Genomic DNA, 288,358 nt, shown 5'->3' with positions numbered 1-288,358 from the left:
TAATTTTTCCTATGGTTTGATGATATTTAGTTTTCATTTGAGAGGAAATCTTTTGACATTTATTTTATTGTTTTTATGCTTTCTTTTTCCTCTGTGCTTATTAATCAAATGGTTCTGTGTCTCTTTGGAAAGATTTCTCTTGCGTTGACTAGTCCTTTGGCTTTGCTACTGGAAAAAAAAAAGGGGGACTAAGCTTCTTAGATATATGTTGTCCTTAAAAATGGCAGCATTTTCCAATTAGAGCGTAAGTTGAGGTGGATTTTTCTTAATGTATAGCAATTTTGAGGCATCTGATTGATGGTACAAAACATCTCAAGGTACAAAAGAAAACTTGATAACAGTATAGAATATTAGTCTCTCTCTGTCTCTGTCTCTCTCTCTCTCTCCCTCTCCCTCTCTCACTCCCTCCCTCTCTTTCTGCAAAATGGCCATTAGTAAGCCCATAGTAAAAGTTAGCTATTGTAAATAAAATCTGGAGTTCGTTTTTGCCCTCCCTCTTTGTCCTCTAAATTAATACAGAAAAGCTGTGGTTCTTGGCTTCTGGAGCCTCAGATTCTTAGTCTAAGCTTCACCTACCACTTGCTCCCGAATAACTGAATGAATCGGTTGTTCCTACCACCCAGTCTACCATTTCTGTGGTTTTCATTCAAGGAAAATGAGTCATCCACAGTGCAAAAGTAGGAAGAACATAAATCAGGTGAATTTTTCTCCCTCTCTTCAGAATTCTTTGACAACAGGGAAGTATCCAAGCTGGAATACGAACCCAGGTGGGGGCTGACTCTCGAGATTGACAGCCCCTGCCCTGAGCCAACACCAGCCTCCTCTGACCCCCTCTACATAGAGTTTTAGGGTTAGCCCTCTTGGCTTTCCTAAACACAAAAGGGTACTTTCTTAACATGCTGCAAAGCCAACTCACAAGTGGTTAAATAAACCAAATTATTTGTAGTGCAGGTGAAAGCAACACAACTTGAAGGCCATGAGTGAAGTAACCAGATCCCTAGGAGAGAGAAAAACCTGCCCACACCCACAGTGGCCTGTGTGGGTTCCAAGCGGTGGCCACATTTTTTAACACATGATCTAAATGGCTGCTAATACATACAATACTCCCAAGGCATAGAAGCCTAAATATAGAAGTCCTCTTATGTAAAAAGAACATTCTTTCTTAGAGAATTCAAGCCAGAGCAATAGTTCTCTGCTGGGTCCCTGGCATCAGCATCACCTGGGAACATGTTAGAAATGCAAATTCTGAGCCCCACTGCAGACCTACTGAATCAGAAACTCTAGGAGTGGGGTCACAGGATGCGTTGTGTCATTCACACACACACACACACACACACACACACACACACACACACACACACCCCACCGGTGAATCTGATGCAAACTGAAGTTTGAGAACTTCTAACTGAGCCAGAGGGAAGCTGACTCCACACAGGTATGACAAAGATAGGATATGTGTGGCTCAGGCTTTGTTAATTCCCCCTAGGTCTTGTCTAAGGAGATTTCCATCCTGTTCCAACAGTTTACCAGAGGTTTTTTAAATCCATGTAAACACAGATTTACAATTCTGTAGGCAGGTGCTCAATTTTATGAAAGATGCTTTTTCTTCTGGCAAGTGATAAAAATGAGTCCTTTAACTGGGTTTCAGAAAATGGTATTTTAACTTCGTTTCAAAGATTATAAAAATAAGCAATATTTTATAATTGTCCGTGCTAGATTTATAGAGCAACCTATTCTGTGTGCAAGCTATCTAAAAGGGCTGGTTATGGACAGTTTTAGATAATACAGGTTAGTTCATTGGGCTTATTATATATATATTATATATATATAATTTAATTCTCAAAGAAAAAGAACCACTGTGGAGTCACAGAAATTCCATGTATAAAATTTTACTGGTTGATTTTTATCTCCAATCTTTAAATTCAGGCTGGGAACTTAGCAGGGATGGATGGACTGTTTTATGCTCTTTATGGATTATATTTAGCACTCGTTTTCTCACTCATGGACCAGTGGAGGATTTGTCCAGGGACTAACTGCATGTCAGGGAAAGAGACAACTTCACCATGTTCATATTATCTACTGTCAGATTTAGGTAAATATTTTGTATCTGCATAGCTGTTCTTCATCATAGCACATAATTAAATCAGATCTTGTTTCAATGTTTATGATTAAATCATTTAAGCTAATGTTTCCTACCTTCATTTGTGCTTATCAGTAATTGGCAATAACCTGTAATTCACAGATGCATTTAAATGATTTTGGCAAGGACTAGGATCGATCAGTATTTGCATGATTCAGTGGATTATTTTAAACTAATGCATAAACTGGATGATATCTAGGTTACCAATTTGGAAACTTTACAATACCATCAATTAGGGACCTGTTTTTCATTTTACTGTAAGATCCCCCCCCTTGATACCACTGGGGCCTAGATACCTACACAGATCTTAATTATAAGGCAGCTCTGCACTCCATGGGTGTTAGGGCTTGGTCGCAAAGCTCTAAGACTCCTAAGAAAAATAGGTGGACAAAGGATTCATGGGCCATCATTAGAAATAAACCCAAGAAGTACAGAAGCTAACACCAGGTTCTTCCCAGCCTTTAAAACGTCCAGACATGTTTCTCCTTATTGATGTGATTCCTTCACCTTCAGTCTTAATCTATCATTTCCTCTATGTACAAACTACACACACACCCACTTTATGATCAAATCAATGTGGAAAAGATTTTTCCCCCTTTTTCATGATCAGAAACAGAAGGAAAAAGCCGGGTAATGATCTGATCATAGCTAGATATCTAAAATGAAACACAGCATAATTAGAATTGATGAAATCAGAATTACTGTGAAAGAGCTGGATGATTCTGAAAAATCATTTCATGTAACAACTAATGAGCTACTAAGCCCTTGGGTCAGGGATGTAAATAATAGCATTTTTGAACACTTAGTTAATGCACCAGATGTTAGCCTCTGCACCTGAGACTTTTCCTGGGTCTTTTATCATCGCCTTAGTTGTAAGACAGTGGTGGCATATGCCTCTTTAGTACTACAAGAAAGTCAGGTCCAGTGGTGCCAGAGAAGGTGGTGAGCAAGGGTACGAGGACATCCGTCTCACACTGGGGATTTTAAGAAACAATGGCACATAAATATTTTTAAAGCATGTCTGGGGTGCCTGGGTGGCTCAGTCAGTTGAGCATCTCTTGATTTCGGCTCGGGGCATGATCTCAGGGTCGTGAGATCAAGCTGCGTGTTGAGCTCCATGCTGGGCATGGGACCTACTTAGGATTTTCTCCTTCTCCCTCTGCCTCTCCCCGCCCCCCTTCCGTGTGTGCACAGGAGCACGCATGTAAGTGCATGCTCTCTCTCGCTCTCTCTCTCAAAAAAAAAAAAAAAGTAAGCAAGCAAAACATAATATTTAAATGCAGAAAATACAGGGAAAAGAAAATAGAATAACCATCATGTCTGATTGATTTTTTTTTTCAGTCATTCAGGAAGGCTAACGTCATAAGAAAAACACAAACAGCATTCAGATTTTAAGGAAAAGTGTAGGAAATTATTAGAGATTATTAATGACTATGTTTTAAAAAGGAGTATGTTTTAAATTTGTAAAATAGTCTAATAAAGTTGAGAGTAATAAAGTGTTTGTACTGATGAACAAATATCTGATACCAAGTTTTTAGGGACACAATTATAATTTAAAACAGAAAACAAATAGGAAACATGGGCAAAGAATAATGAATATACAGAATAACTTACTGGTGAATCAAGGGATCTTAAGAAATCAAGAGACATTTGGAGGAAAGCATAGTATTTCTAATTACATAAATAAATTCTGACAGTCCAGTTAAAAGAGAATCTGAAAGGAGACCAGGTTTGCTCTTGAAAAGGTAAAATATTTTCCTGTTTCCATAAAATGTAATTATATTCCCCATTTCCATAAAACATACTTTCTATTATGAAAAAGAACATCATTTGGGACACCTGGGTGGCTCAGCCATTGAGCGTCTGCCTTAGTCTCAGTGTGTGATCCAGGGTCCAGGATCGAGTCCCACATCGGGAAGTAGGGAGCCTGCTTCTCCTTCTGCCTGGGTCTCTCTCTCTGTCTCTCATGAATAAATAAATAAAATCTTTTTTAAAAAAACATCATTTTTTAGCTTCACCACCAAACAGCTGTATAAAAATTGTATATGCCTTTTTAGCATTGCATGAGCTTATTTATAAAATGGCTTACCTTCTTGAAACCCATATGCACAAGTCTGCCTACAGTGGGCCTCAGGGTGACCTAAAAAAACCTTGGTAGACTGAACAATGTGCAAAAAAAATACTGCTTATCTATATTTTTTCTTTCTTTTAGCTTGTATTTAAATTCCAGCTAGTCAACCTACAGTATAATATTAGTTTCAGGTGTATACTTGTAATGATTCAACACTTAACATTTAACACCCAGTGCTCATCACAAGTGAACTCCTTAATCCCCATCACCTATTTCACCCATTCCCCCCATGTCCTTCCCCTCTGGTAACCATCAGTTTGTCTCTACAGTTAAGAGTCTATTTCTTGGTTTGCCTCTCTATTTTTTCCCTATGATCATTTGTTTTTTGTTTCTTAATCCCCACATATGAGTGAATCATATGACATTTGTCTTTTTCTGACTTATTTTGCTTAGCATAATACACTCTAGCTCCATCCACGTCATTACAAATGGCAAGACTTCATTCTTATTGATGGCTGAGTAATATTTCATTGTATGTATATGCACCACATCTTCTTTATCCGCTCATCAGTCAGTGGACATGTGGGCTCTTTCTATAGTTTGGCTATTGTTGAGAACGCTGTTATAAACATCAGGGTGCATGTATCCCTTCGAATCTGTATTTTTCGTGTCCTTTGGGTAAATACCTAGTACTACGGTTGCTGGATCATAGGGTGGTTCTATTTTAAATTTTTTGAGGACCCTCCACACTGTTTTCCAGGGTAGCTGGACCAGCCGGCATTCCCACCAACAGTGTGAGAGGGGTCCCCTTTCTCCACATCCTCCCTGATAGCCTTTTTTTTAATGTACCCCATCTCTTTCTGTGATCTAGGCAGGACTAGCCTGTGACTACGGAATAAATATTTTGCATATTGTTTTTATTAAATATAAAACCATTTAGAAGAATATTTGTAACATATTTAGTAGGTATAAATACTAAAATTGATTCACGCACCCATAAACCCGTAGACCTGCTTAAGAAATAGAATATGACCAATCTCCTCTGACAACTTCCCCACACACTCCAGCCCCCAGAAAGCCACCACTCTAAACAAACACTTATAATTCCTTCCAGTTTTACTACATATGTGTGTATATCTCAACTATAGTATTTAGTTTTGCACACTTCAGGAACGTTATAAATGAATCATATTGTACGTGTCCTTCTCTGTGGTTTGCTTTTTATACTTTATATTCATAAGGCTCATCCAAGTTGATGCATGAAGCTATAGTTCACTTATTTTCACTGCTGCAAATCATTCCATTGTATGAATATGCTACAGTCTCTAGTAATTATCCATGGAAATTTGAGATTTTCCATGTCAATGGACATTTGTTTCCAGCCTTTCATAACGATTATAATCCTTATGTGTATTTTCTGCCTCATATATGGAAGAATTTTTCTAGACTAGACTATATAACTAGGTGGGCATATATTTAACTAAAAATATTTTCCTAAGTAGTTATACAAATTTTATACACAGGTGAACAGTGTAAGAGTTTCCCCGACTATACATCCTCATAAAACTTGTATTTCAAGCTTTTTAATTCTCATTCTGGTAGACAGAAAAATGACACATCATAGGTGTGAATTTGTGAATTCTCACATAGGTGTGAATTTGTAATTTCTTGATTAAAAATGATGTCCATCATCTTTTCTTATGTTTATTGGCCTTTTGTGTTATCTCTTACATACAAATGCCTATTCATCTATTTTCCCTATTTTCTGTCGAATTATTTATTCTTTTCATATTGATTTTGGAAGTGTTTCTATGTTCTTGGTGATGGTTTTTCATCGATTGCTGTATTACAAATATCTTAATCCAGTTTATGACTTGTAGTTTCACTTTCTTTATGATGTACTTTGATAAATAGAAAGCCTTAATTTCAGTGTAATTGACTGAATAAACCCTTTCTTTCATAGTTTCTGCTCTCTATGCCATCTTTGAAGAATTATTCCCTAACTCATATTCTTAAAGATCTCTTACATCTTTTTCTAAAAGTTGTATGGTTTTACTTTTCATTTCTAAGTATTTAACCACCTAGAATCGATTTCTCTGTGTAGTAGAAGAAAGAAACCCAGTTTCAGTTTTTCTATGTGGTTAACCACCTGTCAGTGTCATTTGCTGAATGTCCCCTCGTTTTCCACCAATCTGCAATGATAGCCCTATAATAAATAAAAATTCTATAATCAATGGTCTGTTCATAGATTATTTACGCTTTTGTTCTGTTCTATTTGTCTGTGCCTGCATCAACACTATACTTATCTACCTTTTAATAAGTCTTGACTTTTGATAGAGAAGCTGCCCATCCCCTCATCCCCGGTCACACATTTTAATTCTTCAGGAATGTCTGGATGTTCTTGGATCTTTCCCCTTCAATATAAATTTTTAGAACTTGCTTGTCCTATTAGGATTTTTATTGGAATTGTTTAGAATCTATAAAAAATGTGGGAAAACTGTATAATATTTATAATCTTTATAATATTGAATCTTTCTATCCATGAACATGATATAATCCATTTATTTAGGCTTTCCATAAACTGCTCAAAGGTTATAGTTTTTTCCATAACATACCTGCAAACATTTTGCTAGATTGATTCTAGGCACTTGGTTCTTTTATTTTTATATAATGTTCTTATATAACGTTCTTATATAATTCTTATATGATGTTTTGATTTGCTTTTTTTTTTTTTGAGGAAGAGTGTGTGCATGCATGTGTGAGCATGGGGGAGGGGCAGAGTGGGAGAGAGAATTCTAAGCAGCCTTGGTCTCAGCACAGAGCCCCACTCAGGCTTTATCTTATGACCCTAAGATCAGGACCTGAGCTGAAATCAAGAGTCAGATGCTCAACTGACTGAGCCACCCAGGTGCCCATATATATAGTATTTTTAATGTAATATTAAGATAAAGTGTTACCAGTGAAAAGAAAGAGAACTGATTTTTGTATGTTGATCAATCGTATCATGCAAAATTACTAAACTCTTTCATTAATTCAAGTAATTTATCTGTAGCTATCTCTAGATTTTCTAGATAGGTAAACACATTTTCTGCAAATTATACTGTGTCTTTCTTTTAAGTTCTTTTACTTTTTTTCCTATCTCACTGCACATGTTCAACTTCCAGTGTGACTCTAAATAGAAGTGGTCAAAGCAAGCACTCTTGTTCTAGTTCTGATCTTACAGGGAATGCTTTTAACATTTCACCACTAAACATAATGTTTAATGAGTTTATATAGATAAGCTTTATCAGATAAAGGATGTTCCCTTCTATTATCAGTTTACTAGAGAGTTTATTTGGAATTCATGTTGAATTTTATGTACTAATCTATATCCATGGAAAGTATCATATGATCTTTTTTCTTTAACATGCTGATTTATATGCTTAATCATATTAATGGGTTTTTTGTTATTATCACTCATGATTTCCTTAGATAAGCCCTACTTATTCATGATGATCCTTTTATGCATTGCTCAATTCATTTTCTGATAGTTCCTTTAGGATATTTGTATCTTTGTTCTTGAGTGAGAGCAACCTGAAATTTTTTCTTGTAGTGTTGTTGAATGATTTTGATATTAATGTTATTCTAACCTTAAAGTGAGAAGGAATCATACTTTCTGTTGTTGTCATTGTTGTTGCTGTCTGGTAAAGCTTATATAAGTTGAGAATAGTCCTCGAATGTTTAGTAGAATGCACCTTGAAATCCACCCAAGTCTGATGTGCTTTCTTCATGTGAAAATTTTAAATCACTAATTACATTTCTACAAGAACTAGGGTATTCTTCAGGTTTTCTATTTATTTTTGGGTCAATTCTAATAAATTATTTTTCTAATAGTTGGCCTATTCCATCTTAGTTTCCAAAGTATTTATAATATTATCTTATTATATACTTAATTTCTGAAGGATTTGTTTTTATGTCCCCATCTCATTTATTTGCTGCTGTTTATTTCTGCATTCTTTATCTTTATGAATCATGCCAGAGATTTGTCCATTTTCTTATTCTTTTACAGAACCAGCTTATATATTTGTTCTCTTGCTTATTCATTACTGGTTTTATATTTAGTATTTCTCTCCCTCTGTTTTTTTTTTTACCCTTTTGTTATTTTTATTGCTCCTTAAGTTGGATCACTAATTCTCTGCTTTTCTTCATTTCTATAAATAATATATGAATTTAAGGCTGTAGTTTTGATATGTAGTATGTTCATGATTTTAAGTTCTAAATATATTTTAATTTCTACTATGATTTCCTCTTTGACTCATAGATTATTTAGAAGGTGCTCTTGTTTTTGTATTTTTAAATGTTTGGGGAATTTCTGGTTGCTACTTATTCTTGATTTCTAGGGAGGCCTTGCCCCAGCTACAGCCCTGCCTGAGAACCACAGACAAGGGGCTAAGTCTGTATGCTCCTAAAGCCCTTGTCATGCACTCATGCTGGGTTCTGGGCAGAGAGAAGCATGGTGTCCTCCTTACCCTCTGCCACATTTTGCCACCTCAGCAGTACAGAAGCTCTGCTTGGACCCACAGTCTCAGAAGGAGGGAAGGATGGTCCCAAATTCACGTGTCTGCAGAGGCCAGGCAGGGAACATGAATGTGTGAAGCATGGAGAGCCCTGGCGCTTCTGAGGAGCAGCCACTATGAGCCCTGGTCAGCTATTGATCAGAGGTGATGCTTGCTTCCTCCTTTTAAATCTTCGACCTTTCAAGAGAAAGCAAAAATCCATATTTTTAAAAATCAGCCAGAATTTTTTTAAATGTCTTGTTTAATTTTTTAAAAAGTGTGCATGTGAAACAAAACAAGTCTGCAGGCCATGTGTGGATCAAAGCTACCTTATTTTTGTCGCTGTTGTAAACAGATATAGGGCAAGAAGAAGGTAGAGTGGCTGTGGGCAGGGAGGCTGCTGCAGTTCCTACAGCAGCGGGTGTGGGTCCCAGTGCAGCCAGTCAAAACTGCAAGCATGCTCCGCGTGCTGTTACAGACACCACTGCCGCAATGTTCGAAATGCCTTAGAAATGGGCTTGCTGAGAAAAACCTGCCTCAACTGCTGCTCTTATGCCTCACCTTTGTATCTGAAATGTTAAGGGTGGTCTTCATTCCCAGGAAACTTGTTTTGGTGGCTCAAATAGATTTCTCTGGGTTTGTCATCTCCGGCCAGAGGTAAGAGGAATCTACTCTGGGTTGGGGACACATTTAGTAGTATGCAGGTTCCTAGTGACCGCTCCGGAAGGATCCTATCTGACCTTCCCCGACCGGGGCTGCTTGTTGGGGCCAGAGGTGAGTGGGCCTGCCAGCGGGAGGCTCTGTGGGACTCTAGGGGAGCAGCCCTCCACCTCTTACTCCTATTCCGCCCTTGACCCTGAAGGGCCCCACACGGTGTCTTGATTTAATGCACCCTTGGATCCGGAGAAACAAAGCAGCGAGGCTGTCTCCATTAGCAACAAGAGACTCTCTTGCACACACTATTTCCCAGGGGGAAAAAATGGGTAAAAATAGCCGTATACACCCATCAGTGGGTCTGTCTCAGTCTGAGGCCTCTGGTCACTGACATTCACTGAAGAACTGGTGCGCTTTTCCTGGAGTCTCAGGATCGAGTCCCTCATCGGGCTCCCTGCATGGAGCCTGCCTCTCCCTCTGCCTGTGTCTCTGCCTCTCTCTGTGTGTCTCTCATGAATAAATAAATAAAATCTTAAAAAAAAAAAAAAAAAAAAAAAGAACTGGTGCGCTTTGCTTGCTTCCAGTCAGCTCATGCGAGATATTCTCGTTGTCTCCAGCCCACTCAGTTGCTTCCTTACCTTCCTTACCCTGAAGACCCCTAGGGGGAAGTTTCTATCTGTCTGTTGGACTTCCTAGTCCATCCCCTATCTTGTTCCCTTTCCTCTTGCCACAGCCCGTTTCTTCTTTGTAATGAAAGGGGGCAGTAAAAAGAACAGGAGCCTGGCAGGTCTGATGTTCCTATACTAGCTCAGCACCTCACTGGCTCTCTAACCCCGATCTTGGACTAGTTACCCTGTCAAGAGCTTAGAGCTGCTCTAGAGCCTCAAATGCCAGCCTCCTGTGGGTGGGCAAGCGGGAGGAAGTGTTCTTCTCCTGGCCAGCAGGACCAGCTGGAGCAGCTCTAGCACTTCACAGCATGGTAGCATATCTCCATATCATGCAAGTTATTTTTTTTAGATTTTATTTATTTATTTATTTATTTATTTATTTATTTATTTATTCATTCATTCATTCATTCATGAGAAAGGCAGAGACACAGGCAGAGGGAGAAGCAGCTCCTCGCAGGGAGCCCGATGTGGGACTCGATCCCAGGACCCTGGGATCACGCCCTGGGCCAAAGGCCGACTCTCACCCACTGAGCCACCCAGGCGTCCCATCGTGCAAGTTACTTAACAGAGTCTATTTTACTCTTCTGTTAAATGGGAATAATCTTTTTCTAGGAAGGACAAGGCATCTACTTCAATATTCCTGCGTTTCTTCCTATTCTTTCTCCCCCTCCTTCCTACCGAGGTCTGTGTTTCTATTAAAATTAGCAGGACTCCAAGCCCAGAGATACCGAAGGCATTTTTAAGGAAGTATGTATGTCAAGAGGTTATGGAAGCTTCGAAGAGCACATCACCTTGCATTGGCCCCCCCCCACCCACCCCCAGTAGTTAGATGAGCTCCTTCTCAAAACACAGATCTGATCTATTGCCCGTTGCATAAGACCCTTCTGTGCCCCCCCACCTTGCTTTCAGGGCAAAGATGGGTGCCCCAAGCAGGCTGTCGATGCCCTGGGTGCCCTAGGCCCTGCCCCCCTCAGGCCGGGCTTCCCGGGCCTCCCTCTCCCCCCCCGGCTGACTCCCCTCCTCAGTCCACTCAGGCTCCTCATCCTCCGAGAAGGCTCCTCTGGGCCTCGCACCAGGCCACCCCCGCCTGTCAGCGGCTGCTTGTGGCCCTCTGTAGCCTGTGGCCGCGGTGCTGACTTCACGTCCCCGAGTGTGGCCACATCAGGAGAGCTGACCGAGCACTGGAGCTGGGCCCCCTGAGCCCCCCCACCCCCAGGGCAAGCTTGGCCTTAGCGCCCGCCGGCCCGGGGCCTGCTCGCTGCTCCTGGCTGCTGAGAGAATGTGTGAACGCCAGCCTTTGGGGGGCAGAACCCGGGGGGCCAGCTGTGTGCTGGGGGGCAGGCCTCAGCCACCTGAGGATGACCTGGGTGGTCGTTCGGTCGGTGTCCTCCCCGTGCCTGGCCCTAAGCCCACCGTCCTCCCCGGAGCGCATCCCGTCACTCTGGCAGGGCCGGTGACACAGTGGGCTTGTCGTGCCTACCATTCTTTAAATGCCTTTAACCTTAGACTAGGTGACATTTCACAACTTGTTTTCCTCATACGTACACTCCCAGTCACCAAACGTGAATGACACGGTAGGAATAGGAGTGGAAGAGAAAAAAAAGGGAAAAGTAGGGCAAGAGGGACATAATGAAGAACTTCAAAAGCATGAGGGATGCAAAACATGACAGGATGAAGGGTTACAAGACAGGGGCGCCGGAGCCTGTTCCAGAAAGTACACAGGAGAGCAGGGCCATCGGTCGAGGGAGGGGAAAGCCAGAGCTCAAGAGAATATTCCAACGTGGCAGAGCTGAGCCCGTCAGTTCAATGTGGACAGACGAGCCAAGGAGGCTGATGAAAGCGAGCGTGAGGGGCAGGAGATAGCAAGCGCTCAGGAGTGGAAAGAGCAGCCCAACTGCAGAAGTAAGACAGTTCCCTGGGCCTGGGTAGATGGTGTCTGCGGCCCTGCATGGCAGAAGATCAGCCAGTCCGTCCTTCATTGCCTCTGGGTGCTGACACTGAGTAAACACCCAAGGCTCCTCTCTATGTAACCGTTAGCCTCTCCCATGTCCCCTCAGCCTGCCTCACTGAGGCGCCCAGTCGTCTGTCAGCTGCCACCATGACCCACCCTTCAGATGTCTGCAAGTGTGAGGTTTTCTGCTCCCCACCTTTTATGAAAGGCAAGAAAAACCTCTCAAAAAGATCAAATCCATTACCTTTTTCTTCCCAGGGCCTGACCTGTGAGCACTGTGCTAAATGAGTTACATGCGTCCCTTCCAGGAATGAGGGAGAGCGTTGTCTTGATTAGAGAAGGAAGCCACAGGGAGCAGAGCTGGCTCCGTCGTCAGCGTGGCCTCCCTTGTCAATCATGCAGGGTTCATTATCCCACGGGGGGTGGGGGGGCTCCATCTCTCTGCCCGGTTTCTTCTTCTATTGGATGCCCAACTTTGAACCATTTCAAAAGCAGCTTCCCATGAGGACTAGTTAAAGGTCTGGTGAGGAATCAAAGGGTTAGTGTTAGGATAGCGTCTTGGTCGGAAAAGACAGAGGAGAAATTGAATAGATTAGAAGTGAGGAGAATCTTTGCATTTTAACTACTCATGGCTTCGGTTTGGGTTTGGGTTTTGCCCTTGGAAGAGGATGAGAAAGTTTACAAGCCACCGCTGTGATCTGCCAAGCACATTTTAGTGGCCTCTTCAATGAGGGGAGGACTTGTGAGGACAGCTTCCTCTTCGTATTTTTTTTTTCCTCTTCGTATTAAGCCATCATTGCTCTGTCTTTATCTGAGAATAAGTCCAAATTTCTCCCCTCTTCATTGTTATAAAAATGTCTTCCAAAAAAAAGGGGGGGGGGGAGAGAGAGAGAGAAATGTCTTCCCTGCGTTTATGCAGATTAGCCCTGTGCTTGAGATCCTCTGTCATTGCATCACTCCCCCAGACCTAAGGCTCTTGGTGCGGGCGGCCCGGAGTCACTCAGGTGCCCCGTCCCCCACTCAGTTCTCTGTTTTAGTCAGAACAGTGGCCATGAAGTACATCTTGATCCTGACGCGCCAGGATTGGGTTTGCACAGCAGAGTGACTCAGAACATGTTGCGAGCTGCGTACTCTATTCTTGGAATGTGATTCCCAGGCCACTCATGGTTCTTCCTTGGGTGCTCCTAGAGTGTTGCCTCCTTGGCAATCCAGCATCCTCAGACCCTGGTCCCGTCTCCCCCTGCCACTGCTTCCTAGCATCTGCGCGACTGAACAAAGTAATGACCTCTGCTCTGACCTGAGGAACACGGCTGCCTCCTTCGCCAGGATGAAGAGGTCATTACTGTATCTGACTCCCGGGTACTTCAACTTGACGACATACTTGTTTTTCAATATGTACTTCGTCTCCCCACTGGGATCCATCACCTCTCCTTGATCCTGCATAAAACAGCACAACCTCCAAGGCAGGCTTGTCTCATTTTTTGGTCAACTTTGGGGTGTAGGGGCTGACTTCCCTCCTAAATGCCTAACCCGAACTTCCAGCTGCCTGTTAAATGTCCAAGGCACTCATTTTCCATTTCAAACCAGCCACCAGTTCCTGACATTATGCCATCTTAGTGTCTCACGCCTTAGTGTAATTATCTGCCAAGAGGATGATATACCACTAGTCTTTAGGACACTGTCAGCAATATTAGTCTTCTTGCGGGAAGAGAGGGAGACTCCTCAACCTATTAGCATCACTTTGCTTTGTATGAGACCTTGAGAGAATGATTGAGCCCAGAAAGGGAAGTTAAGGTCAAATGTACGTAAGCAAGGAGAAGGATTAATGAATATTGAATATTGGGTCGTTTTCAAATATTGCCTTCCTAGCTCCAGAGGGAAAACTGGGAGGAATATCAAAGGGAATTGGGGAGGAAGCTGCTGAGGTGACACTTGCAATTAGCTACTTAACTTGGGAGTGTGCTCAGTCCTGAGCAGAGCCAGCCCGAAGGAAGCCGGCTGCTTCCGTCTGGTCTTTCTGGAAATGGACCTGAAGGAAACTTAAGTCAGATCCCAAATTAGGCATTTCCTCCTTTCATTCCATTGCAACTGCCACACCACCACCCTTCCTCTTTGTTATCCAGAACTATTCCAGTAGCCAGATGGGATCCCAAGGGTGTCTCATTTCTCCCATTCATGCTCCATATACCACCACCAGAATTCTATTCCTGAATCACACGTGTAGTCAAATCACTTGTCTCCTCAAAAGCTTTCAACAACCCACCTTTGCTTGCAGGGTAAGATCTAAATGTGTTACGGTTTGGCTTTGATTCTGGTTTTGGATTATTGTTATTTTTTTACCATGTATGCCTCACACCATATACAAAAAACCAATTCCTGATGGATTGTGGATTTAAATGTAAAAGGTCCAACTTTAAAAGCTATTTAAAAATATGACTTTAAGATAGCAAAGGCTGTCTTAAAGCACAAAATGATCACACTAACACCCTTCCTCTTAAAGCACAGTTATGTCTCCAACAAGATATTATTCAGTTTCACGTGTTTTTGAACTTTAAAGACACACAGAATTGCACTTTTTGTATTTTCTTGCTTTTTTTAGCTCAACATTGTGACAAAAGCCACCAAGTTGATATGTATTATTATAGCTTATTCATTTTCGCTACTGCGTAGTTCTTTATTATATAAACATGAATTTTTTCATTTTCCTATTGATGGGCATTAAGGTGGCTTCCAATTTCTTACTATTAGAAACATCACTGTTATGGACTTTCTCGTAAAGTTCTTCTGGTATACATGTGCAAGATTTTTTCTTGGCCACAATTCCCAAATCTATTCCTGGGAGGATTCATTGGGTCCTTGGAACAACTTCAAATTGGTTAAATAATACCAAAAAATTTTCCAAAGTGTTTGTAACAATACATATACTGTCTCATACTGGATATCCATCTCTGGTGCTTTATATCCTTGTCAATGTCTGATATGAAATTAAGGTTAAATTTATGTTGGTATAGTGGACATAGAATGCTATATTATTGTGGTTTTGATTTTCTTCCTATTAGCGAACATCTTTTTATATGTTCAAGTTACTCATTTTCCTCTTTTCTGATATTTAAGTTGCTGTCTCTTGTCCACATTTCTATTGTTACTGTTGTCTTTTCCTTACTAACTTTTATACATGATAGATATTGTGTTTTGGTTGGTTATATGTACTGCACATACCTGTTCCCAGTTAGTGGAAGTTCCTTTTTCTTTATAATCTCTTCCGATGAAATCACATTCTTAATTTTAATATAATTGAGTATACCAATATTTTGTATTATTTGCATTTTTGTGCTTGAAGAATCCTTTCCTATCTTAAAGTCATATTTTTTAATAACTTTTAAAGTTGGGCCTTTCACATGTAAATCCACAACCCATCAGGAATTGGTTTTTGTATATAGTATGAGATAGAGATTCATCTTAAAAAATGTTTAACCATGGCATTTAGTGTGTAGTAAAATTAATACATTATATTGTAAAGGCTTTGATATGTGAGTGTGTCATAATCATCTCCAAATCCTCCACTGTCTTAACACAAAACATCCCACCTAGTGGGTGTCCGGGCGGGTTAGGATATCATGGCTACTAGACACCAAATGCCCCTGGCCTTACACTGTGCTTCCGGCAACACTAGCAAGGAGCATGGTGGCCTCTTTCTTCATCTTGCCAGACACCTCCTTTCCCTCATCTCATCCTCTACGGATGTTCTCACAAGCTGCCTCCTAGATATCAGGGAATATGAGAAAGGACCAGCCAGTTTGTTTTCTTTTGTCCTGTAATAGCCTGATAGTACACCCCCTGGGAGTGTTGTAGGAAGAGAGGGACAGGCCTTAGCAGTGTGAGAACTGATCCCAGGCTGCATTCAGATGATCCAGCATGGCTTACACATCAACAATCACAGAGAAGTATCTGCTGTGTGTTTTGGGCACCAGTTTCCTTAACCACAGCCTGCCAGCAAATTAAAAATCCCAGTGGATTCACTTTGCTTTTCAACCACCAGAGAGAGTTAAAATGGCACTAAATACAAGTATAAAGTTCTTTTCTGAATCATGCAAGCATGAAAGGGAAATATTTCAATTCATAGCCTAGATATATTCATGTGTGCTTTCAATTCTGAGCACATATATATTCAGTGTTTACTAGAATAAACATTTCTAGAATATACAGAGAAATACTGTGAAGCTCTGTGGGCAGCAGAGTAGTATAATGGAAAGAGCCTGGATTTGGGCAGATTTCAGCTTACTTCTTAGCTGGGTGACCTCGGCTTCCCCATCACAAAGTGGAGATCAAGACATACCTACCTTGCAGAGACATCCCCTACTCTTTAGAAGCATATCCTTTATGATTATCTATATCTATCAATAACTCAGAAACAAGGCTGACTGCAATAAGAGCTATAATTATCATAACCATATATTTTTTAAAGATTTATTTTATGTATTTATTTGAGAGAGACAGCATGAGCTGGAGGCGGGTGGGGGGGAACAGAAGGATAGGATCTTAAGCAGACTCTGCCCTGAGCATGGAGCCCAATATGGGGCTCAGTCTCATGACTCTGAAATCATAGACCTGAGCCAAAAAGGAAAATCAGACACTCAAAGACTGGGCCACCCAGGCACCCCTATCAACCATATTTTTAAAACAAAAATTGAAATGTGATCTGACCAAAAAAATAAGCCCAAGAGAGTACTAAGATCTCATATTAGAAATATTAGAAATCCCCATAGTTATAATAGAAGCACTGACCATTTGCCATAGGGAAAATCAATTCTGTCTTGGAGAGAGTCCTTTGAGCAAATGAGAGTTGAGTGAGGTTCTGATGAGCTTTCAACAGATAGATATGAGGAAAGACAGGAAGAAATCCAGATAGCACAGGGAGTATCATAGAACAGGACAGAGACATGTAAGACATGGCCTTTTCCCTACGTGCGTTTTTATCATATAGAAAAGATAATTGCCAGGACTACAAAGAATCTCCTGGGATAGGAAAGAAGCCAGGAAATGAGATGGGGGTAAAATTAGTATGATACATCCATACTACCCCATGCCCACAGCCTGTTTCAGTGAAAGCAGCTCTACTCTTATGTATCATTTATTAACCTTTCTTAAGTAAAGTTTAATTTGTAAAAGACTTTCCACTATTTAGTGAATATTCTTAGGTAGTGTGCTTTGTCCCTGCATTGTTCTCTGTAGCTAATCCATGGCCCTTTTGGTTACCCTATGATGATTTTTTATTTGGTTCCTTGTCCTACAATATTGTCTGAGTCCTACCTAGGACAGAGATCAACAGCACTGTGGGATGTTACTCAGGTCTGGGAATCTGTTTTAAGGAGAAATGGCCAACGAGGAGGTAAAGCAAGCACGACCAAGCCCTGAAGGCAGAGTTGCAGAGTTGCACAATTCAGATCCTGGTTCAGACTCTTTTGTAGGGAAAAGCAAGCATGTCAATCAACCAGGAGTTGAGATAGTGACCTTAAACAGTAGATGTGGGATACCCGAAAAAGACCACTGACGGGAAGCATGCAGAGTGCATTGTGGACCCCAGACCAAGTACTGAGTAGGCAGGCTCCATGGGGATAGATATATTGCAGGCCCAAGCTCCTTGAGTTTCCAAAGGTAGATTAAAGGTGCCTCTCAAGGAAGAAAAACTCTGATGTGTTATATGGGAAACAACCTAGAATGTTGTCATTCACGGTAAGAAGAGTGTTGGAATCAGTGAATTGCAGAGTTTTTACATTGTTGGTTGTTTGTATTCCCACTCACTTTGTGCTGGCCTTTTTAAATTGGCCACGTTGTTATCATTGGCACATCAATGTGTCTTGGCATGAAACGAATACATGTAGATTTTCCATTTAGCTCCCAGGGATCCAATAAAACTTGCATTGAGAAAAGGAAAACTAGAGAATAGAAATACACTGGAAATGACCAAGAGAACACGGCAACAGTTAAAACAACAGAGCCAGAGAGGCATGTCACAGCTATCTCTGCTAACAAAGATACCGCTTCTTGATGCAGCAAGGCAACTTATTAAATAAAAGCTTAGGGAGGCTCATACTGACAGTTTTATACAGATCATAATAGATGGCATCAGTGTTCTTCTAGTAGAGAGGCAAAAGCCCTATGTTTTTAGTGATGGATTGTTGCATTCAAAACTTTGTTGCGAATACCTAAATTTAAAAAGGGACCAAATGGTTTTTAAAAGCTCCCTGGGTAATTCTGATGCATACATCTGGGTAAAACCCCCTTTTGAATAGGCTGCAATAGGCAATCAGGTATTAAATGGACCACTATGTAAAATATATGAGGCCAAGAAAAAAATGTTAATCCTTTATAACCCAGTCATTTTCTAAATATGTCACTAAGAAAATGACAAAATGGTTAAAATAATTCCACTTTTATTTATATGATTAATTTAATTCTTTGGGAAAAATACTTTTCATTTTCTAAAGACCTCTTAAACAGCTAATGGTTTAACTTCTAATAAAACCTTCGTCTGTAAATTACAATTAAAATATTTGAGTTAGTAATTGGCACTTCATGCCTTTCGTGATACTTCCCAAGTGAAGTGGAGACATAAAGTGTGGGTATTGGTCGTACGCCCAAAATTCAGATAATTATTCACTGCATGGAACCTAAGAAATTATTTGTATTTGAAAATGAGAGACAAAGTGAGACTGTAAAAACCTCCAAGCCTACAAGATTTCAAGAATTATGTATAGGGCTATAGTAATCAAAATGATAGGAATGTTGGCACTGGGATGGCCACATTGACCAAAGGACACTCTGGGAAGCCAAGAAATAGACTGACAGGTGTGAAGACCCAACATGTGATTGAGGCAACATCACAAGTCAGAGGTGGAGCACAGACTCTCCATACTGGTGCTAAGGACAACTGGTCACCATACAGATGAAAAGAAATGTCTCTTCGTATCACACACAAAAATCAGCTCCAGGTGAATTAAAGACTGAGCATGAAAAGCAAACTATTAAAACTCTTAAGAAAATATAGAAAAATATTATTTATTTTATCTGGGTTGAGAGGGATTTTTTTTTTAACAAATCACAAAAAAGCCTAAGCCACCACAAAGGACTGCTGCTGATAAATGTAATTCCATTAAAACTGTAAGCGTCCCTATTGCAGAACACCATGAACTGAGTGAAAAGACAAGCTTCACATTAAAAGAATGTATTTGCTGGGGATCCCTGGGTGGCTCAGTGGCTTAGTGCTGCCTTCCACCCAGGGTGAGATCCTGGAGATCCAGGATCGAGTCCCGCATCCGGCTCCCTGCATGAGGCCTGCTTCTCCCTCTGCCTGTGTCTCTGCCTCTCTCTCTCTCTGTCTCTCATGAATAAATAAAATCTTTAAAAAAAAAAAAAGAATGTATTTGCAGTACATAGAACAAAGGCATGCTACCTGAGACATATAAATAATAAAGAGTTCTTATGAATTAATGACAAAGAAACAATGGGAGAAAATGGGCAAAGTATATGATGAAGAAATTTATGAAAGGAGAAAGCCAGATGGCTAATAAATATCTGCAAAGATGCTCAACATCAGAAAAAAAGCAAATCCAAGCAATAAGATGGCATTTTATATCCATCAGATTGGCAAAAGTTAAGTCTGACAATTCCAAACATTGGCAAGGATGTGGAGAACGAGGAACTCTTTTCACTGATGGTGCCACTTTAGAGAGCAATTTGCCAATATGATATAAATTTGAGGATGCATATTACCCTGCACATCAACATTCCACTGCTATGTATGCCCTGTTCTTGCTCATATTCACCAGGAGACATTTTCAACAATATTTATTGCAGAGTGGAGTATTATATAGTGATTAAAATGAATGAACTATATCCACTACAAGAATAAATATAACAACATATTTTATTGATGAAAATAATTTATTGAGTGAAAAGCCATTACAGAATCACAACTATAATTCTATTTATGTAAAGTGTAGATACATATTATTTATGGATATATACATATGAAGTAAAAGTCTTAAAAAAAAGCATCAACTACAGAATAGTGGTTACCTTTGGGGAACAGGAATAAATTCAGAAAGCATTCAGGGGATCCAGCTCTATCCATAAGACTTTATTTTATATGTAAGATATTTTGATACAAGTATCACACAATGAAAATCTGGTTGATAAGTGCAAGAATGAGTGCTTTATAACTCTTAACTCTTAAATAATTTTAGCATTTTTTTAAAGTTTATTTCTTTAAGTAATCTCTATACCCAACACGGGGCTCGAACTCACCCTGAGATGAAGAGCCAGATGCTCTACTAACTGAGCCAGCCAAATGGCCCTTCAGTGTTCTAGATATTACATGATTTAAATAAGAACAAATGAAATTTTTCATTATATATTTATTAATCTGAAAATGGTTCTCAAAAAGTCAAGTATGAACTGCACCCTACCTATAGTACCTACAGATCTATTAGTCCATAGGTCATCCAGGATAAGTAGTCGTCTTTCCTAAATGTATAGCTCTAGACCAAGGGTCAACCAACTTTTCCTATAAGGGATCAGATAGTAAATATCTGCGGCTTTGTGAACTCTACAGTCTCTGTCACAACTACGCAGCTGTCCTGTACCAGCACAGAAGCAGCCACTGGAAATATGACAATGAATGAATATGAATATTCCAATAAAATGTTACTTAAAAAACAAACAGGTGGGCTGGATCTGGCCTATGGGCCAACCCCTTCTCTAAACTCAGCCCCAAATTCCAAATGTTACTTTTCAGTCCAAAAAATAAACCCTTTAAATTAGTAAATTATATATTCAAGTTTAAGGTGAATTTGAAAATCTTCTATTGAATAAAATGTCACATAACTATTAATTATGGACTGCTTACTGTGTGTCAGGCACTGTGCTAAGTTTATATGCATCATCTTGTATGATCTCGACAATCTTATGAGAGACACCATAATTATCCCCATTTTCAGATGAGGAAACTGGGATTTACAAAGGTTATATGACTTGTCTAAAATCTCTGAGTTAAAAAAATAAATTAAATTAAATTAAATCTGAGTTAACAAGTGATGTTCATCATAAGATGAAAACCCAGGGCTCCTGATCCCACCAAAACCCGTGCTGTTGATCATATTGCTACCCTGCAGTGTCCTTCATGTCATGACAATATAAGTTATCTAATGCAAATAATCCCAACTTAAAAAACCAAATTGTTGTGTCGAAATAGAAAATGGCATATTAGGTTCTAATAATAAACACATTTATGCACATTTTAGTCAATATCACACTTTTTTAGAAAAACTTGGCCATTAAGGACTTAAAGGAGAAATAAAAAGGGGTCACTTCTCAATTATCCAGAGTGAGAATGATGAGCAAAACTAATAGATAATCCCCATGTTTCATTCAGCTCCCTGTTTTTATTCTGCTGTTCCTCTCCATGCAGTATGACGGTTTAAGATCTCAGCCTGATTCATGGAATCAGTGATAGTGAGGCCGGCCACTACCTTGGGTGGCCTGCTAGCAGCTGCGGTTTCACAAAACTAGTCCTACTGATTTGTCCTTCCCTGCACTCTCCCAATGCAGAGTAGAGAAGTCAAAGTTTCTCTTTGGGAGAAAACAGTGTTTATGAAGCATTAACCATCCCTTCTCCCCATCTCATCCCCCAGGAGGGAAAAAGGCATTAGAACTTTGTCCTTCCCCTCCCACAATATTGGGAATATTTGACCCATTCTTGCCTTCTACCCCAAGGGAGGCTAATAATTATCTCTTATCTAGAAGAGGCTGAGCTAATGAATCAGTGGAGACCTCAATGAGCTGAGGAAGAAAGGGAGAGAAGAAAGAAAGCAAGAAGAGGGAGTTCTAAGGCAGCCTGCACTCCCACCATTCCCCGTAGGTTGAGCGGACACTATAGAAGGTGATTCGGGGCTTAAACCACCTTTCTGGTGGGATAGTTTCTGGCCAAAGGAACCCTCGCTGAAAGAGGCCGTAGGTTACATTACCCATAATGGTGAAAGGGGTGCCAAATAGAAGGGGAATAGGCCAACCTCATCCGTTTCTCCCAACATAGAGAGAAACTCCACATTGGGTCTTCCAAAGAAGTGACTCAGAGCATCCTTAGGAGAGAGGCATTTGGATATCCCCTGAATTTAAATTCCCTGAGGTCAGAAATCTTATCTTCCTTCATTCCCACAGTATCCCCCAGCACCTAAAATAGTCCCTGGCTCAAAGTGAACATGTGATTGAGAACTACCAGGTTAGCAACAAAAAGGCACTAGAGAAGCTCTGAAGGCAGGGTAGTGAAGGTGACCAACATTCACTTGAGGGACTGAGAGGAGAAAGAGGGAGGTATGGCAGGGTTTGGGAGAGCAAGAACAAGACTATTTCCCCCATGTAAAGTGGCTCAAGCCTTCGACCTAGCCTGCGTGGGAAGGGGAGCTTTTAATTGAAAATAAGATTACAGTGTTAAGTGCACTATGCTTTTTTAATAGTTGAAAGTGTTGAAAGATAATGGAATTGGAATACTACCCGGTGGAGGGAGGTCAACAGAGCACAGCTGGTAGCAGTTATTGGGAAAATAAATCAATCACGCATTTATACCCCAGTGACTAGAAGCACTTCAATTAAACAAGTGACAGTCCTCGTGTGATATCCTTGAAAAACAAAGGTGATTAGAAACCAAAGATTCTCCATCAGGACAAGCCTGTGGAATTGTTTTTCTAGAAATGATGAGGAATTTGAAAGTTTCCATTCACACATTTATACTGTCTTTTTGGTGACAAGTGGCCCATATTTGTAAAATGGCTAGACAGCATCAAGCCAGAAACAACCAAGACTGTACAGAGAATTGTCTGTCTGGCGGGGGAGGGGGGATGTGTCAGCCTTTAAAAGTTGTGACAAAATGGTGACATCGGCAGGATTGAGAGGCCACACTAGAGATATCCAAAGATTTCTTGGAAATATAAGAAGCTGAATGGAAAAGATGATGAGGGCCATTGTCCAAGGCAAGAACCAAGGACAGAAGACCAGAAAATACACTGACTGAAGGAAGTGGAAGGATCAGGGAAGCATCATTAAGGGGATCCAAGTGATTCTTGGATGTCCACCCACACCAAGTGTTAAACGTACCTGCTAACTCAAATTAAAGGGTGCAGTCAGTGGTGTGGAACAGCACAAAGTAACTAACCATGCAAAGATTAACCTGATATCTTGGTAGCCATGGCACCCACTGTGCATTATTCATAATAATTGGCTGCCAGTGTTAAAAAAAAGTGTGTGTGTATTAGAATTTATATGTATGAATTTATATATATTAGAATATATATATTAGAATATATATATATCTGAGAATTTCACTTCCCAAAGTTAATTTGAATTTTTCTTTGTTATCTCTAGTTTGTAGAGTATGTTTGCTCATTTGTTTATTTGAGAATTAAATAAGCTAATGCTCCTAACGTGCCTGGAAAATATCTGGCATAAAACTATGTTCAGTAAGTGCTAATTACTGTGAAGGGTCAACTTTTTCATCTGGGTGGTTGACGACTGCATAATAGGCTCCTGGATAACTGAAAGTTTAGCAAAGGCACAGAAATCTAAATGCATATGTGTAGCGGCCTAAGTGCAAATGTTCACAAAGAGAACTGAAGATAATTTGAGTCTAGTTAGGATACATGGTAGAGTAATGTCACTTTAGCTCTATCTTTCAAAATAATCGGTTAGGAACCCACTAAATTGCAGCAAGGAGTACTCTGGTCTCTGAACGTGGAAGGTGTCTCATATACCAGAGTCCCAACTAAAGTCGTCTCAGGACCTCACATCCAACTGCAAGTCTTTTCTACACCCAACATTCCGTGTATTTCTCTGGACACAGGAGTCATTTCTCAAGTCATGTAGTAAAGGAGTAGAGGGAACAAAATGACTGTGAATCAAGATTTAAGTGGGCAAGTTTCCTTTTGAAAGTGGCTGATTTGCCATGGGATGTACGTGAAACTCTGAGAATTGCCACAGTTACATTAATCAGATGGTTATTAACCTAAACTGCAAAGTGGGGAGAGTTCAAAAAGTGCATTTCGAAGCTACGATAAACCGGAGGCTTTTTATTCTAGTGATTTAAGAAAGCTTTACATTTTTATTTCCAATTAACCTATCAATAGTGATGTCACTTAAATACTCCTAAGGAATATTATCTCCTCATTATTGCCAGAAAACATGCTGCCCAATTTCATAGCTCAGCTGTTCTCATGCATGGATGGACAATCTGAATTAACTTGAACAGAAACAAGGTTTTTAGACACTCGGCTACATTCCTAGTTGTAAAATTTAAGTAATTAAAATGTGACTTTAAATAGTAAAAGAAAATAAAGTGGATAATGTTTATTTTGTGCATCAAAATGATAGTGATACAAGGCTATTCTAACTTTCTATGTATTCAGTGTTATAATACCAATAGAAAAATTATTGTAATCCACACATCCCCTGCCAGAACAATTGAAGATTGTGGCAATGAATAAGGACCCTCTGGAGAGCTGTCTTAAAATTAAGCTATTAAGAAAGACTTTTTTTTTTCATTATGACCAAACAAAGATAGCTGACCCTAGAGATGAGAGTTTTTCTGCCCTGTAGACATACTCCTGGTGCCTGTTAAAATTGGAGATACTCATTATTCTGTTGATTTGAAACTTTGACACTACAGAAATAACACGTATTCAATGAGAAAGTCATTGAAGTGATCCAGGGAAGTTCAGACCCGCGAAGTCCTAACTAGATGTATTCACAACTGTAGGGACTCTCATTACAACTTTAACCAGACCTTCCTCCCCATTCTACTCATGCTTGAATGAACCTGGACCTCAGAGCTATTTGTGACACATGATTATGTGTGCATTCTTGAACAATATCCCAAAGGTTAATAATAAATCACAACATCCTACATCTTCATGTAAAAGGAGCTTTTAATTATGAACTAAGTAAAAACCTACTCTTGTGTCTTTCTCCCCTGCTCAACAATGCTAACACAATGTCAGAAAGAGTGAGGAGTTCTGGGTTTGGGCATTAGAGATCTGTGTCTTGTCTCCTCCTCATATAAGCGATGTGTCCTCTTGAAAATCCCTTTTCCTCCCTGAAGTACAAAGTCTTTATCTTACAGTAAGATAATAGAAACCAGAGATAAAAGATTAATAATAGAGGCTGCTTGCCCTCAATGTCCTCAGTATGTTTTAGTGGATGTATCATCAAGAACAGCTTCCTTTATTTACTTTACCTCCAAATCAATCAACCAACCATTCTCTCTCTCTCTCTCTCTCTCTCTCTCTCTCTCTCTCACACACACACACACACACACACACACACACAGCATTGTGCTAGCTGCTACAAAGGATATTCTAGAAGTGTAAAATAAGATCTTTACCCTCAAGCTATACACTAAAAAAGATTACTTTAAATCCCATATGAATGCATTTCCCAGCACTTCTCAGAGGACTTAGGAAACACAAAAATTAATGTCTGCTTTCATCCAGTGATGCCAACAAAGGTATGGTTACACCAAAAAGAAAAGAGATGCTCCTTTTGGCTGGGTCTTCTCCAGCCGGGAAGCATTACCATTTCTTTTTTAAAAATTTTTTTTTAATTTTTATTTATTTATGATAGTCACAGAGAGAGAGAGAGAGAGAGAGGCAGAGACACAGGCAGAGGGAGAAGCAGGCTCCATGCACCGGGAGCACGATGTGGGATTCGATCCCAGGTCTCCGGGATCGCGCCCTGGGCCAAAGGCAGGCGCTAAACCGCTGCGCCACCCAGGGATCCCAGCATTACCATTTCTAAGCTTATTTCTCAGTGCAAGTTAGAAGATGGTATTGTTTTTACTTTCATACACTTCCTCACCTTCATATTGTAACAGGGACTTCTGTGAAGTCCTTCTCATGGAATTCAAGGTTAGTCTTGGCCAAAATGAAGTAGATAGCACTTATTCATTCATTTAAGAAGTGTTTATGGGGGCGCCTGGGTGGCTGCCTTCAGCTCAGGTCATGATCTCAGGGTCCTGGGATCAAGCCCCATCGGGCTTCCTGCTGCATGGGGAGCCTGCTTCTCCCTCTGCACCTGCCCCCCCTGCCCATTGCTCATGCTCTCTCTCTCTCTGTCTCTCTCTCTCTCTCTCTCTGATTCTCTCTCTCTCAAATAAATAAATAAAAATATTTTTTAAAAAGGAAATGTTTATGAAACTTTTATCCTGTGTAGGCACCTTAGTCAACAATAGAAAAACAATAATGAGCAAAGCACAGACACCCTCAAAGCATTCTGACCTCAAAACCCTCTCTCTCTCAACTCCCACATACCCTCAATTCCCTCCAAAGACTCTATCTCTTCCAATAATCATTTTTTATCTTACACAGTAACAATTTTTGTCCCCACTACCAGTAAGTTTTTATTATCTATCATTTTTAAGGCAATGTATTGGCTATTACTAGAAGGTACAAAGATACAATCCCTCTTTCCAGGAGCTTATAATTTGGTAAATACAGAAGTGAGAAATGGTAGTGGGCTCAATAAATACACAGATCACCAGAATGAAAGGCAGGGTTGCAGTAAGCGGTAAAGAGAGGTGTAGCTAAAGCACAGAAGACACTGAGAGAAAGGAGGGCAGCTTTCCCCTGGAGTGACTGGAGAAGGCCTCTGGGAGGATTTGAGAGGAATCTTGCAGAATGGGCATGATTACAAGAGGAGATTGAAGGGGTCAGGGGAACAGTAAGAATCACTAGCAGGGGTGAGTGTAAGAGCAAAAATGCAGGCATGAGAGAACCCAAAGAAGAATGGAGGAATGGGAAGCCAGATTAAACACAAGAGAATAGGCTGGAAGGATGAAGGGACAAGGTCCTGAATGATCATGACACTGTGTCAAGGAGCTTGGATTCTGTTTAAGAAGAAAGGGGGTGATATGGGAAAGTGTTTGAAGGGGAGAGACCAAACAGAGGTGAGCTTTAAAAGATGTTTGTGGCAACCATATAGACCAAAAGAAGAGGGAGACGAGAGAAATGAGGGATGGGAAATGCAGGGAAGAGAAACAGCAAATGAGCAGCTGCTGCCGGCAACAGAGCAGAAGTCGAGCTGAAGGGGCTGGAGGCCGACTAGATGCAAAGTCCACTCTGAAACCTTGAGCAGTTTTGAAAAGAATATTCAACCCAGTAACCTTTGTCTTTCTATGATGCTATCTGAAGAGACTATTTGCATAAAAGCAAAATATTTAAACAGGGGCCCCCGGGTGGCTCAGCCAGCTAAGCATCCACCTCTTGATTTCGGCTCAGGTCATGATCTCGGGATCCTGGGATCAAGCCCTGCATCAGGCTCCCCATCCCTCTACCTCTCCCTCAAATAAAATTTAAAAAGGAAAGGAAAGGAGGGGAGGGGAGAGGAGAGGAGAGAGAGGAAAAGAGATATTTCAACAAATAAAGGTTTCCAAAACTAGCTTCTCCAATATGGACAAGTTTACCACCACCCGACTTTTATGTCTTATTCTTGAATTATTTTGTAAAGCCTTTGTCTTAGTCTCTTTGGGCTGCCATAACGGAATATCACAGACTGAGCAGCTTATAAACAGCAGAAATTTAGTCCTCATCATTGTGGACGCTGCAAGTCCAAGATCAAGTCACCAGCAGATTTGGTGTCTGGTGAGAGCCTGCTTCCTAGCCCTGTGTCCTCACATGACAGGAGGGGCGAGGGATCTCTCCAGGGTCTCTATCCTCATTACCTAATCACCTCCCAAAGTCCCCGCCTCCTAATACCATCACCTTGGGGGTTAGGATCTCAACATATGAATTTTGAGGGGATATAAACATTCCCACCACAGCAGCCTTCATACATCATATTCATTCACTGTTTTAAAATCTGTTCTTTTGTTGTGCCTCTTCCCCGATCCATTGTCTTTCCTTCTTTCCCTGTTCTGTATCCTGGGGAATGGATCCTTGCCTGCATCACACAAATTCTCTTGTCTTCTAGATTCCTGTTGGACTTTGCTGATGAGAAAAATAGCAGAAGATCAGAGGGCAGGAAGAGAGAAAGTGTAATCATGTTCTAACAAATAACAAATTAAGTGGCTTAAACCAATGATTTATTATCTTAAAGTTCTGGAAGGTCAGAATTCTAAAGTGGTTTCAGTGGGTTGAAATCAAATGGTCTTACCAGCAAGGCCGGTTCCTTCTGTGGGTTCTAAGAGAGGATCCATTACCTTGCCTTTCCCAGCTACTGGAGCCATCTACATTCCTTGGCGTCCGGCCCCTTACTCTGTCTTCGGTACCAGCACCTCTGCTTCTATCCTTCTGTCTTCTGTCTCTCAGATTTTGACCCTTGTGATTACACTAGGGCCACCCGGACAATGCAGGATAGATGACCTTCCCATCTCAAGGTCCTTCATTTCCCATCTCAAGGTCATATCTGCAAAACCCCTTTGCCTGTAAAGTAACATATTCATAGACTCCAGAGACTAGATCTTGTGAAAGAGGGGACATTATTCTGTCTGCCACACAGAAGTGTCTGTTGCTCCTGGCCCCCATGCTCTGGGCCTCACGGCACCCGTCCCTCTACAATGATGGCTCCCATCAAGCAGCCCCCTTTCATGGTTCCAGTTCTCACTAGGCCCCTGAAACTTCCAGGCTTTTCCAGAGAGAGAGGTGCTAAGAGTCTCTACCTTCAGAGCCTCAACAGCCCTCGTCGGTTCCAGAACCCTGCCCACACCGCTGAAATAGTCTCATCACTAAATTATCTGCAGCCCCCCAGCTGACTGATAGACCCATCTGGATATGCTTTTCCACTGACACCTCTGAAGGGTCAGCTGTGGAACTGGCTCAGACACACAGAAAGTGAACGTAAATGCAATATGCAAGCAGGTTTTCTTCAGGAAGACCAGGAATAGTTACCTGAACCTCACACTCATCAAACAAAGCCTAATGCGTATGCCTGGTTAGAAGTATGCAGAACAATAATCCCTCATTTTCCCTCAGTTACGTGCAGGGAAGGGAAGGGATGGCCCACACAGAGTCCACAATAGAAAATTTCCTCTTTGATTTCCTTTCGGTTGTTTTTCAATCAAATGGGGAAACTGACTTCATGACCTAACAAAAGTGATTTCTGGGCAAATGGGTGAGCCGCTAGCTGAACTGCCAATGATAGCTTTCTATTTCTGCTCAGGTGGGTAATTTCCAGATGTTTCCCCAGTCTCTTCTTGCCTAAGCTGTCCAATGGGCACGTGAAAGTGAAAAGGTTATTTTTTCCTTCATAGAAAATATTTAGCTTCAACCAGCTTGTCTTTAAAATCTTTTTTTGCATTCACATCTGTCCCCACAATGGAAGTTATCCATCTGTCCTAGCTGAGGGTTTGGATTAGCTGTCCAGCATTCAATGAGATTCTTTTTCTAAGAACTATCTATCTAAAATCATAGAATAAAAACAGAAAAATAGCATCAACATCCCATAGGAATTCCTAAAGTGCAAAACTAACAGATATTTTTTGAGTTTCCAACTTCTCAGTGATATTTTAAGAAAAACATTTGCCTCGTTTCCCCCATTAAATATCCCCAGTTGCCCAGCTCCTTCTCTCCTAGTTTCATTATTAAAAGCTTACTGCTATTTCATTTTTTTCTCTCCTCCACCATTACAAGGACAATAACAATAAAAACTATGAGAATTAATGATACAGGATTATATTTTATACTTTAGAGTTTACAAGGCATTTACCTATACTTTGTTATTTGATCATGGTCACACCTGGTTGACATATATCATGAAACCAAACTTAAATTTTTTATAGATCTTGTTTAAATTTGGTTTATACAATAAGGAGCAAAGAGTCAAAAAATAACAGCTCCTGAAAATGTTTTTCTTTCAATCATACATCCATCTATTGAACAAATGTGTATGGGTATAATGCACCTGGCTGAGCCTCTGTCCTTAGAGAGGTTACAATGTAGTGATAGTCAAAGCTCAACACTTTTAAAGAAACACCAAGAAAAGGCACCCAACCAAGACTGGTGGGATCCTGGATGTGGCCATACCCGAGGCGGATCTGAAGGCATGAGGAGGATTCAGCTATTTGCAGAGAGGAGGGCCGATTCTAGACAAAGGGCACAGAAAGAGACAGGTGGAAAGAGATCATCAGGGAACATGCACAGAGCAGGGGAACGGAGTACTTGAAGAATGGAACCCAACACCCGTGAAAAGCCCTAGAAAAGGAAGGAGATTTAGAAGGAAGTAATCTAATAAAATTCTCTGTGTGCGATTAGTATTGGTAATATTTGACAGGGAAAAAAGAAAAGTTTGCTGGGAAAGATATCAAATTGTAATTTAGATTTGACTTCCGCAACTTGGCAGTGCATCATCCTTAAATTTTATATATATTCCCATATTTTAAGTAGAGGATTTTAAAAACAAGAATGAGAGGTGGGAGGGCTTCTGAATGGAGAGTTCCCCCTCAATCTCCAACCAAAGGCAGCCCTCTGGTTTGAATGGCCAGCCAAGAGAGCACCCCTCCCACCGGGCACTATGGCCAAGTCAAAGTCTGAGCATTGTCTGATCTGCGACTAAGTCTTTTCTGAAGGGGAAATATGAACTAGGTACATCACCCGCCTCAAGAGAGAACCCCTCAGAATTCTGCAGCAGCCCCTGGCATTTCCACCTGTTGCCCTCACCTTCGTGGCCCTCCTCAGCAGGTACGTGCTCAGGCATAGCCTTGATTAAGGACCCTTCTGAAAATCCAGAAAGGCCATTGCACACTTGCATTTGGATGAAGTTTCTTCAGAGCTGTTGGAATGCTTTCCTTGTAAGTAGTCATTTTCTAGAACAGAGTATAAGGAGGATTTCAGACAGTTTTTGACAGATGCATTAACTGAGGCAAGTGAAAGTCACAGAGTTTGTGCTTCGGTTTCCAACTGGGCTGGAAGCCTTCCCTCTGGAAACCCCTGCTCCCGTGCCTGGCTGAGGCGGTCCTGCCCAACAGTTTCTAACAAGAGCCAGGCCCTCTAACAGGCGCTCAGCTATCATCCATTTCAAGCCCCAGCCTAGTGGAAGAACCGGGAAGGTTAGCCAAAACACTCAGGGTAACCCCGTAGAAAACATCTTAACCGTAGTAATGGCTATTAAATAATAGCCAGCAAAAGTTATTTGCGAAGACAGCCACTGCATATTAAAGGACACCGTCAAGTTGAAAATCAGCCTGTCCCCTTTGCTCCAGGGACCTAGATGTCCTATTGTCAGAGTACCTGGTGATGATGCCCATGGTGGGCAGCAGCGAAGAGCCTGATTCAGATTTTTTTTTTCCTGGCACTTTATGATTTCATTCACACTCAGCCTCCATTCTGTTTTCTTTCAATCCTTTAGCATTTGTTTCCCATTGCTTTATCTGTCTCCACCAATTTTTATAGGTCACCATTACTGAGACTTCCTTGGCCTCCTCTAAGTGCTATTGAAATTGCTATGATGTAGCTGGAAGGGCATAAGGCAGCGCGTCAAGAAAGCTTTAAGATCTGCTGAGATGCACTAAAGCTGAACTCACTGTGTCGTGAGAATACAGACAGCTACTCTAACCGAAAAGCAAACCTAAGCCATGCACTCAACTGTGATCCAGCCAGGGCCTACTTGTCAGGAACCGTGTGGATGACAAAAGGATGGTGGGTACGTTCCCTGCCCATGAGGGGTGTTGAGTTGGCGAGAGAAGCCAGCCTGTGTGTGAGAAATTTGATGGAGCTAACCTGTGACCTCAGATCATTAGCCACAATAACGGCCCACAGCTAAGTCTTCCATGAAATAAGGAAGAGCGATATCCATTGTTGGTTGGTATAAAATTCTAAAAGAGCTCCAATCCTCACTCCTAATTATAACCCAGGGTTTTAGTCATGTATAATCATGCAAAATAGGTTCTTGTGGTGCAGGAGTAGTGTGAGGGCAGTTAAGTGATTACAATCCGTTAAGCATGTTTGTGAGATGTCGGAGCAAGACTTGAGCAGGAACGACCGTGATTCGGGGCTAAAATAAATCCAGGATTAATGAGTTCTTATAAAGATTTCATTGAACCAAACCAAATAGTTTCTCTACGACTTGGCTACAAAGGTGCGCACAGTATAGAGTTGTTTTTTTTTTTCTTACAACTTGAACTATTAACCACTTAAGAAATACTGAAACGTTTACCTTTTCCTGCCTTGGTTTTTTAATAAGAAGAGGAAAAAGTTTGGCCTGCAGAGCCCCTGGCAAGTTCAAGGATTTGGTAATAGGTTTGTTAAAGAAAAAACTCCACCACGATGTATGAGCGGAAATGTGGGAGTAGAAATGCAGATCTTATTAGGCTGTGCCGAGAGAGGGCAGTCTTGTCTTTTTCCTTTTTTCTTTTCTTTTCTCTCTCTCTCTTTTTTTTTTTCAGTTGAAGTATAGTTGACACCCAACATTACATTAGCTTCAGGAGTACAATACAGTGTTCAACAAGTCGATGCGTTATGCTGTGCTCACCACAGCCGTAGCTACCTCTGTCACCGTACACACTATTACAGTACCATTGACTCTCTTCCCTATGCTGCACCTTTCATCCCTGGGACTTACACTCATTCCGTAATGGGAAGCCTGTACCTCCCACCCCCTTCACCCATTTTGCCCATCACCCCCCCTGCCATTCCCTCAGCCAACCATCAGTTTGTGAGAGGACGGTCTTATTTCATCCTTTGCCCCTAAGACATTGTTACAGCATTTTTAGTTGCCCCAAGGGAAACACAGATATAAGTACTTTTCCCATAGGAAAAAAAATTAATACCTAGAAGTTTATCTTAAGTCTTTTGGTTAGTTTCCTAAACTTGACATCTCCTTGACACACACAAATTAATGCATACACACTGGTGAACTTCAGGTCTCCCTCTTTCTCTCCCCACCTCCCTTTTTCTCTCTCCTCATACCCTTCCTCCTCCCATCTCTCTCTCTCTCTCAATTCTAACAGGAACTTGATATTTTAAAACTTCTCTAAGAACAAGTGAAGCAGTTGTTGGGTTTTTTTTTTTCTTCCCCTTAGGTAGGCTTCACACCCAGCATGAAGCCCAATGCAGGGCTTGAACTCACGACCCTGAGATCAAGACTTGAGCTGATATCAAGAGTTGGACACTTAACCGACTGAGCCGTGCAGGTGCCCGGATAAGTAGAGATTTCTAAAGTTCCATTTTAGTAACATGGCTTAGTTGAAGATAGCCCTATAACAGAAAGCATAGAAAGAAAAGACTGCATCAGAATAACAACTGGTCTTTTTTCTCCATCCCTGAAAGGACCACAAATTTACCATTGGTTTTATCAAATTTATTCCCCTAATTGATTCACATGTGAGGGAGGAGAGTGGTGCTCTTCAATGGCCACATCCTGACAGCTGCAATGAAGTCAGATGAGGTAGGAAGGTAACCAGAGAACTTCTTCTGCCCCTGACAAACTCTTCTCATTATACATCCAGATAGAAAGGATGGAAGCAAAAGGAATCACATCCCTAAATGTTTAGGGATTCCCAGTTAAGATGATTGTGCATACTACTAATAGTGGGGTGAAAATAAAAATTAAACCTTTTGTACAATTTCTGTCTTTCACAAAGAGGAACAGGGGTCTTGAGTTGTGCCTGCACTGAGTTTGTTACTAGTGACGGTAGGTCTGAATGAGCTGGCCCACTTTTGTCATCTGCCCAGAACACTTTGTAAGATTCAGAGTCTCTGACAGTGACAACAGTTCCATCTTATTACCCGACAAGCATCCTCCCACACATGCCAGATTTTTTTCTGAATTTGGTAAGATCTCAAACTATTCCCAATCTTCCATTGCTTACAATGAGGTAAGAAATTGACAGACCACATCCTCCAGTATCCTGTCATGGGGAGAGGACTTGGGAGAGACTGGAAGTCTTAGATGAAGGCTTAGGATCATCGCTCCAAACAGCATCAAAGGTGGTCTCTTCTCCTTCTGAGGAGACCCTGCAATGAAAGCTAAAAGTATGGACATCTGCCATGAAAAGAGGTCAGGCCATGCTCTTTGGTGCTCAATAAAAATAATAGCTCTCACTCTTCCCAGAGCCCTGTCCCTGAAACTCTTGTATAGGAGATATCAGAGCAGCCCCCATGTGGCCCTGGAACCCCTCTGCTTCTCAGCCACCCCTGCAGTCTTCCACCCTACCATTTCTCTCTCCCATACTAATGTTTCTTCCCTTGGTTCTAATGAGCTCTTAGTAGGGCAAAGGGAACATAAGAAATGCACAAGAGAATAAAAACATCAAATTTTCTAAGTCTTGCTATATTCAAGTATGTGGCCAGAATGCAGATGACATGTGACTATTTCTGTGACACCATGAGATTCCTTTGCCTTCCACATGACTCTTGCTGCAGCATCTGTCTCAAGACAGAGGTGTCCTCAGGCAATGGTGGCTGTCAAGGGTTGATTTGGGGGTCAAGACTGCTTATAACCGCTTCTCCCATGATTCTCAAGATAAACGCCATGTATAAATGCTTTCATTCATTCACAAATATGTACCATGCATACCATACAAGATATATCGTTAATAAGAACCCCTAGTCCCATGGGGCACCTGGGTGGCTCAGTTGATTAAGTGGTTCTTGGTTTCAGCTCAAGCCAGGATCACAGGGTCATGGGATCAAGCCTCCTGTTAGGCTCCATGCTCCACAGACAGTCTGCTTAGGATTTTCTCTCTCTCCTCATCTCTCTGCCCCTCCCTGCTCAATCAATCAATCAATCAATAAAATGAAATTTAAAAAATAAAAATAAAATAAATAAAATAAAATGAAATAAAAAGGACCCATTCCCTGCCCTCATTTGCCCCACCATTCCCTTCTTCACAACCTCCCAGTTTCTCACTTGGACAGACAGCATAACCTCACAACTTCAGTTCCCTTCTTCAGGCTCCCATTTTCTCTCCAACCCACTCTCCATACTAATGCCTCAGGGAAATTTCTAGCCACCACTTTGCTTCCCTGGTCAGGTTACCAGCTGATTAAAATTTTCAGTGCCTTACTGTTGCCTTTAAAATAAAGCCTGGGGGTCTCTGGGTGGCTCATTCAGTTGAGCATCCGACTCGTGATTTCAGCTTGGGTCTTGATCTCAGGGTTGTGAGACCAAGCCCCATGTCAGGCTCCAAGCTCAGCATGGATTCTGTTTGATATTCTCTCCCTCTCCCTCCACTCTTCCCCAATCATACTCCTCTCCCTCTCTTTTTCTCTCTCTCTCTCTCAAATAAATAAAATATTTTTTTAAAAAAAAATAAAGCCTGGATTCCTGAGTAGCAGAATAAACTGACAGTCCCCCAAATATACCATGGTCTAAAGTCTTGGGGTCTTTGCACATGCTGCTTTTTCTACCTAGAATGCTTTTCTTCCTTCTTCACCCAAGGAATTCTTACTGATACTTCAAAACTCAGTTAAGATGTTGCCATCTCCACAAAGCTCTCCCTGACCACCAGCATGCCCATTCTGAGTTAGATGACCCTCCTTTCTATTCTGTTAGCACTTTGTTAATATCTCTGTCATACCAAATATATATTGAATAATAATCATTTACCCACTTTCTCTCCAGTTAAACTGAGAATATTTTGTAGATAGAAGCTATACCACTTATCTCTATCTTATCTCTCTAGTAGACTGTCTAGCACATGACAGGTGCCCAGAAATCATTTGATGAATGAAGAAGCTCCAAATCTAGGAGAGAATACAGAAAAGCATAAGTATAGCAAGGTGTGATAAATACCAGAGTGGGGTGCAGTGACAAATGAATACAGAGATTGGAAGCATCCTCTTGAGAAGACAGGTCTAGGAAGGAATTCCAGAGAGGAAGATGCTTGGATTGGCTCTGAGGAAAATCAGGAGATCACCAGGCATACAGGGAAAGGGAAGGCAAAGAGAACAGTAGCATATGGAAAACCCTGGATGCTTCACTAGGCATGAAGCATTTGGGGAGATTCCTCGTAGAAGAATGACTCTAGTGACAAAGAGAAGAAGATATTGATGGGAGGGTGACAGGAGAATATTAGAAAGCCAGATAAAGGCCTCAATTGCAATAGTTAGCAATGAGATAGAAATGAGGACCCAGAGACTGATGTAGAGACATTCAAGAAATGAACCCAGCATGACCCTCACTACTCTGGCTTGAGTGAGTAGTGATATCATTTACTAGATTTAGAAATTAAGAGGAAAAACTGCTTTGGAATCAAAATGGTAAGCCGAGTCTGCTAGTGTTGAGCTGGAGTTGTCCATTGGACATCCAGGTGAAGATGTGCAGTACTCACGTGGATGTGTCAGTATGAAGCTCAGAGAAGCTGAGCTAAGAATGAAGACTCTATTACAACCTCACTGGAACTTTTGTTTTACTTCTACAACTTAATACCACACCATGAGGTTTCAGTCATGGGTAGGAACTGGTCCCGTCTCTGCCACTGGCTTGGATACAGTGGCCTCCAATAAGCTGTTCGACTTCAGGCTGTGCCTATTTTGTGGGAAAGGAGGTAATTAAGGGGTCCTGAAGAAAAATGTTGCAACATTGCCCCCTAAAGCAAATTAATTAATCCTGATGTTCATGATTCTTCTGTGAAATGTGGAAGTCGTACCACTGAGGCAAACTTCTTCCACTGCCCAAAAACTATACTTTCAGAGACAATTGTACACAAAGGGGAAGGGGAAGTCTTTACCTTCATTACACTGAAGTCCTTATCCATAGAAAATCCTCTTTAAATAAAGAAAAAGGGTCGCCTGGATGTCTCAGTCAGTTGAGCATCCAGTTTTTAGCTTTGGCTCAGGTCATGATCTCATGGGTCAGGGATCAAGCCCTGAGTCAGGCTCCATGCTCAGTGCAGAGCCCACTTGGCACTCTTCCACTCCTCTCCCTCTGCCCCTCCCTTGCTTGCTTGCTCTCTCTCTCTCTCTCAAATAAATCATAAATGATAGATGATGGATAGATAGATGATAGATAGATAGAGAGATAGATAGATAGATAGATAGATGATAGATAGATAGATAGATAGATAGATAGATAGATAGATGATAGATAGACAGATGATAGAGTTGTTACTCCCCTGCTACAACAAACATGTGTTTGTTCTTTCTCCCTTTAGGGGTGGGGAGTGGTCTTATTGTAGTGCCATCTTGCCATTGCGATGGCCACTTTTTGTTCCTGTTCTTGCCCAGCACCCATCTTGATAATGCTCTGCTACAGAGTTTATTTGCAATTCTGTCTGCATTATAGAGTTTAGGCTGAGATCTGCTTTAAGGGACCCAAGTAAAATAGCATTTTTGCAAAGCAGCTCATTGTGCTTTTCCTGGCTAATTTCTCTTAAGTGACTATCCCTGAAATGAAACATATTTTAATTCAAAGTTTCCTGACAGTAATAGTACTGTGGGAGTTACATGATGTGTTTGTGGTTGAACCCCTTTTATTCCAGGTATCTATTCACAAAGGCTAAATGGGAATTGCTTATGGAGTCCAGGCATTTCTAACAATCCGAGAGGGATTGGTATTTAACCAAACAGTTATGGCAATCAGGTGTGAGCATGGCAAAGATTTAGCAAGGGCCTTAGTCATGTGTGGAGAATGGAAGATCTCATTTTTAATTCAAAGGACTGTGATAGAAAACTCATCATCAAACTTGAATATCAAGCAGCCATATTTACAAAGAAGGCAATATTACAATAGCACCCAGGGAAATTTAAATGATGCATGATAAAAATTCTCAGAGAAGCCCAAAACCAATCATCCCATCCAACATGCCAAATTAAATGCTGCACTAAGCCCAATGCTGGCACTGTGCTCAATGAAAGGGCCTTAAAATATTTACTTCTTGCTTCAAAGCAGAGATACCAGGTTTATTTGGAATTGTGGTATCAAACATATTTCCTAATTTTAAAAAGAAAAATGCTTCAAGTTTAATGCCTCTGCCACACTGACAAAAAAGAAGTAACATTTCACCCCAACTTTATGATCTGACGTTTTACTTTCTATAAAGGTAAATCAAGTTTGGTGGTCAGATTCAGGATGCAGATGGGAATTAGCTGCTTCTAAGAAGCAGGAGGCTGTAACCAAATTGTTCAGATGCACTCTGAAAACTGGTAATCTAAAGGATGCTTTTCTAATCTATTGGAAACGCAGTGTGAGTAGAACCATCTTTGGCTGAGTTAATGTTTCCTTAATTAACAGGTAGGAGATCAAATCATTGAGATCAATGGGGAGAGCACAAGGGACATGACCCACGCCAGAGCAATAGAACTCATCAAGTCGGGAGGAAGAAGGGTCCGTCTCCTGCTGAAGCGCGGGACGGGGCAAGTCCCGGAGTATGGTACGTTTCATGTTTTCATTCACCTTTTTTTTGTTGTTGTTTCTTCTGTGTACTGTAAATGCCTCTGCTTATTTGTAAAACTATATCAGTTCTCCAATTCTACCTATATATATTTAGCTATCAATAGATATATATATATATACGCATATGTACATTGAAGCACAAGATTTCTGTATGTGAGCTCTTTCTTTGGCTCCCTTGGTTAAGTGATGTTTAAAATAGCAAATAGAGGACTTTTCAGGGCATCTCTGAGTGTGCAGGGAGATCCAGCCACCACTTATACATTAGAACTTTTGCAATTTGACTAATAGTCCTCTGTTCATTTGAGTCCACAGTAATTTGTCAATTTTTGCCTAAAATCGCTCATGTATCACACTGCCCTGGAGGGTGTGTGACTAGGGCCAGATGACAAGCAACAGTCTTCAGGTTGGAAGATGAAAATGTAAACTTCAGTTCACGCAGTGGTTGCATTTTCTTGGCACTTCGGGATAGTCCAGAAATTCACTCTGACGTTGGGCTTCTCTGTGCTTTTTAGGAAGACATAGACGTGCATTAGATTTGCCTTCAGAGGTCTTTAACGGTGTTATTTCTCAGGAACCCATTTAAGGCACCACTGACAGCTTTAATAAGAAACTGCTGGATGGTCATTACCTGAGAAGCCTCAGCTCCTGAGCTGGGCTGTAATTAATCTCAAGGAGCGTCACCAAGACAGGTATCAGCGAAGAGCCAGGCTGGTGATATGTGTCCACATGAAGGCAATGGGACCTAACTGTGGTCCTGAATAATTAGCTCAAATTGCTGATAGAGATAAATGGACTCTTACTTTCATCCCTCCATCCTCTACCCCCCAATTCCCCCCCACACACACACACACAAATTCTAAATAGCACTTTCTCTCTCAAATTCTACTTATCTTAATTAAGAGTAACTTGCCTAAATTGACATTTAGGCAACTTCCTTAAGTTGGTAGGTCAGGATAGTCCTGAGTTCATTTGCAATATCTGAATTCAAATGCCCTTAAAAACTTTGTTTTTAGAATCTTGAAACCCCAAAAGGATTGGCAAGTAATCAATTAAGGAAAGCATTGAAAAGCTTCTGTAGGGCTGGCTCTAAACCCCAGGAAAGATTTCATCCCAGGTTCCCATCCTTAATGCCTGGATCTAATAAAATATTTTTGAATATTAATATTAGCAATAAGCACAGGCCTGATTCTGTTCAATGGCACCAGCGCTACTCCCTTTGTAAAGAACTAACTTTTTGTACCCCAGAGAAATAAGTGATTTGGTAAGATCAAGCTGTCCTATGAGAGTTTGTCACTTCTAAAAAATACCTTAGTTTAATGGTATGCTTCATTCTATGACAAGACCTGTTATGTGAGCTAAGGAATTTCCATAGAGTTAATATTATTCTTATGTCCTAACAAAGTAATCTTTAAAAAGTTAATCTGAACAACATGGCTACCCAGAGCTGTCTTTTCTGTTATAGAATCCCTATTTAGTCTGAATTTTCAGCAGCTTGTCTATAGTGAGCACTTAGAACAGTACTACTGACCAAGCCCCAGCATCACTCAAACTGTCATGCCTACATATGATGCAGCCTCAAAGCATCTTTAAGAAAAAATAAAAACATGTTTTTGAACAAGACAAAAATTCAAGATCATGTCAACATGATCCCATTACTTCTTAACATCACTCCAAAACACCTGGTTAGGGTTGAATTCTAAAATTAACAGAGTTTTGGACACAATTTTGAGGGACCAAGGGTCAATATGGTTGACTCCGGCAGTATTACAGAATTCCTTCTACATCTCTTCTTCTAAAATGTGACATGAAATCATACTTGCCAATGGTTAGAGTTTGTCAGCTACTGTTGGTGTTAGATTGACATAGATTCTGACTATAAATTAACTTTAGAGATTATGTCACAAAATATCCAATTTAATAGAGCAGAGAAATCTCCTTTAGAGAAGTAAGAGAATAATCAAAAACTTGAGTAAACATCAACATCTAAGCTGAAAGATGCCTGGTTTTGCATGAGCAACCAAGAAGGTTAGGGATCAGACTTAACCCTTGAGGTCTTCAAAGGTTGAGGTCTTCTCAAAAACCTAGCGTCTTTGAGGATAACTCCATCAAGTAATATTTCTAGAATCTCATAGTAACTAATGTGGTCCTCAAGACTACCCATATTCAGAGATCTGCTAGAAAGACTCCTGGGGCTCCCAGCTAAGATCTATTAGAGTGATGTAGTAAGGATACACAGCGCAATCGTAAGGGGAAAAAACAGACAAAGACTGAAGGAACAGATGTGGCCTTCCTTATTCTCTCTCTCTGTCTCATGAGGGGCCACCCAGAGAGCACTCTTCCCCCAGCAACAAAAAAGCAATAATAAATGTGTGATACTGTTGCCCATGGAAGTTCATTAGAAATTAGCACCCAAGGTTTATACTGGGTGCTGCTCATGTAGGCACTCTTTATCTAGCACATACCAAAATTCTAGACTCCTATAAGAAAAGCAGGTGCTCAGCATAAACTGTTGTGGGCACAGTTGTACATGACATACCCTTACCACTCAGGGAAGGGTCTATATTAGTGTAGGAGACAATTTGCCTGTCCACAGTGCCAGAGACCAGCCAACGGCCAAACTCGCAAGCAGGTCTTTCTAAGTTAGCAGTCTCAAGGCTGCCGTGCAAACTCTTTCCTGTGCCAGGAGCAAGCTAAAGAAGCAGCCACAGTCATGGGTTTTACAAATCACTCCAGCATAAAAGGAGTATCCACCGCTAAGAAACATCATAATTCCTCCAGCATCAGTTTAATAGACAATACCTTGAAGCAGAATTTTTGTCCAAGATAAGAGTGTATTTTAATGAAGTTGGCAAGGAAGGGGGGGGGGTGAGATAACAAAACCAAATAACAGAAGCAAGAACAGCGAAAGAAAATGCTTGAGGCAACCAGTAGATATAACCAAGAATATAATCCACTTTGTCCAAATGTACCCTCCTCACAGGAACACTGAATTTTCCGTCAACTCTGAGTTTAATCCTGTGTTCTTTTCCTTTGTTTGCCTTTTCCATCCTTAAAAGATGATTGAGGGGGGTTATCAGAATCTATAGGAGACATAACCTGCTAGGGAGCTGTGTAGACCCAACCCAGCCTGGGAGAGTGAGCTTTGAAGAGTAGGAGATTGCCAGCCACCAGCCTGTGGCAGGGTTGTAAGTGATACCCACCAGCCCTCCCTCTGCCACCTGCAGAATTCAGAATTCACAAGAGCTCTGAAGCAAGACCCTTATCTGGACATTTGGCCACGTCGACGAAAAGCTGATCTCAGTCAAGAGAAATACAAAACTCTTGCTCTGAGTTCCTAAGGTGATCTGTGACAGAGAGATAAGCACAGGTACAATTGAGAGGAAAAAAATACCCAGGGTAATCCGTCAGATTGTTGACTAAACAAAATCAGTGTGAATCCAAGTGAGCTGAGGAAAGGAATAAATATGCTGCAAATATGCCATCCATAATTACCGCAAGACTAATCGGCAGACGACACCCCAGCCAAGTCAGAGGCGTCAATCAGCAAATGCAGCCACATAAGTAGGGGCGGCACACAGGCTGCTGAGCAGCTGCAGGGGGAGTCGGCAAGTGATAAGCGCTTTGAAGAAGTTGCTTTTATAGCTAAGTCCTTGAAGGAGATGGATACTTCAACTCTACTCCAGTCCTCAGGATAAGAATTTGTTGATTATAAACTCCGCGGGAAGCAAGCATTCCCCCTCCCCTGACTTGCATCTCAACAACTGGCAGGAATAAGGAAATTTCACTCCACCATACTGAGAAAAGCATCCAAAGATGATGCATCAAAAGTAGCGCCCTCCTTAACACTGGCTGTTGACGTTTGAATTAGATCTTAAGAAGTTAAGAAAGAAGAAAGCATGTGCGCGGTTCTAGAGCTGCCCAGGAATATATTACACAAATTAGCTCCCTGCCCTCAAATGCTGGTGTCCTTCATTAGCATTCAAGGAATGCACAGGAACCACAGAGCCAGGGCCAGGGTGAACAGAGGTGCCACTGGATGAAACCAAAATCAAACGGTTCAGACCAACTTGGGCCTTTCCCCCCGGTAATATTTGCTGTTCAAATATGATCAAAATAAAGCAAAACAGAAATATGTCTTCTAGTCTTAGTGGCCCAGCCTGCTTCTTCCCTCCTAAGGCAACAGAACAGGTCTTTAGTGTCGAAGGGAGTCCAGTTGCAAATGGAGACTCAGTGGTCTCAGGAGGCTGTGCAGGGTTACAAGGATGAAGTGGAGTTCTCTAGGATATGCGGCCCTGCAACAACGAACACCAGATGCCCACAAAAAAGGAAAGAAAGAGTTAATCTGTGAGTCTGATTTCTGCCTACCTTTCCATTTTCAAAGTTAGCTGTGTCTTTTTTTTTTAAGATTTTATTTATTCATTCATGAGAGAGACAAAGAGAGGCAGGCTTCTCACAGGGAGCCCAATGTGGGACTTGATCCCCAAACTGGGATCAACCACTGAGCCACCCAGGCGTCCCTAGCTGTGTCTTTAATGGGTTTTGACTTGACTATGGGTCTTTGGTAAATAGAATTATTTTCATTTTATAAGTATAATAAAACTGCATTAAGTAAGTAGAGAAAAGATATGAGTCAGGCCGTGTAGCTAAGGAAACGAATGGGCCAAATAGTTGTTTAGTTAAAGACTGTCTTTAATCAGGAATACCCATGACGTAAAGGATCGTATCAGAGCACCAGATTGAGCAGCACTGGTCTCTACTTATAGGGCAATAGGCAATAGGCGACGTTTATTTTTTTATTCTTCTTCAGAAATATACATTGACCATTTGCAACGCCGCGTATGGAGCTGAAGAGTATGATGTTAATTGAGATAAGTCAGTCCAAGAAAGACAAATACCATATGATTTCACTCATATGTGGAATTTAAGACACAAACAGGCAAAAGTGACAGAAACCAAGAAATAGAGTCTTGACTACAGAGGAAAAGAGTGATGGTCACCTAGAGGGGAGGTGGTGGGGGGTAAGGGGGCGGGGGAAATAGGTGATGGGGATTATGGAGCGCACTTGTGATGAGCATTGGGTGATTAAAATAAAAGCTTAAATAAGAATATACATTGACAAGTAAACATTTCAAGCATACTCTTATAATCTTGTTCATAGTTAGCTCAGGGAGGGCTTTCTTCCCTCTGATCATAAAAGTTAAACTACAGACAGTATACCCCTATTCAACATTCCACATGAGACAAATCTTGTCATTGCTATCATTAATTAATGTCATTACGATTCCCTTACCCCAGTCAGGGTTTTCTGAGCACCTACCGTATGTGCAAGGCGCCTTACAGGCACTGAATGCAAGATCTAGCTCGCCCTGGCCCCGAGGGAGGACACAGGTGACCACTGACGCTGTCAGACTTCCAGGATCTGCTCTCATGAAAAACCTGAAGCTGGTTTTATTACTGATTTGTGGAATTTAATAAGTGCTTCTGGAGTATTAAGGATCCTTGAAAAGCATTTGGCTTCTTTGGTTTGTTCAGCATTTCCTTTGTAGTATTTACACCAATGCTTTGTACACTGTCTGGAGAAAGGACTCGCTGAGTATAGGTAAATTTCGGCTCAGCCCCTGTCTGAGTTCTTCGAAGCTGGTAAACCAAAACTTCATCTGGCAAATTTGCTAATCATCACTGTTCCCCTCCTGTGGCTGTCAGCCCCAGGGAGCCTGGAGCACTGGCACGTCACACCCTGGGGCGTTCATGGGTGCTGCTATGCCCCCATGATAAAAGATAAGGAGAGAGTCTCCAGTGCCTTCGTTTCTTCCTCAGACCGTGTTTTTGGGGAGCTTTAACTGGTTCCATAGCCTTTGCACTAATTCACCTGCATTTTTAATAGGGCAAAAGGCAGCTTGCTTCAATAATAAATTCTGAAATTTAATTTCAGCCTCTGACATTCATGGTTGAGTGTCTCTTCCTTTTCCATGAGAGGTTCCACAAATCACTCCTGTACACCTCCACTGAGTCAGACCCAGGGAAGAGGGCAGGCTGTCAGGCACCCGGCTGCATCATACAGAGGACCTGGTTCTTCCTGCCTAAAAAGGCTCAAGACTGCTCTCTGCAGCATGTAGGTGAGCCCCGGAAATGCTCTGGGAAGCTCCCAATAAGTCCCATTTCGTGGAGTCAGAGGTAGAAGCTTCCTTAAAGAACACACAACTCTGTTGTTCCTTTCCCCGTTGCTCAAGACCTCATTTATTATTTTGAGTGTTTTTAGGATAAGGATGAAATTTTGTATCTGCACATTGTTTTATTGGGAACCATGGACTATAACGAATATTTTTTTTTTCTTTTTGGACTTCCTTACTTGATTTCCAACATGCAGTTTTCTCTTTAGGGATATATTAAATGACTCCCTTCCCCACATCCTCATTCGTCGTACATTTAAGACTCTGATAAAACATAGTAGACCACATAATAACCGAGGAATCTTCCAAGAACAAGCAAGGTAACCTTTGAGGTGTGACCTCCTTCGATTCCCAAATACTTAAGTTGTTGGCCACGTGCATCTTGGAAAACCTAAATATCCCAGTGCCTCCAGCAACCCATCCTGGAGAGTCCCAGTTTAAGCTTTGATAGAACATTCCCTTCCTTCCCCCAGTGTGAACCTGGGCTCTCCCACGGGGTGGGGGTGGCGGGGAGTTTCCACAGATGTTTAGGGAGAAAGCAGCTTTCTCAGAGGAAACCCCGCAGAACACTGTAGCAGTGGAATGGACTTCAAAGAAGTCACATATTGAAGAAAATGCCTTTTGCGGGGGGGGGGGGGGGGGGGGGGGATGGGGGGGGAGATCAAGGATCAGAGTTAGAGCCAGAAAAGCCGGCAGCATGGCTTAAAAGTTGCGTGTGTAAGCGCACACCCACACACGATTGGGTGCATTTGGCCCAGGACTCTATTTTTAGGGTGCCATCTCAAGAAATGCCATGCCCCCAGATTGTGGGGTGCCCCTCCCCTCGCTCTGCTGCACAGGCCGGCCCACCAGAGTTTGCACTCCTCATTGGCCCCCACCCCTGGCCTGCCCCACCTCCTGCACCCCCGTCTCTGCCCCTGCACCCCCTCCTCTGCTCTCCATCCTGAGACTCGCAAGCCTCACCACTTAAAGAAGAGAGACTAGCTCTTCCTCCCATTGTCCTCCCACTTTCCATCTCTGGCCTTTTCTGACCATCTGAGCTCAGCCCCCACCCTCCTCACTGAGACAGTCTGACCCTGTGGTTCAAGTGTTGATTCAGGGTAAGCTTCAGACCTGTCAGCTGCACCCGTTGGGAAGCTGGGCCAAAAGCCAAAGCTACTTCCCCGTCGCTGTCTGATTTTTTCTTGTCTCCCCTAGAGCTGACACAGAAAAGGTTCTGATCCCTGTAAAGGAGGTCAGCAAAACTCAAAGCGGAATCCAGTTCCTTAAGACAAATTCTTGGGTAGGTCCAGCCAACCGCCATCACCAGCAACCGTAGAGTCTCCTAGTAAATCACAAGCTTTCTTCTTTTAAAAGATCCCTTTGTGGAACATCCTAGTGGAAGCGATAGTTCCTGGAGGCAGATTTTTTTTGTTATAAGAGAAATGTGCCTACAGCCTCGCTCAATGATAGGACTGCTGCACGTCCTGTTCTGATAAAGGCCTCCTAATATTTCCTTTTAACCGAATTCCCTCAATCGGGAAAGATGAAATTATGTAACACCTTACTCCACACTCGAATTCTGTGCTCTAGTTATAGCAAAATCTCTAAACTTTGAGAATCACACACATCTCTCACTGTGCTATTTGGGTTCATTATTTTGTTTGGTTGGTTGGTTTGGGGTTTTTTAATAGAATGACAAACGCACACTTTGTCCTGACTAGAGAGCTGTTAACTCCACTGTGGCTCAGACATCTGCTTACAGAATGACTTGCTTTCACGCTTCTGTACAAAGGTCTGGTTTGCTCAGCACGTGCTAGCACGCAGGGGCTCTGGCCTCAGCGGGCCCCGGGTGTTAGGGCTGAACATGTACGCACGTACACATGTTGGTGCACCGAATATGCCAGTGTGCAACTCCCTGTTTTTCCTCTTTCACTGCAGTTTCTACGCCAGCCTCCCCAGCAATTTATTTCCACCACCTTCTGGGCCCTTTTATTTGAACTCTTGTCCGTGAGGTTTCCTTGCACATGTATCTTTCAAGCCCAGTAAAGGTCACGTTTAAAACCAGATGCGAGCCTTTTCTGTGTGACACTAAAACAGCATGATTCTTTTCGCACAAAATTACTTGCATCTTAGCAGGGCTAAGTGGTAAACTCAATTAATAAGTCCTGAAATGTAATTTCCATTTCTAGCCGTCATATAGTTAAGCTTCAGTTTTCCGACCAGGGAGAGGTCCTGCTTTCCATTTAACCTCCAGGTGTCGGTGCTCAGGGTCCCATTCCCTTCCCCTGAGACACACACTGTGCCATGAAACACACTGCAGGGGGACACAGTCGGAAATCCGGGCGGGGTGCTGTTCCCTTCTGGGTGCTGAAGCCGGGCACCACACCGCGTGGGGGGCGCATCGGGCATTTAGGTGGGGAACCTCAGCAGTCTACACCCGCAAGGAGCGCATCAGGCTCCAAGTTGGCTGAGCCGCACGGATTCGGTTGTTCAGATCACATCAGTTGTTCCAGGTGTGCGGAGCCCAGGGAAGGGAATGGGGTCGGCAGTGGGTGGTGCTGCATCCCCTGGGGCCTGGCTCTCGGAGATGATTGATTCGGGCCTCGCCGCCTTCCTAGGACCCATCATGTGCAGAGAAAGAACTTAGTCCAAGAGCTGAGACAGACACAAGACAGGAAGGCAGCACCACATTTCTTCTTCCTGCTTTATTTTTTTTTCCAGAAAACAGTTACACTCAGCAAGTCAACAGTGCACTTTGACTATCAATAAGCAAATTGTCAGAGGTGAGGGGACCCAGAAGAATGTACGAGATTTTAAGCGAAAACAGAGACGTAGGACATGGACACACTGTGTCTTTTTTGTAATTTTTCAAAATAAGGAAATGATTACTGTGACTGATTCTCAAATGACCACCGGTATCACTAAAACATCCCCCATGGTTAGGGGGAAAATTCTACGAAAACTCTGATACGACCGTTTCAAAAAAGTTTTTTAACATCGGTGCCTCCCTTAAAAGCACCTCAGGATGCCCTCAATATTTTGAGAAAATTAAAAATGGACTTTTGGAATACACATGGAGCTCAGTCTTTCACTAATTTCACTTGCTGCATGCTTGACAGGGGTAGCTCTACTTAAAGTCTTTATTCTTACTGCCTAGATAATTTGTATTCAGCTGCTCTAAACATACTAAGCAATCTTGACTCTAACCGTAATAATATATCTTTGTCACTGGTGCTGTTAATTCTAATGATTGGTCCTAGGCTGTTCCTCCCCTTCCTTTAGGAATGGTACCTTCCAGTCTCTCCATGTGCATGAAAAGTGACAAGCATGGGTCCCCATATTTCTACTTATTGGGCCACCCTAAAGACACGGTTTGTAAAATCTGCATGAATATTATCTTTCTCTAATGAGCTTTGGTTTTGCATTGTTTGTAACTGATGTATAATGCTTTCTCTTTGATAGTAGCTTGTCTAATTACTGCTAGGGCTCTGGAAAATATCTAGCTGAGACCTTACAAGTGATAAGGATAGGATTTGTGGGTTCATGAAAACTTGGGATGCATCCACTTCTGGGAGTCCAGCCCAAAACAGCCCCAGCAAGAAGGAGCTATAGGGAGGGTCCAGCAGAGGCAGCACCAGCCAGCCACGTTCTGCTCCACACGCTTCCAAGAATCTTCCCTGGGCTCCGGTACAAGTAGTTAAATTGATTTTCTCTCAGCCCGAGTTCAGATAGCTCCAACCCAAGGCACCCCTTGGGCACTTGACAGAAAGACAGCCACGGTCGCCCAACATTCTAGCCTTAGGATCCCTAAAGTCCTCCTGGCATCATGGTATTTCCCCTGCCTGCCCTGTGTCAGCTTTCCACTAAGTACTGGAGCTTCTCACCTTCCTTCCTCCATGCTCAGTGATGCACCAAGTTTAAGGAGGGGGAAAAAACACCAATTGTGACTTTTTAAAAAAAGAGGCATAACTTCAATCTGAACAATATTTCCTGCTATTTGAAAAAGAATATTCTCAAGCATTGGCTGTATTTTAGCCTAGCACTTGGAAAAAAGTCTTACAGGGGAAAAAAATAATAATCCTATAAATAAATAGCCTTGCAAATATGGTTCAAGCAACTTTTCACCCCTCAAACACATCCCTAGAGTGGCCCCCGTTCCCACTATCAAATCCACTGCAGGATCCACAATTTAATAGGTAGAACTGGGATTTTAAAATGTCAGTTTGACTTTTCAGCAGAAACTGATAGCCATGCTCAGTCCCCATGGGTAGGCATAGAAGCATGAGTCACATTGATACGTTTCTCAATTCGGGTTTGATGTGACTCCATTCATACTGTCACAGCCATGGCTAAGCATCTCTCTACCCATCTCTCTGAATTTTTCCTGAAACATATTTTTCCAACTATTATAAGCCTGCTGATCGCCATCAGGATTGGTTTAAATTCAACATGAAAGATAATATTACTCACTAAGCTAATTGTTTGATTGGCCTACTGTTAACTCCTTACTAAATACTTTTATACTGATATAAGTATCACACACACACACACACACACACACACACACACACACAAATTGCAATTGTTCCTTGAGGATGTCTAAAAAAACAAGTTTTAAACATATCATCTCTCTGAAGTGTCTGTACGCAAGGATGTTATTGATCAGGGGAAGCCTGAATCAGAGCAAAAAGGAGAAAACTCCAATTTACTGGAAAAGGCATAAAGCCATGGAATAATTATCAGGGAAATCCAGTCCATTGACCATGGCTTACAGAGGTATAGATTTGTGTTCCTGACAAAAGAAAGGTATATGCTTGCCATTGAATTTACTTTAACTCGTCTATAATCCATGGAACTGAGTCAACCAGTTCACCAGAGTCAAAAGAGGGCCCTTTGTGGTTTCCATCCAGTCCCACCAACATCTATCAGACACCTTCTGCAATGCTGGAGAATAAAGGTTAATAGGAGAGTCTCTGCCCATGTGCATTCATAAGCAAGTAGGAATGACAGGGAGAAAACCAGGCAATGGGGCAAATATGCCAACTATTGGCAGAGGAGCAATAAGAACCCAAGGGAGATAATATCCTAAATCTGCTCAGCAGAGTTGTAGAAGATTCTACACTAGACAAGAGGTGACATGCTAGCTGGGCCTTAAGGGACAAGTATGATTTCACCAGTGTGGGCAGGAGGTAAGGCCATTCTGGGCAGAGGAAACAGTTGGAGCACAGCCAGGGCGTGTGTTCAGAATGGCCATCACATACACTGAGACAGGGAAGGTGCCAAAGGAAAGAACATGAATGTGAACTCAGTAAGAAAGGGCCTTGTATGCCAAGCAAAAGAATTTGGATTTTATAGAACCAAGATGTCACTTAAAAATTGTTTGAGTGAATGGTGAAAATATCCACATTTGGAAATTTTCTTCAATTCTGTTTATGTGGATTTTAGAAGAAACTGGGGGCAGTTAAAATGCTATTATAAACGCTGAGGCAAATTATGAGAGGACCAGACTTGGGGGAGCGATGGTGGAAATAGCACATTGGGAATAGATTCTGGAGATATTCTAACCATTCCATTGACAGAAGTCACCAAACTGGTGAATAATGGGTATGAAGGGATCCTGGAGGAGGTTTGTGGCCCAGTGCTTATTGGAAGATGACACCTACAGGTGAAGGAGGAAGTTTAGAAAAACAAAGATAATGAGGTTAGTTTTGGACTTGTTGAATTCCAAATGCCCAAAGGACTCTTACCACCAGGGCAGTGGGATAAGGCACTCAGGGCAGGAGCCAGAGCATTTGGGGAGTCCCTGAGAGGACAGTGAGGGACAGGCTCTCACGGAGACCCTCTATGGACAGAGAGGAGAGTCCTTGAGACATGATCACATCCATGTGGCAAGTAAGAGAAGTCGGTGAAGGAGTTAAGAAAGGACAATCTGAGAAGCAGGAAAATAACCAAAGAGAAGAATGATGGGAGCTGGAGAGAGGGTTTTGGGGAGGCTACAGGGAGAATGACCCATTTTATTGATGAAAAAGTGGTTGCCCTGCCCCAGGATGGACTGGGGGCAGGGTGAGGAAAGGGGTGGGAAGAGGTGAGATAGCACATAACTACAGCTCCTACTTAGATTCAGTCCCGGGGTTCAGCCTGGTTTTTCTGGCTTGTTTTTTCAGAGGGCAGGATACAAGGATGAAAGACACCAGTTCTCCCCTAAGAAACTCTGTGTGTAGAGAATGTTTAAGAAAACGTGGTGTTTTTGGTTCACACACACACAAAAAAATGCTCTTTAATATCACTCATTAACGTCATTCTCAAATGCATTGTGTTATATCCCTGGATTGATGCACAAAGTATTTTGAAAACAAGCATGCTCTGCTTAATTTCCCTTGCTGGGGACACATTTACCCTTTGAAATCTGGATTCCATCATCAAGATTCCACTCAAAGTATCCCCTCTGTCACCATGGTAACAAAGTCCAATGACTGATTCAATCCTTCATCCTCTATAATAGTTAACACTAGTGATCAGTATGTTGCCTGGATCTTTCTCTTACTGCTCTGATTGCCCCTCCAGAGTGTCCTTTGGCTCTCTTTCCATCCAGTAACACTGCTCCCCAACTTTTCACTCAGGATCTCACTCACCCCCATGATTCCACCTGTCACTACTGTGCAGATGACTCACTTCCCTTTTGCCATGTCTGGCCTCATTCCACAACTCCACCCTGAAACTTACCACTGCCTGCTAGACATTTCTAGCCAGATGCTTTGCATTTGTATATTCAAAATTATATTTATGAACTTTCCTCCTGAAAATACTCCTCCTCTTGAATCACTTATTAAGGGACTATCAATCCTCCTCATCACCCAGCTCAAACCCAACCCCCTGCCCTAGATGATTGATGATAGATAGATAGATAGATAGATAGATAGATAGATAGATAGATAGATGATAGATAGATAGATAGATAGATAGATAGATGATAGATAGATAGATGATAGATAGATAGATAGATAGATAGATAGATAGATCGATCGATCTCTGGTTCCCAAGTGGGAGTGATTTTATGTCCCTCATTTCTCACAATGGCTCTCTCTTCCATTCCTATTGTCATTCTACTCCAGTTCAGGTCCACTCCCCAAGATTAAATAACCTTCTATCTGTTTTCTGTACTGCTATGGCCAATCTTCCCAGGTCATTGCTGCCAGAGCAATTGATGTCCCTAAGGACTGTCCCACTCACTTTTTATACACACACACACACACACACACACACACACACACACACACAACCTTAAAGTAGTCCTCAGAGCCATCCCTGTTTGGCCCCATCCAAATCAGTCTTATCTCTTCTCTCCCACAATATCCTATTTCATATCTGTGCTCCAGCTACACTGCAACACTGCCATTGCCCTATATTCCCACCTTTGTGGTTGGGCACATGCTGATCCCTTGGCTCGAGAAACCCTTTCCCCAAATCATGTCCTCCTTTAAGAACCAGGTCAAAGGCTGCCCCCTCCATGAATCCTTCCCCAAGCCCACCAATCAGAAGTAACCTCCCACTCCTCTGAAATCCCATAGCCTTTATATCTTTCTGTCTCCTCTTACTCTGTTTTATGACAGAGTTATCAATATCCACATCCTTCCTCCTCTTTATAGAATTCAAATACTGGTCATCAACCAGGTTATTAATATGATGCTTTACAGAGTGAATGAGTAGGTGAATGAATGACTAAAGGTTTGCAGGATCAGAGTTATTACTCTGACAGCAAATTTCAATGTAAGCTTTTGTAGATAGCTGCAGAAGGCATAGGATGATATCCCAGGTTTCCACTGATTGTCTCAACCTAAACCAGAAGTAGGGTCTGGTGGTGGTGGTGGTGGTGGTGGTGGTGGTTTTTATAAATTCCTGCCAGTCTGCTTGTTTTCTTATACTGTATCTCTTTCTGTTAGGAGCAGAGTGGAGGAAAACTGGGCTTATTGAATGTGCCAGGCAATCATTTCTGGTTAATCTAGGTTTTATTATTTCTATAAGGTGTTTTCTCTCAAACTGTAGTTCTGACCTATGTTGCCATTACGAATTATAGTTTAACATGCTGGAGTTGCTTCTTTGCTATGGAAGTGCCATGTATAATATAGTCTTCTAGAGACTTCAGGGGACTATGAAACAAAAGCTAATGTTAGATCTATCTGCGTGGGATTATGTGCCTACCTTCCTGCTGTGAAAAAGAGACCACTCTGAAAAACTCTCCAAGCTCTTTGTCTAGCCTCCTGGGTCTATATCAAGTTCAAGCGAAATGACCTATTTTATGATATGTGCCAGACATTCTTTGATGCTGTGGGGGCTACAGAAAATAAATGTGGCATTGTCTCTTCCTCCCCTCCAAGAGCTCTCCACCTCATTAAAGAGCTGCAAATACTGACTTGGAACAAGTACAAGACAGTACAAACCCAAATGATAAGGGAATTTGAGACAAGAAAGGAAGATAATGACCAGAATAGTCAGACAGGGCTCCTTGAAGGAAGCCAGTCTTAAGATAACCCTTGAGAAACCAGAGGGTTTGGGATGAGCAGAGAGAAAGGCAAAGGGTGCTACAACCTAAAATAGAAATAGGAGACTATGGGAGCTGATTTTGATACTAAGAAGCAAATGACTCAACTACAGGCAGGATCCCTTCTGAAAAGCAGAGGGAATAGAAGGGCAAGAAGTCTGAATGCCTGGAAGAGGCCAATACCTAAAAACCAATGGCAATGAGGAGGCACAGAAGATTCTTGAGTGGCACACTGACGTGGTCAAAGAAGTATTTCAGGGATTACAGAGAACATTTTTGGAAAGAGTTTGTTTCATTTTGTTTTCAAAGAGTTTTCCATCTTAGCTACTCATTAGAAATACCTGGGAAACTTATATTTAAAAATTACCTGTAGAGGCTTCTCCCCAAACCAATTAAACCATTGGGAGGGAGTAGTGATTTCCATGGGTGGGAGAGTAGGCTCAGGTATGCTGTGATTCTTTTTTAATATGCCTCAGGTCAATGCAATGACTAGCAGAGTTGTGCATCACTGATGAATCAGTTAAGGAGGTAAATCAAATGAAGAGGCCATCCCAGTAACCTAGAAACGCAGGGATGGGTTAATGAGGTGCTGAAAACAATCGAAATGAAATACAGGAGAGTTGACAATATCAAGAATCTTGAAAGAAGAGTCATTAAGACTTGGTAACTGATGGTGTAAAGGGAATAAAAATTAGGGAGGACCGAAAAATCATCCCCAAGACAAGATACTAAGCACTGGAGAAGATGGCAGAGCCACTGTCAGGAAAAAGAAATAGGAGAGTTCAGAAATGAAGCCATTAACAAGACAGGTGACCTTTCAAGAATTACTTAACTTCTCAGGGCCTCAGTTTTCTTCTCTGTACAATTATAGGATTCAGTTACATGGTGCCTTTAAGTACCAGCATTGAAAGTAATGTGAGTGAACTTATCTAGTGGGAGAAAGGCAAATTGGACATCCACATGCAGAAGAATGAAACTAGACCACTCTTTTGCACCATACACAAAGATAAACTCAAAATGGATGAAAGATCTAAATGTGAGACAAGATTCCGGCATATGGGATTTTAAGAGATGCAGACAGTGATTCATAACATGTAGAGTAGTGCATCTCCAGCAGGTAAAACCCAAAGGGCAGTTGGGGTCATCAGGGAAGAGCACAGAAAACTGGGGGTGAGAGGAAGGCCAGGAAAGGAGAATCGGAATCCAGAATTTCTCTCATTGCCTGCTCCAAGCTCTTTGTCACCTCCCTGCTACCCTGTGACAGGTGAGCTGTGACACAGTGGCCACTGTCCCTTATAATCCCAACTTTAATGTATAGACATGGTCATCTTTTATATGACTACTTGGAGTTGCTTTCATACATTGGATTTTTCTGGAGAAAGATTGTCTCTTGTTAACATAGCGCCTTCAAAAAATGAATTGGGTCATTTTGTCATTCATTATGAATATTCACTAACACAGAGAAAGCAAGCAGCAGGAATTCTTAATGTCTCTTTCTATATTCAAGATCTCTCTTTTTTTCATATAAAGTGCCAGAAGGAAGAAAAATTATCTTTTCCAAGTGAAATACATCTGTTCAGTTGGCCTTTCCCATTATTTCCATCAAGAGCTTATTATCGCTGGGCATACAGCAATCAATACAGTAGCTTGTTTTGAAAGGGAAATATTAGGCGATGCCCACCCGCAAAACATCTCACTGCTTACTCAGCTTGTGAGGGATTGTTAGCTGCCTTTCAGTTTGTCAAATACAGTAAAACTGAGTCCCAGTCTTTCTACACCCAAGGCTATAGGGCACCGACAAGCTTTAGCTAAAAAGCCCTGGGTACTATGGTTGGGCAACAAAGATGTACAAATGGCCCACAAGCATATGATAAGATGCTCAGCATCACTCACCATCAGGGCAATGCAACTCAAAACCGCAATGAGATCTCATCTCACACCTGTCTGATGGCCATGATTAAAAAAAGAAGAAGAAGAAAAGGAAAGAACAAGTGTTGGCAAGAAAGTGTAAAAATGAGAACCCTCATTCTGTTGGTGGGAATGTAAAATGGTACCACTACTATGGACAATGGTATGGAGATTCCTTGACAAAATAAAAAATAGAGCTACCAGCAATCTCACTCCCGGGTGTGTATCCAAAAGAATTGAAGATGGGATCTCAAAGAGGTATTTGCACATCCTTATTCTTTGCAGCACTCTTCACAATAGCCAAGAGGTGGAAGCAACCCAAATGTCCATCATGGGTAAAGAAAAGTGGCATATACACATGATGGAATATTATTTGATCTTTAAAAAGGAAGACTTTCTGTTGCATGCTACAACATGAATTAACCCTCAGGACATTGTGCTAAGTGGAATAAGCCAATCACAAAAAGACAAATATCTCATGATTCCACTTCTGTGAGGTAGCTAAGTAGTCAAGTCTTAGAAACAGAAATAGAAATGGTTGTTTCTGGGAGTTGGGAGCGAGGGGGAAAGGGAGTTTGTTCAGCGGCCATAGGGTTTCGGTTTTGTAAGATGAAAAAGTTGCAGAGATCTGTTGCACAACATGTGTATAGTTAACACTACTGTACTGTATACTTAAAATGGTTAAGATAGTAAATTTTATGTTTTTTTTTTTACACCCTTCCCGCCAAAAAAGAAGAAAATGCCACAAGGGGCTTTTAGGAGAACCTGCAGCTCTAAAGCTTTGGAGTTCAAAGCACAGAGGACGTCCCAGCTTCTGAGCTTTATTTTGTAATTTGCACTGATGTTGGGCAGCCCTTAGGGCAACTAGATGAAGGGTGATGAGCTTCTTAAAGGAGCAATCAGTAGGAGAGAGGCCTTGTCACCACAAGCTTGGCATTAGCACCCTTGTCTCTTACCACGGTAAAGTTGCTTGCTTGCTTGTCTAAAGTTGCTTCTTAGGTTCTTGCCTTTGTTTGGTTGATTTTGAAGTGAGGAATTGGCTTTGGAGTCCCGCCAGGGAGTGTGGAAGTAGGACTGCATATGTAGAAAAGGAAGTTCCTGAGTCTGGTGTTGTTTCAATGGTTCACTTATTTATATTCCTTTGTTTACCACCTTTCACAAAGGCTTCTTTGAGACAGGTCAGGTTCAGTGGGGAGAAGGTATGTCCATTGTCCTGCCAGCTGAGCTAAGTAGGAGCTGGGGAAACAGACAAACGCTGGTAGAAGACAATCCTGTTTCCCTCCCCCAAGAAGTTCACTGAGAAGAGAAAAGTGTTCCCTTTGTCGTCATGGGGAGCCTCAGGTGGCAAGAGGTGGTGCTCCCCACACAGTGACAGGTGATGTAAATGGAAACACACCACCAGGTTATTTAGCATCACAAAATGTGACATGAAGATCATAATACTCTTTGTGCTTTCCTGTGAAAAAAAAATGTGTTGAACTTCTCTGTCTTATCTCCTAGTTCTTTAGCTACTGGGTCACTCCTCAAGCCCAGAGCCCCATACTAGCTCCCTGAGAGAACTAACTGGTGGCTGAGGACAGAAGCCATGTCTACTAGCTCGGGTGTCCAATGCTTGGCATCTGATGGTTCCTTGCACTGCATTGTATGAATGGATGAGTGAATGAATGAATGAATGAATGAATGAATAGAAAGGAAATAGCAGTGTCCACCTGCCCTCCAAAAGACTATGGTGTATTAGGCAAGAGAGAGAAACAAGTACTCCTATGACTAAAGAAACATAAAAATAACCACAGCGCATAAAACACAGTAGATACCCTCAGATGAAGAGGAGCGCAGTAGACTAGGCTGAGAGGGGGCACGCTGGGGGGAGTCTTCTTAAGGAAAGAATCCCTGACTTCCAGTCTTCAGCCTTCCAGGATGAAATTAAGTTGTTTTAACTAACCACAGCACCTTTTGCCTAGATTTAGACTACACCGCTCCATTTAACTCTATGTATGTGCTGGGTAACATGACTGCATTCTAAGAATGAGCCACCACGTTGACCCGGTAGACCTGGTTTCCTCCATTCCAAAGAGGGTGCAACATAAATACAGTTCATAAAAGAGAGTGGTACTGGATCCAGGCGATTCTGAGGTCGATCTCGTGGGAGTAGGAGCGTGCTTGAAAATCACAAAGCTAGAACTAAGCCTTTAATACCTCACAGCAAGCTCAAAGTTCAGTTTAGACTACTGAACAGAAGGCAACAAAATCCAGTCAATTATTTCCACCTCTATTTCCCCGCAAAGAGTAAACAATTTTCAGCTGAAATTTTTTTCTGACTTAGCCTTTTCATCATTCTTCTCCATCTGATCTTTCCACAATCTGCTCACCCCAGAATGTGGATGCTGCCACTTTGAAACAAGGAAGGAACACGCAGTGTGGAGAGGGAGCTTAGAGAGTGAGGGAGAACAGCCTCAGACTTCAGGTCCTGCTAGAGACCTGAGAGGAGAAAATACAGGAGGGGTTGACTCTATTTTCCCAAATTCCTGGTTAGTGGATTCCACCTGAGAGAAAGCATTTAGGGGCCTTAGCCTCACTCTTGGATCTCCAAATAGATACATAGTCCCCTGGCAGGTTCATGACCTGTCAGTCCCATGGGTCCCCACCCCCTTTGAAGGCAAGGACAAGGAAAGGGGAGAGAAGGGCAGAGAAGGGAACCCCCCCCCCCCCCGCCCGCCATCACCTGCTCAGAGGATGCCGCAAGCCTGGGACATATTCTGTAGTAAGAGTCTCCTCATCAACTGCTCAAGTGAGCGGTCTGAAAGGCTAAAGTTCTGGAATGAGTTCCTAGAACAGGAATTAAGAAAGGCTGTACCTTACAACTCCGTTTTGACAATGTTCCTGCTGTCAATCTGTGGCTACGTCAGTTCTCAAGTGATGCCCTACTGGGAACTCTTTCTTGAGATAACTTTTACTGAGTTTCACGAATTAATACATATGATAGTGTATCTCAAATACAGAAATAGTCAAGAAGGAAGAGAACTCTTTTTGAAAATGTAACCATTGTATTTTGAAGCCTGGTTTTTTTTCTTTTCATTTGACAATATTTTGAGACTACTAGGGAAATTGAATATCCTTCTTACATCATTTTCCATGACTCCCTTGTACGTTGTTATCTAGATTTATCATTTAACGAATCCCCTATTTAGACTTCTCTTCTTCATGTACTTCTCCCACTGTTGTGATAAACACTACAAAAAATACCCTCGTAGCTATACTGGCCCCTCTATCTTTGATTATTTCCTTAGGGAAACCTCTGAAAAGCAAAACCAGTGGGTCAGAGAGTATCTGCATCCTCATGGGAACATGGACAACGTCAGGGGAGTCAGCTTTGGGACCTACCCTTGAGTGAGGAAGTAAATTTGTTATTTTTTAATTATCTTTTACTTTATTATTTATTTTTTGTTATCTTTTCCCATAGCCAAGCATTGTGAGCCCTAGCAGAGGTCCTGTGATCTGATAAAAAGTGTCCGGGGTTGAGAGTCAGCACTGCGGTGGGTGGAAGGCCAGGCTGCCCCTCACTCCCAGCAAAATGCCTCAGGCCCTGGCCTCAGCTCTCTGGGGCTCCCCCACCTCATTTGTGACATAGGGAAATGGCTGACCATCCCTCCGGCTGCAAACACAATTGCATACTATTTATTAGGATAGACAGCATGTCTCACTTTTATTGTCGCTTCCATTTTGTTTAGTTTGTTTTTAAACAGCACTAACAATATTTCTCAAAGAAGCAGAGGGCTATGTGCAATCTCATGACGGTTTCTTGACAGCTTAAAAAATCATAGGCCTTCTCAGATAACTCAGAAGTTCCCTGCATCTGTGCACTCTATTTCTCTAGGGAAGAACAATTAGTCAAGACGAGGCCCAAGCCCATGACACCCCTGATATTACTTACCATGGCTTTCTTCCAAAGTGTTCTGGGCAATAAGACCTTTTCAGACACTTCAACAATGGATGTCAGTCAGGCTTCATTTGCCCACAGCAGAATTGACCTACGGCACGCTAAACACTGACCTACCACAGGCTCACGGCACACTGGTGTTCCAGTGGGGGTCAGTCATTGCCAGGAGGCCACTGGCTTGTGGCTTCAGAGGTATCAGCCGACAAAGGAGGATTTTGAAGCTCCTTTCTGTTAACTTGAGTAAACCATGTTTCCATTTGAGCAACATGCTGAGTTGGTAGTATGTGAGGAAACCAGTAGAGCCCATGTTAACTAGTTGTCACCCGTCCTAGGAAGGTAACGAAGCCTTACCTTCACATATGTGCTACTTCATGGAGAAAATTCTTATGAGGTGATGTTTTCAGCTGGCAGGCCTCTGAGAATCTGGTAAAGACAGATCATAACATGGGAGAATCATCTTCACCTTGTAGCTCAGAAATCTAAGACACAAAAGGAATTTCTGACTAACCTACAAGCCTGTTGTAGAAACAAACAAACGTTTCCATTCCCTTGCCTTCTCTGCACTCATCTCAAAGTACTCCCAGCTGAAGAGCAGCAGCCTATGGAAAATCCTCCTGTGTCATTCAGTTGATGCCCAAAGCAGACAGCCTTGGCACTCCAGCAAGAGTTGTCTTGTCCTATGTGACCATCCTGAGTGAGCTGAGAATACTCCTTTATGTTCAACCTTCGCTTTGAATAGCCATCCTCAAGGTTTTAGCAAGAATGACTGGATGCCTCTTATGTGGAAAAAAGAGACTAAATGAATCAGAATACTGGTCAATAACATTGATCTAAAACCATCAGACAATTTAAATATGAGATCCAGAAGGTTTAGACCAGTTTCTAGCCAAGGGTAAAAATTACTCAAGGACAAAACTGAGTATGAAAGTGTGTTATACAAACACACTGTAGCACTTAACTACATACGTAATAGCCAGCAAAGAGAAAGTTGAGGAAACTTTTTAAGATGGGAAAAATGGAAAAATCTAGACAAGTTATACCTGGCAATATAAGGAACTTTCTCTATTGTGAAAGATTTATTGACCTCTTATGTACCTATCATACAGCCTTCATTATCAGTCTCAATGTAAAAATGGCATTTGAAAAGAGGAATAGTAGCATATTTCATAGGCCAGAAGACCATAAGATCTTAGAGTGAGCATCTCATTGCCAAGAGCACAAATGTTTGGGAAATTACAGATATAAATTCGGAAGTACATCGCTGGTCAATGAGACCTGAAATGCATTGAGTTCTCATTTTCTTCTTCTGAACGAAATAAGAAAACAGTGAGACATCCCTGCAATGTTTTAAAAGAAGCATTGCGTTGGTGGTTTTGCTCCACCAGGTATATTGTTAGAGGATGTCATCTGACAGAGTCTGGCAAAGTGTATCCTTGGAATGGATGGGCTTTGTTTCTCAAGTTCAAATAGATCCCCCCACCACCACCACCCACATCCACAATGGGGATGGAGAGGAGGTGTTAAAGGCTGGGAGGTGCTTTACTGCAAGCCTCTAAAACATCATGGAACTGTAATTCTGTCTCCAACCATTTGTTATGGGCCAAAGCAGATTACAGGAGCAAGTACAGAGCCCCCAGCCGTGATTTATGGTGGAAGAACAGCTCAGAGAATATTTCCGTCAAGCGGGAATGGCTGAGCAACCAAACTGACGTTGGCCGAGGTACAAGCACTGGGTGAAATTTCTAGAAGGAAAAAACTTCAGCCAGGGGCCTTAGCCCTACATGCCCCGAGCCAAAAATGAACTTAAGCGCCTCTCATTCTTCATCTTCACACTTGTTTGCGGTTTGCAATGACCATTTCCAGGGAGAAGCACTTCACTGATCAGACTGGTGATGTGGTTAATTATGAGGCTGCATCTCCTCTTTCATTTCATGGTGTCTCCTTCTTATCCTGTCTTGTCCTTTTGAAAAGGCAATACATCATGAGTTTGATGGGGAGAGGATAGAATAAATTCAAGTTTAATTTTGGAGTCATTTTGTAAAATGTCCCAGCCTTCTTTATCATCACTGGAAATTCTTCAGAATGCCTTAAAACTAAGAACAGAAATCAACAGAACTATTTATGTTTGAGACCCATCCTGGGGTGAATGGAGGCCCTGGGACAAGCCACTCCTCCGATCCCAAAATAGCATGGAATGAAAATCCAGTTTATATAAATATGAAGGTAGAGAGGAGAAATGTTATGGAAAGAAAATAAGAAAGAAAAAAAAAAAACACAGAGGTAAATCCAAGTTTTTAATAGTTTTTTTTTTCTGAAAAAATGAGAATTACTACTCAGATAATACTCTTTTCCAAAGTGTCTCTAATTAAAATGCTATTTTAGTAATTCAGAAAAAAAATATTTTTAATGAAACTGTAGACCAAGGGGAAAGAAAATGAGAGAGTGACTATAGTTAACACGTTTCAGCTTTATAACCTTCTACAGATATATGCATATATCAAAATACAAATTATATATAAAAGGACTTTTAGGCAACTTCTAGAGATCACTATTTTCTCTACCCAGGCTTCTTCCTGAAGTGCAGTCTTTCAAAGTATAAATAGCAAAGCCGTCCCCCAATTTAATATGCTCTGCGTATAGGATTCACACCAGTAAGGACATCAGAATATCTACTTGGTTACCCATTCCAGTTAGTATCAACTGGGCAAGGGTTTTTTGTTGTTAGGGGGGTGAGGTTTGTTTTGTTTGTTTGTTTGTTTGTTTGAGTTGATTCATTTTTTTGAGTCAACAAATTTTTGATGCAAGCCATTACCTTAGCACTTCAAGGAACAGAAAGATGAATAAACAGTTATCCAGTAGGCAAGGCCCATACCAATATCCCCATAAGTAAATATCAGCCAACATGTGCTCAGAAAAGATGCACAAAGTGCATCTCTTACAAGCTTATCAAAGAAGACTTCAAAAATGTGCTGACATTTGAACAGAGCCTTGAACAACGGGCAGGCTTTGGGAAGGCATAGAAGCTGTGGGGCAATCCTGTCATAGCAAAATTAATGAAAATGAGGACCTGAGGGTTAGGGCAGGGAAGGCATTTTCACTGGAGTGAAACATGGGATGTACCATGTGCGAGGGAGGTCAAGCCTGCATTTTAGGCCCATGCAGTGCCACAGGGGCAGCACAATGGAGACAACAGGGCTGGGGGAGGGCACAAGAAAGGCTGGAGGTGGAGGCAGTGATGACAGCATGGCAACCACTGACCGCCATGTTGTAGAGGAGCTGAAACAGGGGCCCCGGCCAGGGCAGGAGTGCAGAGGCCTGGACATGGGGGACTGCCAACTTCCTTATGAAGGGACCTCGGGGGAGGCTGGCTCCCCAATACCCAATGGCAGAGGGTTGGAGAAGTTGGAGAGTGAAGATAACAGTAGGTTTAGGGAAAGTGACGAGTTCACCATTAGAGAATCCAACAAGGCTTGGCAGCCTTCTAAAAGGCAACATGCTGCCGCACAGCATCAGGCTGGCGCAATTAGAGGCTCACCAGGAGCTAATCCCATTCATTTTCTTCTCCTCAGGCAGTTCCACACTAAAGATTCCCTAGACAGCTGAGCTAGACAGATAGACATCCAAGAAAGAAGATTCCACTGCCCCCTCCCCTATTTTAATGGCCTTCACAGGAGAATTTGTTGTTTCTTGATCATCTAAGTCATCCTACTCCAATCTTTCTTCCTTTCCTACTAGGTGATATGCACAGACACAGAACACCCACTCTCATTCTGCAGTTCCTCGTAAGAAATGGCCATTCTCCGACTAGTCAGTATAGCCAATTTAATATCCCATCAACAGGGGTTTAGCCTGCCCATTATATAAAGACTGGGTAAGCAGTTACCTGGTTATTTAGCTAGTGATGCAAAATGTCCTTCAGCTACTTTATATTGCCAGTTAATACATTTAATTTAATATTTAATGTATAAACCAATGTGCAATATATGACTTTTAAATTACTCAGCATATATGTTTTCCTTTGGGAAGAACATTTTATTAGCATATTTATGATACCATCTCAAGACTTAATATGGCTTAATTCTATTAATAAAAACTAATTTAAAAATCATTATCTTTTTTAATTACAGCTTTTGATTTAGTTCTTTCCTGCTCAGCGAATAAGGGTAACTGTAGCTCTCGGTGCAGTTGATCCAGAGCTAATTTTGTTCTAGCTAGAGCTATCATGAGTTATTCAGTAGTGGAAGTTGATTAAAAGCAACATTCCCATGACTTGGCCATGGCTCAGCCTTTGAGGACTCTGGACAGATATTTAGCCTCAAATGAAGCTATTAGCTAATTCTACATCATGGTCACAATCTTGAGCCCACAGGAGTCATGTTAGAGGCAATTCAAACGGAGCGGTTGACAGCCCCACCTAGGATGACCCAAACCATCTGAGCACTGTCTTCACTGGGCCTGATGCTGGAGCCGCTGGTATCTCTGGCCCTGTTAGGACCCAGAGAATATGGGATGCCTTCCTTTGGTATTAGGTTCTTAGCTCCTCAATTTTTCAACTGTGTGCTCACCATTCAGGTTCTGCCTATGTCAGGTTCTCAACCTTGGCTGAGTTCACAGGAAGGACACCAAGCTGTTGAACAGCCACTAGAGAAAGTATCATAAGGCTTGAGTACGAGAACTTAGTCTAGGATAGCAGCTGTCAGGGAGAGCTGAGGAGGGAGTTGAGAAGACACATCTCCCATCTAGATGTTAAGTTCATGGGACAAGGCTGCAAAGCACCCAGAATATACCTAGAGGGGTCTGCTGCTTGCCTGAAAGCAAAGTAAAAAGGAAAAGACAAAAATGTTCATTCACCAACAAATGAGTACTCCCTTGTGGCTAATGAGAGTGTTGCCATAGTCACCAAACATTTTCAATTACAGGAAAAGCCAGCTTGTTTCAGAGTTGAGCCAAAATGTATCCATCACAAAAGAAAAAAAAAAAAACACAGCAGCAGCAACAACAACAACAACAAAAAAAAACCACTATACTCTGATCTAGCCCTGGGAAGTTTTTGAGCCAAAAAATAATATACAGTAGCCAAGGGTGAACTAGCTCTGTAGCTGCCAAGAGAGCAATTGAGTTTTCCCCTCACACTGGTTCATATATTAAAGTTAGCAGAAAATGGAAAACAGATGCAGAAATAAGCGTATGATGCTACTGGAGCTCTTTTCCTTTTATAGAAACTTCAAACCAGTCTGTGCCTTAAGGGAGATTGGTCAGAGACATGGTAAAACAGGAAGGTCAAATGATGTTGAAAAGTTAAATCATTTCTAATTCATCTACTGTTATTAATTTGAAAGCTAAAGCTCGCTTCCACTTTCATCCATGCTCTTTACCAAGAGAAGTGCGCAGTTGTAGATGACAAGGGCTCTGATGAAAGGAAATCTCCCTCTCCGATGAAGGCAAAGAGGCTTTATCCCACATACATACGTAAGCATAAAGTTGTTGATTGGAATTGAAAAGGCGCCTGAAAATGTCATCATTAGTCAGGTAATCTTTCTCAAAAGTAAATGTGAAGGAATTTTTCTACATCTTCATATCAGTCAGTATATAACTCTATTAAAGTGCTTAACAAATTGTATTACATTTATTTAGGTGTCTTTCATTGGAATATGAGCTCCACAAGATCAGAAAGAGCACTTTTTAAATTCATTTTCATATTCCCAAAGGCCAGCACATTGCCCTGCCTTCGGGTCACAAACTGGCCACTCAACGTTCGATGGGATGAATGGCTAAGTAAAGAAAGGAACTAAAGAAACGTAGAAGACCTCCCACCCACCCCACCCTGCCACCAAAGATCATTATACAGTTGTTGCTGTCCTATCTTCTTCTATCTTCATCACTTAGATGCATTCTCGAACTTCTGAGGAAAGGTTCCCAAACAATACCACTTGCACCCTGAGTTTCCAATCACATTTGACCTTTATTCCCACTTTTAGTAAATGAAGACACCAAGGTCCTTTGAATCAAGTTGACTTTGCCATTGATTCTCTGACTCTGTTTCTCAGTAGGAACCTCTATTAGCCAAACAGCTAACCCCCTCAAATGGTATGTTAGTTCCGCAAGGGCACTGCCATTGTCTTGTTGACCGTTGTATCCTGACCTAAGTGCCTACCATCTAATAGTCTATCCAAAGATATGCGTCAGATGAGAAATGGCCTTAGTCTACTGCCGAACCAACCAGTCTTCTATACTGTTGTAAAAAAAAATAAGACAGGAATGGAAAAAACTATACTGAAAGTCTCCTTCAAGACTGAATGGCTCACTCGTATTCAGCAAAAAGTGAAGCTGGAGTCTGAGGATGTGCTAATGTCATCGTGGGTGGGTTGTACGCGGCCATCCTGTCCCTGGTTTGGCAATGATAGCAGCTGACCTGTTTTCCTCATGGCTACGTTGGGAGAGGAAGAAAACATCTCTAGCCCCCCCGCCCCCCACCCCACAGACCTACTTAAAGCAACAATATTTCCACTTAGAAAGAATTGATAACAATCTTACAAAGAGAGAGAATGCCTGGCAACTCTGGATCCTGAAAAGGATCTGTAAATTTGTGGATAAAGAAAGCGCATGATGTTCATGAATATCTCTCATAAAATCATGAAATAGAGATCTCCTCCTCAAGATGGAAGTACAAGTTATGACCAAAAAATTACCCTTTTTCCCGCATTTACATTTAATCAAGCTACCCTGGGAAGATGAAAGAACAAAGACAATTGAGTTCAACTTAGATAAGATTTATATCCAAGTGGTTGACCTGAGCCATTCGTTGTCTTTTTTTTTTTTTTTTTTTTTTTTTTTGCATTTGCTTTAGGTTAGAGTCTGGCAAAGATAGATCAAACTTAGTAAAAATTAATGTTACACCAAAAGTACATCAGTTCTCAGTTTTTAAGTTTTTGAAACTGAAGCTTATACCTCTTAAGGTTTATAGTTATTTCCTCTCAGCAAATTGTGGGTTCCTGTGTCCTAGGGAAAGGCATTACCAAAAATCAAATACAGGACAGATTCACCTTCACTCATTCCCCAACAAACAGCAATGTGAAAAGTTGACAGTGAAGCCATTGGCTGCACATCCATTAAAATGGTTTTGACTCACTTGACTTGTTCAAGTTTAAAATGCTAAAAAAGAGAGAGAGAGAGAGAGAGAGAGAGAGAGAGAGAGAGGAAGGTGCTGATGGACGATCCTCCAAGACTGTCTGAACCCAGAACCCTAATCCAGTTTTGTCAGTCATTTTAAGTAGATATAAACAGAGATTTTGGGTAATCCTTTCCACTCCCAGGGCTCAGGAGTGCAGTAGTATTTCTAAGTTCCCAGTGCAACTTTCTCTTGATCTTTACACTGGTATGAAACTCCAGCATCCAGACTCTCCACACGGGTAGTCCCCATCTCATACTTCACCAGCCACACACAGGATAAAAAAGAGTCCATCCGGCTCATCCGGGGATATCCAAAGCCTTTTCTATCAATTTTAGTCACTAAAAGGCAGCCAAAAACCAAACCAAACAAAAACCTCTTACTGTTTTAAAGAGTTCTTCTCAGGTAATAGAGATCAGAAAAGTAACATCCCACTCTATATTTGTGTAGTGTCTTACCAGAATTCGTTCATATAAGGCAACTTTGTGGAAAAAAGCAAGGAAAGTAGTTTGTATTGAAGTTATGAAAAATGAGGTTCAGAGAAGTTAAGTTGTTTGCCCAAGGTCACACAGCTAGTTAGCGATTGACATTGTACATGCACCTGTCTTCTAACTCCAGAAGATTATGTTCTTCTACTATATTGTACCCTGATTCGAAGGCTTTCCTCGACTTGTTTAAGGGAAATGCTGGTACATTCCTGCATATGGTATATACTTGATGTATTGTTGGATTCCCAGATCTTGGAGCGAGGCAGCTGTGTCAATCAGCTGCATTTGGATTCTCCAGATCTGGATCTGGATGAAGCTGACTCATTGAGAGTAATTCCAGATTTAGTTGAATCTGAGGCCTCTAGAAAGCCTCATCGAGGGGATGGGGTCTTCTTTGATCAACCAGTGATAACAACAGCATTTACTTCGTTTTCCACTCATTTCATGCTGACTGTGTGCCAGACACTCTAGTGGGTGGCTGAAGTTCTTGAATGCTCTCAAACCTCCTAATGACCCTGTGAAGTAGCCACTACAATTACTCTCATTTTATTAATAAGAAAACCAAACTTTAGAGAGTGTTGGGTGGCCTTGATCAGAGAGGATAAACAGACTGGAACCAAGGCAATTTGACTCTATAGCCCAGACTTTTAAAACCCACACACAATAGCCCAGAGGAGTTCATGGCCTCTTGATCAGCCTAAAACTCTCCAGAGACTCAAAATTCAACCCAGCTCTAAGCCATTATAGGGAATGGCTCATCCCTATTGGTTCAGGGCCTATAATCTTTGCCAAAATGGGAAAGAACTGCCATTTTAGCACTATAAAACTATCCTGTCATTCCTCTTTTCTTTTCTTATAGATTTTAAAAGATTTTATTTGAGAGAGTGACGAGAGAGAGAGAAAGCACTAGTCGGGAGAGGGAGAAGTAGACTCCCTGAGCAGGGAGCCAGATGCTGGGCTCGATCCCATAACTCCAGGATCATGACCTGAGCCAAAGGTGGCCACCCAACCGACTGAGCCACCCAGGTGTCCCTCATGTCATTCCTCTTCAGATAATTCATCAAACCACATCAATGTAGCCAAACAACATATTCCTCAGCCACTGGGAACCTGAACAAAAGCCCCAGGACCCTGACTCTTTGGGGTCAAGAGCAAAACTCTTCAAAGACCTTAACAGAGGAAGAAAGGATAAAGAAAGGAAATAAAACTACAGATCTGGAATCAGAAGGAGCCATTTAGGATCCGTATGTCCTTTACTCACAGATGTCTTGGGGATCCACCTTGATGGAATCGTCCTCCAGCCTTTGAAAATGGCTCGCAGTACAGGGAGCGGCCCTGCGTGCTCAGGCCTCCGTGACCAGCCCAAGGTGTGCCACTCCCTCCCTCCGGGCCAGACCTCTTCGCTTCACCCAGATGCCAGCCTCATCCCCAGGAGAGGGTTCTGTGAGGGGCTTAGGGCAGGAAGGCTTGTTTCAAGAGGCCCCGTTAAATGAACTGCTCAGAGGGACAACCCGTTGGAGTCTCGAGATTCTGACCTCAGCCCGTCGGCTGGGATTCAAGGCGCTGAGCTTCGAACCTGATAGAAGCTGTAATGAGCAGCTCTGAGGCATGCTGGCTGCAGGTGGCGAAGCTGCCAGCATCCAGGAGTTCCTGTTACGTTTCTCGCTCAGCCAAATCTGTAGCTCTGTTTTGAAAGTGCCCTTCCTGTGTTTTGCATTTTGTTCTCTAAGTGCTCCTAGCCTGGGAAGCCTCAAGAGGCCTCACGTTCAGTGTCTGAGCCAAAAGATCTTTCCAGCATCGTGCTGCAACCTCAGGCTAGTGACCCTCTGTGAACAGCGTTGGATCTTTCTTTCGCAGGGGTTGTGAAGCCCACAGGCTTCAATGAGAAGCGGATGTGCTAACCCAGAGGACAGCTGAGTCACGTTGCCATCTGGGCCCACCGCCCACCAGGAGCATTCAGCAAAGCAGCTGATGGAGCCGGTGTCTGGGACAAGGAGCTGTGTCCCCAGCTGCTCACCCCCGACACACACACCTGGGGCACAGGGGCAGCAGCTGGCACATCTTGAGGCTCCTCTGGAATTTTCTAGCACTCTTAGGTGCGTGACCTACTGAAAGACCTCTCAAAGGATTACCGCCTCCCCAAGCAGCCTCTTGGCAGCTAAGTCGTGCAAATCACGACTTCCGTGCAAATCACCGATCACTCCTGAGTTCACCCGAAATGAGCAGAAACCTCGGGAACAGCAGGCCAATGTGAAGAGCCCTCAGCCCCCTCGGGTGGGGCACGACGTAGACGCGGTGCCCCTCCCAGGTCCCTCCCCGCTGCGCCTGCTCCTGGGCTGTGCCCTTCGGCCACCTGCCCCGGGGTCACCGCCTGTGGCCAGGCTGCCAGGGTCCCAGGTGGGTCCCAGGTGAGCCCCCGGCCGCTCCGCAGGGGAGTCTCTGCGGCCCCCAGGCCTGAGACCCAGGGCCCCGCGTGTCCTTGGAGCGCGGCCGAGGACGGTCCCTGCAGCCCCAGCCTGGGCGCGGTGGCCTGAGCCTGTGCCCCGGGCCAGGTGAGGACAGGTGCGCCGCCGGGGGGCGGGGAGCGGGAGGCTGCAGAAGGCCGCCCCCGCGTGCAAGGCGGCCCACACGTGCAAGGCGGCCCACACGTGCAAGGCGGCCCACACGTGCAAGGCGGCCCACACGAGGTCGCTCGCCCTCCAGCAGCATCGTTTATGCAAGCGGCGCCCTTGCCCGGCTCCGGAGGGGCGGCCCGGAAGCGGCCCACCTGCGCAGAGCCCGGCGGAGGGAGCCCCCCACCTGCCGGACGGTGCAAGGTCGCCCAGGCCCAGCTCCCAAAGCTGCACCCTCGGGGGCAGGGCCGGGGGCGGCTGTGCCGTGGGCCCCCCTCAAGGAAGGAAGGCCGCAGAAGCAGAGGGGTCTTAGTCGTCCACCTGCTGGGGGTCCAGACTTCAAGGCTGAGCTGGAGCGAAGGGAGTATGTGGCCCGGGAAGAAACCCCCCATATCTTTCCAGCAATTTCTCCAGTTCATTTGTTTCAAGCGCCTTTGAATTCCTCTAGCATAATCACCCTACCCTTTGTCAACACAAAGCGATTGTTTAAACGACTCCATCAGATCATGCCATGGGCGACTATTTCCATTTATTATGATTTATTGCCTGTTTAGCACCAGTGTGCAAGGCACATTCAACAGACGAGGAAGCTTCGAAAATGATTTTTCTTTCTGCTCTGGAGGCCCACGGAATAAAAACAACCTGCCCAGAGTAAAGGAAAGATTATCCTCACTGATGAGGATCAGTGACTAAGGACATTTTGGAAAGGAGGTTTAATTTTCCAGATGAAAAAGAACAAGACTTTCTCATTGCCATTGATCCTCCCATTGACCTAGAGCACAGAGTGAATTGATTACCGAGAAGGCGAGAATTCCCGGTTTTTCAGCAGGCCCGGAAGAGATCGGTCATGGATAAAGCAAAGTCACCTAATCCCATTGAAGGCAGGAATCTGGTGTTATTAGCCTGAGCCCCTACATGGGCCCCTTGCTGGCACCTTCAGGCACTGAATAAATGCTGATTTAATTGCCTCATTCAAGTGTGAGAGATCGGACCACTTATTTTTTCCATCGCTACTCATGTGTCCAGTTTAGGGAACTGGGATTTTTTTTTTGTAACTCTGCTTTTCGGGCAAGAGCCTGTTTTCATTTTAATTCTTCCCTGGGGTTGTTACCAAGAAAAAATAAAAAAGTGAGGAATCAGGTACTGAGCTTCAGTTTTTAAACCACTGACAGTCTCAGTAATGTGTCCCCTTGCATAAAGAAGCTCCGAGTTGATCTTTATAATAGCAGCTAGCTAATTTACCAACTTAAAAAAAAAAATCTTGTAATAAGTGAGTAATAAGTGAATACTAATCATCAATTAGAATCATTTGTAAAAATTAAAAAGCACCATTAACACCTCATTCAAATACTCACTTTCCAGTCAGACAAGGGATGGTTACTGTCCTGTCCTGAATGAAATTCTGAATGGTTCCACGGTGTTAACTCTGACAGTAGCACGGCATGAGTTATAGTTGGTTAAAACACCCACTAACTCCACCGACCAACAGTCATTCTTTGAAGTTTAAAAATAAAAGTCAGCCTGTGAAGCATAGAATTTATTCCTCGTGGAGCTATCATTTACTTCTGTGCTTAAATCAAAACTATTGTTTCTTTCCCCAACTTTAGTAAACTACCTCCTATAGTTCAAAACTGATCCCACAGGCTAAATTGAGAATCTCTTAGAGCACAGTTTCTCAAAGTGGAGAGCTCAGTAGGTTGCGGATTCTGACTCAGTGGGTCTGGAATTGAGGCCTGAGGGTTCTGTATTTCTAGCAAGTTCCTAGGTGATGCCAGTGCTGCTGGTCCATGGGTGACACTGAGTAGCAAGGTTTTAGCAATTCAGACAATTTTTCCCCTATAGATTTTATCTAATGTGTATCCTTGAATTATTTTTATTTAGCAGTACAGTAATATGATAAAATTTAAGTAGATAACAGTTTTATAATAACAAGTGAGGTCACATATAAATAGAGACATAGATGCATATGCTGATACTATTGGGGAGAAAAATAATTTCTTTATCCCTCTAGATTCTTCTGACTGGTCTAATAATCAAATTGACATGAGACAGATTAACATAAAAAGAATTTGATTATGTACATACAGGGGCCCCATAAGGATATGAGACCCACTGGCAGTCAAGCAAGTGAGGTAAATATGCTACCAAGAAGTCTCACAGTCCAGAAGTTGAGTTGGTGGATTGTTCCATCTCACCGAACCAGTCTCAGTCCTAACAATAGGTCAGTTTAGTAAAACTCATTTCTGAAGGGGGTGATATAAAATGGGCTCTCAAAGTTAGGCCTACATTACACAAGCAATCAAGTATTTAATAAGAGGCCTCTGTGGAAACCACAGAAAAAAACAATGGTTAGTATTTGAACCAAATTATAAAGCTGTTTCTGAGTTCTGAAGTTAGCCAGTCAAGATTTCTAGAGGTCTAGTTCAAAACATTTTCAGGGCACTTGCGTGGCTCAGTTGATTGAGCAGCCGACTCTTTGTTTAGGCTCAGGTCATGATCTCAAGGTCGTGATTTTCATGAATCTCCATGAAAATAAAACATTTTACCAGGAACACTTTTATAAAAGCATCTGAGAAAAAGAATAACTGTCTATAAATGATAACAGACTTAAAAATGGCTTAAAGGTCTGATTAGAGCTTATAATAATGAAATCGGTGAGGAAATTTGGTTATTTCTGTGACATACAACCTTTTAAGATAATAACTAGAATTATGAGTGATGACATTGTACCAGGACATATCAGAATCTTAAGAATTTTATATAATTTCTAGAAGACTTATATGAATAATATCGGCCCATACAATATAATCTAAGAAGGTTTATCTTTGTTTATTCGAAAGGTTTATCTTTGCTTATTTGACAGTGGTTCTTGTGTAATTTAACATAGCAAATAAGCCTAATTAGGTTGACAGCCCTCTTTTAAAAGGAGAGAGAGCAAATCTTTTGAGATATTCCAGCAACCCAATATCTCATATCTCAAAGTTATTTTTAAGGCAAAAAGACTTCATTTAGAATTTGAATTGAGAGAAGTTTGTCAACAATATCAAAATGTTTGAATATTTGATTAAATAGGAATTATAAGGGCCAAGGGCAGGCTATCCCAAGATTGACCAATTGGCATGAACACTATTTCAAGTTAAAAGCAATCCCAAGCCATCAGACTCAGGAAAAGCTCTTTATTACCCCCCTCAACTGCATCCTTGTACCAGCAAGAGAGCTATTAATAGAAATTCTTCTTTACTTAAGAAATTTGTCTTCATAATCGGGCAAATTTTGTTTTCTAAACACCTCCACTTACCTTCCTGCTAATGGTCTTCCTCACCTTTGTATCCTCTAATGGTCTTCCTCACCTTTGTATCCTCTGGCCCCTACCCCTCTCCATAGTTCATATAAACACGATGTTGCCTATCTTTGGAATTTCCATGTCTGTGTGGGTTCCCTATATGTACACTGTTAAATTTAATTTTCTCCTGTTAATCTGTCTCATGTCAGTGCGATTCTTAGTTGAGCTAGAAGGACCTTGAAGAACAGAGGAAATTCTCTTCCCCAATAGATCACAGATAATTAGAAAACAATACTTAATTGTCTACTTAAGGAAAGTGACAGTAAAAGATTTAAAAGGCAAATAGAGATGGTTGCATAATGGTTAGCAAACTGAGCTCTTTTAACGTTGAGAAGATTCCATTTTCTTCAGTAATCGAAAGATCGGATTAAGACAACAGGAAGCATTAGGACATTATGTTGATAAAACACAGAATTTGTTGTTTTCTAGGCAGATTATTTTAGGGAATGAAAAACCCTTCACAATCTATTATCGAGAGCATACCAATAGTCCAAAAGACAGTTTGTCCTTTTAACAGAGAGAAGACCAAATTTTTTTTTGCAGCAGTCAACTTTTGATATTAAAGCCCATTCTCTTAATTAAATTCATTCCAGTCTTAGCCAGCCCTGACAATGCAAAAAAATTACTTTCCAAAGATTCCTTCTCCACAAACCTCTTACAACCTGTTTCTTACCTCAACACACACTTTACTTTCCTTGCATAGAGATTGTACCTGGAGCCCAAGTGCGCAAGGGCACCTAGCTCCAGGGGGTCCCAAACAGACCAGGTTCAGCCACTCACTGCTGACAAAATCCAAAGGCAGACAAACGAGTGATGGTGAAACAAGAAAGGAGTTTATTTTAGTGAGGACATCAAGAAGACAGCAGACTGGCATCTCAAAGATTGTCTCCAAAGTGCCGAAAATACTTCAAGGTTTATATTAGGAAAATGTCAGACAAAGGTTTTGGTGGGTACATGCAGGTGGGCAGTAAAGGTCAAACCCATTACTATCTCAGGATCAATCACACGGGTCTTGCAGGCGTCAGGGCAGTTGTCATTGCTTGAGAGGTAGTTTCAGTTCCCATCACAGGATGCTTTGCCTGTGGGATCTTTTGCCTGAGTTAAAAGATAAACTGGAAAGAAGAACTTAATCAGTTAGAATGTACAAACTGTGGTCAAAATGGAGGTAAAGTCCTCTTCCAAGATGTTGACCTTGTTATTTCTAGTAAAACTTTAATTACATATATTAATTAAAATTCTTAATCCATAGAAAGCTTAGATTTCTTAACTCTTAGAAAGTTTAATTACTAGGGGCACCTGGCTGGCTCAGTCAGTAGAACATGTGACTCTTGATCTCGGGGTCGTGAGTTTGACCCCAAGATGGATGTAGAGACCACTTGAAAAAGAAAGGAACTTTAATTTCTAGTGAATACTAATATTACCCAAAACTGGGTTTAGCTATTGCTGAATCTTGAGCCAAAAGACACACCAAGGCAAAGAATAGGAAAAGGAAGGGTTTTACTTGCAACAAGCAAAGAGAACTGCAGGGTCTTTCCCAAAGCAGTGTCTTCCTGAACAACAAAATTGAGGAAATTTTAAACCAAGGATGCATACGTAATCATGAAGGGGCTTGCATAGTGGGGAATACACATGGAATTGGACAATCGTCATCTTAAGGTGACTGAGTCCAAGTCAAAGTCACCAAGCCAACAAGAGTCAACATCATCAGTTTTCTGGTTCCAGTTGGCCCAGTACCTGGTTCCAAGGGATCCTGTAAAGTCACCTCAAGAATGTGCCTCAGGTCAGTCTACTTTGAGCACTTAGAGTTTTGCCACTGATTTATTGTCCTTGATGTGATTAGGTTATCTCCTGGCCTAATAGTGGCTGTTTGTTCTTATATCTTGTCAGAAGATGGGGGTGGGGGAGCGCAAAATGATTTTTCTATTTTTCTTACATCAGGAAAGTTATGTCTGTTTTTCTTTTTCTGGAGACCCCTAACACTGCTCATACTAAGAAGTAAGCAATTGTGAACTGCCTGTGAAACCAGCATTGTTTAGGTTGGTGAATTTATGAATACGCTTCATAATTTCTAGGACTATATGTTTTGTTGTTGTTGCTACTTGGTAAGTCTCTTTTGTTCCCTCAGCCCCTCTACTTACTTCTAGTTTCCTGGATATTTCTGAATAGTATGATCCTTGGAACATGCCTTGTGTGAATGCTCAGGAGAAAACTTCTTACCCATGGTACACCACAGGGATTGGATGGATTCCTGCCATCCTACTGGACACTATTACCTTGGCTATAATGGCATTGGGCTCAGAAATCAGACTATCCTTGTTTTTCCTGTTCTTTGTCAGGCACAGGGCCACCACACATGTCATTAGGACAGCCTCCGATCTTAAGACTCCTGTGTAGGGTTTTCTCCTAAATAACCCAGTATGATCCCTCAATAAGCATAAAACCCAAGATACGTGCGACTGCATGCTTCCTAAGAGGAGCAGTCGGAGCTGTTACCCAGTCGGGGCACTCAGGAGGTACAGCTCCCTTGGGACTGAATCATGGATAAAGCTCACAAGAAAGTTGTCGGGTTTAGATAGGAGTTCCATACTTTTGTTCGTGTCTCTCATCTGTCCTTACCCCTGGGCTGTTTGGCGTTCTTGGTCCTGCTCTCAGATTGGAAGTACTTCTAGCTTAGATCTATAATGCTTAATACTATATAAAATAGCTGCCCCTTCTTCACAAAGGCCAGAACCTCTACCCCATCCATCAATACTAGATCTAGAGGCTTACAAAGGGTATTATTATTGGTCACCTAATATACTGACTCCTCCAAAATGGAAAGAAGCAGCCCCAATCTCTATAGCATTTCAGCCCACTCGCCTGCCCTCACGGTAGTCTAAGATGCAATGGGGAAGTGAAGGGAAGTCAACATCCCTTCTCAGGTAGTGTGAAGGTGTCAGTGCGGTTGACAAGAGGGATGCCTCCTGTCACTCTCAACCCCAGGAACTTTCAGCAATATTCCTAGTGAGACACAATTTGGAAGCCGAGGATGATTTTGGTAATGGACACCTAGTCAGTTAATGTATTCTCCTTGTTTTGTAGGAATTAACTATGGGATCAGCTTCCTGATCCCAAAGCCTTCCCTCTTGGGCTGCCTAACGCATTAGAGTCGATTTGGATTTAAACAAAAAGCACCAAACCCTCCTTCCCCTCCCCCAATCATTATTCTGCCCCGTATTTAACACCTATCAATAAAAGATAAAAACCCAACACCCAGGGTGTGCAGTTCTCTCTCTCGCGAACTCATCCTCTTTTAGATCACAAGAGTGTACTTTTCACTTTAATAAATTTTCCTGCTTCTGTTACTCATCTGCTCTGCTGCATGCCTGTCCTTGACTTCTTTCTTGTGACAAAACCAAGAATCTTTGGCAACTCATCTAGGTCTGGCCACGTCAAGGCATCAGGGCCTGGGGACTCCCCAGTTCACCCAGAAACATCTTTTGGTGACCACGAAGGGACTTAGTGGATTGAGTGACCCTCTTCATTGATGAGCCTCCAACTCCTGCCTGCCTTGTGCTAGAGAGTTGCTTAGTCCCTGCTCTCCTTTGTTCTACTCTCTCTTTCCCATCTACCTGAGAAAAGGCCTAAGGTGCTAGAAACCACAGGGCAAGAATGTGGTAAGAAACAAAGTGCTCATGAACCAGCTCCTCCCAACCCGTAGTCAGGCTCCCATGGATTGGTCCAGGGTATAAACACTTCAGGGCTCCTTATGGCCATAAGTAGGGACCTCTAGGTGCTAGAAACACGAGAGTGTGAAGTGTGGTGAGAATGAGCACATGAGCCAGCTCTTCCGAACCCACAGGCAGGCTCCCTTACATCATTCCCAGGGTCTGAACAATTCAGGGCACATAGTAGACATAGCTGGGGTCCTGTGCCTGAGACTTGACATGGAAAAGGGGTCTTTGCAGACGTGATTATGTTCAGATGAGGTCATTAGGGCGGATCCTAATCCGACGTAGCCAGCAACCTGAGTAAGCAGAGCATAACACACATGGAAACCATCCAGAAAATGAAGGCTCCATACTGCAATGTAAGAAAACTAACCCAGAGACCCCACAACACACAGGCCTATGCCCCTTTTCAATAATACAATCTTCCAATGTGGCAAAAGACATGTTTATTATTAACACACTAGAAACATCTTCAGTTTCCCAGCAATAAGAAGATAAAAATAGACTTGTCTAGCAATTAATGTTTCAGTATTTTATTTTATTTGCAAAGGATCTAGACAGTCAATGAATTCTCATCATTTAATTCAACTTAGCAAAATTCTAAGGGTGGAAGTTAACACAGAGATCTGGGAAACTAAGTAAACATTTCATAAAACAATCATTGTGAAAAAGTTCACCTTAAAACTCTTATCTTACATCTACTTAATTCATCTGTTCTTAACAATCATACTTAGATTACTCATGAAAATTTCATGAGATATTTAAGCACTTAGCTGTCATCTTAAGATTTTCTTTCATTTGTTTTCTGTTTGGTTTTTTTGCTGACAAATTTTGTAACAAAAATAACATGAATTTATTTGACATTCAGTAGATGAATTTATTTGACATTTAGTAGAATACAAGTACTCTACTTAATGTGGCTAACTCTAAGACATGTCTGTATTAATTCAACCAGCAAACTTAAACTAGCTTTTATTTACTGAAAATACCCTAGATAACATAAACTTGCAAAACATTTGGGTTAGTTTCTATCATACTCCTGAGATTTAGAAATGCTTAATTTATAAGCACTTAATATTAAGCCAATCATTAAAGAGAGCCCTTTTACAAATTAATTTTGGTGATGCCATCCAGAGGGTAGAAAAATACTGTATCTATATTGTACATACATAAACATACGTAAACACACAAACAGATCTTAGAGCTTTTATTTTCTTTTAAAGATTTTATTTATTTATTTGAGAGAGAGTGAGCGAGAAAGAGAGCACAAGCAGGGGCAGAGGGAGAAGCAGACTCCCCGCTGAGCAGAGAGCCCAACATGGGAGAGGCTTGATCCCAGGACACTGGGATTATGGCCTGAGCCCAAGGTAGATACTCACCTGACTGAGCCACCCAGGTACCGTTCTTATAACTTTTAATTTTAAAAATTTAGCTATGAGTCAGATATAACAATAGAAAACTCATAGTTTATAAGTTCAGTTTACCCGTTCAGATGGCTAAAGCTTTTTACCATTAATACTAGTGAAGATGCCTGATTTGTCTTTGTCCTTGACAAGTAATCTTATGGAAACTGGAGGAGTTGTATTTTTTTACAAGACCCCTTTTCCTTTTCTTTTTTCCTTTTAGTCTTAGGTGAATATGGGCATTATTTTAGATACCTCCTGGGGTGTTTACATTTCAAAGATACAGTGAGATTTACCTCTTCAAGGGACAAAAAAAGAATGGAAGTTCCTCCAAGAAGGACTTTGGTTTCCCGAGGCCAATAATTCACAAGCCTTTTGAGATAAATAGGGGAAGTTTTTAAGTCAGTAAAAAGGAATAGATGGACCTGGGATTGCCTCTAGAGCTATTTTTTTTTTTTTTTTAGTTTTGCAAAGATTTATAAAATAATAACAGCTGCTCTCATCTTTTTTTTTTCCAAAGAACTGAATTGCAGCCTAAATTATATAAAGGGGCTGATCCCCTCATCCAGATACATCATCTCCATTTGCTTCTCTCCCTTTGGGCATATGGTTTTCCTTTAGCTTTGGGTAGGAGACCTTAAAAAATCCTGTCAGGCTTTGAATATCATCTTCCAACTTCTAATCAACTTTTAACCACAGAACTGTTACCCCACCCCACCCCCCAAAAATTATTTTAAATATCTTGCCAGTTTTTAGCCGAGACAAACAGTCAATATTTGGGTAATAACGGAACACCTTCATGCATCAGGAGATGCCTTCAAAGAGGGTACAAAGGATAGTACCTTCTCAAGAGCCAGAGTCACTCCCAAAGAACCAAGAGCCTGCGGGCAGACAGAAAGCCAAGCCGAGCTCTTAGGACACAGAACAATAGGATGGTGCATTTTTTCATTTTTTGTACCTACAGTTTCTGGAACAGCAGTTTTTAGACATAAAATAAGCTGGTGTGCTGGAAGGTAGCATACTTAATTCTTTGGATTTTAATATGAAAGAATTTACATTGAATGTGGAGTGTTAATATTTGTTCTAAGTCTAATTTCTGTTCTTTCATCTTGTCAAAAGGAGTCCCTAAGGCTAGCCATTATAATTCCTTGTATCCACTTTTTAATTTGGTCTTTTCCACAGATGCCAATAAGGCAAGAGTTTAGGATGAGAGCTCTCCAAAATTTTTCAAATATAGAAGTTTTCAATTCTAAAGATCCATCCTCTGGCCACTGACAAATGGGATCTATTAATCTCAATAATGACTCAAACTAATAAGCTATCTTTATGGCTTGACCAAGGATGCAAGAAGCATCCCAAAAGAGAACGCAAAATACGCAGCCCTCACCAGTTCTAACAAATTCACTCCCAGGGATTGTCTAGGGAAGCAAAACCCTTCATTACACAGGTGGTAAGGATGGTGTAGTGAAAACAGTGTCTCTGGTTTCCCACAAGAACGTGAGATCCCTCCAGTCACACACCTCCCCATCTGTGACACCAGGCAAGGTGCTACCAGAATGAGACTTTCCCAGCACTAAGAAACTAAGGCTGAGACTGCAGAGGCTTCTTAGGGACTGGGACCTTTATGGCAAACTCCCTGGGAGCTGCCATGGCTGGCCAAAGAGAGTGCTGCTTATGACTTTGTGCCACAGAACCCCAGTCTATTTCCCTGGCCAACAAAATGCACCCCAGGAAGGGTACCTTCCAGATGGGGAGGATGAAGAGAAAATTCTCACTAGTCACAAGTCCAAGCTCTCAGGACAGAGAAGGAGACGAAAGGTAAAGCCTCATCCAGTTTTTACATAGGGGACTCACAGCAAGGTTGATGTCCACCGAGGCTGGTCTGGTCACCAGGAGCTCGCCAGCCCATGAGGGCAGCCTGAACAGAAGACTTACAGTGGCTGTGCCTGCGCTCTGCTCTACGGTCCTTCCTCCTTAGGGCAAACTACATAAGAGATAGAGACAAAAACAATGACCATCTTTGGAAGGAAAAGGATCAATAGAAACCAAGAGTGCTCATTACCAACTTTTTATTTTCTTTTAAGATTTTCATTTATTTATTCATGAGAGACAGAGAGAGAGAGAGAGAGAGAGAGAGAGAGGCAGAGGGAGAAGCAGGCTCCACGCAGAGAGCCCGACATGGGACTCGATCCCGGGTCTACAGGATCAGGCCCCAGGCTTAAGGCGGTGCTAAACTGCTGACCCACCCAGGTGGCCCAACTTTTTCTTTTCTTAACCAGAGTGGCCCTATCCAAGCAGTTAGTTCCACAAATATTTTATCCTGCTAAACTAAATTTAGAAAAAAAAAAAAAAAAAAGGCTCCTCATCATGCTCACTTCCAGCAGACCTTACAGGCAGAGATCTGGGACCCCCTCGTGGTAAGAATTCTTAGCTTCTGCAGGTGCTTGTCAGAGGCATCAGGACCTCTCAGCTCTAGCAGCCTCGGAGTGAGCAATATCCAGACGTGGAAGTAAGTCCTGCCGACTACGCCAACTGTCGGGCAGGGGAAGATTTTCCTCTACCCTTCTAGATTCTTCTGGCAGTCTAATCAAATTGACATAAGACAGAGTAACAGAAAGACAAGTTTAAACACATATGTAGAGGGACCCTATAAGAATATGAGACCCACAGGCAGTAGGCGGATGAGGCTTCTATTGTATCTGAGCTAAGGAGAAGAGGGTAGGGATTTGGGAGTCAAAGGAGAGGAAGACATTTCCTAGAAAGATGGGAAGAGCAGATGTTCGCCATGCCTTGCAGACAAGTCTTTCTGATATAAAACAAAGTTATCTTTGGTGATCACTCTTTCTTGTTGCAGGCCCCCATCTACATGTTTCTGGGCACTTTAGGGGGAGGTAAAAAAAAAAAAAAACCATCTTGAGTCTTTGTTTCTTAAAATTAATCAGCCTAAAATAATCCTCATGCCAAAGAGACACATTTTGGGGTGGCAAATTTTGCTCCCCTACAGTTCATATGCATTTTTTACAAACATACCAGGTTTCTCCGTATTTCTATAAGTAAATTGCTAACGCTGGCTGCTTTTCCACTTCCAGGAAAGGGGAATGAGTGATCTCTGACTGATATTTATTTTTCATTCAATTGCTATTTATTGAACACTTAGTAGTATGTGCCCAGCACCATTAGAGACCAAAGTTACGACAGTGAACAAGACAGATCCCAGGCCCTGTCTAATAGAATTACATTCTAGGAAGAGAGACACACAAATAAATTGTAGTAAATGCTGTGAAAAGAAACCAAGGAGCTGAACTAGGAAATAACCACTTTGGACAAGGTGGAGAGAGGCCTCTGAGGACCCTCACCCTGGAGCTGACAGGTCTACTCCTGTGACACCACAAGGGGCCCAGCGTTGAGGCTACAAATGCACACACAGCCCAGGAACCGGTTCCTCCTCCTCCAGCCGATGTGTATTGTTCAGAGGGGGCCTGCTGCACAAAGTTGGCCTTCGTGTCTGAGTCTGCACTGCTGCCAACAGTTCACCAGCAACCCCTCCGCACCCAATTGCCAATATCCTTTTCCCAAGCCGGCCTTTGGCTCCCCTGCCTGTCTGCAGCCTTTTATTTAGGCCGCTGCACTAGCACTCAGCAGGCCTTGCTGGCACATTTTCTGCATGTGCACAGACCTGCAAAACTCCAGGGCCCCGATGAACCATCATCCACAGCGATACTCAAAGACAGTTTTTCACATTTCTCCTCAACTCCATTTTATTTCTAGAGAAATGACTCCAATAAAAAGCCTTATCTTTTGTTAAAATGAAATTAGACCCGCTTGAAATCAGACACATATGAGCCCTGTGTGCTACAGTGCTACAGACATGGATATCCATTGGCTTGTTTCTAGGAAGTTCTGAGACTTCATTTGTAGAAATAACACTTCTAGGGTGCCTGGGTGGCTCAGCTGGTGAAAGGTGTGCCTTCAGCTCAGGTGGTGACCCCAGGGTCTTGGGATCCAGCCCTGCATTGGGCTCCCTGCCCGCTGGGGGGTCTGTTTCTCCCTCTCCCCCTCCCTTTTCCCTCAAATACATAAAATCTTTTTTTAAGGGTAAAAGCAAAAAGAAATCATTCATAAGCAGCATTTTTCAAAACCTAGCCCAAACTCTTTTTAAGGTGAGGCCGACTCACAGCCTGCCACGGCCCCACCCATCCTCCTCCCACACCAGACCCCTCTGTCTTCAGCTGGTCTCCATAAAGCTGTTGGGGCGCGGCTCCCATCACCCCCTCCCTTGCCATCTATCCACGCCCTGCTGGCCACACTGCCCCCTGCCCCACACCCCACTCCTTGGGAACTGTAGCTTGAACTTGGAGGAGGGTTCCGATGGTTTAAAATCCTATCGTCATCTGTTCCTGATTATCAAAGCAGGGGAGATGCAAGAGGAGGCTTTCCCAGCCCCATGGGTAGGGAGCAAAGCTCTTTGGCATCATCAGCCTTTTTCCCTGGTGGGGAACAAAGGGTGTAATGACCTGGGACATGCAACTGGAGCTAAGTTCACAGCAGCCCTTGGGGTCCTAAGTTCGGGGAGAGGCCTGTGATCCCAGCCGGGCCAGGTGCAGATAGTGCCGCTTACATCGTCTACTTGCCTCTGCTTGCCCTCACGTCAGCTCTTCTATCTGGACGCCTCCTGGGCTCTGGTCCTTTCCCAGGGGGTTTGTCAGGGGGCAATCCGAATGACAGCATGCATGCGCAGCACTTAGCATCAAGAGTAAGTACCCGGCAATGTTAGCTGTTGGGGTTTGGGTTGGGTTTACCATTATCATCGTCACTTGCAAGTGCGTACTGCGTGCCCAAACCTGTGCCAGGTGCTCACGCAGCTTCTACAAAAGTATAGGCAATCTTAATTTTCCTAACAGGTGTCTGAGGTAGATGATGTGGCATTTGGGCTCGGAGAAGTTGAGTAATTAGTTGAAAGCTACACAACAGTCAGTAGTAAAGCTCAGATGTAAATCCATACGGCCTCAACTCTCAGTTCTCTTTCCTGTGCCCGCACCCACTGATCCTGCCTTTGCAAGGTCAGGCTCCAGCCCTCCAGGGCTCTCCAGCACCTGCTGAACGGGCTCCGCAGGCCTCTGCATGTCTTTCCAATGAGGAAGCTCCTCGTGGTTTCCTCCCCCGTCGCACTACAGCTCACGTGCTGGGTTTCGGCCGTGGAGGTCCATTTGGAGTCCCTCCACTGTCATGCCCCACGGCCCAGGACCTGACCACGAGAACGTGGGTGTGAGTGTCAGTGCAGGATGGGTCTGAATTGCGTGGCTCATTCTGGAACATAATGAAAAGCTTAGTTTGCAGATGTGAAAGTGAGAGATGTGGGGTTTTTTCTCTCTCCAAGGTAGGCAAGAGCTGGGCGTGATTCAAAAGCAGAAGAGAAGCAACCACTTGAAAAAAAAAAAAGGGCTCATTATTGAAGAACTAGGGGATGACATTGCTGCTGATGCTAAAATTTTCATCAATCTAGTTTTCACTTCAAGACCATTTCCTCAGGGAGCCTCCCTGAACTCCTAAATGAGGTTAGCACCCCGTTAAATGCCTCTGTAGCACCCTTTACTTTTTTTTTTTTAACTTTCTTTTGATGATACATCACATTTGAAACCATTTGTTCTACACCCACCTCATGCAACAAGCTCTGCAAGGGCAAGAATGTCCTCTTGTTTGTGCTGAATTCCCAGCAGTCGACACAGTGCTCGGCACCGAGATGTTCAACAAATGTTCATCAACAGCAAGATTAACAGTATTTCTCTGCCTGAAGAGCAATCGTGCTTCTGTTTGCCAATACCAGGAAGAGAAAAGGAAATTTCATTTCTTTATGAAAGAGTCAAAGACAACATGATACTGTGATTGAAGCAACGCACACTGGGTAAGGCTTAGTTCACACGCAGCTTCTTTGTCAATAGCGGTGAATGAGTCACCCGCGAGATACGGAGGAGGATCACCTTATCACCCTCCTGTGTAAAAGCCTCCCCACTGTTTTTGGGTGAAGTTGTCCCCAACCTGCTCTCCCAGCCTTCCCTTCTTCCACGACCCCAGGCCCCACTCCCCATTCCCACACCCACTGAGCACTTGCAGATCCCACTTTCTGGGATACTCTTCTCCACGTTCTGTGTCTGTGTTCCCTTTAAACTCAAATGAAAACCTGGTCCACATCCCAGACACGGACGATCTGTTCTCGCGCGCCCACCCCACATCACTCCGTACTTGGCGTCTGGAGGTCTAGAAGTCTGAAATCACGCACGAGGAGTTCCTGGAGGCACTCGTGGTGTCTTGAGCATCTTCACATCGCCAGCGCCTAGCACACGCCTGCCTGAAGGTCAGCACATCTTGTGATGAATAAACACACAAGAAAACCTCAAGGCCTCCTTGACTGTTCTCTTTTGCTCACAGCCTATAGCCAGCCAAGGCAGGTCCAGCCTCGGCTGTCTTCAAACCATATCCGGAATCTGACCCCTTCCCACCACTTGCCTGACCCAGGGCACCGTCGTCTCCTGTCTGGGAGACCACAGTAGCCTCCCGACCGGTGTCTTGCTTCCCCCTGCAATCCGTTCTGCACACAGCAGCCGTGTTGGCCTTTTAAAATACTCCCCTGTGTGAGACCATCCAGTGGCCTCCAAAACACTTGGAATAAAATTCAAAAGCCTCACCGAAGCCCTGGGTGGTCTCACCCTTGCCCTCTTCCGCCTCCCTGCGCATTTACCGTTCCTGCGATGCACCAAGGCCTCCCTTTGCAACATGTTCCATCTTTGCCCACATGACTTGTTACTCGGCATTCAAGGCCCTGCTCACTGTGAGCTCATCAGAGAGGCCTTCCCTGACTGCCTTATCTCAAACCCCACAGTTCTCTCTGCCTCTTCGCCTTACCTTATTTTCTTGTGTTGTACAGATCCACATCAGACGTATCACTATGTATTTGAATATTAGTTTTCTGTCTCTTTCCTGTGATAGGTCCATGGACTTCACAGATGTATTCTCAGTGCATAGACCTGTATGACATAAGCAGTAGGTGCTTTTTTTTTCTCATAAATGTTTGTTAATGAGAAAAAAAAAAAAAGCTTTCCCCAAGTGTCTGCCAAAGATGGCAGAAAGGCAGGTCTGGTGAACGATGACCTCCAGGCACCCATCATGGCCCATCATTGCCACGCGACTGCTGCTAGGCTGGAAGGGGGTGGTTGTGCACTGCAATGGCAATGAACATTTCTGGCAATTTCTACAGAAACAAGTTAAAATACCTGGTCTTCCTCAGCAAGTGTATGAACACCATCTGGGCCTGTGGCCCCCACCACATCTTTAGGTGAACAGCAGGGATGTGCTGCCTGCCAGACTAAGTGAGGCCAGGCCACCCTGACCACCTTGAGGTGTTGGATAGGACTCTACCTCCCTCTGACAAGAAAAAGCAGTTGGTGGTTTCTGCTGCCCTCGAGGCTGTGTCTCCTCCTCCGTGAAAGCCTGTCTACCTGGGATACCCGGCTCACAACATTGGCTGGAAGTACCAAGAGGTGACGGCCACCTCGGAGAAGAGGGAGGAGAAGGCCAAGATTCATTAGGACAGCTCATGAGGTTACAGAGACAACCTGAAAAGAACATGGAGAAGGAACGTGACCAATATACAGAGACCCTCAATACCCCAGGGTCCCCCGTGTGAACGCAGTACTGTTGATTCCCATGCTTGGCCTGCCCTGTCCTTCCTCCGTCACCACCCTGGGATGTAGGGGACCCAAGGGCTGCCCTCCAGGTGCCACAGGTGCTGGGGATTCGACAGCTGGGAACACAGAAATGGCTGAGTCACTACTTCTGTTTAAGAAAGGCCTTTCTTTAAAAAGTTACTTGACACATCTCCCAAATCCGTGAAGATAATTTGTCTATGACCTACTTGTTTGAGAGAGTTTTAGAAAATTGAGCACAGGAACAACCAGTGAGTTCAGTTTCAGCATTTGCAGAAATGAGCTGGAAAACCGTAATTGGAGGAGAAGCCTGCGTTGTGAGGGGGCACATGTTTGAAACTTCTCACGCGGTCTTGTACTGTAGTCTGCAGCTGGTGGAATGTGGGAAGGTGCTTGTGGGGACTGCGACCTGGTGGGGTACGAAGGTTTTCAGAGTCACACACAGGCTGGGGAGACCTACACCCAGGACATCACAGGCATTGTCCTTGCTGCCTCCCTGTCTTTAGTGATCAGAACTGAGTAAGTTGTTTTTAAATGGAACAAAAAAGGGATAGCTAAAGCTGCTGGCTCCTGGGTCCCAACAGAGAGAGAGAGAGAGAGAGAGAGAGAGAGAGAGAGAGGACAGTGTTTTGAGAAATAAAACTGAATGCAGGAAAAAGAACTGTCTGAGGATGGCCTTGATGAAGTATGACAACAAGAACTTCGGGTGACTCCAGACACAAGAGCTTTGCTTCCACTAATTCATTCTCTTTTTAAAGCCCCAGAATTGTTAAAAAGGGACTTTGTTCCCTGAGGACATTCTGATAGACATCACTTGTGGGGCCTCCCCCACTCCAGAAGTGGGTCAGTCTGCTGCCTGAGTCCTGCCCTTGAATGGCTTACAGAAGCAGATGAGGGAGTGTGAATAAGATCCTGTCTGAGTACCACGGAGACATGGGCTTAGCTGGAGTCGAAGAGTCTCCCCCGAGTGGCTTGTTTCCATTTCTTCTGTCTGTGGCAAGAGGTGCTTATTATCAGTTTCCATCATTTCTCCCATGAAACGGGTGCCTTATGATTGATTATTCTCATTCCTATTTCCACTCTCTGCCGCTTCAGACAGGGCCGTACTGGTGTGATGAAGAACACGACTCTAGGAAAGCTTTGAGATTAAAGATGCTTCCGAAAGATTAGGGTAAAACCTGTTTAGATTCTGCTAACTCTGTGAACTCAGAATTCATTATCGGCTTCATTGGGCTAAGATGTATCTTGGTGCCATGGGGGGGTAGGGAGGCAGGCCGGTTATTCGGTTATTAAGCAAACTAGTGGTGGAAACAGTATTTGCAAAAGGTGGAGCCAGTGTAAAAAGACTTTGAGGCACCAGGCTTAAAAACAGTTTATCAGCACTATGAATTTTTTCACATTTTAAAAATTGAGGTATACTTTATAGACAAAATTTACCCTTTTTACTGTACAATTCTACCCAGGTTCTGAAAAACCCACACAATTATATAAGCACTACCATAATCACGATACAGAACAGCCCATAATCCCTCCCCACCCCCCAATCTCTCATTCTCCATGTGGTCAAGCCTCTTCCCACGCCCAGACCCTGGAAACCACTACTCAGTTTTCTGCCCCTTTAGTGTCATCTGCTGGGGAGGCTCGTATAAAGGGGCTCACGTGGCATGTGACGTCTTGGGCCTGACCACTCCCTCTCCGGGTGGTGAGGCTGAGATTCGCTCACGGGTGGACCAGTTGCTTGTTCCAGTCTGCGGCTGACTCCTGTCCCTCGCCCCCCGAGTGTCATGGGTGTGTTGACCCATCACCAGGTGATGGACATTTGCGTTGTGTCCAGGTCCTGCTGCATAAGAGCGAAGCCACTCTAAAAATTCACACGCAGGTTTTAGTGTGAACTTAAGTTCTTCCTTCACTTGTGAGACAGCCTCAGGGCGGAATGGTGGAGTTTTACAGTAACGAAACGTTTCACATTTTTTTTTTAAGATTTTATTTATTTATTCATGGGGCGGGGGGGCAGAGACACAGGCAGAGGGAAAAGCAGGCCCCACGCAGGGAGCCCGATGAGGGAATCGATCCCGGGACCCCAGGATCACGCCCTGGGCTGAAGGCAGCCGCTCAACCACTGAGCCACCCAGGGATCCCGAAATGTTTCACTTTTTAAGAAACTGCCAGACTGTTCCCAAGTGGCTGTTCCACTTCTCCTTCCCAATGAAAACATAAGAGAGTTTCAGGGGCTCCACGTCCTTGCCAGTTATTTTTGGGTTGTTGGTTTGGTTTGGCTTTTCCTTTAGCCACATTAGCAGATGTGTAGTGGTATCTCCCTACAGTTTTGCATTTTGCTCTTAGCGATGTCGAGTCTTTCTTATACGCTCCTTTGCCATTCAGATATCATCCTTTGCCCATTTTTAAAATTGGGCTTAACTATTAACTTAATGGCTGACATGTATATAAACCCTCATACATAGTGTTTCATTTGATCACAGGTCTGGGAGGGCACTGGGGCAGTCTTCCCCAACTCTTGGTTTTCCATCTCCCTGAAAAATTGAGGCTAGGATGCTCCAACGGCTTGCCCGAGTCCACGCCGAGGGGCAGCACTGGAGCTGGAAGCCAGGCCCTCCGGACACCCCTTCCTCTGCCAGCGGCTGGCCACTCTCCCTGAAGACATGTGGGGCCACCGCTGCCCAGCAGGGGGTGATCCGCCTGCCGAGGCTTCGGGTGACTAAGTTAGGGCCAGGTGGCGTCTGTGCCGCCCCTGTGCCCCAGACATCTCCATCGCCGCTCGCCAGCAGAACGTTCCCGTGCTCGGTCTCCCTTCTCTGGAGTCCAACTCCCAGCTGCTAACACATAAGGGGAAAAAAATCTATAAGCAAACCTTCCCTTTCTCCTCTTCCCACTCCCAAATGGGGATTTTTGCATTTTAAGAGGGGCTCTCAGAGGCACATTCTTCTTCATGTAGTGGTTTTCAAACTGCTTTATTAGAGCTTCAAGTGAGAAATGGCCTAAAGACCCAGGCAGGGGTGACGGTTACCAGAGAGCAGGTGGATGGTGAATGGAAGGAAAGGTGATGGGGATTAAGGAGGGCGGAAGAGACCCGGCAGGTGGGAGGGGGGTGAAGGGCCAGAGGCTCTGGATCCACCTCACCTAGCCAAAGCTGTTCCATTTTTGTTTGTTTTACACATTGGCTTTCATTTAAGATTTTATTTGAAAAGAAGAATGTGCTGCTTTCCAAAAGATGCTTAAAATAAATGAACCAGCATGTTTCTCATATATCCTGTAATGCAGGTGTTGAACTCATTGAGACCGATCCCTGAGCAGCACCACATTCCCAGGTCGCATCTGGGTCATCAAGACTCTACCTGTTGAAAAATAGAGCCGAGTCTCACAATCTGTACTCCCAGACACACCTCTGATGAGTGACACCAAGACAGCAACCCCCTTGGCCCTTGGGGCACAGAAGGGCTTGGCTGGAGTCTTCTGACCTTGATCATTTCCGTTTACTCCAGTCCACTGACGACACACCGTATTTTCCATATTTTTCTACGTGTGTCCTGGTGTAGAAGAAGAAAGCAAGCACCAAAACAGAGGAGGGGCTTGGGCCTGGGCTCTGGAGTCCTCTTGATTCTCACTTACCCTGAGCGGCCCTGCCACATTGCTTAATATATCTAACCTCGGTTTCCCCATCTACGCAGTGGAGATAATTGCAGAGCTGTTGTGAGGACTGAAAGCTCCTGTATACAACGCACCTGGCACAGGTCAGGTTACAGGTGAAGCCTTCAGTAAATGGTAGCTCCATGATCAAGAGCCCCATCGGCCCTGAGATTTGCTCCTTCAGCCCTGGAGGTCAGGTTTGCCACAGGCTTACTGCTGCACCTTTGACTATGCTCTGAAAATGGTTATTTTGCTGCAAAAATAAGCAAATATGGTCACAATTTTTAAGGTCATTGACGTTTATAACACCTAGTTTGCATCTCTCTGGGAACAAAGGTGACACAAATACATGTTTGAATGCCATTAACGATGCCTCCAGACAGGAAACCATGCTTCAGAAAGAGCAAGAGCAAAGGAAAATCATTAATTTGTTCAGAAGTTTTTTAAAGGCACATTTTTCTTTGTATTTCGTTACAAAAAGCAATCACCCTAATGATGGTTGAACAGATCCAAATGAACCATTACCGCTTGGACCCATCCTGAAAAGATTTTTCTTTTGAACACCAAATGACCTCACATTACTGTTCTTTGATCTACTCTAGTCATTGTTTCTTACATTTTCCTATAATATTGTAAATTAGAAGAAAATATAGTTCAGTGTAACCACATCAGTCTTCTCCAACCCAGCCAACCGTCGGCTGCAACAGGAGAGGTTTTTATAGCGAGAAGGGACACTTACCAAATCCATAGATCTCTTTGCAGAGTAAGCTCATTTGTTTGAGCAGTAACAGTAGGTCTTGAACTGACTCTGTGTCTCCAATATCTAGGAGGAGTATTTTCAGGCCAGTCCAGGTCAAAGTGTGACACTGTGAGGGCCATTTTAAAAATACATAGTATTATCCCTGCCCTTCAGAAATGCAATTTCATTATCTTCTGATTCCTGCTCGCGTTTCCAGCATTTTCACAAATCAACACCCTCACTACGGTGACTGCCCCTCCGTGTCCAAGGTTCAGACACAAATGGCATTTCCTAGTCTCCACTTAGAATAATGATGGAGCCACCTCTGAAAGAATCACTTTCGATGGGAGTTTCTAGGATACTGCCCCAGAAGAGAGGAGTCCCATTTGACAATCAAAATAGAGGATGGTCAAGGAGTCTAGCGACAGTGTTTCAGCTGAGTTGCTAGAACATTCAACGGCCCTGCCCCACTCCTGACCAGCTACGCAGCCTGCAACAAGTTACTTAACCCCTTTGTACCTCAGTTTCCTCATCTGTACAATGTACAGTTTTCACGTGGGTAAATACAGTAGAAGAGTGACTGGTATCAAGTCAGCCCCTCACTCCATGTTCCCTGCTGCCGTTATTAGCTATATAATAGTGCTAACACTACTGCTACCTTCCTGAACACCCTTCCCCGAAAGGCAGCCACCAAGCTCTTCATCCCGGCCCCGTGTTGGCAGGAGGAGAGCAGTGTGGGGGGGCCTTGGGGCAGGGCCTTGGGGACCAATGGGCCCAAAGCTGGAAGCCCTAGGGCTCTTAGCTGAGGTGTGGGGCCGGAGACAGGCCCTTCTTCCCCTTCAGCAATCCCTGGATTCCTCCGAAGGGGTCTCTCCCTCACCCTTCAGCACAGGATAAAATTAACTCTTCCTTGATGCCGGTTACATTTTCCTCTTCGGCACAATTTTTTGCTGGAGATAAGAGCCACCCAGGAAAACCAATAATGCAGATACTTATTTACTGCAATAAGTAGTATATTCCTAGTGGGTCACCTCTCTGTTACTGTCACTTGACTTGCTGACTTTTATATGCCATGAAGAAACAAGCTGTTCAAACACAGTAGATAAGGGTTTTTGTTTGTTTGTTTTTTAATCTTAGGCATAGCAAGATACGTAGTGGAAGACTACATTTTATTTTTCAATATTGCTGAGTTCCTACAAGATAAATCAAGAGATCACACATCTTTTAACTCAAAGTTAATAGTACACGTGTGTGTGACTTGTGTACAGATATACTAATAATATGTAATTATGTATCAATCAGACCATTTTCTTTTTTTTTCTTAATAAAGATTTTATTTATTCATGAGAGACAGAGAGAGAGAGGCAGAGACATAGGTAGAGGGAGAAGCAGGCTCATGTAGGGAGCCCGATGTGGGACTCAATCCCAGGACCCCGGGATCATGACCGGAGCCAAAGGCAGATGCTCAACCACTGAGCCACCCACATGTCCCTAATCAGACCATTTTCTAGGACAGATCCAACTGGCTAGAACCAACAAGAAGCAGGGGAAGAAACTTGACCTTAACTTAGGAGAGGGATCTGCTCCTTCCGCCAACACAGTGTGAGCTGTGTAGGGTCTGTCTGGCCTGTGGTTCATCTGAACATTCACTGGCACATTGACTAATGATTCCCCAGAGATGAAGCTCCTTTAAGCAAAGTCATTGCATCATCGTGGCTGAGAAGGTTAACAAAGGAAAGAACATCTGTTGAAAGCCAGGGGAACTTGACTGCCTGCTTTATAGATCCAGAGCTCCCCTAGCTTTTTTATCCCAAGGGGCCACTGATGAAAGCCATTCCAGTGCTTTTTTTGTTGCTGCTGTCCTTCCTCTCTGCATGCCTGCCCCAAACTTATTTATTTGCCCTCCTGTCAAATACACACTAGCACTTCACCACCATCCTCTCTCTGAAAACTGATAAAAGTCAGGGATGCAAACCTATATTTGCTGATTATTCTCTAAATGAAGATCTGAAGTGTTTGCAAAATAAGCATTGGGTTTCGAGTCTTCCGTGTTCTCTTTGTGCAACTGACTGATTTGTTCATCGAATATTCACTGGGCACTTATTACCGTGCCCAACACCGTGCTAGGTGGAAATTCCCACTGGATAAACAAGACTACCGTGGCCGCTGTCCTCATGAAGCTTGTGATCTAGTAACTGGAACTGCTATTTATCGAATAAGCAGGCAGATAGAGAATCACCAATCATACGTACTATGAGGAAATAAAGACAAGATGCTCCTGAGGACAGCAGAACATCTACCTTGGACTGGGAGTGATATTTAAGAGTCCTAAAGAATATAAAAAGAACCCACCATATGAAGAGTTGGGGAGAAAACTTTCTGGACAGAAGAGTCAGCAGTGACATACATCCTAGAATAGAGAAGGATCTCGGTGCATGTAGGAACTGAACGAAGACCAGTGTGGGTGGAGAATAGAGAGTAAATAGAGATGAAGCTGAAGGGGCTGGCTGGGGCCAGATCATGCAGGTTTTTCTGGGTCATGGTATTAATTTTGGGTTTTTTATCCAAGAACAGTAAGAATCCCTTGAAAGTTTTAAGTGAAGGAATGACATGATCTAATTTGTGTGGCGAAGATATTGTTGTGGGTGCTGTATGGAGAATCAAGCAAGTCTGAATAAAGAGAAGGGTGGTTTATTGTAGCAGCCCGTGTGAGAAACAGTAGCTTGGCAGGCCCATCCCTTGGGTGTGGGAACTAGGTTGGTTGTCCTGAGCATTGAACTCGGGGGAGGGTGTGTAGTTCCCAGTATCCTACACTTAACTTCTCTTGTCTGAATAACACTGAAAGTCACTGTTGAATTCTCTGCCTTTAACAGCATCACCAAGGGTTTATGAAAGATGTGCACACTATGGCCTTCTTTTAAATGGGATTATCTTGGGCAGCCTACACCGGTTGCATCCTTCCAGGGACAGCCCTGGATCTTGACCTCAGGTGGCGAAGGTGAAGGCGAACATAAGTTGACAGAGTCCATGTCCACTTGAAGATAAGACTCATAAGACTTGCAGGTGGATTCCATTTGTGAGGTGAGGGAGAGAGAGCAATCAAGACTGACTCCAAGTGATGGTTGTACCACTCATCAAGACGGGGAAAGAAGGACAGAGTGCAGAATAGGCTCAGGGAGAAAAGATTTCCACTTGGGACTTGTTACAGAGAGGATGCCAATTGGACGATCTGAGTGGAGATAGCAAATGGGCAGGTGGACACCAGCCCAGAGCTCATGGCGTGGAGTTCAGAAACATCTGGGAGTACTGCTGTTGTATAAAAGCTATGTGAATAGATGAGAACACCTAAGAGACACCATAAAGCACGAAAATGACCTAAGACCAGTCCCTGAGGAATGCCAACATTTAGAGGCCAAGTAAATGAAGAGGAAGGAACGGCCAGAGAGGTGGGGTAAAGAACAGGACGATGGAGTGTCATGGAAGCCAAGGGTTCACTTGGTGTCTGGGAGTGGTCATCTGTGTGAAAGGTGGTGAGATAAAGCATGACGATGAATACACAGAGGTGTCCTCTGGACTTGCCAATAGAAAGATCACTGGTGACCTGAACGAGAGCAGTTTCACTCCGGGGTGCCAGCGGGAGAGGGCGGGTGGAGGAAGCCGGGCTGGAATAAGAGGCTCTCTTTTTTTTTTTTTTTTTTTTTTTCTGATTTCAGCCATTGGGTCTGCTGGGGACTTTGTTTGGACAGAGGGGCTGCAGGAACCCCGGCAGGCCCACATGGCTGATTTTGTCTCCTAGGATGCATCTCTATGATTTCTAATTCTAGGCTTGCTCAGATGGGAAGAATGTGGGGAGCCCGTCTTCTGGGCACCAGCCTCAGTAAATGAACACAGTGACATATGTCAGGTGGTGGCCAGGTTCAAAGAGAAAAAGAAGGGAGAGGGGACCAGGGGGAAAAGACGGTTTGAAGGAACCAGCAGGAAATGTGGCTATTTCTTCTGGTCATCATGTGTCAAGGCTTCACGAAAACCCTAGTTTGCACCCCAGTTCGGGTCACCTCGATGAGGCGGGTGAAAGGCAAGGTGGGGGACAGGCTGCCCGCCACCTTGGTCTACTACACTCAGCTCTGCAGGCTCTTGCCTGGTGCGGGTGCCACGTGGCTGGTGCTCGGGTGGGGAATTCTTGCCCAAAACAATGAACACCATCAAGCAACTTAGTAAAGGTCCATCCTTTAAGTCATTTTACTTTAAGATGCAATTCATTTTAATTTCTGACTCTCAGTCACGAGTGGCTTGGGATAGTTTAGCTTTTGGTTTCCACCACTAAGAATTCAATGATCTATAAACAAACACTAGAGAAATCTTTTTTTTTTTTTTAATAAGAGTGATTCTTCTGTATCTTTGCATTTGGAATGATTTCACCTTCTGGTTTACTGTCAAGAGTAAGAGGCTCAGAAATAAATACTAACCATTCTGTCCAGTGATGATGGGGTCCAGGTCCTGTTGGTCAGCAGTGGCCACTGAGCAGGTCCATTTCACATGCTTTGATCCTATCTGCAAGGCAACAGGTTAGGAAAATGTTCTTAGTAAGTAAAAAAGAGTAAAGACACCCAACCTTTTACTCTTGGCTGACCCATGTTGTAATCTTGGTCAAATTACTTAACCTCTCTCTGCTTCAATTCCTCCTTCAGGAAATGGTGTGAATAATAATATCAACCTCCCTGTATCTCACAGTTGACCCAAGGCCAGCTAATTAACTCGGCCCTACAGGATGGAATTGGCAGGGGTAGGGGAGGGGGGTGTTGGGAAGAGATAGTAAACTGTGAAATGGCATCATCACAGTCCAAGTTAGAGATTACCATTGCACCACTACCCTCTAGTTAGGCCTTTTGGAGACCACTGTTAACTCCTTCAGACAATCTCTTCCTGTCTGATGGAGTGGCCATGGTCTATCATTTGCTATAACGGTTTGATTTTCAAATTCTAGCCCAGCCAGAAGCAGAACATACTCCAATTTTCAACAAAAACATTTGCATTTGAGGATTTTAGAATACTCCTTGAAGTAGCTAAGGCCACCTGGGGGTAGAGCAAAACCACACCTGGGGATCACAGCCATCAGGGATGGCTGATTTACTGCACTTACTCCCAACCTCACCTAGAAGTATGCTAGTTAATATGGCCAGTCCATACGTAGCTACTGGGACAGAGTAGAAATCCGACTCAACCGTGTGTAAAAAATCGTTATAATCCTCCCATTGCAAAGTGCTGTCCCCTTTAAAAGTGCGTATCTCATCTCTATGATGTAAACACTTCAGTCACCCCTTATAAAAGGAGAAAATGAGGCTCAGAGAGATCAAGTAGTTGATCCAAAATCGCATCTTGGTGAATGCCAGAGGCAGGATTCGATTCCAGGTCTTCTGATGCTTTTCCAGGACTTTTTTTTACTCCTTATGTGAGCATGATAATAGAACTACCTACAAAAAGAAGGAAGAGAACACTGAGCCCTAAATATTCCATTCGAATTGAACATCCAAGGAGAAACTTTTTAAAACTGATCTGATATTGTACAGGTGGCCCAGAATTACTGAACTATCCGCCCCACTTCTGCCTGTCGTTTCCTCTTTATAAATCAGCATCAAAGGTACTGGATAAGAATCCTCAAATTTTAAGTCAAGTAGACCCTTGACATTCACTGAGTCTGAATAAGGGCCTTTAATTGTCTGCCACGTATAAGGTTACAGCAGCAGGAACTGATTCCCAGGCACCGAGGCTCGTGTGTGGAGCTGAACGTCCTGGCTAGTGAGGAGCCTCTCCTGCCACCCAGCACCCCTGATCAGGGAGGCCTCGTCGTCCCCACTCACGACCCTATGCCAGTTCTGTGGAGAGAACTTACAGTCTAAGGAGATATTTCAAAGTTTAAGGATTTCCAAAGGTCTTGGGGCATAGTCCTTGCAAATATCAAGGGAAGACTCTGGGATTTTCCTGCTTTAATCTTGATTGGGGAGCTAGAAACTCAGGGGTAATGTTAGAGCTCATGGTAGTAACTAACCCATCTCCGCTTCCTAACACATCTGTCTTCCTTCTACTCGGCTTCTGACCAGTGGTTGCTTTAAAAAAAAAAAAAATCATTCCTCATGTGTATCATCCTGTTTTGTGTCTTGTGGTAAATTGTCTCGAGTCCTTTCTCAAAGTAGGGAGCTCTGAAACCCCGAAAAAATGTTGAAACTAGGCTTCCTAGGGAGAATCATTTCTGGTAGCCTGGCCCTGCTATGCGGTCAGAACTCCTAGAAAGGATTAAGGAGTGACTTCTAGAAGGACGACAGTAAACGGTTTCTGATGACTTCATCCAAATTCTGGGAGCGCCTGGTGGAAGCTAATGATGCTTCGAGTGACACCTAATGGCTGCAAGTCACTGTCCCGACCCCTCCTCCCAGAGCCAGGCCAGGGCTTCGGCGAGCTCGGTTCGCCCGCGGGGTCCACGACCCGCCCCACCGGGTCCTCGACCCGCCGGGGGCCTGTTCGCAGCGGATGTTCCGGGCCCCGGGCTGCTGATGGCGCGGGGGGGCCACCGGGCCGGCCTACGGGACTTTGGGGCCCGCTGATTCCGGGGCTGCCGAGCGCGGGGGACGCGCGGGGCCCGCAGCCGCCCCGCTCCCTGGGCGTCCGGGCGAAGGGCGGGGGCCGGCTGCAGCCTCGGCCTCCGGGGGGCGTGGCCGGAGCAGGGGGCGTGGCCTGGGCGGAGCAGGGGCGTGGTCTGGGCCTGAGCAGGGGGCGTGGCCAGGGCGGGGGGCTCGGACCCTCGTGCCCCCGGGAGGGGCGCCGCCCTAACGCTGTGCTGCCGGCCCGGAGCCGCCCCGCTCCCTGGGGGCGCCCGGGCGAAGTGGGGGGGGCCCGGCTGCAGCCTCGGCCTCCGGGGGGCGTGGCCAGAGCAGGGGGGCGTGGCCTGGGGCGTGGCCAGGGCGGGGGGCTCGGACCCTCGTGCCCCCGGGAGGGGCGCCGCCCTAACGCTGTGCTGCCGGCCCGGAGCCGCCCCGCTCCCTGGGGGCGCCCGGGCGAAGTGGGGGGGGCCCGGCTGCAGCCTCGGCCTCCGGGGGGCGTGGCCAGAGCAGGGGGTGTGGCCTGGGCCGGAGCAGGGGGGCGTGGCCTAGGGGCGGGGGGCTGGGGCCGTCGTGCCCCGGACGTGGCGCGGGGCGCGGGCGCCGCCCTAACGCCTTGCTGCCCGCCCGCAGCCGCCCCGCTCCCTGGGGGCGCCCGGCTGCAGCCTCGGGGTCGGGGGTCGGGGGTCGGGGGTCGGGCCGCCGGGGGGGGCGGGGTTGGGGGCGGGGTCTCGGACCGTCGTGCCGCGGAGGGGGCGCGGGGCGCGGGGCGCGGGCGCCGCCCTAACGCTGTGCTTCCCGCCCGCAGACGACCCCGGCTCCCGCAGCGCTGCCGCCGCCGCCGCCCCAGGGCTGCAGGAAGTAGGCGCCCCCCCGGAGGACGGCCCCCGGCCACTGTCCCCGTCGCACCCGGCCCCGCCCTCCGACCCCTCCCGGCACACCGGCCCGGACCCGCCTTGGGACAGCAAGCGGGAGCACGACGTCCGGAAACCAAAGGAGCTGGCGGCCGGCGGCCAGAAGAAGCAGCGCCTCGGGGAGCAGGCGGAGCGCTCGGCCAGCCCGCGGAGGGCGGCGCGGCCGGGGCTCGAGGGGGCGCCCGGCGGCCACTGCCCGGAGGCGGGGGCGCCGGGGCCCGCGGCGGACGCGGCGGGCAGGGGGGGCGGCGGCGGGCAGGGGGCGCCCCGCGGGGCGGCGGGCGCGGAGCTCGGCCGGCGGGGGGGCCCGGGGGCGGCGCCTGCGCTGGCGGGGCGGGGCGGGGGCGGGGCGGGCGCGCGGGCCCCGGGGGGCGCCCCCCCGCGCAGGGCCGCCGTGGCGCCGGGGCCCTGGAAGGTGCCGGGCTCCGACCGACTGCCGGGCGCGCGCAGGCCCGGAGCCCCGACCGCGGGCCGCTGAGCCCCGCCGCGCCCGCCGCGCCCCCGCCCCGCCGCGCCGCGCCCCCCGCAGGCCCCCGCCGGCCCCGCGGCCCCGGGACAACCAAAACCACGTGGAGAGCACCGCGGAGACACAGTGCAGTGTAGCTTTAGTAAAAAAAAAAAAAAAAAAAAAAACGAAAAAAAGAAAAAAATCTCAAAAAAGCAAAAAAGTAAAAAAATGACCCCCGCTGCATGAAGGATTTGGATGCCATCCAAACTCTCTACCAAGAAACCGGACACGTTAAGAGCAATCACAAACTGGAATATCGCCTTAAAAAAAAAAAAAATTCAAACTGCACGGAGCAAGCTGAAACTGAGACGAGATTATATCTTTTAATTGATCTAAAGAGTTGTAAATAAATTGTTCTCGACCTATCTAGACAGGGGTTAAAAGGTTTCTTTGGACCATCGGGAACTGCTGCCCACGACCCGGCCCGGCCCCGGCCCGCCCCGGCCCGCCCCGGCCCGCCCCGGCCCCGCCCCGGCCCGGCCCGCAGGACGACTTAGGAACCTAGTGCGTTCGTCGCTGTGATGCCATTTTTACTGCCATTTCTGTGATCAAATCATGTTTCTGTACATTTTCAGTGGTAGGAAAAAAAAAAGGTTTAAAAAATTGTATCTTAGGGAACAGATTGCCGTAAGTCAGAATTTTGCAGTTTAGCTCATAGATCTTAATTGGTTTTCATCTAAAATAGGCATTTTATGATTGAAGGGCCACAATTTGTCGAATCGAGGTCGGCACCGCTGCAGTTCCTTCATGAAAAGGCTTTTTCCTGTGGTCTCAGGCTAGCGGAGAGGGTAGCTTCTTTGACAGCAGTGTTCTATTTCACTTGTTTTATTGTCTTTTTTAAGATCCTCTTTCCATTACTTCATTTTCACTTTGATAGAGCAGAGGCAAAGGGTTTCGCCTGTATTTCTCCGACTAGAATGAATCCCCAGTATTAAAAAACCATGGCCAACTTATTTTCATGAAAGAATGTGAACCTTTTAGCATTCTTTTTCTGCTTTGTCTTCCCTTATTCTTTCTCCTTTTGTTTGGTTTGCTTTCTCGTCTCTGCATCCTTTGCCATTTTTAAATGTCTTCAGCAACCTCTGGATGTTTGGGTTTATGTCCATTGATCTGCGGTTGATCCCCTATTACCATCCTAAGGCTTGCCTTTCTTCTCTGCCCTTTGAATATTCCTTTGTAAAATGTTACGGCAGTTAATTATCCATTGGTACTTATTTGTAGCTACACATATTAAAAGGCAAACTGCTTTCTGAGGGCAGTTTCTCTTTAATTTGTCCTGAATGAATGAGGCTTCATCCTTCCCAGATTCTGGCCCTTACAGGAGTTCAAATGCAGATAAGCCTCACCTCCCTGAACTTGTAGTCAAATAAGTAAAAAGGGAGATCAGATCCATCACACAAGGTCACGCCTAATAGCCTCTCTCCGTTGACTCTTTCCGTCTCTGTAAATTGCAGCAACCTGAGCACTGGCCATTTAATTTCCATCAGGCATAGGTGTAGTCGAGTTGTTTGACAAGAGGAGAACGTGGCCGAAAGCCTCAAGTGAAGAATCTTGCAGCTTGTAAAAGCAATTTCCAAAAATGGAATCCATTCATCATAAACAAAAGCACAAACACATGTAGCAGTTTACAATACTTTTGGTTTAATCTCAATTAGTCTTTCTCCCCTGGACTAGACATCCAGTAGAGTTTGCCATTAATTTATTGAATCTGGTTTTGGACAATGCTTCTGTAGTGTAGCTGCACGTCCCGGTACTGTATCCTCTGACCTTTATTTTCCATGTGTTACAAAAGGATAAAAAAGTTGAGATTACGCTTGCATAAACTCTAATTTGCACAGTTCACAGCTACTACTTGTGCAGTAATTGCTTTATGCGGCTGTAATCCATAACCTGTGAAGACAGCACATCATCTAAATCCCATTCCAAATAATATTTCTGTGTAGTGTTAGCTGTGAATTTACCCTGTACAGCTGTATCTCTATAAATATAATTCCATGTATTAATAGTCACAGAAAGACTGTAAGTGAGCAACTATTTTTATGAAACGCACCACTATGGATAAATTAACTTTTACAGAAATCTTGTTTACTGTATGATATTCTAAAACACTGTCAAATAAAATATATATCCAAAAATCTTTTCTTTTTCCAACTATATAGGCTGTGTGTTAATTTGAAGTAAGTCGTTACTGGGGGGTTAATTTCTAAACTGCAGTTTTCATAATTTTTTTTAGAGTGTAAATTGAATGCCCCCAAACAGGACTTTTTTTTTTTTTTCCAAACTTGAATCTAAATGCAGTGAAGTTATACAGAAAAAGAAAAAGACTGTTGACTTTTTTTGCCCAAGTAAATCCGAGTTTTCTCAAAAGCACTCTAGTTGACACTTGCCTTTCAGCCAACTCCATCTTTTATGAACTGCCAGTATGTTTCTGTTGCTTGCTACCCTGATTGATATTGTGCCTTTTTTTCAAAAAGGATTTCAAGTATCAATCAACAATAAATCCCATCACATTTTTTCCTTTTTATTCTGAATTTCTTCATGTTTATGCAGAAGCCAACGTTTAGTGAGCAGTAGTGTAGAGCTCCAAAGTCAATGGCTGACTATGCCCTCTGCAGTGTATTCCAGAACCTACACCAGGGCGAAGAGAGGTCTGTGGAGTCTGGGGAGGATGACATCCCCACCATCACCAAGATCACAATCCAAAGAAATAGCCTTCAAGCCTCATCCTGTTGGGACTTCCTACTGATGATGTCAGTAGGGAGCCTCAAATCCCCAAACTGACCGTTTTTCCTCCACTATTCATTTTTTTTTTGAAAATTAAGTATGTGTCACTTTTGGGAAAGGGAAGAAGCTGACATGAAGTGTGAAATCAAGCACAAAAGTTACAGTATTTGTAATAAATTCATGTCATTCTTTATGAACTAATCTAAGAAGGCCTGGCACAAGCCAAAAAAGCAGAAGGCTCGCCAAACGATGCAATTAACAAAATGGGGTGTAAATATTAAGGATGCACAGCTAATTGCCTTTTTTTAAATGTTTTTTAGAAGCAAAAAACATAAAAGTCATTAGGACATCGGAAAGGTCAGAAATCAGAGACCAGAAGGATTAAGACGGGGACAGAGTGGGAGTGTGTTGAGGCCAGTGAGGCACCCAGCTGGACAGGGGGCCTTCCTAGGAGTCAAAGGGACTCAAGGTCAGGCAGGAAATATCAAGAAGTGAAGAGAGCCGGGCGGGTACTGGGCCCATGGACAGGTACCTCCCTCCTCTGAGGCTGTCATTTCGTCAGGTCCAAGTTAATTCACATTTTTAAGAAACACTGAACAAGAAGACAAAACACTACCAGCACACCCACCACTGCAGGCCGGTCCGGTGGGCATCCTCGGTCTGGGATCAACAGCCCGACCCTCAGTGGAGAGGCCCTGGCCCTTGTATCAGGGTCTCATTCACCTTCCAGGCCCCACACACACGGGGTCTGGGAAAACAAAAGTGCATGGCGCTTAAGTCCACACATGCCCAGAACAACGTGGATCATGTATCTAAGCGTGAGGCCCTCTGCCGGAGCCCTGATGGTTGTCCTCGCACTAGAGGCGGTTTGCTGGGAAGCTGACCCAACTGAAGCCATTTGAGTCTTCATTAGTGGCTCCTGAGGTGTGAGCATGGGCCTCCCCAAGGTGAATCTGCCCTGCCCCAATAGTAGTACTCTTTTCCAGGCCAGATTCGTGACAAAATCAAATGGCCTAATTGCCAAAGAATTTGCACTTCCCAAAGATCCTTTCTCAGACAAGCAGAGGGCCAGACAGGCTGCCTGCAAAGCCCCACGAGTCCTCTCCCGGGCTAGTGTAGCAAGGGTACCAAGCCTAATGCTGAGCTCATCCAGGGCACCAGCTGAACGTGCAGAGCATGGTCACGATTACCAGTGGCAGTGCTGTGGGCCACAAGCCATAGAGTGACATCCCAGAAGTAATCACCCCCTTGCTGGACACTTGCTGGCATTTCGCCCAGACAGCCCAGTTACCGGGGACCCCACAGAAACGTGAGTATGTCCTACCACTCAGGGGAAGGTGACTGGCAGCCACACATGAGTCAGCTGTGTTTTTAAGGCTTCCAATAGTTGGATGGGATCTTTTCTTCGATGAAACTGCCTCCCGGAGAGTGAGTTCACCTAGAACAACCTGGGAATCTTGTGAAGCAACAAAGTGACCTTTGACTTCCCTTCTTCGGTGGACGGGCAATTTTCTAAAAACCTCACGAGGTGTATCTGTGTGAAGGGAAATTAAGCCTCCTCCGTGATTTCATCCCAGGCCATCTGCCTTCACACAGAAGAGCACGCACTCCTGGGGCACGAAGAGATTTCTTAGGGGACACACAGGCAGGGACAACTCAAATGCAATTCATTTTCAGAAATTCAACTTGTATTTTTATGCATTTCAAACCCATGGACTGCCAGTTCCACTTTGCCACCTGCCCAATGCAAGGGGCCTTTACGTTAGAGAAACAAGATGAGCTTATCATCCAGCCTGGATTTCACTCTGGTACTTGAGCTCGGGGGGGTAAAAACAGGGAGAACTGGAGAATGCAGCCCTCCTGCAGGAGAATCCAGAGAGCATCGGTAAGAAATATTCAACTGAGCAACGCCTTCCTTCATCCAGAAGCCCTGGTAGGGTTCCTATCTAAACCTGAGCACCCACGTTCATTTGATTTTAAAATAAAGTCACAGTTTTTCTGATCGAATGCGTGATGGCTATTTGTCTGGCTTGACCACAACGACTGGCTTTGCCAGTTGGAGTCTGTGGCAGTTGTTTTCCATAAATTAAGGAGTTAAATCCACAAATGCAAGGTTCACACCAACATAGTTAAAGCACGCATACAAGAGAAAACACATCCTTTGCGAGAAATTTGTGTGGGAAAAATGTAGGTGTTAACTTTAAAATGAAACGGGATCTAAAATTTCATAAAATTATTTCAGGGGCTCCATGTGCTAACAGGGTCACTCCCTAGGACAAACCTACTTAATCCGTCTCATAAACGTTTATAAAAAGTTTGGAGTGTATACCACATATGAAACCCTACCGGTGAACAGAACACAGCCTTCAGCCTCAAGCTGCCTATCATCTAGTTGGGAGACCACGACAATTAACACAAGACGGGATAGGGGTGACACGGGGACACCAGCTTCAGCGGGGTGCGGGAATGGTCGGAGGCAGTTAGAAGGCATCCTGGGTATGTGGCATCTTAGCTGGGTTGGAAGGGTAGGCGAGATTGCAAGAGGCGGGTAAGGTGTCAGGGAGAGGTCAGCATGAGCAGAGTTCAGAAATCTAGAGATTTGTTAGAAAAACTGTGAATTGTTTATTTTGAGCAAGACTCTGTGTGAGAGAGAGAGCCAGAGCCAGAGCCAGAGAGACAGGGAGGCAGAGGGAGGGAGGGAAGGAGGAGAGAGATTAAACAGAGGTAGTTTCAAGCGGATAGCTTATTCCATTAGGAACAGTTGGGAGTTATTAAAGCTTCCTGAGCAGAGAAAAGATAAAATCAGCACGTGGCTGTGGAAGGAAGTCCTGGCCGGCCCGTCCAGGGTGAAGTGGAGGTGGGAGACGCTGGCAGGTGAGAGGTAAGGAGACCTGAGCACCCAGAATGGAGGGGAGAGATAGGAGGGCTCTGCGGGAGGGAGGACAAGCAGGCCTCAGGCTTACCTGTTGCAACGCCAGGGACCGGCTCCAAGCCAGAGTGAAAAAGAAAATGTCAGGAGGACCAGATCTAGAAGGGACAGTATTACATTTTTTTATAAATGTGAGAGCTCCTCACACTCAGGTCTCCCAGTTGGAAATACTCACCGGTCAATAATCATAGACTAAAAAGATGGGCATGCCCCAAGGAGAATGAAGCTCAGACAAGAGACTGAGCCTCGGATAAAGGTTTGGGGGCCACTCTCTAGGGTCTTGTTGGGACTCCATCCCAGAGGTTCTGATGTAACTAAGACGGGACCATGTGGGAGGGGAAACGGCCCATGCATTATAAATACACCCACATTAGGATCAGCATGCAAAGCGTGCTTTGTTACAGAAAGGGAGGATTCTGGAAAGATGTGACTTCTATCTAACGTCCAGGAGCCACCAGGAAAGATGTGAGCCAATTTATGATCCCCGTCCTTAAGAAGAGAATGAAAGTGAGCTGCAAGTGGTTCAACTGCAAAGAACGTGGAGAAATGCATAGAAGGAATACTTCAAAACCGATGGTCCTGTCTGCCACACTTTTCACATGTTAAAGATTAGCAGGGGTTGTAGGACTCAGTGGCATACCTTCCAATTGCTTCGGTGTTATCTCTTATTAATAGGAACCCCTGGATTCTTGCTTCTTGATCTGGATCGCCAGCTCTGGGATGCCCTTAGTTGTTCCTCAAAGCAAGCTAATGTGGGCAAACGAGCTGCTACAAGATAAAAACCCAGAAAAAAAAAATCTTATATATACACAAAATCATGCACGTGTACACACACAACACACACTTGCACATGAACACAGGCATATACCCAGAGAATCCAACCTCAGTATATTAATTGTGGCCAAATAAGTTACACGCCCCCAAGGTACGTGAAAACCTATGGATGACTTAGTCCGTTTTAAAGCAGGCCCATGTGCAGGCATCATCTAGACAGAGAACCAGTCGGGGCCCCTGACCTGAGCCTGGCGCGGAGGAAGTATTTGCTATACACACATTTTTTATTGTTGTCACTATTATCAGTTGAGAGATATGTAAACATTTTCGGTGATGCTGATATTCTCATTTAACATTTATGGGGTGTTAGCTGTGGGCGAGGCACAGAGGTGTGAGACCGTAACCGTGCACTAGGCAGGCACTACCCACTTCAGACAGCTGTAGGGTTGGAGGCACCAGGAAGGGAAATGTTTCACATGCCAAGTGCGAGGGGCTCTTGGGCCACCCAGGAGGAACTATTCATCCAGCCCATAATCTAGACCAGACATGGAGATACTCCATCAAAATGGCTTAATGTCATTTGAGCACCACTTGAGATGGAGGCTAGCTTGAGGGAGTGAGAGCTACCAAGGAGAAGTGAAGGAGGCAGAGGCAGGTCTGGGGGTGGGGGGGCGGCTGGAGGTGGGGAGGGGTGGCTGGGTAAATGGGGGCTCAGCAAGGGGTGGGAGGGGTGTAGGCATCAGATGAGAACTGTTAGGGGCAGGAGCAGCACAGAGGAGCCTGAGCCTCAGGGAATGAGGTGACCAACCCACCCCGGTTTGCCAAGGATTGCCCTTATTTTCAATCTATGAATCAGTGTCCCAGCAAACCCGGATGGAAGGGCGTGTGGCCAGGACTGGCAAATCTGCAGGTCCCACTGGAGGTACGGAGGATGGGAGCCAGCCAGGAGGAGGGTGGAGAGCCACGGGACCCAGGACTCACAGGGCCTACCCGGCCTTGGCCGAGATTTGAGCCTCTGTTGAAAAGGCAGTAAGTAGGAGGCTACTTGGGTTTTCACTGGGCAGGACACGCCGTTCCTGTACCTAACACTCTGGCCTGGAGTGGAGACCACCATGTGCTCCCTTCACCCTCCTCCCTGCCTCTCTCCTTTGACCTTTAGCCCTGTGTCCCTTCCTCCATCGTCTATGGGAGGTTTCAGGCCTCCCAGGCTACCGACGCTGGACTCAGCCTCCTGGGACTTCTGTCTCAGGCACATGATGCCAGCCTCTCCCAGAGGACTCAGGAGCCCTTGCTGGTGCCCTGACAACTTTGCAAAGAACTTCCCTGTCTGGTCAGTGCACATGCTCACAACTCGTATGTTATGGTCCCCCACTCTTTCCTCTGTCACCCAGGTGTGGACAGAAGGCTCATCGCAGGTTTCTACAATCAACCCTCACGATGCCTGGTATATAATAGGCACTCAGTGGATACTTGCTGAAAAGTGGATATTAAAAAAAAAAAAACTGACCTCATATCTAAATCCAAAATAGTTCCCTTCAATAAGAATGGCTCTCAACACGGTAGGTGGCCCTGACTGGTCAGAGTAGACAGTTCATAATTTTTCTCAGATTTTTTGCTGCTATTTCTTCAAATCCTGACAGACTGGCTTGACCTTATTATTTGAGAACTGCTTGGCATGAAGGCTAGTTTCTGTAACTCACTCAAGTGCATTATTCAAAATAAACCCATGCAACTACTTCCCCTTGACTTTCTCCTGCTCACGCTCTGGCCCAGCCTCATCCCAAAGCCAGCAGGGCTGGAGCAGGACCTGGCTCTAGTTCTTATGTCAGTAAGGTAAGGTCATGGCTAGAGCAACGAGGATAGCATAAGCCTTCTCGTTCCAGCTGCCCTTGCTCAAAACACAGGGAGAGACTTTCCACTAATATCCTTGGCTAAATTCTAGCACACTGTGTCCAGCTGGTCAGCGTTCCTTAGATGAACTTGGCCTCCCCACTGTAAATGTTTGCCGGAAGCATGTAAAAGGCCCCTGAGGATTTTGGCCTTGTACTGGTCCAGACTCTCTCTGCCTCTCTGCTCCAATTACAGCTCTTCACAGTAACACACACACACACACACACACACACACACACCCCTCACAGATTTGACTCCCTGTCCAGGCTCACTCATATCAAGCAACCTTTGAGTGATTGCACTTTCAGCTGGGCCAGTCCAGCCAACTATAGCCCTGCAGCCTATACCAGGGCCCTGACGCTCACCCACTGGCCCTTGACTAAGAGACTCCATCTGAGTTCCCTGTCCCACCCTCTCAAGATCAAAGACCCTCATGGTCCGCTCTCCACTAACTTCCCACTGGACAAAGCATATCATTCACACAGCCCAACTCAAACTGTCTTTCACTCTCCGTTTTTAATCTGAGCCAACGAATACAAAACCAAGATTTTATTGTTTTCTTAACTATTGCCATTATCAAGGAACTAATGGTACGAGGGCTTGTAGTGTTCTAAAGCACAGTGAGGTATGGATCTCTTAAAACATGAAGGAGTCACCTGGAACACACACCCATTCTAAGGGGGTTGGGGACAGCCAGGGGTGATTCTGTCCTGAATTCTCAACCAAGATGCTTTTAAACAAAAGCAGTGAATTGTCAACCACTTCCAGAAGACTAGCTGCTGTCCAAAAAGGTGTACACACAGCTAACAGCTCAGAAGTTGCTGATTAAAGTAGATTTTCTTTATTTAGTGATTCAGAAGCCCATGTTCCTTTTATTCTGTGGCTCCACCATTCCCTAAAGCTTTGCTCCTGAAAAATAGCCTGAGCATCAGCAGCACTGCCATCCCTGGGAGCTTGTTAGAAATACAACATCTCAGGCCCTGCCTTAGACCCACCATAATAACCCTGCATTTTAAGAAGATCCCCCAGTATGAGTGACTTATCTACAGAAGTTTGAGAAGCCCTGCCCTAGAACTTCAGAGCCCCCTGCACCAGACAACAGAAAGGGAAAGAGGGCTTGGAGTGAGTACAGCCTCTTCTTTGTCTCATTAAAGTTTCCAGTGACAGGTCACTCTCCAATCCCATTCCATGGGTAAGAACTAGTCACATGGCCACAACTGGACACAAAGCACTCTAGGAAATGTAGTTCCTGACTGGGCGGCCATCTGGCAGTTACCACTCCACATTATGCAGTTGGGAAGACAGATTTTGGTGGACAGACATCTCTGGTGCTCATGCATCCTCAATGAGTAGGTGGCTGAAGAGGAAACATTACTTTGACAGCAAATACCAGGCCCTATACCAGGCCATGCATCACATGTATATGCAGAAGAGAAACAAATAGGGGTCTATTAGCAGAGAAATCATCATGGTGAGAGTTTCAAAACTGAATATAGGCCCTCACAAGTGCAGAAGTCACGACGAAGGGTCTGCAAAGAGGAGAAAACTTGGTCAAGGTCAGGAGCAGTAAAAATAATGAGGAAATTAGCATTTAGTTAGCGCGAGCTGTGTGCCTAGCACTTTTACATATGTTGTCCAGTTTTATCTAGAAAGCAACATCGTATATTGACAATATTCTCACCACTCCTCTCAAACTGCTTTTGCTAAGACCACACTGTCTTATGTGTCTTATGTGTCTGGTGTGAGCACCTGAGATATCTGTCCACTGAAATCTGTCTCCCCAACTCCACACTGTCTCATCCCAAGGTTTACTGTAAAGCTATGCAGTATGTCGTTGGCACAATTAATATTTTGGGCTGGATAAATCTTTGTGGTGGGAGGCTGTCTTCTGCATTATAGGATGTTTAGTAACATCTCTGACCTCTACCCACAATTATAACAACCAAAATTGTCTTCAGACATTGTCAAATACCCTAGGGTATGGCGAGGAGGCAGGGAAGCAAAATTATCCCTACTTGAGAGCCACTGTGCTGCAATAATCAGAACAATAAGGTATTGGCAAATGACAGACACACAGATCCATGGAACAGAATAGGGAGTCCAAAACCACATTCATATTTATATGATTGATAGTTTTTTCATTAGTCACGTGCAAAAATATAGTGTACCTTGAAGCATACCTCACACTGTATACAGAATGTAAGTCAACATAGATCATAGACCTAACTGTTAAACCCTAAAATTTATTTTATTTTTTAAAGATTTTATTTATTTATTTATTCATGAGAGACACAGAGAGAGAAACAGAGACATAGGCAGAGGAAGAAGCAGGCTCCCCAGGGGCAGCCCAATGCAGGATTCAATCCCAGGACCCCGGGATCATGCCCTGAGCCAAAGGCAGATGCTCAACCATTGAGCCATCCAGTTGCCCAAACCCCAAAATTTAAAAGACACTTTCAAAAATAGGAAAGAAAAAACATCACAGACTGGTAGAAAATATTTGCAAAGCAAAAGTTTCATAAAGGAGTTATATGTTGAATAGATTTTTTAAAAGTCTGAAAATCTAAAAATCAAAAATAAATAATTCAATTTATAAAAGGCATGAAATATCAGTAAAAATTCACCAAAGAAGATATACTGAAGGTAAATAATTACATAAAAATATGCTCAACATTAGAAGCAAAATAAGTCAGCCAGAGAAAGACAAATGCCATTTGATTTCACTCATATGTGCAATTTAAGAAACAAAACAGATGAACATGGGGTGGGGGGGAAGAGAAGCAAACCAGAAAACAGACTCTTAAGAGAACATACGGAGGGTTGCAGGAGTTGGGGGTGCTTGATGGGCATTAAGGAGGGCACATGTTGTGATGAGCCCTGGGTGTTGTATGTAAGTGATGAATCACTCAATTCTACATCTGGGACTAATATCACACTGGATGTTAACTAACTGGAATTTAAGTAAAAACTTGAAAAAAAAAGAAATGTTAAAATAAAAAGAGAGAGAGAGAGAGAGATGTTCGACATTATTAGTCACTAGGGAAATACAGACTCTAACCTATAACCCCAAAGAAATAACACACCTACTAAAAGTGACCAAAATTTAAACACTGACCTGCATGGATAGTGAGAGCAAAAGGATACAACCTGTTGGAAACCAGTTTGGCAGTTTCTCGCAGAGTCGAGATGCGTCGGCCGTCTGACCCTGCAATCCCACTGCGAGGCCCTTACCTAAGGGAGAATCAAACCGATGTTCACATAAAAACCTGTAAGTGAATTATTGTAGTGGCTTTATTTTCACTTGCCCAAGAAAGCCAGAGCTGGAAACAACTCCATGCCCTTCATCGCGTGCACGGATAAGCCCACCGGGCTCAGTCCATACGCTGGAACACTACTCAGCGGTAGAAAGGACCGAACTACCTTTACACACAGCCACACCAATGACTACTCAGCCGGTGGACGTTTCCAGGCTCAAAGGCCACATAACGTATGGTTCCATTTATATGACTCTGGGACAGAAAACTAAAGGGCCAGAAAAGACAGTGGTGGCCACAGGCCCTGCGTAGGGGAGGTGTTGACCACAAAGAGGCCCAAGGAACTTTCTGGGGGGCAAAACTGTACCTTGACTGTGGTCGCATGACTCTGTGCATGTAACAAAACTCCCCGAACTCTACACTAAAAAGGGTGAATTTCACTGATGGGGATTGTACCTGAAACAATGAGGTGTGAGTACGATTTCTACTTAGACTTTTAGAAGGAGAGTTAATCAGTTAAGAACTTGAATAAAATACTATGATCATAGTAAAGTACAAGTCAGATCCTGTCATTCCCCTGCTGCTGCGCGGCGTCCCTCGTCCCCTTCAGGCGCACCGACTTCACTTCCTTCCCCTCTCCTCGGCCACACCGGTTTCCTTGTTCTTCCTGAAACATTCTGTTTCCTTTTGTTCAAAGGCTCTTCCTTGTGACACCTGCATGGCTTCCCCCCTCGCGCCCTTCATGGCCTGTGTGCAAGTGTCACTTTATCAGGGGGCTCTTTCCTGATCTCTCCCTCTTTCAATATTCCTTCTCCCCCTTGCTCTTTTATTTTTCTTCATAGCACGCCTCAGGCAGTTATTTTTATTTTTCATTTTTTAGAGAGAGGGAGAAAGAGAGAGAGGTGGGGAGAGGGGCAAAGGGAGAGGGAGAGAGAATCTTAAGCAGGCCCCTTGCCCAGCTCAAGCCCAGCACAGGGCTCAATTTTACCACCATGAGATCAGACCTGAGCTGAAATCAAGAATCCAATTTAGTGGATTTATTCTCATTTGCCAAAGAAAGCCAAAACTGACTGGGCCACCCAGGCATCCCCCCCCCCCCCCCGCCCCCATCATGTTTACTTTCTATTTGCAGGCACTAGAATGGAAACTTCCTCCAACTGCTAGGAAAAGAGCCTCTGGGCAGGTCTCCATGGGCAGGAGTCAGAGAGGAAGGCCACTTCCTGCCAGCCTCAAAGCAGTGGCCAGCAGAATTCGGGGCCCCCCAAGGAGACCCAGAGAGCAGCCCTTACATTGGAACAACTTGTCTCATCATGTCCCTTAACCTTGCTTTGGTAGGACATCTTTTTCCTCCAAACTCTTATCCACACTCCATTTTGACACCTTTTTCCCCCTGATCTCCTTCCCTGAAGCCCTTCCACTGAGCTCTCTGAGAATCACTAGCAAAATCTCCATCGCCTTCAAATCTTCTCTGAACTCTCCTGGACCTTTGTGCTCTCACTGGAACCTGACCTCCCCCACAGAGACGGTTTCCTCTAGAGCCTCTCGGGTGGCAGCTGTTTTCTCTACCATTTCTCTTGCTCCATGAGAATCTTCTTGCATCTCATTGTCCCTTTCAGCCCCTTCCCCATCCTCCTCCCTAAAATGCCTTGAATCTCTTATCAGGACTCAGCCATAAAGATCCTCTCTCCTTCTCTGATACCTGCATTCACTGCTACAAATTGTCCTCTCAGCACTGCTTTTGCTGCACCACAGTAAATTTTAATCTACTTCAAAATATTTTTTATACATTTCTCTTGTGGCATCGTCTTTGACCCATGTGTTATTTAACCTCCAAATATTTTGAGATTTCCCAGATGTCTCTCCACTATTGATTTCTAGCTTAATTCCATGAGGTCTGAAAGTATGCTTTGTAAGATTTCTATTCTTCTGAATTTGCCAAGGTATGTTTTATGGCCCTGATCATGCTCTGTCTCGGTTAAGTCTTCCACAGGAGTGTGCAAAGGATGAGTACTCTGCTGCGGCTAGATGGAGTATTCATTCTATCAACGTCGATTAGATTCAGTTGACTGATGGTGCTATTCAGGTCAACTATGTCCCTACCGATTTTCTCCTTGCTGGATGTGACCTAGCTTAAATTCCATAGCCACTCACCATGCTCCCTCTATTGCACCTCTCCCTTCTCTGCTTCCCAAACCACAACCGTGACTCAGTGCGGCTCTCTGCATATGCCTATCTCCATACACATTGGCTGTGGTTAGAGAAAAACACCCATCCTTGCTGACTGGTCTCTTTTAAAATCTGTGACCTCTAACCTCAAGTGGGCCTCATATGCTGCCGACCCAAAAGACTGACATTCCCTGGTCTGTTCCCAGGGACAAACCCATTCCCATGCCCCTTTCATGAATGGGTGTTTTATACCTTCCCATTTCTCCTCAAATCGCTTACATCTCCTCTTTAACCCTTTCTCTCTACAGATGACCTCACTTCCTGTTCACTGCGAAAGTAGAAATTCCCATTGCCATATCCACAACTTGTATCTGTGCCCATATACTCTGCCTCCCGGCCTTTTACTGTGAACTGTCTGTGCCAGTAGCAAATGCCATCCTGTTCACTTATGCACTGGATTCTTCTTGCTTACTCGATAGTCCAGCAATTCCCTCTTCTTCCTGCATCATCCATTTGTCCCTCTCTTTGATCTTCCTCATTAGCACATAGGCTGTTTTCTTCTTAAAATGGCAGGCATTTTATTCCTTGGGGCTCTACATTTGATTTTTTCTCTTGAGGTGATGCTGTTCCTCAAGATAGCCACACACCTCTCTCCCTCTCCTTCCCAGGGCCTTACCCAAATAATATCTCTTGGGGACACCTTCTCTAGCCACTTGCAATCCCCTGTGGTGGACATAGCCTAGGGTGACTCCCAATGAGCCATGCCCTTGTAGAATCGCTCTCCTGGTGGTTGAGGGCAGAGCCTGTTACTTGCTTCTAACAAATGGAGTGTAGCAAAGGTAATGGGGTATCAGTTCTTGATTAGGTTATAGTATATGGCACGGAGTTGGACTGTCACCCCATAATTATGTTATCTTATAGAAGACTCCATCTTAGCAGACTAGAACAAGAGCTTTTCCCTACTGGCTTGAAGAAGTCAGCTGCCACATTGTGAGAGGTCCGCTGGAACTGGGAGGCTTCGAAGATCCAGGGGCAGCCTCCTGTGGACAGCCATCGAAAAGCCGGGGCCCTCAGTCATGCAGCCATCAGGAACTGAATCCTGGCAGCAGCCTGAATGAGCCTAGAAGAGGGTTGTTCTCCAGTTAATTCTCCACATGAGAATTCAACCCAACTGGCACCTAGATTGCAGCCCTGTGAGACCACAGACAGAGGACCCAGACTCCTGGACGCACGGAAACTGTGATGTAGTATCGTATGTGTTATTTCAATCTGCTAAATTTGTAGTAATTTGTTTTGCAGAAAAATAGAAAACAAACACACTCCCAAACGTTCTCTCCTACGCTTTTCTGCTTATTCTTTTGCCTTAGCACTTTTAGTCATTTAACATTTCCTATGTATGCCTTGTTTATTGTCTGTGCTTCCCCCTCTATTCTTGAACATAAGTTGTACTACGACAGGGATTTTTGTCAAGTCTTTTCCTACCATTATATTTTCAGTGGCTTGAACAATCTCAGTAAACATTTGTTGAATAAATGAGTGAATGCTAAGTCTTGTTACCTGTCCAGAGGAATTCATTAAGGTCACACATATCTCAGAGAGGTAAGACATGAGAGGAAAGGTACATATTGTTTTTAACTTGTTATTATGGAAATGTTCAAGCATTTGTTGAAAGTGACAAGTTCAAGTAACAGCTTCTTACTCGTATGGCTTATTCCAGGGGTAGCTTACAAATTCTTAGAGCAGCATTCTTCAAATTTTTGACTTGACTCACATTAAAAAATACAGCTCATGGGGCACCTGGTTGACTTAGCCAGTGAAGCATGCAACTCTTGATCTTGGGGTCATGAGTTCGAGCCCCACATTGGATATAGAACTTACTTAAAATCTTTAAAAAATACATCTCACAGTATGTGTCAGCACACACATACACCCACATAAATAACTAAAACAAAAGTTTCACAAAATAATACTTATCTTTGTAACATGCTCTGATGGCTTCCCATTCCACTTCATTCTGTTGGAGTCCATTTTCTAAAAACTGGATAAAACCCACTGCCAGGGCCCAGAGAAACCCTCCAGGCAATTCTCTGTGAGGACCTCTGTGTTGTCAAGCACCTCCCAGGTCTGGACTGTGACAGGTTTGACACTGTTCTTCCAGGTGAGTATGGCTAGGGCACCTTGCATGCTGCCGGGGAAGCAGATGCATGTGCCTTAGCGGAGAGGAGAGCTGGGGGACAGGGCTGGCATGTTCTTGTGCAACTGAAGATGCCTGTGTCCACGCTGAGAGTGACCACCCTCTGCATGCAGCTGAGCCACAGGAGCCACGGGCTGACACCACCATCATGTGGGTCTGAGCGCTCATTCATTTCAAAGACTCTGCAACATCTGAACGACCAGTACAACTAGTCTTTAATCATGGTCATGTCTCGGATGTCTAAATGGTCCCTGAGTCCCTGGCATTTGGTACTTGAATTCCTGATTGTAAAGTGGTTTTTAAAAGTCACTAAAACATTAGCCATCTTCCACGGTTCCAAATGGCATAACTCGAGAAGCTAATGAAAAATTACGGCAAAGCACTTTTCATATAGCATGAACTAATCAGTGCACCCAGAAAAGCCGATGTTGATGAAGTGCCATTAAGTTATGGCATAAAATGCCACCTGCAGGTAAATCTGGGTCTAATTTGCCTTTCTGCAAGTAGTTTTTTATTTATTTGAATATGAAATGAATCTCCAGCATGGGTGGATGATAAAGATGCTGCCCCTTCAAGACTGGTTTGATTTTAAACGTATTTGTTCTTTTGTTTAAGCATGTGGTTCCAGGGAAATTCTTAAAATCCTTTCTTAATTAGCTAAGCAGGGCATCCAGAAGGAAGAAAATGCCTGCCACCTTACTCCCTAGCTGCCCCTGCCCCCACCACTCTGCTGGAGGGTTTAGGTGCCCGGGTGAGAAATGGGGGGGGGGGACCAGGAGACAAAGATCGCACAGAGATGGAGAGTAAATGAAGATCATCTAGAGTCCCTCACCTTTCCTGTGGGCTTTGCCCTGTTTACCTTAATTCCTTGCCTAGGGTCAGATGGCCTCATCTCCCTTCACTTTTGTTTCCATTAAAGCATCCCTGCCGTGTTGCTCAGTCCTGTGGGATAATATTAAATTTAATGGATTTCTCTAAGGTAACACATTCTATCACCATGAGAAAGCAACAGCCACGATCACAATGTAGGAAAACCTACGGAACAAATGACCCAATTTTTCTACCACATGAATACCATGGGGCCGGTACGGGTAGGGGGATAAAGGTGTGTTGAGAAGAGAGGAAGAGGGGTCGTTACAAAATAAGAGCGATAAGGGACATTATAAATCAGGTTCAATTTTGTCTCAAAGTAGACACGAGAGTGTAATGAATTTCTGATTGCCCATCACCCAGCTTTAACATTCATCAATATTTTGCTGTTCTTGCTTCAGTGGTGCGCTTTGTTTGTTTTGTGAAGGATTTTAAGACAAAACCCAGAGTTCATATTATTTCAGCCATAAGTACTTCAGTGTTTGGCAAATTTTGAGCCTTTAAAGAGGTCTCTGTTGGAAGTACCCCATGACTCTCAATGAGGGTTTGCTCTAAGAACATTATTGACATTTATAAAAACACATTGTTCTACACAAACCCTCAGGATAAAAATCCTTCTGGACTTAGCTTAGGAGAAACTCCACAATTTCTCACCAGAACCTGAAAACTCAGTACATGATCAAAGTTTTCTTTATATGAAACATGCTAGGAAGCTTAGAGACAAATCTCAGCCAATCATGGCATAATCTCTACACTCTATAAATATGAAATTTTGCATTAATGTCATTTCCAGCTCTGATAGGTCCCTCTCCTTGCTCTTCATTTCTCTTTCTCACCTGCTTCAAATCTGGGTTACCTTACTGTATTTGTATATCCCTGTTAGCAGAAGTGTGCCTGTGAATGCTTCACAACTGGTTCTCTGAAAAAAAAATTTTTCACATATAAACATAAATTCTTACAAACTGCTGCAATAAATGATGTCCCACCCATAAGCAAAGAATAGTAAAATACACAATATTCATTACTGTAAATTCCATGCAGCCAAATGATTCTCGTAGAATGCTTTTGTGATTTTTGTCAAACTCTTTATCTATAGCTAACCTATGATTGCAATCAATCATGAATAGTTCAAACATGAATGTTGGTTGATATTTTTACTTATATTTGTATGGGGGTGGTGAATAACCTACGGCTAAAATCAATCAAGAATAGTTCAAACTGTAGGAAAAGATGTGTAGTATGGACACCATTCTGTAGCATTTTTATCATGCAGGTACCACATAAATAACCTCAATGGTATAAGGAACGGTGAAACAGGATTAGAAGGTGATGAATTTGAGTATTTATTACTTTTATTTTTAATATAATTTTTGAATTGTAAGTTTCTACACTTTAGTTTTCAATAATGGCTGTTCAACATACAACTTACAAGATTCCTAGAAATTTAACAATAAATTTCTCATAAGCCAACACAAGATGACTCCAGCACACTACCATCTGTAAGCCAGCTAAAATAATTTTGGAACTAGGTGGGTATGAAAAATGAATAGATCAACATGCTTGTAGCGATTCATCTTATGGCAGGATTACAGATTTTTTTCCAAAGATTTTATTTATTTATTTATTTATTTATTTATTTAAGACACAGAGAGAGAGAGGCAGAGACACAGGCGGAGGGAGAAGCAGGCTCCATGCAAGGAGCCCGATGTGGGACTCGATCCAGGGTCTCCAGGATCAGGTCCTGGGCTGAAGGCAGCGCTAAACTGCTGAGCCACCGGGGCTGCCCTTGGATTACAGATTGCTCTTATAAAATTCTTCTGTGAGAATACGAGGTCCTGGGTTAAGGATAGCAAACATACTTTTTAAAGTATTGCCAAATTATTTCTCATAACCAAGACATGGAAACTAAGTGTCGAATCTAAGTGACGAATGGATAAAAAAGTGATATATTTATTTATATATAATATATAGAATGTTATTCAGCCATAGGAAAGAAGGAAATTTTGCCATTTGCAATAACATGGGTGGACCTAGAAGAAGGCATTAAGTCAGATAAAGACTTCTCTTGCTCATCGCGTGGAGCGCTCCTTCCCCACCTGTGGCTGCTCCCCGCAGCCCGGCCCTGCTCCCCAGGCCCCCCCCCCCCCCCCCCGCCACCCCGTCCACTGTGGCCCTGCTCCCCGCGGCCCTGCACCCTCGGCCTGCTCCCCGCAGCCCTCCCCCCCACCCCCCCAACCCCCCCATCCCCCCCGCCCCCCTGCAGGACAACCTGCGGCTCCTCCCGGTGCGCTCCATTCCGTCCCAGCCCTCGCAGGGCGCCCAGGTGTCCTTCCTTTCAGGCCTCTGTGGCCCCCAGTCCAGGCGCGGCAAGCACCCCTCCCGCCCGTCTCCACTGCCTCCGGAACCCAGCAGCGTGTGCGCAGGTGCTCAGGTGAATCGGAGCATGACCCGGTGCCCACGCTCTGCCACTGCAAACCCGCGCCCGAGCCATTGGGCCCTCACAGGATCCCGGACCCCTCTGAGAATCGAACCCCGTGCAGCATCTCAGAGCTCCAGGTTTCTGTATTAGTTTTCTATTGTCCTCTTCCTCCCCACGCATCAATGACCTGCAAGGGTACTGCTGCTTGAATGGTTGAGCGCACACAGCAGGAACCTCTATAGCACAGGAGGCACAGGCCCAGAGGTGCTCACCTGTCCCTAGAAGGCTGGTCTCTTTCCTAGTCGCCTTCCCTCCCCTTAGGGACTGTAAACATTTTAAAAAAGAACAAATTAAAGTGGTGCCCGGTTGGTAGCACTACATAATGCCTGAGCCAAGCAAGCACAATTCTCTGAAAAGACGAATTACCTACAATCAAACAGGATGGGGGGTGGGAAGAACAACCCAATACAGAAGGAAATAAATCAACGTGGGTGGGAGTCAAGAGTAACAATACACAAGAGATTTGCATCCCGAAGAACCTCAGATACCAGAAACAAAATTGTAACACATGAGATGTTTAAAGGAAAGGATGGAATCAGAAAAGGATGGAGAAACAGAGAACCAGGAAGATTTGAAAATGATTCCTAGAAGTTTAGAAAAGAAAAACAGCATGAAAAAGAAAAGCAAGGGGGAAAAAATAAAGATAAAAACAAGGGGTGCCTGGGTGGCTCAACCAGTAAAGCGAGAGCACCTGCCTTGGGTTCAGGCCTTGGTCTAGGGCTCCTGGGATCCAGGCCTGCCTGGGGCTCCCAGCTCAGTGGGGAGTCGGCTTGTCCTGCTCCCTCTGCTCTTCTCATGCTCTCTCTCTCTCTCTCAAATAATTTAATAAAACCTTAAAAAAAAAAAAAAAAGAAAGATAGCAACTACAAACAAGAGTGGGTTAAACCGAAAATTAGATACACTGACCAAAGCAGCTGCAAACTGGAAGACAGATCCAAAGAAATTATTCCAACTTAAGCGCACAGAATCATGGAAGCAAAACCTGAAAATGAAAAGAAAGAATAAGCAGGTTTAACAAATGTCCAGTTTGGAAGGAACGAGTGGAGGAAGTGTGAAGACGTAGCAGCTGAGAGTTTTAAACATTCATGGGAGGGCAGCCCGGGTGGCCCAGCCGGTTAGGGCCGCCTGCAGCCCAGGGCCTGATCCTGGGGACCCGGGATCAAGTGCCACATCGGGCTCCCTGCATGGAGCCTGCTTCTTCCTCTGCCTGTGTCTCTGCCTCTCTCTCTCTCATGAATAAATATATAAAATATTAAAATAAACAATCATGGGACATACTACGCAGATCAACAAGAGCAAATCCCGGGGAGCGGGTGCAGTTGCTAGCACGGGCACAGGGCTGAGCCCCAGGCCGCAGAGCAGCCCACAACTGGGTGATGGGCCTGCAAGTCCGAGCCCGGCCCCGAGCCTTGGCTCCACGGGGAGGCCCACAGGGTGTGGCGGTCTCTGCCGAGACACAGGAACTGTCAACCCAGGGCCATGTGTCCAGCAAAGTGTCTTTTGGGAAGACAGGTGAAGTAACCAAACCCAGAGAGTTTACCACCAACAGGAGCTGCACTCAAAGAAGCAGACATGTCAGAAAAAGAGGCAAGTCTGAGGAAGGACTGAGGGTCAAGAAATTGGTAAACCTGGAAGCAAAATAAATACTAACGGCATGAAATAATAGCAATAACTAATCCTTTAGGGTTAAGAAGCCCTCAACCATAGCTTGGAATTAAGGAGAGGGCGAGCTAAGGGAAAGAGGTCGCCTCTCCTTATAGTGACAGGAAAGGAAGTGATGACTAAGTAGTACTTGATCAGTTAAGTACACATGTGAAAGTGTTGAGGAGGAACGAGAGAGGGAAAGAAAGAGAGAGGGAGAGGGTATGGCTTCCCAGCCAGTAAGAGGGAGAACTGAAATAAGAGAAAAGCAAACAAAGAAACAAAGGCAATCCATTCCCAAAAAGGTCAGAAAGATGAAGAAAAAGAGCTGCACATGTCAATGGTGACATTTAAGATGGTCCCCAGAAAGCAGGGACCGATTGCAGCATCTGAAAGAGGGGTCCTTTCCCCACTGGTGCGCACCTGCCCCTCGGCCCCACCTCGAGCCAGGCTGTCTCCGAGCTCAGTAGCCTGGTGGCAGGTAGTGGGCAGGGTGCCCAAGCCCCAGACACCCCTTCTCAGAGGAGAGGGGGGCTCGGCCCTTTGGCTCTAAATCCATAGCCGGTTAGGATGTCCCAGGCAACTGTGGCTCAGTGGGACTCCCCGTCCCCCAGCTGCCTTCCTGGAGGCTTTGGTGGTGGCCCAGTGACAGGAAACGTCTGTGGTCGCCTAGGGCTCCTGCAGGATAATTGTGTGAAGTGGATGGGCCTGGACAGAGTCAAGCGGCCTGAGTGCGAATTCCTGTGCACCCCTCGTGACTGTGTAAACTCAGGACATGGGTGTCACCTCTGCATTGACTGTTGTGGTCTGTACCAATGACAAGGTTGAACCAGACAATTGGCCAGGTCCTTTACAGCTCTAATATCCCTTGATTGTGCTCCTCGTCAAATATGCATCAGATCCATTCCGGTGCAAGCTTCGTTTTCTGATAATGTTGAGCTCTGCTCTGTGTGCACAGCCCTGACAGCTTGCTGCTTACACAACATGTTCATTTGCCCACAAAACACAACAGCAATACTCTCTCAGAGCCTCGTATTCATTTATTGCCTTTCTTAATATCACTTTTCTAGGACCTCAAGTGTGAAGATCTTAAAAAAAAAGAAAAAAGGAAAGAGGAAAATAAACTTCAGTGACTCTACTCCTCTCTGACGTATCTCCTTTGCCTTTTCTTGTGTATTCAGGTGCATCACCTGTTGGGTTGGCTCAGATCTTAAGTCCTCCACTCCGGGGACCTAATGGACCTTTATCTGCCTGAATACAGAAGCCAAGTCCTACTGACAGTGCACTATTAAGAGTTCCAAATGACCTTTCAGTAGCTAAATTAAATGGTCGTTGTCCACCATGATGCTACTTGATTTAAGTGATGCTTTTGATGTGATTAATCACAGAGTATTGCTTCACTAACTGTCCTCATTAAACTTTCAAGGCTCTGGACTCCAGTCTCTGGTGTGTTTAATCCAATCCACACCTTCCCCTCAGACAGGTTTAGTGCCCATCATTCTCATGCAGAGGGCACCCCAAAGCGTAACACTCCCAGTTATTCTCCTTACTTATTACCTCTCACACTTAAGGTTAGCCACCTGTTTCACAAGAACAACAGTTGAGAAATGAAGCAGCCTCCTCCTTGACTGCCCACTCAACCCCCTCCAGCCCTCTTCCTCGGATGGGCATGTTGTGTTCAGATGGATGGCCCAGGTGCCTCAACAGTCAGAGTCTGAGACTCTCCCCGCCCCCCGCCCCCTCCCCCCCACTATTATGGTTTCTTCTCCAGACCTGCGAGAACATCCTCTCTCCTCTGAGGTCTTGGGGGTGTTCACAGACTTCACACCCTAGTCTGACAGCTAGCACCTCGTGCATTCTCAGGCAAACCACTCATATGCTATGCACCCAGGGCCATGAGAACAACCCTTGCCCCTTGACATTACTGTGCCAGGCCCATTTCATACTTGTAATACCAAGAGGTTTGCTATTCAGCTGGTTGACACCAGTAAGTCCTAATGAGTGATCTACGACCTACATCCATTCTCATTGGTCTGTGCCTGTGCCTGTGCCACACCAACTGAGAAATGTATCACCTGTGCCCTGGAGGTAGATGCTACTCTCAGTTTATAAATGAGGAGACTTAAGTTCTGAGTTTGCATGGGAACAGGGGTAGGCACAAGGCATCCATTCTGCTGGTGTGGATCATGACAGAAATGAGGTGGTCCTGGAGCCAGAGGGGTGCAGTAACTACAAGACAAGTAGTCTTCGGTAGCCCCGTTCCATTATGTGGTCTGGAAAGTTGCTCCTAGAAGCTTGACCTGGAGCCTATTTCTTCCAATTCTCCTAATTCTATAAAGTACTTCCCTTAATAAATGTGCATAAAGTAATTCTGATGGATTCTGTTTTCTGCAAAGAAGAACCCTAGCTGGTATACCTGTTTCTGGTGTCAGAACTAAATTACAATCCAGCATTAAAGGGCCGGCAAAGAAGATGGTGGGAAGTATACTAGTAGCAGGATAAGGGGAAAATGAGGCAATCACAGAGGGCACCTCAGGTTTCCTTCTATCAATATCTGGAAAATAAAATAACAGATCATAAAGTATTTTGAAGGCATTAGGGGAAAGAGAGAGCCATGTTTACGAGGGTATTACTATTCTCTACTACATTGCGTATATTCCTACATTAGGATGAATTACCTCCTTGCTGTAGTTGTTTGAAAACATCATTCCTATGCTCCCTTGAGAAGAGCACATTGTCTGATGCAACTGGTGTCTAGAAACTCTGTCTCGTCCTCTTTAGGATTCCCCCAGTGTCTAGAACGACAGTGGCTACAGTATGGTCAGCACTTAATAAATATTTGTGAAAGAGAAAGAAGAAGAAAGAAGAAAGAAGAAAGAAGAAAGAAAGAAAGAAAGAAAGAAAGAAGAAAGGAAGGAAGGAAGAGAGAGAGAGAGAGAGAGAGAGAGAGAAAGAAAGAAAGAAAGAAGAAGAAAGAAAGAAAGAAAGAAAGAAGAAAAAAGGAAGGAAGGGAGAGAGAAAGGAAGGAAGGAAGGAAGGAAGGAAGAGAGAGAGAGAGAGAGAGAGAGAGAAAGAAAGAAAGAAAGAAAGAAAGAAAGAAAGAAAGAAAGAATCCACACACAGAGCAGTCAGTGCTGCAGAAATGGATGATGCGTATGGCTATCTCCCATAAACTCATAGAGAGTCCTGGTGGAGAAACATGTTTTCATCCTAGGAGAAAGTTTAGAAAGAAAAAAATAATAACTAAGCAATAACTGAGCCAATTAAAAAAAAGCAATAACTAAGCCCTGAATGAGGGCCAGAAGTGGGAAGAAGTCCACCTGGGAAGGTCAGTAGACAGCAAGCAGTGGAGAAGATGGACAGAGTAGGGAGGGATGTTTTCAAAATGTGGTTCTCAGATATCTTGCACCACAATTAACTGGAAACTGACTTACTATTCAGATTCCTGGGCTCCACGCAAGACACACAGAATCATACTCCTTGTTTGAGAGGCAGCCTCACCACCTCACCCCTCACCACCACCACCTGGTGGTTCTTACTCACACTAGTTTGAAAACTTGCCTATTACTTGCTAGATGTGAAGATAATGCTCCAGCTATAGAGCTGGGAATGTCACCTCTGCTAACCATGAGGGGTGAGAGGAGAGCCAAAGCAGTGCATTTGGAGCCTAGATATTGATCTCATCTCTCTAGGCACAGACCTCCAGGGGTTCAAGGAAGAACTAAAGACAGAGTTAGCTAAAGGTATGTCAGGTTGTTTTCAGCTCCAAAAATCAGGAAGTCCACCTCAAAGTGAATATTAGCAAATATGTAAGTCTCTCCAAACTAAAAATCCACAGGAGGGCTAAGTGGAAGGATTGCCATACACGAGGACTGTTTCCAGGTCCTCTCTGCTGCCATTCCCCTTAAGGGTATGGTCACTGATTTGGGTCATAGCATCTAAGCCAAGAGCATTAGAGCTACCCACACAATCTCAAATGACAATGTTATTTAAAGAACCATTTCTGGACTCTTCCTGTATAATTTTGTCAATGGGGATATAACTATATTTATCATTTATCTTATAATTTAACAAATATGTACTGAGAAATGAAACCCAAAGCAAGCAGAAGGGAGGCAATAATAAGGATTAGAGCAGAAATTAATGGAATAGAGAAAAAAAATGCCATAGAAGACATCAATAAAACTAAAGCTTGGTTCTTTGATAAGATCAATATAATTGACAGACTTTTCACCAGGCTGATTTAGCAAAAAGAGAGAAAACTCCAATTACTAAAATCAGAATGAAAGAGGAATATTATTACCACCTTACAGAAATAAAAATGACTATAAAGGAATGCTATAAACAACTTAGATAAAATGCACAGATTTCTAGAAAGACACAACTACTGAAACTGACTCAAAAAGAAATAGAAAATCTGAATAGATCTATAGTAAGAGATTAAATTAGAAATTTTAAAATTACCTACAAAGAAAGTTCTGACCCAGATGGGGTCACTGGTGACTTCTACCAACTGTTTAAAGAATGAAATAACTGGGGATCCCTGGGTGGCGCAGAGGTTTAGTGCCTGCCTTTGGCCCAGGGCGCGATCCTGGAGACCCGGGATCGAATCCCGCATTGGGCTCCCGGTGCATGGAGCCTGCTTCTCCCTCTGCCTATGTCTCTGCCTCTCTCTCACTGTGTGACTATCATAAATAAATAAAAATTTTAAAAAAAGAATGAAATAACTACGAACTCTTCACAAACTCTCCCAAAAACTATAAGAGGAAACAATTTGCATCTTATTCTATGAGCCTGATACAGTACCAGACAAAAATATCAAAAGAAAACTATAAATCAATTTGATATATATACACACACACAACTGAACAAAATACTAGTAGATAGAATCCAGCGGTCTATAAAAAGCTTACATCATAACTAAAATTTATCCCAAGGATGTGAGACTACTTTAACATCCGAAAAACATCAATTTATGCAATATATCGTATCAATAGAATAAAGGAGGGGAAAACACATGATCAACACAATAGACACAGAAAACACATATGACAAAATTCAACACCGCTCATGATTTAAAAACAAACAAATTGCATTTTAAAAATATCAACAACTAGAAATGTAAGGAAACTCTCAATCTAATAAACAGGATCTATGAAAAAAAAAAACACAACTAGCATCACATTAATGGTGAAAACCTGAATGTTTTCCAACTAAGACCAAATACAAAACAAAGATGTCTTCTTTTTGATACCAACATTTTACTAGAGGTTGTAGCCAGGGCAATTAGGCTAGGAAAAAGGAAAAAAGGCATCCAAATTGGAAAAGAAGAAATGAAACTATCTCTATTTGTAGATAACATGATCTTGTGTACAGAAAATCTTAAGGAATCCACTAAAAATCTATTGGAATTGGTAAACAAGTTCACCAAGGTTATAAGATATACGATCCATATACAAAAATCAGTTGTATATTGTATAATAGTAACAAACTAAAAATGAAATTAAGAAAATCTCATTTACTGTTCAAAAAGAATAAAATATTTAAGTTTAATTTTAAAAATGCAAAACTTCTACTCGGAAAACTACAAAACATAGCTGAAAGAAATTAAGATCTAAATAAATGGAAAGAAGTATAATATTGTTAAGATGGCAACACTTCCGAAATCGATCTATATTTTCACAACATTTTATATCCAAATCTCAGCTGGCTTCTTTGCAGAAATTAATAAGCTGATCCTAAATTTATATGGCAATTCAAGGGATCCAGAAGAGCCAAAACTATCTTGAAAAACAGAAAGTTAGAAGACTCGCATCTCCCAATTTCAAAATTTACCACAAAGCTACCATAACTGGGGATCCCTGGGTGGCACAGCGGTTTGGCGCCTGCTTTTGGCCCAGGACGCGATCCTGGAGACCCGGGATCGAATCCCACGTCAGGCTCCCGGTGCATGGAGCCTGCTTCTCCCTCTGCCTATGTCTCTGCCCCTCTCTCTCTCTCTCTGTATGACTCTCATAAAAAAAAAAAAAAAAAAAAAAAAAAAAAAGCTACCATAACTAAGACAGTGTGATACCCAAATAATGGCAGACATATGGATAAATGGAATAGAACAGAGAGGACAGCAATAGACCCACCCAGTTATGGCCAATTGATTTCGACAAGGGTGCCAGGGCACTCAATCCGATAGGGAAAGAGTAGTGTTTTCAGCAAATGGTACGAGACAACTGGATATCCTCATGCAAAACGATGAGGTTGGACCCCTACCTCACAATTATCTATTAAAATGAACTAAAAATGGATCAAGATCGAAATATAGGGACACCTGGGTGGCTCAGTGGTTGAGCTTCTGCCTTTGGCTGAGGTCGTGATCCCGGGGTCCTGGCATTGAGTCCCGCATCAGGCTCCCACAGGGGAGCCTGCTTCTTCCTCTGCTTCTCCCTGCGTGTTTCTCATGAATAAATATGAGAATCTTAAAAAAACAAAAAAGACCTAAATATAAGAACTAAAACTATAAAACTCTTCAGGAAGAACTTGGGCATAGATCTTTGTTACCCTGGATTAGGCAATGGTTTCTTGAGTATAATAACAGAGGCACAAGCAACAAAAGAGAGATAAATTGGGCTGGCTTATTACTAGGCAGGACTTTGGTGACCTTGAGAGTAGTTTTGGAGGCAAGGGTTGCATATGGAAACGGCAATGGGCATACAGGGAATGCAAGAGATGTGGCAGGGGATGAATCAGCAAGACTTGGCAAGAGGTGAGATCTTTCCTTGCAGTAAAAGAAAGAATGACAAGTCAAATATGCCGTATATAACTACTTAACAAAAATCTTTGTATTCTAATTTGGTTTGCCAAGTGTGCAACCTCTCTAGTGCTGTAGGAAAAAAAAAAAGTAGTTTTAGTAATAAGTGTGTACTGTAACAAATATATATATAATCCCAATTTAGTGTGCACACACACGCACGCACACATACATGCATAGAAATAAGATAGAACATGCACAAAACAAATTGTATAGGCTTTCTTCTTGATTAGAAGATAAAAGATAATTTTGGTTTTCTTCTTTATAGTGTTAAATAGGAAAAATAATTTTAGAGCAAACAAAGAGTTGTTGAAATTTCATAATATATAATAGGAATAGGAAAAGATTAACTTTTTCTGTCCTCTCATCTTCCCTCACTCATCTCCCTGCCTAGATTCTTCCTCGGCTGAGAAATTGCAGGTAGGCCTAACCTCCTTTTCTACAGGCTTGGTTCAGGCAAGTTTCACCCTCATGGACAAAGTAGGAAGGAGGAAGTCCCACACTTTTCTGAGGAAGGTCGGACTGTATAAGGGTTAAAAGCAGCCCCAGAGCTCCTGACCGGGCTCTGTCCCTCACCCTGAGTGGCCCAGAGCCCAAATGCAATCTTCCTGACTGTAGTTTCCTTGGGGAAATTGGGCTAATTCCATAGGGATCTTTTGATGATAACATGAGCTAATGCCTGTAGGTGGGTTAGCACAGAGCACGCAGTAAAAGTCGGCTCGTATCACCATTATTACTTTTATCTGCATGAGATGATGAGTTTGAGAGTTTTCAAAGGGCAGCAAAAACCCTCTGAATGTTAGAGTACCTGCACTCAGCAACAAACTACCAGGATTTAGAGTTTTAACAATATCCTCTGCCTGACCTTACCTGATCTACACAGAAGACTAATCGAGCTCTTCAAATGTCACTCCCAGGCTGCTCTTCCCTGATGTTCACATGCCTTTAATCATCCATCACAATAGGAGACTTGATCAAAGTCACGAACAGCTTGGGAGCTGAAATCACAGGAGAATTACAGCCTCTAAGATGACTTGAGACTTTAAATCTTACTATTTAAAAAACTGCTCAAACTTTAAAAGTTTAAGTAATCGAAAGAAACAAAAAAAATGTAATTTTTAATATTAGCAAAGGAGCTCAGAAAATCATAGCCTGTAGACCCATAGAACTTGTGCCAAAGGAGACAGGGGCTCCCCAACAAAATGACAAATGCAGCGTAGATGGAAGCATGACAAGAAGTCATCTAGGGAATGAGCAAGTCCCACTCTTTCTTTCATTCCTTCTCTTTCTTTCTTTTTCTAAGATTTTATTTATTTATTCATGAGAGACACACAGAGAGAGGAGGAGACATAGCCAGAGGGAGAAGCAGGCTCCCTACAGTGAGCTCAGTGTGGGACTCAATCCCTGGACCCCGGGATCACGACCTGAGCCAAAGGCAGACACTCAACCGCTGAGCCACCAGTCACCTGGGCGTCCCAAGTGCCACTCTTTCATTTTACAGGAAGGTTGAGAGCAGCTCCAGCCCTGGCCCGTGCTCCTTTCTGCACCATGGCCTCTCTCCCATAGCTGACCTGCACTCATGAGCAGCACCAGGTTGCGGTGTGGACAGACCTCAACCACACGGGCTCTCCACACAGGAAGCCTCCCTTCAGGGACTCCCAGCTTCCCAGACTCCTAAGGACCAAAGTTGTCAGGATTCCTCAACAGCTTGGAGAGCAAACCTTCCAGGGTGGGTTGTTTGTTTGTTTGTTTGTTTTTTTCCCAGTGTTTTAACCAAACCCATTAAATGAAAAGCAGAAGAGCAAGTCCTACAGGAAGGGTCAAAGACAGAAAAGAAACTGGAGTTTCCCTGCCCAAAACTTACCCCAGCATGAAACTCTGCTCTGCATCAAAGGCCTCCACTAGGCGGCTCCCTATCACTCTTCCCATCTTATTCCAAGGGATTCTCTCTCTGAGTGACTGTTACGAGGGTCTCATTCCCAACCTCCCCTCCACTGCCCCCACAAGTCCTATTGTCCTGCCCATTTCCATCGTTTCCCTCTATCAAAGTCCTGCTTATCCTTGAAAACCCAGTTCAAACCACTGCTCTCTGAGTTCATCCCAGATCAACCCAAACCCCTTTGAAATTGAAAGAGAACCACTGGTTACGCAGCTTCTATAACCATCTAATGAGGACCACACCTGACCAGAGACTCACTGTTAAATACCGAAGGACCCTGAGAAGCCTCCGAAGAATAGGAGCTGTGTTCTGTGTTAATATTCTCCTGGGGCGCCAGGGTGGCTCAGTCAGTTAGGCAGCTGCCTTCAGCTCAGGTCGTGGTCTCGGGGTCCTGGGATCGAGCCCTATGTTGGGCTCCCTGCTCAGAGGGGAGTCAGCTTTTCCCTCTCCCTTTGCCCTTCCCCTGCCTGTGCTCTCTCTCAAATAAATAAAATCTTTTTAAAAAATCCCTCCTTAGTACTGAGCACAGAGAAGAAGCTTCATAATGAACAAATGAACAAACAAAAGAATGAAAAACTAGACCTTCATGCTTTTCAAGAGACTATCAACCCTTTAAAGAACAGCCTTCCTCTTAATGACAATTTTAATCCAGGCGCAGTTCAGACAATATACTTATGGACCCACAGAAGACCATCAAAATGTGAAGCACATTTGCCATTGACATGAAGTACAACTAACTCTATTATTTTTGTTTTGTCCCTTCCTTTTCAGTAATGAAATAAATTCCAGTCCCAGCAAATGGCAAATCTCTATTCTTAAAGTGCATTTGGATTTTACTAATTTACTTTGCTTATACATAATTCAAAGGGGGATTTTATTTCAGTGTTTTATTTTGTGCCCTCTAGTTATTACTCCTTCTGGCAACAGCCCGTCATATATATTGGGTCTAAAGCTCTACTAAAGGTTTTTGGGGTTTCTCTGTGTCTTTTTAACTTCATTTTCTTAAGCTTGCAAAGTGGCTGCATCAGTTTGGGTGATTGCTCTGTGGTAGTGCTCAATTTCTAGGACATTAAGAACCCTAGTGAGGAGTGAGGGGAGGATGGGGGATGAAATGTTGAAATACCCAGAATACAGGCTTACGGTTTCTCGGAAAAGATCTTTTTTGAGCCAAAAGTCTCTAATTGCAGAGGAAATGGCCTTATGCAGAGTGTAACAGGCACCTTGTCTTAAATGCCAGGAACTATATTCCCAGTGCCTGAATAAGCATGATTTTTTAAAAAAGAAAGAAAGAAATCCATCTTGCCCCAGCACTGTGATGTCGGGCACTCTCTATACTGTGGGGAAAACTGTAACGGAAGTCTAGATAAGCACTGAAGCCCCCAGGAGAGGCAGGCCAAGAACAGAGCTGCCCCATCCATCTTAGCTCCCCTGGCTGCCTCCTATCAGGTTGTGTGTAATTATTGTGCTGCTAGATTCCAGCACCTCTGTGGGAGCAGAGATAACCCATAAGGAGCTTAGATAAAGTTGATTTTTAAAATAGTATTTAATTGCATGCCCAAGGCCATCAGAAATGGTTTATGAACAGCGGGGGAGGGGGCCTTGGAGAAAAGAAGCTGATGGTCACACATGGAGCACGGACAATCTACTGGGTAGCATGGCTCCTTGTGAAGAGCCTCCCAAGCAGCCAGGCAACCTGACAACGCCACTCAGATGTCCTCCATGCTGCCTTCCCCAACAGCATCTGTCTGGTCACCTTTTTGCTTAGGCCCTTACCTCTAGCTTTCCAGGGCTTAGTACAGATGCGCCCTTGACAGACATCAGGGAGTCAGACTTCTTTGGCAAATGACAGGAAGTCATGGACACCAAAGAGAGCTAATGAGAACCTTCAGGAAGATGGGGACAAAGGGGGCAGGTCGGGACAAGGGGAGAAGACACAGCAAGAACATAGCCAGACTATGGTCCCACAACTATCTTGCCAGAACTGTGCCCTGCGATGCTGGATGATTTTGCTCCAGGCTCGCCTCTGCTAATGAAGCCAGTCTGGAAAGTTCTACCTCTCCCTGTATCTTTGTGTCTGTGCTTCTGCTTGGATAGGCCCTGGCACATGCTCATTTCCTGGCTGCCCATGAGCCTCTGTGCCAGGTGACTGGCCCCTGTGCTCTGCCTAATTTGGGGTTGTCCCCCAATAGTAAGAGTGTATGGATACTAGGCAGCCAAACAACAATCTCAGGAACCACTATGCAACGTCCAGAAACCTAAAGTCTAAGCACTTGTGTACTAATCCAAAGCCAGAAGTCTTTGGCACCATGGCACAGTCACTCAGGCCTAATCTCCTTCTAGAGGAGGCTGTCACAGGGCCCATGACCTCTGGCTGGACCACAGCACTATAGACCGAAGGAGGCTGGGAGATCACTTGGCCCAACAGCCTAGATGAGGAAATTAAAGCTTCCAGAGATCAAGCCCCTACTTCCCATCCTCTGACCTGAATTCACTGCATCTCAGTGGAAGTGTGCAACTTTTGGCTTTAACTTGCATGGTCATTGGCCGTGAATCAGTCTGAACTTGAGTGCATTAAAACATAATGGTTTTACTATCCTTAAAATAGAAACCTAATCTCTCTCCTGACATTTTCCATCTACCATTTTCCTTGCTGAGCTTTTTCTTAGCCTTCTGCTAGGAAAGTCTCTTGCTGAAACAGTTCTGCCTGTAATACTCCTGAAGAATATGCCGTCAGCGCCTGGGGTGAACTGATTAATATTAGCCTAAATCTGGAGCTCTTCTGTGGCTGGTTCCAGAAAAAAAAAAAAAAGAAAGAAAGAAAGAGAGAGAGAGAAAGAGGCTGGTATCATCCAAAGGATTTGTTAGGAACAAATGCTCAGGAAAGTAGGAGTAAGACAAAATGACATTTCCAATTAAAATCCTTTGAACAAAAATAATAAATAAATAAATAAATAAATAAATAAATAAATAAAATCCTTTGAACACTGTAAGACCAAACCCGTCCTCCTGGTGATGTCTGTAGTGAATTGCCTAATGATTGAGCCCTTATTTTATTTAATTAATTCAAGAAACATAAACTAGACTCATTTCATTAGTGCTTAAAAGGCCGTTAAGATTTGGGCATTCAGCGGTCAATGGTTGTATTTGTGTTGATCAAGAGGAACCTCTATTTGAATAGTGACTAATGCTCTCAAACTAGTCAACTAGTGTCTTTAAATATGAATGGGAAGTGGGAGACACAAAGGATGTTAAAATGAGCTCATCAAACAGAAGGATGTACCATTTTTGACTAATTTCCAGACTCACTTTACCACATATAACATCTCCTTCAATGGCAGTGCCTTTTCTTTCTTAGTAATACCCCAAACAACGATGTATTTTAAAATAGATGGTATATTGGATTCAATAAAACATGGTCTGGCAAACTACTCGTTTGTATGAAATTATTGAGTGATTTATGATTTGGGGGAAAAAGAGAATGTAGCCATTTCCTTATACTGACATTTGCATGTGGAAAATAAGATCATCCATAATGTCTATGACATGATGACAATTTCAAGAATTAAAATTTCCTTTGCTTCAGTTCGCGGTGGCCCACCCTACAAATACTTTTTTGTAAGACCAGATGCTCTAAGACTTCCATTATCTTTAACACGTCTTACTCTGTTAGAGAAACAGACGGGTTGGGTGACTATGACTTTGTCAAATACGGCCGTATGAACTGTATGAAGAGAGAAGTAAAATAAGAAAGTTGATCTAGTGGTAGATGAGTATACAAAAAAGTGAGGCCCTAACTTTCACTATAGGATCAGTAAACTCAGTAGGTTTTATTTCTCCTTCTCTCTCTTTTTATTTAAAAGGAAAAGCCTCCATTCTGATACATTTCAATTTCAACGTTAATGATGACGGTCCTCCCTGCTATCAGCACTTCCTATGAGTAAACAGTCAAGCCTCGCGAGGTGATCAAGTCATCCCTGGGACCCAAAAGATGAATCCCAAGCCCTTTCCCGCCTCTGTGTTGTAGCCAACACATGGTAAAGACCATTCACAGCTGGTTCAGAGATGAGCAAACCCACTTTGTAGAACAGCATGTAGCATGTAATTACAACGACAGTTGTGGCGTATTGAGCGATTTCTCTTGCCAACATTTCACCCCCATTTTGCTTCTGGTAATCTAATGAATTACCTGCTTCTACATGAAGAAATCGAGCCTCAGAGGAGAGAAGTGCTTCCCCCAGATCCCACTGTTGCCTGAGCGATCCCACTGTTGCTGAGCAAGAGCCAGACTCGCACCAGGTCTGCCTCCCAGGCCTGTTCACACTCAACTCAGACCTGATGCTACTAGTGGGTGCTCAAGGCTCTTTGTAGGCTTCATATTGTTGACTTCGTTCTTGAACAAGTGGACCGTGAGTCAGAAAGAGCAGTTCCCACAGTCTGGGTCAGAGATTTGAGAGCCACCACAGCGCTCTGGCCTCAGGAGCACTCTTCATCCACAGGGCTCCTCTTGCTGTGTGCTGGGCAGACGCTACTCAAACCTGATGCTCGAGCTTGCAGGTGCTCAGAAGAGATGAGCCAGGGTCCTGCTGGCACATGGTATGTGTAGACCTACATAAGTGCTTGAGAAGAAGGCTTAGGAGTGACGGGTCTGCTTCTCAGGCAATTTGCCTGTGGCTCCCCCCGCCACACACACACTACAGCCATATGTTCCCACCTTCCATTTTGACCCCCACTCCCAGAGGTTGGGGGAAAATTCTCTTCTTTTTGACCTCATCTGAAACCTTGGGAACTGCAGATCTGAACTTAAGCTCAGAGTCCTCCCCCGGGTCTGTCCTAAGAGGCCCTATCATGCTCTTGAAGACAGGACTCCTCAGCCCTCATGGTACAGCAAAGGATCCTGAGGCGAGGACACAGGCCAGACCCCACTGGGAGCCTTCCCACAGAGTTGAGGCAGAATCAGAGTGCCCAGAACACAGTTCAAGCCAAGGAGTTTTGTGGGTGTCCGTCAGTTTCATTCAGTAGGTATGTGTTGCTTAAACATAGTTTGGTGTATACTAAGACCTTTCCCAGTTTAGCAGAGGTAGAGTTTTAAAAATTATATTTATTATGAAAGTGGTATGTGTTCATTGTAGAAAATTTGAATAGTTGAGAAGAGTTGACAAAAGAAAATTAAGATTACATATATTTTCACCTCCAGAGACAACTTCTGCTGTTTCAAGTGTTTCTCTCCAGCAGCCCACCCATTTCAGGGCACACAACAAGAGATTCTTGTCCCTTACTGAACCATGAACATTAGCTGGATCTATGGAAGAGCAAGGGCTTTATATTCAATTCCAAATGCAAATTGGCTTGAATATTCGAGAGCATAATAACTACCTGGCATGTTGTCTTTTCACTTTGATAGTACTGATCTAAATATAGCATGTAGGTGCTAAGCTGCATTCTGAGAGTATGCCTAAAATGACACTATTTGTAGATCTTATTTTTCTGAGTAAACAGATTCAGACTCTATGTTTTCACTCAGTCCTTCTGGACAAAAGGGAAAAACACAAGAATGAGTTCCAAAGTAGATTCATGGAAAGAGCTTTTTACTCAAGGCTGCTACTTCAGGGAAAAAGAGGGTATGTCTTGCATACTAAGCATTTCTGGTGCAGTGACTAAGTCCTTCACCTGTGTGTTCATTCTACTTTGTACTACCAGGGAGGCTGGAGGTGATGACTCAACTAAATGGTAAATCTGATGAGGACTCCATATCAAGAGATCATCCTCTTTGCTTTTTATTGATTTGTAGTCTTTTTGTCTCAAACTTGACTCTACATCTCTGTTACACACCAGGGTGAAAGAAAAGATTCAGGTAGAAGAGAGTTAGTGAGATCTGAAAGGAAGCATGAGGGACGCCTGGGTGGCTCAGCGATTGAGCAATCTGCCTTTGGCTCAGGGCGTGATCCTGTGGTCCCGGGATTGAGTCCTGCATCAGGCTCCTTGAGTGGAGCTTGCTTCTCCCTCTGCCTCTGAGAGGCTCTGCCTCTCTCTGTGTGTCTCTTATGAATAAATAAATAAAATATTTTTTAAAAATGAAAGGAAGCATGAATGTGTTAGCAGAAATTGGAATCACTGACTGGGAATGTTCTGGGTACAATGGATGCTATTCTTGACATAACAAAAGTTGGTAAAAGGCTTCAGAGCAAAGATGGAATTCAAACCGTGTAGATGAAATACCTGAAAAGCAATAGGAAAAAAACTGTTCCTAAGAAGAGACTCAGGGACTCCAAAGAAAGTGTCAAACTCCCAGCAATGCTGCAATAGCCACATGGTTGTATTTCTTTTTAAAATCATAAACAGGGATCCCTGGGTGGCGCAGCAGTTTGGCGCCTGCCTTTGGCCCGGGGCGCGATCCTGGAGACCCGGGATCGAATCCCACATCGGGCTCCCGGTGCATGGAGCCTGCTCCTCCCTCTGCCTGTGTCTCTGCCTCTCTCTCTCTCTCTGTATGACTATCATAAATAAATTTTAAAAAAAGTAAAAAAATAAAAAAAAAGTAAAATCATAAACACATAACAGAGTTTGATTCACTTCGTGACACTTCAAGAGTACACACTGCAGTCTGCTCAGAACCATTTACTGAGCTGCCCCTCATTCTAGGTGGTTCTAATGGGACAGCCAGTAGCAATTCATCTACCACTCCCTCCCAAAAGAGTGGGTGCCTAACCCAGTCTGGCCAATCTCAGTTCTCCATGGCCCTGTCTAAGGTCATTAGGTCAAAGATGGTCATGTGATCCAAGTACAACCAGTGGAAGAAAGGGATTGGGATCTGAGGATGCTGGGAGAGAGCACATCTTTGTTTCTGTCTCTGGGCTCATGATCTCAAAGTCCATAAAAGCTTAGAGCTTCTGGGGGTGATTTTGTGGTTGAACGGAGAACAAAGCAAACAGGAAAGCAGAAGGTAATGGGCAGAAAATGGGAAGGAATAGAAGGAGGAAAGAGAAAATAGAGTGAAGCTGTGAAGACACTGAACACCTGGATCCAATTGTATCAGAGCTAGCACTAGCTCAGCTTGGCTTCCCAGTTACACTAGTCAATAAATGCTCTTTTGTGCTTAAGCTAATTTGATGTAGGTTTCTGTTATTCCAAACAAAGACCTAGAAAGTCTTCTGACTCTCATTTTGTAAATGTGTAGAAACTAAGTTCCAGCAAGATGCTGGCCAAGGTTAGATAGTAAGATGAGGGAAAGTTCTGATTTTCCTCACAGTGTATTGCCAATAAACTAACAAACATACTGAAAATAACCACAAAAATCACAGAACTTAACTTCCCTTTCCATGCCTCCAAGTGTGATCTGTTAGTCTCTGTTTGAACATCATGAACAATATCCACCTTTGTCATGGCATTGTGATTTCTGAACTCAAAAAGGACCTGAGGCTCTTAAAATATATTTCTTTTGAGCCTACCATAGTGTTTTAATTTTTCCCACCAGTTTCTTTTTTCTCTCTAAGGGGAAAAAAAAGACAATTTATTTTTAGTATGATCTCAAAGATCCCAAAGGCAGGAGGTATAACTGGGCCTTGCAAATGTCTAGACAACAACTGGAAAATGAGAAATCTATGCTACTCTCTGTGTCTCTTGGGAGCCAAAGGGATTCTTAGCTTTTCTTTTATTCTTCTTCTTCCTTCTTTTCTCTGCTTATGGGTCTTCTCATCTTTGTACTCATGCCTTCCCAGCATGGAGGTTACCCAACTTTTAGGTTCAAGCATCCAACAATAACCACTTCAGTACATTTAGATCAACTGTTCTCAGACATTTTGGTCTCTGAAGCACTTTACACTCTTAAAAATTATTGAACCCAAAGGCCTTTTGCTTACATGGGTAATACCAATTGATATTTTCCATGTGTAAAATTAAAATAGAAAACTTTAAAATATTTGTTCATTCATTTAAAGATAGTGATAATAAAACAATTATAAGTTAACTTAAGTGTTTTTATAAAAACTACATTTTCCAAAAAAATAAAATCACTTAAAGAGTAGAACTGTTTTAAATCCTTGCAAATCTCTTTAATATCCGACTTACTTGAAGATGACTGGGATTTCTGCTTTCAAACGATTGAGTAACAGGAATCAGGTTTACCCTCTTGCTTGAAACATCTAAGAAACTGGACAGAATTCTGAGACATCTGGCAATGAAAGTCAGTGATCTATGAGAGATGGAAAACAAATTAGATGAACCCTAAAATTACCAAAGCCTTGAGAGAGTTCCCAGGGATGCAGTGCCAGGAGGGGAACTCAGTAAAGTTCTGTGGTCCTCCTGAGTTGAGATGGAGCTGGAGTGTGGGTAAGTCAAATTGAACAGACTATGTAAGGTAGAGTACCAAAAGAGAGAGCCACAAAAAGAAAAAATTGCAAAGGTCTTAGACAGAACCTCTCAAATATTCAGGTAAGAAGTGATCAGAGAATCCACATAAAAAAACTACCTGAAGTTAATTAAAGAGTCACCTGAAAAGACTGAAGTGCACACAAGATTGAAAATAGTGTCTATTCCCATAAGCCAGAGCTGAAAACTTCATCATTCATGAGGCACCAAAGTAGAGGATTCAGAAAAGTATGCCTCAGACGGGAAAAAAATAATCTGGACTGATCCTAAACACTCTCCTGGTCCTGCTTTTAAAAGTTTAGAAAGCAAGACCCAAAAGGATCAAACTTTTCCCAAGTAACTTATTCACTTCCTAGTACAAAGTCCAAAAATACTTTTTTTGTTGTTTGTTGTTTTGGTTTTTTTGTTGTTTTTGTTTTTTGTTTTTTGTTTTGTTTTGTTTTGTTTTGTTTTTTGGTTTCCAGAGTTTGGCTTTATTTTGCAATACAGAAGTCATGTGGAGACAGACACTGAAGTGGAGGCCCTGTCAAATCAATACTGCATCGCAGCTTGGTCCGTTGAAGAAGCCACACCTGGGATACAAAAGAAGCTTCTACGTTTACCTGCTTACAAGGGGATTCTTTCCCCTTCACGCTCATCTATTTTATAAGGTTAAAACCCTGCAAACAGGCTTCCTCCAAAAGAGTCTGCAGTTGGGTTAGATTTTAGGCTCATGTCTCCCCACTCGTGGCCGTGTGCACAGCACGGGAAGGTGGGGAGTGGATGTAGGGCTGCTGTCCCGTAGGGGAGATTCAGTCTTGAATCAGCAGCCACAGAGCCCCTACTTTCCTCAGCAAGCAATACACATGAGCTTAGCAGCATTCTTCCCATCAAGTTATCATTTTTTTTTTTTGCAAGTAAAAAAAAAAAAGTTTAATCACACAGCACTTTATACAGATATCTTAAGCAGTAGGCATTCACATCTCCACATGAACAACACTGGGAAGCAGAGCCCCACCAGTCACTCTGGATGTTTCTCAAACGAGATACCGACTCAGGGCTCTAAGAGCCGCTGCCCTGCGGCCTGGTGTCCACGTCTGTGTTCCTGGAGGACTGCAGTGATTGCGTGCTGGCCATGGCCTGCCAACAGCTCCGCGTACACACTACGAGAGACACCCGCATCTTCTTGCAGGTGACCAGCAGGGCCATCGTGGAGGACTGCAGCGGGATCCAGTTCGACCCTTATACCTGGAGGTACCCGGGGACCGACAAGGACTTCGAGGGCTCTGGCTTAGATAGGAGCAAAACTAACTGGAACGACATTGACGACTTCAACTGGCTGGCCTGGGATACGGCCTCCGCAGACTGGAGTATCCTTCCTGAAGAAGGGCAAATGGTCCAGTGGGACTAAGCCCTTGTCACTGCGTTCTTCACTCCTACCAAATACTTCCCATGTGGGATCGGCTCCTGCTAATGGGACTTCAAAGTTTACTTATTGTTTTCATACTTTGTATATTTTCAGTATTTTAAAGCCTGCGATTGTGTATAGGCTCCTACTTGCGCTTTCCATTAAATTCACGACAGGTTTAACACTGAAAAAAAGAAAAATACATAAATATCCAGCACCCAGTAAGGTAAAATATACAATGCCTGGCGTCCAATAAATAATCACCAGGCATTCAAAGAAGCAGAAAAATATCAAAAATTAGAAAAATCAACCACCTGAAACTGAACCAGAGATGATACAGGCAATAGAATTGGTAGAAAAGAAATAAAAATAGTGATCCTAACTGCATTCCATGTGTTTAAGGAATAAGGTAAAAGAATGAACATGGATTCAGAGACATGGATTCATAAAGAAGACTCAATTAAAATTCATGATAGGAAAACTATAATGTGGGACACCTGGGTGGCTCAGCAGTTGAGTGTCTGCCTTTGGGCAGGGCGTGATCCACGCCCCCCCCCCCCCCCCCCCAGGATCGAGTCCCACATCAGACTCCCTGCAGGGAGCCTGCTTCTCCCTCTGCCTATGCTTTTACCTCTCTCTCTGCGTCTCTTATGAATAAATAATTAAAATCTTTTTAAAAAGAGGAAAACTATAATGTCTCTGATGTAGAATATACTGGGAATTAATGGAAGAGTAAACACTGAAGAAGAAAAGATTAGTAAACTTGAAGATATCACAGTTGAAATCATACAAAAAGAAACACAGAGAAACAAATGACTGGAAAAAAACTGAACAGAGCATCAGTGATATGTAGGAAGGTTTTGAGCAGCCTGATATTCATGTCTTTGGATACTCTGAAGCAGGTGAGGACAGAAAAACATTTTTTGAAGAAATAAGGGCCAATATTTCAAGAAATCAAATTTAATGAAATCTATATACTCACAGATCAAAGAATCTCAATGAATTCCAAGCACAGGAAATATGAAGAAAACTATGCCCAATCACCTCATAACCAAATTGCCTACTACTAGTTGTAAAGAGGAAAATATTAAAAGCAACCAGAAAAAAAAAAAGACACATGTTATATACAGAAAAAGAGATAAGGATGAAAGTAGATTTTGTCATGAACACAATGCAAGGCAGAGGACAAATGGAACTAGAAAAAAAGAATTCCTACCAACCTACAAGTCTTTATTTCATGAAAATATCTTTCAAAAACAAAGGCAAAATAAAGACTTTTTCAGTCATTCAAAAGCTGAAAGAGCTTATCCCCAGTAGATCTACACAAAAAGAAATATTAAAGGAAGTCCTTCAAGCAAAAGGAAAAAATCAATAGACGGAAATCTTCATCTACACAAAGGGATAAAGCAGACCAGAACTGGTAATTATGTTAATAATTATAAAGATTTCCTTGTATTGTTTAAATACCTTTAAAACATGATCAATTATTCAAAGTAAAAACAATTACAATGCATTGTGGAACTTGTAACACACATAAAAGCAAAATGTTTGATAAGAACAGCACAAATTCTCAGAGGGAAGAAAGAGAAGTATATTAGTATAAAGTTCTTTTACTATATGTGAGGTTATATAACATCAATTAAATGTAGAATGTGATAAGTTTAAAACCAACTCTAAAGCAACCAATGAGACCAAACCAAACAGATAGCTATAGCCAACAAGCCAACAAAAATGATAAGGAATTGTTAAAAAATGCTCAATCTAAAAGCAAGCAGAAAAAAGATAAAAGAGAACAAAGAACTGATGGGAAAAATAGAAAACAAATACTACATGGTAGATTTAAACCTAGCTATATGAATCATCACATTTTATGTAAATAGTCTAAACATCCTAATTAAAAGACAGGGATTGGAAGACTGGATAGAAAAGACCCAACTATATTCCGGCTACAAAAACAGCTCACTTTAAATATGAAGATACAAGTTGGCTAACGGTGAAAAGATAGAAAATATATATCATGCTGACACTAATCAAAAGAAAGCTGAGGTGGCTACATTAATATTAAACAAAGTAGATTTCTGAACAGACTATATTACCAGGAATAAAGATGGTCATTTCATAATGATAAAAGAATCCATTTGTCATGAGTTCATAACAATGCTAAACATTGTATGCACTAATAAGGCTTCAAAATAAATAAAGCAAAACCTGACAGAACTAAAAAGAGAAATAGCTAAATCAATAATTACAGTTGGAAATTTCAATACCCTGCCTCACTAATCTCACTAATTGATAGAAAAAGTAGATAATTCAAAAGTATATAGAAAACTTTTAACAACAGTACTGACCAGGCAGCCCAGGTGGCTCAGGGGTTTAGCATCACCTTCAGTCCAGGGCATGATCCTGGGGTTTCGGGTTCGAGTGCCACGGGCTCCCTGCTTGGAGCCTGTTTCTCCCTCTGCCTGTATCTCTGCCTCTCTCTGTGTGTGTCTCTCATGAATAAATAAATAAAATCTTAAAAAAAAAAAAAAACACTACTGACCAATTTGACCTGATTGCAATTTGTCGTATACTCCATCGAACAATAGCAGAATATACATTCGTTTCAAGTATATGTCATTTACCAAGATAAGCCATATTCATGGTTGTAAAACAAGTCTCAATAAATAAAAGGATCCAAATCATACAAAGCATGTTCTCTGACCACAAAGGAATTAAAATCAACAACAGAAAGTTTATCTGAAAAAGCCCTAAATTTTTGAAACTAAATAACACATTTGTAAATAGTTTATGGATCAAAGAATAAATCAAAAGGGAAAGTAGAAAGTATTTTGAAAATAATGTAACTGAAAATAAATCATGTGAAAATTTGTGAGGTGAAGTATTCAGACAGAAACTCAGAGCACTAAATGCCTATCTTAGAAAAAAAGAAAGGTTTAAAATCCATGACTTCAGCTACACCCTTAGAGGCTTGAGGGGGAAAAAAAAACAGAATGGAATTAAAGATTAAAATGTTTATCAGTGAAACAGAAAACAAACAAAAACATAGAAAAAACTCAATAAAATAATAAAATTGATTCTTAGAAAATTATAATAAAATTTATAAATCTCACTAGACTAATCAAGGGGAAAAGGAATATATAAATTTCTAATATCATGAAGTGCTATCACTACAAATTTCATAGATATTAGAAAAATAAGGGGAATAATGCATAAATTTTTTGTCAATAAACCAAACAACTTAGATGAAATAAACAAATTCCTTAAAAGACACAAAGTGCTACAACTTATGGAAAATTCCTTGAAAGACACAAGCTACTAGAGATCACTCCTGCTAAAGAACTTGAATTTGTAGCTTAAAATCTTCTACAAAGAAGAATCAGAGCCCAGATGGTTTCACTGGGGAGTTCTGCCAAAACTTCAAGGAAGAAATCATACAATTCTACACAAGGCTACTCTAGGAAAAAAAAGTGAAGAGGAAGAAATACTTCCCAACTTATTTTATGAGGCCAGCATGACAAGACATAATGAGAAAAGAAAAACTATGACCCAATATTTCTCACAAATGTAGATACAGAAATTTTTGACAAAATGTTAGTAAACTGAGTCTATCGATATAAACAAAAGAGAAATACAAACAATTTTAACAGAATATTATGAAAACTTACATGTCAACAAATTAGCTTAGAAGAAATGGATACATTCCTAGAAATATACAACCTACCAAAACTAAAGCAGAAAGAAATATAAAAAAAATGTTTTTAAGATTTTATTTATTTATGAGAGACACAGAGAGGCAGAGACATAGGCAGAGGGAGAAGCAGGCTCCATGCAGGGAGCCCAATATGAGACTTAATCCCAGGACCCAGGCAGATGCTCAACCATTGAGCCACCCACATGTCCCAAGAAATAGAAAATTTGAACAGACTCATAACCAGCAATGAAACTGAATCAATGATCAAAAAACTTCCCAAAAACAAAAGTCCAGGACCAGATGGCTTCACAGGCAAGTTCTACCAAACATTTAAAGAAGAGCTGATACCTATTCTTCTCAAACTATTCCAAAAAGTACTAGAGGAAGGAAAACCTCCAAATTCATTCTGGGACACCAGAATTACTCTGACACCAAAACCAGATAAACACACTACAGAAAAAGACGATTACAGGCCACTATCTCTCATGAATATAGACACAAAAATTCTCAACAAAATATTAGCAAACCAAATCCAACAGTACATTTAAAAAATCCTACATCACAATCAAGTGGGATTTTATCCCAGGACACAAGAGCTGTTCAATATTCATAAAATGTGATATGTCACATCAGTAAGAGAAAGGATAACAACTATATAATCATTCCAATAGATGCAGAGAAAGCATGTGACAAAGTACAACATTCATCCATTCATGATGAAAACCCTCTACACAGCAGACCTAGATGGAACATATCTCAGCATAATAAAGGCCTTATATGAAAAACCCATAGCCAACATTATACTCAATGGTGAAAATCTGAGAGGTTTTCCCTTAAGGTCAAAAACAAGACAAGGATGTCTACTCTCACCACTTTTATTCAATATAGTTTTGGAAGTTAGCCCCCCACAGCAATTAGAAAACAAAAAGAAATAAAAGGCATCCAAATTGGTAAGGAAGACGTAGAACTCTTTGCAGATACCATATATAGTAACCCTAAAAACCCCACCAAAAGCTACTAGAACTAATAAATTCAGTAAAGTCACAAGATACAAAATCAATGTACAGAAATCCATTGCATTCCTATACATTAAAAATGAAGCAGCAAAAAGAGAAATTAAGAAAACAATACCATTTACAACTGTACCAAAAACTATAAAATATCTAGGAATAAACTTAGTCAAAAGGTGAAAGACTTGTACTCTGAAAACTGTAAAAGTCCAATGAAAGAAATTCAAGACAACGTGAAGATATGAAAAGACATTCCATGCTCATGAATTGGAAGAACAAATATTGTTAAAATGTCTATACTACACAAAGCTGTCTATAGATTTAGTGCCATCCCTAATAAAATACCAACAGCATTTTTCACAGAACTAGAACAAACAATCCTATATTTGTATGGAATCACGAAAGACCCGGAATAGCCAAGGTGATCCTGAAAAAGAAAACAAAACTGAAAGTATCATAGTTCCAGATTTCAAGTTATATTATAAATGGTAGTAATTAAAATAGTATGGTACTGGCATAAATGTAGACACATAGAGCAATAGAATAGAACAGAAAACCTAGAAATAAACCTACAATTACACGATCATTTAATCTTCAACAAAGCAGGAAAGAATAGCCAATGGGAAAGACAGTCTCTTCAACAAATGGTGTTGGGAAAACTGGACAGTCACATGCAAAAGAATGAAACTGCATCTCTTATGGATCAGAAACCATAAAAATCCTTGAAGAGGGCATAACAATAATTTCTCTGGCATCTACCATAGCAACATTTTTCTAGATATGTCTTCTGAGTCAGGGGACATAAAAGCAAAATAAACTATTGGGACTACATAAAAAAAAAGTTTCTGCACAGCAAAAGAAACAATCAACAAAACTTAAAGGCAACCTATGGAATGGGGGAAAATATTTGCAAAGGAGATATCAGATAAAGGGTTAGTATCCAAAATGTATAAATAACTCAACACACACACACACACACACACACACACACACACACACACACAAACCCAAATAATCTCACTAGAAATGAGCAGAAGCATGAACAGATATTTTTCCAAAGAAGACATACAGATAGCCAACAGACACATGAAAAGATCCTCAGTATCACTTACCATCAGGGAAACGCAAATCAAAGCTACAATGTTATCACCTCATACCTGTTAGAATGGCTAAAATAAAAAACACAAGTAACAACAAGTGTTGGCGAGGATGTGGAGAAAAAGGAACCCTCTTACTCTGTAGGTGGGAATGGAAACTGGTACAGCCACTGTGGAAAACAGTATGCGGGTTTCTCAAAAAGTTAAAAACAGAACTACCCTATAATCCAGCAATTACACCCAAAGGGTACAATAATACTGATTCAAAGGGACACATGCAGCACTATCAACAATAGCAAAACATTGGAAAGAGCCCAAATGTCCATCAACTGATGAATGAATAAAGAAGATGCAGGGAGGCAGCCCCAGTGGCTCAGTGGTTGAGCGCCTGCCTTCAGCCCAGGGTGTGATCCTGGAGACCCGGGATCGAGTCCCACATCAGGCTCCCTGCGTGGAGCCTGCTTCTCCCTCTGCCTGTGTCTCTGCCCCTCTCCCTCCCCTCTCTCTCTCTCTCTCTCTCCCCCCCCCCCCGTGTGTGTGTGTGTGTGTGTGTGTGTGTGTGTGTGTGTGTGTGTGTCTCATGAATAAATAAAATCTTTGGGGAAAAAAAAGAAGATGTAGGGTACACACAAACACACACAGGAATGTTTACTCAGCCAACAAAAAGAACAAAATCTTGCCATTTGCAGCAACATGGAAAGAACTAGAATGTATTATGCTAAATGAAATAAGTCAGTCCAAGAAGGACAAATACCATATGATTTCATTTATATATGGAATTTAAGAAACAGAACAGAAGGACATAGGGAAAGGAAAGGAAAAATAAGATAGGAAAAAACAGAGAGGGAGGCAAACTATGAGACTCTTAACTATAGGAATCAGGTTGCTGGAGGGGAGGTGGGTGAGAGGATGGGGTAATTAGTTGGGTAATGGGCATTACGGAGGGCACTTGTGATGAGCACTAGGTGTTATATGTAAGTGATGAATCACTAAATTCTACTCCGTTTTTTTTTTAATCATTTTATTTGAGAGGAAGAGAGAGAGAAGGAGCAGGGGAAGGAGCAGAGGGAGAGGGAGAAGCAGACTCCCCGCTGAGCCGGAAGCCCAATGCAGAGCTCCATTCGGGACTCCAGGATCATGACCTGAGCTGAAGGCAGACGCCTCCCGCAATGAGCCACTCAGGTGCCCCACTCAATTCTACTCCCCAAACCAATATCACACTATATGTTAACTAACTTGAATTTAAATAAAATCTTGGAAGAAAAAAAAGAAAACTCAGCTTGGCACAGGTATGTTGCTGGAAAAGAAAAAATATTTTATTAGACTTTTCTGATAATTGTAGATATTCTCTTTTGTTCCTGTACCAAAACTTGGCATGTTGTCTTAAAAATATATATTTTTATATATATTTATATATAATATATAATAATATTATATATATAAATAATACATATAATAAATAATATATAAATATATTTTATATAAATTATAAAAATATATTTATATATAAATATATAAAAATTTCCTTTATTTTAGAGACAGTATGTGCACAGGAGCAGGGAAAGGGGCAGCGAGACAGGGGAGGGAGTCCCAAGCAGACTCCATGCTGAGCACAGAGCCCTACCTGGGGCTCAGTCCTAGACGCAGAGACAATGATCTGAGCCGAAATCAAGACCACATCCAGCTGGCAGTCACCTAGGCACCCTTTGGCATGTTATTTTCTTAAAGGCAAGTCACAGGGTGGAATCGGAAACCATACCATGCACATTTTATACTGTTACATTGAAATCCGTCGTCGGGCCATAATACAGTCTTATGGATCTCTTACCTGTGCATGATTTTAACCTTGCAGACCCGTCAAAGAATCTTGGGAACCCACGGAGATCCCTGAACTATACTTTGACAGCCACTGATTTAAATTATTTAATTTCTTTAAAAAAAAGACTTACATTACCAACTAACACGTAGGCAATTATTGCAGCTGAGCCAACCATACGGGATCTGTGACAAAGTGAGGAAGGCAGGGCTCATGATCATTTAAAGACTAGATTTGGTAGGTAGTTTGGATTAAATTTCAGCAACAAACTATTTTGTCCTTTTAAAATATCGCCTTGGGACGTCTGGGTGGCTCAGCAGTTGAGCATCTGCCTTGGCTCAGGGCCTGATCCCGGAGTCCAGGATGGGGTCCCGCACCCAGCTTCTTGCAGGGAGCCTGCTCCTCCCTCTGCCTACGTCTGTGCCTTTCTCTCTGTGTCTCTCATGAATAAATAAATAAAATCTTTAAAAATAAAATAAAATAAAATAAAATAAAATAAAATAAAATAAAATATTCTCTTGAAACAAAAGTTCCTAAAAGACTTGCAGTACCTGCGTGCCACTGATGAGCACCCAGGGGAACATGGAGGGGCTAAATGTCACTATCACTACTCAGCTGACATACACTGTCTGAACATATCATTTATCTTTAAGCCCTTGAAGCAGGAGCAGTAATCACTTGGGTGTGCTGTCAGCATGTATCAAGGATCAGAGTCTCTGGGCAGGAGAAGTGCCCCCCATCTAATAAATAAATAAATAATAGAAAACAGTGATACATTATTTAGGGCACAAAGCTGTAAGTTGTCAGCATAGCAGACACATTTGCTCTCACCTCTTTGCTCATGGACCCACTGGCGATGTTTTCATCACTGTCTAAGTTCTTTTGAGAATGTAGACCAGTGTTTTAATAATGATGATTCTTGCTCCCCAAGAACAACTTGGTGAAGAGTAAGCAAAGTCCTCCTCCTCTCAGAATCTCTAGGGGAGGAAAAAAGATACCAGTGTTTGTGTGTGGGGGGTGTGCGAATCCAGGCCATTCTAACAGGCAGCCAGCAGGAAGTCCATTATGAAGACATCATGTCCATAGTCAACCTTTTGGTCTCCCTCTGCTGTTCCCCCTTTATCCTGCCCTCAGGGAGCATCCATGTTCAAAGACCTACATTACATTTTTTGGAATATGTACAAATGGAAAGACACAGACTTTGTTCTGAAGAGCATCTCAGATCCTAGCTACATCGATGTTATTTATAGTCATGGAGGCCGAAGTAGGCTGGTCTACACTAGGGGCTTACCTAACCTCCTAATAAGATGCTTAAAGAGGATAGAAAAAGTAAGTTGTAAACAGAAAATCCAACTACACAAAGAATGCACAGAGAGCCAAGCGCAGTGGCTCTGTCACCATCCAGCAAGGTGGCACCTACTGCCCAATACCCGGGAGCGATGGAAGCAGGAAGGGAAGAGTGAAAGGGCCATCAGTCAAGGGTGCCACGTCCCAACCTGTAATTCACCATTTAGAATGAGATGAGCCTGTAGAAAATAAGAAAGGAGTGGCCAAGAACTACGTTTTAGATATGGGTGGACAATCCGTGGGAGGGCAGCCCTGGTGGCGCAGCGGTTAAGTGCTGCTTTCAGCCCAGGGCCTGATCCTGGAGACCCGGGATCAAGTCCCACATCGGGCTCCCCACATAGAGCCTGCTTCTCCCTCTACCTGTGTCTCTGTCTCTCTCTCTCTCTGTGTCTCTCATGAAAAAATAAACAAAATCTAAAAAAAAAAAAAAAAAGAAAGAAAGAAAATCAATGGGAGAAGAAACTTTTGTTCCCAGAGTTTTAAAATAAGACTACTGGGATCCCTGGGTGGCGCAGCGGTTTGGCGCCTGCCTTTGGCCCAGGGCGCGATCCTGGAGACCCGGGATCGAATCCCACATCAGGCTCCCGGTGCATGGAGCCTGCTTCTCCCTCCGCCTGTGTCTCTGCCTCTCTCTCTCTCTCTGTGACTATCATAAATAAATAAAAAAAAAATTTAAAAAAAAAAAATAAAAAATAAAATAAGACTACTAATGAGATATGATCTGATTAACTCCACGGTCAGGAGGTAAAATGGTTTAATAAAGACAGACTGTTTTCAAGGCATAAAGATAACTGGAAACTGAAGAGGGGCATACATTTTTTTTAAGAGAGGCAGAGACACAGGCAGAGGGAGAATCAGGATCCCTGTGGGGAGCCCCATGTGGGACCCCATGTGGGACCCCTGGGATCACCACCTGAACCAAAGGCAGACACTCAACCGCCGAGCCACCCAGGTGCCCCTGGAGGGGCAAACTTTAACACCCAGGCTCTGTTTAAAAGTGGGACTGCGTGATCCCACCAGCCCCAAACAAATGAAGGCTCACTTGGGAGTGGTGAAAAAAGCCTAATTTGCTAAAGAGATGGATCATGGCAAGAAGCAAAACCATCTGTACTCAAATACCTGTCCCATGAAAACTGTTTCCCTCAAATTAGAACAACTGATGAAAACATACTTCTGTTGGAATAACAGAGGAGCTGATCTTCTCCACCAGAAACCTCTTAATTTCCTTTTAGAAACTAGACGCTTATAAATTATTTACATTGGGAAATTACAACTGCAGTGAATTCTCTGAAAAATAAAAGAATTTTTAATTCTGTTGTTAATTAGTAGGGAGAAAATAGGAAGAAAAACATCTCAGAATGGTAAAACTAAATAAAGGAGGATAGATAGAGCAACTAATTCTAATTCTGAACCATTGCTATATAGATACGGGGTAAATGGCTGTTCCAGGTCACGCAGGAAATCAGTCTAACAGCAGAATCAAGCCTGGGTTTGTGATACTCAGAATGAGACCTTCTCTCTTTGTCATACCTGTGGTGTATTTTAACTGTGCATGAGAAAATACGGCTTCCAGGGTCACTGCTAAGTGACAAAAGCACATGCAGGATCATAGAGTCGAGGAGGACCTCATGTCTCGACTAGGCCAGCCCTCCTTTCCCAGCAGGTGAACTCCACCAGCAATCTTGGGAGCGCGGCATCCACAAATTCTGGTAGCATTCTGCATTGAGTGCTTGCTACTTGGTGTGTGCATGTGCATGTGTGTGTGTGTGTGTGTCCAGCCAAAATCCCACAATGCAATTCCAATGATTATCTGTTGCTCTAAATCCTGAGGTAGATGACGAACAGCTGGGCAGGACCTTGGCTGAAAACTGTAACATGCTTATAGACTAATGTAAGCCTTCCACTTGTTCTCTTTCCATATTGAAAAATCCCAATGCTTTCTCCCAAAGCCTTATTTTCATCCCTTTAACAATTCAGATTTCTTTCTTTAGACAGTTTCTCCAGTTCATTTTCTAGCTGGATAATTTCTTTAATTTACTGAGATCTCTCTGAATCCTTGCCTAGTATCCAAAAGGGATGCTAATGAAAATAATAATGCTGATAGCTAATAGTTATCATGAGATGACTAAGCATGTTCCCCAACTGGCAAGATAACTTGAAATATTTGCTGCTGAAAGAGACTCAAAAGAAGCAGCCGTGTCTCTCTTCTCCACTGTTCCAAGAGGATCGCCGCACAATCCTATTTTGAGCTTGATTCATGGGGCTTACGGCTGTTCGAGATCCTGCGCTGACAGTAGAAGTTGTCAAGTCCCAGAAGACAAGCCAGCTAGGCATTGGCTTAGGAGTCCAGGGGATTGGAAGCAGCTGGTGGAAACCGAGGGCGTGGGAGTTGCTGCAAGAGAAGCTCCTCCTCCAGACAGGTTGCAGATGGGCCCGGTGCAGCGTGGCTGAGGGGCACATGTGGCAGGAGATGGACCCCAAGATCTAGGGCCTTACGCAGAGGTGAGGATCGTGAGGCCAGTCTGGGGCCGGCAGGGGAGGAGCTCTGTGGAGTCAGCATCTCTCCTTTGGCTGGAGCATCGGTGCCCAACAGACACAAGAGGTGGCAGCTGGACAGCCGCCACCAGAGAATAAGGACAAGGCCATCTCCATATTGGCCAGGTGCTGGCTGACCCCATGGGATTTCTGTACCAATCAGGGGAGGAGGGGCTCCTCCAAGCCTAACGGTTGAATTCTTGATAGTCTTTGGAGCAGGTGCTCGGTGCCGGACTTAGTTTGAAGACAAGTATGTTGATATATTGTTGCACAGGAGGGTTGTAGGGCTGGACTTGCCCATTACACAAACCCTCCCCGATTTCATCCTCAGAGGAAACGCATTAGGCTCCAGCATTAGCAGCTCGCCACTGCGTTTTACAGGTGAGAATCAGGGAAGTAAGGGGACTTGCCCAAGGTCACACACAAGCAAAGAATCCCAGCTTTGCCTGATTCTAGAACCCATAATCTTTATCATAGTGCACATGACTTGGTGCATAGTATTCTGTGATTTTTAAAAAAGCCACTTTGCAAATAATTATAAATTAATTACATCATCCAAATGTGGATAAAGAAACTGAGGCCAATTTAATTATATATACTCTTGGAGACACATTTGTGACATCTCGGGGTGGGGGGTTTGTTTTTTTATTACATAAAAATTCTAAGAGTCCTTAACATGTACTAAAATTTTAAGTGAAAAAAATTAATTCTCAGCCTGGAGCTGGTGACTAAACGTCCCAGTGAAGAACGGGACACCTCAGTTTGGTATTTACCAAGCAGCTACGACACACCAATACTGTAGTAGGCTGTCCTAATCTTTGAGGATAAAATTCAGATTCCTTATCTTCACAAAGTGATGTCCCAGCCATACTACTACTTGTATGTGACACTTACACTGGCAGCTCCATTTCAGCGTGTGCCCTCCGCAAACTGGAATTGATTTGCACGACTATACCACCTCCTAACCTCTAAATTAGATGAAAGGATGGACTATATTTTAATTTCTGTGTATCTAGTACCTAGCTCAGCGCCTGGCACATAATATTCAAAAACTATTCGTGGAATGGATGGAAGAGAAACTGAATAAAATTGGAATTTCAGAAGTATTTGGTCTGTCTGCCACCTTTTGGAGGTTCCCGTCTTTCCCCAACTTGTCCCCCAAACAACAACATTCATGTTTTAGGAATCTTCCAGCACCACTCATCTGACCCTGCAGTTCTGTCTGAGAGCAATAGGAAGGATATAAATAGAAGGCAAAATAGCTGCTAGCCCCAAGTCTGCATTCCCAGGTAAAAATAAGTAAATGCCTTTGCTAACACTGGGTATATATCCCAAGGGATGCAAATTGGTCATAGGCTTTGGCAACAAGTCTATTGCCTTTAAAGCATTCCTCTTAGTACCAAAGTTGGGAAAACCAGAAATTCTTGTATGTGAATGACTGATCAAAACTTAGAATTTTGACTAAGACAAACCTGAACTCCTGAAAACCTACCTGTTGAAGAGATTATAGAAAGCCAGTGATCACGTTTGGCAGTAAGAGTTGGATTTGCTTTAAAAGACAATAAAGAAATCAAGCGACTAATTTGAACTTCAGGTCACGGTTGAATACACAGAACTGAATGATCTCATACAAGCTGAGCAACGAGCACGACTCTTGGCCCTGAGATTGAGAACTCTTTCAGAGACAGAAGAAGTCTAATATGCTGAAAGGGTAGATTGCCAAGTCCTACACGTTGGCAGACACGGGGAGAGACGCAGGGTGAGAGCCAATGGGAGAAGAAAAAGGGCTGAAGCTTCAACAAGCAGCCAGACGTGTGAGGCTTGTTCAGGTTGAGAAGCACCATTCGGTTACCTCAGGTGATGAATTTACCATGAGACAAATGGGGACGTCGTGGCCTCACAAGTCAGGCCTTGTGAGAGGGAAGCCACCACACTCTGAGACCCATGGCCCAGCCGCACAGGCTGCCAGGCTATCACGCAGTTTCCCTGCCTCTGCCAGTTTGGGGCAGTTTCTTCCATTCATTGCTCCTACGTCCTTTCTGCTTTATGGCTCTGCTTACTAATTCGTGGCTTCCCCTGGGCCTCTGCTTCTCCAGCCGCTCTCCCTGCTTCCACTGCGTCCTGGCTCGAGCTTGCAGTGACAGAGCTTCTGACCAGGTCAGCTGGTCACCACCAAGGATGGTGCCTCTACTGGGCGCAGCTCTGCGCCAGCTGGTCTCGTAGGTAACTCACAGGCCCCAAAAATGTCTGACCCCTGACCCATTCAGCTGTGTCTGAGGGCGAAAAGTAATAATTTCCCCTCGCTATCTCAAAGAACAGCATTCCTATTTTGTAAACTGAATAGTGTAAAGCAAAGAAGCAATTATCATTACTTTAGAAAGAAGACCTTTTTTAGTGTTCTTAGACCAAGAAAATAACCTACCTTGGGCTTTTCAGATACCTTAGGGCTCATCTTGCTAATGGATGCATACAATTAATTGAGATAAATTTAGCACGGGTGCCCACAGACACAGCTCAAAAACCAAGGCTGCTTGATGCTGAGGTGCTGAGTGTAGTTCCCTGGGAGGAGCTTGACGGGCCCCTCCTGGAGCTGGGGGGGCCTGCTGCGTCTACAAGGCCTTGCTGCAGAACAAACTCTAAATGCTACTTTCGCTTTTCACCTTTTCTTGAAATAGCTAAAGTGCTTCCCGATTTCTTTTGGTTAGAGAAAACAGGTATTAATGTAAGTCCTTCTTAAGAGCAAGGCGGCCTCATACAAACTTTCAAGAAATGGGGGGTGGGATACCTGTGTGGTGCAACAGAACTCGAGGAACATGAAGAAGCAGCTTCCTGCTTTGTTCAGATGAAGGCTGCAGGTATGGCAAGCCGTCCCGGCGCCACCCAGCATACCGTCGTCCCACCCAACCTATAAGCTTTACTTTAAAAAAAATTTTTTTTTTTTTAAAAGGAAATTTTTTATTTTATTTTATTTTTTTAATTTTTTATTTATTTATGATAGTCACAGAGAGAGAGAGAGGCAGAGACACAGGCGGAGGGAGAAGCAGGCTCCATGCACTGGGAGCCTGATGTGGGATTCGATCCCGGGTCTCCAGGATCGCGCCCTGGGCCAAAGGCAGGCGCCAAACCGCTGCGCCACCCAGGGATCCCTAAAAAATTTTTTTATTGGAGTTCAATTTGCCAACATATAGCATAACACCCGGTGCTCATCCCATCCAGTGCCCCCCTCAGTGTCCATCACCCCGTCACCCCAACCCCCTGCACACCTCCCCTTCTACCACCCCTTGTTCGTTTCCCAGAATTAGGAGACTCTCATGTTCTGTGTCCCTTTCTGATATTTCCCACTCATTTTCTCTCCTTTCCCCTTTATTCCCTTTCGCTATTTTTATATTCCCCAAATGAATGAGACCATATAATGTTTGTCCTTCTCCGATTGACTTACTTCACTCAGCATAATACCCTCCAGGTCCATCCACGTCGAAGCAGATGGTGGGTATTTGTCCTTTCTAATGGCTGAGGAATATTCCACTGTATACATAGACCACAGCTTCTTTATGCATTCATCTGTCGATGGACACCGAGGCTCCTTCCACAGTTGGGCTGTTGTGGACATTGCTGCTAGAAACATCGGGTGCAGGTGTCCCGGCGTTTCACTGCATCTGTATCTTTGGGGTAAATCCCCAGCAGTGCTTTAAATAGTGCTCTCTTACTCTAGATTGAGCACCTCTCATTGAAATCTAAACAGCTGATAACGTCAAATCAGAAAAGGAAAAGATTAAAGATGACAGCAAACCCAGAGAGGTGTCATGTAGAAGGGCAGGGCCCGAGTCCTGAGCGCTGATGGACAACGGGCCTCACATACCAGCACCTGTTCCACAGACTCCACAAAGGGAGAAGGTGAGTTCACACAGGATGATTTCTATCTCTTCGGAATAGAGAAAAAAGTGCTGACAGTTATAGGATGAGGGGGAGTCAGGAGCCCCAGGATGACAGAGAAAGTTTGAAGGAGCCAGTAGAGGGGACATAGAAGTGTACAAGAGATTGATTAAAAACACCTGCCAAATACACAACTCAGAGGTTCCAGTAAAATCTTGATAAGCACAAGTTGCAGAAAGTCAAGTCAGATGCCTGCTAGCAGCTCAAAGCATGAACAGCGAGCAGACAATTTAAGGTTGAGGGTTGAGACGAGGCGGACGACAAGGCTCCTGGGAGTTCTTGGAGAGGGAACCCACATATAAATGAAACCCAGATCGCACGATGAAAAGATATGATTGGAATATGTATCTGAGAATTAAGCAGAACTGTCCAAACTGGGTAGAACATATAGGCCCATAAAAGAATGAGAAAACTTCCCTTCCGCATTGTAGGACGCCCGCTTATGCACAAATTAGATGTTGACTCCCTGTAAAAGAATGCTTTCTGGATGATAAATTATATGTAGGATAATTCTTAATTATGTCTCTTGTTTGCTAGAAATGCCCATGATATCATATGGAATGTGAATGGTTTAGCTTGGGAACTCTTGTTAATTGCCTTCGCTGTTACTCCTTGGAGGAGAAAGAACCACCTTTGTGCATGCCCCATACATGTCAATTCCTTGGTGAGGGGCTTTGCGTACATTGTCTCCTTACTCCCCCTGATAGCTCTGGAATGTGGGCCTTAGTGTCACCGTCAGTAATTTACAGCTGAGAAAACCAGAACTCACAAGTGGCTAATTTGCCCGAGACTGTAAAGCAGGTCCGCCTCCAGAGCATATGCGCTTTCCAACGAGGCCGCTGCGAGGGCCGCAGAGGGGGATGCCAAAGGGCTCCTGATGCTCCCCTACTGCCCAGGCTTGGAGCTTCCTGCATGGCCTCGCTACAAACGCGGACAGATCATTTATCAGCATCTCGGCTTTCTCCAGAATGTTTTCCTATGATGAAGTATTTGGATCAGTCAAGAGGTGCACAGGTACTAGGACAGAAAATCTTTTCATTCTTTCTTTTTTAAATAGGGGAGTCTTGTGTTTAATTACTATTAAGCTTTTATTTAAATTCCAATCAGTTAACATACAGTGTGGTACTATTTTCAGGTGCACACTATACTGATTCAACAGGTTCCTATAACGCTGCTGGTGCCAATCCCAACAAGTGCGCTCCTCAGTCCCCATCCCCGACCCCATCCATGCCCCCTGCCTACCTCCCCTCGGATAACCATCAGTTTGTTTTCTATAGTTAAGAGTATTTCTTGGTTTGCCTTTATCTTTCCCTCTTTTGTTCATTTGTTTTGTTTCTTAAATTCCACATATAAGTGAAATCATATGGCATTTGTCTTGCTTTGACTTATTTTGCTTAGCATGTCATTGCAAATGGCGAGATTGCAATCTTTTTTATGGAAGACAATATTTTATAGCACTCAGAGCAATATGCCATTGTGTATGTATACCATTTCTTGTTTATCCATTCATCGGTCGATAGACACTGGGGCTGTTTCCATAATTTGGCCGCTGTAGATAATGCTGCCATAAAACATCGGGGGCACGTGTCCCTTTGGATCAGCATTTTTGTATTCTTTGGGTAAATACCTAGTACTGCAACTGCAGGGTCATAGCAGAGTTGTAATTTTAACTTTTTTGAGGAACCTCCATACTGTTCTCCACGGTGGCTACACCAGTTTGCATTCCCACCAGCACTGCAACTGAGGTCCCCTTTCTCCACATCCTCGCCAAGACCTGCTGTTTCTTGTGTTGTTGATTTTCGCCATTTTGACAGGTGTGAGGTGACAGCGCCCTGTAGTTTTGATGTGCATTTCCCTGATGATGAGTGATGTTGAGCATCTTTTCAGGTGTCTGTTGGCCATCTGGATGTCTTCTCTGGAGAAATGTATACTTATTTCTTCCGCCCATTTATTAATTGGATTATTCATTTTGGAGGTGTTGAGTTTTGCACGTTCTTTATATATTTTGGATACTAACCCTTTATCAGATATGTCATTTGTAAACATCTTCTCCCATTCAGTAGGTTGCCTTTTAGTTTTGTGGAAGGTTTCCATCACTGTGCAGAAGCCTTTTATTTTGATGTAGTCTCAAGAGTTTATTTTTGCTTTTGTTTCCCCTGCCTTAGGAGACCTATTTAGAAAAAAAGTTGCTACAGCCAGTGTCAGAGAAATTTCTGCCTGTGCTTTCTTCAAGGACTTTTCATGGTTTCAGGTCCCACGTTTAGGTCTTCTTAATCCACTTTGAGTTTATTTTTGTGTTGGTGAATGAGGATGGTCTTTCATTCTTTTGCATGTTGGTGTCCCTTTTTCCTAAGACCATTTGTTGAAGATACTGTCTTTTCCCGTTGGCTATTCTCTCCTGCTTTGTTGAAGATTAATTCACTATATAATTGTGGGTTCATTTCTGGGTTTTCTATTCTGTTCTGTTGGTCTTTGTGTCTATTTTTGTGCTAGTACCATACTGCTTTTGATGACTACAGCTTTGTAGTATAACTTAAAGTCCAGAACTGCGATGCCTCAAATTTTGCTTTTCTTTTTTTTTAAATTTTATTTATTTATTCACGATAGACACAGAGAGAGAGAGAGAGAGAGGCAGAGACACAGGCAGAGGGAGAAGCAGGCTCCATGCAGAGAGCCCGACGCGGGACTCGATCCTGGGACTTCAGGATCACGCCCTGGGCCAAAGGCAGGCGCCAAACTACTGAGCCACCCAGGGATCCCCTGCTTTTCTTTTTTAATACTGCTTTGGCTACTCAGGGTCTTTTGTAGTTCCATACAAATTTTTTAGGATTGTTTGTTCTAGGTCTGTGAAAAATGCTGTTGGTATGCGGATAGAGATAGCATTTTATGGATTCATTGCTTTGTATAGTATAGACATTTTAACAAGATTCTTTCAATCCGTGAGCATGGAATGTCTTTCCATTTCTTTGTGTCATCTTCAATTTCTTTTAACAATGTTTTGTAGTTTTCAGAGTACAGTGCTTTCACTTCTTTGGTTAGGTTTATTCCTAAGTATCTTATTATTTTTGGTGCAATTGTAAATGGGATTGGTTCCTTAATTACTCTTTCTGCTGCTTCATTATTGGCATATAGAAATGCAGCAGATTTCTGTACATTGATTTTGTATCCTGCACTTTACTGGATTGCTATATCATTAGTTCTGGCAGTTTTTTAGTGGAGTCTTCTGGGTTTTCTATATACAGTATCAGGTCATCTTCAAATAGTGAAAATTTTACTTCTTCCTTGCCAATTTGGGCACCTTTAATTTCTTTTTGTTGTCTGATTGCTGTGGCTAGACTTCCAGTACTAGGTTGAATAAAAGTGGTGAGAGTGGACATCCCTGTCTTGTTCCTAACCACAGAGGAAAAGGTCTCAGTTTTCCCCCATTGAGGATGATGTCAGCTGTGCATTTTTCATATATGGCCTTTATTATGTTAAGGTATTTTCCCTCTAAACTTATTTTCTTGGTGGGGATCCCTGGGTGGCTCAGTGGTTTAGAGCCTGCCTTTGGCCCAGGGCGCGATCCTGGAGTTCGGGGATCGAGTCCCATGTCGGGGCTCCCTGCGTGGAACCTGCTTCTCCCTCTGCCTGTGTCTCTGCCTCTCTCTCTCTCTCTCTGTGTGTGTCTATCATAAATAAATTTAAAAACATCTTTAAACTTATTTTGTTGGAGTTTTTTTATCATGTTGGATGTTGTACTTTGTCAAATGTTTTTTTCTGCACCTATTAAAATGAACGCTTTATTTTATTTATTTTTTAAAGATTTTATTTATTTGTTTATTCATGAGAGACAGAGAGAGAGAGAGAGGCAGAGACATAGGCAGAGGGAGAAGCAGGCTCCATGCAGGGAGCCTGATGCGGGACTCGATCCTGTGCCCCCAGGATCACAACCTGGGCCAAAGGCAGGTGCTAAACTGCTGAGCCACCCAGGCTGCCCAAAATGAACATTTAAAAAAAAAAGATTTTATTTATTTATGAGAGAGAGAGTGCTTGAGCAGGGGGAGGAGTAGAGGGAGAGGGACAAGCAGACTCCACACTGAGCACAGGGCCTGATGCAGGGCTCAATCTCAGGACCCTGAGATCAGGACCTGAGCTGAAGCCAAGAGTCAGACACTTAACTGACTGGGCCACCCAGGCGGCCAGATCATATGGTTCTTATTCTTTATTAATATGATGTATCATGTTGATTTGCAAAAACTGATCCAATCCACCCTTGCAACCCAAGAATAAATCCCATTTGATCATGGTGAATGATGTTTTTAATGTGTTGATGGATTCGGTTTTTCTAGTATTTCATTGAGGATATTTGTATTTATGATCATCTGAGATACTGGCCTGTAGTTCTCTTTTTCAGTGGTGTCTTTATCTGGTTTGGTTGTCAGGGTAATGCTGGCCTCACAGAATGAATCTGGACGTTTTCCTTCCTCTTGTATTTTTTTGAATAGTTTGAGAAGAATAGGTATTAACTCTTCTTTATATGTTTGGTAGAATTCACCTGTGAAGCGATCTGGTCCTGGTCTTTTGTTCTTTGGCAGTTTTATGATTATGGATTCAATTTCTTTGTTGATTATCAGTTTGTTCAAACTTTCTAGATCTTCCTGTTTCAATTTTGGTAGGTAATATGTTTCTAGGAATTTATCCATTTCTTTTAGGTTGTCCAATTTGTTGGCATATAGTTTTTTCAAAATATTCTCTCATAACCCTTGGTATTACTGTGGTTTTGGTTATTCTTCTTCTCTCATTTGTGATTTTTATTTGGGTCCTTTCCCTTTTCTTTTTGATAAGCCTGGATTGACGCTTAACAATTCTATTAATTTCTTCAAACAAGCAGCTCCCGGTTTCATTGATCTATTTTGTTGTTTTCTTTTAGTTTCTATATCATTTATTTCTGCTGTTATCTTTATTATGCCCCTAGTTCTGCTGGCTTTAGGCTCTGTGTGCTGTTCTTTTTCTAGCTCTTTTAGGTGTAAAGTTGGGTTGTTCATTTGAGATTGCTTTTGCTTCTTGAGGTAAGCCTGTATTGCCATAAACTTCCTCTTAGAACTGCTTCTGCTACATCCTGAAAGTTTTGGACTGTTGTTTTTATTTTCATTTGCTTCCACGTATTTTTAAAATGTCTTCTTGGACTTCCTGGTTGACCCATTCACTGTTTAGCAGCATGTTATTTAACCTCCATGTATTTGTGGTCTTTCCAGATCTTTCTTGTGGTTGACTTGTAGAATGTTCCATGTGCACTTGAGAAATGTGTATTCTGCTGTTTTAGGGTGGAATGTTCTGAATATATCTGTTAAATTCACCTGTTCCATTGTGTCATTCAACACTGCTCTTTCCTTTTTTTTTTTAATTAATTTTTATTGGTGTTCAATTTACCAACATACAGAAAAACACCCAGTGCTCATCCCGTCAAGTGTCCACCTCAGTGCCCATCACCCATTCCCCTCCAACACCCGCCCTCCTCCCCTTCCACCACCCCTAGTTCGTTTCCCCGAGTTAGGAGTCTTTATGTTCTGTCTCCCTTCCTGATATTTCCCAACATTTCTTTTCCCTTCCTTTATATTCCCTTTCACTATTATTTATATTCCCCAAATGAATGAGAACATACACTGTTTGTCCTTCTCCGATTGACTTATTTCACTCAGCATAATACCCTCCAGTTCCATCCACGTTGAAGCAAATGGTAGGTATTTGTCGTTTCTAATTGCTGAGTAATATTCCATTGTATACATAAACCACAGCTTCTTTATCCATTCATCTTTCGATGGACAGCGAGGCTCTTTCCACAGTTTGGCTATTGTGGCCATTGCTGATAGAAACATCGGGGTGCAGGTGTCCCGACGTTTCATTGCATCTGAATCTTTGGGGTAAATCCCCAACAGTGCAATTGCTGGGTCGTAGGGCAGGTCTATTTTTAACTCTTTGAGGAACCTCCACACAGTTTTCCAGAGTGGCTGCACCAGTTCATATTCCCACCAACAGTATAAGAGGGTTTCCTTTTCTGCTCATCCTCTCCAACATTTGTGGTTTCCTGCCTTGTTAATTTTCCCCATTCTCACTGGTGTGAGGTGGTATCTCATTGTGGTTTTGATTTGTATTTCCCTGATGGCAAGTGATGCAGAGCATTTTCTCATGTGCATGTTGGCCATGTCCATGTCTTCCTCTGTGAGATTCCTCTTCATGTCTTTTGCCCATTTCATGATTGGATTGTTTGTTTCTTTGGTGTTGAGTTTAATAAGTTCTTTATAGATTTTGGAAACTAGCCCTTTATCTGATATGTCGTTTGCAAATATCTTCTCCCATTCTGTAGGTTGTCTTTTGGTTTTGTTGACTGTATCCTTTGCTGTGCAAAAGCTTCTTATCTTGATGAAGTCCCAATAGTTCATTTTTGCTTTTGTTTCTTTTGCCTTTGTGGATGTATCTTGCAAGAAGTTACTGTGGCCGAGTTCAAAAAGGGTGTTGCCTGTGTTCTCCTCTAGGATTTTGATGGACTCTTGTCTCACATTTAGATCTCTCATCCATTTTGAGTTTATCTTTGTGTATGGTGAAAGAGAGTGGTCCAGTTTCATTCTTCTGCATGTGGATGTCCAATTTTCCCAGCACCATTTATTGAAGAGACTGTCTTTCTTCCAATGGATAGTCTTTCCTCCTTTATCGAATATTAGATGACCGTACATTTCAGGGTCCACTTCTGGGTTCTCTATTCTGTTCCATTGATCTATGTGTCTGTTTTTGTGCCAGTACCACACTGTCTTGATGACCACAGCTTTGTAGTACAACTTGAAATCTGGCATTGTGATGCCCCCAGCTATGGTTTTCTTTTTTAAAATTCCCCTGGTTATTCGGGGTCTTTTCTGATTCCACACAAATCTTAAAATAATTTGTTCTAACTCTCTGAAGAAAGTCCATGGTATTTTGATAGGGATTGCATTAAACGTGTAAATTTCCCTGGGTAACATTGACATTTTCACAATATTAATTCTGCCAATCCATGAGCATGGAATATTTTTCCATCTCTTTGTGTCTTCCTCAATTTCTTTCAGAAGTGTTCTATAGTTTTTAGGGTATAGATCCTTCACCTCTTTGGTTAGGTTTATTCCTAGGTATCTTATGCTTTTGGGTGCAATTGTAAATGGGATTGACTCCTTAATTTCTCTTTCTTCAGTCTCATTGTTAGTGTATAGAAATGCCATTGATTTCTGGGCATTGATTTTGTATCCTGCCACGCTACCAAATTGCTGTATGAGTTCTAGCAATCTTGGGGTGGAGGCTTTTGGTTTTCTATGTAGAGTATCATGTCATCGGCGAAGAGGGAGAGTTTGACTTCTTCTTTGCCAATTTGAATGCCTTTAATGTCTTTTTGTTGTCTGATTGCTGAGGCGAGGACTTCCAGAACTATGTTGAACAGCAGTGGTGAGAGTGGACATCCCTGTCTTGTTCCTGATCTTAGGGGAAAGGCTCCCAGTGCTTCCCCATTGAGAATGATATTTGCTGTGGGCTTTTCGTAAATGGCTTTTAAGATGTCGAGGAAAGTTCCCTCTATCCCAACACTCTGAAGTGTTTTGATCAGGAATGGATGCTGTATTTGGTCAAATGCTTTCTCTGCATCTAATGAGAGGATCATATGGTTCTTGGTTTTTCTCTTGCTGATATGATGAATCACATTGATGGTTTTACGAGTGTTGAACCAGCCTTGTGTCCCGGAGATAAATCCTACTTGGTCATGGTGAATAATTTTCTTAATGTGTTGTTGGATCCTATTGGCTAGTATCTTGTTGAGAATTTTTGCATCCATGTTCATCAGGGATATTGGTCTGTAATTCTCCTTTTTGGTGGGGTCTTTGTCTGGTTTCAGAATTAAGGTGATGCTGGCCTCATAGAACGAATTTGGAAGTACTCCATCTCTTTCTATCTTTCCAAACAGCTTTAGTAGAATAGGTATGATTTCTTCTTTAAACGTTTGATAGAATTCCCCTGGGAAGCCATCTGGCCCTGGACTCTTGTGTCTCGGGAGGTTTTTGATGACTGCTTCAATTTCCTCCCTGGTTATTGGCCTGTTCAGGTTTTCTATTTCTTCCTGCTCCAGTTTTGGTAGTTTGTGGCTTTCCAGGAATGCGTCCATTTCTTCTAGATTTCCTAATTTATTGGCGTACAGCTGTTCATAATATGTTTTTAAAATCGTTTGTATTTCCTTGGTGTTGGTAGTGATCTCTCCTTTCTCATTCATGATTTTATTAATTTGAGTCTTCTCTCTCTTCTTTTTAATAAGGCTGGCTAATGCTTTATCTATCTTATTAATTCTTTCAAAGAACCAACTCCTGGTTCTGTTGATCTGCTCCACAGTTGTTTTGGTCTCGATATCATTTAGTTCTGCTCGAATTTTAATTAACTGTCTTCTTCTGCTGGGGGTGGGGTCTATTTGTTGCTTTTTCTCTAGTTCCTTTATGTGTAAGGTGAGCTTTTGAATTTGAGTTCTTTCCAGTTTTTGAATGGATGCTTGTATTGCGATGTATTTCCCCCTCAGGACTGCTTTTGCTGCATCCCAAAGATTTTGAACGGTTGTATCTTCATTCTCATTAGTTTCCATGAATCTTCTCAATTCTTCCTTAATTTCCTGGTTGACCCTTTCATCTTTTAGCAGGATGGTCCTTAACCTCCACGTGTTTGTGGTCCTTCCAAACTTCTTGTTGTGATTAAGTTCTAATTTCAAGGCATTATGGTCTGAGAATATACAGGGGACTATCCCGATCTTTTGGTAAAGGTTCAGACCCAATTTGTGACCCAGTATGTGGTCTATTCTGGAGAAAGTTCCATGTGCACTTGAGAAGAATGTGTATTCAGTTGAGTTTGGATGTAAAGTTCTGTAGATATCTGTGAAATCCATCTGGTCCAGTGTATCATTTAAAGCTCTCGTTTCTTTGGAGATGTTGTGCTTAGAAGACCTATCTAGTATAGAAAGAGCTAGATTGAAGTCACCAAGTATAAGTGTATTATTATCAAAGTATTTCTTCAGTTTGGTTATTAATTGGTTTAAATATTTGGCAGCTCCCACATTCGGGGCATATATATTGAGGATTGTTAAATCCTCTTGTTGGATAGATCCTTTGAGTATGAGATAGTGTCCCTCTTCATCTCTCACTATAGTCTTCGGGGTAAATTTTAATTTATCTGATATAAGGATGGCTACCCCTGCTTTCTTTTGAGGACCATTTGAATGGTAAATGGTTCTCCAACCTTTTATTTTCAGGTTGTAGGTGTCCTTCTGTCTAAAATGAGTCTCTTGTAGACAGCAAATAGATGGGTCCTGCTTTTTTATCCAGTCTGAAACCCTGTGCCTTTTGATGGGGTCATTAAGCCCGTTCACATTCAGAGTTACTATTGATAGATATGAGTTTAGTGTCATCATATCTATTCAGTCCTTGTTTTTGTGGATTGTTCCACTGAACTTCTTCTTAAAGGGGAATTTTCAGAGTCCCCCTTAAAATTTCTTGCAGAGCTGGTTTGGAGGTTACATATTCTTTCAGTTCCTGCCTGTCTTGGAAGCTCTTTATCTCTCCTTCCATTTTGAATGAAAGCCTTGCTGGATAAAGTATTCTTGGTTGCATGTTCTTTTCATTTAGGACCCTGAATATATCCTGCCAGCCCTTTCTGGCCTGCCAGGTCTCTGTGGAGAGGTCTGCTGTTACCCTAATATTCCTCCCCATAAAAGTCAGGGACTTTTTTTCTCTTGCTGCTTTAAGAATCTTCTCCTTATCTTTGGAATTTGCAAGCTTCACTATTAAATGTCGAGGTGTTGAACGGTTTTTGTTGATTTTAGGCGGGGATCTCTCTATTTCCTGGATCTGAATGCCTGTTTCCCTTCCCAGATTCAGAAAGTTTTCAGCTAGGATTTGTTCAAATACATAATCTGGCCCTCTGGCCCTTTCGGCGCCCTCGGGAACCCCAATTAAACGTAGGTTTTTCTTCCTCAGGCTGTCATTTATTTCCCTTAATCTATCCTCATGGTCTTTTAATTGCCTGTCTCTTTTTCCCTCAGTTTCCCTCTTTGCCATCAACTTGTCTTCTATGTCACTCACTCATTCTTCCACCTCATTAAGCCTCGTCGTTAGGACTTCTAGCTTGGATTGCATCTCATTTAATTGATTTTTAATTTCTGCCTGATTGGATCTAAATTCTGCAGTCATGAAGTCTCTTGAGTCCTTTATGGTTTTTTCTAGAGCCACCAGTAGCTGTATAATAGTGCTTCTGAATTGGCTTTCTGACATTGAATTGTAATCCATATTTTGTAACTCTGTGGGAGAGAGGGCTGTTTCTGATTCTTTTTTTTGAGGTGAGGTTTTCCTTCTAGTCATTTTGCTCAGTGCAGAGTGGCCAAAAACAAGTTGTATTGGGAAAAGGAGAAAAAGAGAGAGAAGGAAAGAAAAGAGAAAAAGAAAAAAGAGAAAGAAGAAAAAAAGGGGAAAAAGAGAAGAAAAAGAGAAAGAAAAAGAAAGAAAGGAGAAAAAAAGGGGGGGGTGGGGGAAGCAATCAGAAATCAAGAAGAAAGAAAGAAAGAAAGAAAAAGCACAAAACAAAACAAAAACAAAAACAAAAAACAAAAAACAAAAAACAAAAAAAAAAAAAACACGGGGGAGTATCTTCCGATTCTGTGTACTTTAAGTCCCTTGACTTCCCTTGGAACTGGTCCGTGTCGCTGGTCTTCTGGGGGAGGGGCCTGCTGTGCTGATTCTCAGGTGTTAGCACTTGGGGGAGCTGCTCAGCCCCTGGCTGGTGCAGGGCTCAGTGGGGGTTGTTTACCCCGTGAGGCGCCGGGAGGAAGCCACAGTGGCGGGGCAGCAGCTCTGGGAACTTGGAGTCAGCTCCTGCAGTAGCTCCGGGGCTCTCCATCTGAACACTGCTCTTTCCTTGTTGATTTTCTGTTTGAGTGATCTATCCATTGATGTAAGTGGCATGTTATAGTTCTATACTATTATTGTACTATTATCAGTTAGTTCCTTTATGTTTGTTATTATTTTAATGTATTTGGGTGCATAAATATTTATAACCATTGTATCTTCTTATCAGATTATCCTATTTATTATTATATAGTGCCCTTCTTTGTCTTTTGTTACAGTCTTTTATTTTTTTAAAGATTTATTTATTTATTTATGAGAGGCACAGAGAGAGGCAGAGACATATGCAGAGGGAGAAGCAGGCTCCCGATGTGGGACTCAATCCCAGGACCCCACAATCACGACCTGAGCTGAAGGCAGATGCTCAACCACTGAACCACCCAGGCATCCCTACAGTCTTTGTTTTAAGGTCTAGTTTGTCTGATACAAATATTACTTCTTTGGCTTTCTTTTGACATTTGTTTGTATGATAAATGTTTCTTTATCCCCTCAAAGATTTAATTAAGTATCATAAGTATCAAAGCCAGAATTCAAAAACAGTTCCTTAGACATTACCTCTTTCACAATTTCATTGCTTTATAATATTTTGCAATTAAGCCTTTGCCTTTTTTTTCAAATTTTTATTTAAATTCTAGTTAATATATAGTGTAATACTGTTTTCAGGAGAATTTAGTGATTCATCATTTACATAAAACATCCAGTGTTCAACATAACAAGTACCCTCCTTAATACCCATCAACCATTTAGCCCATCTCCCACGCACCTCCATCAACCCTTAGTTTGTTCTCTTATGGTCTGTTTCCCTCTCTTTCTTTTTTTCTCCTTCCCATATGTCCATGTGTTTTGTTTCTTAAATTTCACATTTGAGTGAAATCATATGGTATTTGTCTTTCTCTGCCTGACATTTCTTTTAGCCTAATACACTCTAGCTCCATCTATTGTCATTGCAAATGGCAAGATTTCATTCCTTTTGATGACTTTATCCTTACTTTTAAGTTTGATTTATTTAAATAATCTCTATAATCAACATGGGGTCCTGATTCTTGACTCCCAAGATCAAGAATTGCATACTCTTCTCACTGAGCCAGCGAGGTGCTCCTTATCCCCTCACGTTTAATCTGCAAGTGTAAAATGAGTCTCTTGTAGGCAGCATGTACATGGGTCTTACTTTTTAAGTCCATTCTGACACCCTCTTTTGATTGGAGCATTTGGTCCATGGGTAGTCAAAGTAATTATTGACAGGTATGTATTTATTGCCATCTTATTACTTGTTTTGTGGTTGTCTCTGAAGATTTTCTCTGACCCTTTCTTGTCTTTCTCTTTTATGTTTTGATTTTCTTTAGTGATATATTTGGATTTCTTTCTCTTTAATCTTTGCACGTTCTTTTTGGGCTTTGATATATGGTTGCCATTAGGTTTATATATAGCCTTTTCTTCATACAACAGTCTATATTTACATTGGTGGTCATTTAAGTTTGAACTGATTTTCTCCTCTCCTCCCCATATTTTATGTATATGTCATTACATTTTATATCCTCTTCGTGCATATGTGTGAATTCCTGATTTTTTTATAGAAATATTTTTACTGCTTTTTTGTTCCCTACTTTTATACTGTCACTTTTGGTCTCTCCTTTCCACTTAAAGAGTCCCCTTTAGTATTTCCTGCAGAGCTGGTTTAGTAGTCATGGACTCCCTTAGTTTTTGTTTGTCTGGGAAACTCTTTATCTCTCCTTCCATTCTGAATGATAGTCTTGCTGGATACAGTGTTCTTGGCTGCAGATTTTTCCCATACAGCTTTTTGAATATATTATGCAATTCCCTTCTGGTTTGCTAGATTTCTGTTGAAAAATCTCCTGCTAACTTTAGGAGTTTTCCCTTGTAAATTACTTTTTTGGTCTCGTTGCTTTTAAGATGTTTTTTACTCTGTGCTTTGCAAATTGAATTGCATTATGTCTTGGTGTAGGCCTTCTTTTGTTGATTTTGATGGGAATTCTCTGTGCCTCCTGGATCTGGATTTTTTTCCTTCCCCAAATTAGGCTATTATTTCTTCAAATAAATTTTCTGCCTTTTTTTGTCTCTTCTTCTTCTGAAACCCCTATAATACAAATGTTATTATGTTTGATGGACTCAGTGAATTCCCTTAAATCTATTCTCATGTTGCATAATTCTTTCTCTTTTGTTCAGATTCTTTGCTTTCTATTACTTTGTCTTCTAGGTCAATAATTCATTCTTCTGCTTCTTCTAACCTGCTGTTCAATGCATCAGGTATGTTTCTTTTTTTTTTTTTTAATTTTTATTTATGATAGTCACAGAGAGAGAGAGGCAGAGAACAGGCAGAGGGAGAAGCAGGCTCCATGCACTGGGAGCCCGATGTGGGACTCGATCCTGGGTCTCCAGGATCGCGCCCTGGGCCAAAGGCAGGCGCCAAACCGCTGCGCCACCCAGGGATCCCCCATCAGGTATGTTTCTAATCTCATTTATTGCACTCTTCATCTCTGATTCTTTTTTTTTTTTTTTTAACTTTTATTATCTCTGTGGTAAGGGTCTCACTGATGCCTTCCATTCTTTTCTCAGGTCCAGTAAGTACCTGTTATGATTCCTGTTTTAAATTCTCCATCAGGCATGTTGCTTATATCTGTTTTCACTTAGATCTCTGGCCATGGCCTTGAAATAAATTTTTTCTGTCTTATTTTGTCTAAGTTTCCACCTGCTTCTGTATGTTAGGAAAGCCAGTTGTCTCCTGCTCCTAAAAGTGATGGTGTTATAAAAAAGGTCATAGGTAATGCCCGGGGCCTGGAACTTCCAAGGAGCGTCTCCAGCGTGCGCTGTGTGCTCTCTGCTACTGTGTATGGCTGCTCTATCCTTCAGGTCAGTCATCTGCAGAGGCTCTCCTTGCCTGCTGTGGCAGTGTTTGGTGCTGGCCAGAATGTGGTGAATTTTAACTACATGTGTTCTGGTTGGCTTGTGAAATGAAACCTGTCATCACCTCCACCAGAAATGAGGCCCTGCAGAACTCACTGGTTGGGAGAGGTAGTGTGGGCAGGAGTTTTACTAGTCTTCTAGGGAGGGGCCCATCGTGCTGGGGCTGAGGTAAGTGTGACTGCAGTTCCACCAGAGTGCAGGGGAATGGGGCTTAGCACAAGAAATTTACTGGCCTCCCACAGGTAGCTCTATGTTTATGCTGAGGGGCAGGGGAGGGAGAGGAAATGGCACCAGCCAGCTCCTTTGTCCCCAGAGAGGTGTCTCCATGAACACTGCCACTCTGGGATATGCTCTGAGAAGAGCAAATAGTCTCTTGACCGAGTGCTCCAGGTGCTCTTCAGATCACTGTTCCCATGCTGTATGCCCCCCAGGTTGCTTGTCTGCCTTCTCTCCAGGACAGTACTCTCCAGAATCTATTCCAGCCAAGCCTGCTGACCTTTAAAACTCTAGGCTTTAAACCCCACTGATTGCAAGAACTCACAAAATTCAGCCCCTCTCACTTCCCAAACCAATGGCTATGGAAAAACATTTTTTGTGTTCCCCTGTGAGCTCCTCTCTCTTTCCCCTCTCCCCTCTGTACAACCACAGTTACCTCCTCTCCACAGCAGCCAGGATCTGTTTCTCCCCTAAACCATGTCTCCATACCTCCTACCTTCTTTGATGTGGCCTCTTCTCTACCTATAGTTGTGGAGTTTGTTCTGCCAGTCTTCAGGTCAATTTCTGAGGTATTTAGGATGATTTGATAGTAATCTAGTTGTATTCATGGCATGAGGTGAACCTAGGGTCCTCCTAATCCACCATCTTCCTGTCCCTACAGAATATACTTTCAAAGAGAATAGAAGAGAGTTTGGGTTCTATCATTAACTAACTAGGGCAACCTTGGGCAAACTTAACTTCTTTTGTGGTCTCAGTTTTTTATCTGGTAAAATAATAACTTTGGACTAGGTGGCATCGAAGGTCCCATGTGACTCAAGTCATTCATTCACTCATTCATTCATTCATTCATTCATTCATTCATTCATTCAATAGAGTTTTCTATGTATCAGGCACTGTTTTATGTGCTAGGAATACTGGGGATGCCTGGGTGCCTCAGCGGTTTGGTGCCTGCCTTTGGTCCAGGGCGCGATCCTGGAGACCTGGGATTGAGTCTCATGTCGGGCTCCCGGCATGGAGCTTGCTTTTCCCTTTGCCTGTGTCTCTGCCTCTCTCTCTCTATGTCTATCATGAATGAATAAAATCTTAAAAAAAAAAAAAAAAAAAGGGAATACAGTTAAAATCTCAGAGAATTTACATTCTATAAAATTCCTTATCTTAAAGTAGTAATTCTCAAGGTGGTGAGGACTGACCAGTGGGACAAATTTTCCATATTGAGGAATACGTATTTGAAAATATACAGGGATACAAATGGCTCAGTGGATGAGTGTCTGCCTCCAGCTCAGGGGATGATTCTGGGATCCAGGATTGAATCCCACATCAGGCTCCTTGTAGGGAGCCTACTTCTCTCTTTGCCTATGTCTCTGCCTCTCTCTCTCTCTGTCTCTCTCATGTATAAATAAAAATCTTTAAAAAAAAAAAAAAGAATATACTGCCTCCTAGATCCATAGTTTCATCCCCAGGAGGTAAGCTCTGTGGAGAGCCAGTACTATTGATAAGCATTTGTGATATCCTTCGTATAAGCTTGGCAGAAAAAAAAAGTTGAGAATGTTAGTGTTCTAAGTGATATAGCAATTCAAGGGTGTGCCGGTCATATGCTCTATTTTGCAGTCTGAAAGGAGATTCATTAAAAGAGCCAATTCTAAGCTTAAGGTAAGCTTGAAAGTGCATTTGAATTAATAGTCTCCGATGTATTAAAGTCCTATGAACACCTGTACCAATTAGGAAATAGAAATATTAGAAAGCTTACCCATTTTATTTTTGGCCTATGATCTCTCATGCTCAACTCATGTGGCAAAATTGTTTGATTAAACATATCACTATCCTTCTGACAATGAGTTTTAATATCCCAGGCCACAGCCAATTTTCTCTATTTAAATATAAACAAGCAAAAAAAAAAAAAGATATTATAGCATTTTGGTGATGAAAGACCAGCACATGTATTATTATTCTTTCATGTTAAGAATCACAACAAATCTTAAATATCAAGGAGTTTAAAAATACTTATTTCTATTCCCCCCAAATTCCCCCCCATAACTAAAGTTCATGCTATAGTAAATAAAAAATTATCATAGAAATGTATATGGATTAAAAATGAAAAAACAAAAACCAACCAAACAGAAAACACCTCCAGTTTAACACTGTCAGCATAGAATATTTTATTTTAAACTTGCTGTTCAAACTTTCAAATACAACACATGTGGCAAAGAAACAACAGTTAACACACAACATCTGCCACAATTCTATCTTTGAACTGCCTTTTCTATATTATGTGATATGTTACAATTTCTTTCAATTTCTTACATTCATGGTATTCTTAAAGGCAGCAAATGTCAATTTTTCTGCTTTGAAAACATTTCCATTAATGTTATGAAATTGCTTAAAATGACAACTTTTTCCTTTTGGTATTCTACTGCTGCCCATATCAGTGACATAATTCATATTATTTATAGGTTGTTGAGAGGTATACTGTACTTAACAAATCAACTCCCAACTCTAAGTTAAAATGAACTTCAATCCAAAACAAGCATTTTCCTAAATCAGTATACTCAACTACCTTTCTCAAAAATATTTCCATTCTGAAATAAGTTTCTTTTTGTGTAAGATACAATAGTTTTATCTTTTATTCCTAACAGAACTCATGCTGTACTTTTTTTTCTCAAAATATATTTGATATATTCTGTGCAAAATGTTAAGTTCTGTATAGGTATGTACCTTATTCTGAAAAAGTTTATAAAATATAATTCCTAAAAACAACCTCAACATTAGACAATAGAGGAAGAAGAAACATATCAAACAAAGCCTAATTTTTCACATGAGAAAATAAGTATGTTCTTAAAGCTCCAGTAATACATTCCTTGAAAAACCTCAGAATGCACTTTGGTCATTATTAAACATATGAGAACATAGGCAAATAAAACAAGTTGCTTTTGTTGTTTTCTACATAAAGAAAATATACCAAACAATGAGGCTGAATTGAGGCTGATCAAAAGGAATGGTAAGAGCAAAGTGATATTATGACATGGCTCTATTCTCTACACATTCCTGATTTTAAGATTATGACTTGGGGATTAAAACTGCACCAATCAAATAAATCATTTACAATTAAATTCCCTAGAACATGGTAGAAAACGTGAGGATATTCAACATGATACACCTTGCACCAAGAAAATTCTATACTGTTTCAAATAAATTCTTTGTTTTAGAAACTAGATACCCAGTTTAAAAAAAACTGCAAAAACATTTCATGTTTCATGTAATTCCTAATATATTCTTGATTGTACAAATATAACAACTTAAAATCAAGGCCCAATGTAAGATATCATAATATTTGCCCTACTTACCTAACATGCCAACATGATAAGTTCTCATTTGGACACTTGGCAAATTGTGTGTGTGTGTGTGGGGGGAGCATGGGGGAGTAGGTAACTTTCCAGGTTAAAAGCATCTAAAATAGCCCTTATGAAATTGAGGGTCAAGGGGGGTGCACCAGGTTAAGTTTAGAGGATAGAATTTACTGAAGCTCTTTTCTGAAAATCTGGATATAGTTTTATAACTAGCCATCAGAGGAATATTTTATTGGTTCTTAACCTTATTCTTAAGTTGTTCATTTGAGTGTGTATACACTATAGTGTACCATGGGGAAAAATTATTTTACTTGAGTAAACATAACGTACTTTAGTAATATCAATAGGCACTTCACTTGTGAGATGAGTGTATACCTCACTCAAAAGGATACCATATCATGCCCTAGTACACTATAACATATCCCATATAAAGATACGCATTAAAAGTAACAATTTTAAAAAGTGCACATTTTGAGCATGCACAGTTGGAGCTGTGCAAACAGCCCAGTGTTTCAAATAAATACAATTATTACTAGTTAATTTTTATCAAAATATCTTACAGTATGGTAACCATTTACAATTATTGCTCTATTAAGAGTTTTATCATCAAAGAGCACTTGTTGACCTGTTATGTAATACCATATATATTAATACTGAAGGGTGTGTAACTGCAGCTTAATCAGTGTAGATCCTGGCACTGCTCCAAAATAATTCAAGAGAAACCCTGACTGGATCTTGATTTACCAAAGAAGATACTTTCTGTGTTTAGCAGAGTCCAATGCAATATTCCAAAGTCAAAGAAGTTTTCCTCAAGTAAGGCAAGTTCACGGCATTGATGGAGAAACAGTGCTTAGCAATGGCTTCTATTCTCATAATTTGTTATTTTGTCAATTATTTATGAACAATTACCAGGATCTCAAGTATCTGGATATCAGTTTTATCACCCTTGCAACAACTAAAGTACATCGATGCTAAAAATAAAATATAAAGAAAGACTAAAATAAATGTAAAAAACAGTGAACAAGTAAAATAAATATAAGAATTGCACAAGACAGTCTGATGTAAACACTTCAATTTCCCAGCTGAGACTCCTGAAGCAAAGAGTCAGTGACTGCTTTCAGGCAGCTTAGTTGGTACTCTTATTCTGGAAAAGAGGCTACATCTTCTTTTCTCTGAATTGTCATGATTTAATCTTCCACAGCTAATGAAAAGAAAACAGAAGGAGTAACCATTAGAGTCAGTTTTAATACTGCGACTTATTAAATTACATCACATAATGCTTTTATTTAAATTTCATTCATAAACATGTATAGGTTCTATTATTTTAAACTTTTATCATTTTTTCTTCAAGAAGAATTCACCTTGAAATTAAAAAAGTGAGAATCAGATTTCCCCTGCTTTCTTTTACTGAGAAGTAGCAGTACACACACACACACACACACACACACACACACACACACGCACTTGTTTAATATGAAGAGTCTACACTTTATTCACCAAGAGCTGTGCATATGTTGGAGGATGTATGCATTGCTATCTAGTAAATGACATAACTTTTGGTTAAAAAAAGAAATAGGACTCTTTTTTTCTTTTGTATCACCTCAATTAGATTCAGATTATCTGAGTAAAAATAAATACCTTTAATTATTCTATAAAAGAGTCCTATTTTGATGAATACGCTTCTAAATTAGGAGTTCCATCAGCACTGTAAACCAAGAATTCTTTCAGTACAATATTATCAAAATGACTTCATCACTGTGCATATGAGATCTCAAAAGAGTGATAAGGTAAAATAAATGTCACAAAATGTAACAGGGCACTAAGAAATAAAAAATACCTGGAATCTCTTACCTTTAAATTAAATCCAAGCAAGTCACTGATAACACCTGAAACAGCTGACAGGATGACAACCTGGGTGATGTTATAAAGCAGTGGATTCATTGTAAGCCCGTATAATCTAAAGGGACTGTCCAATTCCTAGCAGAAGAAAAAAAAAATCATGAGCCCAGAAGTTCATTAAGGATTATCAGTTAAACTAATTCAGGGCAACATACAATAAGAATTTTCAAAAACACTTTCAAAAAGCAGTTATAGATTATGGATATTTTTAGAAAGGATAAACTTGATTAAACTTGTAAGAAGTGAATATATTTTTAGGTTTTCTTTTTTTTTTTTTTTCAGAAGTGATTAGCACTAAACTCTATAACCTAAAATTTTAACTCCAATTTCTGTCTTAAATGAATCATTAGTAAAGTATTGGTCTAGTAGCTACTGAGAAGTTTGAAAACATTTTCTAGCATAAGAACACAAAATGTAAGAGAACAGTATCTTTTTGGAAAAAATTAGAGAAATTTTCTGCATTTAATTATTAAAACATACATAAAACTTTGAGACAATTACTTCTCAAATATTACAAATTGATTCAAAGATTTAATATTCTGTGATTTACTGATTCTCAGATTTAAAGTTATATGGCAAGCCCTGTATTAGGCTCTGGAAAATTAGGATTCAGTCCCTGTGCTGAAGGACCCCTACAGTCTAATAGACATGCAAATAAATAATTCAACTATGAGCCACCCATAGAAGAGGAATATTTGAAAGGTATGGGCCCTAGAGAAAGGTGCCCCTAAAACTTAGTAGGAGGAGATAACAGATACTCCATTAGACACATGAGAACACAGCACCTCTGAATTGCTACAGGTTGCTCAACATTTTAGAGCCCAAGTGCAAGGAAAGAAGTCCTTCAAAAATTTCTAAAACCTGCTACTTAGGTAAGGGTCATTCTTTATGCAGATTGTACTGACAAACTGGCACCAATGGAATTTAATTCAGGGAGAAGTGTATCAAATGTGCAGATGAGAAGGATCACACAGAGTGGAAGCAATGTGGAAGACAGGCTGGAGAGCTGTGAGACTAGAAGCAGTTAGGCACTGAGGGTTCAAAGGAGTGAAGCTCAAGTGAGAGACAATGAGGGTCAGACTTAGGGCAGTACTGACAGGGAAGCAGGGATGTACTAGAAGCTATTTGAGAGGATGAATCAATAGGTCTCAGAATTTCTGGGCTGTGGAGAGTGAGAGACAGCAAACAATCTATATTAAGTCCCAGGATTCTGAGTAGAGACTGTACAACTGTGTATGATCAAAAAGGATCACATTGTTGTGCTTTGTATTTTAGTTATCTCCTATTTCTCTCTACTCTGGGACTGAAGCTGTTCCTAAGTCTCATCCTGTCTATCACAGTGCTTACACTCTGAAGACACTGCACACATATGCACTAGAAAGCCCACCCACCTCTTCAGAACCTTGTCAATGCCTAAGGTATACTGTGAGGCAGTATACCCAATTAAGACTTTTTAACTGACTGAAGACATAATTGTAATGTTAGGACACAACTAATTTTGTACAATTTTCTGAACACTTATGAACACTGATGAACAACTCTAAGAATTACATTCAATTTGGTAAAGAAATTGAGATTTTAAAAGATATTTCCCTTTTAGGAAAGTATTATGCACACTGCAAAGCAGTATTAAAATATTTTATCAAATTTATCAAGGAGTTATTATTTATCAAATTTATTATTTATCAAATTTTATCCAATTTATCAAGGAGTTATTATGAAATCAAATATTTTGAAATTATATTGATTGTTACAAAAGTGATCTGAAAATTTAAATGTTTACTGGTGATATATATTTATTATAATTATTATAATTGTTATGTATTACTACTTTTTAAGCTGACTCAGCCCAAGCAGAAGACTGCTCTGAGAAATACAAAATGAGAAAATTTCCAAATTAACATCAAATCCCCCTTTTTGAAGTCTATTTTAAATTCTAGGAGACAAAATTTCCACAGATGCCAACCTTTAACAATACTTTAAACATTATTAAAGTCTTAAATGTTCAGAAGTTATTAAAATTTTAAAATGAAATGATTTGATTACTTTGGTTAGTTTTACAGTAAAAGTAAAATGTACACAGCATAAGTGTGTTCAAATGTAATTTGGAAACAATCTGGATAAATCATAAAAACCACACACAAGGTTGGAGCTGCAAACAAAAGACTCCGATATAATGTCAGAATAGCATATCCTACATTATATCCATTTTCAATTTTATTTTTACCTTTAGCAGTTTAGTAGCCAGCTTTAAGACATTATTCACTAGTGTCAGTTCCTCTTTTTTGTTAGGTTTCTTCTCCATTTTCAAGTAGAGGTTTATCTTTTTATAAAAAAAAGGAATGAATAGTTAAAAATACTTAAAATTACAATAAATACTCATTTTTAAAAGGAACTGAAATATTAATGGTGGTTCTTTGGTTACTGAGATTACAAATGACATTAATATTCTCCTTCATACTTACTACATATTACAAATTTCCTACAATAAACATGTTATTTTATAATAAAACAAGAACTTATTTAAACTTCTTAAATATTAACAAAAGCTGGCAAAAGAAAGGCAAACTGATGTCATTACTTAATAGGTGAAACACTTTCGTCCCAGAGTCAAAGCAATCTAAAGTAAGATCTAAAGTAAATCAATTGGTTTGTTTGCCACTCTCCCTCTTCCCTTTAATTGAGCTCCTGTGTTACTCAAAAAGTTTTCACTGGTTGTAAGTTTCTTTGAATAATTTCTATGACAAGGAAGGAAAACACTAAACAAATTCATACAAAATAAAGTTAATCATCAAAATTATTATGCTCTACCTTCCTAAAGAATAAAAATTCATACTTATTCAAATACAGTCCTACTACACTGCAAAGCAAACGTATCCTGCTAATGGTTTAAAATTCATCATTTCTAGAAACAGTACTTCCTTCTTGTCAAATAAAAGTGACACAGAAAAACAGCAGATTAGATTTGAAACCTGCATCAAGGCAGGAACACTGCAATCTGCAAGTCCTGCTTTGTAACAGAAAATGCAGACATAACAGGTTCCTAAAAAAATTTGACGTAAATGAAAAGATTTTTAGTTTAATATGTAGATTAAAGGCATCAATTTGGGATCCCTGGGTGGCGCAGCGGTTTGGCACCTGCCTTTGGCCCAGGGCGCGATCCTGGAGACCCGGGATCGAATCCCACGTCAGGCTCCCAGTGCATGGAGCCTGCTTCTCCCTCTGCCTGTGTCTCTGCCTCTCTCTCTCTCTCTCTCTCTCTCTCTGTGACTATAATAAATAAATAAAAAAAAAATTAAAAAAAAAAAGGCATCAATTTATAACAGAATAAACATGCATTCTCACCTGTTCAGTAAGTAATATTGAGGTATTGCTATACTTTTTACTTGTTTCTGACCCAAGGGTAACAAATCTTAGCAGAAAAAGCGTTAACGAGATGCACCAGATCACTAGTTCCCAATTGTAGTGACAATCAAGGAAGATCTCATGAACATGAAGCAACTAAAGTGTGTATGAAAAAGGCAAGAGGAAGCAGCAATGTGATTAAAGCAATTTCTTTTTTAAAGGAAGTTACACTTTATTTCATACAAACTGATCATGAATGCAGTAGCACATTTTAAAAACACTCCACATTTAAAAAAAAAAAAAACACTCCACATTTATTAATAGGGACTATTTCAAACACATAAAATGTATAATATAATCAAAACCCGTGACTAGAGTGGTAGAGAGGGTAACTGTCGTATTACTAATTTAAATACCCCTAAGGTAATAAATATCGTATGTACAATGCTTGCTCTAATTTTTGAAACATACACTTTATCAGATTAGGAACAGTACTTTTCAGAATTAGGAATCTCTACCGAAATTCACCAATTTGGTTTCTGCAAGCTGTTGATCCTGAAAGAGCTCAAACCAGATTCAGGGATTTTCTAAATTATAAATCTTTGCAGTCCAGGGATAAACTATATTGGTTATGGCATATTTATTGTTACTAAGTTGCTGGCTTCATCTTGCTGCTACTATGAAGTTAACAAGAAAAATTAGTTCCTATTTCCCATTCTCACACTCTCTCTCTGGCAATTGATACCAAGATACTGTTAGTCACCTAAAATAAGTTAAGGAATATTCCCCTTTTCTCCCCCCTATTCTCTAGATGTTTCGTGTAGGATTAGAATTAGCTGTTCACTTGAATAATTGGCAAAATTCAACTCTAAAGCCATATGGGTCTACAGGATTTTTGCCAGTGGCAAATTCTAAACTATTGAATCAATACCGTATTACAGGGTACAGGTTACAGGTTACAGGTCTCCTCAGGTTTTCAATTACTTTTTGAGTCAGTTTTAATAAATTATGCACTTGTACAAAATTGTTCACACCTATGGTTTCAACTTTAATGATATAAAGTAACATATATTGTTAGCATTCTTTAAAAAACTTCTCAACTGGGCAGCATGGGTGGCTCAGTGGTTTAGCGCTGCTTTTGGCCCAGGGCGTGATCCTGGAGACCGGGGATCGAGTCCCACATCGGGCTCCCTGCATGGAGCCTGTTTCTCCCTCTGCCTGTGTCTCTGCCTCTCTGTCTCTCTCATGAATAAATAAATAAAATCTTTAAAAAAAAAAAAAACCTTCTCAACTGTGCCAGTAGCTTATTAATGCACCATTTCTTTTTAAATCTTTGTTATGGGATCCCTGGGTGGCGCAGTGGTTTGGCGCTTGCCTTTGGCCCAGGGCGCGATCCTGGAGACCCGGGATCGAATCCCACATCAGGCTCCCGGTGCATGGAGCCTGCTTCTCCCTCTGCCTATGTCTCTGCCTCTCTCTCTCTCTCTCTCTGTGACTATCATAAATAAATAAAAATTAAAAAAAATAAATAAATCTTTGTTATTTGCATGTTTTAAAATTTCTAAACACATAAGTTTTTGTGTAGCTGTCACTGTTTTCTACTGTAACTGCATTAGTTGGATCAAAGGGTCTGTATAGTTTCAGCTGAGAATTACTTTATGTCCAAGTACACAGGAAAGTTTTATAAACTGTCCTTATGCCTCAAAAGAAAATGTGTTCTTGGATTCTAGAACAAAATTTTAATATTCTTGTTTACATATATATCTTCATTATATTCTGAAAAAAATGTGTTGAGACCTCCCAATGAGGTTTTTTCCTACAATTTCTCATCTTAGTGCTATTGATTTTGGCTATCTATACATACATTTGACATTATATTACAAGGGAATTATTAGGTCTTCCTGATGAATATCGTCTTTTTTGTCAAGCTTCCCTTTATCCCCCATTGTACTTAGACTACAGTCTATTTCATCTGATATTAATGTGAACTCACTGGCTTCCTTTTGGCTAGTATTTGCCTAAGGTATCTTTTTCTATCCTACAATCAAAACCTTTGAGTTATTATGTTCTGTATGGCTTTTGTAGATAGGCATAGAAAGGTTTTATATTCATAGGAGTCAGACCTACTACAGGATGTACTTCAGGAACATGGAAATTATACCCAGAAGAAAAGGCAGAGATGCAATAAGGAATTCTGAGTACAGAAATCAGTCTTTTCCTCTTGGATGCTTTTACGATTTTTCTTTGTTTTTGGTGTTCTGCAGTTTCTCCAAATCATGTCTAAGTGTGGATTTACTTTTATTGCTTCTTCTCCTCCTTGTTGTGCTTTCTAAATCTGAAATTAATGTTTTTCATCAATACAGAAAAACTCTTAGCCACTATCTCTCCAAGTACTGCCCTCCTTCTCCTTCCCATCTGGAATTCCTACTGAGTATTTGTTGGATTTCCCGTATATATGTCTCAATCTCCTTTTCATATTTCCATCTCTTTATCTCCATTCTATATTATGGATCTTCCATCTCTTTCTTTTTAAAGATTTCATTCATTCATTCATTCATTCATTCATTCATTCATTCAGACACACAGAGAGAGAGAGGCGCAGAGACACAGGCAGAGGGAGAAGCAGGCTCCATGCAGGGAGCCTGACATGGGACTCGATCCCAGGTCTCCAGGATCACACCCAGGGCTGCAGGCGGCGCTAAACCGCTGCGCCACCGGGGCTGCCCCCTCTTCCATCTCTCATTCACGATTTTCAGCTGTCTTCAATCTATTTATTGTTTAGTGTGTTTTAAATGTTAATAACTGTATTTTTCTTTTCTCTGAAGTCCCTCCAGTTCTTTTTCAAATTTGTCTGTCCTGTTTTCCTAGTGTTACCTATGTCTTTATCTTATAGTTCCTATCTGATCAGTCTATTATCTGACATAGCCAGAGATCTAATCCTGCTGTTGGTCGACTGACTCACTCATGGTGGACTGTCTCTTTGCAGTCTTTTGAAACCTGAAGGGGCTTCATCTGTGGAAATCCTAGGAGGCCTAGGTTGAGGTCATATCCCCCCAAGAACAATCTTCGTTTTGCTTCTGCCAAATACCCAGGTATCCAGGAACCTAGGACCACTTTTCTTATTAACTTCTTGATACAGAAGTTATAGAACAAGATCTGTAATGTACATTTTAAACCCGGAAACTACAATAAGGGCAGACCTACAGTTATATATTCTTAGAAGAGAGACATATTCCCTCCTATTCTTGTCCGAGTCCAGGCAGAGTCAGATGGGCTTTCTTATTGTCCTCCTGTGCCGGTGAGCAGGCGGTATTTCTTACTCTACCTTCTCACCGGGACTGTAGTTGTTCAAGGGGCGGCATGTATTAGGAGGTATGTAGACTGAGGCCTCATTTTCTGTCCTCTTGGCACAGAATCTCAAGTCTCTAGGATACTAAGATTGACCATGTAACCTCATCTTATCCAAGGGCTGCTCCAAGCATTAACACATACACTTAATTGCTCTGTTTTTAAATTTTATCTTTAGTTTTGGCCCCTTACTGTCTTATAAACTCAGATATGTATGTAATATGTATATAAAAAAGCTTATATATGTATATTAAAAAGCTGAGGTTTTTTTTCCTCCCTCCTCCCCTCCAGCATTGTACAGTGCTTTAAAGCAGAAGAATCTTCAGGTAATCTAGTATGTCATATTAAAATGGAAGCTTAATTTTATAACCTAGAATATCCTGAGATATTTTGTGCTTCCTGACTAATCTTGGACAATGAGTTCCTTTTTAGAGCCTGAGGCAGTTAAGTCACAGTGACGATTCAGATATAAAATGAAAGAATTAGTGCTAAATGTGAATAAATCAGAGATTCATAAAAAATGGTCTGAAACAATCCCATAATTCTAGTCACTCATGTTTGTTTTGGGAAATAAAGATAACCAAGTGAATGGCAGATAAAAACTAATTCCTATACAGTCAATCAACAGACATCTGAGAACGCTAACCACTGTTCATGACATAGAGTTGAATTAGACACATATTTATTCTATGAAAAAAAAACTGGAAAAAAGCCCATTTTAAAACTTGTATTACTAGGTGTATAGGTATTTTGGTTGTTTATTAGAAAGCCTTCTGGAGTTAAATAATTATAAATGTGATTATCTAATTTCTACACATTGGAACAAGTCAACTCACCTGGGCACAACAGATAAACACAACTGATATAGTCAACAAGAAAGCAGATGAAACTATTACATCAACTGATCGCTGAGGACCTCGACGCTGGGGAAAAAAAGGGAAAACATTTTTAAATATATTTACTAATTAGCAGCTAATTCCATGCTTTCAATTAAAGTGTTGATCCATCCCTGCAGGTTGATCAAAGCTTACAATGTTGAAAATATACCTAATTTGTCAGATGAATTTAATTACAAAGTGTTACTATTTCCTGAGGATTGGCAATTCAGTGGAAATGAGGAATATATAGAACAGAATTCATGGCGTAACTTCCACAATTTTCATTTAATTTCAAACAGTCATCATTTATTCAACAAATGTTTCTTGAGCACCTGTTCAGAACGAGGTGCTGTGTTAGGTACTGGAAATAGAGCAGAGAGTGAAATAGACATGGCCCTACCTTCAAAGGAGCTAGCAGGGAGCCGCACAGCAAGCTTATAACCACAGTTATATGTGATTGGTTGTAATGAGCGCTATTAAAGGAAAGGTAAAGGATGCTTTGAGAAAACTGGTAGGGAATTTGTTGTAAACATGACTTCCTTAGGGAGACCTTTCCAGGCCCGCACTCCTAAGTCTCAATTATGAGTTAGGAAGATCTCCCTAATAAAGTGTTATTCATGCCAAAATAAGATGTCAGGGTATGATGGCACATGGCAGCATTCCTGGCAGAAGGAAGGGCAAGTGAGAGCACAAAACAGGAAAAATACTATCGCATTCAAAGAACTGAAGCGGTCTAGTGTGGCTGGAATGGAGAGCAAAGTGCTTCAAAATGAAACAGAGAGAGGCTTTCCTCAAGAGCTAGGTCATGAAGGGAATTACAGGCCTCGTTCAGATTTTGTTCTTTAGCCTAAGAGCAATGGAGAACCTCCAAAAAGTTTTAAGAATTATAAGATGAAACTACATTTTGAAAAGATCACTGGTGGCAGACTGAGGAATGTATTGGAAGGAGGGAGGCTGAATGCAGAAAGGCCGGAAACAGGCAACTACAGCTATAAAAAGCAGATGACTGACAGTTTTAATTAGGGTGGCGGATATGGAAACAAAGAAAAGTAAATGGACCCAAGATATATTTTGGAAGTAGAAGGGGTGGGAAATGGTGATAAGTTGGATATTGGAAATGCAAGGGAGGGAAGTAAATATCAAAGATAATTCCTAGGTCTAGGGCTACATGTTTCCCTCGCTGAAATGTAAGCTCCTAAAGGTAAGGACTTTCATGTTATCAGTAGTGGATATTACATGGTTAACATTAAATAAAACAATGTACAAAAGAATGTAACACCAAGTTAGAGTTGATAATGAGGAATTATAGGTGGCTTCTTACTAAGCCACATAACAAAGATCATATCCATCCCTCCATACGACAGGAAAGTCACACTGAGCAAAATAATCCAAGCCAATTTTTAGCATTTCCCAATGGAGTCTAACAAGTTATATCAATGAAAAGAATAATGCATTTTTTAAACAGAAGGGTAGACAGTGCAGTTTTTTTTACTTCTTTCATTGTTACTTCAAAAAAAAATAAAGATCTAGGTTTATTAGAGGGTTTCTGGTCTTTGGGTCAAATTTATTTAAGACCTGATTACGTCATGCATAATGAAAATCACTGTGTCTCAAAAGAAGTGCTTTCCTAAACCTAATTCAGATGTTTCCCATTTCCCTCCTAAGTTTTTATATCTTACTTCTATAATTAGGAAAGTTATTTAAAAGATTAAAGGAAAAGAACAGCATGAAAAGAATGGCTTAGAATTGCAAGCGAACAGTAATAGACCACTTCAGTGAGGCTAAACTCACTGATTAGTTTTTTTTTTAATTCTTTTTTAAGCAGTGGGCTCCCTCTGCTGGTTTCTGATAACCATTCTAGATAGAAATAAAATCTTTAAGCTTTCTAATGAGTAAATGTGGTGAGATTTATGAAAAAAAGATAAATGTCAAACCTAAAAAAACAAATCATACAGATAAACAAACAACCAGAATCAGACCTATAAATACAAAGAACAGACTGATGGTTGCCAGAGGTAAGGGGGATAGGGATGGTCAAAATGGGTGAAGGGTAGTGGGAGGTACAGGCTTCCAATCACAGAAAGAATAAGTCCCAGGAATAAATGGCACAGGTTAGGGCACATAGTCTATGGTAACTGTGTTAATGCTGTACGGTGACAGGTGGTAGCTACTATACTTGGTGGTAAGAATAGCATAACCTACAGAAAAAGTGAATCACTACATTGTACACCTGAAACTAATGTAATATTGTATGTCAACTATGCTTCCATTAAAAAAAAATTTTTTAAAAAGATACATTTAGAACCATCTGATCTTGGAAAAATCTACCTAAAATGTATTTAAGCCGTTCAGACCTCTGGTGTTTTACTCTAAAGAACAAGTTAAACATTTATTTCGGATTTCTGCATATGGATTAAAAAGAATACTAAGTATGGCCACATTGTACCATGTTAGTACACAGGTAACTATACATTTAGACATACATACATATTGATAAAAAGACTGAAACTCAAAAAAAAAAAAAAAAAAGACTGAAACTCTCAGAGGAAGTTAGCATGTTAACAGTATTTTTATCACCAGCATTCTACCTTAAGATAGGACCGGAGAGAGAGCCACATTTTTATATTCTGTACTTTCTTCAAACGGAAATGAGGAACTTCAGATTTTCGAGCTCTCCTTGCTGATGTTAAATGTCCAAAGAGTTTTGCAAAAAGTAATCGCTAAAAAAGATTAGGATAAGGATTAACTTTCAAGCAGATTACCACAGAAAAACAAAAATTGACAAAATATGGCTCGTTATGATTTTCTTTGGTTAAGTACTACAAAAACAAAACAGGAAAATAATTAGCAGATCAAAATGATTTAATGAAATACTAAAATACTTCAGAAGTTCTTTAAATATTATGAAAAGTATAAAGTATTCTCTATTCTGAATTCTGTACTATACCCACCTGTTTATAAGTTCTTTCTGCTACACAGAGCAAAAAAAAGAAAATCCACACTAGAGACACACGAACCACAAAACTTATTATAACCATAGAAAGAACTATGACATCTTCATTAGAACCAAATGCAATCACATAAAGTTCTGAAGCAGAATGTGCTGTGAGTTGTTCCAAGTCTGTAGCTTGGGAGAGTCGGAAAACAAATGGAGTTAAACCCAGGATTAGAGAGATTGCATTTCCAAAAATCTGGTATCCTATTCCTGGTATATGGTTGTTCACCTTTATAGAGAAAGAAAAAAAATTGTACATAAATTTTATCTACAGCAAAATGAATTTCTATTAAGCATTATCTCATTTATAGCAATATGAAATCATTTTGTTAAAATGAGTTTTAATACATGAATTATGAAATATAAATTTATTCAAAGTTTGAAGTATATTACAGTCAAATTGTAAGTCATTAGGTCTTCAAGCTTTTTTTTTTTAAGATTTTATTTATTTATTCATGAAAGACACAGAGAGAGAGAGAGGCAGAGACACAGGCAGAGGGAGAAGCAGGCTCCATGCAGGGAGCTCAATGCGGGACTTGATCCCAGGACTCTAGGATCACGCCCTGAGCCGAAGGCAGGTACTAAACTGCTGAGCCACCCAGGAATCCCCAGGTCTTCAAGTTTTTAAAAATAGGTTATCAGATTTTTTTTAAAGATTTTATTTATTCATTTATGAGAGACACAGAGAGAGAGAAGCAGAGACATAGGCAGAGGGAGAAGCAAGCTTCCTGCAGGGAGCTCAATGTGGGACTTGATCCCAAGACTCTGGGATCACGACCTGAGTCAAAGGCAGATGCTCAAACGCTGAGCCACCCAGGCATCCCTCATTATCAGATTTTTAATTCACTAAATAGATGCAAAAGAATGAACCATCTTGGTCTTACCTAGATCTGGAAAAAATAAATTCTATGTATGTCATTATTTCAAAAGTTAGAAATATTCACAAATACTTCAGTATTAAAAAGAATGAGATCTCATTTCCACTTAAATTTGGTTCACAAAAAGAAAAATCAAGAATTTTATTTGACAAACTTGCAACTTGTGTTTTCCTTCAAAGAGTTCAAAATACAAATGGGTATCTCCTTAAACTCTCAAACCATTTTAGAAGAGAGAGTATGTTAGAGAGGGAAAAAAATTAAGTGAGAAAGAGGGGAAAAAGGAATTATAAAAAAGGAAATTGGAACTTTAAATAATGGAAAATAATAAGACTGGTAGGAGTATGAGGGATCTTAAATACCAGCTAACTTTTTATCATCATATTATCCATTCTGTAAATGACCTGCTAGTTCACAGTTGTTAAGGTATGGAGCACCAACTATATCCAAATCTCCAGGGACTCCTTCTGCATATGTAATAGGAAGGAGATCAATTTGTAGCACGGTTACTTTTAATTTCTGTCCTCCATGAAGTATGCACAATAGTTCTAACACAACTAACAAAAGACAAGAAATTTAGAATGGCAAGTTAAATTATGACTAGCTGTCCAGAAGAATCAGATAAAATTTAAAAAGTGTAATGATCTGATAAAAGACACAATTTAATAGAAACTGAAATTAAAACCCTTACTATTTGTACTCCACCTCCTCACACTGCTCAAGATTTTCACACCACTAGCTGCATCACTTCTATATATTTAAGTGGGCAAGTATCATACAAATATTTTACTTTGAATTTTGAGAGTACTAATAAATAAATGAAGCAGGAGGGATGATACAGGAGAAAAATAAGCCTTCAGCAACACTTGTGTATCTAGCGCCTCCTCAGTCTGATCCATAAAAAACAAAAGAAAGAGTAACATAAAAGAAATTTTACATTGTTTCATCTAATCTTGGTTAGAAGAACGAAAACATTAAAAGATGACAGTGGATTGGTGAGAAATCACCATTTAAATCACAGTGCCAAATATACATAACTTCTTAAAGTTGAAGAAATAAGGTTAAGTTGTAAATATAACATCCTAGTAATTATTTAATACATAAATAACCAATGTCTTATTCTTGAACTAAAAGAATAAAATTTAAAAACTCACTCTGTTCATTATCATTCCACTGATTTCAAGCACAGACATGTCTGCTTTCTTACAGTCATTGCCTTCCCATACTATAGCACTGATTTTTTCTAATCCTGGGTGGGAACTATGCAGCCAGGGCAAATGACTCTATAAAAAAGAAACAGAAATCAGTGAATACATTTATCACATCTCATAAATAAAACATGTGTGTGTATATATATAAACTACACTAAAAAACAAATTGATGAATACATTTATCATATTTTATAAATAGAACACACATATACATATTTCTCTGAATATGGGTATATGTGTATTTACAAATACTCAAAATCAGTGACTCTAGAATTCTGTTAATATTAATTAGCATATACATTAAGCAGATGGCATATGAAATTACACAGTCATAAAGAAGTTAAGAACTTCCTATAACAGGTATTAGGCAAACTAATTGTTCAAAAATCCTTTAAAATGTATCAGCAAAAGCACTTAGTTGTCAATTTGTCTACATAGCTACTAATATACTCCTGTTCCAAGACAAATGGATGCCAGTTTGTTCTTATTACTGACTCTCCAGCTTATGGTCATTCAATACAAAAGCAGATGACAGGTATGGCTTAAACCTCTTTAAAAGATGAAACGGTGATACAATCTCATCCTGAAAGAGACTCAGCCTCAGCCTCAGCCTCACACCCTCAGCCTCAGTATCTGATTGAGTTACTTTTCTGATATTTTAATCTAGAGATTCCCCAGAGGATTAACTTAACTTTTTTCCCCCCTTAGAGTAAATATTGCAAACAGAAGCATATGGAACTATAAGTACTCTCCCAAGAATTAAGCACCTCTCAGTTTTTCAAGGAAGAGAAAAGAACAATTGAGAGTGTTAATACACAGGATCAGATGCTTAAGTTTGGGGTGTTTGGTTTGTTTAGGTTTATATTTAAAAAAACAAAACCATGGAGCTCCTGGCTGTCTCTTTTGGTGGAGTGTGCAACTCTGGATCTTGGGGTCGAGAGTCTGAGCCACACATTTGGGTGCAGAGATTATTTAAAAATAAAACCTTTTAAAAAATAAATGAAAGTTCAAAACAGGATAGTTGGGATTAAAAATAGCAACAAAATGAATACAAAACTAATCTTTATGTTATCAGACATAAGAGAAGTTAACATTAAAAGATGAGACCCCAAATGGATGAATCTGTTTATGTTACAAGTATTGCTAATTTATTTTTATAATTTATTTCATTAAAATAACATAACAATAAACAGAAGATTCTACTATAGTTATATTCATCCTTGGAAGAACAAAAATGTGATTAAAATATGGTAAAGATATGTATTTGAAAACTTAAGGAATATAATCTTTTCCTGTAGGGAGAATAAAATTACATTGATTCATTTTGATTAAAGATATAATACTTTAATAGTATGTAAGAAAACAGAAATGGGAAGTTATTAGCATTCTGACATACATTAATTTTCTTTATGTAAAGCTAGATACACCATATTTACTATAAGTAGAATAAACAGTGATGAATAATTATAGACAAACCATAATGCCAGTAGCCATATTATTGGCAAGGCTCTTTTACATTTAGTTTATTTGACTATGAAAAAGTTTCCATTAAAAATTTATCTTTTCCAAAGATATAATATTTTAATATACATTAACCATCAAAGCATATATTTCACTACTGGAGAGCCTTAAAAACTGTAAGATACTAGTTATTAACTATTCACTTAATTCCACAAATGAATATTCCACAAAATGTTCTAGCTAGGATAGAAGTAATCTGTGCCAAAATACATATCAAACTTTCCATGGAAATCTAGTTAATTATGAAACAGAACAGAACTGAAAAGACAGAACAAGTGGGAGAAATTGAATGCAGAATGTAAAGGCTGAGAGGTGAGGTTTCAACCACTGATTTACAGGCTTCTAATCTTTTTAAACTCTCAAGTCTGTTAACAGTAAATTAATGGCTTCCCAATTACATGAAGCAAGGCTTACCAAGAAAGTCTACCTAGAGACAGAAATAGAATTCAAGAAGCTCTTCACCCTCCTTCCAAAAGTATTCATTTTGCCCAGCTACCTTTGCAGTTCTTTTAACTAGTGTCTGATATCATCTTTCTGTTTCTAGAAAGCCAGAAGGCAGGTGAAAAGACAGCAACCAGAAACTGGTGAATTTAAAGAGTTAACTGAAAAACAAACAAACCACCCTGTATCTGTGTGTGTGAACATAGATACACCCTGAATCTGTGTGTGTGAAATATATTCTGAAACAACAGTCTTGTGGAAACATGCACTGCCTACAGTGTGTCAAGAACAGCACTGCAGGAAACACTTTTTCAAAAAGGCTCAAGGAAAACATCAGGGCAAATAATTCTATTTCAAAAATCTCAACTATTGCCTGAAAACCTTAACACTTAAATGGTGGTACGTTTTATTTCAAGTAAATTCACCATGACAACTGCTTCACTGGGGTTTCTACCTGTGGGAACTGTACCCATGAAAATTTGGTTTTACCTACTGAAAAATGAATCTCACTTGAATATGGCCTCATACTTTATTATATACTCAGCCATGACTAGAGGAGAGCAATTTTCTGCTGTAGAAATGTTTCAGTGATTATTGCCAAATAAAATAAAATAAAACAAAACTACAAATTTGGTAACATCCTGACTAGAACATTCTGACTAGAATGGATGGATACAAATGCTCCGTTTCTTCACAAGGAGGGATTTTGCAGTCTTTATGGTGGGCAGAAAAACGGCCCTCCAAACCTAATACAGACTTTAGTCATAAGAGAAAAAAACTGGTAGCTTTGCATTAAAGGGAGCTAATTTCCATTACATGGATACTATTAAAACTGAAAATATAAACTTATTTTTTAGAAGCCTGAGAATAATAAATGTGTGTAAAATCATGTCTTGAATCCAAAAGCAATAGCAATGTAAGCCTATGGTACTATAATATGCAGAGTGGAACATTAAAAATCTTACTAAAAAAAAAAAGCAGAGTGGTGTGATATATTTAGGGCCAATTTATTCTGTATAGCATGCATTAAAAACAATTTGGCATGCTTTGAAAAAATTTATTTCCTTTCACTCAATCTTTGTTAAACACCTACTATGTACTAAGCACTGTGTGAGTCAGCATGAGGAAAGAACACATGGCCCCTGCTTCTATGCTTTTTTTATGGAATCACTGGGAAAATAGCTCTGTGGCATTTTCCTAAACTTCAATTCCAGTTATTATGCTCAGTGACGTAGATGAATATCCCGATGACTCATCCAACACCCTATTCTCATGGGCTGTTCATTGTTTTCTTCACTTCTTAAATTCCAGTAGACCTTCAGCTACTCATGGCCACAGCCTGAACCTTGTCAACACACCGAAATGCTCGACTTGCTCGACTTCTGAACTAAGTCTTCAACCACAACTCCTTTTTTCAGTTGTCTCAAATCTTCAATTCTAAAACCCTTCTAAACATACCTATCCTTCAATCCATCTGTCCCTTCTTGGTTTCATTTCCTTCTTCAAACTAAGAAGTCTGGATTCTTACCATATCCATTACTCCCTGGCGTCTCCTGTCCCCTGAGTAGCAACTATTTACTGAGCACCTACATTGTGTGACTCTGGTGCATTATTTAATTCCAAGCTCCAATTTTTCTCATCTATAAAATAATTATATAAATACATTAAAAATGCACCACATTGTCATAGGTTGTGAGAATTACATGACATAATGCAGCAGGATTATTTTGCACAGTGCCTGGCAGATAGTGAATGCTTTTTGAATGTTTGGTATTCTTGATTACCACAACTGAACTCCAGAGAGTATCACACAACTGTGTGGATTGGGCAACCACAAATTCCTGGCTTCAGATTCCAGCTAGACCCCCAACAATGCGGCAGTGTGACGCTAAATACATGCACACATACTCTCCATTTCCCACAAGTGATAACTTTGAGCCTTCATCACCATCTACAAGCCCCCAGTCCTATCATCTCTCTTATCGTTAATAGACCTCTTGCACCTTCATCATTCTACTCTATGCACTTCTCATCCTCCTTCTATTTCAGCAAAAGATGTGTTCTCCTTCCTACTGAAGGCAAAACTTCCTAATTATGCTTCCCTTCCAGAATCATAAGAAATCTCATTCAACAACTTCTTCTCTTACAGCTATTCAATCCTTCCCTCCCGGTTTTCCCTATGTATACATATACACACTCAAGTGGCTCACATCTCAGGGTAAGGGGACCAAAACATTTTGTTAATTCTATTTCTCTATCTTTTAACAATGTTTATGGCTTAATTTGTGGCCCCAAATTTTAAATTTTTAGGATATTTGAAATTTATCATTTTTGATATTTGCTTGTGGTTTTTTTTATCTTCTTTAAAAAATTCTTCTCTTGGGGCGCCTGGTGGCTCAGTCAGTTAAGCAGGTGACTCAGTTTCAGCTGGTCATGATCTCAGGGTTGTGAGACTGAGCTTGATATGGGGATTCATGCTGAGCATGAAACCTGCTTGGGATTCTCTTTTTCCCTCTCCCTCTGCCCTGGAATATATTTTTGTGTATGAATAATCATTTGACCTACAACTATATACAGAAGAGTCCATCCATCCTTTCCCCACTGGTTGTAGTGCCACTTATGTATTAGGGATCCATATAAACACATACTACTTCAGGGTATTCTATTCTGTCCCATAGGTCTATTTTTTTATATGCTGCCTTGGTCTGCTTGGGCTGCTATAACAAAATATCATGGACTGGATGGCTTAGAAACAACAGATAGGGCAGCCCCGGTGGCTCAGTGGTTTAGCGCCGCCTGTATCCCAGGGCCTGATCCTGGAGACCCAGGATCAAGTCCCACATCAGGCTCCCGGCATGGAGCCTGCTTCTCCCTCTGCCTGTGTCTCTGCCTCTCTCTCTCTCTCTCTCTCTCTCTCTGTGTGTGTCTCTCATGAGTAAATAAATAAATTAAAAAAAAAAAAAAACAGATATCTATTCCTCACAGTTCTGGAGGCTGGAAGTCCAAAGATCAAGATGCTGGCAGATTTGGTGTCTGATGAGATCCTACTTCCTGGTTCACCTCCTGGTTTTTATAGTCAAAAAGACTAAACTCTTTTTGCTGTAACCTCACATGGTGGAAAGGGCAAGGCAGCTCTCTGGGGTATCCTTCCTAGAGCTCTACCCTTATGACCTAATTACCCCCCAAATGCCCCATCTCCAAATACCACCACCTTGGGCATTTGGTTTCACCATATGAACCGGTGGCTGGGAGGGGGTGGGCACAAACATTCATTCAGTCCATAGCATACAACTATCCCATACTACCTTTATTACTATACTTTTTTTAAATTTAAATTCAGCCAACGTATTGTACATCATTAGTTTCAGATGTACTGTTCAATAATTCATCAGCTGCATATAACACCCAGTGCTCATCACATCACATGCCCTCCCCAATGGCCATCACCAGTTACGCCATCCATCCACCCACCTCTCCTTCTGCAACCCTCAGTTTGTTTCCCAGAGTTAAGAGTCTCATATGGTTTGTCTCCCTCTCTTATTTTTTCCCATTCAGTTTTCTCTCCCTTCCTATACTTTTAAAATAAATTTTCATATCCAGTTGGGAAAGTCTCCCTGTTGTTCTCTTAAACTGTTTTAGTTATTCTTGACATTTTGCTCTTTAATGTAGACTTTAAATCTAAGTTCAACCAGACAAACATAACTGGTAGGATTTTGACAGAAAAAGCAGTGTGATAAAGGGTATCTCTGACATGTTTCTGTATTTAATAGAAATACTCCTAAAATTTCATTGTTAAAATATGATAGGCTTTTAGAAGGTTCTTTGGCAGCTACCCTTTAGCAGATTAAGTAAGTTCCCTTCTAACTATAATTTTTTAAGAGTTTACTTGGTTTTATTATTAGAGTTTGATGAAAAGTTTCATGAGGGAAAGAAGAGGAAGAGTGAGGATTTTAAATGACCATGGGTTTCCAGACTGGTGAATGGAATGATGGAGAGGTCACTCACTAAGACTTTGAGCGCCATCACAGATTTACAAGAGAAAATGGGGTGTTTGGTTAAATTTGAGAACCTGGTGGGGCAATTCAAAAGAAGATATGGTTTGGATGTATGCTGTCCAATATGGTAACCTACTCACACATGGCTAGTGAGCACTTGAAAAGTGGCTGGTCCACATGAGATGTACTGTAAGAGTTCACAATAGACTTTGAAGATGTATAAAAAAAGTAAAATATCTCATTAGTATTTTTTACACTGGTTATATGTTGAAGTGATAATATTTTGAGTATACTGGGTTAAGTAAAATATATTAAAATTAATTTCACCATTTTAAACATTTTAAATGAGGCTACCAGAAAACTTAAAATTACATATGTGACTCTCATTATATTTCTGTTGGACAGCATTACTAAAGCTCTTGGGAGATGTAAATCTGATATTCATGAGATAGAGATTTATGAATCATAATTTTATCGGTGGAGTTAAGGCCACAAGTGCTGATCCAACCATGAAGTATGATGACTGAAAAAAAGACTAACGCATCTAAAACACAAATTGACTTATAAAACTCCATTTACCAACAACTTCTCAGGAATGTAAGTTTGCAAGCCGAGAGATATAACCATAATATAAATACTGAAATTCTATGTTCCAATGAAGCCAGACTACAGCTCACATGAAAAAACAAATCATAGGACTATTACTTTAACTGAATGTAAGCTTTTTTTCCACCTCTGTAAAATCTGTACATACATTAAAAAAAGCTGGACTGAGAGCCCCAAATAACCCAATGCTGTAAACCAACCTGATGAAAAGGGTCGTCTCTATATTCTTTTTTCACACTTGGATTAATTTGAGGATTTTCCATATCTGTCTCACTGGTACAAGATGACCGGCATTCTGCACAGTGTAACAAGTCTTCCCATAATACATCTTCTGTTTCAGATTCTGGCCTTGTACTTTCAGAATCCTGTCTGGAACTTGAACAGCGAGAGCTGCAACTAGTACCCGATTTAGGGGCATCCTGAAATCAAGATATTCTTTGACATTAATGCAATTTATGTACCCTTTCCAACTCAAAGGATTCTATCAGAACCATATACTATTTTTTTTTTTTTTGCTATAACAACAAATACACTGCCAAATGACAGTGAAATAGAGAGCAAAACATTAAAAATAAGCTTTTAAGGAGTAACTAAATTTCCTCATTTCAAAATTTATTTAACTTCACATCTCAGCTTCAAGTGTTATTTTGCATGCGAAGGTTGTGCCTATTTCCTCCTAAATTTTTCTACACAGTTCAGAATTAAGTTTGTATGGACTGTATAGTCAGTGAATATTAACCACCTTTAACTGATGTGTTTAATGGAGTTATTTCCTTACTGTAGTCTTTTTTAGCAACACAAGATCTCATGTATCTACTGTTTTTGTTTTTCAAACAGAAGTTCAATAAATTGATGTAAAATTAATAATCTATCCCAGGAAGATAATTGCCAACTCATGTTTTTGAGATAATCTATGGCATAAAAGTGAAAAACTAAAAAGCACAAGTTAAATAATTTCTAATCAGTTTCCTTTTTTCTTGCAGTTATTATTGTGCAAAATAAATATTTTTGGGTAAAAGTTTGATGTAATAATTCAAAATAACTTTTACTGAATAAAGAATGATAATAGCTATCTTTAGAGCCAAGTATGCTGAAATTCTCAGATTTGTTTTTAATTATCCTGTCACTAAGACCGTCAATTTCACCTTTAAAATGTTTTAGATGTATCCCTTTCTTCTTCTTGTGCTATCATCAGAGTTCAGACTTTATCATCCATATCTTGTTTGCTATAAAGAGCCTCCAAATTGGCCCCCAATCTGAAAGGCCTTCCCCACTTTCCAGATTATCTTCCTAAAGTGAGCTTTTTCCCACTCCTCTGACCAAAGTCCTTCTGTGACTTCCCACTGCTCTCCTGGATGAAGTTCAAATTCCTTCACCAGCCTTCAAATGTGCTCCTTTTTGGACTTTATTCTCCACTTGTCCCTACCATCAGCTTCTCCCCCAGGGACACTGGGCTACTCCCTAGCCCCTAAACACAGCTTGTTCCTTGTCACTCCAGCCTCCAATTATGTGTTTACCTTGTATCCTACTCTCCTCTACAACCAAGTGTCAGGAAAACCCCATCTGTGTCCCTTTCTAAACTGTTTTCCTCGTTTCTGACCCTTGCTTAGTCTTCTGGCAATGGGGAATAAAACTATCTTAAAGAGACACTGAAAATTATATGAGCACTGTAGCTTTCAATACAAACCAGGTACAAAGCAGGAGCTCCACAAATGTTAGTTTTGCAGCTTTCTACTTAGAGTGATCCCTTAGTCCCTAAAGTGAGGTTATTATTATTTACTTCCATGACAATAAATTTTACTTTGCTATTCAGCATCTCTATTGTCTGTGTTATTAAATGTTCACGTACTTAGTATTCTCAAGTAAATCATAACTCTCAAATACACTGTAAGTCGATGAAGACAAAAACCAATTTTTTCTGCTACCCTTACCATATGTAACAAAACATCCTGAATGAATGAGACAGGTTTTTGATAATTAATTAATTAATATTAGAATGGGGCCCCATGAATATATATTTAGTGTGTTAAGGATTTGTGGGAAAAGAATTATTTGTTTGAAGGAAGGAGAAGTAAAAATGTTTTGAAAGAGTTGAGCAGGAGAGCAGAGAAATAAAAAGAAAATACAGAAAGAAAAAAGGTAAAAAATCAGTCTGTTTTATAAAAAGCACCCCAAAAATGTTTGATTTACTAACGTCAACCAGAATACTCAAAGCATACACAATTTTTAATCATAACTGTTTTCATTAGATAGTAAGGCACAGAAAGTATTAAGTAACCAGTAATCGCTCACCTAAAATTTTTGATAAAACTAGCTTTTATCTATCACCAACTTCTGATGCAGACTTGCTCATCTGATACAGAAATGAGTAACAAGATTAAAGGCCTGATGATTATTTAAGTGAAACTAATGGGTGATTTCAGAAATATCTTTGTTTATAAATGTATTTTGCCAAATTCTGATTAATAAGTGGGCCATTTTATAAATGGAAAATCTAAAACTTATGACCTATGACCGCTTGTATGTCAAAAAGAATTTTACCGCAACATTTAGGTGACTAATGGCCACTTTTAATTTCACAAAATATTGCTGAAAAAAAGGCTTTCTTCTCCTTGGTGCTGCCTGCGGAAGTGGCAGCCATCTATTGCTGGGCATCATGGCTGCCCTCAGACCTCTGGTGAAGCCCAAGATCGTTAAAAAGAGGACCAAGAAGTTCATCCGGCACCAGTCAGACCTATATGTCAAAATTAAGCGCAACTGGCAGAAACCCAGAGGCACTGACAACAGGGTATGCAAAGATTCAAGGGCCAGATATTGATGCCCAGCATTGGTTATGAGAGCAACAAGAAAACAAAGCACAGGCTGCCTAGTGGCTTCTGGAAGTTCCTAGTCCACAACTTCAAGGAGCTTGAAGTGCTGCTGATGTGCAACAAATCTTATTGTGCAGAGATTGCTCACAATGTATCCTCCAAGAACTACAAAGCCATTGTGGAAAAAGCAGCCCAGCTGGCAATCAGTCACCAATCCCAATGCCAGGCTACATAGTGAAGAAAATGAATAGATAGCTTATGTTCATGTCATATTTGTGTTAATAAAACCATAAAACTATAAAAAATGCTGAAAAAAGGCTAAAAATTGGAAAATTTTGCATTACAGAAAATAGCTCAAGTTAATAGCTCATTTAACTTGGTCCAGTCTGCTTATTTTAAATCTTTTGACAGCTAAAACTCTGAGCATATAATCAATTATTTATTTGAAGGGAATAAGAATTTATAACATAAATGCTTTATACCAGGCAATTGTGTATAATCTTATTTAGTACTAACAATCTGAGGAGGTTGGTCTCCTCTCTGTACAGATGCAGAAACTGAGACTCAGAGAAGTTAAATAATTTTTCCAAAATCACTTAAATATTCTGAGTCCAAGCCCATGGTTTCTTCATTATGCTTCTTTCTCATCAAATGTTACTTTCATTAGATGAAAAGCTGATTTTCAACAGGGAATAAAAATTGAAAGACACTTGTAGAGTTAAACAAAGCAGGAGAGAGTAGGAAACAGGGTAAATGCTTAAAGGAAGTTATCAATTCCACAGGACACCTCCTATTCTAAATAATCAAGTAACTCCACTACCATCTTCCCAACAGGAGACTAGAAGACAACCAGATAAACATCGCAGATAGTAGAAAAAGGTAACTGAAAAGAAGAAAAAGTAGAAAAGTACTGAAAAAAGTACTGAAAAGTACTGAAAAAAGTACTGAAAAAACTGAAAAGTAGAAAAAGTAGAAAAACAAACTGGGGCAGGGGTGGAGTTGGGAGGAAGAGGGGTTAAGTGAAAGTCTACACACTAAATGACAAGATTACCACTTCATTCCCAATCCCCTTGATGACAAATGCCATGGCAGCCTAGAATAATATCTACTACTCTCATACCACCAGCAGATTGGATGATTCTTCCTAAAAAACTAAAAACCCCTAAAAAGTATATCTATAGATATTGACATAAAGGAGGCTTATAACAAATGGGTGTGTCCCTAACCAGTCATTTTATAATGAAGAACACCAGATCTATCCATGCACAAAGTGCGTTCCAAAAGGAGTTCCTTGTGTCTCACCCTTAAAGAAAAATATCACTAGTAATTTGAAGAGAACAGAATAGGTACATAAAGATGTAAAACAACACTACAACACTACTGTTTCCTGTCTCAATTTTATTCATACAAAGGAATTTTTGTTTTGCTTTCTTAAAATACCTCGTAAGGTTGGCTTGATTTGAGAGTCAGAATTTTCTTTCTTTCTTTTTTTTTTTTTTTATGATAGTCACACACAGAGAGAGAGAGAGAGAGAGAGAGAGAGAGAAGCAGGCTCCATGCACCGGAAGCCCGATGTGGGACTCGATCCCGGGTCTCCAGGATTGCGCCCTGGGCCAAAGGCAGGCGCTAAACCCCTGCGCCAACCAGGGATCCCTGAGAGTCAGAATTTTCTTGAACTGCAATGCAGCTTTTAAAATATCTTCTAGTTCTAAAGCTCCCTACTTAACAGATAAAGAATCTGAAGACCAGGTTTTATTTTGAGGTAATCTTTTATATCATTAAAAAAAGACTTAAAACAACCAATGCCTCCTAGCTAATTATCAGCATTACTTAGCCTGAAATCCAGAAGTTTTATTCATTAAAATAATTATATTTAATATTTATTTAAAAGTTGAGATCCTTAGGATGTTGTTCTGTTCTTCAAGAATCTCAACAGTTCAAAATATAGCTGCAAATCAAGAAGAACAAATATTATGGGGTGAGAAAAGTACTTCTAAAGCCCAATAATTTATTCTATTGGAGTAAGTGAAGATCTTCTATAGATGACCTGGAATCCCTTCCAAGACCAACTGACTTGACTATACTACTGAAGTTCACCAGACTGAACTTCAAAAGAAACAGGGGACAATATATCATATGATCTGTGTGAACAGGTAAAGAGCAGACACACTGGCATTAGGGGTGTCTATGACAGCTACCGAAAGAAGAAACACAGCCAGTCACCACTAAGATTAAATAGAGATATAACCACAGAGAAGATTGTATGAAGAACAAGTAACTCTTCTAAGCTTAGAATAATCAAGGTATGCACACTCCTGCACAGGATAATACCTGATTTTTCAAAAGTATAGCCCTAAATCATCAATAAAAAAATTCTAATATAGTCTAAAAAGAGAAGGCAATGTTCATCAAAAAGTGTCATAAGTGACATTTGCCTTGAAGTGAGATAATGAAATGTTCTGTCCATAGAATAAAAACTAAAAATACAATTGAATGAAATTCTTTTTCTATTTAAGTAGTTATAAGGGATATGATAACTTCAAGTGATGTGAGAAAGTTGGAAAAGGGTTTAGAGAAAAACAAATATTAAAAAAGAAAGAATCAAAGGAGAAAAAAAGAATTGAATTTTATAGTATGGGCAGCTTAATAACTAGTGATAGTAACATGAAGAAAGTCACTTAGAATGATAACTGCTATCATCAAGAAGCTACAAAACCTTACAAATTGTGAAAAAGACTCACACAGGAGTTCACAGAGTGTCTCTCTAGGATGATTGTCTTTAAAAGTAAACAACAAACTGAATGTATGAGTCTTCAGAGATAATGCACAAAAGGAATACAAAAGTGTAGCTATCATGTGTGCAATACATAAATCTAAAACTGCTACTCCATTAATCCAGATCATATAACAAGATAATTGACAGTGATGGGAAATAAACTTATTTCAATGATTATATTCAATTGTTGGAAGAAGTTGTAAATTAGTAACACATAAAATAGGTATATATACACATATGTAAGGACAAAGTCTATACCTCATTAGGGTAATGTTTCTTATAATGGTGTGACTTTCTGTTCCGAAGAATGCTCTCAGAAGTCCTGTCCATGTGACGGCGTAATGGGTATCCCGTTTCAGGACCTTCCTCACTGGAGACTTCATCAGAGACATTTGTTATTGTCCTTTGAGTATCCTAAGTTGGGAGTACACAAAGAGAATTACTGGTAATTTATGACTGAATTTGTAGCTTCACAACTGCAAAATTTTAAATTATATGTATTTATACATACACCTTCAAGTATCTTCAAAAACCTCAAAGTGATTGATTAGTATTACCCAAACTTCTTTAAAAATGTCTTAAATTAGTGATTATACAGTTATTTCAATTTTAAGAGTAATTCAACAGCCATTTGTCAAATATTGTCCTATAACACCTTTGTTCATGAAAACATTTGAAATAGCTTAGAAAATTAAGAATATAAAAGAGAATAAAAATAAAACAGAGACCATTTAAAAGAAGCTGAGAAAACTGAGATGAACTAATTTTACTATTTCTACAAACCCAAAATGCCATCAATTATAAGACCATTATTGATTTAATAATGACATGAGGCAGGAGGAAGTAAATAGTAGTTGCATGTGTGCACATATCAGACAGACATTATGTACATCCAGATTTTGGATATTCTGAAACTGAGAGAGTCTAGAGCTTAGGTTTTATTGATATTTTCATGTTCCTCTCATAACTATAGTAGGAAAAAAGTAGCTGAAAATGTGTTTGAAAACTGTATGACTGAAAACTTACCTTTTGAGTGATGACAGTGATGTGAAGCTCACATTATTAGCTAAATGCTTCAAAAATCTAAAATCAGAGTAAGGGATTCTATTTCACTGCAGCCCTATGCTATTGACTGTATAGCTACTGGTACTGAAAACGCATGTACTATCAAGTAGTAGCACATACTTCACTCAAAATGGAAGAATCAACAAAATGTTTATGTTCACATGATGTAACAGAAGCAATATCTTTTAATTTGGCCATATTTTTTTTACTATAAGTTTAAAAAAAAAAAACCTAACCAAAAAAAACCAACAAAAAACAGCAAAATGATGAGATAGAGGTTATCCCATAAGGCTTTGTTACAATAAATGCAGGATTTCTTTATTATTTTGGAAAAGTAAACAAATAATTATTATCCTTATTAAATATGTCCTCAATAATATTTTTTTTCAAATTAAAACCAAAACAAATGTGCTGACACCAAAGGTAATGAAGGTAGAAAAGACAAGGTAATATTCTTGTATGGGGAACATGAATGGAAAGCCAGATTTCTAGTTCAGTTTTAAGATAATCTAGATGTTCCATTTAAAACAAATTTGCATGCACACATACACAGAAATGAGGAAAGAGAAGACAAGGCTTAAGAAACATCAACTATGAAGTGCCTTAACATTTTGAAAGATGTGGAGCCATCAATCATGAATTCGGAGGGTGCCAAGTTATATCAGCAATCGAGTTTATTCACGTAACTTTGATTTTCAGCTTTATCAGTGTGATTTGTAACAGCTCAGAGAATAAATTCTGGAGAAAACGTGTAGTTCAAAGGTGATTCCGATATCTAAGTCACTTTCCATTAGCTGATGTGAAATCATACAAGCAAACAATTTTAAAAATCACACTGACTTTGCTGGGAATGTTCCTCAGTGTTCCTGTGTGCCAGGTTGTCTCTTCTGGTCGAACAGTTTCACACTGAGGTTCATGGCTTTGGATTCCCTCTTCACTGCTTTTAACAGTCTTTTTCCCTTCAAGGGATACGTAGCCATTGTCAGTCTCCGTTGATTTATCAATTGAATTCTTTGCTTTCTTTGATCTAAAAAGAAAAAGTTGCAGAAGCATGTTATGTGTACCTAGCTTATTTTGGATGAGTTACTGATGGAATATTATGTTCTGTTAATAATTAAATCTGGTAGTTATTTCTCAGGATGTTAATGGCTACCTTATTTTTATAATAAGTAACTTAAAAATATAATACCTATCATATAAAATAAATCAATAATTGTAAATAAATGTCCTAATTCAGCTTACCAGATAGGTTGGGAGGTCTTACAAATAGCAATTCTAAGGTATACACCCTAACTTATCAAATGATTCTTGGTCAACAACTTGGTCTTTACGTAAAATCTATAATAAAAATTTTGCCAATTTTATTATGGTTAATAATGTATTTTAAAATTTTGGAAAAAAAATTTTGTTTAAAAGACTTTCTGTAATTATTAGATTAATTTGCAATTAGTGTTTTAACTTGGTTTTAGCACTTTCATTTACTCAAATAAATACTATTAATATATATACATAAATAACTCTGATAAATTCATTTTAGCCTTTTGTAACATAAAATATTTGAAGAAAATGAAAACCTTATAATACAAGTTTGTAAATAATGGAAGAAGTAGAAATGAAGAAAACCAAGAAGATAAAGAAGTAACCTCTTTCACCCATTGAAATACTCTGAAAAAATATTACTATCATGTAGCCATTAATTACCAAAAAGGCTACAACTGACATTCTTCACTGATAGGAATTTAATTTTTTCAATATACAAAATACAACATGAAAAGTAAGAGGGGATCTCTGAGTGGCTCAGCGGTTTAGCGCCTGCCTTCGGCCCAAGGCGACATCCTGGAGTCTGGGGATTGAGTCCCATATTGGACTCCCTGCGTGGAGCCTGCGTCTCCCTCTGGCTGTGTCTCTGCCTCTCCCTCCCTCCCTCTCTCTCTCTGTCTCTCATGAATGAATAAATAAAATCTTTAAAAAAAGAAAAAATATTTTGATTAATAGGCCAATGCTTGAGGAATCTTCAGAGACTACAGTGGGTGAAAGAATAGCTATCCAAAAGAAATGGTTAGTAAAAATACAGTGTAAGTCCTATACAAAATTAAAATGTGCTCAATGCAAATTAAGTTTATCATGAAATTTATTAATTTCTTGCATTTAATTTTACTTAAATCCCCTTGAATTTTCTACAGAGTATCCATTTTGCAAGAAAAAAATTAGTACAGGTCAAAATACCAAAAATTTTTACAAATCCACAAAAGAGGGGCAACTGAGTGGCTCTCAGTTGGTTAAGTGTCTGACTTTGGCTCAGGTCATGATGGGGGTGGGGGAAGGAAGGGCTGGAATTCGGCCCTGCTCAGCGGGGAGTCTGCTTACCTCTCCCTCTGCCCTCCCCCCTACTCCTGCTTTCATTCTCTCTCTCTCTCAAATAAATAAATAAATCTTTAAAAAATGCACAAAAGAATTTAAGAAACAAAACAGAGGATCATAGGGGAAGAGAGGAAAAAAAATGAAACAAGACAAAATCAGAGAGGCAGACAAACCATCAGAGACTACTAATCATAGAAAATGACTGAGGGTCAATGAAGGAGGGTGAGGAGATGGAGTAAGTAGGTGATGGACATTAAGGAGGGCATGTGATATAATGAGCACTGGGTGTTATATAAGACTGATGAATCAAAAAAAAAAAAAAGACTGATGAATCACTGACCACTACCTCTGAAACTAATAATACATTTTATGTTAATTAACTGAATTTAAATTTAAAACAATTTTTTTTAAAAGCACAAAAGAATTGCCTTTAACACTATAGGTACTCAGTCCTACTGGAATCTTTTAGAACTGTGCAGGACCTTAGAACTCACCTATTCTAAATGCTCATTTTGGAAACAATGGATCAGAAATACAAAGAGGTCTAATGAACTTATATAAGGTCACACAACCAGTTAGAGGCAAAGCCAGCACTAGAATACTGACCTTCTGACCATGAGGTTAATGATATTCTCCACACTACCTCCAACTTACCCACTCCTGGGGAAGTTGCCTGATATGATTTCTTCTTAATACACTCATCAAAGCCTAGAAAGCTTTTGTTTTATACAAACAGGCCCCTCTCCTTCCTGACCTTCTCCTTTAAGGTTATTAAAGGAGACAGATTCCATTTCTTATATGCTTCACAGAGCTCCTATGCTTTCTAATCATTCAGAACACATCTCCACAGAATTGCAAGACTCAGCCTAATCCTCTGACCCTTTTCTTTCTATATGACCCTGAGAGGCATGGCAAGACCAAGGGAATGAGCCATAGAACAAAAATCATTTAAGAGTAGCAGAGGAAAGGAGGAAAATGGATTAATGTAGTGAAGAGAAAAGGCAAAAACAGAAAACAAAAGGTACAGAGAAAACTTGTGACCTACTCTGTCTCAGGAAGAAAGTGATAAAAACACCAGCTATTAATTATTCCCATCACCTCACCCTTGAAAACTATGCAATTAGTAGACTTAGAAAAAGACTTAGGGAAGTAAAGTTCCTGATATTCCAAAAATGTGAGAAACCACAAAAGATAGACAAGGCGTGTGCTGGAAAGGTATCTATGAAGGGTCCTGGAAATTACACTGGGCTGGAAAAACAGGAAAAGGAGGTGAATGATGTGAACGAAGACTGGCGAGTTGGTAGAACCATTAAACAGGATGTGAAAGAGAAGAAATTTATTTTGGAAGAAAGATAGAAATGCTGGACCTTGAGGGCCTAGAAACACCCTTAGAAAGATTACTAGGCAGTTGAAAACAGTGCTTGGAGGCTGGTAGTCAAAGTAGAAAAAGTGGCTGAAACCTTGCAGAGTGAACCAGAACCCTAGAGGGCAAAATGATAAGGACCTGGTGAAAAGGGCTTTGAATCATTAATAAGTGATGCTTCAGGGATTTTTCTAAGGGAAATGTACTCTTTGCTTACCAGGACAGGGTAAAGACTGAAGCTATGGAGGGGGTACTAGTAATACCCACTGCACATACCTTTCAGCTATCTCCCTTCCTCTCTTATCTCTGCCTACTTCCAATCTTCACTGGGTTTTTCTTTTCCCCACTATCTCCTCAGACACAGAACACTCTCAGGAGACATGAACAATAAGTTACTAAACTATAGCAGCTTTCTGATGTTTCTCACAAATTGAATTCAGATAAGTTGCAAAACCAAGTTGAAAGGATGAAGAAAATGCTAAATATATGTACCACCCTCAGAGTTTACAAAGTAGCTCAAAATTCAAATTGAGGCAGATTGGAAGTGGCTGGTAATAACAACTCTTGCACAAGATCTGTTGCAGTGGCATGGGAGGGGCAGCGTGGCCATAGCTCAATGGGCTGGGAAGGGGCTATATCTAGAGATTAACTAAATAAATTAGTTTATTGAGAACAATGGGAACCAGGTTTTTCAGTGATAGAGAAGGAAGATATAAAGACAAGATAAAATGAACTCTGAGGTACTATATTTGAACTGGAGCTATTATTGCAAATTCATGGCTTATAATACATCTAAATACAGAAATAAATCTAAATGTAAAGAGATAAACACACACACACACACACACACACACACACACACACTTTCTAGCTCTACCCACTGGGGATAGTAATACCACAGCATCTGTAAGCATTTCTAGCACTCAGATCTTGCTTTCTATATACTACCCTCCTAGAAGAAATGGTTGACTTCAGGGCTGTGGCAGAGGAGTACAAGCTGAATGTAATACATTTTGTTACCCTAGAAAGGAAGAAAGTGACCAAAGAAGGAAAGGGACATATCAGAGAAGACAAACTACTCAAAGCGGTCCCACTAAATTTGCCAATTTAGGCCAATCTGATCATTGAAATGAATAATGACATTAACAAACTGAATAAAATAGAAATCCATAAGTAAATAAATAGGGGAAAGCTTATCCTTAAAGGAAAATGTCAACTAACAAATGTAAAAGGAATAACAGAAAAACCACCATCTGGCAACTATCATAGCAACAATTGAGGTAATAATTAATCATCAATGGATATTAAAACTAGAAGGTAAAGGTGAGATAAGAAATGGATTGTTTTTATAATCTTAATGTGTCTCCACATAGGGCATTTGTTGATTATAAAGAGAAAAATAAATTTATAATGGAGAAATCTGACAGATATTACATTAATCAAGCAATTAATGTAAATATCAGTAAGGGAGCAAATTTATGTCATTTGCCACCTGATAGGATGCAACGAGAAGAACTAAATATCCCTTCTATTATATTCCTGCCAAAAATGTATAACTTGGGTTTAATCATGAAGAAACATCATGCTACTAACTCAGTATTATGCTGAATTAGTTAAATGTTAAACAACTAGCTCTCCAGAGGTAAAAAGTCCTTGTTTGTAGTATTTCTTGATTTCCATGGTATAAATAATACCATCATGGCCCAATTTCAAGTACCAAATGATAATGCTGACCTTGGAGGTGGGAAGAGATATGCATATTCCACACTCACAAGTCACTTGGACTCTGATCCCTACCAGAGGCATAAACCCAAATTAAGGAACTCTGTACAAAGGGACTGCCTTTTAGTCTTAAAAAATGTGACAAAAGGGACGCCTGGGTAGCTCAGCAGTTGAGCCTTTGGCTCAGGGCATGATCCTGGGATACGGGATCGAGTCCCACATTGGGCTCCCTGCATGGAGCCTGCTTCTCCCTCTGCCTGTGTCTCTTCTCTCTCTGTTTCTCATGAATAAATAAAATCTTAAAAAAAAAAAGTGACAAAAGTGAAAATTGAGGAAAGGCTGATGTCTGCTCCAGGTTGAAGGAGACTATAGAGACATGACCACTGTGCAGCACAAGATCCCAGATTAGAGCTTTCTCGAGAAGCAACAAGGCTATTAATAGGGATAATCAGCAGAATTTAAATGGGGGCTCTGAGTGAAAGATATATGGGAGTTCTCTCAACTTTTCTGTAAGTTTGCAATTGTTTCAAAATCAAAGTATATCTTTTAAAAAGTACAAACTGATTTGTACCCTGATAAGGACATTTTGAATTTGAGCATAGTGAAAATGCTGAAAGGAGAAAGAGTAGGAGAGCTAAATTCTAATTAATGTAGGTAAGAGGGTCAAAAACTGTGACTGCTCCAGGTAATGTTTAGTTCTACCACCGATCACTGTATCATAGTGCCATTAACAGCTGAAAGACAGGACCTCACAGAATAATATTAATTTCTCAAAAAGAACACCAGTTACCAGGACTCAGATGTTTAATTACCCCCACTCCCTGTTTTAGGGCACAAAGATACTAGAGAAAGGTAGTGGGACTGAGAGATTTACTTAAAATATTAATATTGTAAAATTCCACTTAGGAATATTAATATTTTTTAAAGGGAAGCTACCTCATTTAAATCAACTTTAATATATGTACAAATATAAAAGCAAAGTAAATAGTATTTTGATTTTAAAATAAGCATATATATCTAAATCTCATTCTCTACTGAAAAACAAATTAAAAAAAACAGAGTAGGCGGGTTCTTGGGTGGCTCAGTCAGTTGGATGCTCGAATCTTAATTTCAGCTGAAGTCTTGATCTCAGGGTCTTGAGTCAAGCCCTGCACTGGGCTCCTTAAAAAATAAATAAATAAATAAATAAATAATAAAATAAAATAAAATAGAGAAAAAGCTGGTATCACGAAAAGTACTGCAATATAGAAAAAATGGTACTTTTTAGTATTATCTACAAAAAAATCTCTTTTGACAGCTACACTGAATGCATATAATACATTTGCTTAATAAAACCAGAGTTAACAATTTTGTTTTAGATCAACCCAAACAACATGAGTCACAGGCATGTGGGCAGTGAGGTAGTACTGCCTTGAAAACAGGAGACATAACAAGTCTATACTGATCTTACTTATTCTGTATTTCCTGCATTGGATTTTGAACAAAAAGCATTTGCAAAGAAACAATGTGCAAATCCACTGCCATGGTTAAAGCTTGCCATGTTTTATAACTTCATAGCTAATTTTGTAACTAGCCTACTGCGTGAATGTTTGAATGGCATGACCTTTAAAGTATTATGCTTGACACTCAAGAAAGATAGCTCTATGTAGCAAATACTCTCAGAAAGAAATGACTTTTAAAAACAGAAGTAGTATAATTAGGGTAGTTCCTTTGTGAGATGAATAATGATTGGTCCTGCCTGGAAAAATGCAAAAAATGTACAACTTATACCAAAAATAAATCATAAAACTAGATGTGTTTTTCAATATTGAAAACTTTAACCAAAGAGTTGACACAACTTTTAAATAACTTATTAACTTATGAAATTTCAAATCTTTTGTATCAAACATGAAAACCAGGGCATGTGAGTAGCTCAGTGGTTGAGCGTCTATCTTTGGCTCAAGTTGTGATCCTGGGGTTTTACGATCAACTCCCGCAGAAGCAGGAAGCCTGCTTCTCCCTCTGCCTAGGTCTCTGCCTGTCTCTCATAAATAAATAAACAAAATCAAAACACATGAAAACCAGTGTGTTTCTATTTGAAAAACCTCGTCAGGTAATCAAGAACACTTACGGCATTCTGTACTGTCCTGGGGAAGAAAAAGGTGGAAATGTTTATTGGTGCTCTAGAAAAGGGGCGTGTGTGTGTGTGTGTGTGTGTGTGTGTGTGTATAGAAGGTGACAAAAAAATGAAGGTATATAAACAGATTCAACTGAAGATCATCCTTCTACTACTAAAGGACATGAGAGAGTTGCTATGGGGAAAGTTAACAGTAGCAAATAGCTTTTGTTCTACAGCATGGTATGAAATTTCAAGTCCTGCTCTTATTTCTACAAGGTCAGGAATCCAGAGGGAGGGAAGGCTACAGTAACAGAATGGATAAAATCTCAGATATAAGAAAATGACACAAAAGCCTACATATCACCATCACTGCTGTGTGCAGCTATGCATACACCTTGAAGATATGCTAACATAGCCCTTCAAAGACGTCTGGGTACTTAGGTTTCCCTAGATACAGATATACTCTACAACACCTAAGTTTGAGAGGTATATACCAAATTATGTATTATGTACCAAATTTATATATGGTACCTGTAATTTTTCTAGAACTCATCTAATTCTAAAATAGAGTGGCTATAGCAAAGGTAATGAGTTATCTAGTTTTGGCCTAAGATATTTTTTAAAATCTGGGATATACTGACATTACATGGTCTTCACCCTTGTCCATGGGAGACAAACTTCACCCAGTTTACAGCTTAAATGACTGAACCATTTAAACTGCAGTCACTAAAAACCAAAATTTTAATCCATGTACCAAAAATTTATGGTGGGACTACATTCCACTCTTACTTAACATTATACAGTGTATGTACTGCATTATGTGAAGAAAATCAATTTATTAAAAATCTTTAACATTTAAGTGTTAAATCCAATATGGAGGTTAAATGGGACAGTAATCTTTCACGTAGGTCAGTCAGGGGGTGCCTGGATGGCACAGTGGATTATGCATCTGACTCTTGGTTTCAGCCCAGGTCAGGATCTCAAGCTCTTCATCACGCTCTGCGCTCAGCACAGAGTCTGCTTGAGTGAGACTCTTTCTCCCTCTGCTCCTCCACTCCCTTCCCCTCCCCTCTAAAATAAATAAATCTTTTAAAAACAAATCAAAATCCCGACCCACCCAAGCCCTCTAATCTTAAAAAAAAAAAAAAAAAAGGTAGGTCAGTCAGGCAGTGAGTTAACATGTGACCTGGTTTTACTCTGGCATCCGTCTCTAATCCACCAAGTCAATTTATTATTGACTTTTTCAGTGATATTGTAAGGGTGAAATTAATCTTAAAGGACATGTAAAAAAAAGCTTAAGTGTTGAAAGTCTGAAATAGGTATTATGCTGAAGAGATATACTATCAAGATATAATTCTTCCTACTCAAATCTTCTTAGTAGAAATTACAATTATGCTAATTTAAAACTATAATTCTTTGAAATTAAAGTACTAAATACTCATGAAATATGGTTAATTTCTACATCTTTTTAAATTGAAACTTTCTTTGGCTTTGTTTTCTCAGTTTCACAGAGTTCTTTTACAATAATTCCTACGTTTTTTTAAATGAGAAAGTTATGGGACGCCTGGGTGGCTCAGTGGTGGAGCGTCTGCCTTTGGCTCAGGGCGTGATCCAGGAGTCTCAGGATTGAGTTCAGCATCGGGCTCCTGCAGGGAGCCTGCTTCTCCCTCTGCCTGTGTCTCTGCCTCTCTCTGTCTCTGTCCTGAATAAATAAATAAAATCTTAAAATAAATAAATAGAGAACATTATGTCTTGTTTAAGAAAAATAGTTTTATCCTGAGAATGAACTGTACTTAGAAATGATAAATAGGGCTTTTCCAACTTGTAAACACAGGATGTAAAAATAGTAGTTTTCATTCTAACATCTAAAAAAACAAAACATACCATATATAAAGCTTAGACATTTGTGTGGTTATACATTTATCTTCCCATTGGTTATGATAATTCAGATACCTTAATGGGAGTTTCCAGCTTTTCAATTTATTATCACCAGGAACAATTTTAAGTCTCAGCTGATCTTTCTCTTTCTGACTTATAAAAACTTGAAAGGATGAGACATCATCAAGATTTCAGAACTCAGTTTAGAACTTCCAAAATTAACATTTTTCTTAAGATCTCTTTGTACCTAATATTTAAAACAATCTCATTCAGATGCTAGCAAACCAGTTCCAAATGAGACAGCCGAAAATAGTGCATCCTTAAAAACATTCAGATTATAAACTTGTCATTTTAAAGAGAATAAATTCAAAGGGATTTAGCTACTATATTATCAGTGGCTGGTAGTCAAGGTCATTCTAATAGCTCAAAAGGAAAAAAAACTGAAGTCTGAATCTCATTTGACTAGAGAAACATAGCAGAATTCAAAGGTATTAACCTACCTGTCTAGGGGCATTTTGAATGTTACATAATAGAACTGATATTCTATATCAGTTTTGGGCAACCAAGACAACTAAATGATTCCCCCAAAGCAAAACATATCCACTGTGCTATTTATTTTATAACCGCTCATCAGAAAGTCTTGAGAAATGTGCTTAAGAAATTGACTTTACAGAGATTAAATGATCCCATCCTACTGTCAGAAAGCTATTTATTACCAAGAAAAAAAAAAAGACTAACAAAGAGAGACAGAATGCAATTCAAATTCAAAACAAAACAAAACAAAACTTGTATCTTTTCTGGACTAAGAACAGGTGGTTAGACTAGTCAGGGGATCCAATCTAATGCCATGTTACTTCAGACTATTAGGCTTTTGTTCAATTTCCCTCAAAATTACAAGCAATGAAAATATCCCAAGATACAAATGCTTAATTTTATAATGCATGATAAACTTTATCATATGAGCACAATCACAAGGGGATGAAACAATGATATTAGTAGAGGAGTTAACAAAAGTGATAAAAAATAGTTATGTGCAGTATCCCTTTTCTTCATTTAATAACTTAGCAACTTTTATCATTATACTCAGTAGTTTGATCATATGTTTTAACTTTTTTCAAACTGATCACACATCTATGTAAACTAGCAATATAACTGAATTGTTATATTACTCATTCTTGTATTGAGATACAAGATAACAATACAAGATTGAGTTAGGTTTATTTTTGCAGTTTGCTATAATTATATTTTCCTATTCGGTAAACCTTTACTGTGATACAAACTATACAAAGAGCCCAATGTATAAAAATAGAATTTCATACTATGGTATACATTTAATTCCTTGAAATAACAATGCCATAGGTCAGATAATTTTACACAATTGAAGCAGAGATTTAAGAAAAAAATGTACAACTCACATGGCATTAATAGTCAATTTGACTTATAGTGCTGATAAAAATAGATAACCAATTTCATAGAAGTAAAATAATACTTGACAAGGCACAAAATAAACCCAAAGCAAGAAATCCCAACTATATATACTTTGATGATATACACTCATTTTCAGATAGGTATATTTACACATATCCCAAAGTAAACTTTATGGTCTCTATTTTTCCATTATCTTATAGCATTATAATTTATCAAAACAAAATCCATAATGAGACAGTCATATTTAAACTCATTAATCTTCACTACCAGAGAAGGAAGTGCCAGAAAAGGGATAATGCATCTCTATACCATATAAAGTCTTGAATAAATACAAACCCTGATAAAAAGAAAGCAGCATGCCAGAGATCTCTGAAGACAGCGCCAACGCTGTAAGAGGTGCTTGTACCGTGGCTCTGAACTGTTCCCTCCTGTGTGTTATCTGTGGTACTAGAACCATCTCCTTCCCTATGTACTTCCAAATGGGCTGCTTTTCTTAATTTCCTTCATCAGAAGAGATTAAAAGTAGAATGTAGCTTTAAAATTTTAACAACAACTTTCTTGGTAGCACATTGAAAATTTTGATGAAACATAAACACAGAACTTTTATACACAATAAAATTCAGATTAACTGGATAAAAGTTAATCCAAACATTAAGGTACATATTCAAGAACGATTTCTCTAAATGTTAGGTTATTGTTCCTTGCTCACACTGACAAGTCAGTGGACATCAGGTTGTAATGATATCATTACAGATTTTTACAAAGCATTTCTTCCCTATTTGAATGCCACTTATCTGCAGAAGAAGAAAGAAGAAAATTTAGACCAAAGAGAATTATAATCTGACTAATCAGCAATGCTATTTATCTAATGTAGGTATTATCTTTTCAAACGAAAAAGGCTTCAATCTCAACATCCCCAAACTGCAAATGTCACAATCTCTTAGCAACAATATTCAAAAGAGGAATCGCTCCAAAAGACCCTTAAAACAGAACTCCATTGTGCTGAGTGGCCAGTGAGACTTGCTATGTTTACTTAATCAAGGGGCAATATAAACAGCTTCAAATAGCAATTAATAAACAGAATTTAGCTGAATTTTTTTTCCTGGCTACTGTTTTTGCCAAAGTGTAAGTACAAGATTCTGTGAACAGAGGGAATTATCAGCAATTCCAGCTAATATATTCCCTACAATGATATTAGGTGCCTTGGAAATGAGCTTTAGGAAAGAAAGCAAAAACAACAAAGACAGGTATGTGGTCTCATAATGGCCTTGTAGCAAATACATAAACTAAGTTATTAGGTAGCTTACTCTGAAGCTTTCTGCTTTATTTGAAAGAGTGACTTTATAAGATAATATTTTATTTGAGTCAAGAACAATCCCAGATTCAAATTACACAAATCCACAAAAAGATCACTTTTAACAGAATACCTTCGTCTTTTACCCCCTGTACTTAGAGGAGGTTTGGGGGTTCTTGTTGACACAATCTGGCAGTGCACGGTTCCCAGGAGCAGCATCAGCCATACTGGCCCAATCACTTCAGTCAGAGGTATACTATGTGGGCTAGAAGCGGAACAGAATAATACTATTGCAGCAACTACAAAAAGGGAAAGAAAATATGTTTAATTATAGATCTGATAGTCATTTCTTCAAAACTTTAAAAAATCGTTCTAACATCACTTCTTGCCAGATTCCTTTTCTAAATTTAAATAAGTTAAAAATGTTACTCCAGACAAGCTCTTTTAGACTATTTGTTTTTTTGCCACTGGCTAACCACACTATTCAGTAATAAGCTCCTGGAACAAGATAACATCCAACAAAGTCTTTAAAGTACACATTTTAATGCTGCAATGAAAACCAGCTGCATATGAATCTAAGAGCATTCCTGATAAGATCACAATCAAAAGAACCACTAACCTCAAGAGCACTTAATTTCTTTGTTTTACAAACAAGGAAGTCTATGATAGGTGTGTAACAAGGCTATCAAGAGCTTCTTTTCAATAGAAGTTTATCCACTTGGGAATAATAAATTTATTTGGGTATATTTTTCAGGAAAACCAGTAAACACTCACCAATGCTAACCATTGCCATATGAAGAAGAAATCTTGTTTTTGCCTGTTCAGCATCCTTTACACTTGCCAGACATTAAGTCTCTGTCCTTTGGGAATTGGCCTTCTTTATCTGTCAATCAAATGGTTTTATTTCTCCCACTTCAGGGATAGCGAGTAATCTAGTCTTGCCAGAGTCTTAATTCTAGGCACAGGAATTAATAAAGAGACGGACATGTGCCCTTAACAGGACCAATCAGAATCTTTTTCAGGGATTAATACAGATACTTGGAAAGAAAGTCTTTCTCCTACATCACAAACAGTAAGAACTGTGGAACTAGGAAATTGCCAGGGGCCGCCTTGGCCACCTCCTTAAGAATGAGACCAGCATGATGAGAACAAAATTAATAGCACAGAAAGTGAAGTCATCATCTGAACCTCTAGATCCAGCAACACCTGAACATAGGGCCTAGGAGTTCCTAATTCTGTTTTGGAACAATTGGAGAATTTGAAAATTAGGAGTTTAATTCATTTTATTAGGTGTGACTGTTGTAATGTGCTTGTGTAATGTGCAAATTTTGAAGAGAAGCATGTTGTGTTCAGGGGTAAAAACATCATGAGGTATATAAATTAACAAAATATATTAAGTAAATATTCTAAAATATGAATAATGATTTAATAAAAAGATGCACATATGCTATTTAGAACGACTATGTAACTTATCATGTAAATCAGGACTCTTCTGAGAGTGAGAGGAGAGCTGTTAATAAACGCACCAGGACGACACAAGTAGACTTAGACAGTTGGACAGTCCCAAGCAAACTGAACAAACAGCCATCCTGGTCTACCTAGTTTCCTGGGTTTTTGAAAATTTTTATGATCAGTGGTAAAAACAAAAACAAAAGCAACACTTTTTGCAACAGCTAGTTTGCATTTGGTTTTTGCCACCTGCAACTGAGAGAATCCTGGCCAAGCTAGCATACCAAGATGCAAGCTTAAAATACCACTTTATCTCCTAACATGTTTAAGAAGCATCATAAACACAGCTTTCAACTTTATATTCTCCTGAATGATAAGTTTCTTTCAAAAGAAAAAAAAGACTTACATTTTTAAAAATGCCAATCATCTTTATAAATTACCTTGGAATTTAACTCAAATTCTCTAGTTGTTTTATAACAGAGTCTACAATTTTGAAAAATATAGAGTTTTTGTTGTTTCTAATGTGAACTCTAATGTGACCCTTATTAAATTCCTTTAACTTTTTGAGCCTTGATTTATTTTTTTTTGTACAATAAAATAGGATATAGGTACTATAAACTCCAGTGAGGTCATACATATAGAACACTTTGAAAAACCCCTTTACATAAGAAAATGTGTACTTCACAATGGCAAATAGTACTTTTATTTGCTATCATTAACTTTCTTTAAAAAGAAGGGGAATGCAAATGCTACTTCAGAGGTTTCATGGGGCGCCTGGGTTTCTCAGTTGGTTAAGCATCTGACTCTTGATTTCAGCTCAGGTCATGATCTCAGGGTCCTGGGATCAAGCCCCAAGCAGGGCTCCTCATGCAACGGGGAGTCTGCTTGAGATTCTTTCTCTCCTTTGCTTCTGCCCCTCCCCCTGCTCTTTCTCTCAAATAAGTAAATCTTAAAAAAAAAAAAAAAAAGTTCAGCATTTCAGGCACAAAGAACATCTTAAAGTACTTCAGATTTTATATGGCCTCTTGCTGGTTATCTGTAATCTTTCAGCTCTGTGACCACTGTCCCCTGGTGGGGCTGGAACCGGCAAACTGTACTTGGTATCTTGACAGGAAGTTATTATGCTCTGTGAAATTCTGCCAGTAGAAAGCATCAGGAAAAGCTGGGGGCGGAGGGGCAACTTCATTCCTTCCTCTTTTTCCTGGCTGTGCCTAAGTGTCCATATCACTTCCATGGCCTCAGTTCCTAAGACAGTGGTCCTGGTATAATGTCCAACATACAGTTCCCCTTTGAGTGAAGGGTTAAGGAGAAAACATTCACTTCTCTTATATAATGCTAAGCTACACCTTAAAAATTATTTATTTATTGATGAAGACACAGAGAGAGGCAGAGACACAGGCAGAGGGAGAAGCAGGATCCCCATGGGAGTCCGATATGGGACTTGATTCCAGGACCCTGGGGTCACGACCTGAGCTGAAGGCAGATGCTCAACCACTGAGCCACCCAGGTGTACCTAATTTATATTTTTTGATCATTTAATGAAGTCCTATGAACTAGACAGAAGATTTTTTGCTAGACAGTACTTCTACAGATTCCTGAAGAGCTCAACGAAGACAAAATGTTTTATTAGGCACAAAAGTTCCAAGGCAGGACTTCACATACTCGCCAAGTGGAACTCTAAGGATAACTGTCAGAAATATAAACTATATAAAGTTTAATTTTCAGGTCTGTCAATCTTTGAGATTTAGTGGCAGATGTTAGGCACTGGGAATAGTAAGACAAAGAAACGTAGTCTCTGTTCCCTGCCCCTCCTCAATTTAGAAGAAAAGGGGGACACATAAACAAAATACTATAATGGACTGAATTGTGCCCCTTGTCCTGTTCATATGTTGAAGCCCTACAGGGCCTATATGGATGTAGTAAAGGTTGAATTAAGTCATAAAGATGAAACCTTAATCCAATAGGGCTGACATCCTTTTAAGACAAAGATATACCAGAGGTCTCTGCTCACACACAGAAGAAAGACCATGTGAGGACACAGTGTGAAGGTAACCATCCACAAGTTAGTAAAAGAAACCTCACCAGACAGCAACCTGATGGCACACCGATCTCAGACTTCCAGCCTCTAGAACTGTGAGAGAATAAATCTGTTGCTTAAGCCACACAGTCCGTGGTTTCGTTATGGCAGCCCGAGCAGACTAATACAATACCTATGAAGAGTGCTATATAATACACACAGGGAAGACCTACAGCTAAAGTGCAGGTAGGAAAGGATTCTCACAGAAGGTGACACCTGATGCCTAATCTAACTGAGAGAACAAGTAGATGCAGACTAGGGGAAACAGAAGGGGAAAGGGCCACCAAACAAAGAGAATTGCACATTCAAAGGCATATAGGATTAAAAACAAACAAAAAAAGTACCACGGCAAAGAGCTAATTTAGTCTGGTAAAACCTGAGGGAAGATTCAACAAGGGACTGATTAAAAACTTCGCTTTCAAAAAAAAAAAAAAACTTCGCTTTCCTCTTGAAGGCAATGATAACTAGAAAGAGATTTAGACCTTAAGTGGCTGGTTTGGATTTGCAATTTAAAAGGTAAATGGATAGAAGGCAGAAGATAGGACTATTGGCAGTAATCTGGGTGAGAAATGATATAAGCAAAAAGTATAAATGGAGCTGAGAATATATAGTTGAGATACTCAAAAGGCATGGAATTGAAGTAAAATAACTATAGTTAGTTATACCAAACCAAATCTGACTGCACAGGATTCTTCCTACCTTTTAGGAGATAAGGGTGGGATAGAGAATGGGGTCTTAATTTAGCACACTGCACCCTATTTTTATATGCAAAAAGATGGAAGCCCGGGGGTTTTGAAAGGTACCAGCAGATTCCTGAGGGTCATTAAGGGTCATATCATCACTTTGTCACTGGCTGTGATGTGACACAGGTTAAGTCACTTCTTTAAGCTTTACTAGGAGAATACTCAGTGCTCATCATTTAGGAACAAATATAATGTTAAACTCTGGTTCTGAACTGAAAAATATCTTTTTCACGTCTGAGCTAACCAGTCTTCCTTATTTAATTTAACACAGATAAGCCAGTAAGTGAATTTCAGACACAATATGTGAACTTTTAGTTACAATGTAAATTAGTCATCATGATAGTAAAAGACAGCAAAAAGCTTAAATGTCCAATACTGATGTAGGATAGAGTATTTTACAATAATTTAAAAATATATTTTTAAGACTCTGATGCTTGTGATGACATATGGCAAAAAAATACAATTGTTTATATAGAATAATCTCAACATATAAAAAATGTTACAAAGTAAACTGAAAGGCAAGATTATGGGTAGGTTTCTTTTCTTTATTTTTTTTCCTACATTTTCCAAATTTTCTGCAATGAATGTTTATTTATCACTTCATTAATGAGAAAAGCACACATATTCTATTGATAAAAATCACAAAATCTTCAGAGTTCACTCCTTTTCATGTATGTAAGATGTACTCTGGCTAAAAAGAAACAATTTTCCTAAATGAAAGTCTATAGGTTTATTACACTTTTTATTTAAAAGACATTTATCTGGGAAAGAAAAAGATTTTTATCTTCTATTAAGAGTTGTTGATAAAACATATTTAAATCATCATTCAGGATTACAATGTTTTTTAAAAACCAAGACATTAAAAAAGGCTGAAAAGGTGCCCACTAAATTAAAATCACTGCTTTTATTAGAGTACTGGGATGTGAGTGGCGTCTTCTTCATCCCTCCAAATGCTCTACAGTGTCTTATATTATGTGTTGTACACTGCTGCTCTGACTGGGCACCACAGCGCCGCTGCACTGGGAGGCAGCTTGCTGGAGGTGTAAGCATATGGCTCTGCAGTCAGACGGCCTAGACCTGAATCTGCAGACTGTGTGGCTTTGTGGCTTCAGGGTCCTTCGGGTCCCCTTTCTATAAGCTAGGCAAATACCAGTACCTATACTTCCCTGTGTGATTGTGAGAATTAAAACAAGAATCTGAAAAGCACTCAGAAAATGGCACATAGGGGCAGCCCTGGTGGCTCAGCGGTTTAGCGCTGCCTTCAGCCCAGGGCCTGTTCCTGGAGACCCGGGATCGAGTCCCATGTCGGGCTCCCTGCATGGAGCCTGCTTCTCTCCCTCTGCCTGTGTCTCTGCCTCTCTCTCTCTCTCTCTCCCAGGAATAAATAAATAAAATATTTTAAAAAAGAAAAGAAAAGAAAATGGCACATAGACTCTCAGTAAGGAATGAGGGCAGTCTCAGAACACAATGGTTAAATGAGAAGAGAAATCATGGCTGACACAGGAAAATGAACTTGTATAACTTACATAAAAGACGACTGGTGTGGTAGGTATACATGGTATGCATTTGAAGAGACTTTCTAATTGCTAAATTCCTCTCCATCTGTATTTTTCTTTAGCCACCCACAGATTCTAATTTTCATAAAATTATACTGGAAAATAACTGCTTTGTTTTCTCAAACATTTTAATACTAAACCAGCTTTGTCCTATTAAATAAAATATCACAATAAATGTGTATCTTTACACTCAGTGTGATTAGTATGTTTTTTAGAAAGTCTTAGTAACGCTTAAAACATAGCACCCTGAAAAATAAGGCAAAATTAATTTCTATCACTTAATTATACCTTGAAGGAGATAAAGGACAAGAAGCCAGAAAAAGATGACTTTTGATGTTACTTGTAACCACCACCGGAAGAAAAAGGGAAAAAACACAACTCGAACAATTCCCTTTCTAGTCAGAGAAGTCCAAGGACTTTCAGGTTTTGCCTTAGCAAATGCAGACCCTGAAAAAAGTAAAATAAAATGACAGAGTACATTTATCATTCTTTAATTTCCTTAGAGAAAAAATTTCAAAATGTGAAGAACAAAAAACCATGTATAATTTTATTTTGCATTACACTGTGAGTGAGAAATGCCCAATTTTGGGTAGTGGACAGGTTTAAAAACATTCTCACGCTATCATATTAATATAAACTCAGGTACTCCAGAAAAAAAACTATTTTTAACTGAAATAACAGCAGAATTTCTCCCACATATTTTATAAACGTAAGATGAAGTTCAAATGTAAGCTCCAATTAAGAATTAAAAATTATCACTTTAATTTTTTATAACCAAGCCATATAGCTTGCTAAGCAAACACAAGCTGGTTTTCTTTTATTATTATTTCTTGGACTGATTTTTATGGGAGTACAGACTAGTCAATGGTATTTAAACACCTGCATTATCTCTTTCTTATACTATTCCCACCTTCACTTTATGCTTACATTGCTTTTATTTCTACAAATCTGTATCTAACCCACTTTGAATTGTTTCTTCAAGGTCAATTTCTAATTACATTAAGCTTTTATTTATTTAAGACTCACCTCTTACAAGATCAACATCTATGAGGTCTGGTTTCACATGCGCTGTTTTCTTTGGTTTATTCCTTAAACCCTATAATATATTAAAGTAGTACTGGTAAGAGAGTAGATCTCAGAAGTCCTTGTCACAAGAAAAAAAAAATCTTTGTAACTGTGTATGGGGATGGACGTCAACTACTTATAGTGATATCATTTCTCAATACATACAATATATTTCTCAGTACATACAAATACTACATCATGTTGTATATCTAAAAGTAAATATAATCTTATAGTCAATTATACATCAATAAAAATAGCATTGGAATTCAATATATATATCTTCAAATTTAGAATAACAGAAGATAAATTCTAAAGATTTCAATTAAAAAAACTTTAATTATAATGGACAAAAATATAAACACGTTATATATTTGTTATAATTGGAACATAACTTTAGTATTGTAATAAATTTTATTACTTTCCAAAAGGATAAATTTGGGGATGTGTGTAACAGGAGAGACCTGTTTATTACTAAAAGTAAAAGTCTAAAACAAAGACAATCACTACCACCCAACTAGGATGTACAGTCTGAGATGGTCCATGAGACTGTTTAGGACCCAGATATGCATAAGAGAGGCTGGCTGGGAGTGCAGTGGCCCTGAAAGGCCCTCAAGGGGCCTTCATGATGCTGGGGCGTTTCTGCAGGAAGCAGTGGCTCACAATGCTGGGATGCAGACTTCTCAGCTGATGCCAGTAAGTGGGGGTGGAATTAGCTAAGACCCAGAGAGGATGATGCCCATCTCAAGGTGGCCACTATGTTCACATGCCAACCACTAACGAGACCACAATGCAATCTAATCACCTTAGAAATCAGACGCCATGCCCAGGCGGAGCAGGATGAGGGAAAAGCAGAAGTCATGAATTGAATTAGTTTAAACTCGGAATTACTGAACATTAAGTTTCTGCCACCAGTGGAGGTGGGAATAGAGATAGAGATCAAAATCATCGGGGGAAAAAATCACACTTAAGACTAGTATGTTAAAAATTAGAAGAGATTAGGCTAAATTCTTTAGGAGCCAAGTGCTGAGATATGCCGCAGTGTTTAGATGATTTGTTTACTATTCATTTAATTCATCAAGTAACTGCAGTAAATTCTGTTTGGTCCTGATCCAAGTAACAATGACCCCTAAGGTAAATTTTTAGTTAAGGACTATTTGCATCTAAAACAAATAATAGGAGGCTATTTGAGCTCAGAATTAACTGAGATGTTTAAACCAAAAATGTTTCCTGAAATCAAGAAGAAAACTACTCAGAGGTACAAAAACAAAAGAGAAGAAAAGAGGACAGAAGACAGAGCCATGGTAATTTTAAATATAGCCAATTCTCATATTAACAGATCCTGTATTTGCAAATTATCCTACTCACAGAATTTATCTGTATCCCCCAATCAATACTTGCTGTGCTTTTGTAGTCATTTGCAGTCATGTACAAAGAGTGGCAAAAAATTTGAGTCACCCAATGTGCACATTCCCTGGTGAAGTCAAACAAGGCAACAATCTGCCTTCTTATTTCAGCTCTCATGCTGAAAATAAGTATCCTTTTCACAGTCAACTTAGTGCTGGGGTTTTGCTTTTTTTGGTACTTCTTTTTGGTAATTTTGTTGTTTAAAATGGCCCTTAAGCACAGCACTGAAGTGCGGTCTAGTGTTCCTAAATGTAAGAAGCCCGTGATGTGCCTCACTGAGAAAATGTGATCTAGATAAGCTACGTTTGGTCATGAGTTACAGTGTCGCTGGCCATGAGTTCAGTGTTAATGCATCAACAATTTATATTAAACAAGGTGTTTTTCAACAGAAAAATACATAAAACAACAATAGGTATCGATCACTTGACTTGTGACTAGAGGTGGAGCAACGGTCAGTATCTGTTAACTCAAGTGTTCATGGTTACTTTATAGAATGTAACGCCTGTGAGTAATGACTGCATCTGTACTTCATTTCCCATTTTATTTATTTTTTATTTTATTATTTTATTTTTTAAAGATTTTACTTATTTATTAGAGACACAGAGAGAGAGAGAGAGAGAGAGATTGAGATAAATATTTTATTTATTTATTAGAGAGAGAGAGAGAGAGATTGAGAGATTGAGAGAGAGAGAGAGAGAGAGAGGCAGAGACACAGGCAGAGGGAGACGCAGGCTCCCTGCAGGGAGCCCGACATGGGACCTGATCCCAGGACCCCAGGATCATGCCCTGGGCCGAAGGCAGACGCTAAACCACTGAGCCACCCAGGGATCCACTCATTTCCCATTTTAATGTCAGGATAGTGGCTAGCAGACTATGAATCACTCCCAGTGTTTTGCACATTGGAAAAGCAATTCTAATAATATATACACATTTAAAGCAAAATTTCATTAATAGAACATTGTTTCGATTTGGTATGAAATCTAAGATTTAATCTTTGTGACTGTCAACAAATTTGAAAACAGTAAAATATTTTGATTTACTTCTACATTATTTTTCTAATAATTTTAAAATAATCTTATTGCCAATGTTTTATGACAAATCTGAAGCTTAACTTATTGCTGTATACCTAAAATTTTTATCAGGTTGTTTTAAGAACTTAAAGTCCTTATGAAAGGAACAGTAAATTATCTTGATTTATGCAATTGTGTTGTCTTTCAACATGTTCATTCTTCTTGACCTTTTTTGTACATGGTTCATTTCCTATTTTATATTTCATTAAAACATTTATTTTGAGCTACATTGTAGAGTCACAACACAATTGCCAGTTTCATTTTATTTTATTTCAAAGAGAGAGTGAAGCAGGGTCTCGGAGGGAAGCAGGGGCAGAGGGAAAAGCAGAGAGAGAATCTTAAACAGGCTCCATGCCCAGTGCTTGATCTCACCATCCTGAGATTATGAGCCAAAATCAAGAGTTAAATGCTTAACTGACTAGGCGCCCCATATATATGTATCTATTGATCTATTTATCTATTTACTTATATTTTTTATAATTGCCACTTCTGATAAAACTCCCTTCAAGGTAACCTATCAGAATATTTAGAGGGTTTAAAAAAAGAAAAACAAAGAAGAATTTCATTGATAAATCATATAACATTTATAATTTTAATCACAAAAAAGATATTAGTATTCATATGTAAGTATTCATAAAATCAGTTTAAGTAGATATTTTAAGTTGGAAAATTTTATTTTTTATTTAAAAAAATTTAATAGATTTTATTTATTTGAGAGAGAGAGTGAGAGATACAGAGAATATGAGCAGGGTGAGGGGCAGAGGGAGAAGCAGATTCCCTACCGACCAGGCAGCCCGATGTGGGGCTCAATCCCAGGACTCTGGGATCACTACCCAAAACAAAGGCAGATGCCTAACTAACTGAACCACCCAGGTGCCCAATAAGTTGGAAAATTTTAAATTGGTTTAGAGTAAACTATATTCACACAAAATAACATAGCTTTCAGGACTAACTATAATTATGGACCATCAAAAAGTTTAAATGAACAAAAAATGAAAACTAAGTTCAAAAGAAAAGATTTTAATAACTAGTGATCAAATTAGAAAGTAGAAACAATCAGACACTACAAATACAATTAATCTGTAAGAATGTAAGTAATATATTTTTTTGGATATACACTTAAAATCTTACAGTACATTCCTAAGGCACAATAACACAAATTGTATGAAGTTCTGAATTTTTTTTTAAGTTCTGAATTTTTAAAAATCTGTAAGTACACAGATAATGTTGAGCCAAAAAGCTTACAACAGCTGTTTAAATTTAGAAAGTACTTCTGTTCAACGATGCAGGCTTCCCATGCATGGAGCTATTATAATACTGTGACTCCTACCAAAGGATGTAACTATCAGTTTCACTTTCCAGAAATCCTATTTAGTTTCCCCCATCCTGTTTTTCCTCTATAATGACTTTAAATAGCATAGTTCTTTTTACCGAGGCTATACAATTCTAGTAAGTACTAAAACTGGGGGGAAATTCCACATTTACTTCTAAATTTGGGTCAAGGTGATCAAGGAATGGAAGTTTTCAGGTATAATTTCTAAAATGTTTAAGAAGAAAATAATTTGCAACTTACAAAAAACCTTAGCAATATCAAGTAAGGGTCTTCAATTCAAAAAAAATAAACATTTCCAAGGAACATGTTTTCGTGGCTCTTTTGTTTCTTTAGTTGCTGATCACTGCTGTGACATACAGACAATCCATTAGAGAGGACAAATTCACTGCATTCCGCAGAGTCTTCTCTGGGGCACCAGGGGCAGTGTTTTGGGTTTCTTTTGAAATCAAATATTAATACATCACAGTAATTTCTCTATCTCCCTTAGAATAAATGCAAAATTATTTTACAATACAAATAACCTGCCTCAACTAAAATGTTTAGCAAGAACGGAATGTTTTAGGCTTGTCAACAAATAGACCCCGTTATTTAATTCAAAATAATGTGTCAACTTTAATACTTTTTAATTCTACAATTACTATTACAAAATACTATCTTTAAAGGAAGATATATTTCAGAAAAAAGCTATAGTTCTCCAAGTTCATCCTGTCAGTACACCCAGGAAAGACTAATATAATCCTCCGTTACCCTAACCTCTGTTTTGGCATTAAAATAGTTCCAAAAAGTGAGGAATGTAGTGTTTTGTGATGAGCAGCTTAAGAGGTTTCAAGGTATCTTACTAAACCCGTATGCTGCTCTTTGCTTGCTTGAGGTATTTTTACTCTTCATGATACTCTTGCTAGACTACTGTCTCGTGGATCTCTCACCTCCTTCACTTACATCTCTTCCTTTACCTGTCCATTAAATGTTGATGTTCTGTAGTGTTCCATTCTCAGCTTTTTACTGTCATCACCCAGTGTAAATCTCCTCACTCCTAGAGCTGCATCTATATAATGTTATAATAAACAGAGCACACATATACACATATGCGTGTATACACAGGCACACTTTATTCCCCAATCTCTACTCCAAGTACCACCTAAATATTTCTAAAGCACAATTTTAAATCTGCTCCTCTTCTAGTATTTCCCATACCACTTAGTGCTGCCTGAGTGAAGTTCCTAAAACATAAATTTAATCAGGTAACTAGTCCTGCTTAAAATCCTTTAATGTCCCCCTCATGGTTTTCCAGATTACATCCAGACTCTCTAGGGTGAGGCAGTATCTGACTCCTATTTTCTTGTAAAGCTTCCTGACTGGCCGCCCCAATCTCCTTCCTCCATCCAACCTATTACCTACCAAGCTCCTCAAGGATTCCTTAGTCAATCATGCTCCATCCTTCCTGCATGTTTATTTCTATATGCTCTTCGTTCTATCTGGAATGTTTTCCTCATTCTCCCTAATGTTTGTCAAACTCAGCTCATGAGTCACTTCCTCTGTGATGTCTTCCCTAACCTCCCCAGGGCTGCCTCCCCCTGCACTCTCCAGTGGAGGCCTACATATCCCTCCCTTAACTGAACTGATCTCATTTGTAATTATGAATCTCATCAACAAAATTGTAATACATTCCATCTTGCTGTCCTCAGGATTTAATCCTGTATTTAACACATAGCAGGTGCTTATAGCAACTTTAACTCTTCCTGAAAATAGTTTAAAGATTAAAACTGACCAATGGCAAAGAATCTTGCTCTTTATTATAGATGACTAAGTTGTCTAAACACTGAGATTTTTTTTGAGACTTTTAAGAAACTATAAACACTGGTTTTCAATCTAATATAAACCTTTTCATACAAAATAGAAAATGTCAAGCAACTAAAGTAACATTCTTTGGGCCCAAATTAAATTTAGCTCGTGCAGGAACACACAGATTAGTATTATCTATGCAAATGAAAATATAAATCTTATTATCAAAAAGGAGCAATTGCTGAGAAACAGAACAAATTTAGTTTAAAAAATAGTTTTCATGCTAGCAAGGTAGCCTATGAGAATGTCTTATCAGCATAAGTGATTACATGTTCAAGAAGAAACCACCTACTACAAAAACATTTTAATTAATGCTTTACTTTCCTAAGTTCTTTTAAAAAATGACCAACTCTTCAGCAACTCTACTTGCGTCCAAGTCATTCTGTTAGTAGCACCAAAAGCAGATCTCAATGAAGCAGAGCGGCATTTGACAGGATCACTCAGGCGGGAAAAGTCCTGAAACACTTACCAGTTTAATAAACTGTACAGAGCAATGACAGCATCAAAAGGGAGGAAAAGTAAACTAGAAGTATAAGGTGACAAGTGAAAGGGGAAGAGAGCTGATAAAAAATAATCATTAGAAATTAAATTTTAAAAGATAGATGATAAAAAGCAAAAATAAATAGATCAATCAATCATCAGAGGTAAAGACACATGATTATGCCAGCATAAGAGTTTACCTCTTTGTTTAAAAGTTTGGATAGAATAAGTAATATTCATACCTTAAAAGTGTATGGAAAGATATAAAATAAAAAGTGGTTAATAATTAATTTATAGAACTGTTTCAGGATACACAAAATGAAATAAATTTGTTACCTTGATTTCTCTTTGTTCAACAGATTTTTCCCATATTTGTTGATCATATGCTCCAATCTATGAAAAATAAGATAAAACACTGCATTAAATGATCATTGTTGGTACCTTTCCAACAGGTATAATTCTGCTTGCATTATAAACAACTCAGCATTCACTCAGCACAGAGTAGATTTAGCTTTGTCTCAGACTTCAGTGATCAATATTGTACTGCAGTAGTTTTCAAAGGCACAACTTCAGGACCAGAAGTTTTAGCATCACCTGAGAACTTGTTGGAAATGCAAACTTTCTGGCCTCATTTCTGAATCAGTAATATGGCTGTGGCACCCAGCAATCTAGGTTTTAAAAATTCCTCTAGATGATTCTGATGCACTATTAAAGTTTGAGAACCATTGCCCTAGGGAATCCTTTATTTTAAATAAACACAGCTCTAGTACCTTCAAGAAAAAACTACCAATAATACATTCTTTATCGAGTTATTTTTTAAAGAAAAAATACAAATGTTCTACAGAACTAAAAATTCATAAACATGTAGATCACAATTACCACTTGGGTTATGGTTTAAACTGATAAATAAATCTTGAAAGTGATTGAAGATGCAAGGTTAACATCAGAAGTAAAATTCCTTTTAGCTTCTATACCCATTACTCTCAGATACTAGAAAATTCTCTGATCTATACCTTCACCTGGGTAGGATGAACAAACCATTCTTACTGTTTGTCTCTACCTTCTTTGCTGTTAACACCTACTGTCCTCAGCACCTTAATTCCCAATGTCCAACAGGACACTGAAATGGATCACTAGCTTATAGTTTTAACTGAGAATTTTCACTTATAGTGTTAATTGAAAATTAGAATCCTGAGAAATTAAAATTATTTCAGTTACTTACAATTAAGAGATGAGACATAGACCAGAGACAGGCAGAGATATTATGAGGATATTCAGGCAGAGTATTTTCTGACTTATAACATCATTCTACCCAAAAGTCCTTTTATCTACATGTTTTTAAAAATCTTGTTCCAAGAAATGAGAAACTGAGAATCCAAGATGGTTTAAAGACAGACATGAAGGGGGTAGAATAAAATGATTACATGACTCCATGAGTCACCTTCATTTTGATTATTCTCTCTTATACACTATCTTATTCATACTAATTTCTCTGATCCTTTAAATCTTCTTCTCTTTTTCATCACTTTCCTGTAACTCCTTTCTTATTTTTAAAATCACTTTGTAATATAATTTTCCCTGCAAATTAAAATCTTAGAACACCTAGGCCAAGACACGGACTGAACAACTTACTTATATGTAACCGAAATTGCCATGAGTCTCTATAAAGCAGGATAGATAAGCAATAACCAATTGTTTGGACTTAATGGCAGAGCTGACCTGCTCTAGTTGTCAAGTGACTAGTTGTCCTTTACCCTCTTAAATTCTGAATTCAATTAAACGATCATCTTCTTTAAAATCAGAAAAGGTAAGTAAGGGGACACAGATTCCATAAGAGCAATTCTGCTCTAACTTGGTAACTCAGAAAAACTGGGTTTAATTCAATCAAAATTTATTTTAAAAGTAATTTTCTATTTCAAAGGCACTGCATATTTTTTAGTGGAACAATAACCCAAACTAATAAAGAACAGGTACCAATATGTTAGTTTTTTTTTTTTTTTTTTACAAAATTTTATTTATTCATGAGAGGCAGAGGGAGAAGCAGACTCCCTGCAGGGGAGCCTGATGTGGGACTCAATCCTAGGACCCCAGTCATGACCTGAGCCAAAGGCAGATGCTTAACTACTGAACCATCTAGGCCCTCCATGTACCAATACGTTTTAATAATCATTTGGGTGGTATTTTGTTTTCATGTACAAAACAATGCACCCAATTTTCTTTTAAAAGAATCATATTTTTATTTCAAGATGACAAGAATATGGACATGGAAACATATGCTCCACAACCTTAACATCAAGGAAAATATAATAATGCATATGCAAAAGACCAATCAGAAATGCACGTCAATCCTTGGCCTAACCAGGTTTGATGCAATCCCAGCATGGTACTCCATGGCCCCAGGCTTAAAAGGGTTCAGAAAGTCTAATAAATCTTGCAGTGAAGTGGTGGCTAAAAGTGGAAATGCTTTTTGAAGGCTGAGGTATTTGTAAATAGCAGAATGTAACCTAAACTGGTGAGGGATATTCCTATAAAAAGGATAAAGATGGTTTTATTTTTTGGAGATTCTGTTGTTTCTTTTTCCTCCAAAAGATTTGGTGGATTAGAGGAAGGACAATTTTTACTGTAATAGAATATGGGATCTTAATCTTTTAAAAAAAAACTAGATAAATGTCACTTTCAGTTACAAGCAATTAAATGTCTCTCCACATGGAGACATCAGTTTTCCTTTGCAGCACACATTTTTTATTTTAAAAATACTACCAGATGGACTCTTCCGTTACATAAGCAAATAGACTACTTTTCTTGAAAAACATTGTGATGGTGCCATGAACCTACATGCAGGTGCTTTACATGGTCATAGCTCTGCTTAGTAATGCATAGGCCATTAACAAATTACTCTTAAATATAAACTCAGACTGAACTGTGTCTGAAAACTGTTTGTTTATTGGGATGTGTGTGTGGTACATCAGAGGTCTCATGAAATCAAGGTGATGGCAGAATGCCAGAAAGGACAGGGAAGGAATTCAAGACCCCTTATGATCTATAAAGCCTCATTTGATTCCACGATGAAATCTGTCAAGATAGATCAGAACACCTGTGGCTGAGGTCAAGCTCTTCCCCTGAAAGAAACATGATCTTCTGGTCAATCATTATAGAGCAGGAAAAGAAGTGAAACTTAAACTGAAGAAGAGAAGAACCATCTGCTCAAGACTTAGGGTCAAGGATAAAGAATAACTTGCAGAAGTGTGCTTACAAAATTAAACAAGTAACTCAACAAATTTTCTGAAGGGTCTATTTCTATTCTACCTCTGACACAGAGACACTTGGCAGACTCTAAATCACTTAAACTTGAAATTCTTTCTCTTTCTCTCTTTTGTATTTCTTCTACATAAAATTAAATCACAAAGCTGAGTTCAATCATAGTTCTCTGCAAAAAATCAGGACAAAAAATTACCTTATTTTTTAAATGACATACAAAAGATTAAAGGAATCTTGGCAGTAACATTTGTCTAACAGAACAGAAATTTTAAATCAGATAATACGTTCTTCTACTGAGAAAAGAATATCATGTAATATTTTGGCATCTTCCATATTTCAGTTACTCCTAACTATTCTCCCCTGCCCCCTACAATGCCTCCACTATTTGGATGTCTAGAAAAGTGCCCAACATTCTATGGAAACAAAAGGATATATATACAAATAATGCTGTGTTGGCAGGCAGATTTATAAATACCACGGTAATTGGTGTATGAGTAGTTCTATGGCTTTCCGGCCATATTCTTCCTGACGATCTGTTTCAAGGAGTGAAAAACACTGTTTCTCTTGTATCATGAGAAAAGACTCTGAAATCTTGATTTACTTTTGATGTGCAGGCAACAGTTTTGTACGTATTAAGGAAGTTCATTCTCAGGTGCCTGGCTATGGTAAGCAATTTTATTAAAACTCTGGTTATTGGGCAGCACCGGTGGCTTAGTGGTTTAGCGCCGCCTTCAGCCCGGGGTGTGATCCCAGAGACCCGGGATGGAGTCCCACATCGGGCTCCCTGCGTGGAGCCTGCTTCTCCCTCTGCCTGTGTCTCTGCCTCTCTCTCTTTCTCTCTGTGTCTCTCATGAATAAATAAATTAAAAACCTTAAAAAAAATAAAACTCTGGTTATTACTCCCTCAGATGCCATGAATACCATAAGCCTCCAGGGTACTCTTACTCAACCAGAGAGGACCTATAGTCAGCTTTTTTCTTTTTTAAAAAAGCCTGGTCCCAGACTAAATACTTTACCCTCTACAAATTCATTGTGTATCTTCAACAGCAGGTCTCACAATCCTATGTTGATCTCTTCCAATACTTCCCATAATGACAGTAAGGACAGTTCTAAATTCCCTTCCCACAGGCTTTAATTCCTAATGACTGTGAGCATTATTACTCCTCCCGGCAGAACATCTTCAACTACTAAGAACATACACGAACTACTTCAACTACTAAGATTGAAGATCATCAGCCTAATTTGCAACTACACAGATGCAAATATCTTTATTTGCTGTCTCTTCTATCTCTAGTATCTTCCTCAACTATTATTTCTAGTATTGTTTCCCTTCCTTCTGTTTTTAGAAATGAACTTTGCACCTTTACAGAGGTTAAGACTGATTAAAAACAAACCAAAAAAACAACTGAAGGAACAGCATCCTGAAAGTGGTAAAAATATTTTTTGAAAGGAAAAAATGAGAAGAAATTGAGATATTATAGTAATACCACATGAATTAAAACAGAATTAAATGAATACTATAGACACTTCCTGACATACTCAAGACTCTCATAAAAGGAAAAGGTACATAGTATAAATCTGAAATTAATATAGCTAATGTTACTATTAAGTATATATGTAAATATATATAGTAGGTACTTAGAAACATGAAAACCATTAACAGAAATTATCTAAAAGAAGTACACAAGAGAACAATTCTGTTACTTTCTTCTTTGTACTCATTGATACTGTACCATTTTCCCCCCCTAATAATAGATATGTACAACTTTTATAAAGCATGATTCTAATCCAGGTCTGGTGGACTCCAAAGAAATTTGAACTATTTATCTAAGAAATTAATGTTTCTGTCACTAAATAATATCTTTACAGGGAATCAGCATCGACCTCTACCTATCATCAGCCTAATTTTTTACCTTTCTGTACCCTAAGACAAACAAAATGGGGAAGGGGAGGGAGAGGGGAGGACAAAGGAAACATCAGGAATAGGGAGAAAGGACTGGTAGATAGAAAAAAAGACTTTGTCTCAGTGTCAACCAGAATCAGGCTTCTGAGAAAAAAAAATTGTAACGAATATGATGGTATCAAATGTACAAATGTTAAAACCTAGATAATTATATGGTGAAATGGGAAACATATATCACTAAGGAATTCCAGAAAAGAAATGTTTGAAAAACAATTTGAAAAGCTACTCTTAGGTAATCTGATTACCTCTTAGGTCATCACATTCAGAACAGCAGTGGTTCAAATAACAAGAGGCTAAAGAGAAGGTGTCTTGCTTCAAAAAGGTAGTTACCAATAGTTTAATTAGATTAAGTGCTTAAATAAAAGATTTAGAGTTCACAAATATAAATATAAGCAGGGCAAATGGAAGCCCAGATTTGCACACATATTTTAAGCACCTCATTTCCTTAGTGAATGAACAGACAGACCATAATATTATATATCAAAGTCCTAATTTTTCCTACTTCTATCATGCTCAGTTTCATTTTTTAGAACCTCATTTCAGAAACTCTAAAAAGCAAGCTATTAATTCTCACAAACATCAAATTTAATTCAAAAAGTTAACACAGAACCCAAATCCCTTCTGAGCTTGGCTCACTCATTAAATATCAGAGGCCAATCACGTGCCAGGACAAATATAGTCTACCTTTGGTACCAAGAGCCTGTGTTAAAAGCATGACAAGGATACCCTCAAGGCAAGAAGCTAAAGAATCTCTTAAGACAATTTCTCCTTAAAACAAAAACCAAAAACCAAAAAAAGCACATAAAAACAAAGAGTTGCCTGTAACCTTGTTGATTCTTCCCATCTCTAAAGTGACAGTAAATATATTCTATTTTTTTCTGTGACTATATTTTTGTACATACATCATCAATTATAAGACCCTTATAGGTAAAGGTCATGTTTCTTTTACACCTATGACAAGTCCCATATATTTTTAAAAAGATATTATTTATTTATTTGACAGAGAGAGAGAGAGAGAGAGAGAGAGAGAATACAAACAGGGGGAACAGAAGATGGGAGGAGAAGCAGACTCCCTACTGAGCAGGGAGCCCGATGCCAGGCCTCCATCCCAGGACCACGGGATCATGACCTGAGCCCAAGGCAGATGCTTATCCCACTTAACCACCCTGGCGCCCCAGACAAGTCTCATATTTTAATAGTGATTTAATAGCTGTACAACCAAAGATAATTTTTATCTTTGAGTCTTTACTTTTTTTATAAAAATAGAAGCTACCAATCAGAAAATACCCTTTGTTATATTTGGAGTGTTGGTTTTTAATCCTTTGTTCTTATTACCTCAGTTGATTGGCTTTTAATGTTTACTGACAGGAGTAGAAAAGACCCTGGACTATGCAAGAGAAGTGGATTTTCATCCTGCCTCCATCATGACTAGTCTTATGTTACTGGCAAGTTTCTTGAGTCTGAGCATCTGTAAAATAGGGGGAAAAACATACTTCACAGAACTAGAATGTAAAAAATATGTCTCATATGCCGTTGGTGCTCCTTAAATAGTAGTTCTTTCCTTTCTTGGTAAATCAATCTCTCTAAGCCTTAATACCTCATTTCCAAACTGATAAAATTGAACTATACTTAATTTTTATTTATATTCACTAAAGATGATTTGGATGGCCACAATTTTAAAAAATTTTTAATTCCAAAGTATAACCCTCAAAAGCTTATCAAATAGGTTTCCACTGTTCTTTGTCCATAACTACCACCATTCAAACAGATTTCTCTACTGAATGCCTGGCAACATCTATGAGTCCTTAGAACTGCTCCTAGAGAGCCTCGTTTCTAACTATTACCTTGAAAGCAATTCCCCTTACTTCTCCATTTATATGTTCACCTATCGCCTATTCTATTCTCGTTTCTTCACAATGTTCTATTTTCATCAACATACTGCCCAATGTTTCTGATTGCCCATTGTGCGTGTCCACACGCACCCCCCCGCCCCCCCGTGCCTACAGAAGTCACTCAAGTGACTTTAATGATGAGGAACAAATGAGGAAGTTGAATCACTTAATTATAGGATATGAATTATGAATAAGGATGATGTCACACAAAAAAAGTGTGGTCCGCGGATGGGGAAAGAGTTAGTGACTCTTTTGAATGTATAACAACTACCAAATCATTTTACCAAATCTTTAATTCTTCTGAATCAATCTTTTCTTAGAACTCTAAAAAACATGAAATGTTAAATCACAAAAGCCTTTTAATTTAACCATTAAAACATTCCTCTACAGTTCCAGTGTTATTTGGAGGAGGGGATGACATGGGTAAGTAGTCAAAGTTAAGATACCTTAATTGGAGAAATAAATCTAAATCATGAAATAATTATGCATAATTATAAGAAAAGAGTGTTTTGCAGCCTCTTTGCTTCAGCTGCTCTTTATTTCTTCTATTAGTTATTAGCAGAATCATATAATCAAAGTGTTAACTAGAGAAAAGTAAAAAATAAAACTTTTTAAAAGATTAAAATCTTTGTGGGGGGAATACATATCTAGCTAGCCTCTGACATTCAGACAGAAATATCAAAGTCTGAAAACACATCATCTTATAGATACTAAAATCTAGGTAATTACCAAAGATTCCATTAATTATAAATAAAAATGGTTAAAGCCATTTAAAAATTTTCCCACATAGTCTGTCAATTTATGCATCATCTAAAATCACACCCTTTTCTGCATTAACCCTGAGACTAGTGTATTACAGGTCCATACATATAATCAAATCATGAATCATGACCAAGTTCCTATCGCCTAGGGAAAACCAGTTAATGGTATAGTAAAACAATGACTCAAGTTTAGAAAAAAAGTCTAGAAGAGTGTTCTTTAATTCAACAAAAAGAAACAATTAAGTTAGAGCCTGCCCCTAAGAAGTGCCAAATCCAAAGGAAAAAAGTTAAGAGATTTAGTTATAATTCAAAGCAGAATCAAGTAAGCACTTCTGTACTATACAAGTGAGAGATGGTCTGGAAAACAGTAGTGTTTGTGAGGTAAATACACAAAAATAGGAAACAAACTGAGTATGTGGGCTTGGGGAAGAGACAGAAATGACAACCTCTGGCTAGGTACCTAGGACTGCACCGGTATCATTAACCATGACATGGAATAAAAACAAGATTTGTGGGGTGGGGGGCGGGAGGGGAAGAGGCTGTTGAAGTTCTAAGCCAGCTAGGAATCAGGGTTAGAGTCAAAGAATTGGGAAGGTATGAAAATTGGAACTCAGGAGCAAAAACTCGGTGTTTGGATGATCTGTAGTTAATGATAATATAGGGAGATAGAAATGATTCAGGAGATCAAGGACAAAATATTAAGAAAGATAAATATCCACTGGGAGGGGAGATGTATCAAAGTCAGGTTAAGAAGACTTAAAAAAATTAGACAAGAAGGAAGAAAAGTGGGACAATAAACTATAATAAAAGCAAAAGGAGGAAAGAGTTTCAAGAAAGGAAGTAAAATTAGAGCTGAAAATACTGAAATGTTTTGAGGTGCTTAGGTAGTTAAACATGTTCATGTCAAACAACTTTGATCTCATTTAAATAGGGGGCAAAGGCATGAGCCAAGATATAGAAGTTTGGAGTTTGGAGAATGGGGGACAATAAAAAAGTCTACTGGGTGATGATTGTATCTTTCCCTATACCACTGAGACCAGAATCAGGAGGGGAAGAATCAAACACATGCCTGTATACGCTGCCACCAGATACCTACACTATGCCAGGCATGATGCCATGCAACTGGCAAGGTGCCTCAATAAATCTTCCAACTGTATAGTGTCTTTTGCCTTTCTTCTGCCTTTCCTGAACAATCCAGTGCTAATGTCATTAGGGCAGAACCACAGGGGCCTAAAGCAGGGTGTCAGAGTGTCTGACACATGGGTGTGGCTAGGCGTGAGGTATCAGCCCAAGTGGGGTATAAAGGGGGCCTTGTGGGCTATGGGGACTCAGAGCCTGAGCATGGTGAGAAAGGTAACCACATTTTGGGACAACCCAGCACAGAGAAGGTATTGAAACCTATGCATGGTGAGGAGGACATTCAATTGGAGAATATCCTAATGGGGGGTGTCACAGCCCAAGAAAGATGAAGAGGTCTAGAATAAAAAGTGTGAATGGGATGAAAAGGATATCCATATATAGAATGGGATGGCAAATGAGGTGAGAGTCTGGTCACATAGGTGGATACTGATGTCTTGATAGTCTGAAAATGTTCACCCCTGTTTATTCAGAAATCTCTACCTATAAAGCTATTAAAGAAATAAAAGATTAGTTTGATGACATGAATACTATATGTAAACAGGAAGAGTTTAAAAATTAAATTATGGCATATTTACACAATAGAATATTATGCTCATTAAAATTTTGTTTAAAAGGATATTCAGTGATGTGAAAAAATATTTTTGGTATGCTACACGAAAACAAGATAGCAGAAAAACTAAATACAATATGATCCTAATTTTGTTGGGGGAAATTCACAAGGTTAACAGTAGGGCAATTGTGTAACTTTATATTTGCTTGCATTTTTCACTTTTCCTATGATAGACATTACTTTAAAAAAAAAAAAGATTTAAGAGAGCAGTGATAAGGGGAAGGGGTAGAGGTAGAGGAGAGAGAATTCTAAGCAGACTCCACGCTAAGTATAGAGTCAGACCAGGGGGCTGAATCCCATGACCATGAGATCATGACCTGAGCTGAAACCAAGAATCAGATGCATAGCCAACCCAACGACACCACCCAGATGCCCCAACATGTATTACTTTTAAATCATGATAAAATACCAAGAGAAAATAAAAGCTAATATGGCAGTAATATCAAGTGTTAGGCACTGGGCTAGATGCTTTTGAATACATTTCCTTTTTTTTTTTTGAAATGCCCAGGTGAGTGGTGCTGAAGAATGAAGTAGAAGTAGGTAGAGCATCTTTTTTTTTTTTTTAATTTATTTATTTATTCATGATAGACAGAGAGAGAGAGAGGCAGAAACACAGGCAGAGGGAAAAGCAGGCTCCATGCCAGGAGCCTGACGTGGGACTCGATCCCAGGTCTCCAGGATCGTGCCCCGGGCCAAAGTCAGGAGCCAAACCGCTGAGCCACCCAGGGATCTCCCTGAATACATTTCCTCATGGAAAAGTGCTGGGTGCTAAGGAAGCAATTGCCACTGCACAAAACCAATTTCATTAAGTATCATTATGAAAATAAAGCTTTTCCTATGAGTTATAGAATGGAAATTTCAGCCAAGAAGTTATACCTTAATTAAAAAAAAAGTTATACTTTAATAACAAAACTGTCAAGTCTATGACTGTAAAAGTGCAGAGAGACACCTACAGCCTAGGATATAAGGGGGGGACAATGAGTTAAAGAACCAAGATGCTAATATATACCAAGTGGCCCAGAAAACAGCAACATTCTAATGGGACTCTTGTGGCAGAAGGGTAACTTCAACTGCATCAGGTGGTGATGGAAGGAATACAAATGGTTCACATAGGAAAGGGCGGGGGGAAGGGAGGGAAGGGAGCCCAGTAAATGGTTACATGGTGGAACTGAGAGAACTCCAAGTTCTGGAGCCCACTCCAAGTTCTTAGGCCATCAGTAGCTTTTTGGCCTCTCGAGCAACCATCACGAACCAGCCATATGAGAAAAAGAAGCTGCCATGGACAAGTCCCCTCTGATTCCTGTTTTCTGTGCCTCCCTAGTTCCCAAGAGATTGAAAAGATAAACCTTCAGAGATTTACTAGATACAGTGTGATTTCAGGGGTCCCTTAATCATCTTCAAATGCCAAGCCCCCTCTTTAAAAGGACATAATCTTTAAGATTAAAAAGCAAGTTCCTACTTGATTCAATACCTGTCTCTCATTTATACTTAAGTAAAATCATTCAGTCACTGAGCATGAAGAACTGCTATCCTGAAGGCCTGCTATTCTGTGAGGGGCAAGGCGGAGAACCAGGTCTGCGTCATCTGATCCTGCACACACCCCTCTTTCATAGTGATCCAAAGCTAGACAGCTGACTCACGGTGAGCCAATCAGATTCTCTCCCCATTACTAATGTCAGATGAACAAGACAGACAGAGACGGTTGGCTAATAAAGAAAAATAAAATTAAAACAACAAAGCCTTACAGACAAGTTTCTAGAAATTCTCCTGCTAAGGGGCTCAACACAGGACTGCTTTTTGCCTTTCCTTCCCAGGTGTTGGCTGTTGCTGTTGGCGCAGTTGACGTGCAGTGAAAAGTAGAAACAGAACACAGTGGTGTTTTTTCCTAGCCCAACTTTAATGAGAACATTGCTGTTAATGCAAACCAACACCGCTCTGCATAATTTAAGAAGATTGTTTATTTTCCAACTTGCTGGTACATGGCAGTACATTCTCAGTGGATTTATTAATCAAGGTACTGCCCAATTAATAACCTTTCTCAAGAAAAGTCATCTTGGCAAAGATAATTTAACTTCTGCTTTTCCACTTAACCTAATCTGGCATCATGAATTATGAAGACCTTCCTTGCTAATGAGGAAAAAAAGATCATTAGTGGCTTTTATCAATCACATGAAATAATTCAAATGTGCCTTACTTCATGAATTAAACAGAGGGTCAAAACACATTATCTAGGGTAAATGCTAAAATTCTATTTAATAAAGTTATAACATTAATCCCCAGGTTTTTTTTTTTTTTTTTTTTTTTTATATTTATAGTATACTTAATAATATAGTTGGCGATTTTAGGAAAGGAAACAGGTCCATGAAAAGGAGCCGATGTGATTGATCGGGTAGGATAGACTGGCCAAAGCGGAAGCACAATAAAAACTTAACATTACTTAATAATTATTTGAATTTTTGAGTAAATTTTATCTCAACAATTTGTTTATTAAATAAAATTTGATTTTGTTAAAAATAGTTAAATTATTAAACTATTTTAAACAACTTTTTAAAATAAAGCCCTACCTAGTCAGATACCAGACCTCAGAGATTGAAATAGATATCCTTCAATATTTAATAGATACAGATGTGATCAGGAGTCCTTATTTCTTAGCCTGAAGCCCCTCATTTAAAGGACTAATCTTTAGGAAATTAAAAGCACACAGTAATTTCATAATCCTGTCTCTTATACTTAAGTAAAACACTCATGACGAGGAAGAACTGCTAACTCTTAAGCTTACTATCTTGAATGCCGAGAGAAACCAGTGCTAGACAGTCTGATCTGCAATTTAACAAACTTTTCAAGTCTGCAAATCTAATCAGCACACAGAGCAATCAGATCGATCACAATACAAATGCAGATGACCAGACAGGCCTTGGATCGGTTGCTATGTAATGACAATGATTTAAATTATAAAGCCTTCGTGACAGTTTCTAGTTGTGTCTACTAATTGGGTCCACACGAAGGTTTTGCTTTTTTCCAAGGTTCTCTGACCTGTGCGGAATTTGCTCATGCCATTCAAAGTCAACATTTCACCTATTTTTAATTCAGCCAAACTTTAATGTAGATGTAAACAAAGCCAGCACACACTTGTTAATTACAAGATTTTGATTTCCAACTTCAGACACAATGTAGACCGATTTAGTGGAATTAAATACAAATGTCTCCTATAAAATCTTTTTCGTAAGTCTAAAATCATCTGTGAAAACGCGATTAATTTAATCGCAATCCACTCAAACTTATTAGAATAATGAATTATGAAAACCAACTGAAATAAGAAAAAAATTCATTAGTAGTCTTTTTCAACCTTGCAAAGAATTTGTGTTATTATAATAAACAAGAGGCTCAATCATTTTCTAGGTAAATGATATAATCTATTAATCAAAGTTTTAATATTAATCCCAGGTTGAAGCTTATCAACTCTAAACTTAAAGTGATAAACATTCACAAGATGATTATGAGTAATTTATTCAAACAATTGTTATAAAAAAAATCATTTTTTTTATAAAATGTTAAATTATAAACTTTTAACAGTAAGCCTACCTAGTCCAAGAAAAGGCTTTCACTGACAACACAGGTCATGTAGCCAAACATGCATTTATGAAAGTTGATGTACTCAGTTAAGTAACACTGGCCAAAACCAAGCTAGTCAGTATACGTCCAAGACTTCCAATAGGTGAGGCAAATATATTCTGGTGAAATCAATAGTCGTATTAACAATCATTGCTGCTTCATTTACTGAACATTTGCTGTTTCTTCACATACTGCAGTCCAGGCAAGGAACAAGACACAAAAGACATATTTAATGCCATTACCTACAACTATCTGAGTGCCCCACAGCCAGGGGAGGAAAAAGTGGCAGAAGAAATAGGCCAGATTTGGCTATAAAGTTGGGAGTGGCATCACTATCAGTTAAAGTGTATAGAATCTGTAGCCCATTGCCCCTGGGTTTAAATTCTGGCTCTATTGTGCATTCTCTGTGTGGCCCCAAGCAAACTATCAGACTTCTCCGAATCTTAGTTTCCTCAATTATAAAATCAGGACTATGACAGGAATGCCTATTTCTTAGGCCCGTTGTGAAGACTACATGCATGTCAAGTACTTAGGAAAGTGTGTAGCACACAGTAAGTGTTCAGTAAATGTCACCTGCTCTTATTCACCTAGTACAACACCCATGACAGAGGAAGCTCTGGGCCAACCAATTTACTTATACAATGTCATTTAATCCTCATAACAATCCTTGACATAGACAGTGTTATTTCAATTTTAAAGAAAATTTAACAGATCTAGAGAAGTTCTATAACTTGCCCAAAGTCACAAGACAGCAAACGACAGAATCAGATTCAAACAAAAGATGGCTGGCCCCAAGGGCCTTGGTTTTTTTGTCTTTGTTTTAATGCGATTGATTTCTAAGTTATTAAGACTCGTGGAGTTATCTGTGTGTGGTACAAATACAAATTGTGTCAACATGAAAGGGAATGTTTATTTTAAAAGCTCTCAGACACTGTGCTGGAATTTTCTCATAAACCATTCATAAGTCAACATTTTCACTTCTATTTTAAAAATCAAGAAATTGAGTCTCAGAGTAAAACAACATGCTCATGGTCACACAACTTTTAAGATACAGAATTTGGATCCCATCTACAGACACAGATGTTACACCGATGTTGTGTAATCTAACATTACACAATGTTACCTTCCTAAGACAAATCTTAGTTGTCTTTTCTCAAAATAATAGCAATCTGTGAAAACTGCTGTGTCTTAGTAGCAGAAACCACTTCAAACTATTTGTTTAGAAAATAAGTAAACAAACAAAAAGAAAATAAGTAAACATACCACCTATTTCAGATATATCCATTCTTTCACTTGCCAAGATTTGTTTTTAATTAATCACATACCCAAGAATAGCTATCGTTTTCTCTTTGTATTCATGATTATAATTAAAAGTCCAATTTTATTATACCTTGTGCACAGTGGAGGCTCTAAGCCATCCTGGAAGAGTGGAAAACATTCCCACCAAGGCACCTGAGGTAGACTGAGAGGAAAAAAAGGAAAAAAAGGAAACATTTCCTTTTTATAATGTCCTCTCAACTGTACTGTTTAACAGGTACTGGGCACGATTTAACCCCAAAATGCAACTTGTTTTAAAGTTCTGTACACCTTGTAAATTCCTTAAAACAGGGTCTCATCAATTTAAGTAAAACCAAAAGGAAAATTCTATAAATGTCTTACTGCATCAAACTATAGATTTTTTAAAAATACTTTATTTATTTATTCATGAGAGTCAGAAAGAGAGAGAGGCAGAAACACAAGCAAAGGGAGAAGCAGGCTTCCCAGAGCAGCCTGAAATAGGACTCGATCCCAGGACCCTGGGATCACGACCTGAGTCAAAGGCAGACACTCATCCACTAAGCCACCTAGGCATCTCCAAACTGTAGATTAAATATTTATGTTGCTATACCTTTTATTGCCCAACCTAAGAAGATGAAGAAATGAACACTTTTGCCAAATGAGATCAATCATTTGATATGTTTTCTTAGATATACCAGAAAGGGGAAAGAAAATTCTATGACTACTTCATCAACTATCATCACACTTTCAAGAAAATGAAGTGCTATTTAATGACAATAGGTAAGATCAAGATAAAAAAAAAAAAAAAACCCACACCAAAACCCCTACAACTCAACTAGTCACTGGCAGAGCTAAAGTAAATGATCAGTAATATGCCAACCAACTAAAATTGATTATTGTTTTTGTGACAAGTAATCACTCTCTTTCCCTTTGATTTTACCTGAAGAGACCTAAATTTAAAATCACAATTCAAAGACTTTATTTCAAGGATGGAGTCAGAATTTTCTGCGAAACCAACACTTCACATGGCAAAGACAATCATGCCAGTCTCTTCCAGAATTTCTAAAGCTATAGTAATTTTGAAGTAAAATTATAATACCCAAAATAAATAATCAAGGAAAAGAAACATCTATGCAAATTAACCTATGAGACACTACTTCACTCCTACTAAAGTGGCTGTAACCAAAAGGACAAATAATAACATACTGGCAAGGATGTAGAGAAGCTAGAATCCTCATACACTGCTTGTAGGAATGTACGGTGAAGCAGCCACTCTGAAAAAGTTTGACAGTTATGACCTGGTACTTTTACTCCTACTTACCCACCCAAGAGAAATGAAAATATATATACATATAAAGATCTCTACATAAATGCTTATGCCTGGCCTGCATTATTCATAACAGTAAAAACTAGAAACAATACAAATGTCCATCAATTGTGAATTAAAAAAATGTGGCACAATGGGATCCTACTGGGCAATAAAAAAAAAAAATAGTAGTACTCAAACATGCTACAACAGAGGCTGAGTGCAGAGCCTGATGCAGAGCTAGCTCTCATGACCCCAAGATCACAACCTAAGCCAAAATTAAGAGTTGGATACTTACCCAGGCATCCCAGTAAGAATTATTGAATTGGATACTTAAAACAAGTGCATTTTATGGCACTTATTTGGCATCAATAAAACTGTTTTGTAGAAAAAGAACAGCTATATTTCTGTAAAATTTCTTTAAGTAAAAATAACATGACAAGTGTTTAAAGGGAAATACACACACACACACACACAGACTGATTTGATTTTAAAAATCTAACAATATCAAACTATAGTCTGTTGATATCACAGTATTGCTTTCAGGGAAAAAAATCCTTCTATAAAGCAATTAAAAAAATGGAATCTAGTCCTATTACATGACCAACTTAAGACATTATCCTCTTTACAAAATGAAATAAAATCAGAAAACCTATATTCACTCTAAAATAATTTGTTTTATTATTTCTTCTTAAAAGCAAGAGAACTGGGATGCTGAGTTGCTCAGCGGTTGAGCATCTGTCTTTGGCTCAGGGCGTGATCCCGGAGCCCCAAGATCGAGTCCTGCATTGGGCTCCTTGCATGAAGCCTGCTTCTCCATCTGCCTGTGTCTCTCATGAATAAATAAAATCTTTAAAAATAAAAAAATAATAATAAAAATAAAAGCAAAAGCAGGAGAACTAATTAGTTAGTAAGGGCACAGGACTAAATCCAGCCTCACTACTAACTCAATGACTTCAGTCAAATTACTTTGATTTCTCTGAGTTTTCTCATTTATTATAGTAAAGAGAGATTTCTGAAGAATTTTCCCATTTTTAAACAAAAATCTCTCCCCAAACTTTTCCCCGTGAGAATTCATACAACATCTTTATCAGGGGTTTTGTCTGAGAAATAGTATGTATTAAAATTATGGGTAATTTGAAAATAAAGGTAAAAAAAGTATTGGTATCAGGTAATACTCACTGAAAACAAACAACTTTTATACCACCCAAGATCACAGTTAGAGCCTATCTCTAAAATAACCATAGACTGATTGGGACCCAGCCGGATAGAAGGCCCCACCCTGGTTGATGAAAGATATTAGGGTTTCTGGTTTCCAGGTCCTTGTCAGCCAAGGCAATTAATATTGTTAATAATAATAATAGTTAGCGGGATCCCTGGGTGGCGCAGCGGTTTGGCGCCTGCCTTTGGCCCAGGGCACGATCCTGGAGACCCTGGATTGATTCCCACGTCGGGCTCCCGGTGCATGGAGCCTGCTTCTCCCTCTGCCTGTGTCTCTGCCTCTCTCTCTCTCTCTGTGTGTGTGTGTGACTATCATAAATAAATAAAAAATTTAAAAAAAACTGTTTAAAAAAAATAATAATAGTTAGCATTTATTATTTATCAAGCACCAGACACATGTTCCATGTACTAACTCATTTAATCCTCTCAACTCTTATGAAATAGATATTACTGTATCCCTATTGCACAGTTAGAAAAACTTAAATTATACAAAGTTAAACATAAGTAGCAGAATACAGGAATTCAAATTCTGGTGATTGGCTCCACAGCTGAGCCAGTAACTACTTATCAGTATTTTCATTCACAACCTTACACAAAACCTACCTATGTCTTCTTGTCTTGGCTCTATTCACTAACAGGTACCTATGAAGAGTGGCATTTAACCCCTAGCCCCTGATAGATAGTCCTATCTCTCGTTTCTCCCTGGCTGCCTCGCCAGTAGGGAAGTGATCAGACCCTGCTAAAAAAGCAAATGAGAATACACCAAACTTCACGAAGTACAAATTATTCAGCTCTAAAAATATGTAAAACAGTTAATACTAATCATGGTAACTATGAGGATTCAATGTGCTACTACACATTGAGCTAACAATAGTAACAGACACATAAGAGCTCAATAAAAGTTAGCTATTATGTCATTTGGATGAATTGCCCAATGCTTCCTTTTCCTTCATACTGCAGCATGAGACAAGGAAGGAACACATATGCCTTATTTGCATTCTTTCAGTATTTATCATAGGGTATATTCTGGTTTATTATTCTCAAACATAACTCTGACTAAACCATGTGTACATAATACCAATTAAGACTACAGTATTTTCCTTGTTTACATATTTCTAACAGTGTACTACAAATAGCATAAAAATGTGTTTCATTTTTTGAGGCAATTTCAATGCCAAAAGTATTAACATATGCTGGTTATTTAATTATACTTGTAATTTAGAAAATACCTGACATTATTGCTGTTAATTCAATCACTTGAAATAAAAAATGAGACCATGAAACAGATATAAATTATTCAAAATCAAATACATTAATATTGTTTGGCTTCTTTCCATTTATCTATACAGGATAAGATTAAAATGGAGAAAAAAACTTAAGATACATTGCTTTTAGGTGCTTAGTCCAGATTCCTCAGAATAAGAATCTAAGGGAGTTGGACCACCATCATCATTGGTCAAGAAAAGGTATGTGGTAGGGCACCTCAGTGGCTCAGTTGGTTGGGCAGCCGATTCTTGCTTTCAGCTCAAGTCATGATCTTGGGGTCCTGGGATGGAACTCCACATTGGGCTCCAAGCTCATTGGGGAATCTGCTTGAGTGATTCTCTCTCTCTCCCTCTGCCCCTCCCCTTTGTCCCAGATGGATGTGTGTGGTCTCCCTCTCTCATCCTCTCAAATAAATATTAAAAAAGAAAAGAAAAGAAAAAAAAGGTATACTGTAATTGTAAGAATCCAGAAGGCTATAAAACTGCTACTGACTCAAGTATGTCTACAGAAGTTATAACTTTAATCTTTAGTATGGATATTTAGGCCTCAGAGGAAGAAATAAAATATTCACTTACAGTATTTGTAAAATTTATAATGAACTATTTATCCTGACACTAAGACTGTACAAAAGTATCAATTTCTGTCAAGTGCTTTGTAAAAGGATTTGCAATCTTATGCTGTACAGACCAGAATTAACTTGTACTGATGAGACAACTGAGACTTTAAAAGGTATCAGAGTTCTACACCTAGTATGTTGGAGCAGAAACTCAAGTTCTTTTTTTTTTTTTTTTTAATTTTTTTTTTTTAATTTATGATAGTCACAGAGAGAGAGAGAGAGAGGCAGAGACATAGGCAGAGGGAGAAGCAGGCTCCATGCACCGGGAGCCCCACGTGGGATTCGATCCCGGGTCTCCAGGATCGCGCCCTGGGCCAAAGGCAGGCGCCAAACCGCTGCGCCACCCAGGGATCCCAGAAACTCAAGTTCTGATTTACAACTCCATGTCCTTTCCACTGCACCACATTCTTTTATGTAACTTGGCCAGCATTTTCCTAAGTTCCACAAACAGGGGAAAAAAACTAAGTCCAATAAATTGAGAAATGAGGGGGCCTGCGTGGCTCAGTGGTTGAGCATCTGCCTTTGGCTCAGGTCATGATCCCCACAAATACACAAAATATAACAAAGAGGTAGAAGAAAAACTGAATTTACATAAAAAGAGTTCCCTATAATTGCTCTTAGATGGAGCAGAAAGAATTTAGTTTATAACTATACCACCAACACTGTTTCTATCTAGGGTGGTAAAAAGGATCAGGATCTCCCTGTGGCTTTCCCTGTCTATATGCAGAAAGAATTGATCCCATTTCAAATTTGTTTCTTCAAAGGAATAACAATATAACTAGAGACTCAGAAGCCACCTGAATAGGCTCCTACTAGCAAGAGAGGACCACCTGAGCATGAGTAACTGCCAACAGGCTGAATCACATCAAATATCTTGAAGCCAAGATTTCACAATGATAATTAAAAACAACCAAACAATAGTGTTGATATTTGAAGGACGGTAGGTAAGTACCATGCTACTTTATATAGCTGTGAAAAGAGAAAGAATTGGGATGCCTGGGTGGCTCAGCGGTAGAGCATCTGCCTTTGGCCCAGCACGTAATCCTGGAGACCCGGGATCGAGTCCTGTGTCCGGCTCCCTGCATGGAGCCTGCTTCTCCCTCTGCCTGTGTCTCTGCCCCTCGTGTGTGTGTGTGTGTGTGTGTGTGTGTGTGTGTGTGTGTCTCATAAATAAATAAATAATCTTAAAAAAAAAAAGGAGAGAGAGAGAGAGAGAGAGAATCAAGGTAAAAAAAAAAAAAAAAGAGTACTACCTTCTGCCATGAACAGAGCACACACAAGAGAGCTAGTACAGGAACTAGTTTGGGACCTAATGCAGTCCCCACAGGATTAGGAAAGATATCCTTGAGGGAGAAGACCAGCTTTGAGTTTTAAGGATCAATTTCAGTTAGATTTAAAAAAAAAAAAAAAAAAGCAGATGTGGGGCAATAAGGTAAAAACCAGCATGGCGAGACTTCAAAAAGTTGTATTTGATGGAGTTTGGAGTTAGTGAATAAAAGCTAAAGGCTGGATGAGGCTAGGGAGCTAACTGAAATTAGATTTTTTAAAAATTCCTTTGTGAAGAAACTTGGGAGTTTCTCCACATGTGAGACGAAGTCTTAGGAGACTGTTATTCAGTAGGTAAAGACAAGCTCAAATTTTTATTTAAGATAAATCACCCTGGAGGTTTTGAAGAGAAGATATTTAACTGGAACAAGAAGAAATAATGAAGGAAGGGGAATCATTAGCAAATCTGAAAAATATTTAGGATATAAATGTAACAGAATGGTGACTGGCAAAACAAATTTAGACAGAACTTTATATGACTTCTCACAGCACTTTAAGAATAATTCTACTGTAGCATTTACCATAAAGCATCATAGTTATTTGCATTTTGGTACCCCATGAAGCAGAGTTGTAGTAAGGTAAGTACTTAGTGCTTGATACCTCATAGGTCCACCATAAATGTTATTTAAGTACAGAGAGTTGCCAATTCTGCCAGGGGGAAAGAGAGAGAGAGAGAGAGAGAGAGAGAACATCCTGGTAATAAAAGTCTTTGATCCTAAAAGTCAAACTATACTGGTAAAACTAAATGTACTGAGTTTTCCCTACAGGAAGTCAAAGTAGTAAGGCCTCACCTAGCAACTTCCTTAGTTTTCTACCAGTAAATAAAAATAGATCACATAACAAAGTGTTACAGCGTCCATAAAGCAGTAATTAAAAAAATATATCCTGCTGTCTACCACTTTGAGATAGGAAAAATATGACCTCAACTTCTTATTCCCTAAAGCTCTAAAAGAATTAAATTTTAATAAGGCCACCTGACTTTTCTCTTTATAATGTTTTTACCTGGTTAGAGCCACATACCAACCCACTTCCTTATAAACAAGGTAAACCAGGGCCCCTGGGTGGCTCAGTGGCTGAACGTCTGCCTTTGGCTCAGGTCATGACCCTGGGGTCCCAGGATCCAGTCCCATGTTGGGCTCCCCGCACGGAGCCTGCTTCTCCCTCTGCCTGTGTCTCTGCCTCTCTCTGTCTCTCTCATGAAAAAATAAATAACATCTTAAAAAAAAAAAGGTAAACCAGAACTCTTTGTATTTCTTATCCCATCATGGGGTGTGGTAGGGAGGACACCTAAAACAGAAAGCAAACTCAAGACTCCACTCTAAATGAACAAGTATAACATATCCACTTAATAAAGATATTAATTTTAAGCAAAAATCTGAATGAGAAATGTTTAAGTTGTATACCCTCTTCAGTGTTTTTATTCTTATGAATCACTCCTTAGTGTTGAATTAACAGCTTTTATCTGAATAAATCCTAGGGCTAAATGGCAAAGAGTAATCTGGCTTTTAAGTTACTCTGTCAAACAGCATTTATAAATGTTACTCTTTGTGGCACTATAAACACACAGCAGGTTAACACCAGTGTTTCAGACACTCTCGGGCCTTTTCAAAGCTTGTACATTCACCTAATTTTAGGCAGCCAGTGGCAAACTACCAACTTATTTCACCACTATGTCTGTTACCATGGTTAAAGATAAATTGAAGGCAAGATATTTGGAATATAACTGGCAAACATCATATCCTTGAGTAACATTTCTATTTTAAATCTATTCATAAGAAAATGAAAAGGGTTAGAAACTAGTTTTCCAGTGTGTCATAAAATATTTTTTTCCCCAACTCCCAAGGGGGCGTAAAGAAACTATCCATTAAAAACTTCAACTCTAGTCAAATAACATTGTTTCTTGGAATTCCTTATACCTGTGTAAACAACTATTTTAATTATTAGGCACTGTACCTGGCAACTCCTGCAAGCAAATAGATGTTTCCTTTTAATGGAATAACTTTCTTCATTTATCCAAAAGGTGAAAAAAAAGCGAATAAGAGAACCACAGCATTTCAAAGAAGTTATGTCCTATGTACAAATTCCTACTTCTGACCTATCAAAGTACTTCCAAAACAAAAACAAAAACCTTCTGTTACCAAATACTCCTTTTCTAAAGAGGACAAACATAAATACTACTAACCATTTTGGTATTTATGTAGTCACAGTGTCTAAACATGGTAAAAAGATGTTGCAAAAACTTTAAAAATAGATACAGAATTTTCTACTGGAAGTGTTTTTGTGAAACCCGTACTTTTATACTCAGGAGTACTGAATATAGGTCTCCTTGGAGTCGGTAAACGTTACTGGGTAGCAACTCAGGATACTGCTAGGGAACAGTGCAAGGTTCTCCCCACCCTCTATTTTTTCCCTTTTTTTTTTTTACCCATAGGCATTTAATTGGTTATCTCAATTAAGCACAGGTTCTACTCATTCAAAAAGTGAAAATTCTATAACTCGTGGTACAGCTGACAAGATCTCTAGATTTAAAAAACAAAACCAAACCTTGTTCCTTATCTCTCAGTGTCTTCATTTGTAAACTCAAAATATTAGAATGCCTACTTTCCCAGGTCTTTTCTGTCTATACATTTCTGATTCCTTAGTAAGAAGTTAGATTCTGGGGATCCCTGGGTGGCTCAGCAGTTCAGGCTGCCTTCAGTCCAGAGCCTGATCCTGGAGACACGGGATCAAGTCCCGTTGTCGGGCTCCCTGCACGGAGCCTGCTTCTCCCTCTGCCTGTGTCTCTGCCTCTCTCTCTCTCTCTGTGTCTCTGCCTCTCTCTCTCTCTCTCTCTCTTTCGCTGTGTGTCTCTGCCTCTCTCTCTCTCTCTCTCTCTCTCTCTCTCTGTCTCTCTCTCTCTATCATGAATAAATTAAAAAAAAGAAGTTAGATTCTACCATAAGGCAATCTCAGGGATAGCTTCAGGCAAACAGGCCACAGGAGGAAGGAAAGGAGGGAGAAGGAAAGAGAGAAGGAAAGAAATGAATGAAGGTTTCTCAATCATTTAAAGATGTGTTTGAAAAATCAGTTCAGGGCAGCCTGGGTAGCTCAGCAGTTTAGCGCTGCCTTCAGCCCAGGGTGTGATCCCAGGGTTCCGGGATCGAGTCCCATGTCGGGGTCCCTGCATGGGGCCTGCTTCTCCCTCTGCTTGTGTCTCTGCCTCTCTCTCTCTCTCTCTCTGAATAAATAAATAAAATCTTTAAAAAAAAGAAAAAACCAAATGGAAATAAGCCCACAGAAGTGAAAATTCACAGCAATAAGAGAGATAAATCACAATGCATTCTAAACCAAAACCGTAACTAAAACACAAAAACAAACACTGATCAGGAAAGTACTAGAAAAAGCCACTGCTATTCGATTTGCAGTGAAAGTTAAAGAACTTCTTGGAAAGAGTAAAAAAATGAAACAAAGTTTGGTCTCTGAAAGATACTCAGAAAATTCACCAAATAGTGTAGTGTGTGTTTGCAAATGCTTTGCAAAGTTAAGTGCACGACACTTAAACTATATCTGTCCTTCTATTTATTTAATCTATCCACTTTTTAAAAAAGATTTTATTGGGCAGCCCCGGTGGTGCAGCGGTTTAGCGCCGCCTGCAGCCTGGGGTGTGATCCTGGTGACCCGGAATCGAGTCCCACGTCAGGCTTCCTGCATGGAGCCTGCTTCTCCCTCTGCTGGTGTTTCTGCCTCTCTCTCTCTCTGTGTCTCTATGAATAAATAAACAAAATCTTAAAAAAAAAAAAGATTTTATTTATTTATTTGAGAGAGAGACAAAGAGAGAAAGAGGGGGTTGGGGCAGAGAGATCAGGAGAGGGACAAGCAGACTCCCCGCTGAGCACGAAGCTTGATGGGGCTGACTCGAGGACCCCAACATCATGACGTTAGCCAAAGTCAGATGATTAACCAACAGAACTAGCCAGGCACCCCTACTCTATCCACTTTTTTTTTTTTTAAGATTTTATTTATTTATTCATGACAGAGAGAGAGAGGGAGAAGGAGGCAGAGACACAGGCAGAGGGAGAAGCAGGCTCCATGCCAGAAACCTGACGTGGGACTCGATTCCGGGACTCCAGGATCGCACCCTGGACCAAAGACAGGCACCAAACTGCTGAGCCACCCAGGGATCCCCAATCTATCCACTTTTTAAAGCATCATTTGTTTTGTTCCTTCCCCAAACACCTCTCCTTGCCATGAAAGAAAAAAATGATCTCAAATACATGACATATGCTGAGAAAAAAACAATTTGTGCTAGAAGTTAAAACAAAGGATAAGGGAGAAAGCAATGAAATGCAAGAAAAGAATTCTCAAAAATACAAAAAAATCTGACCACTTCTAATGTTTTCCTTCTAATGTCTTCTAATAGATACAAAAATGTCCAGTTTAGAAAAACTACTAACCAAAACCTCTAGTTATCCAAATATATTATTAGTAACAACACTCCACATTTAGCAAAAGAGAACAGAGAGAGGAACTACTACTCGGTAATCAGTAAGTAGACTGAACACCTACCTACTATACACCAACACTGCACTTGGTGTTTACATATGTTATCTCATTTAATTATCATAGCAACCTTTAAAAATTCTCATCTCAATATTCTAGACAAATTAAGCTCAATAAAGTTAAGAAACTAATTTAAGCTTGGTAAATAAAAATAGTATCAGGTAACCTAAACTATTCAGGAAAGCCAAATATGTCCTCCAGCACATAATCAGTCTAATGTGTTGTACATATTTAGCCCCAAACAAAATCCTGAAGCATCAAAGAGGTAGATGATTATTCAAAAGTCTGTAGCCATTATGGAAAAAAAAATAGAAAAAAATATATTCTCATACATTTGATTCAGTAAGAGTTTGAATTTTAAAAACTTTATACTTTAACTCAACTTTTACAGTTTTATATCTGGAACCACAGATTAATATTCTGTAAACATTTAAATGTTTACCTTTACATACAATATTGTTTGGTTCTAATAGAAACAACTGGTATTTTAAGAGTCAAAAATTTATCAAAAAGTAAATCTGACGACACTCAAGGACTAGAACATTGAGAAATATATACAGTGGTGTAATTTACATGTGCTTTTTTTAAAGGGAAAGGATAGTATTATAATTTATAATAATTAAGACACTAAACCTCATATAATTAAAGAACACAAATATTTCTGTACTTAGTAAGAACTCGATGTAGAAAATTGTGCCTAATTCTATTACAAACTTATTCCTTAACATTTCACATAGGAAAGTAGTAGCTAACTGAATAATTTTAATCTTAACTTTTAAGAATATAAAGAAAATATTGAGGATCCTGATCTTTTACTCAGTCCAATACTGGTAGTCTAGGATATAGCTACACAGTAGGGCATAAAGCTACACATCTCCATATGGAATCCACTCAAACCAATCATATGCTTTAGACACACTCCTGTAGCATATCCCACAAAAATTCATGTCTACCCAGGACCTTGGACCAGGACCTCATTTGGAAATAGGGTCTTTGCAGATGTAATTGGTTAAGGATCTTAAGATGAGATCATCCTGGATTTAGAGTGGAACTAAATCCACTGACTTGTGTCCTTATAGGAAGAGTGAAGAAAGGCAACATGAAGATGGGGACAGAGATTGGAATGATGCATCAGAAAGCCAAGGAACACCAAGGACTGTGTTCACCAGAAGCCAGAAGAGACTCACGGGGCAGTTTCTCCCTCAAACCTCCCTACGGAGGGAGCCAAACCTGCTGACACTTTGATTTTAGACTTGTTGCCCCCAGAACTGAGAAAAAAATTAATTTCTGTTATCTTAAGCAACCTAGTTTGTGGTCCTTTGTAATGAAAGCCCCAGAAAACTTATATAACTTCTCATAAATCTTGTTACAACCACTGACTTCAGTCATTTCATTGTCACAATAAATGAAACGATAAAAACAGAAATGGAAGCATTCTGAAAAATAAATGCTATTTAAATGTGTGGTGGTACTATCATCATCACTGTAATTACTGCTGCTAAATCTACAGATATGTATATATAATACTAACCATCTTTTTTAAAAATTTTTATTTATTTATGATAGTGACAGAGAGAGAAAGAAAGAGGCAGAGACACAGGCAGAGGGAGAAGCAGGCTCCATGCACCGGGAGCCTGACGTGGGATTCGATCCTGGGTCTCCAGGATCGTGCCCTGAGCCAAAGGCAGGCGCTAAACTGCTGCACCACCCAGGGATCCCTACTAACCATCTTTTTAAGAAAAGATGTATACCTCCCCACATTCACATCAGAAGTCATCTTTAAAAAATTCTCAAATTAAACAAGGAAATTTTATAGGAGTTTCTTCAGTCCATTTTTCAAAGCAACTTTAGTAGAGAAGTAAAGAGTGACCTGAAAGTCAGTAGACCTGAGTTTTGGTTTTATTACTAATTCATGACTATGATCAAGTTATTAGATGTACAGGCATCAGGTTTCTTATTTATAAAGCAAAAAGTTTAACAGAAACTAGATGATCTCCAAAGTCAAACTATCATGACTACTGCACAGTGTTGTTTTTTTCTTGTAAACAAAATTAAAACTCAAATTATTTATGCTAGAAATACCCAACCTGGGAATGGATAAGAGTGGAAAATTAAGAACTTCATAATTAAAATGGGTAGAAAAATTATAAGTGAAAAGGCAAATATTTCAGTAACTAACCAATCTATTTCTGGTAGGACAAGTCTTGTTTTTGGCAAGTAAGAGACATGAAAAAGGAAGAAATGGAAAACATGACCAGTGACTGCAGCGAAGACAGCTGGGCTTTATAAATTACACTTAATCATGACTTTACTGTAAGAGTGTTAGAGAGCAAACATCAACAAATACCCGCTGTTCTTGCACTGAATATTAGACATTCTAGGTTTCTCATTTAGAGTAAGAGTAAGCATCTTTTTTTAGCCTCATGAGAATTTTAGAATTCATGAAATAAAGCACTCTGGTAAATTTGGGGAGCAATTCATCTGAGAAGTATGGGGAATACAAAATAATAATAATAGAAATAACTTAAATTTATTGAAAGCTTACCCTGTGGAGCACTTTGCTTAAAACTTTACATATATAATCAATTAATCCTCAAATAAATACAAAAAATAGTATTTATATATACAAAGAAAGTGAAATGCAGAAACATTAAGCAACTTGTCTGAAATCACACTGGCTTTCAAGAACGAGGATTCAAATCTCAGCTTTCCAACCCCAAAACCTATGTTCGTGTTACCCATTAAGATGTACTCCCTCATACAGTGGTCACCCTCAAAGAGGGCAGCCTGTGGCTGAAAGCAGGGAGGAAAGCTCTGAACAGCTGATAACACTGTTTCTTGACCTGAGTTCTTTTTCATAAACCGGACACAAACAGTCCTGAACACAAACAGGTGTCCAGTTTCTCAAAATTCATGAAGCTGAAAACCTAAAATCCTGTGGTCTTCTGAGTATACCTCAGTGAAACATATATATATATTGATTGCCTTTGCATTAATCAGAACTCTTTTATAAGTAAAAAATCCAATTCACATTAGCATCAGCAAAAGGGGGGGATTTATTGGCTGATATGCCTAAACAATTCAAAGTTCAGGGGTGAAGTTAACATCAGGGTGGAGTGAATCCACAAACTAGAGCACCACGTTGGCCTGTGGTATCTCTTTTTTCCCTACTCCTGACCCATTCTAGTGCTGTCTCATTCTCTTCTGGCTGCTGCAGACTTTCATCCATCTAGCTCCTTGAAAGAGGCAAGAAGGTATTTTCCATCAGCTTTACTTAAGAACAAAAGGGTTAGGGGTACCTAGGTGACTCATTGGTTGAGTGTCTGCCTTTGGCTCAGGTTGTGAGTCCAGGGTCCTGGAATCGAGTCCCACATCAGGCTCACCATAAGGAGCCTGCTTCTCCCTCTGCCTATGTCTCTGCCTCACTCTTTGTGTCTCTCATGAATAATAAATAAAATCTTAAAAAAAAAAAAAAGAATAAAGGTTAGGGGCACCTGGGTGGCTCCGTTGATTGGGCGGTCCACTCTTGATTTCCACTCAGGCCATGATCTCAGGATCATAAAATTAAGCCCCACCTCAGGATCTGCACTGGGCTTCCACATGAGTTTCTCTTTCTTCCTCTCCCTCTGCCCCTACCACCCACCCCATTATTTACACTCTTAAATAATTAGGTTTGTAGAAGGACAGTTGGGTCGTCAGATATACGTAGGCCAATTACTGTGGCCAAGGAGATGAGTGAGGTACTATATCTGGTCTTGTCTTAGCCATATAGCCACCTCTTTGGCCGGACAGAAGGAGGAATAGCTGTACTATAAACATGGTTATTACAGAAACTGTTCAGTACTGAAAACCATTTTAATTCCTCATCTAATATATCCCAACTCATAAAATACATAATATTATTTTTAAGAGTGATGCTTCAGATTTACTGAACGATTCATAAACTGCTTTGAAAAACTTTTTAAAAATCATAGTTAAAATTGACTTATTCCTTCACAACCCTGTAAAGAACACAGGAGAAACATGACTATCCTCAGTTTACAAAAGACAGAACTGAGGCTGAGAGATTAAGTAACATCTTCAATATCACAACCTGATAGATGTAACAAAATCAAACACAAATGTTCTTTCAACCATAACATGCTATAACTCACAGTAGCCTAAAATTACATTAAAGATTTAATGATATGTATGAGAACATGGTTCAAGAAAAAAAATTAAAAGAGAAAATGTAATAAATCCATCTGTCTGAGGCTTGGTACTTCTATCTTGGTAGGTCTCAATTTCCTATCTACTAATACAACCATCTAGAGGCAAAAGAGGCCCTTATGGGAAACCATATCCCATTACAATGCATTTCTTGTGTATCATTTGGAACATTTTCAGCTGCAAGGAAATAAAACTCTAATTTAAGTAACTGAAAAAAAATAAGGGAGTTATTAACTCACACAATAAGAAGTCCCAAAGTAGGTCATTTCCAGAGTTAATTCTGTATCTCAAAAATCCTGAAAAACTCAGGTTCTGAGTCACCTTTGCCATCCTTAGCCTGCTGACAAGCTCCCCTCATGGGAGGAAGTCACTACAACAGCTTCAGGCAGCAGAGCCTCACCCATCAATGTTCAGAAACAGGAAACAGACCTTCTCTCTCTCTCTCTTCTTTTTTAAGCAGGATCCACACTCAGCCTGGGGCTTGAATTTATTACAATCTCGAAATCTAGAGTCACATACTCTACTGACTAAGCCAGCCAGGTGCAGCCAGACCTCCTCTTTCATTATTTACCTATGCTAAATAAGTTCACAAATGTAAAGCTATTAGAAAATGTCCCGATGAGGGACTGGATCCCAGAATCATGCCCTGAGCCGAAGGCAGACGCCTGACCGCTGAACCACCCAGGCGTACCTAAAGTAAATACTATCAAATGATTAGTCACAAAATCAAAGAATGTTTAAAATACTAATGTCTTAAAAATTACCTTAATATAAGACTTATGGGGTTCAAATCAGATGTGAAATTTTGTTGTGTTTATGTGTTATACACACTTTTCTGTAAGTAAGATTCTGAGAATTTGGAAATTTCATAGGGATGCATGACTGAAAAGATGAGAACCATTACCTAGTTAATGTAGAGAGTGGTAAGTGAAACTCAAAGAAATGAAATAATCAGTAAGTATCAGCATCAGTACTCAAGCTTTCTTTGCACTGAAACATAACTGCCTCTAAAATGACTTTTTAGGGCAGCCCGGGTGGCTCAGTGGTTTAGCGTTGCCTTTGGCCCAGGGCATGATCCTGGAGACCTGGGATCGGGTCCCAGGTCAGGCTTCCTGCATGGAGCCTGTTTCTCCCTCTGCCTGTGTCTCTCTGCCTCTCTCTCTCTCTCTGTGTCTCTTGTGAACGAATAAATAAAATCTTTAAAAAAAATGCCTTTTTAAATAAACATATTTTTAAAAGAAAAAGCAAAAACAAATTTGTGTGACTCTGAAGGAACTCTCAGGCTGATGATAAAAGGGAATACCAAGATAGCAGATGAGAGGTGTAACATGAGGCCAGTTCCCCCAGCATGGAGCAGAAGGGCAGAGAGTTTCTAGGAGGCCATTCCCAAGGGAAAAAAGGAACTACTGGAATACTGGAATGCGATGGAGTACAACTAAAGGAGTTCTATAGTTTTATCAGAGACTTTGGAGAATTAGGAAAATCAAGCGAAACAGGAAAGAAGTAGCATAGACAGGAAATATCATAGTATATGACCCAACTCTACAATGCATATACAAATAGAAGTCCTGTATATTGATTTCACCAAAATTTGTTGTTCCTGGGAGGATTGGGGGAAACAAGGTTGGGGGGGGTAACTCATTTAATAAAGCTAAATCCTTATCATACAGTCAGAAATCAACAAGTAACATCTATAACGAAATAATAAAAAAGCAAGGTTTAAAAACATGAAGTAAATACCATTAAAAAAACCAATCAATATAATTTAACAAGACACCACTGCATTTTGAGCAGGGCAATTCTTTGTTGTCTGGGACTATGATAGAGCACAGATAAGCAGACTAAGACCTCTGGGCCACATCTAGCCCACTGCCTGTTTTTGCAAATTATTCTATTAGAACACGGCCATCCCCATTCATTTCATTCTTACATACAATCTATGGCTGCTTTTGTACTATATGACAACAGAACTGAGTAGCTGTCACAGAAACCTTATGGCTCTCAAAGCCTAAAGTATTTACTATATGGCTCTTTATAGAAGTCTGCCAACCCTAGTTTAGAGTACTGCGTGCCATTTAGTATCTTTGATTTCTAACCCACAAATGTCAGCATTCCCCCAAAAGTAATTATGAACCAAAACTTCACATCTCACATTTGCAACTCATCCTTCCTCATTCCCTACCAGGGATGAGGAGTAGTAGAACTTTGGTTTAAGCTATCGAGAATTTAATTGCCTCTGGGGAGAACTCAGAAGTTGCATAAGGATAGAGAAAGGTAATATGAGTACTGCTATTTTTTTTTAAATAGGCCTTGAAACACTCATCTTTCAAAGTATTCACATGTATTTCTTCAAGAAAAATATAAAAGCAAAATTTAAAAATAGAACAAATAAAATCTGGTTAATGGTTCTGGTGGCTCACTAACATAAAATGTGTTATTACATTTGCTAGATACAATTTGTGACATCTGTGATGGTTGCTCTGGAGAATTTTTTGGTTGCACATATTCAAAGGTACTAGGTAAATGACCCTCCAATAAGAAGGGTATTAGTGTGCTAACTGAATGTAAGTGTAATATTTCAAACCTTCTGTTACCAAGAAAAGTCAAACTAGTACATTCTACAAATGATCTTCAGTGAAGTTTGAAATGTTTAACATAAAAAGTCACATAGATAAAATGTTTAATAAACATTACTAAATCTCTTAAGTAGACATTAAGAGGAAAGCTTTCAAAGATCTATGAAGGAAATAAAACAAAAATTAGTTTTATTTAATTCAGTTTAAAGCTGAGTGGAGGTTAAAGGCAAAGATGACACCAATATAGAACTACAAAAGACTAAATTTATAGTATGATCAACATTGGTACTTCTGATTCAGTACGTTCCATGTAACATGATAGTGTACATCTGTGGTATATTCTACACAGAAAAGAAATAACACAAAGATGGACTGTATTCTTAGGTTTCTTTAATTTTTAAAGCACCCTAATTACCATTTTCAATTCAATTAAATTTACAAATTGTCTGATTTTATCCCATATGAGAAAAGCTTTCAATATATAATTATTTTTTGTTACTAGGACCTGAAGAATAAGGCACCAAAAATGTTTTAAAGCATGAAAACAAACATAATTCACTGTATACACTAAAAACCTAAAAAACCAGATGTACAACATAAATTTTAAAGAGTGTAAACAACACTCTTCAGGAGTAAATGCTCCTGTACAAATACAGTAAATGCTTTACTGTATTTTGGAAAAAGGCATTTATTCTTTCACTTCATAAAAAATTACTTGGGTAAAGTTTATTTTGAAACGTATAGGATGACACAGCTAGTTAAGTAGTTATGACAACTAATCCTAAAACATCAAAATAAACATTTTAATATTTTGGTTTGAAAAATGTAGTCCCCAAAGGCTTATTTTACTGAAAAGATTCAACTGTTGAATTGCACCTTAGAAGAAACAGATTAAGACTATAGTTTCCTGAAATAAAACAGTTGTAAATTGTAATAGCTCTGCTAATCCTAGCTGCAAAAGAAATTAATACAAGAAAAATTTAATGTTTTTATAAAATACTAGTTATATTCAAAATCATGGAAATTTGGCTTCTATTATAGCTAAAAATAATTAATCTAGCCACTTTAATTAACTTTCATAATGTGGAGTAAAAAGTGGAGAAAAACCATTGATAAGTGTCATCTTTCTAGCTTCTTTAGAAATAAAATTAGCAGAAGGAAAACCAAAATGCTCCCCTTACACTCAAAAGATCCTGAAATCTATTTGTTATTACTTCAGGTAATATGTGACACAACTCCACAGTATCAAAAGAAAAACTATGCATTTTTAGAGTAAGAATATTTAAAAAGTTGAAAGCCTTGACTATCAACTTACCTTCTTTTGATACCAGACTATAGCATCTGTGACTTTGGACGCCATTTATTCCACTGAAATCACACATTCGTCATTTTAGGCTGTGCAAGAGAGAAAAACATACGGACGACTTTACTTCCACCTTCCAGAAGGAGACTGAACAACATGCGTACATAGCACTCTGGTTACTTGCAGAGCAAGGGGTGTATGACTATACTTATATTACACCCTTCCTCATTACTATTTTAGCAACAGGTTCTTCTTAAGTAAACAAAAATCAGTTGCCATAATAAAAGGATCTTTCTATGTGAACATAGCACTTGAATTTTCTAACAAGATGGATTTTTAAAAATAAGCCTTTTAAATAAATTTCTGGATTTCCCAGGTTCTACTGGAAATTCTTCCTTTATAAATTCACATATGACAGAAATCAATTCATTCACTCAGTAACAGACCGGTTTTGCTATAGTTCCTATCTGGGAATTAATGCCAATTACTGTTGCTAAAGGATTGCTGGATAAAGATGCCAAAATTTATAATCATATTTAATGTTCTCTGGTACTCAGTAAGCACCAATTTGAACTAAAATCAAATAACTGGAGAAACTTAATTTATGTTAAACACTAAACCAATATTAGACTTAATTACACAGGAATAATTAATATTACACACTTCCCAGATATCACAGTTTGCTAATACTTAGAAATTTACCACAGACCATTTCATAAGCATCTTGTTCGTGTTTGCCTAAAACAGTTCTGGATACTAAACTTAATGGTTCCTGAGCCCTGGAGAAAATGAATTCCAGTTAACTCTGGAATACTGCTCTAGTCATAAGACCAGGCTGGCATGGAGGGCGCCTCTGGTATGGTGTTAAGGATGAGCCTAAACAGGTTCAAACACAGATACTTGCCCCAGAACTCATTACAAATCAGGATCATCCAAGGCCACAGAGGATTTCAGGGAGCAACACACCACAGCAAAGCTGATCCTAGCACGTGCAGATCTGCGACTGTACAGATGCTACCACTCCAGACTTTGCCCAGAGTCAACAAAATACTGGAGGTTTATAAATCGTTCTTGGGAGCACATTAGGCTTCAAATATAAGAAAATTACTATCAGGTAAGTCAAATGTTCAAGTGATCAATCTCTAAATAAAATTTAAGGCAGTATTTATTCGATACCTGTATTTTTGACAGTGATGAACTGGATTATTTTATTAGCTTTCCTAAGATAATAATTCTGTCTTTAACTGACCAAATTCAAGTAAACTAGGTTTTTGAAAATCCTGACAAATGCCCTGGCATTTGTCATAGGAGGAGCATAGAGTCAAAAGACCTGGATTCAAATACTACCTAGTATGTAATTTTGAAGCAGTAGCTTAATCTCTCTAACCTCAGCTTCTTTCAGTAGTACAACAGGAATAACTACCTATTCATTCCCTGGAGGGATTTTGCGACTGATCACGTAATATTCATAAAATGTCTAGCATAGTCCAGGGTATACAGCAGCTGTTCAACTATAACTATTTTTGTTATTAATTTAAAAATTCTGCAAGCCAGGAACTGGGAAGTATTTGTATTTCCTTTTTAAAACATGGAAAATGGTTTAGAAAAGGAATACATACAATCAGTTTTTATTGACATTTAAAATAAAAATAGCTACTAGACTATCATAAAATCACAATGTCAATTCCCAACTATATGTACATGGAGTATTTAGAGATTTCAAAGTTCACCTCTACTGAAGTTTCTTAGTCAGGTGTGGCTACTATTAATTTCTCCCACCAGGGGTTTGGGGGAAGCTTTCTCTTACTGACCTTAAAATCTCCCGTTTTGGTTCTTCTGTCCTGGAGATTTCTGGGGATAATTCATCAGCTTTAACACAATTCATCCCAGAAGTTTTTTCCATTGATTCTGCTATAGGACTATCCATTCTAACCTTCATTATATTTGTTGAGACAAAAGACTGTCAAGACACATGTTTTCCAAACTGGTTAGAACTCTCCTTCTCCCCTCTCCTGCCCCTAACCCTTGCCAAATGCAAACTAGAAAAAAAATGGTATAAAAACTATAAGAATGATCAACTTTCCACTTTTACTCTCCTTTCACTTCACCCAATCTTTACTGACAAAAATTCCACATTATCAACCAAAATGAAGATTCTCTCTTTTAATTCCCCAAGAGTGTAAATAATGTGCATTTCATATACAAAATGTGAAAGGATTTTTTTATTCAGTCCATCTATTAAATATATGAGATATTTAATATATTTGAAGAATATCTAAGTGGGTATGTAAGTACTAATAATTTTTTTAAAAGCTTCAATGAAAGTGAGGAAAACACTGACTCCTTCAAATAAAATGATCATTTTCAAATAAAATGATAATTTTCAAATATACTTTGGTTTATACCTAGCTACATTTAGAAATAAATTCTGAAAATCAATTTTAACAGGGCACAAGGTATATGAAATGTTATAAACATTTTAATTATATTTATTTCGATCTACAGAAATAACAATTCTATCTGTTTAAAAAAAAAACACACACACACACAAGCCCTTCTTCAGTAATGGCAAGGTTTGCTCTGCAAACTCATTTAATAGTTTTTCCATTGTGTCAACAACCTTTCAGTGACACAAGTGGCTCGTACCTATTTTTAAAACAGGTTTTACAGCATGCGGAGATGGATTTCTGAATCAGACATCTGATAAAGTATACTCAAAGGCAACCAAATTTCACAGGAATATAAATAACAAAGAATAAGTCAACAAATGATTTCATGAATAATTAATATTATTTCTAAAGCCCTTCGAATGTCTTTGGTTCTGAGAGTCCAGGAATACAGGTTTACAGTCTCTATTATCAATGACAGTTACCAAGCTAACTATTTTAATGCTAAATTATGACATTAAAGTTAATTTACAGGAAAAAAAGTAGCATAGAAAGCTTACTGAGTACCTTGAACTGAGGATCTTAATCTTTTCTGATCAACTGATCTGATAGAAGGATGGGTATTAAGATATAGAAATAATCCAATTATAAAACCACAGAGCTAACTGCAGGCATAATATTTAAATCTCCGTATAGACAGTTACTCTGAACTAATTCTCTCCTTAACACCGCTTTAATCATTATACCTTGTCAAAACATCTGAAATTACATTTTACTATATCAAAGACCACATAAAATGTATTTATGATGTCAAAGCCTGGGTGGAGGAAAAAGGGGACTCTGAAGAGATCTTACATTAAGTCTGACTTTATAAAATCTCACTATCAAATATATTAATGCCCAGGGGTATTCTTTGTAAACAAAGAAATGGTCAGGTTTTTAACCATTTCCTACGTTAGGAAAAAGTCAATCTATCAAACACTACATATTACAATGAACTTCTCTCATTATTCTGAAACAAATTTCTGTTCTAGCACGACTACGACTTTCACTATACTTGGAAGCAACTTTTGCCTGTCCCCAACACTTGGCTTGTGCTGTTATTCTCATTCCTTTTCTCCTCTCATCCATTCTCTTAAGTCAGTTCAAATCCTACTTACCCTAAGATGAAGCTTCTTATAAGTGTGCACTTGGACAGAAAGTGTTAAAGTATGAGTCTCTTCCAGCAATGATTGTACTAAGAAATCTGGTATTTAAATAAAAATGAAGAGCTAGGGCAGCCCGGGTGGCTCAGAGGTTTAGCGCCGCCTTCAGCCCAGGGTGTGATCCTGGGGACCTGGGGTTGAGGCCCATGTCAGGCTCCCTGCATGGAGCCTGCTTCTCCCTCTGCCTCTCTCCTCCTGTCTCTCATGAATGAATAAATGAAATCAGAAAGAAAGAAAAGAAAAGAAAAGAAAAGAAAAGAAAAGAAAAGAAAAGAAAAGAAAAGAAAAGAAAAGAAAAGAAAAGAAAGAAAAGAAAAGGAAAGAAAAGAAAGAAGGAAAGAAAGAAAGAAAGAAAGAATGAAAGAAAGAAAGAAAAGCACTATGGCCATGCATGATTTGATTATATAAAAACACACTAAAGGAAAAAGAGAGGCATCTTTCCTCCTTCATGTTTCTAAGTACCCCGTACATTATAATATGCAGTAGAGGAAGTAGAGCAGAGAAAAAGTGATGACTAAGCATCAGGAGAACTGGGTTCTAGATCCAAGTTCTGACACTACATGCTATGTGCTTTTTTTTTTCTTTTTTTTTTTTTTTTTTAAGATTTTATATATTCATTCATGAGAGACACAGGCAGAAGGAGAAGCAGGCCCTCCCCTCCGCCGCAAGGAGCCTGATGTGGGACTTGATCCCAGACCCTGGGATCATGCTCTGAGCCTAAGACAGATGCTCAACCTCTGAGCCACCCAGGCATCCCTAAATGCTATGTGCTTTTAAGTAAGTTTCTGAGTTCTCTGGGCCTTAGTTTCTCACGTATACCATCTAGCCAAACATTCCACAGCTCAATAAAGGCTACACAACTAACAATTCCAATAACATACAGCAATTTCTCTGAATTTCTTTACTAATTCACCCCAAAACACTACTATTAGTTAAATCAATGTTATGTGCACAGAACTTAACATAGCAGAAACTTTTAGACAAAATGGAACACATGTTATTTTTAAAAGGTAGTTTATAGAAATCTCCTTAGGCCCTCATCTCAGTATTATTCTTTTCAACAAACTTACATCACTCCCTGCTGCCTTTAGAAAACTATTCAGACCCATTACCCTTTAGGATTATATTCAGACCATCTAAAATCTCACCCTAACCTACTTACCAATATTACTGCTACCATCTTCTCATATATCCTGTTTCAACCACGCTACATTTCTTATACCTCTCTTTCCAAAACAAGAGAGGATTTTACAAAATTAACACCTCTCTTTCCAAAACAAGGAGTATTTCCAGAAGGCCTCTTAAATTCTACTTTCTCTACAAGTTTCTCCCAAATTCCTCCACTAAAGACTGTTTGGTCATCATCCTACAAGTTTCTCCCAAATTCTTCCACTAAAGACTGTTCATCATCCTGTTCTGTGTTCCCAATAATGAACATATTGTTTTTTATGTACTTGTTGATATGTGCCCCCATTCCATTCATAAATTGTTTCAGAGCAGTTCAATGTTTTATCTCTGAATTCTCCTATTGCTCTTCTGTATATATTAAACACAATGTTCACAAACCAAATTTAAAAATTGCTAACCAGGGGCGCCTGGGTGGCTCAGTCAGTAGAGTGTCTGCCTTCGGTTCAGGTCATAATCCCAGGGTCCTGGGACTGAGCTCCATGGCGGGCTCTCTGCTCAGTGGGGAGCATGCTTTTCCCTCTCTCTCTCTCTGCTCACCACTGTCTACTGGTGTGCACTCTTTCTCTATGTCAAATAAATCAAGTCTTTAAAAATAAAAACTGCTAACCAAAACACCCTCACACATGAATCAATTTAAGGACCAGAACTGAAAATTCTACTGGTTCCAACTCCTATACCACCACGACATGCACATAAACACAAAAACATACTCTTTCCTCACAGTAAGAGGTAAAAATATTGTGAAGTATAATAAACATGGCCAGTCTGTTTACTGACATGTCACTCAATCAAACAGTGTATAACTATTTGTAGATTTTAAAAGTACAATGAAAAGGAGTTAAAGTCAAATCTGCCATGTTCTAAATGTTAAAATTAAATATAACTCAGTTGCTTCCTCCACAGCTAAAATAAGTGATTTTTTGACTTTAGAAACTAGGAACAAGTCCTTTCCAACTAGGGCCTAGCAAAATGGCTCCCGCAAAGAAGGGTGGCGAGAAGAGGGAAGCCCGTTCTGCCATCAATGAGGCAGTGACCAGAGAATACACCATCAACATTCACAAACGTATCTGTGGAGTGGGTTTCAAGAAGCGTGTCCCTCAGGCACTCAGAGATCTAGAAATTTGCATTGAAGAAGATGGGAACTCCAGATGTGTGCATTGATACCAGGCTCAACAAAGCTGTCTGGGCCAAAGGAATAAGGAATTCCCCATACTGTATCCATGTACAGGTATCTAGAAAATGTAATGAGGATGAAGATTCACTAAACAAGCTCTACACGCTGGTTACCTACATACCTGTCACCACTTTCAAAAATCTACAGACTGTTAATGTGGATGAGAACTAATCATTGATTGTCAAATAAAGGTATAAAACTGGGAAAAAAAAAAAAAAAGAAAGAAAGAAAGAAAAGAAACCAGGACAAAGCTCTTACGCTCTTAAAAGGTAATAAATACTAAGGTTCAAATCAAAACTTTTATACTGATACTGAAAACAGTGAAACCCTGGTAGAGGGAACAGGTAATGGGCAGAAGGAAATCTACTAGTACCAAGGCTGCTACTTTCTAATCATGTGACCTCTAAATTGTTACAATTCTTGGAAAGTTTTTTAAGCTGGAATGAGGATATGATTTCATGGAAATGTTGTGAAGAATAAATACCACACACTGTATGTTTAAAGTTGTTTTCAATCTTAAGATAGAAAAATGAAATGCAAAATGAGGTGTAACAAAAAGAGCATTTCCTCTTATACCAACCAGTTCATAAAAAGAATATTTATTTACAATTTTTATTTTCCTGCATGGAACCAATGCATAGTCTGTATATTTTGAGTGAGAGGATAAAATCTAATCTAAGCAGGAAAATTATAGGCAAGTAACTTCTCTTAAAGCTATATGTATAAAAGCATTTTGAGCTATTGTGAAATCTAAGAGAATCTCTAGATTTATAATTTTAACACTACCCACAAAGCCCTCCATGAACTTTCTGATGGGTACAACCAATCCACCTGGTTATGTCCTTTAATGCAACTTTGTAAGTTTCAGGGTTCTTAACTTTAACATATATCCACAACATCTCTACTAGTAACTTGTTAAGCATTCTTTTGTGCTTTTTTTTAAGTACTTCATATTTTTATTTGACTGTTGTGTCACTTGGAAAAATCAAATAATTATAATCCATTTAAATGGTTTAACTTCCTCATTTACTACCAAGAAATTTTTACCCTCAACAAATCAGGCTCCATTCAAATATGGATATGTTATTACTGGCCTCTAATAGAAACATTAACTGAATAAGTGGTCCAGGTACTCTTTATCAAAATAACAGAGCACTAAACGATATTCAAATAACTTAAAGACATAATAGATCTTAAAAATGATTTTATGTAGAGATTAAAAAACGCTAACTGAATTCCTACTTCATTTTTACTCAAAATTCCTACATTTACTTTTTTAACATTTGTTTTAAGTACTAAAAGTAATCTTTTAAGTTATTGACTCAACTGAAAAATAAAATTTAAATATTCTAAGACAGACTTGTAAAATGTTAACAATAAAAAAAGACAACAAACCCAAAATCGAGTCACTTGTGCTAAGTCCCATGTCAACAAACCAAGGCTTTAATACCTAACTCACCTGCAACTTCAACCCCTCCCAAGAATGTAATCTTAAACCAGTGAATCTGGAATTTCCTAGTCAGCAGTAGTGAGGTTATCTGCTTAACAGACCCCTTCTATCCCCCAAAGAACGATAAAGTAATCTGCTCTTTCCCTGTCTCTGCTCCTTCTGCCTATAAAAGTCTTCCATTTTGTTCAGCTCTTTGGAACTCTTTTCTGTTTGCTAGATGGGACACTGCCCAATTCATGAATCACTGAATAAAACCAAATGACTCTTTAAAATCACTCAATTGATTTTTTTTTTTTTTAACAAAACTCAACATCTGCACTTTTACTTCTGTTATTCCTAACAGAGGAAGTAAAGGGAAGACACCCAGTTTCACTTCTTATAAATTCAAAATACTAAACAGAAACTATAGGACCATAAATTAAGGTCTTCTATGAACCTGTTACAAGTACCTCCAAGGGAAAAAAAAAACAAAACTGAAATGCATTTTCCCTCCTCAAATCAACTCCTTTTACTATCTACTCAAGCACGGAACCCTAGAATCTTTCTTGTCTCTTTCCCTTTCCCACCACCACCTGTTTGATAACTGGCAGATAGTAACTAGTAAGTATTAAGGAATAAATTAATATAGTCTATTTGTCATACTGTCAAAACATTTTTCATATAACCCCTCCGTGGTCCACTACCAGACCTGGTGCAAGTCCACATCATCTATTACCAGAACTACTCTAACAGTCTCTTACTACTCCTTCACTTTGTAAACTCCTGACCTCATCATATCTATCTTCTCCTTAAAATTATCTAATGATTTCCCATTGCCTAAGAAAATAGTTTAACCAGACAAAATATCCTTTTTTTGTTTACAACCCAATCATAGGTTTATCACCTTTACAATCAGCAGCATCCAACATCTTTATCTTCTTCCACATAAGACCTCTCACCTACCCTCTCCAATCTGCCATCCAAATACACATCCTATAATCTAGCCATTTGGGCTTCTGACTGTACCATTTTCATGCTTGCCTTCTAGTCCTTGTCATATTTCCTCTGTCTAAAATAATTTTCTCCCTGTTCTGATCTATCTGACAAATCATATTGGATTTTTCTAGGCCATGATCATTAAGAAATTAAATTATGAGATATAAGCAGTGGTGTTCAAGTAACTTCATTACTTAAAGAGTTATTTTAGATTTAAGTATTTCAAACTAGCAAGGAAAAAAAAGCAGACTAAACACAGGCATCTAATTCTACTCCTTTACAATATATAACTGAAACTAGAGCAAATGCATGTACATATAAAGACAGGGAGAATAGAGAGAGAGAAAACAAAAATAAAAATGAAGCTTGAAATAAGATATATGACTGGTAACTGATCTAGCAGATATAAGACAGCAGTAGACAATAGTGGACAAAAGAGAGTATCAACCCAATTTACATAATAAAAACCAACAAAAGCTTCAAAGACTGTGGCACAAGTTCCACTGAAGTAGAAGTAAAGGTGGGATCTTCAAAAGAGGTCTAGTTGAAAGCTATGAAGCGGCAGATCCACATTCTCACTGCATACTACTGAGTGACTATTTCTTCATGCTCCTGTAGATGACAAAGTCATATTTGTATCTCTACAAAGATAGGTAAATAAAATTTATCAACTAAAAAAGTTGAAACTATTTGCCTCGGAAAGGGAAAATGTGGGGATGGTGTTCTAGGGCTGTATTTTTCCTAAACTTTGTATAACCATCTGTTTGTGGTATTTCAATTCATAGTAAGAAACATAAAACCCTTGAACAAAAAGGGGTTGCACCACAGATCCCCCTGCTCCACAAAGTTGAAAATCCACATTTCTCACTTTTCTCACTTCTCCAACACTTAACTACAAATAGCCTGTTGTTGGCTGGAAGCCTTAACGATAACATAAACAATGGATTACAAATCCGTATGTTGCATTTATTATATCTTGTATTCCTATAGTAAAAGAAGCTAGAGAAAAGAAAATATGATTAAGGAAATCATAAGGATGGGCAGCCCCAGTGGCGCAGTGGTTTAGTGCCGCCTGTGGCCCAGGGTGTGATCCTGGAGACCCAGGATCGAGTCCCACATTGGGCTCCCTGCATGGAGCTTGCTTCTCCCTCTGCCTGTGTCTCTGCCTCTTCTCTCTCTCTCTCTCTCTCTGTGTGTGTCTCTATGAATAAATAAATAAGTAAAAAAAATCTTAAAAAAAAAGATCTACTTTCTTAAAAAAAAAAAAAAAGAAAATCATAAGGATGAAAAATTACATTCACGCTACTGTATCTACAAAAAAAATCTGCATATAAGTGGATTCATGGAGTTCAAATCCCTATTGCTGAAGGATCAACTGTATTTGGCTTTTGTTCCTACTACTGGCCCAGAGCTCCTGAAACCCTTTAAATTTTCCACAGTGAGAGTGGTAGTGGTGTCTTTTGTTATAATGAGGTAACTTTCAGAAAGTACCTAAACAAGAGTACTGGTTGCCAGTGGAAAGTTGGAACATTCATTTCAATTACTCTCTACTTTCCCCCAACCTCCTGCGAGCAGAGAGCAGCTGGAGATTGAGCTCAATCACCAATGGTTGATGATTTGATCAATCATGCCTATGTAATCAAACCTCCATAAAAACTCAAAAGTACATGATTCAAAGAGCTTTCAGGTTGGTGAAAATGTGGAGATTTGGGGACAGTGGTATGTTCAGACAGCATGGAAGCTCTGTGCTCTTTCCCCATATCATATCCTATGTATCTCTTATATCTGTCTGTTCCTAAGTTGTATCTTTTTGTAAAAAAAAAAAAACAAAACAAAACAAAACTAGTAATCTAGTAAGTAAAATGTTTCTCTGAGTATTGTGAGACTGAATTCCAGGAGGGGGTCATGGGAACCTTCAATCTATAGGTAAGTCAGAGGCCTTGGTAATAACTTGGACTTGTGACTGGCATGGGGGAGGGTAGCAGTCTTGTGGGACCTAGCCCTTAAGTGGTAGGATGTGATAATGTCAGAATTAAGCTGAATTACGGGACACCCAGCTGAAGCTGGAGAATTACTTGGTGGTGTGGGAAAAACACACACCATGGAATTGATACCAGACTTATACTCTTAAGACAAATATCAGTAGAACTTTGAAAAGATTACAACAAATTTTATTTTTTAAGATTTTATTTACTTGTTCATGAGAGACCCAGAGAGAGAGGCAGAGACATAGGCAGAGGGAAAAGCAGGCTCCTGGTGGAGAGCCCGATGCGGGACTCAACCCTAGGACCCCGGTATCAAAATCTGAGCCAAAGGCAGATGCTCAACCACCCAGCCATCCAGGCACCTCTACCAAGTTTTAGATTTCAATTTCCAAATAGTTATAGTTTCAGTAAATTGGAATCCTACTATTCTTAAATATGATTTGATTATGTAAATATCTTCCAAGATTTTCATTTAATATATTGGATTAACCACCTCTTACCTAACATAGTCTTCATTATTCACAAATTCTGCTCTATGCAAACTTGCCTGCTATCTAGTTTTTAATTTGTAAGCTCAAAATCAATACTCATAGTACTTTCCTAATCATTTCCAGACATGCACAGAGTAGCAAAAAGCTTGAGATGGCTGATTTCCAGCAGATTTCCAGCTGAGGTCAAACAAGATGATGCTATGTCTTCTTAGGACAGCTTTCATACTATAAGTAAGTTCCTCTTGTGGTCTATTTTGTGACAAATTTTCAATTTTTGCTTTTTGTTGCTGATTTTTTTGTTCAAAATGGCTCCCAAGGGTAGTGCTGAAGTGCTGTCTAGTGTTCCCAATGCAAGAAGGCTTTGAGAGGAAAACACAGGCAGCAAACTCTTTGACCTCAGCTGCAGCAACTTCTTGCTCTAGCACATCTCCAAAGGAAAGGGAAACAAAAGCAAAAATGAACTACTGGGACTTCTTCAGGATAAAAAGCTTCTGCGCAGCAAAGGAAACAGTTGGCAAAACTAAAAAACAATCTACAGAATGGGAAAGATATGATACAAATGATACATTAGATAAAAGGCTAGTATCCAAAACCTAGGAAGAACTTCTCAAACTTAATATCCAAAAAACAAAAAAACTGAGTCAAGAAATGAGCAGAAGACACGAACAGTCATTTCTCCAAAGAAAACATATCATATAAATGGCTAACAAACACATTAAAAATGCTCAATACCATTTGGCATCAGGGAAATACAAATCAAAATCACAATGAGATACCACCTCACACCCGTCAAAATGGCTAAAATTACCAACTCAGGGAACAACAGATGTTGATGAGAATGTGGAGAAAGGGCATTCCTCTTACACTCTTGCTGGAAATGCAAACTGGTACAGTCACTCTGTAAAATAGTATAGAGGTTCTTCAAAAAGATAAAAATAGAACTACTCTACAACCCAGCAATTGCACTACTAGATATTTATCCAAAAGATACAAACACAGCGATCTGAAGGGGCACATGAACCCCAATAATTATAGCAGCGATGTCCACAATTAGCCAAAATATGGAAAGAGCCCAGATATCCATCAACAGATAAATGGAGGGATCCCTGGGTGGTGCAGCGGTTTAGCGCCTGCCTTTGGCCCAGGGCACGATCCTGGAGACCCGGGATCGAATCCCACGTTGGGCTCCCGGTGCATGGAGCCTGCTCCTCCCTCTGCCTATGTCTCTGCCTCTCTCTCTCTCTGTGTGACTATCATAAATAAATTAAAAAATTTAAAAAAAACACAGATAAATGGATAAAGATGTGGGGTGTGTGTGTGTGTGTGTGTGTGTGTGTGTACACACACACATAATAGAATACTACTCAAGAGCCCATCAAAAAGAATGAAATGTTGGGATGCCTGGGTGGCTCAGCATTTGAGTGTCAGGCTTTGGCTCAGGGCATGACCCAAGGGTATCAAGTTCTACATTGGGATCCCTGCAAGGAGGCTGCCTCTCCCTCTGCCTGTGCCTCTGCCTCTCTCCCGGTGTCTCTCATGAATAAATAAATAAAATCTTTAAAAAAAAAAAAAAAAGAACGAAATTTTCCCATTGCAACAACATGGATGGAACGAAAGGGTATTATGCTAAGCAAAATAAGTTGGTCGGAGAGAGACACATACCATATGATTTCCCTCATATGTGAAACAAAATAGATGAGTGTAGGGGAAGGGAAAGAAAAATAAGATGAAAACTGAGAGGGAGGCAAACCATAAGAGATGCTGAACTCTAGAAAACAGAGTTTCTGGAAGAGAGAGGGGTGCGGGGAAGAGATAATTGGGTGGCGGGCATTAAGGAGGGCACTTGATGTAATGAGCACTGGGTGTTATATGCAACTGATGAATCACTAAATTCTACCTCTGAAATTAATAATACAGTATATGTTAACTGAACTCTATTTAAACAAAAATTTTTTAAAAGGCCTTGAAATAGCTTATGAAGAAAATGTATGTTAGATAAGTTTTCATTTACATATGAGTTCTAGTACTGTTGGTCATGAATTCAACGTTAATAAACCAACAATAAACCATAAATGTCTTTAAACAGTAATACATATGAAACAAGGTTATGCATCGATCAGTTGATGAAAATGTGACCAGTGGCTTACAGGAACTTAATCCTGTATTTCTTCTAGGACCTATGCTTCAATGTTCACTAATTCAGTGTTTGTTGCCACCTTATAGAACACAACTACCATGAGTAACAAGAATCAATTGTAGTAGGACTTAGTGACTAGACTTAGTTCTAAGAAGGTAGATGGAGGGTTAATGGTAAAGTAGAAATGAGAACCAAATTATGTTCCCTGGGTTTTCTGGTCTTATAGTTGCAGTGGCCAATTTAAAACTAACATGTATGGCTTTACATGTATCAGAATACTTCTTAATGTTTACTGATGTTTCTTTCAACTATCGTTGGAAATGAAGTCATTTTTAAAATGATGAACATATTGCTAGTCAACAAATCTCACTATTTTATGTAATGCCAATATTAATATGTCCACATCATCAATTCAGGATTAATAAAAACAAAATTTGGGGGCTTTGCTCCATATTGCTACTAACTACCAAGCCAAGTGCCTAAACTGCCTGGAAATTCAAGAATGCAACACGCTTTAACAGCCACTAAAATTACAGTGCTCTTCTAATCTGAGGGAATTTTCTATAAATCAGGAAACCAATACTTCAATTTTTAGCCCATTCAAATCCATACCACAGAGAAAAGTACTTTATAAACCTGCTACAACTACCACTTAGACCAGAATCATGAGCTCAACTACATAGTTTGCTCTTTTCATTTTTGCCTTATCTTTTCAACAATAAAAGATGACAGAAGGTATTCAATAACTGCAACTATTCCATTTCTCTTCTCTCTGTCACAGCAAAGTTTTGCTACCTCTTTTAATTTCTCCACCTTCTGTCTTCAATCCAACTATGCCTTCACTCCCCACACTTTACCGAAAACTCTCTCTAAGGATACCAATGACTTCTAGTTGCTAAATCCAATGGTCAAGTCTCAGTTGTTCATTGTACTCAACCTACCTGCAGTATATGATGCAGTCAATTATGTTCCTTCCTCCTGGAACACTTTATTCGCTGAGCTTCTAGAAAATCTCTCTTGGGTTTGCTCCTAACCATCTGGCTACTCCTCAGTTTCTTTGCTGGCGCTCTTCTTCTCCTGAGCTCAGTGCTTGGACATCTTCTCTGGCTTTACTCAGTCCCTTGATGCTCACTTCAGGTATCTTAGATTAAATACCATGTATGTATGTTACACCTGCAGCCTAACCTGTCCCCTAAATCTACTAGTTTAGAAAAAGTCAGATAAAAGTTGCCTGACTTAAGGACTTCTCAGAACCTTATGTGCATTATAAATATCTAAGAGGAGACTATGTACACGTTACGTCTTACACTTATTTAGAACAGAATCCTTTCCTCATCTTGTGATGCATCTTGTGAGACATACAATTAACTAAGCCACTAAATATAGCATACTAAGACATCTTTCAAGTAGTTCCAATTTCTCACAGCATGAATTAATTATATAAAAATGGGCAAACTTTCCTTTTGATTTAACAGAGGTAATAACTGAGTTTGAATTTTTCAAGGCAGCTCACTGCATTAAAAGTGAGTTTGCCTCAAAGTTTTCCTTTGAGACAAACATTTCCAGAGACAAATGTCTCTTGTTTCATTCACCTGTATTAGTTATATACTCAAAATATATTTACAACTTCAGCCTTCAAATAAAAATAATATATAATATATGCTATTGTTAATCTTTCTTTCCCCAGACTAAACATTCCTAGCTCCTTCAACTGTTCTTCACAGAACATGATTTCCATACATCTCATTATCCAATCATCTTCCTCATCAAATAAGACCTAAATAATTCCTGAAATCTAGTTGACCGACAAAATAATCTATTTATCTGAAAAATAAAAAACACAATAGACTTATTATTATAACTTGTATTAATTGGGACATGATCACTTGGCCACGCAGTTTAAGAATATATTCACACTTTTTTATTCTTAGTAGCCATGACATTGCTTAATTCAAAAATCCTTTCTGAAAATAAAGGTATATTACACACATCCACACATATACACACTCATACATATACATTTATTTATATCCACTAAGATCACCTAAAAGAAATGATTTCTTGGTAGCAATAAGCAACAGATCTGTAAATACCATTCTACAGTAAAAAAAACAAAACAAAACAAAACAAAAAAACAACAACAAAAAACAAGGCTCCTTAGAGCAATGTTTGATTCCAGTTGGCACAAAGACAGTACGAAATTATTCTGGAACATCTCGTGGGATGAGAAAGTAAGAAGGTGCTCAAAGAATGACAGGGACGTTGTTAAAAGTTAAAATAAGGATCAATGAGTCTATACCGATATGAATGAATGAATGAATGAATGAGTAAGAGAGGGAAGCTTTTCTTTATAGCAGGAAGCCAGCTAACACAGAAGAAATTAGAGAATTAGAAAAAAAGTCACCATTTGGCAATAATCTTTTTTTCCCAGTTTTACTGAGATATAACTGATACATAACACTACATAAGTTTAAGTTGTACAACATGATTTGATATATGTATATACTGTGAAATGATTACCACAATAAATTTGGTTAACATCTATCACCTCAATTACAAATTTTTTTCATTGTGATGAGAACTTCTTTCTTGGTAGGTTCTATATCCAACGTGGCACTTGAACTCATAACCCCTAGATCAAGAGTCATTGCATTCTTTACTGACTGAGCCACCCCTGTGGGGAGCATGATGTGGGACTTGATCCCAGGACCCTGGGATCATGACCTGAGCTGAAGGCAGACGCTCAACCATTGAGCCACCCAGGCCCCTGTGATGAGAACTTTTAAGCAACCATATTAATAAGTGATTCATGCAAGAAACATCAATAAACATTAAAGCTACTGGGCAAGTTTGAGAGTAATAGGATATTTACATGATCAAAGTATCTCTCCACAGATACTAATTAGCTACAAAGAGTGACTTTACCTTGGAGAAACCTGGCAGATATCACCTTAACTCAATGATCAGTTATCACCACCAGAAATAAGAGAAATTGCAGCATTTGCTTACTGATAATAATGCACTGTGAAAAACACATTTTATCTTCAGTATTCCTGCCCAAAGTATATAACCTGAATCCAATCTTGGAAGAAAAATTAACCAAACTAAAATGAAAGACATGCAACAAAACAGTATCTCAACAGTTTTTCTAAAAAAGTCACTATCAGTAAATACAAATAAAGGCTTAAGAAATATTCCAGCTTAACAGAAACTACAGAGACATGACAACTAAATGCAGCAGGTAATCCTGAGTTTTCTTTTGCTACATGGATAGTATTGTGACAATTGGCAAAACGTGAATAAAATCAGCAGATTAAATAACAGTATTGTATCCAAGTTAATTTCCTGGTTTTTGATCACTAGTCTTTGCTTATGTTTGTGAATCATCTTTTTAGGAAATAAAACTGACATGTGTAGAGGTAAGGAAATATCATGACTCAATTGAGTCAGATAAAAAAATATATCTGTACATATAGATAAAAGTAAGGATAAAGGAAATGTAGGAAAATGTTAATATATAGTTAATCTTGGTGAAGGATACACAGAAATTCTCTACACTATTCTTTTTAAAATTATTTTATTTATTTTAGAGAAGGATAGAGAGAAAGCATAAACAGGGGGAGGCGCGGAGGGAGAGGGAGAGAGAGAATCCCAAGCAGACTCCTTGCTGAGCACAGGGCATGATGTAGGGCTTACTCCCAGGACTCCAAGATCATGAACTGAGCCTAAATCAAGAGCTGGATGCTCAACCAACTGAGCCACCTAGGCAACTCTTATACTATTCTTATATAACTTTTCCTGAAAGTCTGAAACTATGTCAAAATAAAAAAGCTATAATAAGTTTTAATTCAGCTTTAAAACACCTTTTACACGCTAATTTTCTATACACAATCAATATACATAAAGCCTTCCTCTTATAATTTAAGCTTATTTTCTCATCTAGTGTGGTTTCAGTGACGGAAAAGAACAGGATAAGCAGAAGAAAACTATCCCTATATCCTGATTTTACAAACTTACAAATCTATCTCCATCAAAAGAAAAAGGTCATTTCAGTTGCCTATGATCAATGAGGAGACAGATTTTTAGATATACTCTTCTAATACCTTAAAAACCATTTCCTCCACAGAGATTTTTAACAGTGTTTAACACCCATTACTTCAAAGGTTAAGTTAAATTGACTACTCAAAATATAAAAGATAACTCTGGATCACAGCAGCATTTTTAGTCATTGTTGCAAATATTTTCCAATGATGATAAAAACGGAATGATTACACCCTTGGAGAAGTAAACACTTCTCATTAATTTCCCATGGTAATAATCTAGTCATGTTTTTCACAATCACACAATTTTTCTCATGAGAACTAGGTTTATAAAAGAAGAAAATGCAATTAGTTGCTCATCTTTTAACTCATACATTCCTACACTTGTTTTAAATGAAATAGGAATGCTGAGGAAGATAAACATAGACAAATTCATCTAGTCAAAACATATGGTATACTTTAGTTCTGGGTATGCAAAGCTAATACATTCTGAAATCATGGGACTTAATTAAAACAATAAAAAATGGTATTTTATGTACTTCCCATTAAAATTTTGACTTTAAAATTTAATATACAGGGCTTCAACCTTTTTTAACTAAAGATTTTATTTATTCGTGAAAGACACAGAGAAGCAGAGAGACATAGGCAGAGGGAAAACTAGGCTCCCCACAGGGAGCCCAATGCAGGACTCAATCAGGGGGCCCCAGGATCACAACCTGTGCCAAAGGCAGACACTCAACCACTGAGCCACACAGGTGCCCCAGGGCTTCCACTTCTAAAGATGATGGAGTATCAGGGACAGGATTAATCTTAAATACTAAAAACACAGACATGATAGTGAAAAGTTTTCAGACTTTGGGCAACAGATGGCACAATCTCTAAAGAGGCAACAAAAGCAAGCCATATGATTCCCCAAGTGTAGAGTTTCCAGGATGCAGTACTAAGATGGGAAAATCAGATCCAGACAGACTCCTCAAATTGAGAAGACAGATAAGAGGGAACACCAAGGCAGCTACAGTTCCCAGAGCAAAGTACCAGAGAAGAAAAGGCAGCACAAAGAAAGCTCTGGAGTTCTGCAGAACATTCCCCCTGAGTCTCCTGAATACATACATGTGATCAGCACATGTACGTGGGGAAACTATCTGAAACCAGGGACAGAACCACCAGAAAGGAGCAAGAAGAACAATTACCAAAGTTCACCTAGGGATGATAAGAGTTCACAGAGTGAAGAAATCCTGTAACAATAGGCACCAGAATATTCAGAAGGATATTAGGTCTGTACTAGAAACAAATTAACCTTGTACTAAAGGTAAAGGATGCTCAGGTTTCAACTAACAAAACTTAAAAATTTTGTTTGGAAAATTAAAGTGTTTCTAAGTAACTTAAACTATTTCTAAGTAACTTAACTGTGTTCCAAAAGAAAGCTCAAAATATTAAAAATAATGCAAAGGAAAGGTAGCTTCAAACAACAAAATTTACAGTGTCTGACATCCAAACAAAAATTAGCAAGCATGCAAAGAAATAGGAAAATACAATCCATCGTAACTGAAAAATCAGTTCTAAAAATGGACCCAGAAATGATAAAAGTGATAGGATAAGTAAGGAAAGACATTAAAACATTATATTCCTTTGCATTAAATATAAATGGTCTAAATATGTGTGTGTATATATATGTGTATATACATGTATATACATATGTATATAATATTATTCAGCCTTAAAGGAAATCTTGTCATAAACTACAACATGGATATATCTTGAGGACATTACACTAAGTAAAATAAGCTAGTCACAAAAAGACAAATACTGTATGATTCCATTTATATAAGGTACCTACTATAGTCAAATTCATAGAGACAAAAAGTAGAAAGGTAGTTACCTGGGTCTGCAGAAAAGAGAAAAGAGATGTTTCAGATTGGTAAAATGAAAAAGTTCATAGAGTTGTTTCACAACAATGTGAATATACTTACTACTCTCCAACTGGTTAAAAAAAAGGGTGAAAATGGTTAAGATGGCAAATCTTAGGTTATGTATTTTTAACCGTGATTAAAAAAAAAAAAAAAACATCTATTATAGACTCCATATATTTAAGAAAGTAAAAGAAGAAAGCATGAGCACTGTTAAGGAGAGACATTGAAGATATAAAAAGGTTCAAATTGAACTTCTACAGATGAAAATACAGTGTCTAACAAGAAACATACAATGGATAAGATTAACAGAATATCAGAAATCAGTACAAGAAAATGTTAGGAATTTTGAAGAGATTAGCAATAGATATTATTCAAATTGAAACAAAGAGAGGAAAAAAGAAAAAACAAAATGAAAAAAATCCAGTATTAGTTAGGGTGTGGAACAATATCAATTGGTTAACATATGTGTAACTAGGGTACAATAAAGAGAGAGTGAAGGAAAAGAGAAAACCTATTTGAGAAAATAATGGCCAAAATATTCTAAATTTGGTGACAATGATAAATCCACAAACCCAGGAAGCTCAACTAACACCAAGCATAAGAAACATAAAATTACACCAAAGCACATCACAATAAAAGATTTATCACAATAAATTTAAACCAGTGGTAAAGAGATCATTCTAAAAGTAGCCAGAGAGGGCAGCCTGGGTGGCTCAGTGGTTTAGCACTGCCTTCAGCCAAGGGCCTGATTCTGGAGACCCAGAATCAAGTCCCACGTCAGGATCCCTTGCATGAAGTCTGCTTTTCCCTCTGCCTGTGTCTCTCTCTCTCTCTCCCATGAATAAATAAACAAAAATCTTAAAAAAAAAAAAAAAAGTAGCCAGAGGGAAAAAAAAAGACAGTTTCAGTATAAAGAAATAAAGAAAATAGTAGATTTCATGTCAGAAAAATACAAATGAGAAGATAGTGGGGCATCATTAAAGTCATATCTTCAAAGTCCTGAAAGAAAGAAACTGTCCAACTAGAATTTTATAGCTAGCAAAAATGTATTTGAAAACCGAAATACCAAAAAAAGGTTTTTTTCAGACATATAAAAGCTGGAAGAATTCATCAGCAGTAATTCAGCTTATAATAAATGGTAAAGGAAATCATTCAGGCAGAAGGAAAGTGATACTAGATGGAAAAGGAATTTCAAAGGAATGAAGAGCCTTGAAAATGGGACAAATATGGGTAAATATAAGAGCCTTTCTCCTATTATTCTTAAATCCACTTAAGAGAATTGACCATTTAAAGCCAAAAAACTAAAAATATATTGTGGGATTTAAACACATGTAGAACTAAAATGTATGACAACAATACAAGAATAAGAAAGAGACATGGAACTGTAGTGTAATAAGGTTGTTATATAATATGTGAAGTGATATTTTACCCAAAATTAGACTGTGATAGGTTAAAGATGGAGAGTCATAAAAAAACAAATAATACAAAGTAGAAGGCAAAGAGCAAAAATAAAAAAAAAAACAGATTGAACAAAAAAAAAAGACACAAATAGCAAAATAATAGAGTTAAACCCAACAATATCAATAATCATATTAAATATAAATGGTCTAAATTAAAAGCAAAGATAAGGAGACTTGATAAAAAAAACACACACACACACAAAGATGGAACTATATGCTATCTACCAGGAATCTACTTCAAATACAAACACACAAATAGATAAAAGCAAAAGGATGGAAAAGGATGCACCATGCTAATACCAATCAAAAGAAAGCTGGAGAGGCAATACTGACAAAGTAGATTGTAAAGCAAAAGCATATTACCAGAAATAAACAGACCCATTTCCCAATGATAAAGGGATCCAATTCATCAAGAAATCACAACAATCCTAAATATGCATGAATTTAGTAACATAAATTCAAAATATATGAAGGGAAACTGATGAAAGTATAAGCAGAAGTTGACAAATCCACAAGTATAATCAGAGATTTCAATACCCTTCTCTCAAAAACTGCTAGAACAAGTAGACAGACATAAAATCAGTAAGGATAGAGAAGACTTGAGCGATTCTATCAATCAACTTGATCTGACATTTATAGCTCACTCCACCCAACTTTCTTTTCAAGTGCACATGAATCATTTACCAAGGCAGACCATATTCTTGGCCATAAAATAAGTCTCAATAAAATTAAAATGATTCAAATCTTACCATGTACATTCTCTTGAGTATAGTGAAATTAAATCAGAAATCAATACCTGAAAAATCCCACATGCATACTCATTTATAACCAATGGAATCAAAGAAGAAATAAGAAAGTCAGCAAGGATTTCTGAACTGAATAAAAATGAAAATACACCATAGCAAAGTTCATAGGATGCAGCCAAAGCACTATTTAGAAGGAAATTTTACAGCATTAAACATTTATATCAGAAGCAAATAAATTAATGAGCTAAGTTTTTAAGATTCAAGCAAATAAAATGCAAAGTGCACAAGCAGAAAGGAAATAATAAAGAATAGAAATCAATGAAATTGAGAACAAAAAAATCAGTGAAGAAAACCAAGAGCTGCTCCTCTGAGTATCAATAAAACAGAACCTCTAACCAAACTGAAAAGGGAAAAATGAAAAAAATACACAAATTAACAGCGGGAATGAGAGAAAGGACACAGCTATAGATCTTTTTAAAATATTAAAAATATAATAAGAGAATATTACAAACAATTTTATGCCAATTTAACAATTTATATTAAACCGACAAACTCTTTGAAAGATAACCTATTGGGGCCCTTGGGTGGAATAGTCAGTTAAGCATCCAACTCTTGGGTTTCAACTCAAGTAATGATCCCATAGTCATGTGACTGAGCCCTGAGTCAGGCTCTGTGCTCAATGTGTCTGCTTAAGACTCTCTCCCCTCTCCCTCTGCTCCCCCCCATCCCATTCTCTCTTTCTCTCTCAAATAAATCTTTTTAAAAAAGATACAAACTATTAATGCTCATTCAAAAAACAAAGAAATAAACTAAATAGCCCTCTATTACTGAAATTAAAATAGTTGTTAAAACCTTTCCTGCATAGAAAACTCTTGTATAGGTATGTAAGTCATTCAGTATTATCTTAAGTTTAACATACAGGGAGGGATCTAATATTTATTAACTATCATCATGTGCTAGCATTAAGGATATAATTTTAATATGACTACATTAGCATCCAGCAGCATCATTCTGGAAGGAAGCTGTGTCAAGAACTGATTAATATGAGCTTAACTAAAACCAAGGAGGCTAATGATAATAATCTGGGGAAAAAATGATGAACGTCTGAAATAAGTCAATGGCAATGAGAGGTGGGAGTTGGGGCAGGGCATGGTTAGAAAATGGACAGCTAGTAAAGAGAGAGACCACATGTAGTGACTGACTTGACCTGAAAGGTACAGAAAGGATGCTTTATGATGCTTGCCTTGAACAGTAGAAGAACTACTCATTAGGATAGGGAACACAGAGAAGAAACAGATTTGGGAACAAGAAGATATGTTTAATTTTCAATACCTGATACATTTAGACATTCGGGACCCAAAAGCTATATTGTAGGCAATGGGATATAGGGAATCAATACTTAGCAAATACTTGTAGTTAAATTAACCTGCTCTACCTCCCAGGATTACTTGCAATTAAAGCCTTCTCTAGAACTATAAAATTAATGATTTTTATCTGTTAAAAGAATTTCAGAGATAAGAATGTGGCTAAGGGATATGAGAAAAGAAAGTCCCTTTCCATGTATATACTAAACTCACTCACAGTACAAGAGACCCAATTTCAGTATTCTTTTTATTGTCATTTAGAATAGTAAAATCTTATTTATTTACTCTATTTGGTTTAATGAGTCTGACCTACTTCCTGCAGAAAAAAACAGTGAGAATATGAAGCCCTCTCATCTTTTCCCTTGTTTTGTATGTGGTTGCAATGACTCAATTTTTTATTTAACTCTGCCTGCTGCCTGTATAACATCCTATTGCCTCCTTTTAAGATTTTATTTGTCATTTTCTGGCTCTCCTTACTCTATTTGGGAATTGTATTTTTTTTTAGAAAACACACTGTCGGGGGCACCTGGGTGGCTCAGTCAAGGCTCCAACTCTTGATTTCAGCTCAGGTCACCATCTTAGGGTTGTGAAACCAAGCCCTGTGCCTGGCTCCACACCCAGCATAGAGCCTGCTTAAGATTCTCTCTCTACCTCCCTCTCCCTGCACCACCCCCCACCTCTCTAAATAAATAAAATAAAAAACACACCTGTTCAACTTAATCAAATAACAGCAACAACCATTTTTTGAACATGTCTTAGAAACCAGGCAATGTGCCAAGTGCTTTCCATACATTAGCTCACTGAATTTTCAAAATCTTGCACAGTAAGTATCTCCATTTTATGATCAAACAAAACTGAACCTCAGAAAGATTACATAAGCCCAAAGTCATACAAGATGGACTGTAGAATTGAGACTTGAATCTAGGTCTGTAGAACACCAAAACTTGTGCCGCATAACTTTCATAAATTTTTTACTATCTGTAGCAGACCTTTTACTGAATGTTTTACAAAGGTGCTTTCATTCATGCAACAAATATGACTGCCTACTACGTATCTTCAAAATTTCTGTAGAATCACTTTTAACAGCCCTTTTCCCCTACTGTTTCTAAAACTGGAAAGCTGCATACAGTGCACATTTTCCCCCCTTTACTTCCTCTCATTAAATGTCAAATTCAATCATGTTATGATTATTATCAGGTAGTGGGTTCAGCCACAGCCATTTCCTGCCCAGTTCCTGTTCACTACTCAGAACGAAGTCCAGCATATTTTCTTTCCTAGTGCTCTGAAACTACCTGTTCTAAGAAGCAGTTTTTGTGAAGTGAAATCTGATCTCTGTATTTTGTGTCATTTTAGCGATTTGTATGAGACTAACAAGTTGGAATAAAAATGCAGCTTTCCTAAATGGCATGTAAGATTTTCAACTTAGCCAAATAATTCTGGTCATGAAGTGATCTACATTTGTAAATCCAATGACAGTATTTATGGTTCTGTGCTAACCTGAAGGGAAGACATACACATGGGACTTTTTCTCAGATTTTTAAAGAACAGCCCCAATTTAAAACATTCTGTCCCACTGTTATGTCTCAAATTTAGATTCAGAAAAGACAGTCAACATATATATATACAAAGTGTAGTTTGCAATATTGGCCCTGTGTGGCTACATACTAGGTACAGGGGTTAAGGAAAGTCAAGTCACTTCAAGATTCTTCTTTTATAAATAATCCCAAAATATATTCCACAAATTAAGTGCAAATGCCTCTAGTGGTATAAATCTTCCTTTACAGCTTAGAATGAAATACTGCAATGAAATGATGAAACTGCTTAGCTGGACACATTTGGAAAAGAAGTTTTAACTGACACTGGGGAAAATTAAAAGGTATTAAAAGGTAAATATTAAACAAAAACGTAACACTGCACAAAACTGTTGAGAATTTCCTATAATTTTAATACCTAAATATGCAATTTCCAACTGCCAAAACCCAGTAGTGGTCACCTTGATGAGCCACATTTATATACAATTACCACTTAAATTTTGACCTTCGCAAATACTTTTTACACAAAGCTACAATTACTTGCTACTCCCTCAACAATCCGTATTCCAGGTCTGTGACCCTGCATCCTGTTCTACCCGAGTGAGATGCCTTCCTTCCCCAACAATGAAAACTACTACTTACCCTTTAGGGCTCCAGTGATAGCTCCTGCTACACCTCCAACCCCTTCTCCACTGTCTCTGAGTATTATTCAGTCTTCTTCATTCAGGGCTTACCAGTGTGCCAGGACTTTACATATTCTATTTAATGCTTAATACTTCCCTCTGAAGCAACATCCTCTCCATTTAATGGATAGATAAGAAAACTGAAGCTGAAAAAGGTTTACTATCATGTTAAAGGGAACAAAGCCAAACAGGAATTCAAACGCCGGTGTGTCTAAACTTCAACCAAATTCTCTTGCATTAAATTACAGACTCTATGGCACTCTCTTACAGTATATGTTGTGTTATATTATCCTTATTTGTTTATTTCTCTCCCTTACTAAAGACAAGAAAGGTGACACCATCCTTACGCCCCCAGCAATACTCAACAGTGTCTATATACAGTGACTCAAAGTGTTACTGAATATGTATAATATCCTCATTCTGTTTATGATTTTGCAGCATTATTTTCCATTGATTAGTCTCCTTGCACCCAGTCTCTAAGAAGCCCTGTGGTGGTAAAGCATCCTGGCTGAGAATGGAGGCTTTGTAATCAGATTGCCTCGCTTTGAATCCCACCTCCACCAATTATGAGCTGAGAAGTCTTGAACAAATGAGTTAAGCTAGGCTTTGGTTAACTCATCTATAAAACAGAACCGTAATCACAGTTCATATCTCACAGCTTTATAAAGATTAAACAAGATGGGATGGAAGCAATCCAAATAATTTTTCGACCCCCATTTTTTCTACATGCCCTTCTAAATTTTCTTTGGCTTAGTCTAGTGTAGCCTTTTTAATTACAAATTCCTTGCAATTTTGTATTAAATGGGCTAGCGTAAAAACTGTTTGAGCCAAAAAAATAAAATAAAATCGCTCAGGCCAGGATGCCTGGCTGGCTCAGTCACCAGAGCATGTGATCCTTGATCTCCGGGTTGCTGAGTTCAAGCCCCACGTTGGGTGTAGAGCTTACTTAAAATAAATAGATACATATTTTAAAAAATAATAATCAAGTAAAAATTGCTCAGGCTAGCTACCTGATTTTTAGGGCCAACCGTCCATTGCCAGTTGGGACTCAAAGTCTACTCTGGGAGGTTTAACTATACAAGAATGCACCCACTATACGTCATACTTTTTTCTCTTACTACATTTTCATTCCGTATCAGAAAGTGGTTAAAAAAAAAAAATTAGAAAAGACACTTCCTACCTTACTAGGACCAAACTTAACAGTATTTGATGCATGCACACAACTAACCTGTGTGGGAGGCAGGCTATTTTCCCAGCAAGAAATTTTCCTGGAACCACCCTGGGTCTGGTGTCAGCGGCGCGGCTCATTCTCCCCAGACCTCTGGATTCCTTCCCTCTGGAACTACAGCTGGCCGGGGGCACCCCCTGCCTTCTCCTAAACTTAGCAATGTCCACTCCAAGAAGTTAGGATTTCAAATTGTTCTGCTATTTTACAGCACTTTAGGCTAAAGCGCATAGTTTCCAAATTCTCAGAATTCCCCCTTCCAACTTTAAAAATGTTATGAGAAAATCCAGTTTGGGAGGAAACAATTAAGAAACATGAACTCTACAAATAAGAGCAAATACTATGACTAAACGCAAAGTCTCGGGGATGTGCGGGGGGGGGGGGGGGTGTGGAGAAACAAAGAAAAATCCTAAAGCCAACCAAAAACTGTAAAATCAAAGCATCCAATTAACAACAACAACAAAAACCTCAAGGTAAGCAGGAGACACCATAAACAGAGGCAGCAAGTGTGCATCACAAAATATGGAATAATTCACGAATCTGAACAGAGCTTGGTACGCCAATACTTGGATTAGGAGATGTTTCAGAGTCTGTACTGCCGGGGCGGTATAGGATGATATAAAGCAGTTCCCTTTTCTTTTTCTTCTTCTTTTTTTTTTTTTTTTGGTTAGGCTAAAAATAAAGAGTGATGGACCAGTGACAGAATGATCTCCGAAGTTAGAGAAGGAGGTGTTGAGTTTGGAAGTCGGGACTCGGGGAGCCACACCAGAACTGGCTCGTCCGCAGCGGCCGGCCGGGGACAAGGCGGGTCCCGCGGGCGGCGGGCGGCGGGCGGCGGGCGGCGGGCTGGTCCCGGCCCGGGAGGCTGGCGGCACCGGCGCCGCAGTCCGCGCGCGTCGCACAGCGCGGCCGAGCCCTGCGTGGTCCCCCGAGCGCCGCGGCTCGGCCCCCCGCCCCCAGCCCCGCGCCCGCCGCGCCCCCAGCCCCGCGCAGGGGGAGGGAGCCCAGGAGGGGGCGGCGCGGGGCGCGGGGGGCTTCGGCCCGACCCCCCCGAGGCTCGAGGACGGCGCGCGCCGGAGCCGGGAGGCTGAGCCGCTGCAGCGGTCCGAGGATGGGAGGCGACCGCGGCGGAGCCCGCGCGCAGGTGCCAGCGGCCGCCCGGGGAGTCGCCGGCGGCGGAGGGCGACGCGCCGGCCCCGCGGCCCCGCGGCCCCGCAGCCTCGCAGCCCCCGCCTGCGTCCCGCCCGCCGCTGCCCCCTCGTCCCGCTGCCGCCCCGGGGTCTGTCAGAAGCCAGCGACCGGCCACGGCCCGCCCGGGCGCGGAGGCGATGCCGGCTCTTACCGGAGGAGCGGGCGCCGCGCCGCTAGGAGGCGGCTGGGGAGCGCGCGGGAGGCTCCGAGGCGAGCGCCGCCGCCGCTGCGGGAGCCGGAGCGGTCGAGACGAGGCTGCCGGCGGGCGCGCTCCTCCACGGCCGCCGCCCCACCCCCTCTCCCGCGGGGTTTGCGCCGGAGCCCGCAGTCTCGGCGCGCGGGCGGGGCGGGCGAGAGGGGCGGGGCGCCCGTGGGGGCGGGGCCGGCGGCCTGATTGGCGTGGGGGCGGCCAATGGGGCCACGGGCCCTCCGGGCGGCGTTGAGACCGACGGGGCTCCTAGCCCGTGGCGGTAGGGGGGCGGGCCTAGTGCCGCCTTTTACAGCCGCCTTTTTGACAAACCCGAACCTCAGGAAAGGTCGGTTGGTTCGCAGTGTGGCCAAACGGCCCAATTAGCACGAGGCGAAGGGCCTCTGAACCCGGATTGGCACCGTCTCTGCCTATAGGGAGAGGGGGCGGGCCCGGGGGCGCTGAGGCCCCGCCCCGGATGTGGGCGTGGCCCGAGCTGGAGCCCGGAGCCGCCGCCGCGCTGCCCCGGCGAGGCGGAACTGAGATCTCTCTCTCTTGGTTATCATGTGACGGGCTCTGGATTTAATGGAGGAGAAAGGGTGGAAAAGGCCGAGGATCCAAACTGGCGAGCTTTCTGGTCTCCGCGGCCCTCCCCGCTCTCCGGCCGGCGGCGCTGCCAGGTGAGTCCGGGCGCCCCGGGCCGGCTGCGTCGCGAGTGCGCTGCCCCGGCGCCCCGGCCCCGGCCCCGCGGTGCTCCGGGCCCCGCCGCGCCCCCGCCGGCACCTGCTGGGCGCCGGGCTGCCGCGGGCAGGAAACCGCGCAGCTCCCACAGCTCCGGGGCCCGGGCGGGGGCGAGCGCAGTGGGGGACACAGACCCCAAGGCCCTATCGGGTGTGAGCAGCACCCTCCTCGGAAGGAAGGTGAACTTGGCCAAGGCTGTCGCAGCGGGGCCCGCCCGAAAGCGACTCCTTGTTCAGAGGAGTTGGGTTGCGGGCTCATGAGCAGAACTGTCCCTGGCCTTTGGGACGAGGGGCGTTTATTTGGGAGAGCACCGGCCCTAGCGAGAGAAGCAGTGGACATGGCGTGGCGAGCACCGTGGGCAAGGTAATGAGCGCACACGCAGGTGATAGATGCTGGCCCTCTGGGCACAGCCCTTCTGATTTCCAGTTTGAGACGGTGCAGAAGATTTTGGCAGTGAGGAGGCATATGAACTAAACGATCTTCCAGGCCGGAAGGAATCACCTCAAACAGGGCTTTAAAGCAGAGCAAATTTTTGTTTTGTTGGAGTATGCAGTACCCCCCCCCTCCCTCGAGAAAGAGCGATAGTAATAGTAGTAGGCAACAAATACAATTACTGCAATTAATGACGATTTGTGAATAAAGGAGTAAAATGGGTGGTGTAGCCCAGCATCCAGGCTTCTTCGGGCATCACTTAAATGTCAGTGTAGTAGTAGTGCTTCATACAGAAATTTGTTGCATCCCGCATTTTAAAACTTGAAGCCACAAGCCTGCGTGTCCTTCCATCTGCGACCTGTGTTTTTTTTTTTTGTTTGTTTGTTTGGTTTTTTTTTATGATAGTCACACAGAGAAAGAGAGGCAGAGACACAAGCAGAAGGAGAAGCAGGCTCCACGCACCGGGAGCCTGACGTGGGACTCGATCCCGGGTCTCCAGGATCGCGCCCTGGGCCAAAGGCAGGCGCTAAACCGCTGCACCATCCAGGGATCCCAGTACCTGTGTTGATTGAGTGCAGCAACTCTTTCTCTGACCAGTTGCTTACTCAATCCCATATGCGAAAAAAATAAACCCCGACTCATCCAGTTACTGATGGAAAAATTGTGCTTAAACAAGTGTATTATCATAGACTTTTTGAAGGTTCACAAAAATGGCCAGGTAGTTTGGAGATCGGGATGGAGTGAACTTGATTTACAACATGAAATCCGTTTGTAGTTAATAATCAGTACACACCCCTCATACCTCTTCTTCCAAATTCAGCCTCCTATTCCACCATGGCAGCCTTTGGTCAGGAAAGGAGAACTGGAGAAAATGCCTTCCTGGGAGCAAAAGCCTCCGCTTTTCATACTGCAGTATGAAGCATCCCGATCTGCCAGCTAAGTAAATGAATACTAGCAGATGGGCGTAAGGGGAAAAGGGGAGTTAGGAGGTCCCCAGGACGTCACTATTACAGCAAAACAGATACATGCTCTTGCCCCACTGTTGGAAGTAGTAGAGGTGTATCAAAAGATATATCAAAGTTAGTTTTAAAATATGATTAAACATGCTAATCTAGGGCATTTTATTCATCTAGCCTGTTTCTTTGCTTTTTCCTTGTTTCTCATATTCCTGCATTTGTAATCCTACCCCTCATGCTTTTGCTGTCCCACCACCTTCTGATCTTTTCCTCTTTTCATCAAATGTCCTCTCAATCTATCACTCTTTTGTGGCTTATTTCCCTCCATTTATAATCATATTCAGATTCTTCCTTTACTGAAAAATTTCTTATTGGCCCTTTCTCAATCTCATTCTTTGTCTTGTCCTTTATCTTCTCTTCTCCAAGTATTTCAGAGGAATAAAATGTTGTCAACTGTTTACATTTTGTTATCTTCTTTAACCCCTCACTCAACTGCATACAGTCTGGCTTCTGATTTCCATTCTACTTGCCCTTTTTCCAAGTGGTCACAAGGTTAATATAAAGTTTGAACAAGTATAGACAATACTGTCATCCTGTATGTGAAGACTAAATAAATGCTTATACTAAAGTTTTATAGATTAACGTGTTCCAATCAAAATCCCAAGTTTTTAAGAATTAGTGATTTTAGCGTGGGGGAAAAAAAAAGGAAAGGGCAAAATATTCTGGAGAAGAAATCCATGAGTAGGTGGGTTGTAGGCCTTCCAGATATTAGAGTACATCCTAGAACATATCTAATCACAGTCATATAGTACTAGTGCAAAACAGAAATATAGATCAATAAGACAGATCTATATCTTAGATAGATATGACAGATCTTATATTTTAGGGATATAAGAAATAGCTTCAGTTTGCCAGGCTGGCTCATTTGGTTGAGCATGTGACTCCTGATCTCAGATGCCTGAGTTCAAGCCCCACATTGGGTATACAAGTATACAAGTATACTTGTATACCCCCACAATTGTATAGAGCTTACTTGAGAAGGAGAAAGAGAAGGGAGAAAGAAAGGGAGAGAGAGAGAAAGAAAAAAGAAAGGGCTGTAATTATCGAATAATTTAGCATCAAATAACAAAATGTCAGAAGTTTAAATGGTCTTGATGATTGGATAGCGAGTAGTAAAAAAGTCAGGATCTATACCACAAACCAAAAAATAGTGAGTTATAAAAAGAAAAATTCAGACTAAGAAAATAGGTATTTGTAAGAATTTCAGTGAGTATAGTGAGCCTATACTTTAAAAAGTATAGGCTAAACTATGTGAAAATCCAATATTATCAATGTGTTCTATATTATTTAGCCCAGTGATCTCCTTAAAATCATAATTCTATTTAATATCTGAATTTTTGTTAACCGTTCCCTCTTTATTAAAACTCTCCTCCCTTGACCTAATACCACTTCCTCTTTTTTCAGTACTTTGATTTTGAATGCTTTTTCTTAGTACATGTTGAAATTAGGTGAAATTTTGGATGTACAGATGTACAAAAAAGAATATAAGAATATCCTTGAGGTACAGGAATAAAGTCATGAGTACCTGGACTTGAGTGACAGCAATAACAAGGACCAGACTATTCTTGAGACATTTTGAATAGACCTCATGCCCAGTTGATATACTACAAGTTTTATTGCATTTTGTCATGGGCTATAGGGAATGATGAATGTAACGTTGTCAACGGTGGCTACAAATTTTAATGGAATTTGAAAGGAAAAATAATAGAATGTTATCAAAAATAGGAAATCTGTGAGTGGGGAAGAGCCAGCTTTGTTCACCAGGAATGGAAGTGATTTTTTTTTTTTTTTCTGGTATCGAAACAATCCTGACTGTTTTTCCTTCTCTTAGGGTATATTTCCCTTTTTTCGACTCTGCAACAGCTTCTTTAAACTGTTTAAATGAGAATGTCCTTGGCTCAGAGAGTACTACTCACCTGGCTTTTCACATTACTCTTCTTGATCATGTTGGTGTTGAAACTGGATGAGAAGGCACCTTGGAACTGGTTCCTCATTTTTATTCCAGTCTGGATATTTGATACTATCCTTCTTGTCATGCTGATTGTGAAAATGGCTGGGCGATGTAAGTCTGGCTTTGACCCTCGACATGGATCACACAATATAAAAAAAAAAGCCTGGTACCTCATTGCAATGTTACTTAAATTAGCCTTCTGCCTTGCACTCTGTGCTAAACTGGAACAGTTTACTACCATGAATCTGTCCTATGTCTTCATTCCTTTATGGGCCTTACTGGCTGGGGCTTTGATAGAACTTGGATATAACGTCTTTTTTGTGAGAGACTGACTTCTAAGGACATCATCTCATTTTATTGCTGTTCAACAAGCTATCATTAAAGTGTTTGAATCTTTGCAAGCTTGAAGAATACCAGAGAACTGAGAAAAATAACCAAATGTAGTTTTATACTGCTTCCATAAAATAGTCTTTGTGAATCATGGACTTCTAGTCAATCCAAAGCTTAATTATTCAATATTTCAGTTATTAATATCCTTATTATCCCTATATAAATAAAGTTTGTTTTTTGACCTCACTTTTCTACTTGACTCTTAAATAATCTGTTGTACATATGTGGTCAATTTTTAAAGTCTTTAATCTACATTATTTGGATAGAAGTTTAATATATCATAGCCCCATTATGACCAAAGTAAATGGTCATTTGTGCTTGTAAATTACTAAGAAAAAGACCTAGTTAGTGAAATACTTAGTCGTGTCACTTCATGTTTACATTCACAAAGAATCTGAAAGTTTAACAGATTTTTATCTAAGCTAACGTGTCACTTTTTCCTTCTGTTTAAAACCCATGAATTAGATGGCATACTAAAACTGAGCAGAGGTTTGCCTCTTCTAAAGTGAGAGAGGGGCCTTTCATCCTGGTTGAATCAGGACCGATCCCCTTTATGCCTGTTGTCCTGGGCCTCAGGAAGTTAGTGCCCCTTTCACTCTTAGAAGTCCTGGTCTGAGAGTTTATAGGTGATCCTACCAAAGGCACTTAAACCATTCCAGGGAAGAATAGGTGACATCACTTGTAAGAATTCCAA

At 40.2% G+C, this 288,358-nt stretch overlaps 3 protein-coding genes, 1 long non-coding RNA gene and 2 pseudogenes across 21 annotated transcripts in view; 4 read left to right on the top strand and 2 right to left on the bottom strand.

Annotated features, from left to right (window-relative positions):
- MAGI2 (membrane associated guanylate kinase, WW and PDZ domain containing 2) overlaps positions 1-120,103 on the top strand; it is a 1,339,556-nt gene extending 1,219,453 nt beyond the window's left edge. For 3 of the 9 annotated variants that reach the window (XM_041723680.1, XM_041723676.1, XM_041723681.1), the window contains 3 exons: positions 38,228-38,366; positions 47,824-47,912; positions 97,135-97,325. In XM_041723680.1, coding sequence (XP_041579614.1) covers positions 38,228-38,366; positions 47,824-47,912; positions 97,135-97,191 — 285 coding nt within the window. In that variant the 3' untranslated portion in view covers positions 97,192-97,325. Of the gene's footprint in view, positions 1-38,227; positions 38,367-47,801; positions 47,913-68,438; positions 68,888-97,134; positions 99,884-112,406; positions 113,106-119,850 lie in introns of those variants that run through there. The other 6 variants (XM_041723675.1, XM_041723673.1, XR_005982860.1 and 3 more) reach the window with 5 other exon arrangements.
- LOC121501642 lies at positions 84,545-85,330 on the top strand (annotated as a pseudogene).
- Positions 88,478-95,246, bottom strand: LOC121472370. The gene is made up of 4 exons (XR_005982862.1): positions 95,050-95,246; positions 94,200-94,284; positions 89,090-89,247; positions 88,478-88,702 (listed from the first exon to the last, which is right to left on the bottom strand). It is a non-coding gene; the product is annotated as an uncharacterized LOC121472370 (long non-coding RNA).
- A 48,684-nt stretch (positions 120,104-168,787) lies between the features above and the next one.
- Positions 168,788-283,230, bottom strand: PHTF2 (putative homeodomain transcription factor 2). 9 transcript variants are annotated; one of them, XM_041722752.1, is made up of 19 exons: positions 283,099-283,230; positions 255,817-255,896; positions 223,265-223,321; positions 222,918-222,929; positions 216,761-216,830; positions 216,023-216,181; positions 210,043-210,208; positions 208,952-209,116; positions 198,606-198,792; positions 196,959-197,114; positions 191,315-191,533; positions 184,495-184,623; positions 182,422-182,694; positions 182,059-182,190; positions 179,429-179,515; positions 175,245-175,400; positions 174,127-174,222; positions 171,852-171,977; positions 168,788-171,201 (listed from the first exon to the last, which is right to left on the bottom strand). In XM_041722752.1, the coding sequence occupies exons 2-19, from the start codon at positions 255,859-255,861 to the stop codon at positions 171,181-171,183; spliced, it is 2,256 nt and encodes a 751-aa protein (XP_041578686.1). In that variant the 5' UTR covers positions 255,862-255,896; positions 283,099-283,230; the 3' UTR covers positions 168,788-171,180. The 9 variants fall into 9 exon arrangements, with proteins under 9 accessions (XP_041578686.1, XP_041578687.1, XP_041578689.1 ...); XM_041722753.1 differs by lacking the exon at positions 283,099-283,230 and adding an exon at positions 269,738-270,025; XM_041722755.1 differs by lacking the exon at positions 175,245-175,400.
- LOC121471879 lies at positions 193,726-194,175 on the top strand (annotated as a pseudogene).
- Positions 283,231-283,620: 390 nt separating the features above from the next.
- TMEM60 (transmembrane protein 60) lies at positions 283,621-287,850 on the top strand. 2 transcript variants are annotated; one of them, XM_041774154.1, is made up of 3 exons: positions 283,621-283,814; positions 285,128-285,247; positions 287,155-287,850. In XM_041774154.1, exon 3 carries the CDS (start codon positions 287,205-287,207, stop codon positions 287,604-287,606), a length of 402 nt encoding a protein of 133 aa, XP_041630088.1. In that variant the 5' UTR covers positions 283,621-283,814; positions 285,128-285,247; positions 287,155-287,204; the 3' UTR covers positions 287,607-287,850. The 2 variants fall into 2 exon arrangements, with proteins under 2 accessions (XP_041630088.1, XP_041630087.1); XM_041774153.1 differs by lacking the exon at positions 285,128-285,247 and having other exon boundaries at positions 283,623-283,814.
- The last annotated feature ends 508 nt before the right edge of the window (positions 287,851-288,358 follow it).

The sequence above is a fragment of the Vulpes lagopus genome, chromosome 11 (genome assembly GCF_018345385.1).
Source record: "Vulpes lagopus strain Blue_001 chromosome 11, ASM1834538v1, whole genome shotgun sequence".
Lineage (NCBI taxonomy): Eukaryota > Metazoa > Chordata > Mammalia > Carnivora > Canidae > Vulpes > Vulpes lagopus.
The sequence above is the reverse complement of the archived record's forward strand: the minus strand, read 5'-3'. Positions and strand labels throughout refer to the sequence as shown.

Coding starts and splice junctions, on each gene's coding strand:
- PHTF2 (XM_041722752.1), bottom strand. CDS start 255,861: ATGGCGTCCAAAGTCACAGATGCTATAGTCTGGTATCAAAAGAAG. Junction 171,978..174,126: donor TGGCTACTAAACTGCTAAAG/GTAAAAATAAAA, acceptor TTCTTCTGCTAG/GAATTGGACAGTCCCTTTAG. Junction 171,202..171,851: donor TGCTTGGATTTAATTTAAAG/GTAAGAGATTCC, acceptor TCTTTTCATTAG/CTGTGGAAGATTAAATCATG.
- TMEM60 (XM_041774154.1), top strand. CDS start 287,205: ATGAGAATGTCCTTGGCTCAGAGAGTACTACTCACCTGGCTTTTCACA.